Source organism: Canis aureus, chromosome X (genome assembly GCF_053574225.1).
Source record: "Canis aureus isolate CA01 chromosome X, VMU_Caureus_v.1.0, whole genome shotgun sequence".
Classification (NCBI taxonomy): Eukaryota; Metazoa; Chordata; class Mammalia; order Carnivora; family Canidae; genus Canis; species Canis aureus.
Window position 1 is genome coordinate 44,535,948 of NC_135649.1, and position 288,358 is coordinate 44,824,305.

The 288,358-nt window shown below is 36.5% G+C and overlaps 2 protein-coding genes and 1 pseudogene across 3 annotated transcripts in view; all 3 read right to left on the reverse strand.

Annotated features, from left to right (window-relative positions):
* Positions 1–47,139: 47,139 nt before the first annotated feature.
* Positions 47,140–186,137, reverse strand: NRK (Nik related kinase). Of its 2 annotated transcripts, none has more exons than XM_077887729.1 (28): positions 185,686–186,137; positions 177,977–178,042; positions 124,053–124,109; positions 122,655–122,726; positions 115,142–115,267; positions 111,679–111,789; positions 110,122–110,212; positions 106,941–107,071; positions 105,220–105,274; positions 99,641–99,719; positions 98,462–98,637; positions 96,803–96,866; positions 95,220–96,387; positions 91,909–92,010; positions 89,095–89,153; positions 86,937–87,031; positions 78,484–78,581; positions 77,117–77,481; positions 74,994–75,321; positions 72,007–72,193; positions 71,396–71,551; positions 68,226–68,369; positions 66,156–66,314; positions 61,141–61,241; positions 58,958–59,107; positions 55,987–56,122; positions 51,888–52,027; positions 47,140–50,337 (listed from the first exon to the last, which is right to left on the reverse strand). In XM_077887729.1, the coding sequence occupies exons 1-28, from the start codon at positions 185,740–185,742 to the stop codon at positions 50,242–50,244; spliced, it is 4,569 nt and encodes a 1,522-aa protein (XP_077743855.1). In that variant the 5' UTR covers positions 185,743–186,137; the 3' UTR covers positions 47,140–50,241. The 2 variants fall into 2 exon arrangements, with proteins under 2 accessions (XP_077743855.1, XP_077743854.1); XM_077887728.1 differs by having other exon boundaries at positions 55,987–56,146.
* Positions 186,138–216,325: 30,188 nt separating this feature from the next.
* On the reverse strand, positions 216,326–217,966 carry LOC144308042 (2-phosphoxylose phosphatase 1 pseudogene; annotated as a pseudogene).
* A 20,227-nt stretch (positions 217,967–238,193) lies between these two features.
* Positions 238,194–288,358, reverse strand: part of IL1RAPL2 (interleukin 1 receptor accessory protein like 2) — a 1,262,761-nt gene continuing 1,212,596 nt past the window's right edge. Inside the window, exons 8-11 of the mRNA XM_077887847.1 lie at positions 273,448–273,593; positions 260,452–260,595; positions 254,101–254,271; positions 238,194–241,186 (exon numbers count right to left, since the gene is read on the reverse strand). Of these exons, the coding sequence (XP_077743973.1) occupies positions 240,489–241,186; positions 254,101–254,271; positions 260,452–260,595; positions 273,448–273,593 (1,159 nt within the window). The 3' untranslated portion in view covers positions 238,194–240,488. The remainder of the gene's footprint in view (positions 241,187–254,100; positions 254,272–260,451; positions 260,596–273,447; positions 273,594–288,358) is intronic.

Below are 288,358 nucleotides of genomic sequence, written 5' to 3' on the forward strand. Positions count from 1 at the left end.
TGAGGTTTTCCTTCTAGTCATTTTGCTCAGTGCAGAGTGGCCAAAAGCAAGTTGTACTGGGAAAAGGAGAAAAAGAGGAGAGAAAGAAGTAAAGAAAAGAGAAAGAGAAAAAAAAGGAAGAAAAAAAAGAAGAAAAAGAGAGAAAAAGAAAGAAAGGAGAAAAAAGGGGGTGGGGGAAGGAAACAAATCAAAAAGCAAAACAAAAAAAAAGAAAAAAAGAAAAAAAAAAGAACCACGGGGGAGTATCTTCTGATTCTGTGTACTTTAAGTCCCTTGGCTTCCCCTGGAACTTGTCCGTCTAGCTGGTGTTCTGGGGGAGGGGCCTGCTGTGCTGATTTTCAGGTGTTAGCAGTTGGGGGAGCTGCTCTGCCCCCTGCCTGGTGCAGGGCTCAGTGGGGATTGTTTACCCCGTGAGGCCCCAGGAGCAACAGCCCCAGTGGCGGGGCCTGCTCTGGAAACCTGGATTCAGCCCCCGCAGGAACTCCGGAGCTCTCTGTCTGCAGGGCCTGGAGGCTCCGGGGCGGGGCCGCTGATCTGCTCAGCTCGGGGCAGGAGTGTCCTTGCTGTCCTGGGCCCTCCCGGCCTCTGCCTGTCCCGGGGGAGGCCGGATCCTGGGCTGTGTCCGGGCGCCCTGTGCTCCGGAGCCTGCGCTGGTGGATTCGCGCTCCCGGGCCGCGCAACCCCCTCCGCGGAGCCGCCGCCCGAGCCCCCCGAGCTGCTCCTGGAACCGCGCAGCCCCCTCCGCACGGAGCCTCTTCCTCTGCCCGAGCCCCTCCGAGCTGCTCCCGGGGCCGCGCAGCCCACTCTGCGGAGCCGCCGCCCGAGCCCCTCCGAGCTGCTCCGGGTCCCGCCGTGCGCGCTGCAGCCCTTAGGGAGCTCGGCGCACTCTCCTGGGCGCGCAGTTGCTCTGTTACTGTCCCGGGGAGCCCGAGGGCATCTCCTCCCTTCTGGGTCCTGCTCCAACTCCCAGCGAGCCCCTTTCCGCCCGGGAAGGTCGGTGCAGCTCCTGCTTCTCCGGGACGGGGCTCTCCTGTCCTGGGGACTCTCGCCCCGGCCTTAGCCCGGCTCCTCGCGGGGCCCCTCCCCCTTGGAGGCCTTTGTTTCTTTATTTCTTTTTTCCCGTCTTCCTACCTTGATAGAAGCGCGAACTCTTCTCACTGTTGCATTCCAGCTGGTCTCTCTTTAAATCTCAGGCCGAATTCATAGATTTTCAGGATAATTTGAAGGTTTTCTAGGTAATTTGGTGGAGACAGGTGATTTGGGGACCCTACTCTTCCGTCATCTTGCCCCTCCCTCTATTTTACCCATGTGGTTATGATTTAACAACCCTGAAACTACTATGCATGTGGTACTGGAATAGAACAAATAAGTAAATTATTAGAGGATGGTAAGAAATATGTTTCTCACTATTGGACTTAGAAGTTAGAGATAAGGAGAGGAAGCTAGGGATCCAAGTGGTAAAGGACTAGAGTTGGAGTCATCAGTATAAACTCATATTTAGTTCAATATTGATACAGATGGTTGCATAAAATAATCTTTGTAAATATGTGCACATATACTAGTATACTCATACATATCTTCTTGCTCTGTGAGTTGAGAGGGCCTAGACCAATGACACTGCAGTAGTAATGAGCATACCTCATGCCCAGAATGTGGTTTCTATTACTATTCTCAAAAAAAAAAAAAAATCCAAAACTTCTTGGATCAATGGATAATTGTAGGAATGGGATGGGAAATATACAAAATGTGTCTTGAGCCTCCTAAAATGACAGAAAGTAAAGAAGTGCTCAAAACAAGGATATCAAGGTATGTCAAAGATATATAGGAGCCTATTGGGAGGGGGCGGGGCAAGATGGCAGAGGAGTAGGGTCCCCAAGTCACCTGTCCCCACCAACTTACCTAGATAACTTTCAAATCATCCTGAAAACCTACAAATTAAGCCTGAGATTTAAAGAGAGAACAGCTGGAATGCTACAGAGAAAAGAGTTTACACTTCTAACAAGGTAGGAAGAAGGAAAAAAAAATGAAAAAGAATCCAGTGGGGGAGGGTCCCCCGTGAGGAGCCAGGCTAAGGCCAGGCAGCGAGAGCCTCCAGAACACAAAAGCCCAGCCCTGGAGAAGCAAGAACTTTGCCAATCTTCCTGGATGGAAAGGTGATTGCAGGGAACTCGGGCAGGATTCCAGGAGGGGCAGGGGAGCCCCCAGGTTCCCGCAGTCATTAGTGGAGGAAGTGCAACCCGGGGAAGAGCCCGCCACACACTGCAGGCTGAGTGGTAAAGGGCTGAAGTGCGTGCCCAGTCGGGCCTTGGGAGCAGTCCAGGCGGCGGCTCTGGGTGGAGGGCGCTGCCAGGCCCCAGGAGCGAGATTCCAGTGGCGCAGACCCCTGATCCCAGGGCGCTGGGGGACACAGCCCAGGACCCTGCCCTCCTCTTGGGACAGGCAGAGGCTGGGAGGGCACAGGACTGCGAGGACACTCCTGCCACCGGGTGCCCCCAAGCTGTGCAGATCAGTGCTTCCCGCCCCCGGAGCATCCAGGGCAGTGTGGACTGGGAGACTGTGGTAGTTACTGCGGGAGCTGACTCTAGGGCTGGAGAGCTGGCTGCTGCCAGTGTTGTTGTTCCTCCTGGTGTCATCCTGTGCCTAGGATGGAGCGGGGCCACCAGGGAGCAGGGGCCTCACAGGATAAACAGCTCCCACTGAGCCATGCACCTGGCAGGGGGAGGGGCAGCGCCCCCAGGTGCACACACCTGAGAATCAGCACAGTAGGACCCTCCCCCAGAAGACCAGCTGGAAGGATGGGAAAGAGCAAGTTCTCAAACAAGTAGTGCTGGAAAAGCTCCAGAGAAGTCGAGGGATTTACAGTATATAGAACCAGAGGATACTCCTCCTTGTTTTTGTTTTTGTTTTGTGTTCTTTGGGTTTTGTTTGTTTTTTGTTTTTCCCCCTTTTTTCTCTTTTTTTCCTTCACTTTTCCAGTACAACTTGTTTTTAGCCATTCTGCACTGAACAAAATGACTAGAAAGAATAACTCACCACAAAAGAAAGAATCAGAAATAGTACTCTCTTCCACAGAGTTACAGAATTTGGATTACAATTTGATGTCAGAAAGCCAATTCAGAAGCACAATTATAAAGCTACTGGTGGCTCTGGAAAAAGCATAAGGAAATCAAGAGATTTCATGACTGCAGAATTTAGATACAATCAGGCCAAAATTAAAAATCAATTAAATAAGATGCATTCCAAACTGGAGGTCCTAATGATGAGGGTTAATGAGGTAGAAGAATGATTGAGTGACATAGAAGACAAGTTGATGACAAGGAAGGAAGCTGAGGAAAAAAGAGAAAAACAATTAAAAGATCATGAGGGAAGGTTAAAGGAAATAAATGACAGCCTCAGAAGGAAAAAAAAAAAAACTATGTTTAATTGGGGTTCCAGAAGGCGCCAAGAGTGACAGAGGACCAGAAAGCATATTTGAACAAATCATAGCTGAGAACTTCCCTAATTTGGGGAGGGAAACAGGCATTCAGTTCCAGGAGAGAGAGAGATCCCCCACTAAAATCAATAAAAACCGTTAAACACCCTGACATTTAATAGTGAAACTTGTAAATTCCAAAGATAAAGAAGATCCTTAAAGCAGCAAGAGACAAGAGATCCCTAATTTATATAGGGAGAAGTATTAGATTAACAGTAGACCTCTCCACAGAGACCTGGCAGGCCAGAAATGAATGGCAGGATATATCCAGGGTCCTAAATGAGAAGAACATGCAGGCAAGAATACTCTGTCCAGCAAGGCTCTCATTCAGAATAGAAGGAGATAAAGAGCTTCCATGATAGGCAGAAACTGAAAGAATATGTGACCACCAAACCAGCTCTGCAAGAAATATTAAGGGGGATTCTGTGAATTAAAGAGGAAGTCCAAAGAAATAATCCACAAAAACAGCGACTGAAGAGGTATTATGATGACACTAAATTCATATCTTTCAATAGTAACTCTGAACATGAATGAGCTTAATGATCCCATCAAAAGACACAGGGTTTCAGACTGGATAAAAAAATCAAGACCCATCTATTTGCTGTCTAAAAGAGACTCAATTTAGACCTAAGGACACCTCCAGCCTGAAAATCAAAGGTTGGAGAACCATTTACCATTCAAATGATCCTCAAAAGAAAGCAGAGGTAGCAATCCTCATATCAGATAAATTTTATCCCAAAGACTGTAGTAAGAGATGAAGAGGGACACTATATAATATTTAAAGGATCTATCTAACAAGAAGACCTAACAATCATGAATATTTATGCCCCTAATGTGGGAGCTGCCAAATACATCAATCAATTAATAACCAAAGTTAAGACATACTTAGATAATAATACACATATACTGGGAGAATTCAACACAGCGCTTTCTGTAAATGACAGATATTCTAAGCACAACATCTCCAAAGAAACAAGAGCTTTAAATGGTACACTGGACCAGATGGATTTCACAGGTATTTACAGAACTTTACATCTAAACGCAACTGAATACACATTCGTCTCAAGTGCACATGGAACTTTCTTCAGAATAGACCACATACTGTGTCACAAATCAGGTCTTAATCAATACTGAAAGATTGGGATTGTCCCCTGCATATTTTCAGACCATAATGCTTTGAAACTAGAACTAAATCACAAGAAGAAATTTGGAAGAAAGTCAAACACATGGAGGTTAAAGACCATCCTGCTAAAAGATGAAAGAAGCCTATTGAAAGATCTTTCATTGACCAATGTTGAGACAATTTGAGCAAAAAAAAAAAAAAAAAAAACCATAAGCAAGTTGTAACTGGATTGTAACTCAAAATATAAAATTAACATCCATAATTCCAATCTGATATATGTAATGATTTAATAAATAAATACATAAGGGGAGAATAGACTGCCTATAAAGTAGAATTCCAAATATTCTATGTTGATATTCTGTCCTCAAGAAAGTGGAGCTTAATCCTTGTTCTTAACTGTGAGCTTTACAGAGTGACTTCCTTTCAGAGAGTACTGGATGGAAAGAAAAAAAGTAGTAAATTTACAACGGAGAAACCTGATGAATGCTACTTTATCCAGGTAATCAAGGGCAAAATCAACAGTGGTAAGTCAGGTTGATTGTATGATCCTTTGATATGCTGTGATAAAAATGACACTTTACCACTGTTATCATTCTTTCTTTTTTTTTTTTAAAGACTTTATTTCTCCATGAGAGACACACTAAGAGAGAGGCAGGGACATAGGAAGAGGAAGAAGGCTTCCTGTGGGGACCCCAATGAGGGACCTGATCCTGGACCCCAGGATCATGACCTCAGCCGAAAACAGATGCTCAACCACTGAGCCACCTAGGCACCCATCTACTATCTTAAAAAAAAAAAAACTTATAACCCCAGTCTAATAATAAGAATATTATAAGAAAATTTTCAATTGAGAGACAATCTAGAAAATACCTGATCAATATTCATGAAAACCAAGTCATCAAAAACAAGGACATCTGAGAAACTGGCATAGCTAAGAGGAGCCCAAAGAGACATGGCAAATAAATGCAATATGATATCCTGGATGGGATTCAGGAGCAGAAGCAAGTATTTAAGAAATAGCTAAGGAACTATGAATAAATTATGAACTTTTCTGATAATAATGTATCAGTATTGTTCCATTAAATATAAAGAGACTTTTGCTTATTATCTTTTCATATAGCTTGAATGGATCCAATTTACTATATGTAAATGATAACTCAATAAAATTAATTTTTAAAAATAAACTTTTTCTAATAGCTTTAAGTTTACAGAGAAATGGGTACAATATGAACAAAAGGGAAGAGAGAAAGAGGCAAACCAAGAAACAGACTCTTAACTATACAGAACCAACTGATGGTAACTAGAGGGGAGGGAGATGGGGGAATGGGTGAAACAGGTGAAGGGGATTAAGGAGGGCCCTTGTGATGAGCACCACGTATTGTATGGAAATATTGAATCACTATATTATACACCTGAAACTAACTTTATACCATAGGTTAACTAACTGGAATTTCAATAAAAAATTTTTAAAATAAGATATATGAAGAGACTTTTTAAATATCATTTTAGATTATAGATTCACATGCAGTTGTAATAATACAGAGAAATAGTTTGTATTCTTTACCTAGTTTCCTATAGTGGCTAATATCTTGCAAAACTACAGCACAACATCACAACCAGAATATTAACAATATAGTCAAGATACAGAACAGTTCCATCACCACAAGGATAACTAGGTAAGGGGAGCGAAAGGATAGAGAACAGTGTGACTATAACAGTGTGGCTTTGTGTTGACGAAACTGCTTTGTATCTTGACTGTACCAATCTTAGTATTCTCACTGTGATATTGTAAGATACCAGAAAGTGTCACCACTGGAGGAATTTTTTAAAGATTTTATTTATTCATGATAGACACACAGAGAGAGGCAGAGACATAGGCAGAGGGAGAAGCAGGCTTCCTGTGGCGACCCCAATGAGGGACTTGATTCTGGGCCCCAGGATCATGTCCTGAACCAAAGGCAGATGTTCAACCACTGAGCCACAAAGGCGCCCCCCTCCTTTTTTTTAACTATTGGAGGAATCCACCTTAATCCTTCTCTGTGACTTCTTTTTTCCATAGAACTTTATCAAAAATTACCATTCTATATAATTTACATATTTATTATATTTATTGTTTATTTTCTGTCCCTACTAGAATGTAGTCTTAATGAGAACATGAATATTTTTCTCTTTTGTCCCTGATGTTTTCCAAGTATCTATAACAGTGCCAGGTCATGTTATGAGTTCAAAATATTCATTGAATAAGGCAAGGTAAAACTTATTTTAAAAGTATCACTTATTTATTGATGGTATATCCATCCCACCTTGAAGGGTATTTTCCTTCAAGAATTCAAATCTGAGGGACACCTGGGTGGCTCAGCAGTTGAACATTTGTCTTTGGCTCAGGGCGTGATCTCCAGGTCCAGCATCAAGTCCCACATTGGACTCCCTGGAGGGACCGTGCTTCTCTCTCTGCCTATGTCTCTGACCCTCTCTCTTGGTGTCACTCATAAATAAATAAATAAATAAATAAATAAATAAATAAATAAATAAATAAATAAAATCTTTTTTTAAAAAAAGAGTTCTGATCTGAACTGCATATGTCTCTCATATTCCTCTTGTCCTGTTGTCAATGAATTAGCACTTTAAATACTAACATAGTTCAGAGTGGGTGTCTCTATAGGCTGCTGTTCCTAGAGTCCCTCCTCTTATGGTATCTCCTTGTAAATTCCTAAGGGTGTTCTCACACATGGTCTTCACTTTGATCTAAACTTTTGCCCTTAGCTGCCAAGCACTCTGCCTTTCACAAACATTATTTGCTATCTATTTAAGAAGAAAATATGGGCATCTTTAAACCCATGACTCGGGATCTCTGGGTGGCGCAGCGGTTTAGCGCCTGCCTTTGGCCCAGGGCGCGATCCTGGAGACCCGGGATCGAATCCCACATCGGGCTCCCGGTGCATGGAGCCTGCTTCTCCCTCTGCCTGTGTCTCTGCCTCTCTCTCTCTCTCTCTCTCTCTCTCTCTCTCTCTGTGACTATCATAAATAAAAAATTAAAAAAAAAATAAACCCATGACTCCCAACATTTTCAACAAGCCTCAAAATGATACATTTTCCTTCTCCCTCAAAATGTATACATTTTTCTCTTTCACATTTCCAAGGAAGCTATATTCTTGCTCAGCTCAACTTCTAGAAGCAACTTCCTCAAATTACATGGTTATGGATGTGGCAGTTTCAGGAGCAAGGTCATCCTTCCATTTTGATTCTGTCCATATCCCAATATGCAAACCCTGCAATAGCTGTACTCATATTCAGATCCTAAGTGTTCAAGAGAGTTGCCCATATTTATTGTTTCCAATTCCTTTTTTCCCATTCTCTCTTGAATCAACTCCAATCAGATTTTTGTCACCATAATTTAACTGAAAACACTATTGTCAATGTTGCTGTGGACCTCTATATTATTAAATTCAGTGGCTTATTCCCAGTCCTTATCTTACTTGATTTATTTGTATTTGACATAATTACTTACTTCCTTCTCCTGGAGGTATTTTTTTTTTTAATTTTTTTTATTTATTTATGATAGTCACAGAGAGAGAGAGAGAGAGAGAGAGGCAGAGACACAGGCAGAGGGAGAAGCAGGCTCCATGCACCGGGAGCCCGATGTGGGACTCGATCCCGGGTCTCCAGGATCGTGCCCTGGGCCAAAGGCAGGCGCCAAACCGCTGCGCCACCCAGGGATCCCCTCCTGGAGGTATTTTTTTCACTTAACTTTCAGGACATCACACATTCTTGGTTCTCTATATACCTCATGGTCATTCTTTTTTAGTCTTATTTTTGTTTCTTCTACTCATTTGAAGCTCTAAAGATTGGTGAACCCTAGGGTTCAATTCTTAGGCCATTTCTCTTTTCACTCTACACTCACCCATTATGTGACTTCACATCTTCTGGCTATATTACCATCTATAAACCTCTTCAACTGCCTACTTGAATCTTCTCATGGATATCTAAAGAAATTTCAAATTTAACACGTTTGAAACCAATTTACAATCCACCCCAAAACAAACAAGCAAGCCGATAGGTAAACACAATACAGCAGATCAACAAAAACCTTACTGCACCTTTATTTTTCCTCATCTCAATTCATTTAAGTTCCTTTGACTGGCATAGAACAACAGTCATGGAATCATCTTTGACTTCTCTCTATGTTGTACTTTTAAAATCTGATTGGTCAGGAAATCCTGTTGGCTCTACCTACATACAATATCTACAACCAACTATTTCTCACTCCCTCTAATGCTACTACCCTGGGACAAGCCACCATCATCTCTCAATTTATTTTAGTAGCTTTTTAACCGTTTCTACTCTTGCTCTCCTGTAGCCTATTCTTAAAAAGTCAAAATAATATTTTTAATACCTAAGTCAGGTCATATATTTCTTCTGCATTAAACCCTCTAATGACATACTCTCAGAAGGAAATTTGAAGTCCTTCAAATGGTCTACAAGATCTTAATTTTATGACTTCCTTTTATACTATTCATTATCTCAATCAACTATGGAGGGCAGCCTGGGTGGCTCAGCGGTTTAGCACTGCCTTCAGCCCAAGGCCTGATCCTGGAGACCCAGGATCGAGTCCCATGTCAGTCTCCCAGCCTGGAGCCTGCTTCTCCCTCTGCCTGTGTCTCTACCTCTCTCTCTCTCTGTCTCTCATGAATAAATAAATAATTAAAAAAATCAACTATGGAAATTCTTACCTTTTTGTTCCTTGAACATACTAGGCATGTTCCCACCTCAGGCCCTTTGTACATGTTGTTTTTTCCTGTTGAAATAGACACATAGCTCAAATATTAACCAATGAGATTTACCCTGACCATCTTATTTAAAAATCCAACCAACTCTTTTTAGCATGCACAGCTCCTTCTTAGCATGCTTTATTTTTTCCATAGTGTTTAATATTTTAAAATGTACTCAATTTATTTTGCTTATTTGGTGTTTCATTGTGCCAGAAAAAAAAAGTCCAATGAGAACAAAGAGTTTTGTCTGTTTTGTTTACTGCTATATCACCAGCACCTGGAAGGGAGACTCGCAAATATGAGTTACTCAGGAAAAGTTGGGGAATTTTGAATCATGCTCCACTTGGACTATTTTCAAGGCTGTTCTTACCTGAACATGTGTCACACCCTGAATTCACTCATTTCTACCAGTATTATCTTGCTGCCACTGTGCAGACTCAGGTGATTGCTATTGCTGACTGACACTTTCCATCTATGAGTGCTAGTTGTTACTGTATCCATTTGAGGTAAACTTGTCCAATGTCCAATTTCATGGATTTCCTATCTATTCAGTACTCTAGACCATAATTTAGAGTTTGTCTGAGTCATTATGCACACGATCGCAGTGCACTTTAGGTATAATCATTTGTTATAATCTCTTGGGCTTAAACTTCTTGGAACCACAAGGAAATGAGTTTTTAATCACATCTTTGTACTGGTTTAGAAAGGTCTAGTAGTAAATATGCAAGGAACTCTTGTGCTATATACATTCAGTTTTATGCTCACAACTATTTCTTCTCCTAAGACACAAAGATGCTTCTTGGGAATGGGGTCAAGTTGGCTTTAATCATCTTGAACTGAGTATACCTTGATGTTGTCAGAATGCCAGATTGTACCAAAACTCACTGTCCTCTAACTTCAGTCTCTGTTATATATTTGACTCATGTTGATAGACTATATATTCTGCCATATTGGATTCACTTTCAGGATCCTGCAAGCTCTTCTATCATATCCCTACACCGTTTGTCATACATGCCTCTGTGCAGAGCATATAAATCTTTAGTGTACAAAATCAAGTTTTTCCCTAGAAGATGAACTGCATCTAATAAGGGCCTTCATCAAAATTGGCTAGCTAAGATCTAGTCAACACAGACTCAGTTTCTTTCACCTATCTGTCACGTGTGTCTAGTAAGGTGTTTATATGACAAGTGAAAGTAGATTTCGTTTCATAGAGTCAGGATACATTTATTTTAGGAAGACTGTGTCCCAGCGGTATCAAAGGAAGAAGAATCTCTGAATATCTCTTCAGCTGTATCTAGGAAAATATTGTTGGGGAAAAGACACCGTAGACTTGAAGACTGGGTGGCCTTGTCTGGAAAAGCAATGTTCTGGTATAACCAGTCAGGTCTGAAGTTTGGCTGCATTCTTGGCCTTTAGTTGTCCATTTCAAAAATACTCTTATAATTAGGATTAGGATCTGCTGCCAGTGACTAACAAATTCAGTATTGCAGTGCCTTAAATAATTTAGAAATTTATTTCAAAAAAAAAAACAAAAAAAAAGAAATTTATTTCATACAAAAGTCTAGAATATCACATTTCAGGGGTTACATGGCAGCTCTAATCAGTAAAAATCTTGAGAATTGAAGCTCCTCCAGTTTACTTTCCTTTTTTTAATTTTTTATTTTACTTTTGTATTTATGATAGTCACACACAGAGAGAGAGAGAGAGAGAGAGAGAGGCAGAGACATAGGCAGAGGGAGAAGCAGGCTCCATGCACCGGGAGCCCGACGTGGGATTCGATCCCGGGTCTCCAGGATCACGCCCTGGGCCAAAGGCAGGCGCCAAACCGCTGCGCCACCCAGGGATCCCTCCAGTTTACTTTCCATCTTGTTGAATGCAGCCTTCATCCTTAGGTATGGAGCATCAATTGCATTCCAGGAAACAGGGCAGAGGAAAAAAAGAAAAAAGCACAAAGTGCAAACTTCAGCACTTTTATAAAGATGGTAGTTGGAAACTATCACATCACATTATACTTCCTTCTTGTTTGCCAGAACTTAATCACATTCATGAGTAGGAAGTCTCAGAAATTTATTCTTTATGCTGAGCAGCTATATTTCCAGTTAAAAATACTATTACTTGGCTGATTGAGTCTAAGGACCTGAATCAGGCTTGAGAAGAATGGATATTAGGAGCAGTCTCCACTACAACCCTTCTCAATTAAGCTACCTTTCTTTTTATTAATATTTTATTTATTTATTTATTCATAAGAGGCAGAAACATAGACAGAAGGAGAAGCAAAGGTCCCTGCAGGGAGTCTGATGGGGGACTTGATCCCAGGACCTCGGGATCATGGCCTGAGCCAAAGGCAGACACTCAACCACTAAGCCACCCAGGTGCTCTCAATTAAGCTACCTTTCTGTTCCATATATGGATAGTACAATGAGCATCTATAGGTATATGTGTGCATATGTGTGTGTGTATGTAGTAGTAGTGGCCTTTATGGGAGAGATGGTTATAAGATGAGATGGTTGTCTTGGGTTTGATTCTGCTAATTTTGCTTGAACTTAAAACTGCTCTAAAAAAATAAAGTATATTCAAAACAGAAAACAAATCCATCAACTTGAGCCAGTAGGCCTCAGATTTAAACCCTAATTCTTCCACTTACAAGCTTTATGCCCTCGGACAAATTATTTCACCTCCCTGAAGTTCAATTTCCTATTGATAAAGCAGAAATAACACAAAATATTGAGTTTACTATAATTTGAATAACAATAATACATATAAATTGCTTGAGCAAAGTATCTGACACATGTAGTAAGTTCAATAAATAGATGATGTTGTTACTTTCTTTATATATATGCATGATTACTTACATAAAAAGTACCCGTATAACCATATGGAGGCTTTTCAAACAATAGTTTCAAAGTTGTTATAGTACTGTGTGTTAATTTTCAAAGAGATAATGTGGCTTTTATGAAAGGGCCCTAAAGTCAGAACTGCTGAGTTTTAACTCAAATGGACTTGGACAATTCACTTACTTTTTTTCTTTTTTTTCTTCCTTCCTTCATTCTTTTATTCCTCCCTCCCTCTTTCTCTCTTGCCCTCTCTTCCTTCATTCATTTTCTTTCATTTTCTTTTCTCTTTCCTTTTCTTTTTCCTCTTTCTTTCTTTCTTTCTTTCTTTCTTTCTTTCTTTCTTTCTTTCTTCTTTCTCTTTCATTTTTATCTTGTAGTATCAAGAATCATAAGAGGTAATAAGAATGCATCAGGGAAAACAACATCCTGAACATCCCTGCTTTCTACGCACTGCATGGTAGTAGCACCCACCTCACTTTTTTGTGACAATGAAAGTTGTATCCAGACATTGCCAAATGTCCCCTGGTGGGGGGAGATGGAAAGTTAACCTCAGTTGAAAATCACTACTTTAGGCAATAAAACAGCATTCTATAATACTAAAATTGTTGAACATTTTGTAATACTGCAATTGTTTTAAAATAATCTAATATGGAAGTGAAATAATGAAACTGAATGTCACCTATATATCTCAGCCATAGGCCTTCTAATTGAGCTCACCCAGCTATTCAACATCCTGGCTTTTGAGTAGTCATTTTGAACAAAGGAAGGAATAGTCCTCTATTTTTGTTATTATTTTTTGGGGAACTCAAAGGACATCATTATATTTTCATAAAAAAATTGAACTAGTGGTTCACATTTCTTATACTTGAGCCTATAGCTCCACTTAGTGGCTAGTATGGTTCACAGGAAAAGCAAGAGCAGTTTCTTCCTAACTCTAGTAAGAATATAGATGCTATTTCTATGTTCTGATTTTGTGAAAACAATCATAATTCAGCATAACTATAATCCAAATATCAAACAGTTGTAGTTTAATCTAATACAAAGAAAAATCGTAATCCTCCTTGATAGATAATGCATTAGAGGCCTAAGCTCACATATCCAGGTGAAGGGACTCCTTTTTCTGACACGGCCTGATTCTGCTCCAAAACATTCGACCAAAGTAGAAGCGTCAAAGGAAAGGGAACAGCTAGTAATAGGATAAAAGAGCTTTAGAGTGAAGAGGATAATGACAGCCAGAAATGATACCCAGAGTTTATAAAAAATTTTTTTGAGAAAGAGGAGTTTATTACTATTTTATTATTAAAGTAATGCATGCACAATAGAAATAATTCAGAAAATTATGGAGAATAAAAAAGATAATATATGATCTTACCTTTATAGGTAATTCCTTTTAATTTTTTGGTGTGTATGTGGTTTTTATTCTATGCACAAGGTCCACGGGGCAATAATTTGTCTCTAGGAAACCAATTGATAAAATTAAACTGAAGACTACTTTTAATTATAATTGAGGAACATAACATTCATTATTTAGTGAATTTTTTATAATTGAGAAAGTAATGTAAGGGCGTGACTAAAAATTCTAAGAGTAAAAAGAGATAGAAAATGAAAAATAGATATTTCACCCACTCGGACATTATTTTTCCTTTCACAGAAGAAATATGCGTTAAAGTTAAAAGTTTTTATAAAATAAATACAATATAAAATATAAATAATATATAACATAAAACAATAAAAATTATATATAATATGAATATACAAACTTACTTTATCATATAATATAAATATAGAAATTATATATTACTATAGTATAAAAGATATTATAAAATCTTTGATGTTATGGAGTACATTTTTACACCTTGCATGTTCCCATTAATGTATCTGATAAACTTTATCATCTTGGCCCACAGTGATAAGCTGTATTTTTGTTAATGACATCTTTTCTGCTCTAAATTTTTTTATTCTGCTATTTTAATTCCAGTATAGTTAATGTACAGTGTTCTATTAATTTCAGGTTTACAGCATAGTGATTCAACAATTCCATACATCACTCAATGCTCATCATGACAAATGCACTCCTTATTCCCCATCACCTATTTCACACATCTACCTCCCTTCTCATAACCATCAGTTTGTTCTTTATAACTGAGAGTCTGTTTCTTGGTCTTTCTCTCTCTCTTTCTCTCTCTCATTTTTTATTCTTTGCTTCTTTGTCTTGTCTCTTAAATTCCACATATCAGTGAAATCATATGATATTTGTCTTTCTCTGGCTTATTTTCCTTAGTGTTACACTCTCTAGCTGCATTCATGGAATTGAAAATGGCAAGATTTTATTCCTTTTATGGCTGAATAATATTCCATTGTAGATATATACCACTTCTTTATACATTCATTAAACAATGTACACTTGGGGTACTTACATATATTGGCTATCATAAATAATGCTACCATAAACATAGGGGTCTATTTATCCGTTTGAATTCGTGTTTTTGTATTCTTCAGGCATATATCCAGTAGTGCAATTCCTGGATCATAAAGTAATTCTATTTTTAACTTTCTGAGGAAACTCCAAACTGTTTTCCACAGTGGCTGCACCAATTTGCACTCTCACCAATAGTGCATGAAGATAATTTTTTCTCTACAGCCTCACCAACACCTACTGTTTTTTTGTGTTTATGATTTTGGCCATTCTGACAGATGTAAGGTGATATCTCATTGTAGTTTTGATTTGCATATCCCTGATGATGAGTGATGTTGAGCATCTTTTCGTGTGTCTGTTTGCCATCTGGGTTTCTTCTCTGGAGAAATGTCTGTTCATTTATTCTGCCCATTTTTTAATCGGATTATCTGGGTTTTGGGTGTTGAGTTGTAGAAGTGCTTTATATATTTTGGATACTAACCCTTTATTAGCTATATCATTCACAAATATTTTCTCCCAACCAGTTGGTTGCCTTTGACGTCTGTTGATTGTTTTCTTCACTATGTGAAACTTTTTTTGATAAGTCCTGATAATTTATTTTTGCTTTTATTTCCCTTGCCTCAGGAGACATATCTAGAAATATGATGCTATAGCTTATGTCAGAGATACTACTGCCTGAGTTATCTTGTAGGATTTTTGTGGTTTCAGGTCTCACAGTTAGGTCTTTAATCCATTTTTTATAATAAATTTATTTTTTATTGGTGTTCAATTTACCAACATACAGAATAACACCCAGTGCTCATCCCGTCAAGTGCCCCCCTCAGTGCCCGTCACCCATTCACCCCCCCTGCCCTCCTCCCCTTCCACCACCCCTAGTTTGTTTCCCAGAGTTAGGAGTCTTTATGTTCTGTCTCCCTTTCTGATATTTCCCACACATTTCTTCTTCCTTCCCTTATATTCCCTTTCACTATTATTTATATTCCCCAAATGAATGAGAACATATAATGTTTGTCCTTCTCCGATTGACTTACTTCACTCAGCATAATACCCTCCAGTTCCATCCACGTTGAAGCATTTTGAATTTGTTTTTGTGTATAGTTTAAGAAAGTGGTCCAGTTTCATTCTTTTGCATGCAGCTTACCAGTTTTCCCAACACCAGTTGCTGAAGAGACTTTTTTCCATTAGATATTCTTTCCTGCTTTGTCAAAGATTAGTTGATCATATAATTATGGATTTATTACTGTGTTTTCTATTCTGTACTATTGATCTATGTGTCTATTTTTGTGCCAGTACCATACTATTCTGATTACCACAGCTTTGTAATATAACTTGAAGTCCAGAATTGTGATGCCTCCAGCTTTGCTTTTCTTTCTCAATATTGCTTTGGCTATTCAAGGTCTTTTATGTTTCCATACAAATTTTAGAATTGTTCATTATAGTTCTATAGTTCTATGAAAAACGCTGTAGGCATTTTGATAGGGATTGCATTAAGTGTGTAGGTTGCTTTGGGTAATATAGACATTTTAACAATATTTGTTCTTCCAATCCATGAGCATGGAATGTCTTTCCATTTCTTTGTGCTGTCTTCAATTTCTTACATCAATGTTTTATATTTTCCAGAGTATAGATCTTTCACCTCTTTGGTTAGGTTTACTCCTAGATATGTTCCTATTTTTGGTACAATTGTAAATGAGATTGTTTTCTTAATTTTTCCTGCTGCTGCTTCATTATTAGAGTATAGAAATGCAACAGATTTCTATACATTTATTTTGTATCCTGTGACTTTACTAAATTCATTTATCAGTACTAGTAGTTTTTTGGCGGAGTCTTTAGTGCTTTTTCCATACAGTATCATGTCATCTGCAAATAGTAAAAGTTTGACTTCTTCCTTGTGAATTTGGATTCCTTTTATTTCTTTTTGTTTTCTGATTTCTGTGGTTAGTACTATATTGAATCAGAGTGGTGAGAGTGGATATCCTTGTCTTGTTCCTCACCTTTAGTGGAAAAGCTCTCAGTATTTCCCCATTTAGGATGGTATTAGCCATGGGATTTCATGTATGGCTTTTACTATGTTGAGGTATGTCCCCTCTAAACCTACTTTGTTGAGGGCTTTTATCATGAATGGATGTTAAACTTTGTCAAATGCTTTTTCTATGTATTGAAATAGTGACATGATTTTATCCTGTCTCTTATTGATGTGATGTGGTTGATTTGCCAATATTTAACCACCCTTGCAACCCAGGAACAAACCCCACTCGATTGTAGTAAATGATTTTTTAAAAGTATGTATGTATGTATGTATGTATGTATGTATGATTTTATTTGTTTACTCATAAGAGACACACACACAGAGGGGCAGAGACATAAGCAGAGGGAGAAGCAGGCCCCATGCAGGAAGCCCAATGTGGGACTCCATCCTGGGACTCCAGGATCATGCTGTGACCCAAAGGCAGTTGTTCAACCACTGAGCCACCTGGGCATCCCTAAATTTTTTATTTAAATTTAATTTTGTTAACATACAGTGTTTCATTAGTTTCAGGGCTAGAATTTGTGATTCATCAGTTGCATGTAACTCCCAGTTGTCATTACATCAAGTGCTCTCCTTAATGCACATTACCGAAGTACCCTATCCTTCCACCCATCTCCTTTCCAGCAACCCTCAGTTTGTTTCCTATAGTTAAGAGTCTATTATGTGCCTCTCTCTCTCTCTTTATCTTGTTATTTTTCCTTCCCTTACCCTATGTTCATCTATTTTATTTCTTAAGTGCCACATATAAGTGAAATCGTATGATATTTGTCTTTCTCTAACTGACTTATTTCACTTAGCATAATACCCTCTAGTTCCATCCACATCATTGCAAATGGAAAGATTTCATTATTTTTGATGGCTGAATAATATTATGATGTTTATAGTAGTGATGTCTAAAATAGCAAAATATGGAAAGGGCCCAGATGTCCATAAGTAGATGAATGTATAAAGAAGATGTGATGTATATATACACAATGGTTAGTGATTTTTTAATGTATCATTGGATTAAGTTTGCTACTATTTTGTTGAGGAGTTTTACATCCATGTTCATTAAAGATACTGGCCTATAGTCTCTTTTTTTGGTCATCTATTTATCTGGTTTCGGTATCAGGGTGATACTGGTTTCTTAGAATGAACTTGGAGATTTTTCTTCTATTTATTGGAATAGTTTGAGAAGAATAGATAATGAACTCATCTTTAAATATTTGGTAGAATTTGCCTATAAAGTCATCTGTTCCTGGACTTTTGTTTGTTGGGAGTGTTTAGACTACTGATTCAGTCTCCTTGCTGGTAATCAGTCTGTTAAACTTTTCTATTTCTAACTGCTTCAGTTTTGGGAGATTATATGTTTCTAGGAACTTATCCAGTTGTTCTAGGCTAATTTGTTGAAATATAATTTTTCATAATATTTTCTTATAATCCTTTGTAAATCTGTGGTTGTTATTGTTTTTTATCTCCTCTTTCATTTGTGATTTTATTTATTGGGGTCTTCTCTCTCTCTCTGGATGAGTCTGTCTAGAGTTTGTGATTGATTTCTATTCATAGTGTTGTGGTCAGAAAGAGGCATGGTATGACTTCAATTTTTTTTTTAATTGGTTCAGGCTTATTTTGTGGCCTAATATGTGATCTATTCTGGAGAATGTTCCATGTGCACTTGATAACAATATGTATTCTGCTGTTTTAGGGTGGAATGTTTCGAATGTATCTGTTAAATCCATCTTGTCCACGGTGTCATTCAAAGACACTATTTCTTCATTGATTTTCATTTGGATTATCCAACGGCCCAGGAACAGCTCAGAGGCGGCTCTGGTAGAGGCAGAGGCTCCGCGCAGGGAGGGGTCTGCGTGGCCTGGATAGCGAATCCAACAGCGCAGGCCCGGGAGCACAGGGCACCGGGGACACAGCCCAGGATCCGGCGCTCCCCCTGGGACAAGCAGAGGCCAAGAGGGCACAGGACAGCAAGGACACTCCTGCCCTAAGCTGAGCAGATCAGCGGCCCTGCCCCCCGAGCATCCAGGCCTCTGCAGACTGAGAGCTCTGTAGTTACTGCGGGAGCTGACTCCAGGGCTCCAGAGCTGGCCCCCGCCACTGTGGTTGTTCCTCCTGGGGCCTCACAGGATAAACAACCCCCAGTGAGCCTCACAGTGGCCTCACCGAATAAACAGCTTAAACATCTTTCACTGAGCCCTGCACCAGGCAGGAGGCTGAGCAGCTCCCCCAAGTGCTAACACCTGAAAATCAGCACAGTAGGCCCCTCCAACAAAAGAACAGCTAAACGGACAGGGAAAAAACAAATTATTAAACAAGCAGCACTGGAAAGTTCCAGGGGAAGTCAAGGGACTTACAGTATAGAGAACCAGAGGACACTCCCCCTTGTTTTTTGTTTTTTGATTTCTGTTTGTTTCCCTCCCCCCCTTTTTTTCTTTTTTTCTTCTCTTGTTTTCTTTTTTCTTCCTTTTTTCTTTTTTGTTTCTTTCTTCCTTTTTTCTTTTTTCTCTTTCTATCCTTCTTTCTCTTCTCTATTTTTCTCCTTTTCCCAATACAACTTGTTATTGGCCACTCTGCACTGAGCAAAATGACTAGAAGGAAAACCTCACCTCAAAAGAAAGAATCAGAAACAGTCCTCTCTCCCACAGAGTTACAAAATTTAGATTACAATTCAATGTCAGAAATCCAATTCAGAAGCACTATTATAAAGATACCGATGGCTCTAGAAAAAAGCATAAAGGACTCAAGAGACTTCATGACTGCAGAATCTAGATCCAATCAGGCAGAAGTTAAAAATCAATTGAATTAGATGCAATCCAAACTAGAGGTCCTAACGACGAGGGTTAACGAGGTGGAAGAGGTGGAAGAACAAGTGAGTGACATAGAAGACAAGTGGATGACAAAGACGGAAACTGAGGAAAAAAAAGACAAACAATTAAAAGACCATGAGGATGGATTAAGGGAAATAAACGACAGCCTGAGGAAGAAAAACCTACCTTTAATTGGGGTTCCCGAGGGTGCCGAAAGGGACAGAGGTCCAGAATATGTATCTGAACAAATCGTAGCTGAAAACTATCCTAATCTGGGAAGGGAAACAGGCATTCATATCCAGGAAATAGAGAGTTCCCCCCCTAAAATCAATAAAAACCGTAAAACACCTCGACTTTTAATAGTGAAACTTGCAAATTCCAAAGATAAAGAGAAGATACTTAAAGCAGCAAGAGACAAGAAATCCCTAACATATGGGGAGGAGTATTAGGTTAACAGCAGACCTCTCCACAGAGACCTGGCAGGGAAGAAAGGGCTGGCAGGATACATTCAGGGTCCTAAATGAGAAGAACATGCAACCAAGAATACTTTATCCAGCAAGGCTGTTATTCAGAATAGAAGAAGTGATAAAGAGCTTCCAAGACAGGCAGGAACTGAAAGAATATGTGACCTCCAAACCAGCTCTGCAAGAAATTTTAAGGGGGACTCTTAAAATTCCCCTTTAAGAAGAAGTCCAATGGAACAATCCACAAAAAAAGGGACTAAATAGGTATCATGATGACACTAAATTCATATCTTTCAATAGTAACTCTGAACGTGAACGGGCTTAATGACCCCATCAAAAGGCGCAGGGTGTCAGACTGGATAAAAAAGCCAGACCCATCTAATTGCTGTCTACAAGAGACTCATTTTAGACAGAAGGACACCTAAAGCCTGAAAATAAAAGGTTGGAGAACAATTTACCATTCAAATGGTCCTCAAAAGAAAGCAGGGGTAGCCATCCTTATATGAGATAAACTAACATTTATCCCGAAGACTGTAGTGAGAGATGAAGAGGGACCCTATATCATACTTAAAGGATGTATCCAACAAGAGGACTTAACAATCATCAATATTTATGCCCCAAATGTGGGAGCTGCCAAATATATAAATTAATGACCAAAGTTAAGACATACTTAGATAATAATACACTTATACTTGGTGACTTCAATGTAGCACTTTCTACATTCGAAGGTTTTCTAAGCACAACACCTCAAAAGAAACAGGAGCTTTAAATGATACACTGGACCAGATGGATTTCACAGATATCTACAGAACTTTACGTCCAAACGCAACTGAATACACATTCTTCTCAAGTGCACATGGAACTTTCTCCAGAATAGACCACATACTGGGTCACAGATCAGGTTTTAATTGATTCAAAAGATTGGGATCGTCCCCTGCATATTCTCAAACCATAATGCCTTGAAATTAGAACTAAATCCCAAGAAGTGTGGAAAGAATTCAAACACGTAGAGGTAAAGGATCATCTTGCTAAAAGATGAAAGGGTTAACCAGGAAATTAAGGAAGAATTAAAAAGATTCATGGAAACTAATGAGAATGAAGATACAACCGTTCAAAATCTTTGGGATGCAGCAAAAGCAGTCCTGAGGGGGAAATACATTGCAATACAAGCATCCATCCAAAAACTGGAAGGAACTCAAATACAAAAGCTAAACTTACACCTAAAGAAGCTAGAGAAAAAACAGCAAATAGATCCTACACCCAGCAGAAGAAGAGAGTTAATAAAGGTTCGAGCAGAACTCAACGAAATCGAGACCAGAAGAACTGTGAAACAGATCAACAGAACCAGGAGTTGGTTCTTTGAAAGAATTAATACGATAGATAAACCATTAGCCAGCCTTATTAAAAAGAAGAGAGGGAAGACTCAAATTAAAATCATGAATGAGAAAGGAGAGATCACTACCAACACCAAGGAAATACAAACGATTTTAAAAACATCTTATGAACAGCTGTATGCCAATAAATTAGGCAACTAGAAAAAAATGGATGCATTTCTGGAAAGCCACAAACTACAAAATTGGACCAGGAAGAAATAGAAAACCTGAACAGGCCAATAACCAGGGAGGAAATTGAATCAGTCATCAAAAACCTCCCAAGACACAAAAGTCCAGAGCCAGATGGCTTCCCAGGGGAATTCTATCAAATGTTTAAGAAGAAACCATACCTATCCTACTAAAGCTGTTTGGAAAGATAGAAAGAGATGGAGTACTTCCAAATTCGTTCTATGAGGCCAGCATCACCTGAATTCCAAAACCAGACAAAGACCCCACCAAAAAGAATTATAGTCCAATATCCCTGATGAACACAGATGCAAAAATTCTCAACAAGATACTAGCCAATAGGATCTAACAATACATTAAGAAGATTATTCACCATGACCAGGTAGGATTTATCCCCAGGATGCAAGGCTGGTTCAACACTCGTAAAACAATGAATGTGATATATCATATCAGCAAGAGAAAAAACAAGAAACATATGATCCTCTCAATAGATGCAGGGAGAACATTTGACAAAATACAACATCCATTCTGATCAAAACTCTTCAGAGTGTAGGGATAGAGGGAAGATTCCTCAACATCTTAAAAGCCATCTACCAAAAGCACACAGCAAATATCATCTCAATGGGGAGGAACTGGGAGCCTTTCCCCTAAGATCAGGAACAAGACAGGGATGTCCACTCTCACCACTGCTATTCAACATAGTACTAGAAGTCCTAGCCTCAGCAATCAGACAAAAAAAAGACTTTAAGGCATGCAAATTGGCAAAGAGGAAGTCAAACTCTCCCTCTTTGCAGATGACATGATACTCTACGTAGAAAACCAAAAAGACTACACTGCCAGTTTGGTAGAACTCATACAGCAATTTGGTAGCGTGGCAAGATATAAAATCAATGCCCAGAAATCAGTGGCATTTCTATACACTAACAATAAGACTGAAGAAAGAGAAAATAAGGAGTCAATCCCATTTACAATTGCACCCAAAAGCATAAGATACCTAGGAATAAACCTAACCAAAGAGGTAAAGGATCTATACCCTCAAAACTATAGAACACTTCTGAACGAAATTGAGGAAGACTCAAACAGATGGAAAAATATTCCATGCTCATGGATTGGCAGAATTAATATTGTGAAAATGTCAATTACCCAGGGCAATTTACAGGTTTAATGCAATCCCTACCAAAATACCATAGACTTTCTTCAGAGAGTTAGAACAAATTATATTAAGATTTGTGTGGAATCAGAAAAGACCCTGAATAGCCAGGGGAATTTTAAAAAAGAAAACCATAGCTGGGGGCATCACAATGCCAGATTTCAGGTTGTACTACAAAGCTGTGGTCATCAAGACAGTGTGGTACTGGCACAAAAACAGACACCTAGATCAATGGAACAGAATAGAGAATCCAGAAGTGGACCCTCAACTTTATGGTCAACTAATATTCGATAAAGGAGGAAAGACTATCTACTGGAGAAAGACAGTCTCTTCACTAAATGGTGCTGGGAAAATTGGATATCCACATGCAGAAGAATGAAACTAGACCACTCTCTTGCATCATACACGAAGATAAACTCAAAATGGATGCAAGATCTAAATGTGAGACAAGATTCCATCAAAATCCTAGAGGAGAACACAGGCAACACCCTTTTTGAACTTGGCCACAGTAACTTCTTGCAAGATACATCCACGAAGGCAAAAGAAACAAAAGCAAAAATGAACTATTGGGACTTCATCAAGATAAGAAGCTTTTGCACAGCAAAGGATACAGTTAACAAACCTAAAAGACAACCTACAGAATGGGAGAAGATATTTGCAAATGATGTATCAGATAAAGGGCCAGTTTCTGAGATCTATAAAGAACTTCTCAAACTCAACACCAAAGAAACAAACAATCCAATCATGAAATGGGCAAAAGACATGAACAGAAATCTCACAGAGGAAGACATAGACATGGCCAACATGCACATGAGAAAATGCTCTGCATCACTTGCCATCAGGGAAATACAAATCAAAAGCAGAATGAGATACCACCTCACACCAGTGAGAATGGGGAAAATTAACAAGGCAGGAAGCCACAAATATTGGAGATGATGTGGATAAAGGGGAACCTTCTTGCCCTGTGGGTGGGAATGTGAATGGGTGCAGCCACTCTGGAAAACTGTGTGGAGGTTCCTCAAAGAATTAAAAATACATCTGCCCTATGACCCAGCAATTGACTGTTGGTGATTTACCCAAAGATACAGATGCAATGAAATGCCGGGACACCTGCACCCCGAAGTTTATAGCAGCAATGTCCACATGAGCCAAACTGTGGAATGAGCCTCAGTGTCCATCGAAAGATGAATGGATAAAGAAGACGTGGTTTATGTATAAAATGGAATATTACTCAGCCATTAGAAATGACAAATACTCACCATTTGCTTTGAGGTGGTTGGAATTGGAGGGTATTATGCTGAGTGAAATAAGTCAATCCAAGAAGGACAAACATTGTATGTTCTCATTCATTTGGGGAATATAAATAATAGTGAAAGGGAATAAAGTGGAAAGGAAAAAAATAAGTGGGAAATATCAGAAGGGGAGACAGAACATGGAAGACTCCTAACTCTGGGAAATGAATTAGGGGTATTGGTAGGGGAGGAGGGTAGGGTGTGGGGGTGACTGAGTGGCGGGCACTGAGGTGGGCACTTGACGGGATGAGCACTGGGTGTTATTTTGTATGTTGGCAAATTGAACACCAATAAAAATAAATTTATTATTAAAAATGAAACTAAAATCAAAATAGATTTTTAAAAAATCTCTTGTGTGATATAAATATTGCCATTCTAGCTTTCTTTTGTTTTGTTTTTTTTTCCTAGCTTTCTTTTGACACTCATTTGCATAATAAGTATTTCTCCATCTCCTTTCTTTCAATCTTCAGTTGTCTTTGGATCTGAAATGAGTCTCTTGTAGGCAGCATATTATGGATCTTGTATTTTTATCCATTCTGTCACCTTATGTCTTTTAATTGGAGCATTTAGTCCATTTACATTGAAAGTATTGATCAATATGTATTATACCATTTTGTTACTTGTTCTGTGGCTGTTTTTATAGTTTTTCTCTGATGCTTTCTTCTCTTTCTCTATTTCATAGTTTCCTCATTTTCTTTTGTGATTTACTTGGAGTCCTTCCTCTTTAATTTTTGCATATCTAATACTATTTTTTAATTTGTGGTTACCATTAGGTTTGTACATAACATGTTCTACATATAGCAGTCTATATTAAGTTAATGGTCACTAAATGTTGAACTCATATTTACTCATCTCCCCTCCATGTTTCAGATATTTGGTGTCATATTTTACATCCTTTCATTTTATGAATCTCTTTAGTGATTTTTACAGAATTACTTTTTACTTCTTGTGTGTGTGTGTGTTTTTTAACCTTGTGTATTCTCACTTATGGTCTTTCCTTTCCACTCAAAGAATTCCCTTTAAATATGTCTTGTAGAACTGGTTTAGAGGTCATAAGCTCCTTTCGTTTAATTTTTTTTTTCTGTTCGAGAACATTTTTATCTCTCCTATTCTGAGTGATAGACTTTTGGTATAGAGTATTATTTGCTACAGATATCTCCTTTCAACACTTTGGATATAGTTTTCTACTTTCTTCTAGCCTGCAAAGTTTCTGCTGAAAAATCAGTTGATAATCTTACAGGGTTTCTTTTGTATGCATCTGTCTTCTTGTCTCTTGTAACCTTTAAAATTCTTTCTTTATCACTATTTTTTGCTATTTTAATTACTATGTGTCTTGGTGTGGACCTTCTTGGGTTAAATTTGTTGGGGGATCTCTGTACCTCCTGAATTTGGATCTCTGTTTCCCTCCCCAGATTCAGGAAGTTTTCAGCTATTAGTTCTTCAAATACATTTTATGCCCTTTCCCTTCATCCCTATAATGTGCATGTTATTATGCTTGGAGTAACTTTGTTCTCTAAGTCTATTCTTATTTTGCAGTATTTGTCTGTCACATGTTCAACTTGATTGCTTTCCAATACTTTATGTCCTCCAGGTCTCTGATATGTTCCTCTGCTTCCTCTATCCTACTGTTTATTCCAACTATTGTATTTTGAATTTCATTTATTTAGTTCTTCATCTCTGATATGTTATTTTCTATATCCTTGTTAAGGATCTCACTGATGTTTTCTACCCTTTCTCATGTCTAGTGACTAGAATATCTTTATGATTATTACTTCAAATTCTCTTTCAGGGATATTATTAGTTTCTGTTTTGCTTAGATCTGATCTGCTGTGATTTTTTGCATATTTTATTCATTTATTCATGAGATACACACAGAGAGAGAGAGGCAGAGATATAGGCAGAGGGAGAAGCAGGCTCCATGCAGTGAGCCCAATGTAGGACTCGGTCCTGGGACTCCAGAATCATACCCTGGGCCAAAGGCAGACACCAAACTGCTGAGCCACCCAGGCATCCCCTGATCTGCTATGAATTTGTTGTGTTCTTTTATTTGGGACAAATTCTTGTCTCCTCATTTTGTCTGCTTCTCTGTGTCCGTTTCTCTGTATTAGGAAAGTCAGCTAAAACATTTGCTCTTGACAGTAGTGATTTCATGAAGAAAAGGTCCTATAGTGCCCTGTAGTGCAGTGTCCCCTGTTCACCAGAACCTGGCACTTCAGGGGACTCTCCTATATGTGTTCTACATCCTGCTATTGTGTCCAAGTTGCTTACCCTTTCAGTCCAGACATCTGTACCGACTCTGCCTATTGTGAGCTGTGCTTATTCTTTTTGGTGTTAGTGAGACCCATGTAGGCTGGCTCTGAGGACACATGACCATAGAAGGGCTCAGGAATAGGGCTGTGGTGTTAGTAAAATTTGCACTGAGTCACTAGTTCTTTTTTTTTTTTTTGAGTCACTAGTTCTTGACCAGATCCCCTGAAGTGTGGTGGTGGCCTGGTGCATGGTGTGCATTAGTGGCAGTGACCAGGGGCAAGGATCTCTGCTGGGCATGGTACATGACATCTGTGTTTGCAGAAGCGGGCATGAAGCACCATGGTGGCTGGAGGCATGTGGTGGCTGAGTAGTGTCTTTGGGGCCTTAAAGAAATTTGCCCTGAGCCACTAGTCCTAAGCAGGATTCCCTGAAGTTTGGTAGCCATGGGGGCATGGCATGTGGAGGCAGTGGTTGGGTGGGATGTGCATGGCCTTAAGAAAATTTGCACTAAGCCCAGGGCAAAAGCCAGCAGGCCTGGGGTGTGTGAGTCCTCAGGAGAACTTGTGGGTTGGGTGCACTACTAGCAGATTAGATAGCAAGTGTCTGTGCCCTACTGCCTCACACAGGTGGCCTTGTGTTTATGCTGGGGCAGGGGGCAGGGGAGGAAAATGGCACCTGTCAGTTCCTTTGTTCCCAGAGAAATCCCCAACATGTTCTGAAATCAGTATAAACAGTTCTCCCTCCTGTTGTGCAAACTATGTTGTCTCTCTGCAGGTTGTTGTCTCTTTAAGGCTGGAGACCTGGCTATCACTCACCCTCCTATCTCTCTCAGTGCTGAGTCAGCTGACCTTTAGAGCTCCAGCCTCCAAATCCTGTTGATTATACAAACTCAGGGTACTCAGTCCCTTTGGTTTTCAAGTCCAGATGTTATTGAGATTCAGTTACCTTGTATGGGTAACTGGTGCTTTCCCTCCTCTGTGAATGCAGCCTCCCTCCCTCCAGCAAGCAGCTCCCAACCACATTTTCTGTTCTTCCTAACCTCTTCTATCTGGCTTTTTTTCTACATTTAGTTGTGGAGTTTGTTCTGCCAGTCTTTGCATCACTCTCTAGTTATTTTACTGGGATATGAGTGATATATATTTGTGAATGTGGGACAAGGTGAGCTTAGGGTCCTCCTACTCTACTGTCTTCCCAAGGCTCTCTGAAATTAATTTTATCAACATATTTTATTAAACTTAATTATCCAAAATATAATCAATACAAAACATTTACTAATATGATATCTTCTATTCTTTCTTTCATACTACATCTTTGAAACCCAGAACACATTCTAGAGATATAGTTCATTTCAAATTGGATGCTAAATTTTCATTGGCAATAATGATTTATATTTAGTTAGGTTTCTTAAAACTTAACCCCAAATGTTGGAATGATTTGACAAAGATTTCAAAGCAGTCATGAAATACTTCAAAAATCAATTATAAATTTTCTTTAAATAAGTGAAAGATTAGAAAATCTCAGCAAAGAGATGCTATAAAAAATAACCAAACAAAGTATAGAGCTGTAAAATAGAATAATAGAATTCAAAAGAAGACATTCTAAATGGGTTCGAGAATGGAGTGGAGATGACAGGAATAGAATCAGTAAGTTTGAGCTCAGGTCAATAGAATTTCTTCAATCTGAACAATAGAAAGACAATAGACTAAAAAAGTAAAAATAAACAGAGTCTCAAGGACTTGTGGGAAAATAACAAGAAAACAAAAGAAAATAACAAGAACTAACATTTGTCATATCAGGGTTGTAGAAGGACAAGAGAGATAAAGAGAGGAATATAAAGGAATACAAAGAAATATGACTGAAACATTTCAAATATGGTGAAAAACATAAGCCTAAAAATTCAAGAATCTGACAAAATTCAAAAATGGTAAGTCAAAGACAACTACCTAAAAACATAATTAATTTTCTGAAAACAAAAGGCAAAGCAAAAATCATGAAAACATCCAGAGATAAAGAATGAATTACCTGTAGAGTTGCATCAACTACAATAAGAGAAGATTTTTCATCTAACACCATGGAGGCCAAATGGAAGTAGCACATACATTTCAAGTGCTGAAAGAAAAAACTGTCCACTTTGGATTCTATATCTTGTGAAAATATTCTTCAGAAATGAAGGTATAAATAAATCGTTCTTGGACTAAGGAAAACTAAAGAATTGATCTCTAGAAGACCTCTACCTAAGGTCAGTAAAAGAAGTTCTTCCAACAGAAAGGAAATGATACAAGAAAGAATATGGAGACAGAGGAAAAAAGAAAAAAAAGAGCTGAAAGATAATAAAGTATTTCTTCCATCATGAGCTGTATAAATTGTAGTGATATTTAGATACCACTATGTAAAATGATAAGTAATTTGCATATAATCATATATAAATGATAATTGAAAGTATTATAACTTGCTTCTCTCTGCCTGTGTCTCTGCCTCTCTTTCTCTCTCTGTGACTATCATAAATAAATAAAAATTAAAAAAAAATTAAAAAAAAAAAGGGATCCCTGGGTGGCGCAGCGGTTTGGCGCCTGCCTTTGGCCCAGGGCTTGATCCTGGAGACCCAGGATCGATTCCCACGTCGGGCTCCCGGTGCATGGAGCCTGCTTCTCTCTGCCTGTGTCTCTGCCTCTCTTTCTCTCTCTGTGACTATCATAAATAAATAAAAATTAAAAAAAAATTAGAAAGTATTATAACTGCATTTGTTAAGTTAATGATATTTTCAAATGAGGAAGGTAAATCAACCTAAGTGGAAGTAAGATTTCCACATTTTACTTCATGTGGCCAAAGGGCTATGAAAAGTCACATAAGTATACTTAAATCTCAGCATAATCACTACAGAAATCATACAAAGAAATACACTAAAAGTTATTACAAATAAGTCAAGATGGAATCCTAAGAATATTCCAGTAACACACAGGAAAGGAAGAAGAAACAGAAGAAAGAGAATCAGATGAAACAGAAAATATAATAAAATTGCAGAATTAAGCTCTAACATATTTATAGCACTATGTGCTTACATTAGAAATAAGGGAAGGTCTCAAATCAATAACATAAGTTCCTACATCAAGGAAATAGAACAAGAAGAGTAAAATAAATCCACAGCAAGCAGATGAAGGAGATACTAAAGATAAGAGCAAGAAAAAAAAAGAGCAATAATCAATGAAATTGCAAAATGGAAAACTATAAGAAAAAATCAACAAAACAAAGACATGCTCTTCCAAAAAGAAATAAAATTGATAAACTTCTGGTAAAACAGACAAAGATAGATAGAAGACATAAATCATCACTACCAAAATTGAGGCAGGGAATATTACTAAGGACTTAGTCACTAAACTGACAAGGGAATACTACTAGCACCTTAGAAGATTTGGGCCATTCCTCAAAAACAATAAACTAATAAAAACTACTACTTAACCAAGATGAATTAAACAAACTGAATAATCCTATAACCATTAAAGAAATTTAGTTTATAATTTCAATACTCTCTCCCTCCTGAAAAGAAATCTTTAGGCCCAGATGGCTTGCTGGATAATTCTACCAAACACTGAATAAATTCACACTTTTGCAAATTTGCTTCCAGAAAACAGATAGGAGGCAAACGTTTCTCAAATACTTTCATGAAGTCAGTGTTATTCTCATACCAAAGCTAGATAAACATAACCGCCAAGTGAAAACTATTGACTATTTCTCATGAAATCAAATTAAAAAATATTCAGGAAAATATTTGCTAACTGAATCCAATAGTATATAAAAAGAGTCATGCACTATCACAAATGGAATTTATTCCCAGTATCCAAAGTTACTTTCAGATTATTTGAAAATCAATTAATGTATTCTACCATATCAACAAATTAAGGAAAATCTTCATATAATCATATCAATTGATGCAAAGAAAAGGCATTCGACAAAATCTTATACCCTTTGATGATATAAACAATCAACAAACTAGATTAGAAGAAAATACGCTAATCGGCAACTATGAAAAAAACAAAAGCTAGCATCACCCTTGTTGCTTAAGATCAAGAACAAGATAACGGTGTTCATTTTCACTGCTTCTGTACATTATTGGATTGGAAGGTATGGCCAAAGCAATCAGGCAAGAAAAGGAAGTAAAAGGCATTCATATTGTACAGGAAGAAGTAAAACCATATCTATTCACAGAGAGCATGATCTTATACATAGAAAATCATAAAGATTCTGCAGAAACAATTACAGGAAATAAATGAATCCATCAAAGTTGCAGGACACTAGGCATACACATGAGAACAATAAACTATATAAAAGGGAAAGTTTTAAATATAACTGTCTTTATTAGGAAATAATCGTGTACATAATAAATCTTAAGGAATCTACAAATAGCTCCTAAAACTGAGTTAATTTAGCAAGGTGATAAGATACAACAAAGTCAACAAACAAAATTTAAATATATTCCCATATACTAGCAATAAACATTAGAAAACAAAATTTCAAACAACTTCACTTACAAAAACGTCAAAGAATTAAATATAGTAGTTGAGTTTGTATTATAAAAGATAAATTTTCTTGGTTGCCTCTTGTTAGATATGCTTAGCTATCTTCTGGTGAATATTTTACTTCTCCATATATTAAAATATATTTATTTTTCTCTTTGGACTTTTTTTTGAGATATTTAGGATGAACTAAATTTACTGTTTTTTAAATGTTAGCAGTTAGCTATTTACAATCTTAGTTCAAACATGAAAATAATTTTTAAAAATTTTTACTGGTGTTCAATTTGCCAACATATAGAATAACACCAAGTGCTCATTCCATTAAGTGCCCCCCTCAGTGCCCATCACACAGTCACCCTCACCCCCCGACCACCTCCCTTTCTACCACCCCTTGTTCATTTCCCAGAGTTAGGAGTCTCTCATGTTCTGTCTCCCTTTCTGATATTTACCACTCATTTTTTTCCTTTCCTCTTTATTCCCTTTCACTATTTTTTATATTCCCCAAATGAATGAAACCGTATAATGTTTGTCCTTCTCTGATTGACTTATTTCACTTAGCATAATACCCTCCAGTTCCATCCATGTCGAAGCAAATGGTGGGTATTTGCCGTTTCTAATGGCTGAATAATATTCCATTGTATACTTATACCACATCTTCTTTATCCATTCATCTTTCAGTGGACACTGAGGCTCCTTCCACAATTTGGCTACTGTGGACATTGCTGCTATAAACATCGGGATGCAGGTGTCCCGGCGTTTCACCACATCTGTATCTTTGGGGTAAATCCCCAGCAGGGCAATTGCTGGGTCATAGGGCAGGTCTATGTTTAACTGTTTGAGGAACCTCCACACAGTTTTCCAGAGTGGCTGCACCAGTTCACATTCCCACCCACAGTGCAAGAGGGTTCCCCTTTCTCCACATCCTCTCCAACATTTGTTGTTTCCTGCCTTGTGAATTTTCCCCATTCTCACTGGTGGGAGGTGGTATCTCATTGTGGTTTTGATTTGTATTTCCCTGATGGCAAGTGATGCGGAGCATTTTCTAATGTGCTTCTTGGCCATGTCTATGTCAGAAGAATGAAACTAGACCACTCTCTTACACCATACAAAAAGACAAACTCAAAATGGATGAAAGATCTTAATGTGAGAGGAGATTCCATCAATATTCTAGAGGAGAACACAGGCAACACCCTTTTTGAACTTGGCCACAGTAACTTCTTGCAAGGTACATCCATGAAGGCAAAATAAACAAAAGCAAAAATGAACTATTGGGACTTCATCAAGATAAGAAGCTTTTGCATAGCAAGAGAAACAGTCAACAAAACTAAAAGACAACCTACATAATGGGAGAAGATATTTGCAAATGACATATCAGATAAAGGGCTAGTATCCAAGATCTGTAAATAACTTATTAAACTCAACAGCAAAGAAGCAAACAATCCAATCATGAAATAGGCAAAAGACATGAACTGAAAATAATTTTTAAATGTCTTTTGGCCTATATTTCTCTCCCCCTTCTCTCTCTGTGTTATAGAATGAGAAATACTTATCTTTATTGTTTATATTAAGCGCTTGGCACAAGCGGGTTTTTAGCCAATTGTTATTAAATGGTTATGCAATCAATATTATGCTTGGTGGCCAATAAAGCTCAGGTGTAAATCTTTGGAATTTGCTCATTGAGAAATTAAAAACCTAGGGACGCCTGGGTGGCTCAGCAGTTGAGCATCTGCTTTCAGCCCAGGGCGTGATCCTGGAGTCCTGGGATCAAGTTCCACATTGGGCTCCCTGCATGGAGTCGGCTTCTCTCTGTGCTTATATCTCTGCCTCTGTGTGTGTGTGTCTCTCATGAATAAATACATAAAATTAAAAAAATTAAAACCTAGAATTTCAGGTAACATAGATATAAAAAGGGAAGTTAAGAAAAGAATTCCAGGAGGAGGGGCAAGATGGCAGAAGAGTAGGTTCCCCAAATCACCTGTCCCCACCAAATTACCTAGATAACCTTCAAATCATCCTGAAAATCTATGAATTCGGCCTGAGATTTAAAGAGAGAACAGCTGGAATGCTACAGTGAGAAGAGTTCATGCTTCTATCAAGGTAGGAAGACGGGGAAAAAGAAATAAAGAAACAAAAGGCCTCCAAGGGGGAGGGGCCCCACGAGGAGCCGGGCTGAGGCCGGGGCGAGTGTCCCCAGGACAGGAGAGCCCCGTCCCAGAGAAGCAGGAGCTTCACCAATCTCCCCGGGCGGAAAGGGGCTCGCAGGGAGTTAGAGCAGGACCCCAGGAGGGTGGGGACGCTCTCGGGCTCCCTGGGACACTAACAGACACCTGCGCACCCAGGAGAGTGCGCCGAGCTCCCTAAGGGCTGCAGCGCGCACAGCGGGACCCGGAGCAGCTGGGGGGGGGGGGCTCGGGGGCGGCTCCTGCAGAGGAAGAGGCTCCATGCGGAGGGGGCTGCGCGACTCCGGGAGCAGCTTGGAGGGGCTCAGGCGGCAGCTGTGTGGAGAGGAGGCTGCACGGCCAGGAGCGCGAATCCAACAGCGCAGGCCCCGGAGCACAGGGCGCCGGGACACAGCCCAGGATCCGGCCTCCCCCGGGACAGGCAGAGGCCGGGAGGGCCCAAGACAGCAAGGACGCTCCTTCCCCGAGCTGAGCAGATCAGCGCCCCCGCCCCCGGAGCCTCCAGGCCCTGCAGAAGGAGAGCTCCGGAGTTAGTGCGGGGGCTGAATCCAGGTTTCCAGAGCTGGCCCCACCACTGTGGTTGTTCCTCCTGGGGCCTCACAGGGTAAACAACCCCCACTGAGCCCTGCACCAGGCAGGGGCAGAGCAGATCCCCAAGTGCTAACACCTGAAAATCAGCACAGCAGGCCCCTCCCCCAGAAGACCAGCTAGACAGACAAGTTCCAGGGGAAGTCAAGGGACTTAAAGTATACAGAATCAGAAGATACTCCCCTGTGTTTTTTTTCTTTTTCTTTTTGATTTCTGATTGCTTCCCCCACCTTTTTTTTTCACCTATCTTTCTTTTTCTTTCTCTTTTTCTTCTTTTTTCTTTATTCTTCCTTTTTTCTTTTTCCTTTTTCTCTTTTCTTTCCTTCTCTCTCTCTTTTACTCCTTTTCCCAATACAACTTGTTTTTGGCCACTCTGCACTGAGCAAAATGGCTAGAAGGAAAACCTTACCTCAAAACAATCAGAAATAGTCCTCTCTCCCACAGAGTTACAAAATCTGCATTACAATTCAATGTCAGAAAGCCAATTCAGAAGCACTATTATACAGCTATGGTGGCTCTAGCAAAAAGCATAAAGGACTAAAGAGACTTCATGACTGCAGAATTTAGATCCAATCAGGCAGAAATTAAAAATCAATTGAATGAGATGCAATCCAAACTAGAAGTCCTAATGACGAGGGTTGACGAGGTGGAAGAACAAGTGAGTGACATAGAAGACAAGTTGATGGCAAACAGGGAAACTGAGTAAAAAAGAGACAGACAATTAAAAGACCATGAAGACAGATTAAGGGAAATAAACGACAGCCTGAGGAAGAAAAACCTACGTTATTTGGGGTTCCCGAGGGCGCCGAAAGGGACAGAGGGCCAGAATATGTATTTGAACAAATTCTAGCTGAAAACTTTCCTAATCTGGGAAGGGAAACAGGCATTCAGATCCAGGAAATAGAGAGATCCCCCCCTAAAATCAATAAAAACTGTTCAACACCTCGACATTTAATAGTGAAGCTTGCAAATCCCAAAGACAAAGAGAAGATCCTTAAAGCAGCAAGAGACAAGAAATCCCTGACTTTTATGGGGAGGAATATTAGGGTAACATCAGACCTCTCCACAGAGACCTGGCAGGCCAGAAAGGGCTGGCAAGATATATTCAGGGTCCTAAATAAGAAGAACATACAACCAAGAATACTTTATCGAGCAAGGCTCTCATTCAAAATGGATGGAGAGATAAAGAGCTTCCAAGACACGCAGGAACTGAAAGAATATGTGACCTCCAAACCAGCTCTGCAAGAAATTTTAAGGGGGACTCTTAAAATTCCCCTTTAAGAAGAAGTTCAGTGGAACAATCCACAAAAACAAGGACTGAATAGATATCATGATGACACTAAACTCGTATCTGTCAATAGTAACTCTGAACGTGAATGGGCTTAATGACCCCCATCAAAAGGCACAGGGTGTCAGACTGGATAAAAAAGCAGGACCCATCTATTTGCTGTCTACAAGAGACTCATTTTAGACAGAAGGACACCTACAACCTGAAAATAAAAGGTTGGAGAACCTTTCACCATTCAAATGGTCCTCAAAAGAAAGTAGGGGTAGCCATCCTTATATCAGATAAACTAAAATTTACCCCGAAGACTGTAGTGAGAGATGAAGAGGGACACTATCTCATACTTAAAGGATCTATCCAACAAGAGGACTTAACAATCCTCAATATATATGCCCCAAATGTGGGAGCTGCCAGATATTTAAACCAATTAATAACCAAAGTGAATAAATACTTAGATAATAATACACCTATACTTGGTGACTTCAATCTAGCTCTTTCTACCCTCGATAGGTCTTCTAAGCACAACATCTCCAAAGAAACGAGAGCTTTAAATGATACACTGGACCAGATGGATTTCACAGATATCTACAGAACTGTAGATATCCAAACTCAACTGAATCCACATTCTTCTCAAGTGCACATGGAACTTTCTCCAGAATAGACCACATACTGGGTCACAAATCGGGTCTGAACCGATACCAAAAGATTGGGATCGTCCCCTGCATATTCTCAGACCATAATGCCTTGAAATTAGAACGAAATCACAACAAGAAGTTTGGAAGGACCTCAAACACGTGGAGGGTAAGGACCATCCTGCTAAAAGATGAAAGGGTCAATCAGGAAATTAAGGAAGAATTAAAAAGATTCATGGAAACTAATGAGAATGAAGATACAACCGTTCAAAATCTTTGGGATGCAGCAAAAGCAGTCCTAAGGGGGAAATACATCGCAATACAAGCATCCATTCAAAAACTGGAAACAACTCAAATACCAAAGCTAACCTTACACCTAAAGGAGCTAGAGAAAAAACATCAGATGGACCCTACGCCCAGCAGAAGAAGAGAGTTAATAAAGATTCGAGCACAACTCAACGAAATCGAGACCAGAACGGTGGAACAGATCAACAGAACCAGGAGTTGGTTCTTTGAAAGAATTAATAAGATAGATAAAGCAGTAGCCAACCTTATTAAAAAGAAGAGAGAGGAGACTCAAATTAATAAAATCATGAATGAGAAAGGAGAGATCACTACCAACACCAAGGAAATACAAACGATTTTAAAAACATATTATGAACAGCTATACACCAATATTAGGCAATCTAGAAGAAATGGACGCATTTTGGAAAGCCACAAACTGCCAAAACTGGAACAGGAAGAAATAGAAAACCTGAAGAGGCCAATAACCAGGGAGGAAATTGAAGCAGTCATCAAAAACCTCCCAAGACACAAGAGTCCAGGGCCAGATGGCTTCCCAGGAGAATTCTATCAAACGTTTAAAGAAGAAATCATACCTATTCTACTAAAGCTGTTTGGAAAGATAGAAAGAGATGGAATACTTCCAAATTCGTTCTATGAGGCCAGCATCACCTTAATTCCAAAACCAGACAAAGACCCCACCAAAAAGGAGAATTACAGACCAATATCCCTGATGAACATGGATGCAAAAATTCTCAACAAGATACTAGCCAATAGGATCCAACAATACATTAAGAAAATTATTTACCACGACCAAGTCGGATTTATCCCCGGGACACAAGGCTGGTTCAACACTCGTAAAAAAATCAATGTGTTTCATCATATCAGCAAGATAAAAACCAAGAACCATATGATCCTCTCATTAGGTGCAGAGAAAGCATTTGACAAAATACAGCATCCATTCCTGATCAAAACTCTTCAGAGTGTAGGGATAGAGGGAATATTCCTCAACATCTTAAAAGCCATCTATGAAAAGCCCACAGCAAATATCATTCTCAATGGGGAAGCACTGGGAGCCTTTCCCCTAAGATCAGGAACACGACAAGGATGTCCACTCCCACCACTGCTATTCAACATAAGATTGTAAGTCCTCCCCTCAGCAATCAGACAACAAAAAGACATTAAAGGCATGCAAATTGGCAAAGAAGAAATCAAACTCTCCCTCTTCGCCGATGACATGATACTCTACATAGAAAACCCAAAAGCCTCCACCCCAAGATTGCTAGAACTCATTCAGCAATTTGGTAGCGTGGGAGGATACAAAATCAATGCCCAGACATCAATGGCATTTCTATACACTAACAATGAGACTGAAGAAAGAGAAATTAAGGAGTCAATCCCATTTACAATTGCACCCAAAAGCATAAGATACCTAGGAGTAAACCTCACCAAAGAGGTAAAGGATCTATACCCTAAAAACTATAGAACCCTTCTGAAAGACATTGAGGGAGACACAAAGAGATGGAAAAATATTCCATGCTCATGGATTGGCAGAATTAATATTGTGAAAATGTCAATGTTACCCAGGGCAATTTGCATGTTTAATGCAATCCCTATCAAAATACCATGGACTTTCTTCAGAGAGTTAAAACAAATTATTTTAAGATTTGTGTGGAATCAGAAAAGACCCTGAATGCCCAGGGGAATTTTAAAAAAGAAAATCATTATCTGGGAGCATTACAATGCCAGATTTCAGGTTGTACTACAAAGCTATGGTCATCAAGACAGTGTGGTACTGGCACAAAAACAGACACCTAGATCAATGGAACAGAATAGAGAACGCAGAGGTGGACCCTGAACTTTATGGTCAACTAATATTCGATTAAGGAGGAAAGACTATCCACTGGAAGAAAGACAGTCTCTTCAATAAATGGTGCTGGGAAAATAGGACATCCATATGCAGAACAATGAAACTAGACCACTCTCTTTCACCATACACAAAGATAAATTCAAAATGGATGAAAGATCTAAATGTGAGACAAGATTCCATCAAAATCCTGGAGGAGAACACAGGCAACACCCTTTTTGAACTTGGCCACAGTAACTTCTTGCAAGATACATCCACGAAGGCAAAATAAACAAAAGCAAAAATGAACAATTGGGACATCATCAAGATAAGAAGCTTTTGCACAGCAAAGGATACAGTCAACTAATCTAAAAGACAACCTGCAGAATGGGAGAAGATATTTGCAAATGAAGTATCAGATAAAGGGCTAGTTTCCAAGATCTATAAAGAACTTATTAAACTCAACGCCAAAGAAACAAACAATCCAATCATGAAATGGGCAAAAGACATGAACAGAAATCTCACAGAGGAAGACGTAGACATGGCCAACATGCACATGAGAAAATGCTCTGCATCATTTGCCATCAGGGAAATACAAATCAAAACCACAATGAGATACTACCTCACACCAGTGAGAATGGGGAAAATTAACAAGGCAGGAAACAACAAATGTTGGAGAGGATGCAGAGAAAAGGGAACCCTCTTACACTGTTGGTGGGAATGTGAATTGGTGCAGCCACTCTGGAAAACTGTGTGGAGGTTCCTTAAAGAGTTAAAAATAGACCTGCCCTACGACCCAGCAATTGCACTGTTGGGGATTTACCCCAAAGATTCAGATGCAATGAAACACTGGGACACCTGCACCTCGATGTTTCTAGCAGCAATGTCCACAATAGCCAAACTGTTCAAGGAGCCTTGGTGTCGATTGAAAGATGAATGGATAAAGAAGATGTGGTTTATGTATACAATGGAATATTACTCAGCCATTAGAAACGACAAATACCCACCATTTGCTTCAACATGGATGGACCTGGAGGGTATTATGCTGAGTGAAGTAAGTCAATTGGAGAAGGACAAACTGTGTATGTTCTCATTCATTTGGGGATTATAAATAATAGTGAAAGGGAATATAAGGGAAGGGAGAAGAAATGTGTGGGAAATATCAGAAAGGGAGACAGAACATAAAGACTGCTAACTCTGGGAAACGAACTAGGGGTGGTAGAAGGGGAGGAGGGCGGGGGGTGGGAGTGAATGGGTGACGGGCACTGGGTGTTATTCTGTATGTTAGTAAATTGAACACCAATAAAAAAAAAAAAAAAAAGAAATTAAACATCAAAAAAAAAAAAAAAAAAAAAAAAAAAGATTCCTAACTCTGGGAAACGAACTAGGGGTGGTGGAAGGGGAGGAGGGTGGGGGATGGGAGTGAGTGGGTGACGGGCACTGAGGGGGACACTTGATGGGATGAGCACTGGGTGTTATTCTGTATGTTGGTAAATTGGACACCAATAAAAAATTAGTTTATTAAAAAAAAGAAAAGAATTCCATTTACAATGGCATCAGAAGTAATGAAATTCTTAGGGATATATTTAACAAAAGATGTGGAAGATTTATACACATAAATCTATAATATATCACTGAATGAAATTAAAGACTGAAATTAAAAGAAAGACTGAAATAAGTAAAAAGGCAATCTGTGTTATGGAATAACGGACTTAACATTGTTAAGAGTGATACCCTCCACATTGATCTACATATTCAACACAATCTCTATGAAACACTTGGCTTCCATTTTTTTTCAGAAATTGACAATCTAATCTCAAAATGTATACTGAACTGCAAGAGATCCAAAATAATCTTGAAAAAGAAGAGCAATGTTGGAAGAATCACACTCCCAATCTCAAGACTTAGTACAAATATGCAGTAAATAAAACAGCTCGATATTGGCATAAAGATAGATCAATAGCATGAAATTGAGAGTTCATACAAGAAACCTATATATTTATGGTCCATTGATTTTTAACATGGGAAATAAGACGATTCAGTTGAGAAAAGTGTGTTCAACACATGTTTCTAGGACAACTGGATATCCAGGTACAAAAAAATTAAATGAGACCTCAATCTCACACCATACACAAAAATTAACTCAAAATGGATCAAAGACCTAAATGTAAGAACTAAAACTATAGGAGCACCTGAGTGGCTCAGTGGTTGAACATCTCTTTGGTTCAGGTTGTGATCCTGGCGTCCTGGGATCAAGTCCCACATTGGGGTCCCCAGAGGGAGCCTGCTCCCTCTGCCTGTGTCTCTGCCTCTCTCTGTGTGTCTCTCATGAATAAATAAATAAAATCTTAAGAAAGGAACTGAAACTATCAAATTCTTAAAAGAAATAACCGGGAAAAGCTTAATAGCATTAGATTTGCAATGATTTCTTGGATATGACACCAAAAGCGTAAGAAAAAAATGGTAAATTGGATTTCATCAAACTTGAAAACTTCTGTAGTACATGTGACACCAGTAATAAAATGAAAGGATTACCCATCGAATTGTAGAAAATATTTGCTAATCACATATCTGTTAAATGACTTGAAACCAGAATATATAAAGGATTTTTCCACTTTGGGATATTATGAATAATGTTGAACATTTGTGCACACATATTTGTGTGTATATGTTTTGACTGCTCTTGGGTATGTACTTAAGTGTGGAATTACTGGGGCATGTGGTGACTCTATGCTTAACATTTTAGGATTTTTCAAACTGTTTTCTAGAGGAGCTGCACCAATTTACATTCCCACCAACAATGTATGAGGGTTTCAATTTCTCCACGTTATGGAAAACACTTATTGGGCTTTTTAAAAATAACAGTCATCCTAGTTTGTGTGTAAAGTAGTATTTCATTAGAGTTTTGATTTACATTTCCCTAATGTCTAATCACAACATGTCATGCTACAAAATAGATTAACCTGAAAAACATTTTGCTAATTGAAAAGATCCAATCACAAAAGACCACATATTGTATAATTCCTTTTATATATACTGTCCAGAATAGGCAAGTGTATGGAGACAGATAGCATATTAATGATTGCCTAAGGTTGTGAAAGGGTGGACGGGTAATGGCGAGTGACTATTAAAGGGTGTGAGGTTTCTTTTTTTTTTTTTTTAAAGATTTTATTTATTTATTCATAGACAGAGAGAGAGAGAGAGAGAGAGGCAGAGGGAGAAGCAGGCTCCATGCAGGGAGCCCGATGTGGGACTCGATCCCAGGTCTCCAGGATTGCGCCCTGGGCTGAAGGCAGCGCTAAACCGCTGAGCCACCCAGGCTGCCCAGGGTGTGAGGTTTCTTTGGGGTCTGATAAAATGTTCTGTTATTTGTTTATGGTGATATTTGCACAATATGTAAATATAGTAAGAGCCACTGAATTGTACACTTTAAAGTGGTAAACTTTATGGTATGCAAAGTAGTAGATGATATGAGTCTGGAACTCAGAATAGTGATTTAGAGTAGAAATAATTATTTGGGTGTTGTCAGTGGATAGATAGATGACATAAAAATGTATGAGAATAGGTGCTATCACTTAAGGAGAAATTGTAGATAAAGAGGTATAAGACACTAGAACTGAACCCTGAGATACTACAACATTTAGAGATCAGAGAGATGAGAAGAAACCAGAAGAGGAGACAGGAAGAAATGAGACCAGTTAGCAGAATTATATATACCACACATCAGAAGAGAATGGTATCCCAGAAGCCAAGAGAAGAAACTGCTTCAAGGAGAGAGTGATCAATTTTGCTAAACATTACTGATACATTAAATAAAAGAGGACTGGGAAGAATTGGCATTGTATTTAACCTTGTAGAGAACATTGATGACCTTGAGAAGAGCTTTTTAGCTCTTTGCATACAGTGGTAGGGATGAAAATTTGATTGGAATTAATACAAAACTGATCTGAGTAAGAGTAACTCTTACTCAATAAAATCAATTTGATATGTGGGTGGATAGGAGGGTAGTTGTTTTTATTTTCTCAGTGAACTGTGACTAGAGGTCATTAGGTGAGAATGAGAATGAGAGAGGCGATTTTGGAGAATTAAGGACAGAAGAAAAAGTATGAATTTTTAATCTTCCTAGATGTGAGTGGGCTAAGGGAATGCAGCATGTTATTGGGTGGTGTTGCCAGCCCACTGTTGGCTTTCAGTCATGCATTAAAAATGAGATCAAGGGCAGCCTGGGTGTTTCGGCGGTTTAGCGCCACCTTCAGCCCAAAGCCTGATCCCGGGGACCTAGGATCGAGCCCCAAATCAGGCACCCTGCATGGAGTCTCCTTCTCCCACTGTCTATGTCTCTGCCTCTCTCTCTCTCTCTGTGTGTGTGTGTGTGTGTGTGTCTCATGAATCAATGAATAAAATCTTTAAAAAATGAGATCAGTTAGCACACTTGTGTATTTTCTATAGCCACAATCATCTGGGCTGTAGGTGTGGAAGGGATGAAGAGTTCAATTCAAAGATCTCTGTGATTTTTGCCAAGCTAAAAATAGCTATAGAATTAAGGGTCCATACAAACGATTGATTATGCTGAGACACCATGAAATCTTAGCTGAGTAAGAGAATGAGGACTTCTTTGGATAAGGGTGAAGGGGAGTTAAAAGATGTGGACTGTGGCCCATATAAGGTCAAAAAATTTTTAGAGTCCAGTGATAGAGGGAGTCAGCTGGAAAAATTAAGTAGTGGTATGAGAATGAGACTATTGAAATTAAGATTATAAAAGAAATATAATTATTGGTAATTATATGGTTCTATGTATATTACTGTGGAAGTAGGTGGCTGAGATACTGTGGTCAAGCTTATTTGGATAGGAAAGTCATGGATTACAGTAGGAAGGACATTGACAGGATCAGCTAAGTAGGTATTAATTTTATCAAAAATTAGTAGTGTTGGAATAAATCACAGGCAAGTGCTAAATTTTTTAAGGAATGAGGAGAATGATGTGAGAGTCTATACATGACTGCGCCGAGGAAGGGGTAATGGATAATATTATCTGATAGCAAGAGATTCAAAGGTGGGAGTTATCAGGGAGAAAAGAGGGAAAATGATCTAGAAGGACAATGGTTTGGAAGCTGCAACAGGGCATAAAGGAAAGTATTAGAGTATGAGGAAGGGGATTGTAGAGATCTTAATGAGAGATGATTAGATATTTTTGGACTTCCTCATCGTAGCAACAATAGTGTCTCCTTTTTCAAAATTTTCATTTCTTTGATTGCATTAAGTTGAATTCTTTTTCATATGTAGGTAACAGGATCAACTAATTATGGTCTTAATTTGTTCTCACTGAGTTTCTCTCCCCAAGATTATGGAGAGTTTTTCCTTGAGCAGGTACAGAGGTTATATAGTGGGGCTTAAAGCAAAAATTTTCTTAAAATCTCTTGCTGGATTTTTTAAGCCTAAGGTCTTTAACATAATTATGTTAGGATCCCTGGGTGGCTCGGCAGCTCAGCGCCTGCCTTTGGCTCAGGACGTCATCCTGGAGTCCCGGGATCGAGTTCTGTGTCAGGCTCCCAGCATGGCGCCTGCTTCTCTCTCTGCCTGTGTCTCTGCCCCCTCCCCCCATGTCTATCATGAATAAATAAATAAAATATTAAAAAAACATAATTGTGTTAGGTAATTCTCATGAAGGAAAGGGAAAGAAGTAATTACATTTTATTTTTATATTTTTAAAGATTTTATTAATTTATTCATGAGAGCCACACAGAGAAAGGCAGAGACACAGGGCAGAGGGCAAGGCAGGCTTCCTTTGGTGAGCCTGATTTGGGACTCGATCCCAGGATCCCAGAATCACGACCTTAGCCAAAGGCAGACACTCAACCACTGAACCATCCAGGTGCCCAGTAATTACATTTTATAAGGGATGAGGAGGGAACAAAAATACAAGAGTTTAGGGGGAGATAAAGAGATTCACCAGGAATAGGAAAGGACATAAGGAACTTAGGTTATTAAAACATCAGGGACTCATGCTTACTCAGCACCCAAGGAAGTAGTATGACCACAGTAGATATGACCCAAGGTATCTGGACTCCCTGCTTTGCCAAATATTTCAATGGCCAGACATAACACATAAGTATCAGAGTCACTGAAAGAGGATAAATGAACAACATCAAAGTTGACTAGTGTAGACTATAAACCAGTGGGGGTACCCCTCAATTTTCTGATCACCCAGACATTTGTATAACCTTAATGGATGAATGAGGAAAGTCCAAATAATGATTAAGATTGAATTTCCTGGTGGGATAAGAGTTGGAGTTCAAATAACCATTTTTTGTTTTCTTGTTTGTTGGTTTTGGTTTTTGCACATTCAAGTTTGTGAAGTAAAATTCACAAATACATTTTACGTTTTCAGATATAAGTGTTTTTAAGTTTTTAATTTTAATGCCAGTATATTTAAGTGTTATATTAATTTACAGTGTACAATATAGTGATCCAACAATTGTCTACATTATTCAGTGCTCTTCATGATAAGTGTACTCTTTAATTCCCATCACCTATTTCACCCATCCCTCCCACCTACCTCCCTTCTGATAACCATCAGTTTGTTCTCTATAGTTAAGAGTTTATTTCTTGTTTTTTTTCTCTTATTTTTTCCCTCTTTTCATTTGTTTTGTTTCTTAAATTCCACATATGAGTGAAATCATATGGTAATTTTCTCTGACTTACTTCGCTCAGCATTTTACTCTGTAGCTCCATCCATGTTGTTGCAAATGGCAAGATTTCATTCTTTTCTGTGGTTGAATAATATTCCTCTGTGTGTGTGTGTGTGTGTGTAACATCTTCTTTAACCTTGGTTCCATATCTTGGCTATTGTACATAATGCTGCTATAAACAAGGGTGTATGCATTCCTTTGAATTAGTGTTTTTTTTTTTAATTTCTTGGGTAAAACCCAGTAGTGCAATCACTAGATTGTTGGATAGTTCTATTTTTAATGTTTTGAGGAAACTCCATACCATTTTCCACAGTGGCTGCACCAGTTTGCATTTCCACCAATAGTATAAGGCAGTTCCTTTTTCTCTATATTCTCACCAACACTTGTTTCTTGTGCTTTTGATTTTAGCCATTCTCACAGGTGTGAGGTAGAATCTTCATTGTAATTTTGATTTGCATTTCCTTGATGATGAATGATGTTGAACATCTTTTCATGTATCTGTTGGCCATCTGAAAGTCTTTGGAGAAATGTCTATTCATGTCTTGTCCATTTTTTTCAAATAAAACACTTACTTTTCCAGTCTGACATATAGTATTAATTTCACTTATAGAATGAAGATTTTCATCAGTAATATAACTTGAAGTCCAGAATTGTGATGCCTCCAGCTTTGCTTTCCTTTTCAAGATTGCTATGGCTATTGTTTGTTCTAGCTCTGTGAGTGGTTTAATTCACTTTAAAATTTTTTATATTCATTTCTGACTCTTGACTGAGATTCAACTTTATAGTGTTGCATGCTTCCCTTTAGACTTTTGAAAAGATGGTCCCATTGGCATATATTTTAATGGCTACCTATCCACTTGCAAGTCAGATATACTCCATCTGGTCAAAACATACCTTCAAGGAATGCCTGGAATTTGATATATCAATTTACAGGAATAGAACTTAAAATATTGGGGTCAGAAAGTATATTGACAAGCTTTGGTGACCTTTAAATATGTCTCAAGATGATATATAGTCAATCTTGTGACAAAGAATTACCTTCAAAATAAATGTTTGTATAAAACAGCCAGTTGAACGGTTTGTTCTTGTTCTATTTTATGTTACTAAACAATCTTTGTCATTACTCATGATCCTTGGGTAATTACTAAGGGTAACAGTGGTCCCTAATGTGTTGCTTTTAAAGGTAATGCTATAGGTGAAATAAATAAGAGGATTAAGAATACACTTACTATGATGAGCACTGAGTAATGTACAGAATTATTGAATCACTATATTGTACACCTGAAACTAATATAACACTATCTGAATTGTACTTCAATAAAAAATAAAAATCCAAAAAATAAAACTTGAGAGGACACTTTTAATTTTAATTTCATTTTGACCTATTCTTTGTTTCATTTCAGATTTGTAGGGTAAAATCATTTGAAATTATCCAGTAAAGGTAATTACTCTTTGGTCACCAGACACAGATAGTACTTTGAAGAATCAAATAGATTTGTGAATTTTAAACTGTTGTAAATAAAATAGTTAAGGATAATCAAAGTAAAAAAAAGTCCATTTCTCCTTTTCAACTCATTATTTTATGTCTTTGCTGTATGCTAAGCACCAAACAAGTCACTTTGACATATAGGGTGGCAAAGATATTAGAGAAAGTTATTCCCCAATCTGATTTTATACTCATCTATAAAGCAGATTCTGGGCTAGCTTCTAAAAATATAAATCCATATAGAATAAATTTTCCTCCTTTGGGAACTATTTTTTAATCAGTTGAAATGGTTGTAAACAACATGAAACATGACATATGACAATGTTTTCTGGAACATGTTTGGACTTTAATCCATTAGCTACTTTCTACTCAATTTTTGGAATTAAAGAGTAGCTATACTCAAAGGCTTTATTATCCTCAGGAACCTGAGTATCCTTATGTGAGGGCCAAAGGCCCTGTAAATAAAAAGATGCTCTTATATTGGAAATCATAATGTTGGAAAAGGTTCAGTTAACGGATTTGCAGTATTGGAGTCTGTAAACCCACTGCTTCTTTAGAGAATGATAAAGTTGCTAATAGCAGCTTCTACTCATGACCTACCCTGTCCCTGTGTTTTGGTAAAGCATTCTTAGGAAAATGCCCTCTCTCAGCCTTGGGCTATCCACCCTGCCCATTCTAATTCCAATCTGTGATGATATTTTTATTACTTGGATCACTGCCTCTTAAAATAGTTGAAGTCTGTGGGCTCTATATATGAAGCTGAATGAGTCAATTTGATCATAGAAGCACTTTGAATTTAGACTCTAAAAGTCTGGATGAGCTTGTCATGTCCAGGTAACCCAACTCATGAATACCTTGCCACACATGACAAATTAGGACCATGGTCAGCTGGCCGTAATGGGAAAACTTGATAAACTTCTCTCTAGAATGTTCCTAGACAACAGAATATTCATGGGGCCATGCCTCTAATGCTTCTGTGACCTGCTGAGAAAAGTGTTATTCCTCTTCTGTTCCCAACTGAAGGACTCAACTTTCTTGACAATTTGCCATAATTATTCTGTCTTTCATTTTCAACCATCAGCCTGCACTAACCCCTTTCTTGAATGTTAAGAAACTATAAATCTATTACTCCTCTATTTGGAAAAGGTTTCTCCTCTTATTTTCCACTGGACTTCAGGACACTGGGGTGGGATGGGAAGGGATTTGGCATTAAAATTTCCTTGGGTTTTACCCATGCTGTGGTGATGCTGTGTGTCTGTGCAAAGTCCCATACATTTTGAGGAAATTCTACTATTGTACCTAGAAAAATTTTAATCAATCAATGTAAACCTCCTTAGCCAGAATTCCTACTGCAATAACAAGAAAAACCCCTAAAAACTTCCAATTCATACCTTATTACATGCTTTAAAGAACTGAATATTCCCCAAATGAATCCTAATTCTGAGGCATTAGACAAGCATATTTCAAATAAAGATATCATTCAATATTTTTTAAAATGTTTATTTTTAGAGGTTGAACAATAGTTCATTACAGATTTTCTGATGAAACAATTAGCAGTCTCAAAGATTATTTCAATAAATTTTAAAGCACAGATCGAATATAAATTGATTTAAATAGGTACATTTTAAAAAATAATTGGAGTATTTAAAAGATCCCATTGAATGTATGTGGCATTATTCCTAGTTTTATGAATACTATTTCAATTAAATGAGTTCTGGCAGAAAATATCTACTGATTATTTTCTCTAGAAACTGGTAGCACTAAAATATTAAAAATATTAAAAATTATGCATTCTACTGGTTTGTATGTATGTGTACATGCGTGTATATGCACATGTATGATTTCTGCTTTGCCTATTTTACTATATAAATGATTACCCTTTCTTACTATTTCCTCTGAGGCTCTGAGCTCACTTCAACAGACATGATCACTCAGAGCTTTTCTTGTCAGCCCTTTTCATACATCATTTTCTAGTTTTCAAATATTTCCAACACTGCCTTTTATTTTGGACAAAGGCTTTAGTGAAAAAACTAAAGTATACTAAAATAAAACTGTATTTTGTCCCAGTGCTACTCACAAGCTGCTAGAACTTTCATGATTTCAATCACAGGGCTAGGGGAATTGGCTGGTCAGGATTCCCCCTCCATTGCTTCAGGTGCTTGATCTACAAAGCAAGGTGTAGATATACCTTCTATTACTGTGCACTGACTATGAAATTTAATTGTCTCTTCACTTCGTTTCAGCTGGCAAAGGATATAAAAATTCCAGATGGAATAACATCAAAATTGGAAATACTCATTACCTATGAACCACTTTAAATATTTTCAGTCCTTTCTATTTGGCTACTCAACATTTCAATCTCCTTTCGTGATATGTACTCAGCTTCCTTTCTTTATTAACACCTCATCCTTTAAAGGTCAGTTACACATCTGTAATTTTTCCTGTTTACTTTGGGGCATCTCTGTAGATTCAGTTCACTATGGTCTCTGTTTACTAGAATAACAGCCACAAAGCACAATGGGAGTTGACTTCCTAAAATAGTTTACTGTCTTAATGCCTTAAAATACGATTTTATGATAAAACTTATTTTTGAATCTTAACTTTGAGTAAATATTATGAAGAAAAAAATGAATTCTTAAAAGACTTGATTCTACACACTACTTAAATGAAAAATTTTCTGAAATTCAAACATAGCAAGCTCCATTTGCTCAGCAATGAGGTACTTGCACAAAGTACCCCATGGCTTTTTGGTGTACAAATTTATAATAATGAAGACTACTTCTAAGGAAATAATTTGACGTAAATGTTTGTTTTCTCTTTAAACTACTGCATTAAAAAGTCATTCGAGTTGTAAACACACAAGAATAAGCCAGTTTTAGGATCACATTATTGTGTCACAGTAACAGAAATGTGAATCACATTTATTTCTTTAATTCATGGATTCAGGTTCTCCTAAATTCTCATTTTGAGCTACTACACTCTTGATAGAAGTTGTTAGGAAAATCCAAATCATCATTCTTGGCACCAGAGTGTCAAGAAACAATGTGCTATCATGAAATCACACATAGTCAGCTGCTTTTGTATTTTGGTTAACCAGGTAGTTTGTAAATTAGTATCCTGCTAGTGCTTGCTTCATACTTTTGAAGCAGAACTAGAGGAATTATATTGAGGTATACTTTGCGTTAGTTCTGTTGCTTCTCTGTTGCCCCAGAACTAACCATGGTATTGAGGAAATTATGAAACTATGTTTTTCACCAGGTAGCAGGTACTATAGGTGACCAAACACCACCTATCTATGGCATCTATAATATATTGGGTGATAGACTAGCATGATTTTCACTACTCTAAATTTGATGAAAGCTGTATTTTTTTCAAAATATTCTTTCTTTCTTTCTTTCTTTCTTTCTTTCTTTCTTTCTTTCTTTCTTTTCTTTCTTTCTTTCTTTCTTTCTTTCTTTCTTTCTTTCTTTCTTTCTTTCTTTTCTTCTTTCTTCTTTCTTTTTTTACCTAAACATTAAATCCCAACATGTAGACTTATCACTTTTAGATTAATTTCTGATTTTACAGTAATAGAAATAGGAAAACATAAGCATTAGCAGCCAAAGTTTTTGTTGTTACATTTTGTTCTTTTTGTTTAACGACTGACTCGGGGTGGGGGGTAGAATTTTTATATAGTTTAATCTGGGATTGGGAAAATATTCAATGTTGTCTGATGGTCCCACTGTTGGCCAGATAAGAGTTTTGATAAATCAACCAATCTGTTTTTGGGGGTTAAAATTTGATGCCTACTTTAATGTATTAAAAATAAAAACTCATTCTACAGTACATGTGTATAGGAGTTCAGTCCTGTATTCAGTCTTGCAAGTGTATTATTTGGTGGTTTTATTTTAAACAGCTATTGCACATTTTCAGGGGTTCTGAGGAAAATCAAGCATCTAAGACTTTCTTCCTCCTTATCAGGAGAAAACCAGCTTACCGTGGTATGAAAAAAACACAACTGGTCTCTGACTAGGAGCATGACTGTCAAGGAACTATAAGTAAATGGGTAGCCTTTTCCCTTTTATCACTGTAGTTTTCTCCAGGCATGTAGGTTGTTCAGTCTTAGTCTGGTTTATAGCAATAGTCATTATTTTCACTTAATAATCTAAACTTTGGTTCTTTATATGACTTTGCAAATGTACATATAGTTTGTTGCTGTTTTTTTTCTGAAAAACTTCACTCAGGGTCAATTATTTTGAAAGGATTTGTGATCTAACTTATTACAGGTTTCTTTACACCATGTAGTAAAATCTGAATATAGATACTGTCCAAACTGTCCAAAGAGTAATATTTGAATTCACAGTAACAAAAGTTACAAAGTTTGTGCAAAAGACATTGTACACCACTGGAGTACATAGAGCTTGCTATAGTTAATTTTATATATAAAGCTGCATTTCTCATTAGAACTATTTTGTGCTACATTAAAAGTAAAGTATCTGATTTAATTTTCCCTAAAATAAAACTGAATGCTCATTTAATCTCAGAAATATTAAAATGCAAGTTGCATATTTATGATGTTTGTAAATGTAATAAATCATTGGAACTTTTTAAACACCATAATTGTTTTGGAGCTCTTCAAGGTTTCCAAGGGTCATGAAGTAAACCCGGCTGTGGCGATTGCGCAGGGTGGAGGTAAAAAATAGCTTTAAAAAGAGAGAAAGAGATATCATCAGTAAATATTTACTACATTTTAATCTGATATTTGACAGATACAACTATAATTTCAATTATTCTACATCAACTAATTAAAATATTAAGCCATACTTTTCTTTTGGACCAGGATTTAAATGGAAGAAAAAGACTTTAAATTGGTATGGAGTCTAAATTATATATTAAAAATAATCTATCATATTCTATATAATTGTACTTCACATAGTTAAAATTAGATTTTCATTGTGGCACTCATCTGGTGACATTTTTGATTGACTTTGGTTAAGGATTATTCCTTTTGCTTTAAAAACATCTACTAAAAAATCTACTCAAGTTGGCTGTACTTTTTCTTTTAATATAAGGAAATGATTAAGATATTTGATGTTGTTCACCATTGTTGCTGCTGTTTAAATGGCTGCTGAAATTTTCTACTTGGTGGGATTTTTTTTTTTTAATTTTTATTTATTTATGATAGCCACACAGAGAGAGAGAGAGGCAGAGACACAGGCAGAGGGAGAAGCAGGCTCCATGCACCGGGAGCCTGATGTGGGACTCAATCCCGGGTCTCCAGGATCGCGCCCTGGGCCAAAGGCAGGCGCCAAACCGCTGCGCCACCCAGGGATCCCTTGGTGGGATTTTCTATATCAGTGGAATGGACTGACACCAATAGATTGATATTATGAGTTAAACTAACCAGTTTAGAGAGGAACATGTCTTATGAGTATGGTCTGTGCCATAAAGAAATTTAAAACAGAACATGAAAATAAATAGCAGAGGCCTCCTTGCTAGGGCTAAGGCTTTCCACATCCACAATGAATATACTTAGAAGGGTTTTGACATTGATGATGATGATAATAACACTAACTATCCTTGACTTAATGTATTTCATGTCTCAGGCAATCTGTGAGATGCTTACTATACACACATTATCATTAATTTTCAAAATTGTTATCAAAAGAGTTATTAATATTTTCATTTGGAGATGAAGGAACTAAGAATCAGGAAGATTCATCAGTCTTCCAGATTCTTACACCTCATTAGGTGGCAGAACCAGGACTGCATGCTAAGTCTATCTGACCTCAAACACTGGTTCTTCCCATTATTCATATTGCAAACCAGTACTTTTTCCTTCATGCATAATGTTTACCCTGCTTGTTCTGAAATTAATTTGAATCCTCTGCAATCTATTTAAAATGTGGATGTTTCCTAGTTTTGTCAGGGTTATTTTTTCATGCTATTATTTCTCATAGTATGTAGAGACTGTAATGGTTTTATGTAATGTGTATTTTCCATTTAAACTATCTGAATTTGTTGTTAAAATCGATTACATTACATAAATAATTGACAAATTTCAATTTTATTTTTCTTTCCTGTCAAATGGGATATTACTACTGCAAAATGAAAAATTTGTTTTTATCAATCAATAGTTTGCCAATTTGGGAATTATATCATAAATATATTTATGGCCAGAGGAAAAGGATTTTCTTACTTAATTTTCATTGCCTGCTTTATTTTTGCTGTAACTGAGGGATATAAACAATACCTTGTCACCTCGGGTACACAGAAATCTCAGCTTCTTAATTGACCTGCGCTTCAGTTCACTTTCCAGGACCCTTGATTGCAAAGAGCGGACTTCGATGGCCTTTTGGCCCCATCCTGTGGTTCGCTGTGTACACTCATAAGCTATAATATAAATTTAAAAATCAGAAATTTTTTTTCTATCAGTAATAGCAAATTAAAACCATAGTCAACATTTGATTATTAATAAGCTCATTAATAAGCTCAGTTTAGGTAAGCATATTTTGTTTTTCCTCCTTCTATAGTTAGTCATTTGGCCATATGCTGCTCAGCAGTGGTATTCAAGCAAGCTATTCACTGTTATAATTGTGATTATTCAAATGTTGAATAACTAGGTTTTTTAAAAAGATTTTTATTTATTTATTCATGAGAGACACAGAGAGAGAGAGAGGCAGAGACACAGGCAGAGGGAGAAGCAGGCTCCATGCAGGGAGCTCGACGTGGGATTCGATCCCGGGTCTCCAGGATCACGCCCTGAGCCAAAGGCAGACACTTAACCGCTAAGCCACCCAGGTGTCCCTGAATAATTAGATCTTAGTCTTTGTATTCCTATTCTCTAATACCACAGAAAAAGCTAAATGTTAATTCTACCCTGTTTATAGAAAGTAAAATCTACCGACAGCCATTTTTTTACAGTCTAGTTGAGGTATAGCATTCCATAAGGGTTTGTATTTGGGCTTCAGTGACATACATTAAAAATCTGATTAACTTCAAAATTAAGACGTTAAAAAATGATTTGCTCAGATAATAACTTTAGCAACTCTAGTGCAAGTCAATGAATGACCACATTATAAACAGAACTAAACCTAATTTGATACTGTGTCTTACTCAGGCAATTTTATTAAGATTTTAACTTTTGCACCCTGTGTCACCTACTACTTGGTAACAATAAAGATTATGACAACTGGAGGTTGACAGATAGTGACTACACTTATTATGGTAAGCATTGAGTAATGTATAAAATTATAAAATCACCATGCTGTATACCTGAAACTTTACCTTTTTAAAATAAAAACTAATATAACATTATATACCAACTACATTTCAATTTAAAAATAATGACAATTGCCTTAAAGCAGAAAACCTAATTATGCAGTCATATAGTCAGCTGGTGCTGAAAAGTATTTTCTGACACAGGGAGAAGAATTGTTGTTGAATGTTTAACTTTTAAGTAGATTTTTTATGTACTTCATTGGAAAGTAAATTTTCATAAATAAATTCAATCCTGTACTTAAAATAATATCAAGATTTTGAGTCAAACTGAAATAGTCTAGAGAACACCAAAACAAGGCACCTTCATTCCCATGTTACATGACTAAAATCAGAATTCAGTTCTTAGACCTTCCATTTTCTTCTATTATAGAAACAATAAACTGAGTTATTATAGTTAAAATTTTCTTTATAATTCTCAAAAGTTCTAGAATGCTTTTGTTTAAACCAAACTTTACCTGGCCTATATATGTATACATTAAATATACATAAAAGGACTCATGAAAAAATTCTTAAACTTTGACAAAAGTGACTTTTTACAAGCATACTGTAAGGCATTTTGAATTCCTCAACTAAAACTTAAATAAGCATTTATGGTCTCTTGTTTCCTTTTCATTACAGTTCAAAACATTTCCATGTATGAAATTGATCACAAAATTGTAATTACATTACAATTTCATTTTTTTACCATTATATTTCACAATGGTATTTTTATTCAGACAAATGGCTCTCCTGGACAATGACTTTATAAATCCAGTTTCAGACTGGAATTAAATACAAAGAAAGTGAGAGTAATCTATGACCTGAGTGTTGGAAATAAGTAGTAGATTTAGTCTATCTGGATTTGAATTTTTGTCACCAATGTGAATACTTCATTGAAATTGGTAGTTTGTCAACAACCACACAGAGCAAAAAATTATAAATTTGATACTTGCTGAGTCCAAGCTCACAGTTCATATGGCATGACAAAATTCACACCTTAATTCTGAAAAACATTAATTTGCTACTTAACCTGGCAACTGAGCTAGTTTGCTTATGAAATAAGATCCAATGATTTGGAGTGGTAATGCTTAGTGATACCTGTTGTAATTGCTAAGCTTCTATATATTTATTTGAAATTTCTAAGCAATGATATTATTATTGAAAACATTTATTATATCTCAAGGAAATGTAAATTTTATATTGGGGAAATCTGGATCTAGGTTAGTTTTAAATAGCAAAGCAACTGTTTTTAGACAGAAAGAGAAACTTATTTCCTTAATATAAATGTTATACTGTAGTCTTTAGTATATTATCAAAATATCCTTAATACACAAACTAAAATATCACATTCCTATAGTGCTATAACTTATTTTATGTGGAGAGAGATGTTTTTCAAATTCTTGCAACTTAAAATAGCTTGTTTTAGGTCAGAAGTTGTCTTAAGGACAAGAGCTTGCCAGATGACATTTTTTAAAGACCGCTTTGATTCCTATGATTGTCTAGTGGCATAAATATAGAGGTTTGCTCAGTTTCCCATTTGAACTGAGTTTCCTTATTTTAATTTCTAATTAATATATTGATCACAAAAGTACCACTGTAAAGGTTAGAACAAGATTCATTATTTTCAGTTTATTTTGCCCCAGATCTGTCAATTATAAGCATTTACTTCTGTCACTTAAAATGGTTTTAAACCCTTGGGAGTTCTTCATTGCTTGAAGAAATTCAAAGAGGTTTTCAGGACAATTGTTAACACTATATGTGCAAAAGGAAAGGATTCTACAGGTGCAATGCAAAGTGCCATCATCCCGTAATGTAAAAATGTCCATTAAAAAGCAGTTCTTTCAAATTGGTCTTTAAAGCTACATGGGGGGCAGCCCTGGTGGCTCAGCGGTTTGGCGCCGCCTACAACCCAGGGCCTGATCCTGGAGACCCGGGATCGAATCCCATGTCGGGCTCCCTGCGTGGAGCCTGCTTCTCCCTCTGCCTGTGTCTCTGCCTCTCTCTCTCCTCTCTGTGTATTCTCATGAATAAACAAATAAAATCTTTAAAAAAAATAAATAAAAAAATAAAGCTACATGCGGATCACATTTAACCATTTCATGGTTAAAGCTAAAGATTTAAAAGAAGCTAAAGATTTCGTTAGCTTCTGCCTCCTTAATAAACTACCTTTCTCCTTCTATCTTTCCTTCCCTCTCCTTACTAAAGAAGCTAAAGATTTCGTTAGCTTCTGCCTCCTTAATAAACTACCTTTCTCCTTCTATCTTTCCTTCCCTCTCCTTACTTCTCCTTTCCTTTTCTCTTTTATTTACTTCATTAACCCTTTCTTCCTTTCAGGAACATTTATCCTCCATCAAGTCATTCTACTCTTCCTAATATTTGTACTGTTCATATGCATTCTGTTCCCTGTCTAGAATCACCTTTGTAGTCACCAAGCCTCAGAGACATATACAAGAGTCTCAAGTTATTCATATTTTCCAAATCAGCAATGCTGCATTCATTAAGAGGAAAAAAAATGTCCTGGCCTGATGAAGATGAAAGGCAGTTTTCTTTATGGTGCAATCTATTAGTACCTAATAGGCATTCCAGAGAGTCATATTTATCTCCTTCATAAATGAAGGATGATGAAATCTTAGTGACCCAATATGTCACATATTTAGTTTGTATTTGATTCTTCACAGGATTATCACTCTCTAAATAGAACACTATTTGCTATATGAAATAGAAATATTCTGCTCTCCTTTTATGATTATTTGGCAATCTCCTAAGATAAGGGTAAACCCCCAAAATCAATGTGAGGGAATAAAGTATTTCCAACATCTGCATAAAATCTGCAAGGAAAGGGAGTTAAAATAAAATTATAGATTATTGTGGAAAGGAATTCCTTTCCTATTTTAGTTATATTACTATTACACATGAACAACTTGGTCAAAATTAGTCTCTTTGTGGTAGCCTTGCGAATTTATTAAGTATATGGTAAACACACACCTTATTAAGTATCCTAAATTAACCCTATATGCCTGGAGAAAATGTGATATTTCAGAAAATAGAAGTTTCTCTGAGGTCATAAAAAAGAGAAAAAATTTTGTACATACCTACTGAAGATGGTATGTCTTTCCACACTTCAAGGATCTTCTTGAAGAGCTGTTCATTTGCTTCTAGAGAAAGGGCTTCAGCATTGAAGGTGAGCATCATGCCAATTCCCAAGGAATCAGGTAAAATGATGATATTCTGTGGTATAATGATTTCCAGGGGCTGGAATTATGTTTCATAAAGATTTATATGTCCAACATTTTATTACTACTACTTTAACTGAAGCAGCTTGGCTGAGCAATAAAGACAAAAAGGGCTTCAAAGTGCAGGGAGGAAGAGAAACTTCTATTTTAATATTAAACAGCATGCTACCCAACACCTGAAAACAACCTTTCCTATGTTATAAAGGCATCACTGTTCAAATAGTGTCCTTTATATTTAGGAGAAAACTTTGTTTGAAAAAAACATTTCCAACACAGATAAAATTGTTGAAATTTAACGTAATGACAGAAGAAACATTACTTCTTACAAAGTGGGACTTCAGATTCATTTCAGCACATTTAGTGAATAGTTTAGTGATGAATATGTGAATCAACTAACAAATACACAATCACTGGTTATCTATCCAATTCATTTAAATCAGAAATAGAAAAATTAACTTAAAAATAGCTCGAGCTTAAAATATTTAGAAGGGGTAACTATAATATTCATTACTACTTGAAATATAACAGTCATTCTCCCTTCACAAAAAATGTAGGATTTCTTATCCAATTTATAAGTCATAAAATATCTTCAACATACAAATTCAGAGATGTCTTAGGCGACATAACATGAAATACTAAGAAATATCTAAGAATTTTAAAAATTTTATAATGCATGAAACAATGTGACAAAATTTACTTAAACTACAGAAATTGCCACATTAATAGTATTTCCCTGAAAAAATGAACAATTACATTCCTTTATTATTTCTCTAAATTAGCAAGTTACAAGAAGAAAAGGTCAGAAACTATACTTGCCAAACCCAGCGTACTCAGGCCAAGTGCTTCAGGCCATGTCTCAGCAACAACAATCCTTAAAACTAAAATGGGGATCCAGAGGCGAAAAGCAATTTTAATGCGTTCCCTGGGCACTTGCATGAGCAATTGAATCAGAGAAGAGATGAAAGAAGAGAGAAAAAGAAATTGCAAGAAAGAAGGCTGTCTCTAAAAAATCTGTTTAGAATAAAGCTGGACTGCTGTAAATTCAGAAAGCCCCAGAGGTAATTCTTTGCTTCTCAGATGGTTCCTGCAGTAATCAGATATTCTTTAGCACACATGGCTCCCCTGTAGCATTACAGGTTTTGTAATCTGGCACTCTTGGAAAAATATAATCTTTAATATCTTCTGTTTCAGAAGACACTCCTCTCCCTTATATTAGATTCCTTTCTCTTTTAATGGGTCAGGACATTAGGGCAGTTAGCTAAAAATACTATTTTTGAATATACTTAAGGTATCCTAATTAGGTCAGAAAATAATATTTTTAAAAAATTGATCTCCCATTCTTGCCTCCACAATAATGAACTGATTGCTTCAAAAGGAAATAATTCTCCTTGCTTGGTAATCAAGTGGAACAGAGAGTGCAATCTTCTTGAATGATGTTTCAAATCAGTATAAACTTGGACCAATACTGCAATTTTTAATATGGCACTAGCTTCAAAACAAAGGCTATCTGCTATTACATAGAAAATAAGATGCAGGAAGCTATGGAAGACTCAAACTGAAAAGTACTGTAAAACATATTAATATTAATCTTAACTCATATCTATGTGGCTTTGGCTGGGCTCAGCTCAATATTTTCTACTTTATAAACAGGGTGATTTCTATATACTCATAAGTGACAACTGAGTGATGAGTTAATTAGATTTTTAATATGACCAAAATACTTTTTTTAGTGTTTCCACTGATAATTTGACAATTGCTCTATGTAATTTGTCAGAGATGTATGAGATAATTCTGAAAGCTATGTAAAATATCACATTACTACAATGATTTAAAGTACATAGAAGTTTTCTCCTGGACTTTTATATAATGCTAAGCTGCTAAAATTTTAGTTGCCAACAAACTGGGGAATTAAAAAATGATGAAGCAGAGATTTGTTGCTTCAACCCTTTTTTAAAATATAATTTTCTATAAAACAAATATCACTGCTACCATCAAATTTGAGACACACTAGAATTATATTTTGTATGGTGCATGTGTATAGGGGGTATTATGTTTGAACTCTATATAAATGATATGTATAGTATATTTACAATTATCCATATTTTAGATATTGTGCCACAGAATCATCATGTATAAGTATTTGAGAGTAAAGAATTGAGGTACATTAGCTTTTAAAGTGCTGAGTCCTTTGATCAGAAAGTCTAGCTATAATTGATACTATAAGAGAACACTTTATGATAATTTGCTATATATCACAGTTAAAGTACTATCATTTGAATAAAGAAGGGGATAATGATGCTGCAATACTGGTGTAGTTTTAAAGAATCTGTTTATGTATTATGGGGTGAAGAAGGACTAAAAGCAAAGATTGTAAACTCATACATCCATTAGGACTGGTTATTATAAATATATAAAAGTGGATGGATAGGCAATGTATAGTATATATTCCATCTAAAAGGGAGCAAACATAAAAAAATAATAAAAGGAGGCAGGCACGAATCATTTCCAGTTGATAATGGCCAAATATTAATAAGGGCCAGATGTTATCAGATCTTTTGGTTTATCAATAGAAGTTCAGATTTTTCAGTGTAAACTATTCATTTAAAAACAAACAAAAAACACCATGCCAGACAAACAAAATCTATCTGAAGAAGAGACTCAGCTGTCTGGACTAAGAAGCCATCAATAATTTCTGCTTATCCATTACTACTTCCTGGCACTCTAAACTTACCTTTTAGGTTTCAGTTCCAGTATAGATATTGATAATCATATTTTTAAATCATTAAGAGTTTTGACAGATTGTGGTGTACAATATTTCTAGGGATCTTACGTTATTTGGCAGAGTCACATCAGACATAACCTCAGATTCGGCATCAATGATGTGATATCCATCTGTTGAGCTGAAGAAAATCTTTAGTCTTTTTTCAGAACCAATAGCCAGGTCAACTGTCACTGGCTTATGACCAACTGTCGGAAACACCTGTAGATAGAAAACCAAATATGGCCAAAAGGCCAAAAATGACACTCTGACTAAAGCAAAAATTCCCCTGCCCTTTTGTTTAATGAGTTTATAAAACCCTGGTTGATTTTTTAAGTTACATAATATATTTAGACTATGTATTATGACTTTTTTTAGGTCTGTTACTACAATAAGAACATAATTATATTCAGGCTCTAAGTTTTGAGTTTCTCTGCGGAGGCCAAATATCCAATGATCATAAGAACATTTTATGGCCCTGCACTCTGCTTGCTGTCTTTATATTCCTTGCCTTGAGCTTCAGCAAATGAAGGAGCTCATCTGGTCTCTTAAACCGGTTCGCTGGATCAGCTGCCTGTATTTTTGCCAGTATTCGTATATAGGCTTCATAGGACATGTAGTCTCCTTCGGAGTCTGCTGATTGATCAATGCATACTTGGTAGGGAATGAAAAAGGCCAGACATGTTAACCTACCATAGACTGGATGTACTCTAGGCTCCTAAGGTTCCTAGTCCAAGGAAACAAAAAGTCAAACAGGATTCATTGCCAAGTTCAGGTCACAGTAGAGGACTGGGCATCACAGGATTCACTATACTGCAGTCATGAGATGAGATTCAACAACTGGAGGAGGACTTGGACCAGGAACTGTATATCAGGCTAGACAGACTGTTGGTACTTATCTTCTTTGTTTTCCAGCTCCATATCAGGCAGCTCTGACCAATCAGCAGACAGCCAAGAACACACCCATATCCAAATACAGACAGCTGACCCAAGGCCCAATTTAGGGAGATCAGATCAGACATGTAATTTGTGTCAGGACAGATGCAGGCTGTCTATATGATAGTCTGTGCTTTACAAAAGAACATATTTATTGTGAAAATAGACATTGAGAGGCAGTCATAATTAGTTCATCTTTATTGCACACATGTGATGCTTTGGCTGCAAAATATACCATGTAAACATATCTTGACCTAAGATACGAAAATATTACATAAATACCTTGCTGGAGTCTATCGTGATGTGTCCTTATCAGTGCTTTGTAAAAACTTGTCATGGACCAACTAGTTCAAAGTCACATTTGCTAAAAATATAGATTCCCAGGCCCCACCCCAGACCTACTAATTTAGCCTGAGGTTAGGTCTGAGATCTAAACTTTCAACAAATGTTCCAAATGATTCTGGTGTACACTCCAGATTAGGAGTCACTGGACTCTATATAATGCTCCCAGTTCATTAACTAGTCCTTACTGCTATGGAATAAACAAAAAATAATCCTATTTACATAGAATTTTGGAGTATCATTAAAAATAATAAAGATAAAAAGTCCCCAGTTTATGAGATGAGATTAAAAAATCATTAGCAACTTAACTGTTTGGGACACCAACTGGTTACCTTAAGAGGCTGATCCATAGAAGTTCAGCTAAACCATAATAAAGGTGGAAATATTACTGGTAATCCAAATAAGCCTAACCACCATTCCTTGCAATAGTTCTGGAGAGAAATGTGTTTAGAGTTCCAGCTCGGAAGAAATATAGACCCTTCTGCCCTTTCCTCCCCAACCCCATCTATTGTAGCCCTGGTAATTAGAGCAAAGACTTGACCTCTTATTCCTCTTCCAGTGGGGCTTCCCCCTCTACCACTGTCACACCTTTCTTTACCTTCCTTCTGCTCTCCACCCCCCACTAAGAGAGAACAGAGACTTTCTCAGCTTCAAGTCACTGGGGGTGGTAGCACCCAAAACCTGCATTTGGGGCTCTAGAAGAGAAGGTCTTCATTCACTACAGAATTGGGAATGAGGAGCTGGTAGGGAGGTCCTCTAAAGGGAGGGGTCAGGGATTTCCCTCACACTCTCCCTTGCTGTAGTGCCTGTGAATTATCTAAAAAAGGGTTAAATGATAATTATTGACATGGTGTAGCCAAATTACATTAACTGTAGAAGAATGGTATTTATTTTTGCTACTATAAAAATATTGCTGTGTTTACAGTTTCCCAAAAGAAAAACTATATGATCCAAGTTTGAAAAAGGAAACCACTTACTTTGATAGCAGTGCTTTCATCAAAGGATTTTGGTGCCCAAGCGTAAAGGTGAATTGATGATTTCAAAGCAATTGCAATATATGTTGTTTCTTCATGTTGGACTACAACAATAAAATACAAAGAAGTAACAATGCTACAGAGTTCACAAGAACACTCAAGTATTTTTATTGGTCCTTAAAAATATTATAACTATAAGAGCACAGATCATATATTTTTAGTACAGCTATTTAGTTACAATTTGATGCCCCCTAAAAGGTGACAAAACTAACTATATGGTTTTATTGAGTATATGCATTAGCCTTCAAGAGCACTCTAAATTGTACACTGAAAACTACAGAACATTGTTGAAAGAAATTAAAGACCTAAATAAATGGAAAGACTTCCTTTGTTAATGGATAGGTAGACTTAGCATTGTTAAGAGGGCAATACATGGATGGGCCTAGAAGGTATTCTGCTAAGTGAAATCAGCCAGACTGTGAAAGACAAATACTGTATGACTTCACTCATGTGGAATCTAAAAGACAAAACAAATGAATAAACAAACAAGAAGCATAATCAGACCTATAAATACAGAGATCAAACTGATAACAGCCAGAGGGAAGGCTGGTAGGGGATGGGCAAAATGGGTGAAGGGGAATGGGATGTATAGGCCTCTGGTTATGGAATGAATAAGTCATGGAAATAAAAGCTACAACATTGGGAATATAGTTAATGCTATAGTAACTTTGTATGGTGACAGATGTTAGCTACAGCATAACATACAGAGAATTTGAAGCACTATGTTCTATACCTGAAACTAATGGAATATTATGTGTCAACTATATAAAAAAATCCAGCTGAGCCCTAGTCAGCTCGTACACTTAGGAGAAATAACAAATCACTGTTTTTTAAGCCACTAAATAAATAAATAATAAAAATGAAAATATTTTAAAAACAGGATAGCATTACCAAAGTGATCTATGGATTCAATGCAATTGCTATTAAAATCCCAATGGCCTCTCATGCAGAAATAGAAATGCTGATCCTAAAATTCACATGGAATTGGAAAAGGCCCCCAAGAGCTAAAAGAATCTTGAAAAAGAAAAACAAAGTTGAATGACTCATACTTCCCAAATTCAAAACTTACTACAAACTACAGTAATCAAAACAGTGTAGTACTGAGATTAGGAAAGGCATATAGGTCAACAGAGTAGAATTGGGAGTCTACAAATAAACCCATATATCAATGATCAATGATGTCCTGACCATTCAATTGGGAAAGAATACTCTCTTCAACAAATGGCACTGGGACAACTGAATTTCCATATACAAAATAATAAGTTGAACCCCTCACCTCACACCACATACAAAATCTAACTCAGAAGGGATCAAAGACCTAAATGTAAGAGCTAAAACTATAAAACTCTGAGAAATAAATATAGAAATAAGTCTTTATGGCAATGGAGTTTTTTTATGTTGTTTTATATTTGCCACCAAAAGCATATGCAACAAAAGAAAAAAAAAACAGATAAATAAGTTTTATCCAAATTAAATTTTTGGGCTATCAAAAAACACTGTCAAGAAAGTGAAAAGACAATCTATTAAATGGGAGAAAATATTTAAAAATCATGTATCTGATAAGGTCCTAGGATCCAGAATATATAGAATGCCTAGAACTCAACAACAAAAAGATAGATAAATAAGTAAGTAAGTAAATAAATAAATAAATAAATGCACAACATTATTAGCTGTCAGGGAAATACAAATCAAAACTACAATAACATGTCACTTCACATGCACTTGAATGCCTGGAATCAAAAGATAGACATCTATAAGTGTTGGCAAGATGAAAAATAAAGCTTCCATACTCATGGCAATGTAAAACAGTACAGCCACTTTGAGAAACAGTCCGGCAGTACTATCCAAGAGAAAAGAAAACATGCATTCCCATGTACAGACACATATATGAAATGTTAGTAGCAGGCAAAAAGTGTAAAGAATACAAATGTAAACAGTGGATGTATAAAAACTGTATAAACAATAGGTTTATCTATACAGTGCAATACTATTCAGCAATAAAAAGTAAGTACTGATATATGTTATACAAGTTTCATTATGCATGAACCTTAAAAACTTTATGCTAAATTACAGAAGACCATTACAAAGACCATAAAATATATGATTCCATTCAAACAAATTATCCAGAAGAGAAAAATATTTTAGGAAAGCAAAATATATCAGTGGTTATTTAGGACTGTGAGGAGAAAAAGATGAAGGTAAGAGGGATGGAATATGGAGTGATTGCTAATGGCAATGGGGGTTCTTTTTGGGGTAATGAAAATTAGATGATGATAATGGTTATACAAGTCTATAAACATACTAAAAACCATTGATTATATACTTCTAAATGGGTAAATTTTATGGTATATAAATTATTTAAATATAGCTGCTTTTAAAAAAAGAAAAATAAGAATAAAAAGGATATGCTTTCTCTCAGACTGTCTGATTCTTATGGAGTATGTTGGCCTACTTGCTAGATTTACATTTTGTGCTAAAACCCTTCTTCCTCAGTAGGAATATTGCTTCTGTCCTTTCTAGTCAGACTTTATCATAGGCCAAATATAAGGCTTCTCTTTCTACCATCCCCCACTTTCTTACTCATATTCTCTCTCTCTCTCTCTCTCTCTCTCTGATTCTAGTTTTTTGTCTTTCTCTTTTACACTGTTCCCAAGTAGGTCAAAGACACATGATCAATAAACCCCCAACAAGCAAAGAAATTCTCTGTTAAGCAAACACTTCCTTTTAATTTTAATATATGGCAGTAATTGGTGTCAGTTAATTATTTTATGTATCTTGAAAGGCTATGAAAATGTCATGCAAGTATGAGTACATGAGTGTTCCACTGTATTGAAGATGTTTTACATGTCAGTAGACAAAGGTTTCTAGTTGTTATGAGAGTTGGAGAGGGGTGGAATGGGGTCAACCAGGAAAACTCATCTTAACTAGTTCATCTACTTACCAAGAACACAGATGTGCAAGATATTATTGTAATCTCTCTTTTATTGAACTAAAAATTTACAAGTTAATAGGAGGTAGGTAGTTCTGCTATATAAACTCCTTGTTTAACATCTGGGGATCTGTTTCACCTTTGGCTATCAAATACATATAATATTATTTGGAAGAGAAGTAGTGATACATAAAACTGGAAGAAAGTAGTGCATTTATTCAATTCCTGGTTTGTCTGGGCACTCACTTCTCCCTTTAATGGTGTATGTGTATTTATATACATACATATGGAAACCTATTCAGGAAGGCCCCTATATGCAGAACAGAAATGGTCAGTCAGAATAACAATATCATGCTAAAACTCATATCATGTGATTCCAGCTATCTCTTATCTATGCCACTAGTTCTGTCTGAGGGGTAATTAGTGAAAGGGAAGGAAGAAAACAAAGGCTGAGAATAGAGGATATTTGCTTCAGAAATAGAACAGAATGGGATAGCATCACTTCTAGTTGTTGACAGATGAAAGCAGGATCCTGAAACCCTGGAGCTGTTACTTCATCTTGCAGTGGATGGTTGTAAACAGATAGAGCATATGAAAAAATTCTACTTTGACAGAAAATATTTAGCAATTATACTCATGAATATTGACAGTGGGAGCAAGAGCCAGCAGACCACAGAAGAATTTTCTTTTGGACTCATTGCAAAGTTTCCTGGTCAGTATTAAGAAAAAAAATTCTGATTTAAGAAAGTTAAAGTATTCTGTGATTCATTTTACTGCTGTTCCAAGGAAAGATATTATCATATGAATCTCCTTGCAGGTTATTTAAGATACATCAAGAATATTTATATAGTTGGAGTTATGTAGAGGCAAGGAAAGAAGTATCAGGGACGCCTGGGTGGCTCAGCGATTGGGTGCCTGCCTTCGGCTCAGGTTGTGATCCCGGGATCTGGAATTGAGTCCTGCATCAGGCTCCCTGCAAGGAGCCTGCTTCTCCCTCTGCCTGTGTCTCTGACTCTCTCTCTCAGTCTGTGTCTCTCATGAATAAATAAATAAATCTTTTAAAAAAAGTATCAGTTCATCTGGACTAATTAGAGTGACTGAAAGGAGAAAGGTGAGAAAGTAAACCAAACTTAACTTCAAAGCTATTTAAGTCAATCAATACTTTCTCAACAGCCAGGATTGTGTCATAGAAGACCTGGAAATTGCCTCAGTGAAATTCACTCATTTTTGTATAGGAAGTTACAAATAAGGACACAAAACCAAATCCAAAGGGTAAGGTGTTCTTTTTAAAGATTGGTTTTGTGTCCTTATCATATTGCAAACTTTCCACTTCACTTTCTGTTGCATCATCTTTTGTTGGAGGTGAAAGGTTTTGAGGTGGAACAGGGGACATGCTTGGTGACTTTGGCCCAGTGAGTATCTTCTCTTTTATAGGAGTTAAAACTCGCTTCTTTGAATACTGTAGTTCATGTTCATTCTGGGTCTTTAATTCAATTAAAGACTAAAAACAATTTTTAAATAAAGTATAATTTGCAAAGCACTTTCCTTCATAATTAAGCAAAAAATGAGATGTTGTTTTTTAAAAATATAAGCTTCCTTTCCCAGTTTGGAAATTCCTAGTCTATTTTTCTTCATAATTTGCAAATTTTCTTATAGCATCTAGGACCAGAAAAAGGAAGATGAACAGGAAGGAAATATGATCTCGAGAGCTGAGTACCAAAATGTATCCTAACTGTAAGAAGGGCTATTTGATAAAACAGGTCAGGCCAGGTGTCCAGGGAATGGTTATTATTACCAAAGCAATAAATACAATGGAGGCCTGCTACTAAAACAAAAGATAAAAACATATCTAATACGATTTTCTTCCTTTCCTTTGTTCAACCTTCTTCTAAAAATATATGCATATATATATATAAAAGGAAGTTACAAATACTTTTCTTTACCTACTTTGCCTCTCACAACAATATACTTTACTAAACGAAGGAAAGCAAATTTTATATAGTTATAGTAAACATAAAATGAGACTTACGGACACTGAAGTGTTCACAGCCTGTCAACTTATCAATAGCTTTGCAGGCTTCTTCTGTCTTTAGCATTTCCTCTTGTCTCCTTTTACTTTCTGGATCATCATTCAAAATCTTGTTCCTCAGCCAGGTCAAATGATAAACCCTAAGTCTGTTCTTATGGCCTAATAGGTAAGACACAGTATTTTAATTCAGTCTTTTTTTCATATATTAGTAAAACACAACAAAGTATTTTTGCCTTTTAAACAAATTTTATTAAAATAAAAAGTTCTTTTAGAAAAACTACACTACTAGATTCTTCCCTTCAGTGTTTATAAATATGATAGCAAAGTCCTTCTTAAGTCTCTCACTTCCAAGAGATAGTCAAAATGTCTACCAGCTACCTATGTGCCTGTCTGAAGAGAAGTAAAATATTTCTTTGGGACAGATTAAGATTGCCATGGCGCAGCAACAGAGCTACCATCCATTTCACTTATACTTTGGTTTTTATCTAAGTCATGATCTTTCTGGGATTCAGAGACCCAGAAGCTGCCCTTGGTTGTATGTATGAGAGGGATGTCTGACGCATTGACTGTTAGGCATTCAGGACTACTGGGAAGGGTGGCTTTGTGCTTTTTCATTCCAGCATACAAACAAAGTAACTAAAGTTTTATTTTTTTCTCTATCTAGTTTACCCTCACTGCTAATTTTTTAATTGTAAATCCCAGAAAATTCATACAATTCCTTCAGGAAAAACAGACCAATAAAGTACACATTTGTTTTCATGTGCAGTGACTTCATATTCATTTTTTACAGTTTTGTTATATGATTTATAGTCTCAACAACAGGATTCTTATGTTATTAATCTTAAATATGTCTTTACATGACAGTTTTTGAAGGAGCATTAGAATTCAGACATCTATGTCTATTTCCATTCTATTATTAAGTGGTAGAATTGCTCTAAACTATTAGGTATCTTTCTACACTGATGTTCTCAGTGTTATTTGATGCAAAAATAATCCATTTTAAGAAAAACTTAAGGATTAAAAAGGGCACATTTGAGTTAGAGAAATCTGGATAAACAGTAAAGAAATCTGTTATTCAGATGCACAGTCTCTAAGCCACCCAGATGTTTTCAAAATCTAAATTTTGTATCTGTGCACCTCTAGCAATTATAAATGAATGAAAATGAAACATGACCAAAAACATCATGAAGCTTTAGTATATCTATAGAGGGCTTTCTCCTCTAACCAAAACTTAGAGCAAAGTTAATAATTTCTAGGAACATACATAGTCATTAATTAATGTGCCATATAGCTATGTTGAGTAATGACAATTATCATTAACATCCATTTATTTGCTCTCTTATATTCGGATATTCAGGTTCTGACCAAAACTAAGAAATTCAATTACTGCATGGGAAGAAGGGAAAGGCCTTAGGGTATCCATTCTTGTTAGTAATCCTATCTGTAGACTCTCATTTTTATCCAGTTCTTGTCCACTTTGTTCTTTGTTGCTTCTAGCTTATTATAAGAAAGTATGTGATGGATGTGATCATCTGCACATGGGTGTGTGAAATTGTGAGTTGTAAAATTGTAGGTGGCTACTCAGAAAAGACTTGACAGATGTAAATGGTATGTTTTTTTCTTAACAAATGACCTAGAGGGCAGCCCTGTGGCACAGCGGTTTAGCGCCGCCTGCAGCCTAGGGCCTGATCCTGGAGACCCTGGATCGGGTCCCACGTCGGGGCTCTCTGCATGGTGCCTGCTTCTCCCTCTGCCTGTGTCTCTGCCTCTCTGTGTGTGTGTGTGTGTGTGTGTGTGTGTGTGTGTCTATGAATGAATAAATAAATAATTAAAAAGAAAACAAATGACCTAGATAAGGTGCATTACAATCAAATATCCAGACACCAAAGGAGAGTCAGAAGTTAAACTGTAAATAGATAAGAAAACACAAGTAGGAAAGTTTGGTACCCCAATTTAAGGTTAAATTTAACACGCTTTCCTACGAACACTTTAACCTGAAAAGTCTTTATCCTAGTTTGGAACCTAATTAACCTACATAATTACTTAGCTAATTTTAGTTCTTAAACAAACCGGAGATAGTAATCAGCAAATTGAGTGGCTCTACAACTTGAATCTGACGAAATGGTCTTCGCTTTATCAGTTTAGTGATGTCTGCCTTTCCACTTCTGTCCATCAGATACAAATTAGATCGGGTTCCCAACAGCAAATTCACTCCTGTTTGCATATAAAAAGAAAGGTGCTATATTAGCTTACATTACATTTTTATAATTGAACTTGTATTGGTACTTTTGCAATTCCAGGTACTGATCTGTGCAAAGATGACATATCATTTTAGGCTAATGTTAACCTCATATTGTATAATAATGAACCCTCTACCAACAGAACCAATTTCTCTGAAATATATTTAGATGTAGAATATAATACCTTCTGGCAATATTTCTACAGCCTGGTGTCTGGTGTGGCATCTCAAAAGGAGAACTGTATAAATATCTCAACACCCCTGAGCAGTGTCCCAAACTATAAAAATCAATCAACACTTTTGAAAATAATTATTAAACATTAAGGATATCTAGTGTATATGAACAATTTAATTCAGTTGATTCCTCATTCCTAATTATAACAAGGGGTTTTAATGCTTTTAAAATAATTTTATGTAAATTGTTTTTAAATTGAATGAACCTATGTTCACACTTATATTAAAAAACTTACATTGCAAAATACCTATGAAAGTAGTTCCTACTTTTATGTATCTAAATTCATACACTCTATTATTTGTCTGCTTCTCTATTTATTCAAATATAAACACTGTTAAAAGACTAAATGAGAGGACTGAAATAGATTAGGCTAAATTAGAATACACTTCAAACCACTGTGGGAGTTTTCTCCCATAACCTGAGACACAGACAAAACTCAGCCAAGTAATATTAATGAAGAGCACTTCAGTGTTTTCCTTCTATTGGAGACTATTTGTGTTTCAAAGATATAAGGAGAAAAGACAAGTGTTTCTGCTTTCGTTTTCCTACTATGTCCTTTATCAGTTCTCTAAGTAATGGCTTGTGGCAGATTTAGGAACTGTATTTCTTCCCACAGGGGAATCAGAGAGGGAGGGGGAAAGTATGGTTAGTTTTCACTGTAATCTTTTATTTTTCAAAATATAGAACCACAAATTATAAAAATGAATTATTAGACATTAATTAGATCTCTGGGTAGTTGCCTGACTGAAATGATAATGAAGTAAACTTTGCTTTCTTTTTTTTTTTTTTTAATTTTTTTATTTATTTATGATAGTCACAGAGAGAGAGAGAGGCAGAGACACAGGCAGAGGGAGAAGCAGGCTCCATGCACCGGGAGCCCGACGTGGGAATCGATCCAGGGTCTCCCGGATCCGGCCCTGGGCCAAAGGCAGGCGCCAAACCGCTGCGCCACCCAGGGATCCCTAAACTTTGCTTTCTTGTTATCTGATACAATATATTAGTTTTGAGGGTAATGTGTTTTTTCTAAGTTATTCAATCCATGTAACTATAATGTTTGCTACACTGTTCCATTTTTAATTTAAAATTCTCTCCCCTGTTCAAACATACATTAAGCAAAATCTATGAAATTGCAAGGCAGAGGTTGGCATTTACTTTGAATTTCTTCCCTCCTTCCACTTATTTATTGTTTCATTTATGATTCACATTGGCTTGAGGTAAAATATCGTCTGAACCCTACCAATGTGGTTAATTCTTCTAGAACAAAGGATTGAAAAAAGTCTATCAAAGTTAAGACATTATCAAAGGTCATACAGATGGCTAACAGACACATGGAAAGATACTCAACATCACTCATCATCAGGGAAATGCAAATAAAAACTATGAGATACGATTTCACACCTGCCAGAATGGCTACAATTAACAACATAGGAAACAATAGATATTGGTGAGGATGCAGAAAAAGGGGAACCCTCTTGCACTGTTGGTGGGAATGCAAACTGGTGCAGCCACTCTAGAAAACAGTGTGAAGGCTCTTCAAAAAGTTAAAAATACAACTACCCTAGGACCCAACAATTACACTACTGGTGTAATTACCAAAAGGATTCAAAAATACTAATTTAAAGGGACACATGCATCTTGATGTTTCTAGCAGCATTATCAACAACAAATTATGGAAGGAGTCCACATGTCCATCGACCGATGAATGAATAAAGAAGATGTATAATATATATTACTCAACCATCAAAAAGAATGAAGTCTTGCCATTTGCAATGTAGATGGAGCTATAGTATATTATACTAAGTGATATAAGTCAGTCAGAGAAAGACAAAAGCCATATGATTTCACTCACTTGAAATTTAAGAAACAAAACAGATGAGCATAAGGAGAAGGAAAAAAGAGAGGGAGGCAAACCATAAGAAATTTTTAAAATTTTATTTATTTATTCATGAGAGACACACACACACACACACACAGAGAGAGAGGCAGAGACATAGGCAGAGGGATAAGCAGGCCCCATATAGGGAGCCTGATGTAGGACTCCATTCCAGGACTCCAGGATCATGCCCTGAGCCAAAGGCAGGCACTTAACCACTGAGCCACCCAGGCATCCCAAGAGATTCTCAACTATAGAAAACAAACTGAGGGTTGCCAGAGGGGAGGGCCGGGGGGGGTGGGCTAAATGAGTGATGGGAATTAAGGAGGGCACTTATTGTGATGAGCACTGGGTGTTATATGTAAGTGATGAATCATTGCATTCTTTTCCTGAAACCAATACTACACTATATGTTAACAAACTAGAATTTAAATAAAAACTTGAAACATTAAAAAGAGACATTATACAAAGATCTTTCTCTTTGAATCCACAAGACTATTTAAAAACAAGAACATACAGAAATCTGTCTTGTAATATCTCATTAGGTATCAAATGTTACACACTACCCTAAAGTAAAAGTACTAAGCTCAAATTTTTAAGTAATCATAGCCTACTTTAATTTTATGTTCTAGTCAAGTTAATTCAAATTAAAAAGAAAAACAATAAAAAGAAGAAGGAGTGCCAATTCCAACATCAAACTGCACTGAGTGAAAATAAATCAATGAAACAAAAAGGAACAAATTGTCTACTATAAATATTATATATTTTTTATTTGCTTGGTAATGGTTTGGCAATAACAAGTGTTTTACATCTATGATTTTTCACAAGTTTGCTACATTGATAAAAATATATTCTTTAAAAAAAACAACTCCATGTTAAGAAACCAAACTTACCCCACAAAGAACCACAGCAGATCTCAGAAGTGAATTCCTTTTCATACATGTGAATTAGTGGTTTCTTACATGCAGGAGACACATATAGTGGGTTAACATTGACTTCAGAGGGTCGCTTAGGTGATTTCTCAGGTGCTTCCACTAATCCAGCATACACTGTGAAGAAGTAAGGGGAAGATGTTCAGAGAAATTACTAGAGTACACACCATAGGTGCCTGAATGTTTCCACAAATAAGACACAGCCTAGAAAAGAGTCTTTTCCTTTATTGTATCTTATTTTTCCTGGAGGTATCACTTCTATAACTCCTAAACCATCAGATAACACAAATCATGATGGTTAAAACACATTTCTGAATATGAATGTATTTCAAATTACCATGATTAGATTGCAAAAAAAATCCAGCTGAGGGACTCAATTACTCAATTGTAGTTTAAATTTAGGTGCCATAAAGACTCAGTGAGGAGTATATTTTTTAAAGCATGTATCCATCTGAATTTATGTTAACTGAATATCAGAATGATTCCAGTCTTTTCATAGGATGAACCAGGGGTCAAACCCTATAATGTGTAAACAGACTTAAGCATTTGGAGATTATATTAAACATACTTACAGATGGCACTGGCAAAGTCAGCATTTGCAGCCCTCCAAAAACCATTGGAAGGAGATGAGTAGCTGGCAGAAAAACCTGATTGTGTTGATGCTTCTGATATGTCCATGCTGTCATTCTCATCATCAGGTGCTGCTGCTGCAGCGCCAGAGGCAATGGCATTTGAGGCCTCGTTTCTACCACCTGGTTCCTAAAAGAAGATTGAAAATCAATTTTGACCTTATTCAGAGATTAACTGTGAGAGAAATATAACATGCTTAGAGGTCATTTGAAAAAGAGAATGCAAAGTTTGCAGCATCTGTAATTCTGCACCCTTTTAAAATCCACATTTATCAGAAGAATTCAACAATGTTATCAGAAGAGAGAAGTAACCTATATGAGACAATTGATGTCAGAGGAGAAATTTAAGGAGCTTAAAATCCCTAGCTGTACAATTTGGGACCTAATATTAGTGGAATTTTTTATTATACACTAGGGGCACTGCCAGTTATTTTATTTACGTATTATTGCAAATCCTTACAATAACTCAAAAAGTAAGTTTAGTTATCTCCATTTTACTTAGAAGGAAACAAAAGCTTAGCAAAGTTAAATAATTTATTCAAATCAGAGATAAGTTAGGGGAACCAGAGTTTGAAGCCAAAGTCTGATTCTAAAGCTTACGTTCGGCTATGCTGTGCTGAATAGCCACTTGAAAAAATTAAAAAGCACAAGTTGGGGGTATCAATTTTACTTTGTCACATGAAAAAGCTAATGATGGAAAACCAAACAACACAAATTCAAGGGTGTGACCATGCCTCACTGAAAATCGAGTTGGCTTCCATTAAGTTACATAGAAAAAACTCAAGGTAAAAAGCTACAGAATGTGACAGATTTTATGTGGGATGCCATACCCTGTGGAAAAAAACATACCGACTGCTTTGGTAAGCCTGTCTATTGATAAGCATTTCTTTGTGTCTAAACAGTGACTCGGTATTGAGAGAGCTGTGCTGCCCTGTCAAAGAGTGTTTTTATGACCTTTCCAATCACATGTTATGGCAACATGTCCTTTTCAAATTAAAATAAAAGGAATATATACTATCTCTGTAGATATCAAAAACATTCCTTGCAATAATTGGAGATACTTGGGGGTGCTGTGGAAACTATGATGGGAATTCTGTTTTAATGTTTTTAATTAAGATATGTAAGTAGGGAGGGAACAAGGGAGAGGAAAAGAGAGAGACTTTCCCACTCATACTGCTTTCCTATTGGAAATTCTTCTATAATTATTGTGTCTATCATAAACTAAGTCCTAGGTTGGGCCCTGGGATTGGGTGAGTGGGTAGAGAAAAGTAATCAAGAATAGGTTACAGAGGGATCCCTGGGTGGCACAGCGGTTTGGCACCTGCCTTTGGCCCAGGGCGCGATCCTGGAGACCCGGGATCGAATCCCACATCAGGCTCCCGGTGCATGGAGCCTGCTTCTCCCTCTGCCTATGTCTCTGCCTCTCTCTCTCTCTCTCTCTCTCTCTCTGTGACTATCATAAATAAATAAAAATTTAAAAAAATTTAAAAAAAGAAAAAGAATAGGTTACAGATAGTTGTTGCCTTTTAAGAGTTCACGATCTAGTATGACAGAAAAGCAAGTCAATGACCAAATACAATTTCACAAGTACTAAAATGAAACTATAGGCAAAGTGCTTGCAAACACAGAGGGAGGAGTATAAAATTCCTTCTTGAAAAGTCAAAGATGGTACTATGAGTTGGGTCATGAGAATGACTAAGCAGGGAAGACATGAGGGGGAAGCCTTATAGACAGAGGGAATGGCTTGCACAGGGACATGAATTCATGATAATAGCACAACATTTTGTAAGCTTTTTTGTGTGATTGGACAATGGGCTGGGAAAGTAAAGTTGCATGATTTTCCATCTGACTGGCGTCTCATCTCTGTTTTCAGATATCCAAATATCCCTATTTGTCAAGAATTAGTCCAAATACCACATGGTCCAGGGAATCTTCTCTGTGATCATTCCTATTGATCTAGCTTCTATGAAACTATTGGAGTATTTTTAATCCTGTTTATAGTCAGTAATGTTTTGTGAATGATAAATTCATTGCCTAACACAATACATTACTTCTATTTAAATTGTATGTGTTAATAGTTCTTCAAAAAGTTCAAATAGAATCTAACAATTCTATTCCAGCAATTCTACATCTAAGAATTCCACTCCTGGGTAGATAGCCCAAATAATTGAAAACAGGCACTCCAGGAACAGATGATTACATACCAATGTTCACAGCAGCATTATTCATGATAGACAAAAGGTGAAAACAACCCAAGTGTCCATCAGATGAATGGATAAACAAAATGTGATATATTCATACTATGGAATATTATTCAAAATTAAAAAGGAAGGAAATTCTGATACATGCTACAACATGGATGAACCTTGAAAATATTATGCTAAGTGAAATAAGCCAGACACAAAAGGAGAAATATTGCATGATCTGCTTATATAAGGTACCTAGGCAGAAAAAAGAATAGAGATTAATTGGGACTGGTAGGAGAGATAATAGAGAGTTAATTATTTAATTGTTTGGGATGATGAAAATGTTCTAGAAATGAATAGTAATAATGGTTGTACAACATTGTGAATGAACTTAATGCCACTGAATTGTACACTTAAAATAGTAGGATGAAAAATTCTATGTTATGTATATTTTATCACACTGACAACTTCCCAGAAAAAACTTGTATGTGTTAAAAGCCACTATTCCAAATGTGTGATATGAGTAATAAAGGCAAACAAAAAAAATGTATTTTTGTTCCTAGGAGCAAATAGGAACCATCCAAATGAGAAGAAGTCAACATCAATAGCTATAAATTAAAATGTTTAAGGCTTGGGGATAGAAGTTAAAAACCTATTTGGAATGACTGGAAATGTGACAATATCACATGAAAAAACAAATTTACAAGGAGAAGAGTTCATTCTCCTTTTCAAATGGTGCATTACCTTCTGTTGATGTTCAAAGTCCTGGGATATGGGTCTCTCCAATCCTTGACCATCTGTCTCTGAGTGATTTTCTCCTCCACTGAGTTCAAGGGCTCCGCTTTCTTCATTGGCTTCACTGACTCCCTTACCTTCATTAACCTCCTTAACTCTTCTTCCATTGCCTATATTGGCTCCAAGTTCTTCAACATCTACAATGGCTGCACTGCCCCCACTGGCTACATTTCCTTCATGACTTCTATGGACTCTCTGGCTTCCATAGCTGCTGCAGGTCTCTTCTCCACCATCACTTCCATCTTGCTTGCAGCTTCCATCTCTGCCATAGCTTGGTCTGATAACAAGATCCAATTAAATATAGAAAGCCACTGAACAAAAATACATTTGAAAGTCAGCAAATAAAACATAATTAGGATGTATCTGATACATATGTACAATCCCTAGGAATGTTTTTTCTCGATGCAAACACTACTGGTATGGTATGGACAAGAAAATTACCCTGTATCTTGCCAATCTTAAATACTGAATTAACGCCATGGCCACCATCAATTCCATGACCGTACGTGGATGGCAGATGGAAGGGAACTTGCTTCCTTTATTAGGAACATGTGTTACGTTAGCAGCAAAAATATGTTTTGTTTTGTTTTGTTTTTTTGCTTAAATAATAGACTACATGCATTAGCAACTTCACAGCCACATAAATGATCAAGCCCATATTTTTGGCACAACCACAACATAATTAAATAACTGTTTTTTGCAATATAATTTCTGTTAATTTTAACATGTGTCTTGATTTTCTGATGTGTATTGACTACTTTACTAAAGAATCCCATTGATTTTTCTATTACTACCACGAGGAAATCCAGTAATCTAGATCTCATTAAGCTAAGATAGTCATTTATTTAGTTGCGGAGAACATCAACCATACCAAATGTCACTGATTTTTTGCATACGAGACAACATATCTAGGTACCTATGATAATTCTAAAAGCCAATTTGGGGCAGCCTGGGTGGCTCAGCAGTTTAGCGCCTGCCTTCGGCCCAGGGCATGATCCTGGAGACCCGGGATCGAGTCCCACGTCGGGCTCCCTGCATGGAGCCTGCTTCTCCCTCTGCCTGTATCTCTGCCTCTCTCTCTGTCTCTCATGAATAAACAAATAACATCTTTAAAAAAATAAAAAATAATAAAAGCCAGCTTGATGGTGGAATTCCTGGTAGATTTCTTAGTTGGCAAAAAATAAAAAATGATGAATGGTCTGTAGTCTGTTCTGCCATGAATATCCACCCAATAACATTTGAAAATTAACAAAAACAATATAGTTATTTCAATATGAAAAAGCAAACAATTCTCCCACTGTTAATCGTTTTTCTAAAAATGTAAACATTTACTATGTTAAGTAATCTTCTTTGAAAGCAGTTCGAATGCAAACCATGAGCATATGTAAATAAGAATACACTGGCCTGTTTAGAGCAGGAGAAAGGAACTACTATATATATATATATATATATATATATATATATATATATATATATATATATGTATATATAATCAAACAACTGGTGGCATGTCAAAAATATCACTTCACTAAATATTGCCATTTTTGGCAGCTGCTGTGTAACAAGATAAAATTGAATGGGTACTGAATTTAGTTATAGCAGTTTGCAGAATTCCAAGAATAATGCTATGTTAGTAAGTTTCAGCCTAAAATTACCAAGTAAAAATCAAGGTTGCAATTCATTTTTCTCAGTAAATTTGGAGATTTTGTTTGTAAATATCAGGGCTCCATCTTACAGTTATTAAGTAGCACACTATTTGTCACCTCATCTCATATACTCACTGTGGTTTTAGAGGTTAAGATGATTAAGTAGCATTAATTTTAACAGAAACTTCAACAATTGCAGTTATAAAGAACTTACTTGAATACTAATAAAATGCAGTATACAAAAATGCAAAATTAAGTGTTTTGCATTAAAATAATTTAAAATCTATCATTAAAAATCAACCATTTACTAATATGCAAGTGAAATTTATTCACCCTCTTGGTAATAAAATTTGAAAGTAAGACAGAGGTTCAAATAGTTCTGAAATTCTAAAATATTGGTAGTATAAGTAATCCAGAAAAACCAACCTTGGCCAACAAGGAGCATCATCATGATTATTTTCTTTGTCATCAATAGCTTCACCATTGTCATTATCACCATGGTCTTCACCAACATCATTAGCCTGATCAACCTTGTTATCCAAGTCATCATTGCTATTGTCATGGTCATAGGTATCCTCATAAGCATCATTAGAATCGTCATCATCACCATCAGTATCAGCACCAGTATCATAGAGTTCAACATAATCACCATCCTCTTCAGGTGGCTGAATGACAGGTGCAGGAGTCAACCAATCATTTCGGAAGATTTCAGAGAGTGCATTATAGCCTACCCATTCATTTGTCAGGTAAACGGGGGGGGATATTTTTCCTACTTTAAATCCATCTGGAACCTGTGTGCACAAGAAAGGTTAATGTAGTCTCCAGTAGCCTTTTGTTTTCTTCTAGATTGGAAAGTTTCCAAGCTGAAAATATTTTAAAATATATTTTCATTTGAACTGAAGATGTTTACTCACTAAATAAAGCAACATTTTTGTGAGGATGAGATGCCAAAACCCAAACTTCAGGCTATGATCATTAATGGCCTTTCTGGATCACCCAGGGCAAAATTTACTCCCTTTTTATTACCTCTACTTTTCTGCTGAGGTGTAGACATTTGGTTTTGGTGATAAAAAGTAGAACAGATTATTCGATGCTCTACAGAAGATATAGAAATTTTTTATGTTTCATTTTATTCTCTGATATTAGGATTGACACACAGCTCTTAAAATTGATATGTTAACTTCCCAGCTCTAGTTTTGTGCATAGGTTGTCTTAAAGTAAATCAGACACTACTGAGAAACAAATGAATATAAATCCACCTTTAAGCATGGTAAGTGTTATATAAGCAACCTTTAGGCAATCTGAAATACATGTGTATGTGGAAAGGTAGGAATGATTACAAAAATAAAATGGAATGACCTGAAAGCACACTGCAAAACAATTGGAAGAATGTTTATGCTATCCATATGTTTTATTTCTCTTCAAATGTTTTATTTTTATACATTGCCTTATCATCCAAGAAACTATATTGTACAAAAAGTGAACATCTAGCTTCTACTCCTTGATTTGAGATTAGTTTCTACAAAGACCTCTTTATCATTCTTCTCTGAATATATTCTGATAAAAGAATGTAATAAAAAATATTTTATGATCAAATAAATTTTCTCCACTTCAAACTTAATTTCTAGATTTCATATTCTGCATACTTACATAGCAATGGAAATCTATTTTTAAAGATTAACTAAAAAAACTAAACATTTTGACCTTGCCCTCAAGTGAAAATGAAAATATGTATGTCTAAAAATATTTTTTAAAAACAGATAAACGTGCTAAGAGTTAAGTTGGAAACCTACATGGACATCAACCAGCAACTTCTGATCAATAGTGGAATAAGGTGGTGATGACTGGGACCTCCTCCAGGTCACAGGACTCTCTTCCTCAGAAGATGATTCTGTGGGATGACAAAAAGACATTAGTAACAGTGATGATTGCAGCCATTGCCTTCATTTTTATCACCAGTTCAATACCTTGGGATTTTTCTTGTAGCCTCTTTCCATTCAGGAAATCTCACCTAATAAATTCTCATGGGGCCAGGATCCTAGAGTCAGTTTGCAGGGGTATTGACAGGCTCAAGGTTTGTCCTGTCTGTAGATCTACACAGTTCTTCTGTTTTCAATATTAAGTGCACACTTGCTAAATATTTCTGTGTGAGAAGATACTCAGTGAGATTGATAGGCAGTTTCACTTAAAAAATAATATATATCAAGAATAGGACAAGCTAGGTGGTATCACTGGCCTCTTATAGTAACCAGTAGAAAAAGAGTCCAACAGTGTATTTGAAGAAGACAATTTAGACAAAATTCTCAAGAGGAGAGTTGACCCTGTAACTTTAATCCCCCCAATTTCTATTCAATGATATCTACTGAAGTATTCCAATAAGGTTAAAAAGCAAACAACTAAAAAGAAAAAAAAAACTAACCCTTTTTATGAAGCCTGGAATATTTCTATAGAGATGTTGTGCACGAGAACTTCCTGAAGTAATAGAAATGTTCTGTATCTGCATGTCTAATATAGTAGCCAGTAGTTGCACATGGCTAGTGAGCATTTGCAATATTGCCAGTATGCCTGAAGGGTCGACATTTTAATTTTAGTTTTAATTCGGCTAGTTCCTATCACAATATACAGCTTAATTTCATAGTGTAAATATTTCCATTTAAAATGCAAATTTTGGGGGAATCTGGGTGGTTCAGTTGGTTAAGTAGTTAAGTCTGCCTATGCCTCAGGTCATGATCCCGGGTCTTGGGATAAAGCCCCTTGTCCAGTTCAGTGGGGAGTTTGCTTCTCCCTCAGGTCCTCCCCCTGCTCATAGTCTCTCTCTTGAGGATGCTCACTCTCTCTCTCAAATAAATAAAATATTTTTAAAAAATAAAACAAAATACAAATTTAGGGGCCCCTGGCGAGCTCAATTGGTAGAACATGCAACTCTTGATCTCAGAGTTGTGAGTTCAAGCCCCACATTGGATGTAGAGATTACTTAAAAATTAAAAAAAAAAAAAACAATCTAAAAAACACACAAATGTATCTGGATTGGAAGTGTGGATTTTTTTTATATTAAGATTCGTGGCACAGTAAATAACACCTGTGGTTAAAATTCAGTAATACTCTTTAGGCTCAAAAATCAGTAGATCTGGCTGAGGATACTTAGAAAAAGCTTCACTAAGGGGCACTTATGTCCCTGCTTATTGTTTTTGTGTGCTTGGATTTTAAAGATAAAGAGTACTATCCCTTTTTTATTTGCAACCTTGCTATATATAGCCAAAGCAGAGACACTACAACTCCAAAACTCATCTATTTGCAAACGCTGCTATCTTTTGAGTATATTATCTAGGACACATCCTACCATTTGTGTCTGCATGTTCTGGCATTGTACTTGTGCAGTTTATTATCATTCTTCAGAAAACCGTTTCTTCTCAAGTCCCTGGGTGTGTTATTAGGTTAAGTAAGAAGTCTGGGTGGGTGTTTGAGATTTTGAGGCAAACTGTAGTAAGGTGCTCTGATAATCTCATGGGAACTTCAAATGGTCTAGGTAGCACACACAATAAAATAATAGAATTTTAGAGCTGAAAAGAACTCCGCCTATTATTTACACAGAAGCAACCCCTGTTGGGCTGGCGGGATAGAGGGGGATTGGGAGGCACCAACAAAATGGCAGCGGACCCTCCATCTTGTTACCCTTGACTGGGGACTTTCCCACCACCAGCAGACCGCCCAAGGACACGTCATCATGGGGAGACAGGACCTATGCAGGAAACCTGAACCGCACCTTACCCAAACCCCATATAAGGACATAAGCAGTTATCACCCAATACAGACACAACCCCTTGCCCCTTGTCCCTTAAAAAGCTTGCATGTACTCCCTTTGGGCACGATTTACTTGGCCAGCGACTTCCCTACTCTCACCCTCCCCTGCGGGCCACAAAACCTCGCCTGAGAGTGCGTCCCATTAAAAGCTTGCCTCGACCCACTTTTGCCTGGCCTATTTCATTTCACTACCAATCGGATTAAACCTGACAACCCCCTTCTCCCCACTGCCCCCACCAATGTTCATGACTGCTTTGGGACCTAATATAGAATTTCTTTATTTCAGAAAAGACAATATGAATAAAACTTGAATTTTTAGGTGTTTGTCCAGTATTAGTAAAATTAGTCAAATCAGAAAGGTACTGGGGTAAATTTTCTATTTTTTTTAAATTTTTATTTATTTATGATAGTCACAGAGAGAGAGAGAGAGGCAGAGACACAGGCAGAAGGAGAAGCAGGCTCCATGCACCGGGAGCCCGACGTGGGATTCGATCCTGGGTCTCCAGGATCGCGCCCTGGGCCAAAGGCAGGCGCCAAACCGCTGCGCCACCCAGGGATCCCTGGGGTAAATATTCTTAAAGTTATATTGATTCAGGTTTATTTTATTTTTCACAAGATCATATTTCTGCATGAGAGGACACTATTAAAAGAATTCTACCAGGGGCGGGGCAAGATGGCATAGGAGTAGGGTCCCCATGTCACCTGTCCCCACCAATTTACCTAGATTACTTTCAAATCATCCTGAGAACCTACGAATTCGACCTGAGATTTAAAGAGAGAACAGCTGGAACACTACAGAGAGAAGGGTTTGAGGTTCTAACAAGGTAGGAAGGAGGAACAAAAAAGAAAAAAAAATAAAAAGAATCAAGTGGGGGAGGGGCCCTGCGAGGAGGTGGGTTAAGGCTGGGCGGCAGCCCCGAGAGGGAAAATCCCAGCCCCTGAGAAGCAGGAACTGTAAAAAATCTGCACTGGATTCTTCCCGGAGGAAAGGCACTTAGCAGGGAACTCGGGCAGAATTGCAGGAGGGGCAGTGGAGCCTCCAGTTTCCTGGAGTCACTAGTGGAGGAAGTGCACTCCAGGGGAGAGCGCGCCACAGACCGTGAGCCGGTCTCAGTAACAGGCTGGAGCGCAGACGGCAGGGGTGGGTAGAGCTTGGGGAGAAGCTGGTGGTCAGAAGGCGGTCCGGGCAGAGGGTTCTGTACCCTGCTGCCTTCGGGACCCGCGGCCCCAGGAGCACAATTCCAGCAGCACAGGCCCTGGATTCCAAGGCGCCGGGCAGACATAGCCCACTATCCTGTGCTGCCCCTGGGACAGGCAGAGGCAGGGAGGGCACAGGACAGCGATGACTGTCCTGCCGCTGGGCGCCCCCAAGCTGTGTAGATCAGCCAACCGGCACCACCCAGGACCATCTAGGCCAGTACGGACTGGGAGACTGCAGTAGTTACTGCAGAGCTGATTCCAGGGCTGGAAAGCTGGCTGCTGCCAGTGTTGTTGTTCCTCCTGGTGTCGCTGTGTGGCTGGGAGGGGCAGTGCCGCCAGGGGACAGAGGCCTCACAGGGTCAACAGCTCCCACTGAGCCCAGAACCCAGCGGGCAGGGGAGGCGGGGCAGCGCCCTCAGGTGCACACACCTGAGAATCATCACAGCAGCCCCTCCCCCAGAAGACCAGCTGGAAGGATAAGGGAAGAGCAAGTTCTTGACCCAGAAGCGCTAGACAGCTCCAGGGGAAGTCAAGGGATTTATAGTATATAGACTAGAGGGTACCCCTCCTTTTTTTTCCTTCCTTGTTCCAGTACAACTCGCTTTTGTATCAGAAGCTAAATTTCCAATTTTTTCCTCTTTTCCCACCTTAACTACAATAATTTACCACCTCTTCATTTTTAAGATTCTTCCTTTTTGACTTTCATATTTCTACAGCAACAGGTCCTAGATATATACTTTCCACTTCTAGGTTCCATTCATCATACTCAACTTAATTGAGGGAGATATACAGATATTTTTGTTTTGTTTTGTGTTTTTTTTTTTTCTCTGCCTCATTTTGTTCTACAATGGTGGAAGTTAATACGTTCTGAAACATGGCCAGTATGCACCCAGAACCAAGTGGTATACTGTGCTACTTCATTCTGTGAGATTCCTCAGTCCCATTCTGCCCCCCTCTTTTATCTCATTTATGTTTTGGTGTTCAATGTTTGGGCCCTCTACAAGTACTTCTGGTTTATATAAATTGGGGACTGAGCATCTTCTAATATACAGAACTTAATATACTAAGAAACAAGAGGATCACCCTCTAGAACCCCTCGGGTAGACTACATTCTCCCCCTACTACGACTTCTTCACCACCACCATCTCCCAATAACCCCTTTTTTCTCTCCTTTTTTTCTTTTTTCTTTTTCTTTTTTCTTTTTTTCTTTTCTTTTCTTTCCTTTTTTTCTTTTTTTTTCTTCTTCTTTGGGATTCCTGGCCTTTTATTTTTTACTACTTTGTTTTAAAATTTGTTTTTCACTTTAGTGGTCCTTTTGTTTATTTCGTTCTCATCTTGGTTTTAAATTTCTGGTCTCTGACCTCGGCAGAATCATCTACATGAAATATACTTAGGTTGTGGTTGATATTCTTGACACAGCCCGCTCATATAGCCACTCTGCACTGAGAAAAAACACTAGAAAGAAGAACTTGCCACAAAAGAAACAATCAGAAACAGTGCTCTCTGCCACAGAGTTACAGAATTTGGATTACAATGCGATGGCATAGAGCCAATTCAGAAGCACAATTATAAAGCTAATGGTGACTCTGGAAAAAAAGCATAAAGGATTCAAGAGACTTCATGACTGCAGAATTTAAATCTAATCAGGCCAAAATTAAAAATCAATTAAATGAGTTGCAATCCAAACTGGAGGTCCTAACGACAAGGGTTAATGAGGTAGAAGAACAAAGTGAGTGACGTAAAAGACAAGTTGATGACAAGGACCCCCACCAAAAAGGAGAATTATAGACCAATATCCCTGATGAACACAGATGCAAAAATTCTCAACAAGATACTAGCCAATACGATCAAACAGTACATTAAGAAGCTTATTCACCAAGACCAAGTGAGATTTACCCCTGGGATGCACGGCTGGTTCAACACTCATAAAGCAATCAATGTGATTGATCATATCTACAAGGGAAAAACCAAGAACCATATGATCCTCTCAATATATGCAGAGAAATCATTTGACAAAATACAGCATCCATTTCTGATCAAAACTCTTCAGAGTGCAGGGATAGAAGGAACATTCCTCAGCATCTTAAAAGCCATCTAGGAAAAGCCCACAGCAAATATTCTCTATGGCAAAACACTGGGAGCCTTTCCCCTAAGATTAGGAACATGACAGATGTCCACTCTCACCACTGCTATTCAACATAGTACTAGAAGTCCTAGCCTCAGCAATCAGGCAACAAAAAGAAATAAAGGCATTCAAATTGGCAAGGAAGAAGTCAAACTCTCCCTCTTCGCAGATGACATGATACTGTACCTAGAAAACCCAAAAGACTCCACCCCAAGATTGCTAGAACTCATACAGCAATTTGGCAATGTGGCAGTATATGATATCAATGCCCAGAAATCAGTGGCATTTCTATACACTAATAATGAGACTGAAGAAAGAGAAATTAAGGAGTCAATCCCATTTATAATTGCATCCAAAAGCATAAGATACCTAGGAATAAACCTAGCCAAAGAGGTAAAGGATCTATACCCTAAGAACTACAGAACACTTCTGAAAGAAACTGAGGAAGACACAAAGAGACGGAAAAATATTCCATGCTCATGGATTGGAAGAAATAATACTGTGAAAATGTCCATGTTACCCAGGGCAATGTACACATTCTGCGCAATCCCTATCAAAATACCATTGACTTTCTTCAGAGAGTTGTAACAAATCATCTTAAAATTTGTATGGAATTAGAAAAGACTCTGAAAGCCAGGGGAATATTGAAAAAGAAAACCAGAGCTGGGGGCATCACAATGCCAGATTTCAAATTGTACTACAAGACTGTGATCATCAAGTCAGTATGATACTGGCACACACACACACACACAAAAAAAACAGACACATAGATCAATGGAACAGAATAGAGAGCCCAGAAATGGGCCCTCAACTCTATGGTCAACTAATATTTGACAAAGTAGGAAAGACTATCCACTGGAAAAAGGACAGTCTCTTCAATATATAGTGCTGGGAAAATTGGACATCCATATGCAGAAGAATGAAACTAGACCACTGTCTTTCACCATACACAAAGATAAACTCAAAATCGATGAAAGATCTAAATGTGAGACAAGATTCCATCAAAATCCTAGAGGAGAACACAGGCAACACCTTTTTTGAACTTGGCCACAGTAACTTCTTGCAAGATATACATCCACAAAGGCAAAAGAAACAAAAGCAAAAATGAACTATTGGGACTTCATCAAGATAAGAAGCTTTTGGACAGCAAAGGATACAGTCAACAAAACTAAAAGACAACCTACAGAATGGGAGAAGATATTTGCAAATGACATATCTGATAAAGGGCTAGTTTCCAAGATCTATAAAGAACTTATTAAACTCAACACCAAAGAAACAAACAATCCAATCATGTAATGGGCAAAAGACATGAACAGAAATCTCACAGAGGAAGACATAGACATGGCCAACAAGCACATGAGAAAATGCTCTGCATCACTTGCCATAAGGGAACTACAAATCAAAAGCACAATGAGATACCACCTCACACCAGTGAGAATGGGGAAAATTTACAAGACAGGAAACAACAAATGTTGGGGAGGATGTAGAGAAAGGGGAACCCTCTTGCACTTTTGGTAGTAATGTGAACTTTTTTTTAAAGATTTTATTTATTTATTCATGAGAGACACACAGAGAGAGGTAGAGACACAGGCAGAGGGAGAAGCAGGCACCATGCAGGGAGCCTGATGTGGGACTCGATCCTGGAACTCCAGGATCACGCCCTGGCCGAAGGCAGACGCTCAACCACTGAGCCACCCAGGGATCCCAGTAATGTGAACTTTTATAGTCATTCTGAAAAACTGTGTGGAGCTTTCTCAAAGAGTTAAAAATAAAACTACCCTATGACCCAGCAATTGCACTGCTGGGGATTTACCCCAAAGATACCGATGCAGTGAAATGCCAGGATACCCGCACCCCAATGTTTATAGCAGCAATGTCCACACTAGCCGAATTGTGAAAGGAGCCTCGGTGTCCATATCTTCTTTATCCATTCATCTTTCCATCGAAAGATGGATATATCCATACCACATCTTCTTTTGAACTAGAGGTTATTACGCTGAATGAAGTCAATCGGAGAAGGACAAACATTATATGGTCTCATTCATTCAGGGAATATAAAAAATTGTGAAAAAGATTATAGGGGAAAGGAGAGAAAATGAGTGGGAAAATATCAGAGAGGGTGACAGAACATGAGAGACTCCTAACTCTGGTAATGAACAAGGGGTATTGGAAGGGGAGGTGGGGAGATGGGATGACTGGGTGATGGGCACTGAGGGGGACACTTGATGGGATGAGCAGTAGGTGTTATATGTTGGCAAATTGAACTCCAATAAAAAAAATATACAAAAAAAAATTCTACCATTATCTGAGTTTCCTAAGAACTATGGAGATTTTAAGTTCAGATCTTTGAAAAATATTTATTTTGATACAGCACGCCTATATATCTTTTTTTATTATTAACACTTTAATAAAATCTGTGTTCTACATTTTTACAGATGACTTGAGGACTCATTCAGGCATTTGTCCTTGCTGAACTTACTTGGATTGCATAAAAATATGCAATGCCAGATTTTATAACCTAAGGCAGAACTTTTGGCTTTATTTCAGTATTTCACAAATCTACAATTCATTTAAACTCTCAAAAGTATATCATAACCACTTTTTGAAATTAATATTACAAATTGATAAGTTATTTTCTATTATTTTTATTAGTTTTTCATGTATTTTGATTAAAAACTTTGATTTGTAACATTTAGGGATATTTATGAGATACTGTATATATTTATTTTGGGGTGGTGAAATAACAAATTGATAAATAACAATAAATAACATGTGCCCACAACTACTCCATCTAATATGTGAATATTTTAAGGTCTGCTTATAAATTTTAGCCTGTTAGAAACGCTTCTCCCAGGTTCCTTTCCCATATTTTTTCCACATGGTACAGAAATTAAAATCGGCACCCCTACCTCCCTAGACCCGTTTCTAACTACTACCCAACTTAAAGGTCACCTCTGACCATGCTATTGCCAAATTCAATGGCCTCCTGGTTTTAATTTTACATTGGCTTCTCTAATACTTGATTCATTCTTTCTCGAAATTCTTTCTTCTCTTCTGCAATACAAACAGTTAAACATTATCTCTGCGTTTTGACTGTTTAAACTTTGTGCTTTGAATCACCTGACGCCGCTGGGCAATTCTGAGGATTTTGTGAACTCCTTTGTCTGATGTCAGTGGGCTTCAGAGCTTGTTCCAAAACAGACTGCTGAGGAACACTAAATGAAAAGACAGAAAAGCATATGCCATGTCCTAATATTCATAAAGGGAATGTACAGCTCAATATCAAGACCAACCAAAAATTTTAAGTATATTGGTATATATCAACTAAAAAGCAGTAGAACTTAAGTAATATTTTCAAATTTCCTTTTTCCACAAATATGCTATTTTATCTAGAACAGAAAAACAATTTCCAATATATAAATAAAATGTTTCCATATAGTATACATTTCCTTCACATATCATATTTAATTTCAAAAATTCAATAAACTTTATTTAAGGTAATATTGATATTATTATATACTTAGTAACACAGTGATAAACATAACTTTATAGTCTATGTGTAGATTTTATCAAGATAAAAAGTTGTTATTGTTATGTCAAATACTCCTATATTATCATCCCGATTTGGCATTTGAATTTTTAGTGACCTATTCCTGATTTAGATAGATGGATGGACATACAATTAGGCCACTTCATTTTTTAATTTTCAAATTCAGGGAATATTTAGAAAGCTGTTTTCGATTGGTGCTGCTAAATTTCATGTCACTTCAGAATTTCTATAGAAGGACTCTGGTTATTGATCTAGGCCTAGAACAGTCAAGAGTCTTTTCTAGGACTCCAAATTTCAGGAAAGACTCAAGTTTTATTTAACTTTATAAATTCAACTATATTTAAAGTTAATATATTTGCTATTCATAAATTCAAAAATCTTTTTATAATGGGAATATCCAAATCTAGCTTAACAACATTAATTTTTGTATATGGGATTTTATTTAAGACATATTCCATGATACTAAAAAAAGATACGCAAAATTAAACTGGTTTCTCCTTTGTGGTCAGAAGGACCATGATAACTCATCAATGAATTCAGAGAAGAGAGAAATTCCTGATCTTGCTTTCTTTTTTTTCCCAAGATTTCTGCACATAAGTTAAATCTAAGGACATACATATGTGGTGTCTTAAATAATAATGAGGTAGGAAAAAACAAATAAATAAATATAAATAATAATGCGGTAGGAATATATATACTACATACTATCAACTCTTTGCAGTCTGACCATGCTGTCCAGTATCTTGAATACAGTAGGTGCTCAATAAATATTTAGTGAATGAATATAGGCTAAGGTCTCTTCATTATAATTTGGAGTTGGAAGGGGTATGATTTTCAAGGAAAATCTATGTTAAAATTTAGCTTTCAGGGGCACCTAGGTGGTACAGTCATTTAAGACTCCGACTCTTGGTTTCAGCCCTGGTTGTGATCTCAGGGCTCGTGAGATTGAGCCCCAAGTTGTTGGGTTCTGTGCTCAGCATGGAGTCTGCTTCAGATTCTCTTTCCCTCTCCCTCTGCCTCTCCTGCTCATGCTCAATCTCTCTCCAAATTAAATAAATCTTTAAATAAGTAAATTTAACTTTCAAATATAGCACTTTGCATATAACATCTAAAATATGAATATGATCTTTGAAAATTATTGAAGATCACTGATATTTCAGAGATAAAAATATAGTTACTGGTATAAAATATCATTGGTATAATAATGAGCTTTAGATTTGATTTTTCCAATAGGTCATTTCAAGCTTGCCCATTCCATGGCATTAGCTTCTAAAGTTAGGAATTGTGTGTGTACCTTTTGTGTGTGTGTGTGTGTGTGTGTGTACTTTAATATGTAGTTCATGTACATGAGATACATGATGTACTACATGATAAAATGTATAATTGAAGTTACATGATATATGCGAAGTTTCACATCTTTTTATTATCAAGTACTAATTGAACACCGTCAGAGAATTGATTGCCATTTCTTTTATTAAATTGTGGATCTTGTTGGCTAATTGTTAAACTAAATGACACTGAGACTGCAGTATGCCCAGATATAAAATATCTAGTTAATGCATTGCTGTAGTTAAGGTTTTAGAGGCCGATGATATCACTAATGACGATGTTTTTATTAATAGTTTAGTTTTGAATTTACACAAAAGTTGGTGTCAAATAAATGTGCTTGAATTCTCCACATGATAGTAAACTGTGAGTAATTTGAATATAGAAATCAGAGACACATACTTTGAAGAGAACTTGACACGTTGTGCACAGTCCTGATTATAAGTAGATCTCTCTTGAACCTTAAAGACAATGCAATACTTTGGTAAAAAAAAATATCATAAATTCTTTTCAGTTATTAATTCATGAGAAAAATTCCTTTCTTCACATAGAGATATTTTTACTAAAAATCCAACTTATGAAATCTGATTTTCATAACTAGATTCTGTTCCCATAATTACTTATAGTATAACATTAGAACTGCTTAACCATAATTTCTGATGGTATTCTTGAATTTTAGTATAATAACAGATCCTGAAAATTATATCATCAAGCACCCTAATTCTATTATTAAGGAACCTGTACCCCAGAGAGGAAAAATCACGTTTCTAAGAATTTCACATCAAGTTACACAATATCTATAATTGGAATGTGGGTTCCCTAACTTCTAATTCAGTGTTCTTTCTCTGTTTTCATGTTATTTTTATATCAAGTCCAAATTTCTTACTCAGAATTTGAGCCCAAACTTCTCACTCACTCACCCTTTTAAGCTAACCCTAGATTTTCAAAAGTTGTAATACACACACAAACACACATGCATCATTAAAATCTTTCAAGTGTCAGAAGTGTCCCACCTTCAAGAATGTATGTTGTTTCCAATTTACAATTGGACTGTAATGTCATAATCAGTGTTCCAATACTTTTTCAGTTCTAAATGAATTAATTTGGTTTCTATTAATTATTAATTCATCAAATGCAGCAAAATACTTGAGGAAGAGCACATATAATGAGCCAGCATCCCTTAGTGAGGCAGATTTATTTTCTGCCAACATTAGTAGATAGGACCATGTAGTGTTGTCTTGCCTTACTTAGTTTCATATCATTAGGTTTCTACTTAAAATAATTCTTAGCTAACCAAAAAAATAGGTTATTCTGACATTCAACAAGGCAGTCATACTAGTTTAGAAGGAAAAATTAAACGTTATACTTTTTAAAAATCTAGCATTTTCATGCTGATAAAGTTACTCTATAATTTATAGAAACTATACTAACCTCACTACATTATTTTCTGTGTAATAACTTACCAAGGTTGCCTTTAAACTCCAAGAGACAGATGGTAAGAAATGAAAAATGATAATTGTTCACGTTTTGTTAATGAGTGCTTCCAAATGTAACCAGATGTTTGGCAGTATGCATGATAAATCTGACTTCTTTCACATTTGATTCAGGTAACTAGTATCATATTGACCCAGTCTAGGCCTCTTGGTTCATGAAACTGATCTCAGGAACTAGTAAACTAGAGGCCAGGATTACTCAGAAAAGATAAAGGCCAAAAATAAGAAGAGCTAATGCATGATACGAATTGGCTGTATTTGGTCCAAAAAAAAAAATGGGAAGATGATTAGTAAGAATAGCATATATAAGGCAAATGATGCATTCCAAACCAATCAGATACAACTCATTATATTTCCTGCTTAAAGACACATGCTTAAGGTAATAATTTTATCTGAGGGTAGGAGTAAAGCCATAATTTAATAATGCAGAGAGGGAGACATAAGGCTTTTCGTAAGTAAATAATACAATCCAGCTTATGTTCCTTCTGCCAGTGGTTAGTATTTATAAAGCGATATTCTGTTATTCATTTCAAAGGACCATTAGTATCAAAAGTAACATATTTTAAAAGTATAATTATCCATGAAAGACATCATAGTGAACTATTCTGAAGCATCTAGAAGAGAAAAATATAGTGATCTGGGGCCCTTGTGCTGATTAAGAACAACAATGAGACTCCTGACCCACTATTAGTAAGGCAATAAGTCAACCTGGATATGAGAACTGACTTGATTATTCCTAGAAGTGTAAAAAAAATACCACAGATTAAATAACCCAGATCCTTTCATAAACTACATCCCAAAACAATGCCCAAGTGTTCTGTGGGCAGTATTTTTACTTAAAAGAATGACAAGACAAACTATGATTATTCAGTTTGGGTATTTGGCAGCCATTTTATTTAAAATCATGAAGTTAGCCTCGCAATTCAAGGAAAAAGCAACTGACGTTATTAGCAATGATAAAACTGAGCTGTGGAGTGAAAATTAAAATTTTAAATTTATTATCTGTTGCATGCATATGACTTATCAATACTCAATCATTTTTCTGATGAAATTGGTGACATTAACAAATGCTGTTTATTTGATGCTGTATAATGAAATGTGTAAATATTTGGAAAGATCTACATACACACTGAATCAATATTTTCCAAATGATCAATGTATGAAGATACAAAATTGTGCATGAGCAAGACATCTATTCATAGTATACAAGAGAACAATGGATTTTAATACTTCCAAATACCTAAAATTTCACTGATAGGGTTTTAAATTCCACTTATGTAGTTTTGGTGTATTATCAAAGAATATACACAATTATCTGAAAAAGCTATGAAAATTCTCCATTCCCAACTACTTGTATGTGAGAAGCCAGCTTTTATTCATATACTTAAATATGAAATATGGCAACAAACTGAATGCAGGAGCAGATATGAGAATCCAGTTGTTTTCCATTAAGCAAAATGGAAAATAGTTATTTTTATTAAAATTTTGTGTCTTATGTTGACATGTAATACTTTTACTTTCTTTTAAATGAATTAATAAATATTTTAAATTTTTTATTTTAATTTCTGATTCAGTAAATATTGAGTGACACAATTCACATAAACAAAAGATCTTTTGGGTCTTCGATGTTTAAGAGTGTAAAGGTAACGTAAGACCAAAAAGTTTAAGAACCACTGTTCTCAGCACTTATTAATGTCACAGCAACTCATACTGAGAAACTTACCTCTTTAGGATTTGGAATGTATGGTTGCAATGGCTCTATTTGGACTTCAGCTTGAATTGAATGAAATACTTCATCATTGTCTGATGATTCATCTTCTTTGTCCTTTGAAACAAAAAGGAAGATAGATATCTTAGTTGTTAAAATGCAAATGATAAGAGTAACTCTATCCTCACAATGTATAATTTAAAAGAATAGTTTTCAAATATTAAAAATGATTTAAACCAGTAGTTGCTAATAGTTTTTGGTTGTGGATTCCCTTTAGAATCTGAAGAGATTCTAACTGCATATAGACACACATGTCTGCATATATATATATATTTTTCATTTATTTATTTAGTTATTTATGAGAGAGAGAGAGAGAGAGAGAGAGAGAGAGAGGCAGAGACACAGGAGGAGGGAGAAGCAGGCTCCGTGCCGGGAGCCCGACGTGGGACTCGATCCCGGGACTCCAGGATCACGCCCTGGGCCAAAGGCAGGCGCCAAACCGCTGAGCCACCCAGGGATCCCCATGTCTGCATACATTTTTAAGGGGATCACTGACCACCTGCATCAATCTATTAGGCCCAGATTAAGAATCTCTGGTTTAAAGCTTAATTCATAACCCCAAACTGTCACAGTTCGTAGGCAGTTTGGTCATTCTGTACCATGGAAGATCTGTAATACAGCAGTATAAATATTTCTCACTAATTGAGCTCTGGGAGCTTGGGAAAGTTTCTGTTCTCACATTTAAGCCAGTCAATATTATTTCTTCAACTCAAAGAGAGTAATGAAAATGAGTTTTCTTTCCCTTGGTTAGATGAAGAATTCACATTCATCTCTAAATGCTAGTACATTTTTAGATATTCAAAAGATCTATGACTTTGAGTTAGTATCAATTATTTGTTGTATCTTTTCCTTAAAAATCACATATAAATATATGAATGCCCTTCTCCGACTGACTTACTTCACTCAGCATAATACCCTCCAGTTCCATCTACGTTGAAGCAAATGGTGGGTATTTGTCATTTCTAATAGCTGAGTAATATTCCATTGTATACATAAACCACATCTTCTTTATCCATTCATCTTTCGTTGGACACCGAGGCTCCTTCCACAGTTTGGCTATCATGGCCATTGCTGCTATAAACATCGGGGTGCAGGTGTCCCGGCGTTTCACTGCATCTGTATCTTTGGGGTAAATCCCCAGCAGTGCAATTGCTGGGTCGTAGGGCAGGTCTATTTTTAACTCTTTGAGGAACCTCCACACAGTTTTCCAGAGTGGCTGCACCAGTTCACATTCCCACCAACAGTGTAAGAGGGTTCCCTTTTCTCCGCATCCCCTCCAACATTTGTTGTTTCCTGCCTTGTTAATTTGCCCCATTCTCACCGGTGTGAGGTGGTATCTCATTGTGGTTTTGATTTGTATTTCCCTGATGGCAAGTGTTCTCATTCATTTGGGGAATACAAATAATAGTGAAAGGGAATATAAGGGAAGGGAGAAGAAATGTGTGGGAAATATCAGAAAGGGAGACAGAACGTAAAGACTGCTAACTCTGGGAAACGAACTAGGGGTGGTAGAAGGGGAGGAGGGCGGGGGGTGGGAGTGAATGGGTGACGGGCACTGGGGGTTATTCTGTATGTTAGTAAATTGAACACCAATAAAAAATTAAAAAAATATATATATGAATGCCTGTACAAGATCCTGGGGTCATGGGATTGGCAACCATTATTTATTGACTTTTTCTTCCACTTTAGAATGATTTCTCAGATGTATATTTAAAACACTGAATGACAATAGTATGTGTCATGCTACCAGTGCTATGAGTCTTTTGTTTTTATTTTACTTATTTTTACATTTTTTAAATTTAAATTCAATTTGCCAGCATATAGTATAACATTCAGTGCTTATTCCATTAAGTGCCCTCCTCATTGCCTGTCACCCAGTTACCCCATCCCACCCCTCACCTCCCCTTCCACAGCCCTTAGTTTGTTTCCCAGAGTTAGAGGAGTCTCTCATGGTTTGTCTCCCTCTCTAATTTTTCCCACTCAGTTCCCCTCCTTGAGTCTTGCAGGGATGCATAGCGAGTCTTTTTCATAAATGCAAAACCCATTAGATTTGTTACTAGTGCTCATTGATATTGATCACTAGCATTTTAGATGCCTTAATTCCAGGCAAATATCATCATTCTAGACTCATACCTCCATTTCTCTACATGGTTTCTTTCTCTTCCTATCTCCCCCTTTATTGGGAATAGACATCCATTTACCCTTTTGGGCCTTTCTTTGCTTGTTGCTTTTCCCTTTTCTCAAGTTAAACGTGTTAGGGAAATAACACTCATTTAATTGGCTCAATGGACAAACCAAATAAGTCACTTATCCAGACGTTCAGACAAGATACATTTGTAATTACTACACTAGTTATTATTAGATAAATGGATGTTGACACCAGCGTTTAATTTAGGATTCCTTTATGTAAGTGGATGCTGTGCAGTATAAGAAAACAACTGCTCTCCTAATCCTGTTGACCTCCTTAATTTGCATATGAGGCCCACAAACTCTTTATTGTGACATTAGATCTGCCAGATTGAATTAATCAACTCCAGCCAAATTATATTCACTTATATTAGAAAATTTGAAAGAATGAAGTTTTGACTATTCCAAAGTAAGATAAAGATATTAACATACTGCATTTCAAAAGAGTGCAGAGAGGAATTTGTAACCTGTGTCATGTTCTAGGGAGACACTTCATAAATTAATTATGTAAAATGGTGGAAAATTAGTAAGACAAGTCATACATATAGGAAATACAAAATGTTTTGGAAACTGCTTTTCCATTCCATTTTAACCTTGATCTAAACATCCTGAAATTAAAAAAAATTAGTATAATTCACTTAAATAGCATAGTTCAGCATTCTATGAAAAGAAAGACTAATTAACTTAGAGGTTAGGAGAACAAAGCCAAAGTTGTTTTTGTGTTTATTTTAAATGAATTATATTTGAAATGTTGAACTATGACAGTAATTTTCAAAGATACAAAATAGTAATTTTAAATATCCATATGATGTCCGTTTATTGGTTAATAATTAAAGCTCTATCTCTACAAAGATATTAAGCAATTACCTGGATCATTCAAGCAAATTTTCCATTCTCAAATTTAGTCATAATTATCTGGAAATTTTAAGATACTTTATTTGAAATATACATTATTAAGTTAATACTCTCTCGGGGACAAGGACGGTTTCTTTCATTTGGTTTTACAAAGGGAAACTGGAGCCTGAACTAGCATGTTTTCTCTGCATATTTGGTTCAGTAAAAATATAAGAAACTCTTACATTTGCAACTTGTCTCAATTCTTCCTCATGCTGATTAAAGATATCCTCCCATCTGCGCTGGCGCCTTCGCCTGCAGGCTTCTACATCTGAGAGCTCCAAGTCTTCAGGTCTCCGCGATACCTTTGCCCGGAACCTCTTTGGTGATAGTCTTTTTGCCAATGCCTGCCTTAGACTAGACACTTTTGATTTTTTCTTCCTTGCCTGTTCTGGTTGGGAGTAAAACATGTTTGAAGACAGGTTTTCCATCAAGGTTTGCAGTGGACCAAGCGGCTTTGAGTTATGTGAGTTTGGTGCTCGAAGTAAATTTCTTGATAGTCCCTCTATCAGTTCTTGAACTGAGCCCACTGCCTGTGGGGGCTCTAGTGCCCAGGCCTGTGCCTGAGCTGAACCTTCAGTTTGCCCCTTGACTGGAATGAGTACCTGAGTATCCAAATGTAGTGGCAACAGCACATGGTGGTTCTGTGACAGGAGGGGCAGGAACACCTGAGCATGTACTCGCAATGACTCAGGTTGCTCTGCCTCAGTCTCTGCCTGTGTGGGCTCAGCAGCCTGTTCCTGTACCTCTGGCTGTTCAGGTACCTGGTTCAGCTCCAGCTGCTGTTCAGGTACCTGGTTCTGCCTCTGGTGCTGTTCAGGGGCCTGACCCTGCCTTTGTTGTTGTTCAGGTACCTGATCTTGCCTCTGAAATTCTTCTGGCACCTGGTCCAAATCCTGTGGCTCTTCTGATGTCTGGGGCTGAGCCTGAGCCTGTTGCTCTTTTGGGACCTGGGACTGTACCTGTAGAGGCCTAGGTGCCTTAACCTGAGCCTGTAGTGGCATGAGCATCCAGGCTGCCTTCCGGAGTCGTGGAGGTGCCTTAATCTGCATCTGTAGGGGCCTAGATGCCTTAGCCTTAACCTGAGCCTGTAGTGGCATAAACACCCGAGCTGCCCCTTGAAGCCGCTGAGGTGCCTGGGCTTGCCCCTGTAGAGGCCTAGGTGCATTGTCCTGAGCCTGTAGTGGCATGAACACCCTGGCTGCTCCCTGTAGATGCTGAAGTGCCTGGACCTGTGGCTCTTCTCGATCAGGTAACCACCTTGGCTGAGAGGGTTCTCCATGCAGAACTCTAAGTGGTCTGCATCTACTGCTGGTTGGCAGTCTCAGAAGCTCATGAGTACAAGAAGGTCCTCTGGAAATAAACATACAAATGATTGCTATATAGTAAAAATTGTCAGTGGAGTGAAGCCACTCAGGGGAAATGCTTTTATTTTAAAAAATGGACATTTTCTACAATAAAGATATTTTCAATTAATCTTTCTTGAATCATTCATATAATGTCTGCAATAGTTTTTGTATTACTAATATACTAAATATTAATTATCTAATAATCTACTTGATCATTTTATTGCCAGAAATTAATCTTTGAGTAGTAATAAAAATGTATCCTCAACAATTCCACTCAAATATCTTTTGAAAATTCAGAGAGCTGTTATTTGTTATATCAGAAAGGATTAAGCTCTTCTGAGTCAAATGCAACAGTACAGAATCAACTGTCTTACATAAATTGCTAGCAACAAATTATATAAATAATTTATCTAACACACCTGAATCTTCTCATGGTGTACTGTTCCTTAATAGCTTCTTCTCTTTCAAAGACCAGAGGTATTCCTTTTTATAAAAGAGATAAAAATAGATAAAAATCAGCAGGGATTAAAGTAATCTACCTTAGTGAATTTTAACCCTTTAATGCTCAGAATTTCAAATGAATTTACAAGGACAAGAAGGTAAACCTTCAAATCACACTTGGTTGGTAATATAGACAATAATCCTAGTTTCTAGGCCCACTTTTGCAGCATAGTGAAGCCATTCCATACAGACTAATTTCTCTGGGCACAAGAAAGGGAATTTAGTAATTTGGTTGCTGCAATACTAAAGAGAAATAATCAAGAAAGACAAAGGGAGAAAGGAACGAGAGAAACTCTATAGGTGGTTGTTGAGCATGGCTTAAAGGTGTGCGATCTAGAAGTAAGGACTTTATGGCTTGGGCCCACCCTATCTTTATTCCTTTCAATGAGGACCTTTGAAAATGAGGATCAGGATCTTTGGTCTTTCCAATGAGAAGGTAAAAATCTAAATTCTAGATTTTATATTTAAGATATTCAACATGTTCAGCTTTTCTCATTTCATCTGTTCTGTGCTGAAATATAGAAGCTTACAAACAAGACTTTTCTTTTGATTTTCCTAAATAAAAGTGTTTAGATCAACTGTATTTACAGCTATGTAATCTTCACATAAATGTGACTTTTCCTATAGGTAACATTCTGGAAGTCTCACAACTCTGGAAATTAGCAAATTCTCACATAGAAATGAGGTCCTCCTGTACCCATTTGAGACTGGCTGGCTTTTGTGATGTTGGCCAGTGAATTTTCTACCATGGTTAAATAAATTAATTTCTGCTGCTTCTCACTCGAAAATAGGATACATATGGTTATGTAGATGGAAGAAACTCTACTGTAATCAATCCTGTAGCTATTCTGGGAATTACTGCTATGTTTCCAGTTTCCCCTTTTCCATTATATCACCACTCTCAACACTGCCCATGGTGTCCCAAATTAAATGTGGAACGTGCCATACAATATAAATTTAAAACTTCCTAAGTAGTTTACTCTGGATTTGATGAAAATCCATCCTGTAATTTTTGGCATTAATGTATAAAAGCTAACTTTTATTTGTATAAATTAGTCCTTTTAATTACACCTTATAGTTGGAGATTAGTGCATAAAACAAACTTTGTATAGAACACAGGAATTATTTCAAAATAACAGTCAATAGATGGATATTTATAAATCTATTTGTTTCATTGGAGTTAATTAAAATATCAACCAACCAAAAAAGAGCAGTAAGATATAGATTTTGTAACATTTTATTTTATTTTATTTTATTTTATTTTATTTCTTTAGTTAGAAATTTTCTTAAAATAAAATTGGCACATCACAAAATTCTTCTAGATACTTTCAAGGTTTTTATAAATATTAACATTTGCCAGTTATAATTGGCAACAATTTATAATCATATATATGCAGACAATCAGGTAAGAGATAATTAACTGCACATGGCATATTAGTAGAAACACTAAATATCGAAGGCCTCAGATTTTTAACTTTCAATCTAATTGTTAAATATTATTTTTCCTGCAAAAATGAATAAACTCTTCTCTCATCTAAATATTCATTCCAGTAAAATGAAAGTTGACATATTCCAACCTTTTTTCTGTCTCTTTTTAATGATTCCAGTAAGATGCTTCTTCAATGACTCAACAACATGTCCTTCATTTTTTATATTTTGAACAAAAGGATGATGAAGCATGTTTGCAGAAGTAGGACGAAATAGGAAATTTTTTATCATGCACTTTTCCATAAAATTGTGGAACTTACGAGACCTAAAAGAAATGAGTGAAAGAGAAAAGAACATCTTCAGTCCTGCCCTATCTTCTCACACCCTCACACACATGCCACTTTGCAAGTTATAGTTTTGGAAAGAGTTGCCTCTAGTTATAATTGTCTTTTCAATTGTCATATGTCCTGCAGCTTGACAATATACATTGTACAACAATACCACTCAAACCTCAGATGAACCAGAGTCAATGGAAACAGTAGTATAAACTTCAAAGAGTTCGGAAGTATGTACACAGTAAAAAGTTAAGTGGTGTGATGGCAATGGAGTGGTTAATGTGATATATGTAGGCCATTGGACTAGATTGGTCAGCCCACAGTAGTCATACTTTGAAGCCTGACTGTTTCACTTGACTATATGCATTGCTACATAGTTGTAGATGCAATGATCTACAAAGATGTAATGTCAATAGCACTAGGACTAACTAATCTTATAAAATGGCCCATGAAAACAGTTGTGTCCAGAAAGACTGAATCTGTGGGAAGGGTTAAATTGAATTACAAGGAAAAATGTCAGTATTCAAATCACAGCCAGCACTTCTACCAGGGCAAGTAATAAATACTAATAAGCAAAAGCTTCTGACACTCAATCAAAAAGCTTCAGTTGTAAAGGCTTCCCAAGTTTAGTTGGCCTGTAGCACCCTGAGGAAACAAATTCTTTTCTCTAGGTCTATGGATGTTGAGTTTAATGCGCTGAACAATTGAGCTGTATATCACAATCACTGACTGCCTATCTAGGCACAGTGAGAAATGTCACAAATGATTTCTATTGGTCCATGCTATTAATGGAGAAACAACTGTACATGCCATTAATTCCAGAGCAGTAATGTCATCATAATATACCATGGACCTCCCACTTAATGTATTAGTTTTTAGGATATACTGTGCAACAAAGATGTTGAAACAAGACTATGAAATTGATTAAAACTCATTTGCTACATAAAAAATGTCAATATAATGTGTTTAGGAGATTAAATCATTCATCTTTACCATCCACTGGATTTGACTTTGGGGGCAGATTCCCGCAAAATAACAAAGAGGGCTTCCAAGGGCTGAAGGTTACACAGGGCTGCAAAGGAAAATAGGTACGTTTAGAATGACTGAGAAGGGTAACAACAAAGCACACTCCTCATTCCAGAGGGGTCTCTCAGTGTTCTTTCACATATCATGTTTAATAGACACTAAGAAATAAATAGATACAAAATTATGTAGTTACAGGAAAAGCTCATTTTAAGGCAAACAGTCCATTATATAAGATCCTCACACTTCAACATCCTGAGGTGCAACAAATAATAAACTATACTGGATAAACATTTTAAAATCTGTGATTGGTGATTTCTATCTAGAGAAGTAAACCAAAAATGGACGCAAATACTCTCTTGTATTTTTTGGTGTAGGTATCTACAGATATAAAATTGAAATATGTAATTATAGGCTTAAAGTGTCAACCAAACTAGTACCTAAACACAATAATATATAAAGAATAATTTAGCAGTACAAAAAGATGAGAAGAATCTGTTTTGGAAACTGACAGTCCTAGGAAAAGAGGTAGATATAGTGTAACTATTAAAAACACATCCTCTAGAGTAATATAATCTGGGTTCAAATCCTAGCTCTTCCTTTATGACCTCAGGCAAATTATTTAACCTATCTGTCTGTGCTTTGGTTTCTTTATCTGAAAAAAAATCAAGAATTCCTTCAAAGAGTTGCCATGAGGATTAACCTACATGTTAAACTATCTGGCACAAAATAGGCACTTAATAAACATTAACTACTTGTATTGTAAGAAAAATTTTAACTATCTGAAACTTCAAGTCCGTGCCAAATTGGAGGACTTCCATTCACATTTTGAAATATACAGCTATACAAAGAAAAGTCTATTCCATTATGTGCTATATAAATTCATTACTTATTGATCTGAGGAATTTTCTATAAGCTTTCTTACAAGCATTTAAATATATGTCTGCGGCAGCCCGGGTGGCTCAGTGGTTTAGCGCTGCCTTCAGCCCAGGGCCTGATCCTGGAGACCCGAGATCAAGTCCCATGTCGGGCTCCCTGCATGGCGCCTGCTCCCTCTGTCTGTCTGTCTGTCTGTCTCTCTCTCTCTGTCTCTCATGGATAAATAAATTTTTAAAAATCTTTAAAAAAATAAATATATGTCTGACTTCACTTATTTCCTCTTGACTTTTGGTTAAACAAAGCTGGCAGTGCAAAAAATCTCCAAAGAAGAGTCATAGTTTAAATTTACTTTTTCTTGATATATTTTTTATTTCATTAAATTTTTTATTTTAATTCCAGTATAGTTAGCATACAGTATTATATTAGTTTCTGGTGTAGAATATAGTGATATAGCAATTCTATACATTACTCAGCACTCACCATGGTAAGTGTACTCTTTGATCCCCATCACCTATTTTACCCATCCTTCCACCTACCACCCCTCTTGTAACCATCAGTTCTCTATAGTTAAGAATCTGTTTCTTGGTCTCTCTCTCTCTCTCTCAGCTTGTTTTGTTTCTTAAATTCCACATGGGGCAGCCTAGGTGGCTCAGCAGTTTAGCGTCACCTTCAGCCCAGGGCCTGATCCTGGAGAGGATCGAGTCCCATGTCAGGCCCCTGCGTGGAACCTGCTTCTCCATCTGCCTGTGTCTCTGCCTCTCTCGCTCTCGCTCTGTCTCTTTGTCTCTCATGAATAAATAAAATCTTTTTTAAAAATTCCACATAGGAGTGAGATCATATGGTATTTGTCTTTCTCTGACTTATTTCACTTAGCATAATACTCTCTAGCTCCACCTATGTTGTTGCAAATGGCAAGATTTCATTCTTTTTTATGGCTGAGTAATATATATATGCCACATCTTTATCCTCTCACCTATCAATGGACACTTCCATAATTTAGCTATTGTAAATAATGCTGCAATAAACATAGGGGTGCATAGATACTCTCAAATTAGTGTTTTTGTAGTTTTTTTGGTAAATAGCCAATACTGCAATTACTGGATCATAGGGTCATTCTACTTTTAACTTTTTGAGGAACCTCCATACTGTTTTCCACAGTGGCTGTACCACTTTGCATTTCTTTTTTTTTTTCAGTTTGCATTTCTACCAATATTAGAAGAGTGTTCCTTTTTCTCCACATCTTAACATGTTTCATCTAATATTATAACTGTGTCATTCATGTAAGGACAATTTGATATTAATGACTCTTTTGAGTCATCCTTTCTTCTCTAAAATGCATTATCTAGAAAAACTACAATGCAATCTGGCCTCTTGTAATAGTAGGAAAAAACTCCCCAGGGTTATTTCTTTAGAGTGATATAAAGGCAATTGTCCAAAGGTCAAGATTTTTTCAATTACATAGGTATAAATTAATAAAGGTATAGATTTATAATTGAGGGCAGTATTATCCTCAAGCTAGAAGATCAGGATCAGGGGTGCCTGGGGGGCTTAGCTGGTTAAGCATGCAACTCTTGGTTTTGGCTCAGGTCATGATCTCAGGGTCCTGAGATTTAGCCCTGCATCAGGGTCAGTACAGAGTCTGCTTGAAATTCTCTCCCTCTCCTTCCCTGTCTGCCCCTCCCCCAACTCATGTGCTTGATCTGTGTGCACACTCACTCTAGTGCTCTCTCTTATCTCTCAAATAAATAAATAAAATCTTTAAAAAAGATCAAGATCATATTTATCTTCATTCCTTTACTCTGTCCAGTCACCAGATTCTGTTCTTTTTTTTTCAGATTCTGTTCTTTAAACGTATTTTAAGTGAGTTTGTACAATATTAAGCAGTTGTCATTTGTTAATATTTGAGTATCATTCAGTCAACTAACAACATCCCCAAGGATCAAGAGTTAGAGCATAGACTAAGGAAAGTTTCATTAAGGGAAATGAGAAGTCCACAAAGGAATGCAGTACAGGATGGGTTCAAGAGGGTGAGTACAAGAGCTATGTCAAACAGTGGATGTTTCCTAGAGAGTCTAATCTTAGGAATGCCAATAAATGTTCCCTTTACTCCATATCTAACATGCTTAAATATTTCACCATTAGAGTCTCATTCCTTTGAAATAGCAAATCTCTTTTAAAAATACATTTCATAGAGGGTATAATACTAAGTGAAATAAGTCCGAGAAAGACAAGCACTATATGATTCACTCATATGTGGAATTTAAGAAAAAAAATAAAGAATGAACCCAAGCACTTAAAAAGGTCCTGGTATGGACTGGTAACAGGTCTTTCCTCCTCTGAGAGCCTCTACAGCTTAAGTTATTCTCCCTTTCTTTTTACTTTTCTGGGAGAGACTCACCAAAGAAAGAACTTTTGTTATCTGAACCTCAGAGACAATTATCATATGATTATCACTTTAGAGGGCCACCCCCTCTGAGATGATAATTATCAAAACATGGAGGATTTCTGCAGTTAATTTTTTTAAATATTTTATTTATTCATGAGAGACACAGAGAGGCAGAGACACAGGCAGAGGGAGAAGCAGGCTCCATGCAGGGAACCTGATGTGGGACTTGATCCTGGGTCTCTAGGATCACGCCCTGGGCTGAAGGTGGCGCTAAACCGCTGAGCCACCCGTTCTGCAGTTAAATTAATGACAATTATTCCCATCCCATCCAAAGTTAATACTCCAGGCAATACAGGAGGCAGGTGAAAGACCAATGTTTTAGTAGTGTGGCTATTTCAGGTTGCTCATAACCAAATTTGTAGTATTCCAATTACTTATTTAGGCGTGTTGGTCTTATTTTCTCTCATTGTAAATTAAAAATTTCCTGGTCCTCACACACCTTTTGTAAGAAGTTCACTATCTGTGTACTGTGTACAAAATTCCTTCTCTGTACTCCTTTTATGAGTTATCTCTTTACCCCTTTTCCCTCCCATGATTTATTTAATACTTTGGAATGACAAAGTGAAACAAAATAAAGATGACCGGGAAATACAAATCTTCAAAATGTAGAAAGCTAGTTTTTTTTTTTTAAAGGCATGCTAAGAAACATTCAGAAACAACAGAAAAATATACTACTAGTTGCAGTCATGTATCCTAAATAAATATATGCATTAGTACTCATATGAAATACCATATTGTGAAGAGAGAAGAGGAAGAAGGAGGAGGAGGAGGAGGAGGGAAGGAGGAAAAAAATAGGAAGAATGGGATGGGGAAGGGAAGGATGAGGAGGAGAAAGAGATAGAAAAAGAGGAGAAGCTTCTGCTTAATCTAATACAATCTAAGCATGTTCACAAAAACAAATAATCAAGATATGAGGAGGAATAACATTCATCTCCCTAGTCTTATATCAATTCTATATATGTAGTATATAGAGTTTTTTCATTGTTGATTTTTTATTCACCCAACAGAGGTACTTTGTAGTTTTGGGGGGCACTAAAAGAGAGGCAGCAACAACCTGATCTTATCTTTGATACTCTAAGGGACACCAGGGATTATTAACAATCATGTCACCACTATTTCTACCCCTTGAAATTACTCCTATTGGCCTTGAAATACAGTACTATGATACTCCAAATTTATAAAGCTTGTTGGGTGGACATTGTACAGACAGAGCATGCAGGATCATGGGACCATATAGGATCTCCCTAGAAAAGTGGAAGCAAAGAAATTCCACCCCCATTTGCCTGTTCCCCAACAAACACTCCAGGCATTTCTCTTACTTCTCATCCAACAGTAGTAGGAATGTATTCATTATTTATATCCAAGTTCATTTTAATTTCACATTCCTATCAGAAATCAGTGTCCTGCAAGAACAGGATGCTGACAGAACATTTAAAAGATAGAGATGAGGGAGAAACAAGAGAAATTGAGCCTTCTGAGCAATTAAGGGCACTGGAGTGGCTAAAATGAGCAAGGAAGGCACCAAAGGTGAGCTCGACTGACTATAAATGGAAAAACCCCCACAAACCCCTCACTTCCCAAGGCTGAGGATTGGTTTAATTTCAGTGAAACACTGGAAGATTTTCTTTTTTTAAAAAAAAATTTTTATTGGAGTTCAATTTGCCAACATATACCATAACACCCAGTGCTCATCCCACCAAGTGCCCCCCTCAGTGCCCATCACCCAGTCACCCCAACCCCCTACCCACTTCCCCTTCCACAACCCCTTGTTCATTTTCTGGAGTTAGATGTCTCTCATGTTTTGTCACCCTCACTGATATTTTCACTCATTTTCTCACTGGAAGATTTTCTTAACTACCACAGTCTGAAGGCAGTAGCAGTGTGTGGCTATAAATGTTCTAGAATCTAAATATTCCACCAATCACTATGTACTGGAATGCCTTTAGATTCTCATTATCAGGGCTGTCAGTACCAAATACTACTGAGGTTAAATTGAAACAACACTCAATAGCCTAAAATAATATATCATAAGTGAAAGGCACAGACTCCTTATATATACATCTGGCCATTCTGACTAGAACATTTGATAATCACTGAAAAGGCCACCATTTACAGTTTGGCAATAGTGTGGCACCTGTGTGGCCAGTACAAGCTGACTGGTACGAGTGACAAATTTATAAAACATGCTTCCCAAACTTTTTAATAAATAAACATTTTTACTCACGAGGAGCCCCCTCAGCCATTTCAATGGCAGTGATTCCCACGGACCACACATCACTCTGCAAAAGAAAGAAAATGACTCCCGGAAGTCACTTAACAATGGGACACTAATAGTATTTAGAATCTCAAAACAATTTTTGGTTGGGGGAATGTCAATGTGAGATACATTTTATGGGTTTTCTACAATAAGCTTTCCTTATAGGCTGGCATTATAGGAAGATGTTATCTGAGTTTGTGATTAGACATTACTGCACTACACAATAGGATGATATGGGATAGCATTCAGGGTAAGGAAAATTCGTCTTGAAGTCTTGAATGTATTGCTATTGTTGCTTTAACTGAAATATCAAAAGGAGCTTGCTGTGAAGAAATCATATCACATAGATGTATTACCTGTGCTATCTTAGGTAAATGATTTAAATCTCAGTACCTCAGTTTCTCTCTATGTAAAATGGAGATAATAATGATATCCACCTCATAGCACGGGTATGAGTATTAAATGAAATAACATATATAAAAGCACTTCAGTCAGTTCCTTGAATATAGCAAATTGAGAATATAATTACGGTTATCCAAGGAAATTAGATTTTAAGAGGCTCATATCCTCACTATTAACTGTACTTTGGTTTTTAGAATGCAGAAAGGCACATGGCTGGAAGTACACTGTCTGGCTGAATGACTCCTACACAAGTTAACTGAATTCTGAGAATCTCAGTTAATACATTTCTTAGCTTCAAAGGATGGTTGTGATGGCATAAGTTGAAACTTTGTTTCAATTTACATGGGGCTAAAAATTAATTAATAATTAATAAATAATTAATATAAGTGAAAGTCCCTGTAATACTGCTAAAAGTTGTACAGGTAGAAGGCATCCACTTAAAAGATTTTTACAGCAAGCCACTTAAAAGAACATTGTGCTTCCATAGTCTCCATAGCATATAATAGCACTAAACTATAAGCTCTCAATAGATCTGCTTGCAGATCAAGCAGAGGGCATTTAAGGGAAAGGGAAAAGAGATGAGACTTGAATTAATCAACTTCAAGTATTGAGTCCTAGGTTCCACACAACGAAAACCACAATGAATTGTTTGGATGACTTACGATGTGAAGAGTCAGTGTGGTTTTTCCAGTCTATAGCAAATGGATAGTTTTCTTTCCACATTAACTTTTTGAAATGTGTATGTAGATATATATTGTCCAAATTGCAGTTTCAGTGGAAATTTTAATAAATATCATGAATTGTTACTTAATTTGTCTATTCCACTGATTTTCAGCGGTTTGGAGGTGAACCATGACAAGGATTTTCCCCATTATCCTGAGTAACCAAATTATGTTTTATTCTTTCTAGAGCTAAGTTACTGTGGGGATTAATAATTGGCTTTACATTCATTCGCTTTTAAGTTTACAAAGTTCTCTGCCCCTGGAAGTTAAATTTCCATATAAAGCCACATAATATAATGTTTTCCCCAAGAAGTTGCAAGCAACATGAACTAGACATTCTTCCTCAAATGTAGATAATTTCCAATGGCCTACTTTGTCTACATTCCTAGAAAATATATTTATGCATGTCATCAAACCACATATATGAATAGCAGCCAGTATTTCTTGTTAGAATTTAATGTGAAAGGAGTTGCCTGCTTTTAAATCTTTTATCATTTAAAAATAAACGTTAGTCAAAAGTCCTTTCCAAACTTTGATTCCCACTATCTGAATCCTCACACTTACTCTGTAATCATAGGAACGTCTTGGATCTTCATCACAGTCAATCACCTCAGGTGCCATCCAGTACGGTGTTCCAATGAAACTATTTCTCCTCCCATTAGTTCTGCTCACCTGGGCACTCACTCCAAAATCCACTGCAAAATTCAGCATATGTCAAAATAATTAATCAGTAACAAAAAGCTCAATAAGTTATTGCTTTAACTTGGAAAGCCAATACAAAATCCACAATGGATAACAGATTTTCATTCCAGCCCAGAAAACTTTACCATGAAGTCTACTCCAGGAATACTGGGAAATAGGCTATTGCTGCTATTTATGTTGGAAAGAGACTCAGAAGTGCTATTATAAATCTACAGTAGGTTTGGCTGAACATTTACCATGAATATTAAAAATAAAGTTCCATCAGTGTACCCTGAACCTCTGAAGTGATAACATATGTAGTGTTTGGACCTGCCACCAAACTGGAGGAAGACCAACACTATAGGCAACATCTAAGAAATCTAAAACCTATTCGTAGTTTATTAGGAAGCCCCGCTCATGACATTAGAAAGTCCTATTACACCAATTAAAAAAATTAGTTTTCTGCTAGCATTTAGTTTAAGTTCTTCTACAGATTTTCAGAATCAGATGCAGATATTTACTGTGGTATCTATATCTTAGTTTAGACTATAAAAGTTCAGTCTTCTATTCATCTGTGGGATACATTATATGAAAATATTTAGTATGGTATCCTCAGTAACAGACAGAAAAAAGGGCTAAAGTAGACTGGGGTTATTTAGTCCAGAAAAAATAAGATGAAAAATGAAAGTAGATGATTTTTTTTCAGGGATGAAAAATGAAGTAGATTTTCTAATTTAGAATGGTTTCCAGGAATCTAGAGGATGGAGAACAACACTGACTGAATCGTAGTTTGAAGAACTTAGGAGAAGAAATGAAAAATTAAAAAGTTAAGAGCTTAAAGTAGTCTTTAAGGAAGGACTTAAAAACAAGAGATATCTGGGACGCCTGGGTGGTTCAGTGGTTGAGCATCTGCCTTTGGCTCAGGGCATGATCCCAGGATCCAGGATCAAGTCCCATATCAGGCTCTTTGCAAGAAGCCTGCTTCCCCCTCTGTCTATGTCTCTGCCTCTCTCTATGTGTCTCATGAATAAATAAAAATAAAATAAAATAATGAAAATAAAAGATTTTTTAAAAACATGAGATATCTGTAATATGTTAAAATCATCATTGGGTATTAAACAATCTCATTATTTCGATTTTTTAGGAGAGTACTTTATCAGAGCTTAGCTTTCTTACTATCCCTGAGGGCCAACTTTAAGGGCCAAGAAATACCTATGAAGTCCATGAGCTAATATATATGACATTCAGGGAAGAAAATGAAAAGGGAAGATTAGAATAAAGAGGGATGGATGGAAGAAAAAGGAAAATTAAAAGCTTGAAATTTAGATAAAATTAGAGATGAGAACTCAACAGGGGCATAATTTAACTTTTCTTTAATGACCTAAGGACCAGAATGTAAGGATTATTGATCAATTGCAATTACAATATGATCACTTTCCAGTCTCTTTCCTTTCTAGCACTCCCTGTGATGCCCTTGGGTTTGCCTTCTGCAACCTTCTTATAAATATGCTGCTTAAAAGTATACTGGAATCTAAGAAATGTTTCAAATGTATAAGAGTTGTATATAAAATAAGCCTGATTAAATTCTAACTAAAAGGTCTCTCCTACAAAGTAAAGTACATAAGCTTTAGTGTAGGGACTTTGTGACAGAGTTTTCAGTGGCTCTTCATTTACTTACAATACCTCTTCTGTGTTGCAAATGGTTGAGTTGGCCAGAAACTTGACTCAGATATATGGGAGTGCTGCCATATGTGAACATAGTGTGTATGTAGCTTTGTGACAGACTGTATCCTGACCATTTGAATGTGAGATCAAATTCCTCTTGTATATTTACACAGTGTCTTAAAATTGTGTTGCTAGCCTTGCAGCTTTTAGAAACTTAAGACATAATACATTTTCTTGAAATTGCTTCTTTTCTTATTTCAAGAACAATTATCCACAAGCTTCTTTCACAAATACTCAATGAAAACCTTCCAATAAATGAACAAAATCCCTGCTGTAGTTATAGTTGTTTATCAGGAAAATGGGAACTATCATAAGGTCATGCTAGAGACATGGTAGCTAAGAATTGATTATCATTTAAAAATAACACCGGATTTTGGAACCCCTGGGTGGCTCAGTGGTTAAGCGCCTGCCTTTGGCTCAGGGCGTAATACTGGAGTCCCGGGATCGAGCCCCACATCAGGCTCCCTGCATGGAACCTGCCTCTCTCTCTGCCTATATCTCTGCCTCCCTCTGTGTGTGTCTCTCATGAATAAATAAATAAAAATCTTTTAAAAAATACATGATCTAATAACCAGTGATTCATATTCTATATCAATGAGGTTATCTGACATTGCCTAGTACTACTATTATTCATAGGGTATTATTTTAAAACCAACAATATTTATTTTAAACATTAAAGGATGCAATACATTTTTTCCTGTGTGCCTGTGAGACAATATGTGTGTTATTTTAAAATATATTATGCCATTTTGAATCCTGGAATAGAAAGTCAGGGACTTTCTGGCCTTTTGATTTCTAATTCTAAACTTGATTTGGATATTATGGGAGTAACTGATATCAGTTCTTTATATATTTGAGGGGAAATTCCAAAGAAGCAATGTGTAGTTAAGTCATTTAAAAGTTCTTTGATATTCTTTGGAAAATATGGTTTTGTGATGTGGAAGAACTGTCTTTTTGTTTCCTTGTCCATGGCACAGAAACTTCACATAATTAAGATGCAATTCAATTATTGCAATCAATCTAATACCTATAACTTAATAGAGAGCAAAACAATGACCAAAATGGAAGCTTTCCATTATTATTTCAGAGTTGTTTTTAACCACATGATTTCAGAGAAGCAGTTAAAGATGCATTTTTCTCCTGCTCCATCTCCCTCCCTAAACAAATTTTCAAAGTTTGACTGGTTTTGTAAGCAAGGAAAACACAGCCTAAATACGTAGAAGATGTTGTTAGTGACATGATTAAAAAAACAACAACAACAACACATAGTATCTTAAAAGGGTTATTCTCCATTAAAATATCTGGGGCCTCACTTAAAGTACTATAAGAACAAACTTACCAAGTTTTACTTCAGCATTATGAGTCAGGAGCACATTCTGACCTTTGATGTCCCGGTGAATTACACGGTGTGCATGAAGATGAGCTAAACCCTTCACATAGATAGATATATAGTTATTTAAAAAGTCACATCAGTATATATATTTTCTCTTTTTTTGGTACCGTTCTTAGTATTTTTGGAAAAGCTTTTGGTAAGAAAAATGGCCCAATTTGCATTTTCAGACAAAATTCTTTCTTTAGGCTGGAATTCCTACAACCAGTTCCCAGAAATACAACTTTTGGCTATAAGGAAAGGAAAATAAATCAGGACACCCATGAAAGGAAAAAAACACCAAAAAGTAATGTTTGTATACATTGGGCCATTTACCTTCCTTTCTAGTCTCCATATTTCCAACTAACCATAAGAGTGAAGACCTGGACATCTTAAATATCATAGCTCAGCCATTGTTTTACTCTATTCCTCATCCAACCATTTGTTTAATCCAAAATATTTTCTAGTCAACCTTGTAGGCTGAGGAATTGGGGGAATATGGAAATTCATTTTAAAGCATTTGCAATTTGTATTGGCTTACCGTGCTGGCTCCAGCCTATTCACCACTAAAACTAACCTGTGACCTGCCTAACCCCTGACCTGGCTTCAGGGAGATTGCTCCAGATAATCACTGAGGATTAATAATAGAAGTAACAGTAAAAACAGCTAATACTTATGAAATTATGAAATCGCCACTACGATCCTTCGAGGAAGATACTAATATCACCCCATATTACAGTCAAGAAAAGTGAGATCTGGAAAAATTAGGTAACTGATTCAAGCCACAAAGCTAATATATGATGAACCAGAATTTAAATTCAGTCCACAGTTTACACCCAACTATTTATACTATTAGCACAAGTGAATCCAACTAAGATGAGAGGAAGGACATTCTAACATTGTATCAGTGGTGCTATCCAGTTCTGTTAATATCCTCCTCTGGTGACCCTGAGTAGTTAAGCCACAAAGAAAAATTTGATTGTGGTAGATTAAGAAGATTTTTTCATCCAATTTGGTATTCAAAATAAAGCAAGTTTTAAAAACAGGGCATTATTCAAACAGGGTATCTGTCTGCAAAATGGTTATGGATGGTTTGGGGTCATTCAGTAAAATACTGACCTTTGTCTTACTTTTTTCTTAATCTCTAATGATAGTGCTACGTTGTTGTTTTTTAAAAATAACTCTAAAAATCCAAATAACGTAATTAATATTCCAAATGGTTATTTCCATGATCCATGAAAACAACAGTCTAACTCTGACAGCCATTAAAGGCCATGATTTAGAAGGGCCTGATTACCCATCTTGCAATGTACCTAAAGTTAAGGACATCACCTGAAAATCTGCTTTCTCTCTAAAGCCATTTGTTTTTTGTTTGTTTGTTTTTGTTTCTGTTTTTTTCTTGGTATCCTGATCCAGAGGTTTTTATCAGAATCTTAAACCATTTTATATTGGCAGGTATAAGGTACACTGCATATACTGCTTCCAGGTGTTTTAAGGCCAGAGGAGAATGACTACATGAAGACTTACCTGAAGAATTTCTCGGCAGATATAAGCAATCCAATCTTCTTTCAAACTCTGATTTCTGGTCATTCTCACTACATCAGTGACCGAGCCTGCTGCACATAACTCCATCACCATCTGCAGGGAAGCCAGCAAAGTGTCAAGAATTAGAAAGTAATTCTCTGAAAATATCTGGAGGGTTTTAGTCCATATGACTTGTATTTATATGTGATGTTTAGAGATTAAGACATCGCAAAGGCTGGCTCAATTGTCTGGTGGAAGTCTCTAAAGGCTAGTGGAATTAAAGAGTTGGAACATATCCAAAGATCTGTAGAAGGAAGAAAAGCAGGTACTACACCAGGGATATTTAACTAGGAGGTGGAATTTGATCTAAGCCTTGAAGGATAGATAGTATTTTAACATACTGAGAAGGAAGAACATTCAGTTTATTGAAAACAGAATGATTACATGCCCTTAGAAATAAGCTTGTACGGGAGGCAAACCTGAGTGATGACCAGAGTGCAAGGAGAAAGACCATCAAGGGAACTATTTGATTGCAAGTGAAAAAGCAGGAAAGAAGGATCTCAAAGGGATTTATACATCGAAATTAAGACTAGATTTGTTTTTATTGTTGCTTTTATTTTAAATTCTAGATTATTTTCCCTAAAATACTGGCAAACTACAATTCCAAGGGGAAAACTGTCAATTACATTCCTATATAGATTTTTTTTCCAAATGATTTATTGCTAAGGAAAGTCTATTTTAAGACTATTATTATTGATAGCATCTCATTCAGATATTACTTCACTAATAAACTCAACTTCTCAGAAAATTTACCTTTTTGCCATCAATGAATTAGGTGCCCAGCTAGTAAATTTCCTTTCCCATATGAGCTAACTAAAGGATTGGCCAATGTGAAAGAGATTAGGTATAATCAACCCAGGAAACTTTTCTTTAAGCACAGGTTTATGCATCAAAACTGCTATATAAATATAACAAAACATGTATTTTTTTAACTGTTGGCAAGTTAATTTTTGCTGTAGAATAAGGAAACCAAAAAGATAGGCTGCAAATTATGAATATTTAAAAGTCTACCTTATTTCCTTCTGGAATACTAACATTTTCTTTTCAGGAAATCACTTTTTAAATTTATATTCATTCACAACTAATAGTATTGCATGTGTTTCACCTGAGTATGCTCTCATGAAACAAAAGAAACAGACTAACAAAACCAGTACTACAGATAAACCACAAAAGTTTAATTTTTATTAAACTATATTAACTATATTATATGTATGCAAATATATATTATATATACATAGCTATAAAATATCTATTTATTATATATAAAATATAAATGAATATATAAACTATTAATTATATTAAATATGGGCACAGCTGTGGTAATGGAAGAAAAGGAAGTCATTTTGAGCCACAGCAAACCTGAATTAAAGCCATTCATTCAGATGCACCCTGGAAAATCTTGCTAATATTACCTGAGTCAGAAGAGCTCTACTCTGAAAGGAATGTAAGACATTCTCAATTATTTTCCCAGCTTTGTAAGCATGATGCCCAGCAAATACACTTTATAAATGGTAGTTATTTAGTAATTTACTTACTTCCTATTTGTTTTGATTTACATGGAGAAGAAAGTGCAAATGGTCCCATAAAAACTCCTACCTCCACAATAATTATTTATCCTTCAGATCTCAGTTCAAGGAAAAAGTTTCTCAAAGAAGAGTTTCTTGTTCCCCAACTTAATTTAGATTAAGTGCCCACATAGAAGCAAGTTATTTCCCTTCAGACCATTACCTATTCATTTGTGTGATTATTTGACTGATACCAGTCATTGAAAATGGATTGTAAGCTCTGATGGGTCAGGGACAAGTCTATTCTGTTTATTCATTTATCTCCAAAATCTAGCAGAAGGCATGGCAAATAGATGGTTTTAAATGAATATGTTAAATGATAAATGTATCCAATAAGGAGACTACTATATAGTCAAAATGAAAAAACTTGTAAGTAAAAATATATTGAAAGACAAATTTTGTATCCCAAAAATATACCCGTTGCTGTTAAAGCTGTGTGGTAATATTTCATAAAATGTCAACTGGAGTTGTCAGACAATAGAGGATATAATCAACTGGACATTTGGAAGAAAACAGGGCTAAAGAAAAGATTCGAGGTTCTCAAAGTGTAGTATCCAGACCAGTAGCATCAATATCACCTGTGAATTTGTCAAGTTCAAATTCATGGACTCACATCCCACAATAACTGAATCAGTAACTCTATGGAGCTCAGCCATCTGTGTTTTATCAGGCTTTCAGGAGATTCTGATGCATGCTAAAGTTTGAGAAAAACTATTTCAATTCAATCCCTTGTTGAAAATCTTTCTATAAAAAAAATCTTTCTATAATGTTCCCAGTCCTGCTTCCTAATGTCCATTATATGAAGTATCACAATCTTTCCTTGCCAACTGAAGATTCTGAAAAGTCTGTTATTATTCTTAAAAGCAATGCTATTCTTTGGGTCTTTTAAAAAGATTTTATTTATTTATTTGACAGAGAGTGAGAGAAGGAGAGAAGGAGAGAGAGCACAGAGGGAAAGGGAGAAGCAGACTCCCTGTTGAGGAGAGAACCTAATGTGGGGCTCTGGAGCTTGATCTCAGGACCCTGAGATCATAACCTGAGCTGAAGGCAGCCGCATAACTGACTGAGCAACCCAGGTAACCCAAAACAATGCTATTCTTGATTTGAACTGGAAATGGAATGTAGCCAGCAAGTGTACACTGGCTTCATTTATGTTCTAAGTATTCCTTTCTAAATAAACTTATCCTTGATTAAAGCTCAGTTTTCTTGTTATATGACTATTTCTGCTATAGTGGGAAGCAGCAACAATTCTGGCAACTATAGTGTAAGTTATAGATACCCTTTAAAATTTACATCTCATTGATCAGTAATTTGTGATAGTATAGGCATAAATAGACTAAGAAAAGGATAAGTCAACTAACCATTTAGAAAAGAACTCCTGGGATTTATGTTTAAACATAAATGCATATACTTAGAAAAACTTAAATGCTTTCATATGTTCATGCCAAATGCTAATTAGAATTGATATTTATCCAGTCATTATTTGCAAGTCTATTAGATAGTCTTCTTAGCCATACCTCTAATTTACTAGCAAATGTACATAAAAAGTTAAAAGCAGCAAAACTATATTTGAAAAGAAATATGTTCAATATTCCCAGTGTTTATTTGAGCCCTCCCCTATTTTGCCCTAAAGCCTCTTGACAGGAATTTAAGTTTACTGAAATTATTCCATATTTTTCACTCCCACATCCAGGAATCAGATTACATTTTGTCATACTACTTTGAGCAGCTGAGTCCTTAAATTTTCCTGTGGACAAAAGTGACATCTCAGCTTATTAAAGTGTATTTCCTCAACTGAGACTTAGTCTTAGGAAATAAGATCAAGGTAATTAAATACATACCCAAAGTTGGTGCCTCTGACCAGGAGGACTCAGCTTGAAAAAAGCACCATAGAAGGACACAATGTTTTTGTGGAAAGAGTACTTCTTCAACAGGTTGAGTTCAGTCCTGAGATCCTCTTCCTCATCCTGAAGAATAAGAATAGAAGATAGACAATAAAGCCCTTAAAGCTATGCCAGTTAATGACTATGGGATCCTAAACTACAGTAGAACAAAGGAAATCCTATGGCTACCCATTGTACCACACAGCAGTTGATAATAAAATCTCAACTAGGATTGTCAGAGAATGGAGACCCCTGGTTAACCAGGAATTTGGGGGAAAAATAAAGCTTAATTAAAGATCCTTTAATTCAGTGGTTCTCAAAGTTTGATCCCTGCACCAGCAGCAATGGCCACTGTATAAAGTTTTCACTGAATAGAATCATTACAATTTTGTTTGTTTATTTTGTAGCAGTTTTATTGAGATATAATTTATATACCATAAATTTATCATTTAAAGTATAAAATTCAAAGATTTTTAGTATATTTACAAAATTATGCAACCATCACCACAATCCATTTTAAAACATTTATATTACCCCAAAAGGAAGCCTCATAATTTATCACTCCTAAATTCTGCTACACACACATCCCAGCTTTAATCAACCACTAATATATTTTCTATTTCTATAGAAAATATAATTTTCTAATATATTTTCTATGTCTATGTTGGGCATGTTATATAAATGAAAATCATATAGTATGTGAACTTTCGTGAATAACTTACCCCAAAAGGAAGCCTCATACTCTAGTTATCACTCCTAAATTCTGCTACACACACATCCCAGCTTTAATCAACCACTAATATATTTTCTATTTCTATAGAAAATATAATTTTCTAATATATTTTCTATGTCTATCTTGGGCATGTTATATAAATGAAAATCATATAGTATGTGAACTTTCGTGAATAACTTTTTTTTAAGATTCATCCATATTATATTACATATTATTATTTTATTCATTTTCATTCACCAATTGGGTTATTTCCACCTTTTGGCTATTATGAATAATGCTACTGTGGCATTCATATCGTTTTTTTGTGAATATGTGTTTTTATTTATTTTTGGTATATACCTTGGAAGGAAGTGATTAGGTCGAAAGTTAACTCCATATTTAACATTTTGATAAAATGCCAAATCATTTTCCACAGTGCTGCATATATTTATATTCCCAACAGCAATGATGATTCCAATTTCTCCATACCCTCACCAACACTTATTATTTTGTATTTTGTTATTATAACCATCCTAGGGGGTTTCAAGTAGTATCTCATTGTGGTTTTCCCTTGCAATTCTCTGATGGTTAATCATACTAATGATCATTAGCCATTTGTATATGATCTTCAGAGGAATGTCTAATTGAAAATCTTTGCCTCTGTTTTCTGACTGGGTTGTCTCTTTATTATTGAATTGTAAGATTTATATATTCTACATCCAAGTATTTATAAGGTATATGATTTTCAAACATTTTCTCCCATTCTGTGGGATTATCAAAATTTCCAATTTTGATAAAGTCTGATTTATTTATTTCTTATTTTATTCTTTATACTCTTGGTGTCATATCTAAGGATCCTTTGCCAAATCCAAGGTCATAAAGATTTATCCCAATGTTTTCTCCTAAGCATTTTATAGTTTTAGTCTCGCATTTAGGTATTTGATCATTTTGAGTTAATTTTCATATAAATTAGGGGTGCAAGTTAATTCTTTTACATATGGATATCTAGTTGTCTCAGCATTATTTGTCGAAAAGACTATTTTTCTTCATGAATTGTCTTTGCACCCTTGTCAAAAATCCACCATTGATATACAGAAATAGTCCTTTCCACTGATTGGTATCTCTGTCCTTATGCCTGTACCACACTGAGTTGATTGGTTTGTGACTCATTGTATCTTAAAGGTACTGGTTTGATCTTTGCTAATCTTTTATAAAGGTATGCTTAAAGTCATTTATACATACATGTATAAGTACATAATGTATTTATATATATAAATTATAAATAAAATGTATTTATATGTGAAGTAAAATATGTAAATGCTGTACACTCACTGAATATTTTCTTCTATTAGTCGTAACAGTTGAGTGTATATTCCTCTAAATATTTTTATTCCTCCAGAATATATATATCTCATTATTCTGCAACTTGCATGTCTTATTCAATACCTAAAGTGCATGTTTCTATATCAATAAACACAAATGTACTTCCTTTATATGGATGCATAGAATTGCACAGAATAAAGATATGCATGTGCCACTCAGGGGACAGATCAGGGCTAAAGGTACTGTTGTTGTTGAGGATTACCTCTATAGTGATAATTGAAGCTATCTTTTTGGATGGGATTGCCAAGGTATAACACATAATTTCAAGAGATATTTTTAGTAGAAGACAGTATGATGTCATGAGAAAAGAGCATCTAGGGGTGCCTGGGCTCAGTCATTTAAGCATCTGACTCTTGATTTTGGCTCAGGTCATGATCTCAGGTTCCACCTAGTGTGGAGCCTGCTTACAATTCTCTCTCTACTCCTCCCCTCTGCCTCCTTCCCTCATCCCCCCCCCTCTCAAAAAAAAGGAGGGGGGAGCAGAACATCTACACTGGGCATTAGTACACCTGGGTTTTATCAATAATAGCTAAAGGTTGGAAATTCACTTAATCTTCCCAAGGTTGAATTCATCTTCAGAAATCTGATGGACATTGGCAGCCATTACCATCTCCATGGAAAATTAGTGGAATCAAATAGGACAATTTATTTAAAGTTCTTTGAAGTCCTTGAAAGAAGAATGTTATAAATGCAAGGTATTATCATACAGTATCTTTGTTACTTGACCTTCTCATTTGCATTAGAGTGTTATCAGAATTATACACCTTTCTCCACTTTTTACCCCAACCTACAAATATCACCAACTTTTGTTTCTATCATTATTTGTTATAGTGGAGTGAAATAGGAAGCTATTCTCTCTCCCTAAGACTCAGCTCTACCCTTGTCCCATGACAACCAAGTAGTTCCCATATGTTCCATAATCTATCTGTAACTATTCTTAGCCAATCGATAAAAAGCTCTTTGCTTCTCAATAATTTAAAAATCATCACACTTGGGCAGCCCCAGTGGCACTGCGGTTTAGCGCCACCTGCAGCCCAGGATGTGATCCTGGAAACCTGGGATCCAGTCAGACGTTGGGCTCCCTGCATGGAGCCTGCCTCTGCCTGTGTCTCTGTCTCTGTCTCTCTCTCATGAATAAATAAACAAAATATTTTAAAAAAATAATCACACTTTATGTGTATACAGGTGTAATGCATTGGAGAAAATATCTTAAAATGTTAACTTAAGAAAAGTAAGTTAAATTGTTGGGAATTTCCAATAAGCATATAATTTCTTTATGCATTTATATATCATATCCTTAACTTAAATGAACTTACATACAAGGAACTAAGATTCACATACATGAATGACATAATCATTGATGAACACAGGATAGTGCATAATGAAGTTGAGGGTGATATGAAATGACTCAGGAAGTGATTACACTTGACAAATGGATTTACCACCTGGGTCCTTTGAATTCCTACTTGCTCTAAATTTCAATTGATTATAATAAAAAAGCTCACCTAATACGTCTATAAAAGTTCAATTTACATAATCTTTTTAAGAGTACTCTTACTGTACGAAGTAAATATGTTGTAGTATGTAAAGAAAAGATTATTTGACCGAAAAGTGTAAGTAATTTTTTAATTAAAATTTTAAATTTGAGTATAGTTGACATAAAATGTTACATTAGTTTCAGGTGTATGACAGAGTGATTTAACTTCTCTATACATTATGCTATACTCACCACAAGTGTAGGTACCATCTGTCACCATACAATGCTATTATTTTACCATTGACTATGTTTTCTATGCTGCACCTTTCACCCATGTGACTAATTCACTACATTACCTGAAGCCTGTATCTCCCACTCCCCTTCATCTATTTTACCCAACTCCTCACTTCCCCCACTCTGGCAACCATCACTTAGTTCTCTGTATTTATAGATCTGATTCTTTTTTAAGATTTTATTTATTTATTCATGAGACACACACACACAGAGAGAGAGAGAGAGAGAGAGAGAAAGAGAGATGCAGAGACGCAGGCAGAGGGAGAAGCAGGCTCCACGCAGGGAGCCCGACATGGGACTCGATCCCAGGTCTCCAGGATCACACCCTGGGCCGCAGGCGGCGCTAAACCACTGCGCCACTGGGGCTGCCCTATAGATCTGATTCTGCTGTTTGTTTATTCATTGGCTTTTTTAGATTGCACATGAGTGGAATCATATGGTATTTGTCTTTCTCAGTCTGACTTATTTTACCCTAGTAAAGTGGCTAAAGTTAAGAACACAAGAAATAACAAATGTTGGAAAGGATATGGAGAAAAAGGAACTCTCATGCACTGTTGGCAGGAATGTAAATTGGTATAGCCAATGTGGAAAATGGTATGGAGGTTCCTCAAATAACCAAAAATAGAAAAGAAGACATTTCAATTAAAAATAGTTGAGTTCCTGTCCTGAAATCCAGGAAAAAAAGACCTTTGACTTCTCTGGGGCAATGAATCAGAAAAGGGTCAACCAGCATGAAAAGTATCAAGGAATTAACCTATATCTTTAGTTCTCCTCAGAATTTCCTTTAATTACCTTGACTTGATGACCCTGGGGGTTAAGGAAAATACATTTTTTAGCTGAAATTAATAGATAGCTGAATATATCTAGTCAGCTTTCATTTTCTTTCTTAGCTTATTTTCTGAAACCCAGTAGAAAAGATAGGCATTTTTAAAATATTTAGCTACAGTGTGATTAGACTTTAAAAATAGTTATGAAATAAATATAAGGCAATGTACTAGGTTCTGAAATGTCCCCAAATATTCGTAATATAACTTGTAAAAAGTTTGAAATATCAGAGAAATTACTAGCAGCTGCAGAACATTTTTTAACGTTTCCCTGGGATTTTCCAGTAGATAAACATTTATTTTCCATAAATATTCAACAACTAGAAAAGAAATCTAGACACCTATTTGTCTTTAGGGGAAGGAGACAGGGCATGGTTTCTCCAGCCGGAAATCCAATGACAGGTTCTTTCTTTGTATTTATTGTGTAACAAAGGCAGAAATAAATAAAACAATCAACTTGTAGCATGAGAATTATATAGAAGTTCAAGTTCCAACCTCATCCCAGCGTCCTAAGGAAACTCAGCTAATAAGCTCCCTTTGAATTCCCTTAACCTGTTTTCCACAAAGCTAAAAGTTGATCCTTGTGACTTTCATTCTTGCCATGTAGGACCACTGAACTTTCTGCTTTCCCTCTGATGTGGCTTTCCTTTGAAATGGTAACATCATCTGTCATCATATAGAAAAAACCTTGGGAGCGAGCAGTTCTATATGTACATGGACGCTCTCAGTTCCTAGCAAGGCACCATGGTTATCTTTAAAGGAATATGAATTCACAAAGGGTGCAAGAAATAGGAATGAGTTGATGATGTGAGGGTAAGAACACAAAGTACATGTAAAAGAGAAGCAAGGGCCAGACTGAGTCCTTTAACTTGTTTCATAGTTTAATTATCAAATAGCTTTTTTTTTCTGAGTTAGAAAGTTCATGTCCCCAAGCAAAAGTAGGAGAATAGCTGGGCTCCAGACAGCTATGCAGTTGCATTTGATCATATTTTTTACCCTGTTTATAAGTAGGCCAAATATTCTGGTGCCATTTTACCTATAAGGAATCAGAGGCCAAAAGAGGTAAGACCAGTTTTCCAAGTATTTCTTAGCAATTTAGTGATAGGCTTGGTATTTAAACTCATGTGTCTGGACTTCCATATTATTGCTATTTCCATAAATCCCTGACTCAAAGAGATGTGTGTACAAGGCACAAAATTCTTATCCCCAAGGATTCAGGATGATTTAGAGATACTAACTGGATGATCAGCTAACAGTTATTTTTCTTACTAAAATATATAATCAGAGAGTTCTAAGTTACCAATTAGAAAAGTTTTAAGAGTGAGTTTCCCACATAAATATAAACTCCCCCAAAACCAGTAAACCAAGATCAGATATGTTTGAAAAGCATTAGTGTGTTTGCCATTCTCAATTAACAGGAAGTTGAGCTTGTGAAAAATACATAAGTATATTATATCCATCAGGCCAAGTGGGTAATTTAAAACTCTCACACACATCCCAGTAACATGATGCTATAGCATTTCCTGGCTCAGGGCCAGTTGATCCCAGAGTAGCCTGAACATCCTACTTTTCGTCAAAAATAAGCAGCTCAAGGATACCACAACTTCCTTTATAATTTCACCCAGTTCTAGAACCAAAATATTTTTCCCCGTGGAAAGAATACCAGAGAGGTTTGGGGAAAGATCTTTAAAGGGACTTATTAACAGAAATGTTTGATGAGACCAAAATTAGTCAAAGATTATATTTTTCATTCCTTAGCCTTTTGCAGCTTCTTGATCTACCAAACCATGTTATTAATCAGCACTCTTTCACTTGGATATGCTTTGTGTCCTGAGATACATTGTAAATAAAACAGGAGCCAGGTACTTATTAGATGAATCATGAAGCTGTTTACCAATACCTTTCTAATATAAATACAAATGTTTTCTGAATGTGATTGTGCTAATGGAAAACGTTATTTTAAATCCTGAGATAATATTTATTAAGGCACAAAGGTTTAAAATATTTGAATACCAGATAGCTGAGGAGAAAAGTAAGAAAAAAGATATCAATGAATTATATTGATAAGAGCAGGAATTCTGTCTTTAGGCTCACAGAATATTTTGATAGATCACCAACATCTACCAAAAAAGAATTTTCTTTGTCTGACCTTATTCTAGAGCCAGAAAATTATTAGAGTCATAGAGACTGCTTTGTAAGACAGTTAAAAAGCTTCAAGTAGAAAGGATCTTCACACTCCGTTATCTAATCAAGTACTATGCCAGATGTGTGAAGACTTAGCTTGGATAGTCTGTGGTTTTCTGTCTGCTATTGTTCTTACAATAAAAAAAGGATAGTCTTCCTTTAGCTCATATACAATAGCAATGTTGTTAGAATCACAATGGGGGAATAGCCAGTCAGTCTGGAATACCATGTGAAAGGTGTAAAAAAGACCTTGTGCAGGCCAATTCAAGGAAAAATTTTCTCTTGGTTTTATCTCTTTTGTTACTACTCAGCTAGAGGGTTCTATGCTCTGTGGATATAATCAATTCTTCACCTGCTGTCAACACTTATCTGTTCAGGGAACCATTTCTTCTAGCTCCTGCTTTATGACAGATGTTAGTGTTCAAGTACAATGATTGAATCTATGTGAATGAATGTGTTAAAAGGTAATATGTTATCACTTCCAGGCAAGAATATTTTAGCGATGTCCCTCTAAAGATAAAGATATAAAGGGTTAGTTTAAAGTTGAAAATTAAAGGAAAGACAGCTTGAGACCTAGAGGGGACTTTCAGTACTCACACTGTATCTCCATCCAACAGACTTTTGATATTTATTTACTCTCACTCTCTTTCCTATTTCAGGTAAAGGGGTCTGCAAAATCAAGAACAAAATGTTATTAGATCCACTGGTACACTCGGAGAATGATTTATTTTTAAATATTTTGTGTTCTTTTGGCACTAAGTGGAAGAGTAACATAATATTATTCCTCTCTCAATTTTCACTAATAATTTTACTTCAAAAAATCAAATTCTTATATATACAGAAACTTGGCACTAAATTCATAGTAACAGATTTAACTGCCATGTTAATGGGAACATTACCATTTGATGTTAGGAAAGTGCTATTTCTCCTTATAAAACAAGGTAATTGAAACTATCTATGGGTTGAACATACTTTTTAAATATTTCAAAAGTTAGAGTACCTAAAAGGTAAATTAAATATATGTAAAAGATTTTTCAAGTCAAAAGAAGGAAATAATTATTTTAGAAAGGCACACTCAAAAAGTACTAGGCTGATTATTTGGAAGACATGGTTTGTAGGGCAAAATAAATCCACAAAACCTCAAAATTCCTTGAAATTCACATTGGTTTTCAACATTTGACATTTACTGGCAAAATAAAAACCATAAAACTCCTTAAACAGTTTCAGCAATTCACTCCCTGCACAAATTGGAAAAGAACAGTTTATGGCATTGACAACAGTTCAGTGAATATGTATAGTTTTTCAGTCATAACATTTGAGAATTTTTCTTTAGGGTATAGTGAAGTGAAAATTTTTTTATCTTTGCTATGTTCATGCTAATATTATCTTGAAAAGTGAGGCACTCATGCTGAAGAAAAAAGATAGAAATCAGTGCTTAACAAATTCTATGACAATATGTTATGAACCATGACACAACTTTACAAATGTTAGCAGGAACAATGTCAATTAAACTGTCCCTCTTGCTTATCTGTCAGAAAATGCCTGAAAAATGTGCATCTATGACAAGTTCTTTCCTTCTGCCTGTCATTGAGAATCTAATGGCCTCAATTCTCAAAAGGAAAGGTTGGTCAGGGAGAAATATATGATGGAAAACAGGAGAATGAACACAATATTAGAGGAAATCTCCTCTTTGCTATCCCTAGAAACAGATAACTAGAAGTAGACAGGAATATAGATATTTTCTTCATTCTTAAAGAATGCCAAAATATGTAGACCTTTCACTGTGAGTGAAACATTTTATGTGTAAAAACAATAAATCAATAATAAAAATATGATACTAATGGATAGAAATATTAATTGATAAATATAAAAATCCAGATTAACACAATTATAATTTTGTATACTAATGATTAAAACACAACTATTTTCCAAGCTGTTTATCCCAACACCATAAACAGTCCATTAAATGAACAGAATATGGACAAGATATATTACCTTACGAGCATTCATTACTTTAACAGCTGTAAATGCACCAGTTTTTTCATGGAGTCCCTGAAACACAGGATAGTAACAAACATTAAATGCTATCTATACAATCAAGAAGCACGCATTGATAGGAGAACAGATACATACACATATATATATATATATACATATATACATATACATATATACATACACATATATGTACACAATGGAATATTATTCACCCATGAAAAGGAAATCTTGTCATTTGCAACATGGGGAGCTAGAGAGTATAATGCTAAGTGAAATATGTAAGAGAAAGACAAATACCATATGTTTTCACTCATATGTGGAATTTTTAAAAATATTTTATTTATTTATTCATGAGAGATATAGAGAGAGGCAATGACATAGGCAGAGGGAGAAGCAGGCCCCCTGTGGGGAGCCTGATGTAGGACTCGACCCCAGGACCCCGGGATCACGCCCTGAGCCAAAGGAAGACGCTCAACCACTGAGCCACCCAGGCGCCCCCACTTATATGTGGAATTTAAGATACAAAACAAATGAGAAAAGGAAATAAAAAAGACAAATAAAAAAACAGACTCTTAACTGTAGAGAACAAACTGATGATTACTAAAAAGGAGTGGTGTGGATGGGTGAAACAGGTAAAGTAGATTAAAACTACACTTATGAGATGAGCACTGAGTAATGTATAGAATTGTAGGGATCCCTGGGTGGCGCAGTGGTTTAGCGCCTGCCTTTGGCCCAGGGCGCAATCCTGGAGACCCGGGATCGAATCCCACGTCGGGCTCCCGGTGCATGGAGCCTGCTTCTCCCTCTGCCTATGTCTCTGCCTCTCTCTCACTCACTGTGTGCCTATCATAAATATAAAGTAAAATTTAAAAAAAAAGAATTGTGGAGTCACTATATTGTACACCTGAAACTAATATAAAATGTATGTTTACTATACTGGAATTAAAATTTTTAAATAATAAATAATTAAATAAGGTCAAACATCATAGCCTATTATGGAAAATAGCATATTACATATAGAAGAAATATCAGGTATTCTACAGAGAACAGAAATATTAAGTTATCAGTGTTTTATTTTATTTTATTTTATTTTATTTTATTTTATTTTAAAGATGTATTTATTTTAAAAAGAGTGAGTGCAAGCAGGGTGAGAGGGAGAGGAAGAGGGAGAGAGAATCTTAAGCAGACTCTCCACAGAGCACGAGCCTCATGCAGGTCTTGATCTCATGACCCAAGGGATCATAACCTGGGCTGAAATCATGAGTCCAGTTCTCTCTTTTTTTAAAGATTTTATTTATTTATTCATGGGAGACAGAGACAGAGAGAGAGAGAGAGAGAGAGAGAGAGGCAGAGACACAGGCAGAGGGAGAAGCAGGCCCCATGCAGGGTCCTGGGTCTCCAGGATCAGGCCCTGGGCTGAAGGCAGTGCTAAACCACTGAGCCACCCGGGCTGATCATGAGTCCAGTTCTTAATGAACTGAGCCACTCAGGTGCCCCTAAATTATGAATATTTTAAAAGAAACTTCAACTAGCTCACTTGAAAAATCAAGCAAGTTTATGGAGTAGTTTTGCTTTTTTGTGTTTGTATTAAAATAGTGGACATTATTGGCCATTTGAAGACACTGTTTCCTTAGCATCTTTAGTCTAGATATACATGGCACCAGAGCATCTATATGAAAAGTAAAAATTTCAGATTGAAGATAGGAAAAAGGAGGTGCTAATACTCAACATTTTTTCAACTGATTATGTGGCATTATGCAGATACATCTTTCCACTGGACCCCTCTTATACATTAAATAAGTTTTGCCATAATGATCACAGGTAAGAGTGATACATAAGTAATCCAATGACCTGTAAAGTGTTTAGTATGCTCTCAGTCATGAGAACAATGATATTTATGAAAGGAAAAAGTTCTAAAAGATTATTTTTTAAAAGATTTTATTTATTTCCCTGATGGTAAGTGATGCAGAGCATTTTCTCATATGCATGTTGGCCATGTCTATGTCTTCCTCTGTGAGATTTCTCTTCATGTCTTTTGCCCATTTCATGATTGGATTGTTTGTTTCTTTGGTGTTGAGTTTAATAAGTTCTTTATAGATCTTGGAAACTAGCCCTTTATCTGATACGTCATTTGTAAATATCTTCTCCCATTCTGTAGGTTGTCTTTTAGTTTTGTTGACTGTATCCTTTGCTGTGCAAAAGCTTCTTACCTTGATGAAGTCCCAATAGTTCATTTTTGCTTTTGTTTCTTTTGCCTTCGTGGATGTATCTTGCAAGAAGTTACTGTGGCCGAGTTCAAAAAGGGTGTTGCCTGTGTTCTTCTCTAGGATTTTGATGGAATCTTGTCTCACATGTAGATCTTTCATCCATTTTGAGTTTATCTTTGTGTATGGTGAAAGAGAGTGGTCTAGTTTCATTCTTCTGCATGTGGATGTCCAATTTTCCCAGCACCATTTATTGAAGAGACTTTCTTCCAATGGATAGTCTTTCCTCCTTTATCGAATATTAGTTGACCATAAAGTTCAGGGTCCACTTCTGGGTTCTCTATTCTGTTCCACTGATCTATGTGTCTGTTTTTGTGCCAGTACCACACTGTCTTGATGACCACAGCTTTGTAGTACAACCTGAAATCTGGCATTGTGATGCCCCCAGATATGGTTTTCTTTTTTAAAATTCCCCTGGCTATTTGGGGTCTTTTCTGATTCCACACAAATCTTAAAATAATGTGTTCTAACTCTCTGAAGAAAGTCCATGGTATTTTGATAGGGATTGCATTAAACGTGTAAATTCCCCTGGGTAACATTGACATTTTCACAACATTAATTCTGCCAATCCATGAGCATGGAATATTTTTCCATCTCTTTGTGTCTTCCTCAATTTCTTTCAGAAGTGTTCTATAGTTTTGAGGGTATAGATCCTTTACCTCTTTGGTTAGGTTTATTCCTAGGTATCTTCTACTTTTGGGTGCAATTGTCAATGGGATTGACTCCTTAATTTCTCTTTCTTCAGTCTCATTGTGAGTGTATAGAAATGCCACTGATTTCTGGGCATTGATTTTGTATCCTGCCACGCTACCGAATTGCTGTATGAGTTTAGCAATCTTGGGGTGGAGACTTTTGGGTTTTCTATGTAGAGTATCATGTCATAGGCGAAGAGGGAGAGTTTGACTTCTTCTTTGCCAATTTGAATGCCTTTAATGTCTTTTTGTTGTCTGATTGCTGAGGCTAGGACTTCCAGTACTTTGTTGAATAGCAGTGGTGAGAGTGGACATCCCTGTCTTGTTCCTGATCTTAGGGGAACGGCTCCCAGTGCTTCCCTATTGAGAATGATATTTGCTGTGGGCTTTTCATAGATGGCTTTTAAGATGTCAAGGAATGTTCCCTCTATCCCTACACTCTGAAGAGTTTTGATCAGAAATGGATGCTGTATTTTGTCAAATGCTTTCTCTGCATCCAATGAGAGGATCATATGCTTCTTGGTTTTTCTCTTGCTGATATGATGAATCACATTGATTGTTTTACGGGTGTTGAACCAGCCTTGTGTCCCAGGGCTAAATCCTACTTGGTCATGGTGAATAATTTTCTTAATGTATTGTTGGATCCTATTGGCCAGTATCTTGTTGAGAATTTTTGCATCCATGTTCATCAAGGATATTGGTCTGTAATTCTCCTTTTTGGTGGGGTCTTTGTCTGGTTTTGGAATTAAGGTGATGCTGGCCTCTTATTTATTTATTTATTTATTTATTTATTTATTTATTTATTTATTTTAGAGAGGGAGAGTAAGACCAGGGTGAGGAGCAGAAGGGGCAGTACTCTGCACTGATCATGGAGCCCCATGCCCGGCTGGATCTCACCACACTGAGGTCATGACTTGAGCCTAAATCAACTGCAGGACACTTAATTAACTGAGCCACGCAGGTGCCCCTGAAAGATTCTTAGTGGAAACATTATGAGTTCCAAAAATTTAGTCTTATCCTAAATGAAAGTACAAGTTATAAACTTATAATTTTCAAAAATGGACACAGAGGTTAGGAATCAGAGCTCTCATTTTGTGGCTGGTGCCTTTTAAAATATTTCAACTTGTAGGGGCACCTGGATGGCACAATTAGGCATCTGACTCTTGATTTTGGCTCAGGTCATGATCTCAGGGTCATGAGATCAAGCCCTGTGTCCAGCTCTGTGCTCAGTGCAGTCTGCTTGAGATTCCCTCTCTCCCTCTCCCTCTGCCTGTCCCCCCACTCACTCACTCTCTTTCTATGTAAAGAAATAAAATCTTAAAAAAATATTTCAACTTGTAGTCATAGAAAAATTCAGTTTTGTATTTATATGAGTAAGACTTCAACTTAAAATATAATGCCTTATCTAGCACAAGATTTGATTTGGGCACTGTAGTGAGTTAGGCAGTGTCTCCCAAAAATTTAGATTAACCCATAACTACAGAATGTGATCTTAATTGAAAATAATGTCTTTGCACATGTAGTCCAGTTAAATGAGGATTATAGTCAATTATAGTGGCCAATGATTGCTGTCTTGGTAACAGAAAGGGGAGGGAGATTTGGACACAGAGACACAGACACACAGAGGGAGGAGAGTCATGTGAAGACAGAAGAAACTGAAATGATGGAGCTATAAGCCAAGGGATTCTAAGGATTGCTAGCGATCACTAGAAGCTAGGAAGAAGGAAGAAAGGAATCTTCCTTAGAGCCTTCAGAGGGAGAATGACCCTGCAGACTTCTAGTCTTGAGAACTGTAAGTGAATACATTTCTGTTGTTTTAGGTATTTAATACATGGATTTGTTGCCACAGCTGTAGGAAATACAGGGGTATTCAAACAAAAGGACTGTCATTAGTCACAGCTCTCATGTGAAAGACAGCAACAGTTTTTACTTATAGAATGATCAAATGAGGAATGGTGTCTCTGAATAGTATTAATATCTTGGTGTAACCTGTCAGTGAGTGATGCAAAAGATCAACTGATTTCAGAAATGTGATCCTTAAGTATATTACTTGTTTGTTGTCAAATCTCTTTTTATAAAGCATCTACTTTGAAGTATATGAATGCTATTTTGAGATGATTCCTACAAGTTCTCTCATCAAAATAAAGCCAATTCATCAAAGAAAATCAAAAGGAAAAGAACTCTCTACCATTACCACCAATGTTACATGGTACACAAGCATGTCAACACTTCTCTATTTTTTCCCACTGATAAGACTGATAGGTTTTAATCCCATACATTTAAGGTTACTTCAATCCTATTGAGCATGCCACTGTTTGTAAATGGGGCCATGTGTCAGAAATGGATTAGAAAACTTTTCAGTAACTAAAGTAGCTCTAGAAATGCTGCCACCTTGACTTAACCACAGTTCTTGACAAATAATTAAGCATTAAATAATTATACTGGTTAGATGGTTACAGCATTGATGGGAAGTGGCATGGGTTGCTGTTTTTAGTTTATGGAGTCAAGCCTGAAAGAGTTAGGTCAAGATGTTTTGTGTTGAATTGTGTCCTCCAAAAAAAAATGTTGAAGTTCTAACCACTGGTACCTGTAAATGTGACCCTTTTTGGAAATACGGTTTTTGTAGATATAATCAAGTTAAGCTGTAGTCATCCTAGATTAGGGTTGTCCCTAAAACCAATGACTAGTGTCCTTCTAAGAGGAGGGAAATTTGGACATAGATATCCAGGGAGAATGCCATATGAGGAAATAGGCAGAAATTGATGTGTATCTCAATCAAGGAACAATTAGGATTTTTGGCATCACCCACAGCTGGAACAGGCAAGGAAGACTTTGTCCCTAGAGACTTCAGAGGACGAATGGCTCTGCTGACACCTTGATTTCAGAATTCTAGTCTCCAGACTTGTGAGGGAACGGTTTTTTTTTTCTTTTAAACCATCCAGTTTGTGGTAATTTGTTACATCAGCCCTAGGAAATTGGTACACATAGAAGGATATCAATCAAGATAAGGGAATAGGCTAGACTTGGTATAGGGTTCAGAAACTATGAATTAATGTATAACGAAATGTCTAAAATCAGGTGAGTGGTTTTGGGTGGAGCATGATAGCTACCAAAAACTAGAATTTTTTAAGGAAAGGAAAATCTATAGGTTATTGACTGATCAGAAAAAAAAGAATTTAATATTTTAGATATTGACCTCTTATCAGATAGATGGTTTGCAAATATTTTCTTCCATTCTATACAATGCCTTTTTATTTTGTTGAGGATTTCTTTTGCTGTACAGAACTTTTAGTTTGATGTAGTCTCATTTATTTTTTTGCTTTTGTTGCTTATGCTTTTGGTGTCATATCCAAAAGAGCATTGCCAAGACTAATGTCAAGAAATCTTTCCACCTATGTTTTATTCTAGGATTTTTACAGTTTCAGGTTATGTAAATCTTTAACATAGTTTGAGTTCATTTTTGTGAGTGATATGAGATAGGGGTCCAATTTCATTCTTTTTCATGTGAATATGTTGGAGACTCCCAAATTAATTTGCATCTCTGGGAGAAAATATACATTAATATTTTTATTTATTTAGCTCTTATCAAGGCTTATAAATTATTGTTTTCTTAATCATTTATATAAGAATTTTTAAGTCAAAATTTTCTCATATCTGTATGCACAGATATAACATGTTGAAAACTGGTTCTCACACATCCTTTAAAGAAGTTAAAAATGGGGATGCCTGGGGGGCTCAGCAGTTGAGCATCTGCCTTTGGTTCAGGGCATGATCCCAAGTCCAGGGAACAAGTCCTGCATCTGGCTCCCTGCCAGGAGCCTGCTTCTCCCTCTGTCTGTGTCTCTGCCTCTCTCTGTGTCTCTCATGAATAAATTTTTAAAATCTTAAAAAAAAGGAAGTTAAAAATATTTCCTTAGTTGATTCTAAGAGGATATTTATAGTCCAAATTCCTATTCTGTGCTACACAAACATTTGGCTTATTAGAAAGATCTTATCCATATGTTGTCTCATATGACCGGTGGTTAGTAAGCCACAGAGTTTTTAAAAGGCAAGGCTAGAATACAGTTATCAATCTCATAACACACATTTAGTGAGATAACTGAAAGGTGCCACCAAAGGGCAGAGAACAGAGATAATCAACTTGGTTTTTATTACCTGTGATATATTCTCTCACTTGAAAGTTACATAAACATATTTTGTCAAACAAAGTATCCTACTGTGGGGTTTGGTAAATATGTTCACTGTGTCTGTAGAGGAAATAAACTCCAGATCTTGAAACCATATACTGGGTTAATATGCCTAACCATTATTCAAGCTTTTATAGATTTCTGGTATATCCATATAATAAATAAATGGAAAATTGCTGCCTGTTAACCTAGTATTTTTGAGAGTTCCTTGACTTAAAGTTTTTACTTCAAATAATTTTAGACTTAGAGAATAGTTTCAAAGATCATACATCACAAAGATCTATTTATCTTCCACTCAACTTCTTCTAATGTTAACATCTTATATGACTACAGTACAATTGTCAAAACTAAGAATTAATATTGGTACAATACTCTTAACTACATTGTAGTCCTTATTCAGATTTCCCCAGTTTTTTCACTAATGTTATTTTGTAAAACCCAGACTGGAATACTGCATTCCATTTAACTGTCATATTTCCTTAGGCCCTTCTGATCTGTGACAGTTCCTTAGTCTTCTTTCTTGTTTTTTATGATCTTGACAAAATACTGGTCAAGTATTTTGTAGAATATACTTAACTTTGGATTTGTCTGATGTTTTCTCATAATTAGACTCAGGTTATGGGTTTGAGGAAAAAAATGTCACAAAGGTGAAGTGCCCTTCTCACCATGTCATGTCAGGAGTACATGGTATAACAATGACTGATCACCAGTGATGTTAACCTTGAGTACTTGGTTAAAGTGATGTCTGCAAAGTTTCTCCACTGTAAAGTCATAATTTTTCCCTTTCTTACTCTATTCATTAGAAGTGATTGATATTGGTTTTGAAAAGGGATAACATTATTCTTCAGCATTATCTAGAGAACCTAGAAGTCATCTTAAGATAAACTAATTGCTCAGTGGTGCCACCTTGTGGATCACGGGCCGTATAGAAGTTGTTTTGTGATCTCAACTGAAGGCCATGTTGTCATGGATTGTCTCCCTCAATGAGATGTTGAACCCAAACCAGCAAATCCAATTTATAGGATATGCCTTTTCTCAATTACAATATATGCTTTATAAGAAATTAATTTAAAACACCATTTGTTGAAAACACACAGGGAGAATGCTTAAAGAAAGTTTGGTTTTGCATTCTAGACTGTTAAATAGCCTCACAGTTCTCACTGGTCTTTGTGAATATTATACAGTAAAATAACAAGGAATGCCTTAAACTATAAATGTGTTTTTCCTACTATCAATAATACCCCTAGTATCATACAGGAGTCACCAGTTGCACAGGATTAACAAAGATCCCTGAAACAGAGTTGGCATGCAAAAAATGACTTTTTAATTCTCAAGCATCACATAACAAGGAGAAGAAAATTCTTCTAGCTTTAATTATTATTATAATAAAAGAAACTGCTGCTTAAGTTTATTTTATAAGTTCACAAGCCCTCTCATATTTGAGTAACATAAGATGATATGTAGTAACAATAATTTGTAGCCATTCTTGATGGGAAGCTCAAACCTACTGACATTTGGAATCAAGTATCTCTATCTTCACTTCAGGCAGCTCTTTGTCTTGTCAGCAAGCTCATTCAACTTATTCAAGTTTAATTATTAATAGATGCATCTCATATAGTATGATTTTAGGGGCACCAGAAGGTCAAGTACTCAAAAAACTCCCCCTCCATCCTATCACCTGTCATAAAGTACAAAAATCATTCGTTATGTCCTAAATTTTATTAAGGTAACAAAACTTCCTGATTATTGAAATGTCAGCTGGGATAAATACATACTGAGTTATTATTTGTCATTAACACTTTAGCATGAGTTATGTGATCAGATTAGATAACTGCAAGAATGGCAATGAACAGTTAGGTATTGATGGAAGTAGAAGGTGGAGAAAGGAAAGGATTAGAATCTGAAGAGTTCCAAGAAAGGCTGTCCGTTAGCTATAATGAATGAAGGTAGCAGGTGTCTGGAATGGAAAGCAAAGTAAAGGTGAGTGAGAAGGGATACTCAAAGTGCAAAGTCACAATTTTATTAGAGGAATTTACAGTTTTTAAGATGTCTACACCTGAAACAAAGAATAAAACCAAATGCAAAGACTAGTGACTACATGAATTCCTGGGGGTGAAATATAGTTTAAGGGGTTCAAGAGAATGAATATGTGATGCCATGTGAAGATCTTAAATAAAATCCTTAAAAAATCCCTGAATAATTTATGTTCTTACAACTATTTTCAAGGGCTGTGCTTTAAAATATAGTAATTGGGGAAAATGTGTATTCTTTTTCCAGAACCATTTGAAATTATCCAGGAGACAACATAAATTCTTCAATGTGTTGATTTCAATTTAGCAAGAATTTGCGTTCTTATGTAATTCATTTAGATAATTAAATAAGCGGCTTCCTCCAGGCAAAACAGTGTATTAGGGTTCTATTGTTCTGCAATGGCTCCAAGCTGAACATTAGCATTCTGGGTCTGTCCTATGAATAGAAAATGTGACATGTTCCTGAATTTAGAATACTGGTCACATAAAAAAAAAGTTGTTAAAATGTATGTACCTGCTTTAAACAAAAATCAATGCGGGAATATCTTGATATACATAACAAAAAATGAAGGGGTGGTCATAAAAGAATCCTCTAGTTTGCAAATTAGACTTGTACTAGTTTTCATTAAACACCAAACTTCTCAAATTTATTTTTGGAAAATCAAATTGCTATATTTCAGATTACTTCCAATTTGGGGGAATATCTCAAAAGTAATAAAGCCAGTCAACTTGTACTTTGGGGATCCAGAATCAAACTCTAAGTTACCTAATTGTTGCAGAAGAAAATTATAAATAGTATCCTGGTCACTTAAGACAGCTGTGCTGACTTCTAACTGATCAACTAGTCTACCATGCTTCCTTTTGGCGCACATCATCTTAAGATCTCCACTTTTTGTTTTATAGGCTTGTCCTATTCAGATGGAAATAAATAGCCATTCCAGTTATTCATTATTTCTCTTAGCAAATCTCGGAGATAGATATAGTCATGGAAGGGAGAGTAGAGAGAGAGGTAGTGGTAAAGCAGGGAATAGGTGATGAGCCCTAGGTAGGACTCAGTCTTCTCAAATCCTTTATAAATACAGAACCACACTGACAATACAAGAGTAAGTTAGTTACATACAGATAATGATAATGAAAAAAATACATGAAAATAATAAAATCTAGTTATGAAGCACATAGTTTTATAAAGGATTTAGTTACTCAATAACATCAAGTGAAACATCAAAGTTCTTTTTTAAAAGATGTTATTATTCATGAGAGACACACAGAGAGAGGCAGAGACATAGGCAGAGGCAGAAGCAGCCTCTCCACAAGGAGCCCGAAGCAGGGCTTGATCCCGGACCCCAGGATCACGCCCTGAGTGGAAGGCAGATACTCAACCACTGAGCCACCCAGGCATCCCAAAACATCAAAGTTCTTGAAAGCTTGGAATATTTCCTTTTATTTTGGTATCTCTAGTGTCTATCATAATACCTGCTACATAAGACCATTTTAACAAACAAGAGTTGAGTGAATGATGAATAGAGTAACTGAAAAAGCTTCCTGGAAGAGGCAGAATGTCAAATGGGCCATAAAGATTGAATAGCATTTTAACAAATTCTGAAGGGTAGGTAGGGTTGACCCAATGAGTGACACATCATAAACAAAGGCTATGAGACAATGTTGAGTATGAAGGCACAGCCACTAAAGAAGAAAAGAAAAGGAAAAAGTGGGAGTGGCCTTAAAAAGAGATGAAAAGGAAAGAATGCAAGAGTGCACCTGTTTTTGTCATGCTCGAAACTTCAGTGTACAAATTTTTAAAAATAAAATATTGTTGAAAATTAAACAGAAGTCATCATGGAATAAATTAGTTGTTTAATATTTTATGACTGGCTTCTGTTAGTTAATAGTCTGAATACAAAGCTCAGAGTGGTTAAGGCACTGAAAAACCAGTACTGAATTGCAGTAATGATCAATTTCTTGGGGATTACACATTTTAAACCATAACAAATGATTTAAAATAGCAGTTGTAACAGCTGTGTTGGAAAAATCCATCATTCTGTGGCAGTTAATTACTATGTTTTTCCCCAGAAAGAATACAAGACAGTCCTTGATGGCCTTGTAATTTTGATTAGGCTGAAAACTTTATTTTTAATCATGTAATTAAGGAAACTGTTGTGGAAAGACTGTCAACTATTCAGTACTTCCTACATTGTCCTTTCAGTTATTTGCTTTGCCTTCTGTTGGCAGATCTAAACCACATAATCCCCAGGGCATTCTTTCTTTCTTTTCAATTGGTTTTGTGGTGGCGGAAGGCCACAAGGCACTCACTACACTCATGTCCATTTAGTAACCTTGTTTTTTATTCACACAGTTTTGTCCTTCTAGTCATTTGGTTGAATGCCAGCTTTCTCCGAACAAACAAACTAAGTGATGCTTCAAGGCCACCAAGAGTGCAGCCATAAACAGCATCTGGGAGTACTTTGTGCTGTGCTGTGCTATGCTGTGGAGGGATGAGACAATATGGCTAACAGGATAGTTTATGTCAGCGTTGTGTTTGCAGAAAAATAAAGACATGAGGCTGGAGATGACTTTCAAGATTAGCAAGTCCTGCCTCTAAGCAGGACCTTTACTTAACCAATGGTTGAAATGAGAAGTAATGGTGGTTTAATTATTATTTGGAAGTCTTTTCATTTTGTTTCATTTTTCAGTCTTAATCATCACCAGTAAGCTCAACAACCCCAAAGGGATATATAGATTTGTAACAGTTAGGCTTTGGAGGTGTGGCTGAGATTGGAGAGAATCTAGTACAGACTGGTTGTAGTGATGAGTGGGTAGAGTTGGGAACATATAAGGGAACATGTCAGTTATCCTTCAACTAGCACCTTATCCATCAGTAAGATTTATTTATTTCTAAAGGCTGTCAAAGGAAGAGATGCTGCCTGTTCGTGGAGCTCCTTAAAGGAATTCCAGAGACTTCAAATTTAGATTTGCTTTAAAAGTTTTAGGAAACTCACAAATATGTAGCTGTTTGATAAGTACTATTTGATAACTGACAAGATTAAAACTCACATTTTGTATAACTCACACAAGCCTAATATAGTGTTAGGCCACCAAAATCATGCTCATTATATTTGATTTAGGGATAATAGTCATTTAGCTGATAAAGAGAATAGAAGAGAGTTTCTGATTTGTTTTTTTTTTTTTTGAGAGTTTCTGATTTGATATTTGCATGAGCACCCCATTATCACAAAAGTTTTGATACAGCCAAGTGTATCAAAGTTGGAAAATTCATTTTGGGTGTGACTTTCTCCATTTGGAGAGAATTCAGAATAAGCAGCAGCAAATATTTCTGGCTTTGAGCAAAAAGCCTAGAGTTAAATAAATACTATTTTAACCTTGGAACTTCAGGATTGAAACCTTCTGTAATCAAGCTTCTACAACTTTCAGGGCAAACACTGCAATTCAGGGGTCAAGGGCATAGGAACTACTCTTCCTTCAAGAATAGTAACAAAGAGATTGCTGCTGGACTTTATATGTATTGTTTATGACACAGTCATGACTTTTAGGTCACTATGAAGAAATATCGTATCTTTGTAAATATAGGAATAAATTTGCATTCAAATTTCTTCAGTAACAAATGAAATTTACATTATGATTTAGTACATCATAATCCTGAGGCTTCAGAAGTTCCTCTTACCTAATTATAGTTGACCCTTAAACAACACAAGTTTAAACTGCACAGGTTTACTTATATGCATATTTTTTCAATAAATATATAAATTTATAATACTAACAAATATAGTACAGTACTGTAAATGTATTTTCTCTTCCTTATGATTTCAACATTTTGTTTTCTCTAGCTTCCTTTATTATATACGATACAGTGTAATATAGTATAAGACATATAACATATACATATATATAACTTACAAAATATGTGTTAATCAACTGTCTATATTATCAGTAAGGCTGTCAGGAATAGTAGACTATCAGTAATTATGTTTTTATGAAGTCAAAATTTATACATGGATTTTTGATCATGTGGGGTGTGTGCCCCTAACCCCCACCTTGTTCAAGGGTCAATTCTAATCTATTTACCTACGCATCTCCACTATTAGACTGGCAACTCTCTAAAGGAATTTTTTTTCTATATATCTCTAGAGTCTAGCACAATACCTAGCAATAACCAGCACTTAGCAAGTATGATTTGAACTAAACCAAATCAGTCTCCGTATGGAGCTCTAAATAGGGAGGAGATGTATGGGCAAAGGTGTTTATATGTATATATGTGTGTGATGATAGGAAACACAAAGATAGTTTTTATGCCAGGTTACATGGGAAAAGAGTGAGAAGGAGCCCAAAGTCCAATGTGCCCCATGATACACTGGAGTTTCCTGACAAAGACTGTGAAATGCTGCACTGCAGCAGAGTACTCCAGGAACTCAAAGGCCATTATTTGGCCACAGGTTAATTTAATTTTCCTGACCCTATAATCATCTTTGTGGTTCCACTGAGAAGCCACTCAAAATTCCTCAGAGCTCTCTTTAGTCACGGAGCCTCAAGGGAGAAGATATGAGCTGTTCGAGGTCAGGGCATGACCTACAAAAGTAATAAAATTGCCAAGTCTCTTGCCAAATTGGTACAAGTTTGGTTTGTCAGGTGACATTACCTAATTGTTATCCATACTTCCTCTAATCCGGGGCTACTATTCCCAAAGTTTCTTCACCAAATATCTGCTGTTTATACCCCTTGTGGTTATGTCAACTGTGAGGACATGAGATGGTGAGAGCTCCAAGTTCCTCACCTCTTTTTTTTCTTAGCAAACCCCCAAATTACCCAAAACTTGGCTAAATGGAGCCAAAGCATACGTACTGAAACAGAAATTTTGTAGTTGACCAAAAGCATAATCCAACAGAATAATGTTTTTCTTCATCCAGAAATATGGGACAGTCATGGTCATGCTTATTAGAACTATGAAAGGAGTCGGAAGATGGCCTTCATGGTTTCAGTGGCTTTGTAGCTTAGAAACTGCCCTGTAATTTGAGGCAGTTATCTGTGCTTATATAGCAGCTTCAACTGAATTTTATTACCCTTGCTATTACTCCTGCAGGTAAAAATAGGTCAAAATATGTAGTAACATCATTTGTAAATGGAACTTCTCTCTATTGCGTTACAGCATTCAAACAGTGAATTGCACAAAATGGAAAATAAAGTGCAGTGTTCTTGGCTGCAGGATCCATACACCATTTGCTGGAAATAAATGAATAGCTACTAATAGGCAACTAAAGAAAGACCTCAATGCACTGCTATGTGAAACACACATCACTGTCTACAAGTACAAAAGTACAAAAGTACTGAGGGTCAGTGCTAGAGATGGGTGATATTATAAAAACTTCATTGCTGGTCACAAGTTCAAGTTTATTTTTTTTTAATATTTTTATTTATTTATTCATGATAGACAGAGAGAGAGAGAGAGAGAGGCAGAGACAGAAGCAGGCTCCATGCCGGGAGCCCAACGTGGGACTCAATCCCGGGTCTCCAGGATTGCGCCCTGGGCCAAAGGCAGGCGCTAAACCGCTGAGCCATCCAGGGATCCCCACAAGTTCAAGTTTAAAGTCACAGTCTGTAAATGTGCTCTGCTAAGGAAGGTACACAGAAACTGTGTGACTAGGGTCCATACTATGTCAAACACTCTAAAAACATTCCCAATGTTCTATAGAGTAAAATCATCATCTAGTGAAAGATGAGGCTCCATGTGGGGAGCCTCCTCCCATAATATTCTTTTCTCTCTTTCTGAAGGATCATACACTACAAAAATAAAAGGGAACTTAGCTATCAAAAGCCACCTTTGCATCAATATTTTTTTCCTTTCAGTTTTCATTTTCTCCCATTGTCATGGTATGCTTTCTGTCCTTAAAGTTTTTCTGGGCTTGACCATGGGGGTAGTGTGTGAGCACATGGGCAAAGGCAAAGAATTTAACCTTCTATAAGCAAATAGGTTTCAGCACACAGAAGATAATGCTTCATTACAATGTCACAGTGTTTTAACACAGATTGCTTTCTTTATGCAATGCATGAATCAGTTAACACTCATGCAAAATGAATTCCATCTGTTCAGACAGATGTAAGCTGCAGTGTTTCCAATTCTATCGAACAGCACAACTAGTTGCAAGAAAATCACTGAGACAGATGGGTGATGGGGAAGGAGAGGGACTCAACCAAAAGAAGCAGCTTTACTTCAAAATCTACCCAATCAAAACAGGATTCTCAAATCTCCCAGGTTTATCACAGAGGAACAAACACAACAGCCCTTAGCATGAAGCTAAGGTGATGAGGATGTTGATGCCTTACAGGAAAAAAGTCCCTATAAACAGAACTGTCTCCACAATCTATGGCAGTGATTAGCAGTTCTCAAAGGCACCCAAGGAGCATCTGCATTTGACTGGGCTGGAACTAAAACTTGGAGAAGTGCCACGGAGGAGGGAAAATGGAAAAGAAAGTAGCAGTGGGAAAAGTAAGAGAAAAGGCATGTGGTATAAAAGATTGCAAAAGCAGATGAAGAGAAAAATGGCTTCCGTTGAAGATAGGCTGAGAAACACCAATAACCCTTATGGTCTAATCAATTTTATAAGGCACAGATGTAAAGAAAATAAAGGATATCTTCAATCAATATCAATGTGGTAATTCACCCCTAAATCCTAGGCCCTGCCAGCCTCAAAAAAATTGGAGACTCCTCATTCTAGCATTTTAAAAGTTTATTTCAAAGCTACTTCCCCTTGAATTGACCTTTGTGGGCAATGCTCTAGGCTCCAGCCAGATGGTTATACCCTTTACACTCCACTTGGCTATCCCATTTCTTCAGGATCATGCTCTGGTCTTTACAATGTCAAAGCATTAGCTAACCTTCCCTTACTGAAGTATTGGGAAGGTCTTGTCCAGTGACCTTCCTTCTCACTAAGGTACTACATGTGCATTATAAATGGAGGTGTCTGGTTTATGGAGGACCTTTTTAGCCCTATGGAATTATCTAGGCAGTGGGAATTTCACCATATTTTTGCTACTATAGTGCTGGATTTGCCAATAACAGGCTGTTAACTTCAAGCCTACAGAAATGAAATCTGAAGAGTGTGAAATCAACTAAAAGGCTCAAAGTTAAACCCCTCAGTGTATCCCTCAGAGTTGTGTGGCAGACAGAGGTGGGTTCAGGGAAAATGACAGTGGGATATAGCCACCCAGAAAATGCTGAGCTGAATTTGTAACATGATAAAAATATAATGATACTAGAGCACAGGAAAATAAACTACAAGTACAGGAAGATCTTAGTTAAGGCTACCTGAAAGAGGAAAGCCACTGAGGCAAGTGAAATCTACAATGTTATATGGAAGACTAAGAGACAAAGGCAATAATAAGGCTGACTAAAAAGGCTGAAAATACACATTTATATAAAATATCTGCATATTTTAATAAAATGCATTTCTGTGAGTATACACACACACACACACACACACAGGGAGTACTTTTAGTGGGGAACAACGTGGTAATGTAGAAATGATTCCCAGATTTGGAGGAAAGGAACAAACAAAATCTAAGAGATTATGGGAGCATGAAGAAACCAACTTTGCCTTCTTCACAATTTTGACTTCTTTCTTTCCTCCTTCAAATAGTTTTGCCATTTTTTTGCTGCTACATTTTCCATTGCTAATCTCCTAGATTAGTAGCATAGCCACAATTAAGCCCAAGATTCCTTTCCCACTCTGGTGCTTTTTTCACTTCTTCATACAATTTCAATATTTAAGAAGTATTTACTAAATCGCTGGACACCAGGGAAGACATTATAAAAACTAGTTAGTTTCTAGTTTTAAGGAACTTTTAATATAGTGATAAAGATACACAAACTCCCATAATACAGGAGACAATGTGGCAATTTTCATAATAAGGGTACAAATGAAAAGTTGCAAGATCCTTGAAAGTATTAGAATTGCATTTAAGATTTTCCTATTGAAAATATTTCACAAATCCAGGCCAGTATTCCCCCTAAATCACTGAGATTCTATGTATTTGACTATTTTCAAATTCTTAGCTTATATTTGAATTTATATATAACAGTTACATTTTCTTAGGTCAGAGGTTCTGTATGGTTTCATATTGATTGCAATATCACATGTTACTGTTACAATCATAAGCTTCAGGAGGGATCCATGAATAAATCTAATGGAGCCAACTGGTAATAATTCGAGAATATAAAGAAAACAACTGGTATAATAGAATGAATGATTTTTTTATGTTTTAATTTCTATTTGTAATGGAAGAAAGAATTTTATTATAAAAATTTCTGTGAATTCAAATGCTGGTACAAATGCATTGTTTAAATATTACCTTAACCGATTGAGTATTTACCTGACAATGTTGAGACATATTACATACTAAAAATATGTTTGATGAGGTTTATTTTCAGGGTGGCATTGTATAAATCAGGAACTGGAATCCAATGATTAGTCTGGAATTAAGCCACTATGTTTAGGTGGCCTATCTATAACCTTAACTAGCCCCACATGACTAATCATTAGATCTTTCAAAAACCATACATCCATACCTGGCTTAAAATCAGGGCTTGGAGTCCAGAGAAGATACTTCACCCATACGTGACTTGGACTAGAGAGCATCTGTAAGATGTAGCTTTAAGAGTCACTTTCCCTTTTTGAAAAGATTAAACAATTATATTATGCTTCATTAATTTAGCAGAACTTTTAGGAAGGCCAATCTAAATTATTTCAAAATCTAAATTGAAGTAACTTCAATATATGGATCCAGATTGCCTAATAGATAACCTTGGAGAATCTACTTTAATGATTAGGTAAGAATGATTTTCAATGAATTCATCAACACTATACCAAGGTATAATTTTTCACTATTGTCCATTGCATACAAGGAAAAAAACCCTAATTGAATGTTTGTTTGCAAAGTATTGTGCTAGGAAGTGTGTGACAGAAAATCTAGTACTGCCAAAGGACTTGAAAAAATTGTTCTTCTAAATACATTAAATAATCTTCTTACTACTGTTTATTATATTCATTTATTTTTGACAACACATTTTTTCTAATCAACCAAGTATTTATGAATTATTATGCAATAGGTTTATTTATTATTATTTGATATGCATGTAAGTTTCAAAATACACTTCCTATTCAATTGAAAGTATTATTGGATTGGATAAATATCCGATTCAATACATTTTTTAGTATGTTAAAATATTTATTGCTGTATGAATTATGTACATATAATGCAGCCAATTTCTAAATACATGAAGATTTTGTTGTTGCTTTCTAAATTACACTGAATTTTGACCAGAGAGTATTTCTGTAGAATACAGATTTTTTAGTTTCTAAGGTTTTCTTTCTAGTCAAGCATATGATCAATTTTTCAAAATGTCTCTTAAATGCTGGGAAAGAATGTTTATTCTCTAATAGCTGGTTGCAGAATTCTACATATTTCTATGAAATCAAGCTTGCTAATTACATTTTTACTAATTTTTTGTCAACTAGATCTGTAAAATTCTAAGGCATCAAAGACTATTATTGTGATTGTGGATGGATCACTATCTCCTTGTAATTTTATCAGTTTAGCTTCACTTACTTTTAGGATATATTTTTTGGTGCATTTACATATACTTCTATATGCATATACCAAAAATGCATATACTAAAATTTTATCATTATGCAATAAACTTCCAATTTTAATTTCATCATTATGCAATAAACTTTTCATCAATAATAAAATATAAACTTAAGCCAAGAAAAATATTCATTTGGGACTTCATAACAGAAATTAAAACATGTAAAAACCTGTTGACTTTTATCACTTTTTGACATAATATTTTTTGACAGCTGTGCCACCTAGAGTATTCCCTAGGCTAAGCAGTGTTCTTTGGGCCAAACTTTGAAAAGATAACTGACTGAACTGGTTTTTCCCTGAATTGACGGACAAACGACTGTGTTTTTTTTTTTTAAGATTTTATTTATTTATTCATTAGAGACACAGAAAGAAAGAGAGGCAGAGAGACAAGCAGGCTCCATGCAGTAAGCCTGACATGGGATTCAATCCCAGGTCTCCAGGACCAGGCCCTGGGCTGAAGGCGGCGCTAAACCGCTGAGCCACCCAGGCTGCCCAACAGATTACTGTGTTAACAGAATCTAAATGAGGAAAAGATCATCTTGCCATAGCAATGACTACGAGGCTGCAAGACTAGTATCTTTTTCCTTAATTAGTCTTTGACAAATACAGAAACAGAGCTAGAGGGCTACATAGAAAGGTAACAAAGGCTGATGATCTATTTCTTTATACCAACTGTATCTATTAACATACAAAATCCAACTCCTTTCAGCCTCAAATTACAATATTTACATAAATAGTAGCTCAGTAGCCTTTACCAGTTGTGTGAATTTAAATGCGTCCCTTAGAATATAAGAAATAGTGAAAGGGATTATGGGGGAAAGGAGGGAAAATGAGTGGGAAAAATTAAAGAGGGTGACAAAACATGAGAGACTCCTACATCTGGGAAATGAATAAAGGGTAGTGGAAGGGGAGGCGGGTGGGGGGATGGGGTGAGTAGGTGACAGGCACTGAGGAGGGCACTTGACAGGATGAGAACTGGGTGTTATACCATATGTTGGCAAATCGAACTTCAATTAAAAATATATATAGGGGATCCCTGGGTGGCGCAGCGGTTTGGCGCCTGCCTTTGGCCCAGGGCGCGATCCTGGAGACCCGGGATCGAGTCCCACATCGGGCTCCCGGTGCATGGAGCCTGCTTCTCCCTCTGCCTATGTCTCTGCCTCTCTCTCTCTCTCTGTGGCTGTCATAAATAAAAAAAAAATTAAAAAAAATATATATATATAAAAGCAAATGCATCCTTTAACAGCTGCTGAAACACACTGCAAAGTTTCCAATCCAGCAAGACAATTCTAAAAAACAAAATCCACTATGTCTCTTAGCAGACACCTGAGCTTCCATCAAACCGAAGTTCTCTGGTTCCAAGGGTGTTCACTGCTGTTTTGGTCTATGAGTCACCATCGGTGAGTTAATTTAGAAGCTGCTCTTATTTATCATACACTATAACTTTATTCCATTGTGAACTATGAGAAGTCAGAAAATTCCTATATATTTACAGGACAGGACCTGCAAGAGTGTGAGCTCAGGGGCCTCCTTAGAAGGATACTGTACCTGCAAAAATTAAGCTTTGTCTCCAAGGAACACTGCTACCTTCTACTACCTCTCCTCTCACTCTCCCCTATTTACCACTCCAGGTGTGGGCTTTGAGAGATAGATTGTTTTATAATTGTCTTGCTGAAATGGAATCCCTGCAATATTTCAGCAGCTATTAAAGAGTGCAACAAGCATTTAAATGCAGGAGAGATTTACAGATTACAATAAATATTTAAGGCAATCTTGAAAGGGAAAAAATCTCCCAAGAGGAGCCTGAGGGGAAGCTGTGTAAAACAGAGAAGACCCATTTACGTTGACTGGGTAAAGTTGGGTGGTAGTATGGATAGGGTGATTAGATGTAGGCCTTCTTCCAGGCCAAATTGAGGGCAAGTGGATGGAGAGACGTGACAAAGACTAAGGGGGAGTTAGTGGAGAGGAGAAAAAGGAGAACAGAATAAATAAAGAAGGTGGAAGAGGAGGATGAGGAGGAAGAAGGGAGGAAGAGTAAAGGACAGGAGGAGGAAGAGAAGGAAAAGAGAAGGGAAGGGGAGGGGAAATATCGACTTTCCTCTGAGAGTGGGCAAAGTCTGCAGCCAAAGCAATTTATTTTAGTAGTTCTTTTTGCCTAGTATCTGTAACATTTACTAGCTACTTAGCAAAATTCAGATACCCTAAATGATCTAGTTTCATTTCCCTGAATTAATACTGGCCTGACAAAGCCACGTGTTACAGAAAACCAAATAGAAACTAGCTTTTCTATGCCAACAATTTTAAGTACCAAACTGCACCAATAAGATTATTCAGGTATTGAGAACCATGCATATGTGTGCATGTGCATGTGTGTATAACTTAATAGATATATATTCATTAACTTTTGGATGGCTTGATGAGTCTTTACCACCAGCTAAAATAAATGGTGATTTTTATATAAAGATCTGATTTCTTCTTCTACTTGGTACTTTTAAGAGTTTCAGGGTTTTTCCACTAATATTTACTTTATTCCTTTTAATTGTAAAAGGTTTAGAAACTTCCAGCTCAAATAAGATTTTTCTAGTAAATAAGGTGAATGAATTTGCAGAATTGGCCAGTTAATGACTGGGCAGTGGCCCATAGATGCATGACATTGAATGACCATGGATAAAGGAAAATTTAGATTGTCCTCATGCAAAAAATGACTCAGATTGATTAAACAAGTTGTTCTCCTGGGTTAATGCCCAAATTGACTCCAATGGCAAAAGCTTCTGAGAAATGCTTTGGCATAAGCTTTGCTAATACTGTTTTCAGATACAATCATAAATGGTGACCAACCACCCCCCCCCAAAAAAAAAACAGTCTGAGAAATGTAAAGATAAGAACTGGAAGTCTCTTAAATAGAATTCTGAATTTTTAGGCTCTCTTTCTCATTGAAAAAGTAATAGCAAAAACAAACAAACAAACAAACCCACAGACTCTTATAAAGGGACTCCATATAAGTCCAATTTGAGCATTATCTTTTAAAGAGAAGAACACTCTTTTCTAAGGAATAACAGAAATAACTAAAGTGATGGCAAGTGAATCCAGAAAAGTTTAGAGATACTAAGGTTGTTGAGCTGAGTGAAGAGAAGTTTCAATGATATCCTGGAAGAATGTCTTCAAATATACAGGGCATGGATGCTGCTCTGACTGCAGGAAACTGATAAAAAGGAAAGTGTCTTTAATTAAAGCAGGAAAGATTTTGATTAACATCAGCAAAAACTATGACAATTAGAATGATAACACAGGGGAATAGGTTACTTTCTTCCCACAGAGACTTTTACAAACTCTGTGTGTGTGTTACTATCTAACCTAAAAGTTTGAAGTTTGGCCAGTCTAAATAAAGGATGTCAGAACTCTCTATTTCCTGATAGTAACAGTATTCAATAATACAACTGCTGTTTCTGTTGTGTTTTGTTTTTTTTGTTTTCTTTTACTTTTTTGTGACTTCAGCATCCTTAGAATCACCACTAGTGTTTTCATAGTAACTTTTCTTCTTGCCTTGCAGGAAATGTAATCAATAGGGTACAAAAGCTTGGGTTCAGGTTTCATAAAAATCATATAAATTATGTATCATACCATCCCATAGCTTAACTATTATTCCTTGTTCACCATTTATACAATATTGGTTGTTTTTCCCAGGCCTATTCTACAGGATAAATGGAATATAATCTCTTCTGCTACTTCTTAATTTTTTAATGACTAAACTCTTAATTCTCAAACCAGCCATTCACCATTTAGATGACTTAAAGACAGTTAACGTATGAATTTGTAATACTATGTGGTGCCCCTCTTATACAAATATATTATCCACAAGAAACAAATTTATTCAACTTGCTTAGATGCATTAAGAGCACAAATAAGTACAAGCCCCTCCATCCTGGTTTTAACATCTGCCACTAATTGTGTTCATTGTAAATGTTGATTTAGGAAAGTTAAAGCCACAAACACACCCATTTTAAACTCAAGTTTTTCTATGTATAGTTTGTTTGTACATCAAATGATCCATATCATAGTACAAAAATATTCAGTAATCTATTGTTATTCTTTAAAATAAATCTCAAAGGAAAATCATAAGAAAACCACTTCAGAGACTAAAAAATATATTTCTTCTTCATTTTGGAGATGAGTGACAATTTTCCTTTTATTATTATTATTTGTTTTTAAAAATGTCTTATGCTTCTACTTAATTTGTATAGAATAATTATCTGGCTGATTCTTTTTGCTGCTTTGTAATTTTAGTGGCTAACTAATATGAAATTCTTCATGCATTTGATAGAAGGGAGTCAATGGTTCCATTTATATATAACCTTATTCAAAACTAGCTCATGGGTAATCAATTTCATAGTTAAGGTTGAACCATAGTAGATAATAATTTACTGTAATGAAAACCCAAGTATAATTATTTTCAAAGTTAGAAACCATTCACTTTTTCTTCCTTGATGACGAAATTATTTCAGTAACTATTTTACTCCACATAAGGATGCTTTGTATCTTTAAAAAAAAACATTTTATTTATTTATAAGAGAGAGAGAGAGAGAGAGAAAGGCAGAGGGAGAAGCAAGCTCCATGCAGGGAGCCTGATGTGGGACTTGATCCCAGGACTCCAGGGTCAAACCCTGGGCTGAAGGCAGGTGCTAAACTGCTGAGCCACCCAGGGATCCCTGGATGCTTTGTATCTTATCTTCATTTCATTTAGTGTGAAACTCAAATATCTAAATCAAATTAATGGCAGGCATCAAAAAAGCTTTGATAATTAGATGAAAATAACTTTAATGAACTCTTACATTTATATTTATGATCAGATGATTGTTGACAAGAGTGTCAAGACAATTATGCAGAACAAATAAGACTTTTTAACAAATGGTATTGAAACAACCTGCAGATGAAGTTGTACCTCTCCCTCATACCATATACAAAAACTAACTTGAAATGGATGACTTACAAAATGTAAGAGCTAAAACTATAAAGCTCTTAGGAAAAATATGGGTAAATCTTTGTAACATTGGGTTAGCTAATGTCTTCTTAGAACTAAGGAAATATAGATAAACTGAATTTTATCAAAATGAAATGAAAAGAAAACCCACATAATAAAAAAAATATTTGTAAATCATATATCTGATCAAGAAGTTGTATTAGCAAAGGATTTTAAACAGACATCTACTCAATGGAATTACACAAATGGTCAATAAGCACATAAGAATATACTCAACATTATTAGTCATTAGGGAAATGTAAATTAAAACCACAATGAGATATCATTCTATATCCATAAGGATGGCTATAATTATTTTTTAATGGAAAAGAATATTGAAAAGGATGGAAAGAAATCAGAACTTTCATCTCTGTTAATGAGAATGTAAAATGGTGCAGTCACTGTGGAAAGCAGTATTAGAGTTCCTCAAAAAGTCACATGCAGTTACCATATAACCCAGCAACCCCATCCCAAGGTATATACCCACTAGGATTGAAGACATATATCCATGCAAAAACTTGAACATGAATCATCACAGCAACATTATTCATAATAGCCAAAATCATTAAACAATCTAAATGCCCCTCGAAACTAAAGAATGAATAAACAAAATGTAGTATGTCCATACAATGATATATTATTCACCCATAAAAATGATGCATTGATATATATTACAATATGATGAACCATAAAAGTAGTACCATTATTTGTATTTAAAAATGTCTTATACCTCTATTTAAATTGTATATGATAATCATCTGGCTAAGTGAAAGCAGCTAGTCACCCAAGGTCACATATTATGCGATTCCATTTATTTGAAATTTCCAGAGTATGCAAATATTCTGAGACAGTACATTAATGGTTGCTAGAGGCTGGAGAGAGCCAGAGTGTGGAATGATTGTTAATGTTTACAGGGTTTATTTTGTGGGTCACAAAAATGTTCTGGAATCAGATAGTGATTTTGGTTGCACCAATTTACAAATATACTAAAACCCCCCAAAGTACACACTTTTAAGGGATAAATGTTATGTGAAGTTTATCTCAATAAAGCTTTTACTTAAAAATGAAAATAAATTAAATAATGACTGTGGGAACATTAAGTATGAATTTTCTCTAGTATTTACAGAACAATTTGACAAAAGACACAGCTTAATTAGTAATGTATTAGAGGAACACATTAATACATGGTTAATCTCTTTGGACAATGAAGCAAGCTCTGTTATGGTAGAAAGAGTATGTTGGTTTTTGAATTTTAGCTTTTTACCATTACCTAACTATGTGACCAATCATTAGGCAAGTTATTTGACCTCTCTGAATCTTTGCCTCATCTGTAAAATAGGAATGATGCTAATGTTCTCACAGGAATGTTATAGGGATTAAAAGAACATACATGAAAGAAGTAGCACAGTGCCTGACACATAGAAATCACTAAAAGAATATAAAATCAAACAACAAATTTATTCAATGCAAGGTTCTGGGCTTAAGCTTGAAAAACAAATTAAGTATAGGACTTCACCTTCAAGAGGTTCAGTGTCAACTAGGCTATTAAAAATTACCATCAACAAGTTTTATTATTCTTTACAAGCCTTCTGTGTGGCAAGACATCCCCAACTACCCATATTATCCTCTCAGAAAGTTTCTGCACCCTCTCACCCTCCCACAATCAAACAAGTGATTATAGGAACATAAAATATGGTAGTGCAAAGAATTCTACTTATGCATGTGGCTGTTAAGTGAACAGTATAATGCAGTTATCTCTCATTGGGGATATCTGTAATATATTTTTCAAAAGTATTTTCCAATAGAACCCTAGGTCTTTGTATTCTGTTGAGTAACACATTCCAGTGTGTTTCTAAGATATATGCAGTCTTCTCAGTTGCTGCTGTTCTCTCAGTTCAAGCTAGATATTATCTTAATCTTAATTTAATCTTCTTAAAAAATAATAATAATCTTCTTATATCTTAACTCATAACCCTTGTTGGGTTATGAATCACTAAAACCATGGTGACACTGTCTAGTCTATATACATTTATTAATCACTGACATAAAAGCACTCTTATCACTGGAGAATCTTATCTGGTAGGTATCATTCAGAGACTCCCTTATAGGTTGAAGACAACAAAGTTCAACCAGAGAGCATGGTTTGTTTTGGATCCTATTATTTCTTTTTCAAAATCATCATCTTACCAAGTTTACTATTTTTTGTAGGTCTGTTCATGCATGGGAAAGGAAACCCAGGTCTCTCAGACATAATCAGGTTCTATTACCACACATTCAATATTGCTCAATGAATTACTCTTTCACATTCTATACTGATGCAATCAATTTTTCCCATTTCTCTAATTTAAAGAGACCTATATGAGCAAGCAATTACAGGAAAGCAAGTCGATAAAATACTCACAAAATAATAACTACTTATCTTAGAGGCAATGTTTACTCTTCTAAGATAAATATACATCTCTTACACTGAGAATAACTTAGTTGACTTTCCTCTTCCTCTACTGGCTCCAAAAAACAATTCCCAGAAATTAAAGAAAGTAAAAACAACCCTAAAAACTATATAACTGATAATAGCTTGTTTTTACACTGGTCAAAATGTCTTGGGTCAATGAGATTCTGATTTCGGCAACCTGATACATCACTTCACCCAGGTGGCTCCATCTTGACCCAGACACTGCTATAGGCGAACAGATGTTTCTCAAATTTCACATGACATTATCCATCCCACCTGTTTTTGTGACAGATGATTTACTTTCTGACACTTAAACAAATCTCCCTAACTGCTCCTTTTACCCTCCCTCCAAATCAGGTCACCTCAATAGAGAATTGCCTGAGCTTAATGAGATTCTAGTCCAACCCCTTAGGCCTGTAGAGGCAAAAACAACCTCCAGAAAGGGAAAGAAAGCTTACTGGTGTCACTCGGAAGAGGCGTGTACCTCAAGGTGTGGCTGAGGCTAAAATTCTGTTTCTAGGATCTCAGTCTCAGGGCTTTTCTATAACTATATAATTTTGTCTCTATAGAATTTTGGGTATCTATCTATCCATCCATCCATATATCTTTGGGATTCCTCCTTTTCTAACAACACGAAGAAAAACAACGAAGATGGCACACTTTTTTTTTTTTTTAGTCAGGTTTATTGAACGATAACTTTTACATAATTTTACATTAGTAAAATTTACCTATTTTAGTGTATATTTTATTAGTTTTTTTATTTTATTAGTTTTGAAAAACAGATGCAGTTGTGTAAGCACCACCATAATCAAAATATAGAATAGTCTCAATATCCCAGAAAATCCCTTCAGGTAGTATTTTATACTTACTATATTGACGGTGCTGGTAATGGACTTACCAGTTAATAGAAAGTTCTCTTTGACTAAATGTTTAGCTTAATTGTGAAGGAACCAAAAAACAATCTTGATCCCATTTTTGCTGGAAAGCTTTCTAAAGTGCGAGAGTCCATTTGCTCCCTTATTAAGTAGAGAAGAGACAGGCAGGAGATATAGGTTAATTTACTTGATCAATTAGGGTTCCTCAGGTGACAAACCTGTGAGGGATTCTATCAAATCAAAGAAAGGAAAGGTAGGAAAAAGAAAGGAAGGGAGGAAGGGAAAAAGGAAGGAAGGGGGCAACAATGAGAGAAAGGAAATCACAGAGGAAATTGTACTTATTCATATATTTTGCGGAGTCAGTCCTGAAGGTTAATATAGACAGAGGATTTGTGAAACCCTACTGAAGGTGTGCCCACTTGCCAGAAAACGCCTTTATTTTTAAATTTTTTTTCAGAAAACGCCTTTAAATAGTTTTTTAAGCTAGTTTTGTTATTTCCATCATTGTCCTACAAGTTATGTAACAAAACCCCCAGTAAATTAAAGCTTTCTTCGATTGGGCTGAACCAACAGAATTATGGTTGCAAAAAAAATTAGTTTTCTTTCCTTGAAATATATAGGTCTCTTCAAATTGATATAAATGCCATCATAGTTTTGGGTGGGGTGTGTTTTTATTTTTCATTTTCGTGTTTTTTTTTTATTTTGGCCTTGGATTCCAAAAATCCAGATTTTTATTATTCAATTGAACTTATTTTCTTTTCCTAGATTATTGGGATAATTATCTTTAATTGATTTCTGATCTCTCACCTAAATCTTAATGCATATTAACATTTTAAATGACCTCAAATCCCCTGACAAAAGACAAGGTTTAATTTACAAATTATTTACATTTGGTTGTTTGGTAGCTGGCTAAAGAGTAATGTGCAACAAGAATCTGTACCAATCTTTTGCTACTTAACTGAAAGCCCATATTTTAAGAGGGGTGTGACACTAATCAAAGATTTTAGAGCAATATTACTTTCTTAATAGCATATTAGAGCAATAAAAATAATGATTGCTTAGGGCGCCCGTGTGGCTCAGTCAGTTAAGCATCTGCCTTTGGTTCAGGTCAGGATCCCAGGGTCCTGGGGTCAGTCCTGCATTGGGCTTCCTGCTCTGTGGGGAGCCTGCTTCTCCCCTCCCACTCCCCACCCCCAACCCTTGTTCCCTCTACCTGCTGCTTCCCCTGCTTGTGCTCACATGCTCGCTCTCTCTTTCAAATAAATAAATAAAATCTTTAAAAAAATAATAAAAATAATTATTACTTTAAAAAGGAAATGAATCCATCTCAATTTCCTTAATATGCTGATTAGTGTGTTGCCACTGCCCCATGACCAAGAGCCATTAGACTCAAATAACTAATAAAAACAATAAAAATAAATAATTTTAGATGGCTATGTACTAGATTCTATTCTAAGAATTGTTATATATATAAACTCAGTTAATCCTCACTACTGCCCTATGGGGTAGGATTATTATTATACCCACTGTACAGATGAGAAAATTGAGAGGTCATATGTCCAGGATCACATGTGACTGAGCCAAGATATAAATCCAGAAAATCTAGATTCCATGTTTTTAATGATTATACAATACTGCCTTTCACTATTTGTTGAGTCAAATAATTTTCTTAATTGAACTGCAGCAACCCACTTACTGATTAAACTTACTTGATTTAGCATGTTTGAAATAGCTCCATATTGTGGATAGTTAAGTTTAGATACTGCTGTATCTAAGAAAATCAGACCCTTTTATTTCTATAAGTGGTACTGGTACTGAGGTCCCTATTTCTGTCCCTAAATAGTCAGTGGTCCAATGTCACTAGTATCCTTAGCCTGCTATATTATTTTTTTCTACTTTACTGAAAGTGGAATGGCCTACAAACATAACAAATATTGATGATGTTCTCTTCTGCTATAACATCCATGAAGGTTCTTAAATAACTAACATGCACATTGGTAATATCGATGTCATGCCATAACATTCAAATGTCAAGTATCCAGATGTTTAGCATCTTATGTACATGAGCACTAACCCTATGACATAATGGACTAAAATGAGATTTTTTCATGGCATTCCAGAAGCATTAGTGTTACTTTATTACAGACTGTTTACATACCACTGAAGATCAAGTAGCAAAAGTGAAGAATAAACCTAATCCCAGAATTTGGAATTACTTTAAGAACAAGAATTCCAGTGAGAGTTGTTAGGTACTTAGGCACTTCCTCAGCAGAATTTTCTCATAAATTTCTTGGTTTTCAAATTTGTTGTAAGCAACTATTAATGTATCTAAAAACATATTTAGGGCAGCCCTGGTGGCGCAGTGGTTTAGCGCCGCCTGCAGCCCAGGGTGTGATCCTGGAGACCTGGGATTGAGTCCCATGTCGGGCTACCCGCATGGAGCCTGCTTCTCCCTCTGCCTGTGTCTCTCTCTTTGTGTCTATGAATAAATAAATCTTAAAAAAATAAATAAAAAATAAAAAAACAAAAACATATTTAGATAAATTTTCATACAGTACAAGCTGTCTAAAAGATTTCTCTTTAATTAAAGAAATGATTACAGAAAATAGATTAGTAGAAGAATCAACAAAAATGTTACTACCTTGAATTTTCCTTCCGAGTGTAGTTGATAAACATAAAACTTGAAAAAGTGGTAAAAATTACACTTAATCTTAGCCAAAAGGCCAAGAAGCGATAAAAGTGGTAAAAAATAGATAAAATTATTTTCATGGCTCATATGGCTCACAGGAAAGCTATAACTATTGTTTATTAATAGGTATAGGGTGCCTGCTCATCCTAATTTATTAAATTTGCTATTCCTTTAATGTCAAGTACATTAGAATAGCGTTAAAAAGTGAGGCATAGGGACGCTTGGGTGGCTCAGTGGTTGAGCACCTGCCTTCGGCTCAGGGCGTGATCCCGGAGTCCTCGGATTGAGTCCCACATCGGGAGCCTGCTTCTCCCTGTCTATGTCTCTGTCTCTCTCTGTGTGTGTATCTCTCATGAATAAATAAATAAAATCTTTTAAAAAAGTGAGGCATAATAAAAAATGTGTGGCATGAGTTGATACTTTAATTACATATGTTCTCTTCCACAAAAACCATAATATCTATAGTGGTTTAGTGGATTTGTTGTTATCTTCTTTCTGTCAAAGTCAGAGCACATAAGAAAATATTACTGCCTCAAAAAAAGGCATGAATATCTTCTAGTGACAATAATTTTCCTTCATTCTTTTGTTTTATAAGTTAAAAGTCATCATTCATAAGATAGTCACCTGAGGAAATAATCAATTATGTATGCTACAAATGCAGACTTATCTCCCAGCTACAGGAGATGAAATGTTGTGAGGAGAAAAGTTCCAGAAACTCCCCCGCCCCCCATCTTCTCAATCAGAATAATTTCAATAGGTCTCTTCCTCCTCTCCCTCAACCCTCACTGTCATTGGTAGCCTTTTTTATAGTACCTATTACAATACGCACTGTATTACAATGATTTTTGAATTCTCCTCTAGTTCAATTATAAAGATATCTATCCTCCTCCTCCCAACCCTACTTTTGACTCCTTTCCTCAGAATTCTGTACTTCCATTTTACCATTTGGTATTGTTTTCTCCATGAATCAAAACTCTTGTTTTTATCCTTGTTATTAAATCAGATCATAGAGATGCCAACCTCAGGCTCTTTCCCCTTCTCTTCCCTCTGTTCCACAGCTTATGTATTATTACCACACATACAGCTCATGACTGTTTCTATCAGGAAGACAAACAGTATTCCTCCAGGTTACCAGTATAATTCCATGCTTATACCTATTAATTTAAATTCTCAAGTGTAGATTCCTTTGTCCTCAAAGGGGGTAACTAACTTTACAAAGCACTTCTTAATTACCAGTCACTGTGTCTTGTGAAGTAAATATTACCATCCTTAATTTTACAGATGAGGAAACCTAAGGCTCAGATAGGTTAAGTAATTTGCTTAACATCACCCGGAAGGGGGCAGAGTTAGGGTTAAAACCCACGTCTGAGTGACTCCAAAGCTCATTCTTTGTGCAATATACTATGCAGCTCCCCAAAGCAATCCAGGCTTTATTTATTTAAAATAAGAATAAGGAGCACTAATACAACTCAAGATTCCCTTGTAAATACTGAAACTCAACCTAAAGAGAGCAGAACATTTATCATCTGACATGTGCACTTATAATGTTATATACCAGACCATAACGAACCTGGGTTTAGTCGACTTGGGTGCAGGTTAAAAGAAATGTAGGTGAAGTGTACTAGACTATAAAAAGTTTGGTGCTGCCTGTGACTCAAATGATTTTCATCTGAAGCCCATTAACCAAACACAAAATTATATTCATGTGGCTTGCAGATGTTAGTGTTTCCTCAGTTTCTTACTAGGAATATATTGAACATAGGCTGCGTCTTGAGGCTGTGTGTGTCTTGAATGAAATAACCAGCCATATAGTTAATCAAGAGTTAATTTAGTCAAACAACTGGTTTGACAAAGTTTCTTTTCATTATTAAGTTGATTGACCAAGTTAACTGGAGTAGACCAATCTGGCAGCAAAACAATGAAAGCCCTCAAATCATCTACAAAGTATCTCACTCTAAATCCTACCAGGAGAGGGGATCATACAGCTCTTTCCATAACAACTACAATTTATGTCCTTTCTGAGAAATCTTGTCCAGGTTTTCAGATCTGCAAGTTCTGCAGAAACATTTAATAAATTGTAAGCCATCATCTTGGAGAAATTTACTGCAGAATGCTGTTACAGTACTCCAAACCATGGCACTAAGCTGCCACCACTAACTTGCCAAGAAAGAATTTTGTGAAGACAGCCCCAAAATGCTACTCAACTGTATATTAAGATGTAAGGAACAAATTGCTTAAGTTTCCAATTCACTAACAGGACACATATGCAAAGCAAGGAAAAGTAACTAATTCTATAATCAAAACCAGGACTACATGTATTTCTAAATTTTTAGGGATTTGTGGTGTGGGAGTAGAGGAGTCAGGAGACTTGCTTTTATCAATGCCTAAGGACATGCTTTCATAGTTTATAGTTTATTTTTATTATGAAAGAGAGTCTTAAATATCTTCTTCAAGTCTATATCCTCTGAGAACTTGATGTGGAAGATAATGTATATAATTTTATTCCCCAGGCAGCCCGGGTGGCTCAGTGGTTTAGCACCACCTTCAGTCCAGGGCCTGATCCTGGAGACCTGGTATCAAGTCCCACATCAGGCTCCCTGCATGGAGCCTGCTTCTCCCTCTGCCTGTGTCTCTGCCTCTCTCTCTGTGTGTTTCTCATGAATAAATAAATACAATATTTTTTTAAAAAGATTTTATTCCCCATGCCTGAGATGGGGACAGGTACTATGTGCAAGAGGCAAACAAAAGAGCACCTTCAAGGACAGGATATAACTAAGAAATGTACTAAGGCAGGGGCTCTTCTACTTGGTGCATGCATCAGAAATATATAATCTGTTAAAATACAGCTCGCCTGTTCCCATAACCACCACTCCTTCCCTAGTTTGAGTTTCTGATGTAGTAGTTCTGGGTTGGCAACCAAGAATTTGCACTTCTAACAAGTTCCTGAGTGGTAATGGTGCAGCTGGTCCAGAGACCAAAATTCCAGAACCATTGTACTAAGGGCATTGACATGTAACAGTAAAATCTGTCAATCAACCACTTCAAAAGGTCATCAAATAAAGACTGAAGAGTCAGGCATCCTGGGTGGCTCAGCGGTTTAGCGCCACCTTCAGCCCAGGGCGTGATCCTGGGAACCCTGGATTGAGTCCCATGTCAGGCTCCCTGCAGAGAGCCTGCTTCTCCCTCTGCCTGTGTCTCTGTGTCTCTCATGAATAAACAAATAAAACTTAAAAAAAGACTAAAGAGTCATTTCAAGGATGGCTGCCACACAGCACTGAACTGGTAGGAACTGGTAAACCAGAGAAAGAAAAAATTAGTTTCATTACTTGGTTGATAGATTTAGTTCACAAGGGGGTAATATGGTATTAAAAAATTGTTTTAAATCGCTATATTCTCACCTTCCCTTGCCATCGAAACTGTTAAGATCTTGGAGGGGTCTGGGGAATTTGAGCATACTTCCAGTAAATCCATACTGACTATATTTTTAATTCCATTATGTTTTCTTCCAAGACTTCAGTCTTGGCTTCTGGGCTTCCCTTAAGAAAGTGGTCCCTACTCATGCCACTTCAGCTGACATTCTTAATTGAAAACACTGGTGTTGCTTTAGGAATTGATGCTAACTTTGGGGTGGGAGAGAAGTAAGAAAGAGAGCTCATGCACTTGGCTTGGTTTAAATCCTGCTGCTTAAATTTGCTACGCGCTTTACTCCCTCTTTTACGTGGCCACATATAAAAAAGAAAAAAAAGGTCGAAGATTTAAGTCTGAACAAAGATGATCCAAGAGCAGAAGAAAGAAAACCACATTTTTTTTGTTTTTTGTTTTTATTTTTTTTTTTTAGAAAACCACAATTTTTAAAGGGAATATAATCTATTAATTATATGCTGGTCAGGACATCTGGACAAATGTGCTTTATCAATATCTAGAAAGAAAGATAAAATTCATAGAATTCTTTTTTTTTTTATGATAGTCACAGAGAGAGAGAGAGAGGCAGAGACATAGGCAGAGGGAGAAGCAGGCTCCACGCACCGGGAGCCCGACGTGGGATTCGATCCTGGGTCTCCAGGATCGCGCCCTGGGCCAAAGGCAGGCGCCAAACCGCTGCGCCACCCAGGGATCCCTAAAATTCATAGAATTCTTGATTACCGATGTCCTAAAACTTTTTATGACCAAGACCAGAACTTTTACTATTTCGCCATTTTTCAGTTAACTTAAAACAGTCAAATCTACATGACCATTTTCCCTAATCCCTCTATCCCACCCTCAGCCTAGATCCTGAGCTTGCATTTTCAGCATATTGAAAGGTTCTGACAGTATTTTTCTTTCTCCCAAGAGTCAGTTCTCCCATCAGCAAGAGGACTTTTAGTAGGACCCACAACTCTGGCTGAGATTCAGGTGGGAAAACAGAAAATGGCATTTGCAAAAAGACTGAAAGTGTTGTTTCTCCATCAGTCTAACATAGTTTACTTTTTTTTCTCTGAATTGACAAACAATTGCTTTGAATATGTGTGCACGTGTGTTTTCTTCACTGAATACGCCAAATCAATCAGCTGTTTAATACTGTGTAACCTAAATTGTAGGATTAAGTCCCTCCAGGCTTTCTCCTTTTGTTGCTTTGCATTTAAATAAGCCAGGGTCAGTTGTGGGTCATTCTGAACAAGAGATACTTGAGCCTGTAAGAGTGAGAGAAGCAGGCTCTCTTCATCAAGGGCAATTGGATAACTGACAAAGTGTTATTTTGCCTTATCTCCAGCCCTCCTTCCACTGGCCCCTCCAATGTTGCCCTTAAGGCTCTCCTCTTACATAGGTGCTACATCTGGCTTTGCTCTCCTTGGGAAAAACTCCCCATGTTACAGAAGTCTCCCTCTTCTGGTTCTCACAGCCATCAAAAATAATTTACCTGACTTGTGCCTCATTTCCCTTGGGATGAAGGTGAGCCCTAATCTCATCTGTGGTAAAGTGTTAATTAGTGATTTAATACATTACTTAATTGATAATATGCATGTGAACAGGTGATTTCTGGTAAGAGGTCCAGAGGAATGGCTCTCTAATGGGAATTTCAAGGAATGTGGCAGGTTCGTCTGTAGGCTGTATTTTTGGTTCAGGATATCTTTCCTGCATATCACTCCATCACAAATCTCTACTTTCCCAGCACATATACTTAATTTTTTCCACTTCTGAGAAAAAGTAAATCCTCTCTGAGGTTTCTAGTATACATCTAGAATCTCAGTTTCACATAGGCAGTGGTTCCCAGTCAGAATCTCTTAGAGTGAATCTTGAGTGTTTACTTTTTTTCAGATCATTCCACTAGAGGATTTTGATATGCACTCCTACTTAGGAACCATGGAAATATAGAAATAACACCATTCTGCTCCATCAGAAGGCAGCAGGTCGAGGCCTGATATTGCCTCTGCTTACAATGTTGCTTAAACACAGTTTCTCAATTCATGTCAAATTATGGATTTCTCTGGGAAGAATGCAACATTAACATCCATGAGTATATATTCTTTCATGTGTTCTCTCTCACTGCCTTTCATCTCTCTGCATATCTAATATCAGTGGTTATTTAATCTGCTTGTAAGCAGGTCATGTAAGGAACAATACAGTGAAGCATTTTAAGGAGAGGCAGGCAAGGGCAAGGCCTTTACTTGATTTCAGTCTTTCAACTGTTGCCATCTAATATACTTGGGACAAGTTACCCAAATTTTACATCATAATACAAAGCACATGGAAATAAGCATAGTGGAAAAGTGATTCTAGAAAGTCAACTAATACGTTTCCTTTACAATTCTCCAGATTCTGTCCAAAAACAACCCAGAGAGATTCAGCAGAAAATGTCATTGCCATACTTAGAACTGGTAATATCTAAAAAAAAAAAAAAAAGAACTCATCAAAGGAAAGAGATGGGAAGGGGGATGATATGAGCTGCAGACAGAGGTTTCATTTTTCAGAGGCTGGAGTAACTAAATCCTGATTTATGAAATATTTTTCTCCTTGTGTTTTGATGACCACTAACAGGCCTCTTTTTTATGTTGTAAGTTTTTATTCAAATTCTAGTTAGTTAACATATAGTGTAATATTAGTTTCAGGAGTAGAATTTAGATTCATCATTACATATAACACCCAGTGCTCACCACAAGTGCCTTCCTTAGGGCCCATCTTCTATCTAGCCCACCCCCTACCCACCTCCCCTCCAGCAACCCTCAATTTGTTCTCTATAGTTAAGAGTCTGTTTTATGGTTTGCCTCTTTCTTTTTCCCCCCAAGTTCATCTGTTTCATTTCTTAAAAACTACATATGAGTGAAATCATGTTACTCATCTTTCTGACTTTTCACTTAGCATAATACCCTCTAGTTCCATCCACATTATTGCAAATGGTAAGATTTCATTCTTTTTTATGGATGAGTAATAGTCCATTGTATATACTCCATTTTCTTTATCCATTCATCAGTCAATAGACATTTAGACTCTTCTGTAATTTGACTATTCCAACAGGCCTCTTTAGTGTAAATTTAAAAATATCTTTTACTCATAGCTGTCACTCATGAGAGTCTTGCAGTATATTTGAATAATCATTTCTGGTTTCATAAACATTATTGTTACATTGGTATGACAATATCTATTACTATAAATTTGAATTATCACCATTTTAATTATGCACAAATTAGAGGAAAAAAATAGACATTTTATCTTTGGTTTATCAGGAAGAAGTAGGATACTTAGGGGATGACCACCTCAAAGTTAGAGTATAGTTAATATCTGGAAAGCCTTGAACAACTGAGTGTGAGTTAACAAGAGATAGGGACATGGTACTTTTATACCAAAGTGAGGCTTTACACCTCTAGTTATTTGACCTTAAACAAGTCACTTCTCTCTCAGAGCTTGAGTTTTGTCATCTGTAGATAATACTAGCTCAAGGGAATCCTTTCATCTCTGTCCTGCAGTAGAGTTTAATTCTTCGTAATTTGCCTCCACTTTCTAAGTAGTGAATATTAACATAAACTTTATATTAAAGAAAGGCATTCCTCCACCAATTCCCCCCCACTCTCAGTAGTAAAACATTTTAATAATATTTTCAATACTGATGACAGGCTTTTTGCATGTTCTTTCATGAGGATAATAATAGCTACACTGTATAATAGGTTTTATTGTCCTCATTATTTTTGTGAAACTGAGGCTCAGAAATTTCAAGTGACCCACCTCCTGGTCATTTACCTTATAAAGTTAAACTCAAATCTGTGTGACACCAAAATGCATGCTTCCAGTGTGGCATGGCAGGGGACTAGGCAGACTTGCTTATAGAAGGATGGAAGCTGCATATTTTAAACTTGTGTCAAAATAAGTTCCTATATGACTTTTTAGCTGACTATTTAGAATCTATTCCATGAACCTAAACCAATATCTCCCTGGCCAGGGCTCTCACTAAAGGAGTTAATCTTTTGAATAGTATGTGTCTCCTGGCTAGTTTTCTGAGGGAAGAGCTTTCTCCCTTGAAATTGTATAGCACAATATCAATAGCATGTCTGATTTATTTCTGTTCTGGTTGGTTCCAAAACCTATATCATGCATCAGACACTTTCCTGATAAAAGATTTTACATAAAAATGATTCTTAAAAATAAAAGCGACCCCTCAGTGAGAAAATTTAATTGAATCCTCCTTAAATATTTACTATTCGGAACAGGCACTTCATGAACAGGCACTTCATGAATGGCTATTCATTTCTTATGTAGCTTCTAATGTTACCCATAAAATGTACTATGTAATTTGGCTTTGTCAATGGACTGAAATGATAATTCTCTAATTCTTTCCGTCTTCATCAGAAAGGCTTTCTGAGATTGACTAGAGGAAAACAATAATGCTACCGAAACTGGAAGTGTTGTATTCACTGGAACGTCATCATAAACACTCCCTGGGGGTCTGGTGGATCCACCTTACAGGTTCTCACAGATCCAAGGATATCATGTAGAAATTGTACTTAACAATCTTCTTGTAGTTTTACATAGCATAGTTAAAGGTGAGGGCTTTGTGTGGAAGAGAGTACTGGTTTCAAACCTGGTTTAGCCACTTACTGCATGACTTTAGACAAATTAATTTCTCTATGCCTCAATTTCATACACAAAATGAGAATTACATTTATATCTTATGGGATTTCCATGAAGGTCAAAAGAGTTAATGCCTGTAAAGAATACAGAATGGAGTCCGGTATATAGTAAACTCTTAATATTAATTTGAATTGTTATTGGCTAGAATTAATGACTTATTTTGTATCTCTATTTTATAATGTATGGCTTTCTCCACTTCTTATTTAGGAACTACTTTTTCCTGAAGCTCTAGAAAAAGTTGATAATGGTAGAAGTTCCAGAAAATAGAGTCCCTGAGAAAGCTGGAAGATAATGACATTGTTTCAGGCTCTATTTCCCTCTCTACTGGGACTCTTGGCAAATTCAGAGAGGGTATAACTAACGATGACATATCAACTGGAGGCATTCAGTATATTGCTGCTTTTTGGGAGATCTTCACAAAATTTACAGAAGCATTAATCCCTGGAGATTATCGGTTGTTCTTGAGGAAACATTATTTATAAAAGGGAGATAATAGATGGTACATTCTCTGAGCCATCCTAAGGGAATTAGGAGCAGACTGATATGATGGCTGGATTTAAACAGTTCCAGTGGCAGTCTGCCTCTATTTTGCACTGTAAATCAGTCATGCACCATATATCCTTCCTTAAGGTAAACCTCCCATTACCACAGGCCAAATGAATGATTTAACTCACAACTCACAAAGGAAATGGACCACATGTAACAGGGCTCTAAATAATGCAAATGTCTTTCTGTGAGGAGTAGATTGTAGATTGTAGCCAATGATAGCCTGGCCTGTGAAACAGAAGAACATAAGGTCTTTCACCAAAAAACAAAGCAAAACAAAAAAATCATTGATTGCTATTGATTGCAATCACATTAGGTTCTTGGACCCATATTAGGCATGATAAAACTGGAGAGTGACTAATCAAGTCAGCAGCCCAGAGCCCTTCCACTTTTATAGTAAGAAAAAAAAAAGTGATCTTGATTTTCTTCTCTAGTCCAGGGGACTGAGCAGGCAAAATGATCTTCTTGGCCTGTGAAAAAGAAAACTCCCCTTTCCCCTACTCTGCCCCTCAGTAAGGAGAGAATTACTCACTTGAACTCAGTGGCTGCTACAAGTACCAGCAAAGCAGTTTTACTATAGAGCTTTGAAAGCAGCACCAAACATTTGCCAGAAGCAGGCAGGAGTGGTAGCTGTTTTAAGCCTAGAAGATCACCTCCTCCCCACCCTTTGACAACTTCTTAGATAGGATGAACTGGCATTCTCTGCCATATCACATCAGTTAGGAGAGACAATCTTCCTCTTATTTCTTAACACAGGATTGGAGAGTAGCAGATCTGTGACCCATAAAGTTGGTTCTAGAGTTGTAAGATTAAAGTACAGGACAAGTGCAGTTAAATTTGAATTTCAAATAAACAAGTAATTTTTTTAGTATAAGTAAATACTTTTGGGACACACCAACACATACAAAAATGTGTTCTTTGTCAAAACTCAAATTTAACTGGGCATCTTGTATTTTTATTTGTGCAATCTGGCAACCCTAGTTTTAAGGTCTCTCTTACCTTTCTATTTCTTTTTTTTTTTACCTTTCTATTTCTCTCCCATTCTTCTTTCCATTTCCCCTATTCACCTACCTGATTATGAAGTGCCCTGGAATATAAGAATTAAATAAAGAAAACCACAAAATACCGAATTATCAAAATTTGATTCAGCAGAATGCTACTATAGGGAACATTTAAAAAGCCTTGCCCTTATAGCCTTTCTAGAATGAAAAGTTTGACTGGGGCCAAGTGAAGTTGTTTGGATCCACGTCTCCTTCTGCAGGTTTTAATGCAAATGGGGGATAAATTGCATCTTTAAAGACTCAAAAGGCTTTTGCTTCTATATAAACCTGAGATACTTCCTTAGGCACTGAATCTCTGTTACCTTAAGGGCACTATAATTCTCTACCACGTGCATAATGATATATAAAGTTTGGGTAAATGGCAAGGTAATTCACAGCACCAACAGAACTCAAAAGAAGTAAGTATTTATAAAGGAGTTGAGAGCACATAATCATATATACCAGTTGCTATAGAGAGGCAGATCTTTGCCTACTTAAAAAAATACAAGTTCTCCTTATCTTTATAGTGTAAAGAAGGCTTTACAACTCAGCCTCAATAGGATCATAAACATTTTGGTAATTTCTTTCAAATAACCAGTCAATTAATTCTGCCTTTATATTTTTGGAGGGGGTTTGGTGGTGGTGAACAAATTAGTCAAACCAATTTTCACTTTGTCCTGACTGGAGTGAACACAGACAATGCCCCCTATAAATATGATATATCTTTCTGTTTTCTGCTTCTCTTAAATTAGTTTGCACCTTTCTAGTCACATCTATTAGTTCCACCCTTAGTGCAGTGAGAAGATACAACTAACTCTTACTCATTATAATATGTTGCTCAAGTGTTAAAAGACATAAAGCAAGCATATATGTATAATGTCCTAGACTGATGGAAGTTTCCTAGGACACAGGACTAGAAAAGTACCCAACAAACCGAGATGAGTTGATCAGTGTGTGTGTGTATGTGTGTGTATGCATATGTATGTATATATGTATGTATGTATTTATGGGTGTGTGTGTGTGTGAGAGAGTGTGTGTGTGTATATAACCTGCAAAATCTATATTACTGAAACTTTTAGAGTTTAACATTATGGGGCATTTTTTTTTTGAAATTTACTAAAATTTAAGGTAGTTAAAAAACCCATTACAGCAACTGGCAAGCGTGGGTAGAAGGCTAAGAGAAGCAAGGACATTTGTAGACTCTTATTTATGTGTTTTTCTTTCTAATGGCTGCCAATCTTCCAAGTCAGGAAATATTTGCACATGTTCTAGACATCTTCCTGAAGGTATGAGGCTCTCTTGAAACAGTCCTTATACTTGGCCATGCCAACAACACTACAGCAAACTACAGTACCCTGAGAAAAAATATACTCTTTCAAACTTCCTAAATGACTCATTCAGCAGAAAGTAATAAAAAAAAGTAAGGCTAATATTTCCATCCTTTGGAAATATTTATCTCTACACAGTGCCACCTTTTTTTATAGTCAGGGTAGAAAGTAACTTAGGTGGTATAATTTTGAAAGGCCAACCTGTCTCCAGCATTGGCTTAGCAGGGTGTCATTAGTCAATTCTTTCTATCAAGGCACATCTGCAGAGAGTGCCTGTTAAAATATGTCATTTGGGAGAGGGTCACTTTTGTACACATCTTTTTAGTCCCACAAGAAATTATGCCAAGCATTCATATGTGTTCTGCTAGTTCCAAAGAAATTACATAGGTGATTAAAAGAGATTTTCTGGAGACATCTAATTTTTTCATAATATCTACTTGTATAATGACAACACTGATAATAAATGAAGAAAATTAGTATAGGCAATACTTACATCTAAACTGAAAAGTTTTGTTTGTCCTATATCCCTGATGCCCTTGTGCTTACTCTGTGCACGGCAATTTAGTAGGTACTCTGGAGATACAGCCTAAATTAAAATGTCCCAGTTATCCCCTGAAGAAATTTGCAAACTGGTTTCAAAGACTAATAAATTCTTAAGCATTCACTCCAGGACTTGTAGCTGGTTTTCTACTATCATTACAACACTTTATTTTGTGACAAGGTAGGAGGAACTTGGAAGCTTGCAAAATTCTTGTAGAGGTTAACCACAGGAAAGCTCAAGATGTAAGTTCTGTTGAAACTTGTATGCCCATTTGATGGGACAATATATGGAAAATTTTACTTACACAGCACACCTGGCATATGCATTTCCTCATCTCAATGCTAAATCTGCCTCCATCCACCTGCTCAATCTCTTCTTCTCCCAGCCTCTAACCTTTCAAGCTATAGCCATTTAGCCCCTACATGTAATTTATTCCAGCCTAGACTGGGAGAAATTCTATTCTTAGGGAACATACAAAGGTAACCTAAATTATATACATAAATTATCATAGAGTTTACATATTATATATAAACATAATAAATAATATAATTTATAAATCTATATATAATTTTCACCCATGTTCCTACCCTAAATTATATCTATGTATCTATCTAGTTTTTATCTATGTTCTTTGAAATGCATTTGTTAGAAAATACACAAAACCTTTAAAATATGTTAATTTTTAATATCCCTACCAATTAGAAACCAATCATCCACAAAGGAGATGCTGAGGTTCTGTTTCTTCTTTGAGAGGCACTAACTTTCAATTATCCTTTGTTGTCTCCCTCTTCTCTGGGACTTCCAGTAGGAGCAGAAATTGAGTCATGAAGCCAGTGGCCCTGGAGACAGGCCTCTGGCTCATTAGAAAAGAGTAAAGAAGCAATTGCAAGCAATCTCTGCCTTCCTAGGGCTTTCAATAATCTGAGTAGGAATTTAGTCATGAGCTTCAAGTGTCCTTCAAAGCCCATCTGATTTGTTCCTGTCCACTTCTGAAATTCGAAATCCCAGAAAAATTTCCTCAGACTTCAGTGTGTCTTAGTGCTTGTCATGAAGGAAACAAATAGGCTAAGGGATGCATCATGAACAATCTTCATAACTGACCTCAGTTCACAAGGTTCCTGCATACGTCTATACTTGGACAGATATTTTTTTCAACCAGCTGATCTAGTTGAATGGTTTTTGACTCTGGCTTGTATATGTGGAGCTGAATATAAGATAGTAGAGGTAAAAGCACAAACCTAAGAGCCAGGCACATTATGTTTGACTCCTGACTTTGCAGCTTTACTTGCTTTGTGAACTTGCTCAGGAACTCAAGTGCTTGGATCCTCAGTTTCCTTATTTATGAGATGGGAAGATGATGATAATAATGGTGCCCATGTCATAAACCTCTTATGAAATATAAACAATAGAATGCAAATTAAGCACCAAGAACAATATAATTGTAATTCAGTTAAGTAAGTCAGTCGGAGAAGGACAAACATATGTTCTCATTCATTTGGGGAATATAAATAATAGTGAAAGGGAATATAAGGGAAGGGAGAAGAAATGTGTGGGAAATATCAGAAAGGGAGACAGAACGTAAAGACTGCTAACTCTGGGAAACGAAGTAGGGGTGGTAGAAGGGGAGGAGGGCGGGGGGTGGGAGTGAATGGGTGACGGGCACTGGGGGTTATTCTGTATGTTAGTAAATTGAACACCAATAAAAAATAAATTAAAAAAAATTGTTACTCACTTTGAGGATATAAAGCTCATCATCTCTAAAGTGACTAACACTTCATTCCCTGTCTTCTTTATTCCTCATCCAATTTGTATACCAACTAATTTTATTTAATTTTTTTTCTCAGAACCAAGAAAAACTATCCTTCTATGGGAACTCTTAAACTTGTCCTTTTTGAATATGGTGGTGTTTATGTTTTGTTTTGTTTTGTTTCTCTTCAGAGTTAATGATTTATACAAAATGTTACTGGCAGTGCTTAGAATATAATCAATCTTCTTTTCCCTCGGGGAACCCTGAATAATCCAACCTCCTTTCCCTATTTATAAAGGGACTCTGCCTATAAATGACATACCTAAAAGGAGCTTTCCTATTTTTCCAACACAAATTATACATAAACCACCTCTATATCATTATTTCTCCAACTGAAATGACACACAATTGATACCTCATTTTTCCTCTCTCTCTCCATGCTCTGATGGAAGAGGAATTTGTTATAACCTGAGTGTATCTGAGCAGGGAAAAATAAGACTGCAGGTTAAAAAGCTACTTATATATTCCGATATTTTTTTATATTTTAGCACAATTTTGCTCACAGGCCTCTTTGTAAGAACCTGCCTTCAGTATAACCCCAGCAACATAAAAATGTAAGAGGTTCCACTGTTTCTTTAACACCTTCAGAGAGCTACCATGACACCTTCATTTCTAGCATCACACAAAACTACCTCAGACACAAATACACAAATATGGTAGGATGTTGGAAATTCCTAAAACCAAGTTAGGACTCTTTCTTATTCAAGAATTAGAACTGCCTAAATGCTATTTTCTAAAGTGTCTGTTTCATAAAATATAGTGGAGACCTAGCTAACTAGTTTTTAGTGCTCAGCTACTAGAAGATCAAGGAAAGCAAGAACTCTTGATTCTTTAGCCACCTTACTGAATTCACTGAGAATCTGACCACAATCCTATCTATTTATCTATACATAATTTATATTCTATATAATTTATATATACACACAAAGATATAGCATATATGCAATACATTTATTTGTGTAAATACGTTTACATGTATAAAAATATATGTATATGCAAAATAAAACAGAACTGAAGTTTTAGTGTATTAGACACAGAGTACATTAATGTTTCTAGCACTGCTCTCACTCACACCCATCTCTCTTTAAAATGATTTATATAGGGCACCTGGTTGGCGCAGTTGGTTAAGTGTCTGACTCTTGGTTTCCGCTCAGGTTGTGATCCCAGGGTCGTGAGATAGAGCCCTGTGTGGGGCTCCACAGCTCAGGCAGCTCAGGTCATGATCTCAGTGTCATGAGATTGAGCCCTTCATGGTGCTGTGCGCTTAGCATGGAGTTTGCTTAAGATTGTATCTCCTTCTTCCTCTACCTCTCTCACTCATGGTCTTGCCCTCTCTCCCTGAAATAAATAAATAAAACCTTTAAAAAAACATTTTTTAAAGATTTAATTTATTTTTTCATGAGAGACAGAGGCGGGGGGCACAGACACAGGCAGAGGGAGAAGCAGGCTCCATGCAGGAAGCCCAATGTGGGACTCGATCCTGGGACCCCGGGATCACGCCCCAAGCCAAAGGCAAACGCTCAACCACTGAACTACCCAGGCATCCCTAAAAAATGGTTTATAAAACCTTGTCTACGTAAATTTTCCTAGGACTGATATAGTAAAGGGAGCTTTAAGTGTATAAACTAAGCATCAATTGTGTAATTTTGTATATCCACTTTTAAGTAACTGTATTATTCCCTCCCACAGAGATTTATACTTCTATTTTATAAAAATTTTTATAATTGGGATGCTTTTATCTGATTGACCAAAGACACCATGCTATAGTTTACTAGTCTTGGACCTTGTTTAGAAATACATATTTATCTCCATACATTTGAATTTGTCTTTTCTATCCCTGGAACAACTTCATAAAATCAACTTAATTAGAAATCAATGATATGAGATCATAATTTTTTTACATTACCACAATAGGATTTGAATTTCTCTCCATGTATATCTATGAATTTATTAAACAGATTACAGTAGTTGTGAAAAAAAATTGTGGCCTCCTAAGAGCACAAATCCCACATATAACATTTACTTTCACCTTTTGGTCCTATCATGCTACTGCTTCTCCTCCTCAAGATTTATCAGGAGGCAGAAGTATATATTCTGGTATAACACAAAAAGGAAAAGACAAACCTACAATTCAGAACCTAGGTTATGGAGAGATGTCATGGTCAAGATAGAAATATTCCATTTTTTTCCCAAGGCCTTTAAGCCTTAGTACCTTGCACTAATTTGGTACCCTGAGTCTCACCCTGAGTTTTTTTTTTCACCCTGAGTTTCAATCTACTTAGCCTATATTAGTTCTTTTCACCCTCATTGTAAATATTCAACCTCAGTTCTCTTACTGAAGAAGAAACTTGTTTCTGAGTTCAAGTAGAAGCTTCATTATACTTTCTACATTCAGGGGGGAAAACAAAACAAAACAAATTGACATCCCTATTTCCTCCCTGCTTTTGCCCAATCTCACCCTACCACTCCCTTTCCTTCCTGTTACATATCATTCCCTCCTCATATGTAGAGGCCACAATTATAGGGAAAATAATCTCCTTCCTTATGTCCACTAAAACCAAATCAATAAGAGCAACCCCTCAAATGTTTTCTGATAATTCCAACTAACACCTAGTGAATAACAGAGTGCTTGGACATAGTAGGCACTTGATGAATATTTTTTTATTTATTATGGAAAATTTTAAACATTCAAAGCAATGTTTTTATTTAAGGGATAAATTTAATATTTCCTATGTAGAGCAGCAAGAAGGTTAGTTAAAAAAAGTAAAAAAAAAAGTCAATTCCCACTTTTAAGGCACACAAATTATCACAAGGACGCAATGCCACAAGAAAAAGGCAGAACCAAGAGGTTTCTGGACTTATGATACTCCACTAGGAAGGAACCACAACCTAGCAATCCTTTACTCTCAAGTCAGCTTCAGCTTCAGCTCCTGCTTCTGAGGCTTGCAATGTATAATAAAATGTACAGTGTTATGCACTTTATGGGCTCTCAAGCAATATTTGTTGGCTGACTTAATTGAGCTATATTTGCAAAAATGGCAAGGATGTGAGGAAACTTTCCTACCTAAAAAGAAAGCATTCACAGTGCTAGACATTTGGTAGGCAAATAAACAGTATAATTTCAGCCTAAAAGGAAAAATACTCAAACCCCTATCCAATAGGCCTAGTGGCTAGGCAACCCAAATGTCAGCACCATGTTTCTGAAACTTAATTTAAAATATCATAAATTGTATGTCATCAACTTTGAGGACATTTCTTTCCTGCCTTTCTGTTCCCATTCCCTGCTCCAACTTCAAATCCAGAAAATGTAATTAATAAACCTAAATCTCACCTATCTGGTGAGATTTCCAAGTAAAAGCAATGTGTCAAGCAATGATTAAAAAAAAATCTGAGAGTGATACATTTGACAGAGTTTTGAAACGAAATTTACATATTCAACAGTGTATTTCCAGAGTGCAAGCAAGTCAGGAATTTCCTTGTGATTGCAATGCCACACTTTCCTATGTGACTTAATCTGCTGACTCCTCTACTATCTCTCATGGATAAATGCTTACTTATGTCCAGAGCATATTTTTTTAAGTGTTAGAACAATAAGTTATTTGGAGCAGTCTCTTCCTTCTACTAGCATTAATTTCAATACAATTAGGTGTCAGGCACATGTGACAATTAAGCTTTAAACCCAATTATAGAGGTTTACCCTATTTCAGGAAAATTTTTCCTTTGCTTGAAATGGTTGCCTTTTGTAAAAATGGTTGCCTTAAACCTTTTCCTACTGCCTTTTCTCCCTCACCACTTTCAAATGGCAACAAGGAAATAGATGATTGAGATTAAGGGTACAGTCAAGACTTCATGAAGGACAAGGAAAAATGGTTCATTTTGAAGATTCAGTTATTTGTCTTACCCTACCAGTATTCTGATGAATGAAACATTAGTTAACTAACATATAGTGAAATACCCAACCTTCCCAATACATCTGCTACCCAGTTTTATCTTTTATTTTTAAAATATTTTATTTATTTATTCATGAGAGAGACACACACACACACACACAGAGGTAGATACATAGGCAGAGGGATAGGCTCCCTACAGGGAGCCTGCTGTGGGACTTGATCCCAGGACCCCAGGATCACAACTCGAGCCAAAGGCAGATGCTCAACCACTGAGCCACCCTGGTGCCCTACCCAGTTTTATATTTGCATTGGGTATTACAGTAATTACTGAGCTATAATATGAGGTCTTTGTATCAAGTGGTAGAGGAAAGAATAGAAAAACGTGATGACAATAATTTTATTTGGTGAAATGAGGAACTACTTACCTAACAACCAATAAACAACTTCGATTTTGCAAGATGGTGAAGGGGATGTAAGACAATTACAAGTATGCTGATAACAGTAAGAATAAGAATAGTTTAAATTTTTTTGAGTTCTAGGCACTCTGCTAGGTGTACTTTCAGAGAGCTGTATGAAACCCTGGAGATTACCTTGTTTAACACATTTATTTTTACAGTTGAGGAAGTTAGCCCAGAAAAATCAAGTTACATGTATAGTGTCACCCACTACACTACCCTAAAGGGTCTTGGTCTCCTTAATATTTCATAAAATAACTATGGTCTCTCTGTGTACATTGTTTTTTGGGAAATTGTTTATTTTTCTAATAGTACCTTTAAAAAACAAGTTCCAACCTACTTTCTTTTTACTAATATGTCCTCACCTGTGAAAATCCTAAATATTCCTTTACTTCGAGTGACAACTCTTAAGCTATGAAAGAGACTAGCAGCTAAAGGTGAAAAGGAAACTACATTTATGACTCTACTTGGGGGAAGAAGAACAGTACTTTCTCCTGAAAAAAGAAGAAAAATAAAATCCACAATTTTAAGCGAGATTTGTACTGGCAGGAGTGGGAGAAAGTAGAAAGATAGGCATCTAATTAGAAGAAAAGGCAGGAAAGTAAAAGGATTACAATGTGAAGTGTGCAACTCAGCCTTCATTTCAATGTGCACAGACCTCAGCAGACAGCTGGAAACCTGCCAGAGAACAGGGCCTTGGAAACAAGCTGGAAGACATTGGAGAGACCTTAACCAAAACAAACACCAGCAGGGGATGTGGTTGGCAGCACTGAAAAAGCAAAGGATTCTATGAGTCACTCTGACATTAATTTTGAATGGTATCATGCTTCCATTTTGTTGTATGGGGTATTTTTACAGAATTTGGTACTAATACATACATATGCATGTATATATTTAATTTATATCCACAAATATGCATGTACTCTACCTAAATAATATAACATTACAAACATTAGAAATATAGATTAGAAAAACTATGGAATGGGAAATTACATAATAATGTAATTCTAAACATTTAATTTACCCTTTATCACTGCATAATTCTTAACATTACCATAATCGGGGTATACATATAATAATATGGAATACTTTGCTTAACATATTAAATATAGTTCTATTGTACTAGATATCTTCATAAACATTGCTTTTCAGAGCAATTACATTGACTGAGTAGGTATTTACTTCATCTTATTTTTTACTATTTAGGATTTTTCTGAATTTGTCTTTTACAAATAATAGCAACAGTAATACATTGTTTTTAAAGCTTATCAAATAAATAAATAAATAATAAAACTTATCAAATCATGTAAGTATTATTAGTTATATTTTATAAAGAAGGAAATGTATACTTAGAGGTTAAGTGACTTGTTCAAGGTCACAGCTAATTAATGTCCAAGTAAGTACTGAATCAGGTCTGCCTGGTTCCAAAAGAGGCCCTCTTTTCACCACAATATTCTAGCTTTCTGCTAAAATAAATCTTCATCCATTTTCTACATTTTCGGTGTTTTTCATAGATTTCTAAAAACGGTATTATTATACTATAAAACCCATACTATGTATGCTTAATAAAATATAAATAATGCTTTTATAAAGGCATTTTATACATACTCAAGATTGTTTTCCATGAAGGAGGTATTGATCTACAGTAACACCATCCCAAGACATTATACATAAGGAAATTAATTTCAGGTAGAAAAAAAGAGGTCACATCAATGAGTGACAAAGGAAGATACGTCTAATGTGAGTAAAGCATCTGCAATCATCTACCTTCTGTAATACAGAGGTTTCTGCCTTGAAGATCTGATGGTGGAAAGTATTCTCTATCTCTGGATCTGAATAGGCACATATAAAATTCTTAGGAATTACAAATGTGTACAGGATCTAGCAAATGGTAGATGCTTCATGAAGATTCAGGTAAAGGAATTGACATGGACTTCTGGCTTCTGATAAGAATGTGGAAAGCTGGAAAGAGTGCCATCCCTACACTGGCAACAAGAAAAAGCTGAATAATCTACAAAATCATAACTTTTATTAAACCCAGAGAGAAGCCTCAAGACAATCAACTAGTCTGATGTCTGAAGAAAGATAAGTATCTGCAAGGAGAGATGGAACATGAGCACAGGCTAACTTGTGGCTGCAGGGGAAAGGCAAGGTCATCATAGAAGATAGTATAAAGACTTCAGCTAAATTTTAATGAACTGCTAAAGGCCAAGTATGGGCTATCATGAGAGTACAATACCCTTGGGAGCCATAGATATAAGAGGAATTTATACACATGCACAGGCTTTTCTCCATAGATTCACGGTACTGACCTAGTAGAGAGCAGAAACCTTTACAGTAGGAAAAGCATGAAACCATGTCCAATTCCTTTCTCCTTAAGGAATAGCAGCCCTAAACTTTAAGGGAAAGGCAGCAAACTATTCCCCTCAGGGTATAGATGATGATCTACTGCAGCTGGGGAAATGCAAATAATAATAATAATAATAATAATAATAATAATAATAATAATAAATAATAATAAGTCCTCTACTTCTGGTGAGGGGCAGGAATTAAGAAGAATCCTACAACTAGCAGAGGGAAAGAATAACTAAGAAAGTCCCACTTCCATGACCCAGAGGCACAGGATCTGCCTAAGGTTGAGGTTGAATCAAAAAAACAGAGAACTTCCTGTCCCACACCAGAAAGAAAACAGAGAACTCTTCCCTGTCCCAGGCTAAGGAGCTAACTTAATAAGAAGCAATACCAGCATATCATTAGGGAGACTCAGGAGCATGAAGAGAAAATCTCTTTGAGGCACAGATGCACAGGGAAGGTTCTAAATCTGAGGGTAGAGCAGGAATATGGAGAACCCCACCAACCATGCTAAGCACATTGTAACAGAAGAACTTGATGCTGGTGATTAACTGGGATAACCATAGCAACAATATAATCCAAACATAGCTCATTTTATTAGATTGACTCAACCTCCTATATTAATGACCTAGCAGGACAAGTATGCCCATTTCAAGGTGTAAATACTATTTACTTCAATCTCTACTGTTCTATAAGCAATGTCTGGCATTCAAAAAAAAAAAAAAAAGATTCTGAGAAACAGATAAGCAAAAAAGAAAAAAAATCTAACTCTCAAGAGACAAAGCAATCAATGTAACCAGCCTTAGAAATGACTTGGATATCCAAAGTATGAGACAAAATTTAGCATGACTATAATTCATATGTTTTAGTGAAACATATGGAAAACATGCATGAACAAATGGAGATTTCAGCAAAGATGTTAACTATAAAAATAGTCAAGTGAAAATGCTAGAAATGAAAAACTGTAAAAGAGCTAAAAAATGCCCTTGACAGTCTCATCAGTTGGCTCCAAAAAGCTGAGAAAGGAATCAGTAAAACTGAAGATATGAAAAAATGGATCCAAAGTGAAACACAAAGAGAAAAGAGAATAAAAGCAAATAAACATATGAACATATATACGCAACACAAGAGACAAAATAGAGCATCCAAGAGCTGTGAGTTAATATCAAATGGCCTATCAAATATAAATTTGGTTTCCCACTACGAGAAGAGAACAAAGCAAAAAAAAAATTGAAGAGATAAAGGTCAAAAACTGCCCCCCCAAAATAAAATATGTCAAAATACATATCCAAGAAGTTCAGAGAACCCCAAGGATGATAAATAGCCCACCAAACACAGACACACATATACACAAAAAGCCTTAGACATCTCATATTTGAACTTCAAAAAAAAAAAACAAATTTAAAGAGAAAAGTCCTAAAACCTGTGAGAAGAAAAATACAAAGGGACAAAGATGGGAATGACAAGAGACTTCAAAAACTATGTGAGCCAGAAGACAATAGAGTAGTATCTTCAAAGTGCGGAAAGAAAAATAAACCATCAATATAAAATTCTATATTTAGTGTAAATGTATTTTAAAAATGAAGATGAAATGAGGGATTTTCATACAAATCAAGACAGAGAATTCATTACCAGGAGCCCTGCACTACAAGAAACATCACAGAAAATTCTTCAGGCTTTAGAAGCATAGAAACTTGGATATGCCCAAAGAAATGAAAATTCCAGAAATGGCTCAAATGAATAAAAATGTTTTTTCTTGGGCGTCTGCGGCTTTGTGCCGGTGGCTCAGCAGCTTAGTGCCTCCTTCAGTCCAGGGCCTGATCCTGGAGACCCAGGATCGAGTCCTGCATCAGGCTCCCTGCATGGAGCCTGCTTCTGTCTCTGTGTCTCTCATGAATAAATAAATAAAATCTTTAAAAAGTATTTTTTCTTCTTTTTAATTGCTCTAAAAGATAATTAAATAAAAAGTAATAGTATTGAGTACAGGGAACAAAGTAGGAGTATTATGGATTTATATCACACATAAAGGCAAAATAAATAACAATTATAACCATTTTACACACGCTGGGACACCACACAGTGAAATATTACTTGAAGAATATTACTTGAAGGTATACTGTGTATTTTTAAGATGTATGTTGGAAAAATGTTGATTCTGGTGATAGTTACATGACTAAATGACTACATGAGTAGTCCAAACTCATAGAATTTCATACTTAAAATGGCAAATTTTACCAATTGTAAACTATACCTCAACAAACCCTAGTTAAAAAAAAGAGAAGTACCATGCAGAACTCACCTTTTATCTTCTTGCCTTTTCTTCTTTTTATGGCATCACAGTTCTGATGACTGATGATGAGAAACCATCCTTTTGTCTTATCTAAACTTACCTTTGCTTTTTAACTCATATGACTGATGTTTTTATTACTAAAACCTGGTGGTGGAGAGAGCTGTATTCCTTCAAATACACAGACACACACACACACACAAACATACACACATGTATATAACCCTCAGGAATTAAAGTGGGTACGGAGTTACAGAGATGTAAATACACATACCACAAAGAAGGAAGAAGAACTAAGTATATAGGTGTAGGTATCTATGCATGTGGTGGCAAAATTCACCTAGATCACACAATTGTTAACTAATCATTCAGTTTGAGATACAAGTGAGGTAACATAAACAATATATTTGTGTTTATATTACATCACTGTCTATAGCTTATTGATTCTGTTAAAAGGTAAAATCAAAATGATTTTTAAAAAGTTTATCATGAATACTGGAATTATCTCTGTTCCCTACACACTCACAGGTTCTTTCTGCTTTAAGGAACCTTCCCAATGCTATGTTTACTACTCAGCTTTGACAATATAAGTACTTTTGTGCAGATTTTAAAGATCTCCCGTACCCCAACTTGGGTATATGATTTTTTTTAAATCCCCTTCTATGCAGATGTAACCTAAAGGTACAAGGCTTGGCAAGCAGAAGGCAACCTTCTCTGAACTAGAGAGAAGCCCCTTCCACTGGACCTATACCAGGACACCTCTATTCAACCCATATGTAGAGGACCTGTGGTCAGTCTACAGTAAGGATCAGATTAAGGACAGATATTTGGTTTTTGAGGGATAGGCTTGGGGTAAAGGAACACTGCATTTGTACAGAACCTCATAAAAGATTGAGAAAATGTCTAATCCCTGTATTAAAGAGTAGAGGAAGGTGATAAAGGTGACAGGGACATTAAAAGTAACCCCATGTCCAAGTCAGCCCTTAACAGTTTCTCTGCTTTACCTAGAATGCATCAGCATCATCCTCAATAACCACACCAGGGATATATTACAACTGCAAATATAGTTATTTGTGTGCTTACATGTATAATATATGTGCCTCTCCCAATCATTCCCACACACATACACACATTTAATCACTTACATATTTCTAGACCATAAGCCCTGGAAGAGCAGGGATCATCTGTTTTGGTCATCACTTTACCTCCAGAGATGATGACAGTGTTCGGAACATATTTTGTTTAATAAATAATCATTAAATAAATACAGAGTTATATTATTTGGCTAACTCTGTCACACACATGTGCACACACATGCACACAGTATGATGTAGAATATTGTGGAAATGTTGATTTTTGTAATGTTCATTTTAAATTTGAATGAAATTTGAATGGTATGAATGTATAACATAAAATGAATGATATTTTTATTTGGGTACATCTTATTTGAATTAATTCCATTTTCTGTTGATGATTTTATTCATTTTCTGCTAATAATTTTTAGATCTTATGTTTGGAGTGTTGGTTCACTACAGATTCCTAATCTATTTCTTTTGTAATAATTCTCACAGATATCATTGAGCTATCTTAATTTGATTCATCTCTCAAAGTAAAATGCTTTTGTCATTATTTGCTCTGCAGTGTAGGGTTTTCACTTGCAATCATTGTTGTTATTAGAAAAATGAAGAACCAATGCATACTCTAACTCTACTTACCAAATAGATCCTGCCATAAGTACCAAGGCCAATGGTTTTATCCAATGAGAATATTCCAGTTGGATCCTAGAAAAATGTAGAACAAAAACTGTCAATCTTCTTGGAAAAATAGGCAAGCATTTAACTACCTAAAATGGTATTTCCATAGTGCCTTGCTTCCTTAGAATTTCCATGGGAGGAACCTGGTGTCATTTACCAAAAGATTAAACGTCACAATTTTCCTGGGCAGAGTATAGTCATTTATGGAAAAGAAACAATGACACGAATATTAAGCAGTTGTATAACAAATTATCACAAACCTGTAAAATGAATACAATTATGTCTAGTTGACACATATTCATAATACAATTAGAACAATTCTTAAAATAGAAATAAATTTATCGGGGATCCCTGAGTGGCTCAGCGGTTTAGCGCCTGCCTTTGGCCCAGGGCGTGATCTTGGAGTCATGGGATCGAATCCCACATCAGGCTCCCTGCATGAAGCCTGCTTCTCCCTCTGCCTGTGTCTTTGCCTCTCTCTCTCTCTGTGTCTCTCATAAATAAATAAATAAATTAATTAATTAATAATAAATAAATAAATAAATAAATAAAATCTTAAAAAAAGGAAATTTATCTACTTGCAATTGATATACTTTTAATATTAATTTTTTGAGTACTAACCAGACAGGCAGAAAGTTTAGCATACAGCAATGATGAGTAGATATTAGGTACAAAATCTGGACAGTTTATTTACATAATAGTAATTCTTGAGAAAGGATATCACCTCTAAATATGAATAACAGAAGATGTGGTACAATAGCATATTATCCAGCCATGACGAAAATGAGATCTTGCCATTTGCAATAACATGGATGGACCCAGAGAATATCATGCTAAATGAAATAAATCAGATAGAGAAAAACAAATACCATATATCACTCATATGTAGAACTTAAGAAACAAAAATGAACAACAAAAAAAGAAGCAAACAACAAAACAGACTTAAATAGAGAACAAACTGATGGTTATCAGAGGGGTGGTGTGGGGGGTGTCGGTAAAGTAGAGGAAGGGGATTAAGAGTAACTTATTGTGATGAGCACTGAGTAATATATAAGATTGTTGAATCCATATTGTATACCTGAAACTAACATAACATTGTATGCTAATTATACTTCAATAAAATAAAGAAATACATATATCTTTAGTGCCCCCCAAAAGAATATGTATGGTGCCTCAAATCAGAATGTCAATAAAATCAAATTTTCTTTAAAAATTAAGAAACATATGTAAATAACAAAGCAAGAGCATGGCATTAAACAAGTGCAGTTTTTTTTTTACTAGACAGTTGGAGGATTTTTAAATTTATTTTAAGTTAATTTTTGCATCAGCTGAATACCTTTTCATGGCACAATTTTCCCAATGATATTTTCTGTCTTAGGCCTGAGAACGGCATCATAGAAGACAAAATAAACGTGTTTATGGACAGATTCCTAAGATTTCCAAATTCATTCTTAAACATTGCCTCCTAACCTTTACTATGGATATCCCTTGCTTGTTCACCACAAAACAAGGTTTCTTGAATTTTATCACTACTTAATTGTTTTAGTCTAGCAGCTTATTTTGCTATATTAGCAAAACCAAAATGAGGTATGAGTAGATGCCAGTTTATACACAAAGTGCTAGGCTCATTAGTGCATCCTTAGAGATTCACATGCCTTATATAGAAAGCACATTTTATAAACATAAACTTTGTTTAACCTTATTTGAAAACATTTTTATCACTGTGACAAATGTGAGCTAAACAGAAACACTATTGAGGATATGCAATGTATATGAATAAAATTATAGACTTCTTAAAATGGTCTCAGTATTTGTGTGATCTGACAAAACTGTCACAGGAAAATGACACAGGTCTGGGATTACTTCAGTCAATAAGTATTCAACTGGACAGAGGAAGCTGGAGGTTTAGCTCCAGCCCTGCCATTAATTAACTATATGACTCTGGATAAGTCATTTACTCTTTCTGGGACTTAGTTTTCACACATATAAAATGAAGGTTTTGTATTAGGTAATTTCCTAGCTTTCAAAATCTATAGGAAAAAAAATCAGATTCAAATGTTTTAAAATCCCAATTGGATTTGATACGACCACCGTTAGAGAAAACAGCAGCCTACTTCCTTAAAGTCATCATAAAAATCAATGTCACAAAATGCAGTCTATTATTATAATCAAATAGTTCAGGGAACATACTCCCAATGAAAACATAAAAGTTATTTAAAATAATAATTTTGAGAATTTAACAGAAGTAAAAATAGATTACTATAGTGGCCTTGATAGTAAGCATATCATTGTTACTATAACTCATTGAAAAAATTATGGGTGAAAAGTTAGCCAACAAAGAAGTTGCTAAGGTTTGGCTTAAAAACTTTATCACTTTAGCATATTTATTTGAAGGATATTATTAAGGGATTTATACTAGACATTTTTAATTCTGGAGGAACAACTTCTAGCCATCTGTCAAAAGAATCAAATATGTTAGCTGATTCCTATTGGTAAGCTATTCTTTGTTATAATTAAGGCTAAATTTTAGCTGAAAAAAATACCACATATTAGGGAATTACTATATTACCTGAACAACTATTTCTGAATCTTTGAGCACAAAAGTCCTAAATGTCTTTAAGCCTTTTTTTCCACCTTCAAAACATAATACCTTACTTATATTTGAACTCAGATATCTAATTACTAAAAACAACAACAACAACAACAACCAAACAACAACAACAAAATCCACCAAAGAAATGGACAGGGATAATAAAATACCCATAGAATTCTTGGAGGCCTAATTTTGTCTGCATTCATGTTGTTTGGAAACGTTTTCCTGTTCATAAATGACCAAAACATCCTAATTCTCCTCATGGTCACATTTTAAAAAAGAATGTCATTAAAAAATTTCTTCTGTCCTTAAAGACAGCTCAACTTAGTATTCACTATACTAAGAGCACTTTCTTCCTCAGTTTTTATGCGATATTTTTGCTCCCAATATCCACACTAGAATCTTTCAAGATTAAATGACTGTCAAACTGGGAAAAAAGTGGGGAGTAGAACTGCGCTAATTATTAGTAAGGTAATATTACTCAATTTCTTATATCACATTTTCCACTGAATGATAGAGAAAGTTTATTCTGGGCTCCCAAGGAAGGAGATATTGAAAAGGAACCGGAACCTTTTTTTTTTTTTTTGTATCTGTGAAATTAAAAAGTCCATGTAAGAAGGGTCTCCATAATCACTTGGTCCCTCTCCTCTGCCCTGTCACTCTGAGATAGGAAAACCAGCAAAGGAAAGGTCTTTATAGCTATGACTGCTACAATAATTCGGAAATTATTTGGCAGTTTCATATGCTTTGGTGATCTGTTTGGTTAAAAAACGGTTAGTAAATAAGAGACCCTAATTTGTGAAAGGTTTTCTTGAAAGAAATTTAGAAAATTCTAAGTCTCAAGACATTTTTGAAACATAAAATGCCAGGCAAACACTTTATACTTCATGATATACTCTGGATCTATAAAATATCTCCTGCAATTTAAACATCTTTGTCTGGTTGTTCCCTGAAACCCACAATTTTTAGGATTTGTTTCCATCTCATGAATTCAAGGAGAGGGGGAAATAATGAGCATCTTGATGGACAATTTTATTAAGGATAGGGGGTGACGGTAACAGGAAGAAAAAGAACCACTAGAAGGCAGTGTTTACTGGTCATGGAGGAGACTCAAAAGCAGAGGCTGATCAACAGAATCAAATATAGCAGAAATTAGGAACAAAAGGGAACTGATAAATGGTCAGTACGGAGAGCAATAAATTTCAGATTTAGGGCAGTAAAGAAAGAGAACTAGGGAACTGAAGCCATTAGTCAGACAGCTAAAGGAAGGGAAAAGACTGCAAGGTACCTAGAAGGAACAGTAGAAGCATTTCTTATTTTGTTTTAAATATTAGAAATAGAGATTTTATGAAAAATTTATGAAAAGAAAACTTGAAAATGACATATAGAACACATTAAGTGAGAGAGTGAGTTTCAGAGATAGTTGGGAGAATGGGCTTCACATTTCAAGTGGAAAATTTAGAAAGGAAAATCTCTTCCTCAAGACAAGTGTTTCTCAACCTATGGACCATAAAGAGTCTCCTTACTTGAGAATCATTTGGGAAATCTTGTTTAAAATACAGATTACTTGGGGGTGCCTGTCTGGCTCAGTTGGAGCAGCATGTAACTCTCAATCTTGGGGCTCTAAGTTCAAGCCCCACGTTGGGTGTAGAGATTACTTAAGAATAAAAAAAATTCTGAATAAAATAAAATACACATTCCTAGTCACTATCATGGAATTATGAAATCAGAATTTCTGAGGATAGATCCCAGGATCGCGAAATGATTCTTGTGCACTAATATAAAACCCACTGCTCTAGAAATTTGGGGAAAAAGGCTGAGAAATAGATTGAAATACAATGTAATACTAAGATGATGCTTGAAATACATAATGGAAGACATGCTGAAAGTTTCAATACTTGTGGACTAGAAGGTAAAACTGCTTCAAAGCAGGAGGCTAAGGTACTTGGTAAAGTGGAAAGGTTCTCATGACTGAGTGTGGAAAGCAGGCTTAGTCTGGATGGTGGAATACTGGGAGAGCTGACAGTTATATTTAAATATAAACCTAATGTAATTCAAATATAGTTTTTGGATCATGTGCTATTTCAGATCACCTCTGCCACTACTGTCCCCCAGCCCTGTCTAATCCTGACCCCAATATAGATTAGGACTACACATGGCAGTGTCAAATACCAAGGCCACAGCCATGAGGAATGTCATTACCATACTGGGCACAGAAGGCAAAAGGGACTATCATAGTGAAAGACATGCCAGATTTGGAGATGAAGAAATAGTTTCCAGTCCCAAGGATTGAGTGACATAGGCATACTAGGAGAAAAAATTAGTATGTATATATATATATATATATATATATATATATATGTAGAGAGAGAGAGAGAGAGAGAGAGAGAAAGACACACACACCCACCCATGAATTGCTAGAAGACAAGGTGAAAATAATATATACACATGTGTGTGTGCATACACACACAGAGATATACATAAAGACATAAGGCTTTGCAGTTGTCTTTTCAAAAAGGAAGTACAAGCCACAAATCTCTGTACTTTCCTTTTTGTCACCTATAGGAAGTATTTATTCAATAGAAATCAGAAAAACATTACAGCAATCTATTAATTAAATATAGCTGACTTGTCATTCCCTGGTTACTATGTTGGCTTTCTTATTTTATGTCTCTGACTTTAGGGGCATTATGCAAAAAAAAAAAAACAGTTTAACAATTTTCCTCCCCTGCTATTTCCCCAGCTTTCACTCTTGCTTATTATATTTAGGATAATAATCATAAGAGATCTCACCATAATACGCAGGTTTCTTTGCTTTATCATCTATGCATCAAAATGCAAACTTCCAAACAGCTAGCTTCGATGTCTTTTGACCTCTTCATTTACTTTGACTTCTTCAGAAACTCAGGAAATAAGTCAAATGCAAAGAAATCTCAATCATAAAAATATATGTCAGTGACCAAAGCAATGTGAACTTTTTGCATCTCAAAATTTGACGGTAAGGGATGCTAAAGGGAGTAATAGTCTTCGAGATATCTTAGGGTTTATATCTGGGTGTTTGGGGAGAGGGGAGAATTGGGCATAATTTGCTCAAATATGCATAGTTTGCTAATGGTGAAGACCTCCACTTTGAGACCCTGCATAATGGAAATTCAGAAATTGTTCAAAGCTGAGGACTTTATGAGAGTTTCATGAAGTTTTGTTTTCTCTTTATTCCTACATTAAAAACCAACCTCATCTTTCTCCCCTCCACACTCCCACCAGACCCCAGAAAACTAATATACCACTGAACTGCAATGTAAAGATTGCAGCTTTTTCCCTTATCTCCTCAGCTCTCACCAAGTTCTTATGTCCCAGGGCCATGACCGGGTCACTTAGTCTGTGCCATTCCCACCCCCCCCCTTTTTGTGGCAATAAAACATTTTCCCCCTTGGTTTGGAATTCCCTGCTCTATCATTTCTATAAGGTCTTTACTATTCCTCTCTTTAGTCAATTTTAGGGGGAAAAAGGGTTATTTCAGTTTGCTTATTTGTGGTTCCACATATTTGCCCTTCTTTGCTTCCTTTCTCTTTTCTCCAACCTACAAAGAGATTATTGGAGGAGGGTAACATTTTATTCATTGGTCTTACACTTTTACTTGAGACTAAATCAAGTCAAAATAAGGAGATTCTATTCGGAAAGGAAACCACCAATTGAGGCCTCCACATCCCAGAAATCTGACGTAGGCAAGGTGAATAAAAGATTCAGCTTTTAAATATTTTATAAATTTCATAAAGTTGTATCACTAACAATGCCAATATATGTAATTCAACATGTCAATATTGAGGTTCCTTTTTTTTAAGGCTGAGAACAATTTGTTAAAATGTTATTCACGTGAATCACTTCTTCCTCCACACCATTCTAGTGTGAAATCATATAGATGAGGTTCGAGGAATGCCCCATTTTTGATAGGGACAGGTGTCTGCCATCATGAAGAATACGATCTTTAGATGCCAAATATGTATAAAATTAAAGCACCGCGACTTTGAATAGTCGTATAACCTCAAGGTTAATATTTAGCTTTTCCCAAAGCAAGCAGGCCACTGCCCTGAACTACAGTTGCCTGGTGATCATTCCCTCACGGTGCATGCTTATTCCCTTTCCGAGAGTCTAGGGGCCCTTTGCATTCAAGAGAGGGTGCAAGTGAAATGCCAATCTAAAAAGGGAACTTAAAGGACAGAGTTGGGTGGGATCCAATATCTGCCAGAAACCAGATACCAATGAAATAGACGGCACTGCTAAAATAATAAGTCTACTAATAACGACAGCGATAATAGCTCACCAATTAATTATAATTCTGGAAGAAAGCTGGCCATTCGGCAAAAGGAGAATCTACAAACGAAAACCATGAGAAAAAAGCTAAATCTGGTCAGTTAGTGAGCGCAATATTTTCTTTTTTAAATTGAGGTATGCAGAATTCACTTCTTCCTGGAGCGGCGTCGAATGTTTTCGCTCCTGCAGTGCTAAATCCGGGAACAGTGCCCTGGCAGAATAAGGTTTTAGAGAGCGCCATTACAAAGTGAGAGAAGTGAGACTGCAACGCTTTAATTTTTCTAGCCTGTTGTCACTCTGAGGTAAAGGCCACTCCGCGAGTGGGCATCTCCTTTGGCAAAAGAAGCAAACGACAGGGCGGCGGGGTGGCAGGGCAGAGCGCTCTTGGGAAACCACGCGTCGTCGTGCTCTTTGGTCTCTCCTCGAGCCCCCGCCAAGAACAGGTACCAGAGCACCGCTAGACAAAACGGGCCACATTTAGAAATTGCCCCATAGTTTAGGGCCCGCACCACCCCACTGCCACCTCTTCTCTCTACCCCAACTCTGTCCCTTTGCCTTTTCGTGAGTTTGGCACGGCCCGGGCGCCTGGGTGGTGGTGGTGGAGGGGGGGCGCGCCTTTTCCGCAAGCCCGGTCCCGGGGTCCTTTCCCGCACCCGCGGCCCCGTCAAAGTCCTGTCCTAACCCAGCTTGCGGATGTCCGTCTCCTACCCCAGTGCTCAGAATCTGCAGAAGAGAGCACTTCGGAGGCGATGCGTCCTCTACTCACCGGCAAGTGGCCCAGATCCGTGACTTCCTTGTCCCTCCAACCCCCAGGTCCCGCCATGGCTTCGAGCCGATCAAAAGCGGGCGACTGAGTTAGGAACGCTCGGGAAGTCTGAGGTGGAATCGGACAAGAAGTTGAAAAGGGAGAGGAGGAGGGAGAGACGGGGAAAGGAATAGGGGACAGGGGCTTGTGGCTTGGGAGGTAGAGGAGGGGAAAGTGGAGGGAAAAGAGGAGTGGAGTGAAGTCGGAGTTTGAGAGGCGGGAAAGCAAGTTTGGCTAAGGCGAGAGAGGAGCCTGAGCGTCAGTCCTTGAGACCAAGAAGTTCAGAGGGGTGCTCCACCGGCGACAGCGCAGTGTCCGTCCCGGCAGGGTGCGCCTCTTTCAGGATGGGGAGGGGGGCGGTACAAGGAGGGGGCCCCCCGGGAGCAGCTCGAAGAGGATTGGTGCAGCGTCACGTCGCCAGGTGGGCAGCCGCGCGGCGGGGAGGCGGGCTGGGGGGGCCACTGGCCGAGGGAGGTGCTGAAGGACTATAACGGTTTCGGAGACTGCCCCTCGCGGCCTCCCCCGCCTGCACGCCCCCTCCCACATCCACCGCTGGGCCCGCCGCCCCCGCCGCCCCCGCCCCCGCTGGCTAGTGTTCCACAGGAAACTTTTTCGAGGCAGCTGCCAGCCCCGGAAAACCGGTCCTGCTCCGCGCCGCTCCCAGTCTGGGCCTCACAGCTCTGCCACAATCCAAACAGCCCGCGCCCTCATCTCTCCCTGAAACACTTGTGACTTTTCTAGTTGTCTTTTTTTCTCTTTCGGCTCCTCTGAGTTTATTGCTTCGTTTATTCAAACACCCATCAAGTTAGAAAAGGAAATGACTTGACACTGGGTTAGGGATCCGATATAGGCAACCCCTGTGCGGTTGGGGAGAGAGCACCAAGTGCGCCCCAGGGCTACCACAGTCCAGCCTTTGAAGCCACTGGATGAAGGCAGTGCGGCATGGACGCGGCCGCTGCGAAGTCCCCTCGAGGCGGGCCACATCTTTCTTGCCCCGAGCTAGTTGGTACCAGGCCAGGGCTGCTCAGTCAGAACCGCACCTGTTCACAGGTGCTGGGAGTTAAGAGAGACCGATTGAGTGAAGCCCCAGCTAATCCGGTTCCTAGGTTTGCAGTTTGCTGCATTTAAAGAGCACACAGAAAGTTCCTGCGAATTTCCCAATCTCCAGCACTCCGGCCGGGTTTCATTCATTCGCTCATTCGTTGCAAAATGTTTCTGGGCGCCCAGGCTCTTCGCCTCCGTTTTCCCCACAACGCGCAGGGGATCTGACATACGTTTTAAAAGAATCTGACAACGGGATTTAGCCTTAAGAAGCAAGGCGCCTCTTGAAGAGTTTATGGGAAAAGGATTCGGTGCGTAAAACTAACCGCATTCTAAGCTCTTGCACTGCAAAGAGCACTTTAGAAAAATGTCCCGGAGCTGCTTACTTTCCCTGGAGTTTACAGACTGCGTTTGCGCACCGGCACTCTGGGGTTGGAACAGTAATGTGGGGGGTTTGTTTCCTGTTTCTTTTTTAATTAAGAAATTTCTACCTCCTTTAGGAAGATTTACATGAATAAGTCTTCCTACCGACCTGAAACGCACCATTTTGACACACACTTCTAACTTTTGTCATTATTCTTTTATATTGGTGGATTTTGTTTCTTTCGTGTCTTTTTCAAGTTCCGAGTTTGACCTCTTTACATCCCTTAACCTCTGAGCCTCAGTGAGCTCTGTAATGGCCACAGCCTGTCTGAGGAACTGGCTTTCCCTAAATAAATTCTCTGTTAATGGGTGCGGAGAAAACCAGCTAACCCCCCAAAAGAAACTCGGGTGTTCTGGATCGAATTTTCATGTTAATTCAAATATGATGTGAACCATACAGAAATTGCATTTTCCAAGAATCCAAATCTTACAACTACACCGTACAAAATCTTGCCCTTCTAAAACACAGTTTAAGAATTCCTGGGTGATTAGAAAAACTATTTTAGTTGTTGCTAAATATGAGCCCAAAAGCAGCAATTTATGGCTACAGATGGGCAGGTGAGCTAGTTAATAGAAAGTTACACTTTTGTATACATATCTACTTTTCAGTAATCAAATACGGAGTTAAGAAATGTGACATTTAAAGGAGCTCTGAAGAAAATCCTTGCTAAAGGGAAGAAGTGTTCATAAGTTGACTTTTTTCTTTCTTTCTTGACAACGTGGTTTGCTGATGGTAGGGAGTGGGGAAATGCCCCATGGCCCCTGATGGCAGAGACTGTTTTAGCCTGTCTAAAGAGACAAGTCCAGACCAGGCAAAAGAATCCAGGCCACATCATTGGGATCTCTAGTTGCAAGGCTCCTTGGGAGGCTAGCAGCTTCAAGACTCCATAGGGATTAGCCACATCTCAGGGCAGGACCTCCATTTAGGGGGGCGCTGAATCTAGGTGTTTGACCAGAACATGACAGAGAACCTATATATTTTTTAAGCTATTATTATTTTCAAGGAAAAATGAGGCATGGAAGAGCATGGAAACTTTGCCTTGTAGGCCAGCATTATAGGGATTTTTGTGGCCAGCTTGGGTAAGGTCAGCCTAGTTAACAGACCAGAAAGCAAATAGGTGGCCCCTAAGCAGGAGGCTTAACCTTGAGAGGAACCTTGAAATAGGGCACTTGTTTTCCAACTCCAGGTCTTCGTTTCTCCTGACTCTATAACCATCACTTCCCCTTCCCCTTTCAAAATGTTATTTTTTTTCTCCTTTCTTTCTTGACCTCAAACTGCATAAAAGCAGACATAGTCCATTCAGGGTCTAGGAACTTGTCAGGTTGCGTTTTACCCAGAAATAATTTAGCTAACAACACGATCCATAGGCCCCATATTTATTACAGCTCTTTCTCCTCCAATCCATTCTGTTAATCTTAAGGCCCTGAGAGCTTTGTAACTTTTGATTGTTAGTATTTTTTAATAGCTAAAATGTATTGAATGCTTGCCATTTGTTCTGGACTAAGTGTTTTCTATATACTATCTCATTTAATTTTGTTGACTATTCTTCCAGGTTTTTAATTATCTCCATTTCTTTGGCAAGGAAATTGAGGCACAGAGAGATGAAGTAACTTTTCTAAAGCTTCACAGCTAGAAATTGGAGGAGGCTGGCTTCCAACTTAGGCCCTCTGACTCCAGAGCCCACTTGTCAATGACTGAAGGCCGGTGCATATTTTGAGGCTGTGTGAAGAGGAGCCAAATTCAAAAAAGCCTCAGGGCAAATGAGATCAGATGACATTAGCTAGACCCTTGAGCTATCCAGTTCCCCTTTCCCCCTTTCAGCCTTCAAGCCCTCCTAACAGAAATAACAAGGGCTTTTATAAAAATAAATGGAATTCAGATATAGCCCAAGAGTAGCTAGTGACCTGCCTGAGCTGAGATTACCAAGTGGGTCGCCTCACAGGGAAAAATCATGGATTTAAAGCTTAGGAAACTTCCAGAGGAAAAAAAGATCCCAGTGATTTTCAATGCTTGGAAAAATATTAAAATCCATACCTATTCCTTCAAGAGGGTTTTTTTGGCTGAGAACAAACTCTATTCAGTGAAGTCTTGAAGGAGGCTGTGTTTGTGAGCAATCGTGCTTAACAGACCTGAGGTGCTAAATGGCAAGGTTATAGCCATTTAGTTTAGTTGCTAGGTGTACTATAGACCTGGTGCCAAGGGTATGTTGCTTGATCCCCCAGAGGATCAGTGTGCATCTCTCCATTCTTTAGCCCTTGATAACACCTCCTCTCTGACCAACCAGTGATGCATTTTGGGAAAAACAACTCCAAAATCAATGCTTCATCTTTGTATACAAATAAGTGCATATTCATTTTTTTCATGTAAATCACTAGTCACCATGATCTGCAGAAAGTATATTTCAAGAACACGTGTGTATTATAAATTATATAGATTGAAAAGATTCTAGGTTGTATCCTTTTTTATTTATGCATTGATAATCAACAATACAGATGTTAATAGACACTTTAAAAATGAATCTCATAGAATGCTTTATTAACCATTTATTAGACATTTAAACATACAGAAAGGTCTGTCATTTATTGTTTTTTCTCTACTCAGACACCTCATGTATGAAAATGAATATCTTGCCAATTTTTGTTAAGACAAGGTTGCTATCTATAATTATTGGTCTTGGATGGGACTAGTGAAATAAGGTTATACAGCAATCTTCTTGAGAAAATACTTTCAAATACTTGTAATTGCAAGCACTGAAGATCCAACATCTCCCAGTATACTTGTGAAAGGCTAGGGCATCATATCTGAAAGAGTCCTAGGAAGTACATGTTGAGGGAGGAAACTTCTTTGGGAATCACTGGGTTAATGGACCTTCTTACAGTTTTCTTTCTTTTTTATGGAGACACCTCTGCAACTGTAGGATTTCTGCCACAATCCCCAACACTCTTGTGAACACTCCTTTTGATTTTTCCTATGTGCCACTCCTCTGGGGACAAAGCAACAGGCCACCTGATGTTTCTCAGGCTAAAGGTCATGAAATATGCCTTCTGACCATAGTTTGCAAAGCTTCTGTCACTTGTTATGGAATGCTCTTAAGCTCGGCATGATTTGAGCTATGCTTGTTTCTAAAATGAGGCCCGGAAATCTGATCCTAACTTAACATGGGTCTTGTTGCTATTGAAAACTGGAATGCTACTCTAAAAAAAGACAATTGTTTTATAAAGAGAACTTAAACAAGGAAATTAAACCCAAAACTCAGATAAATTTCTGAAGTTGGTCATGGTGCTTCCTTTTGTTTTTGTCTTTTCCCTCTTGGAGTCCATGTCATTCTCGTCCTAGAATTCCCAACCTAGAAACTTCAGGCTAGCCATTCTCACTCATTCAGAACAAACTCACACAAGAGCACATTTACTTTGATACTAATGAAATTTATGCTTCAGGACACCTCACTTGCACTTCCAAGGGCATAGAAATGGCCCTAATAATCCTGTATTGACGACTTTATATTCCTTTTTGAAGTGGGTTCCTCAAATTATAAAAGCTTCAGATCCAACAAAACTTGTTTCTGGCCCCAAATGCATAATGTATAATGAACATAGTTGAAGTTTTGTGTGTGTGTGTGTGTGTGTGTGTGTGTGTGTAATGTCCATATCACAGAGACTTGACAAAGAATTGCAACTAGCAATTCACAACTAGAAAGTGTATATTTTGAAAAGAGAAAACTCAAAGAAGGAAAAGAGGAATAACACTGAACTTTAAGAAATTATCCTTATACGCCGGAAGTAATGCATCACATAAGCAGATTTGGTATCCCTTTGATAGAGAATAAAAAGGAAAGAGGAAACAAAGAATATCTTTATGGAAGTATGTTACAGATTGATGATAGGAACTATATGGGCTATATTTTCCTAAATCTCGGTTATAGTAGTGCCACTGGGGCAGAAAGTAATAATGATAGAGACCATATTTTTAATGTTTTATATTACTATATACAAAAATTTATAAAGTTAATATACACTAATCTTAATCATTCAAAACATTTAAAGATGAATGCAGAAAAGGGTAACAGTATCTACCTTCTCCATCCAATCACACACTACCACCACCACCACTCATTCCTTCAACATGTTAACAATTTGGTGTATATCCTTCTCTAACATTCTCCATGACCATAAACTTTATGGAAACACATGTGCATACATACACACACACACACACACACACACACACATATACAGCTCTTTCCTCATTCTTTTGTTTTCTACTATTTGTTTAAACAAAACTGGGATTATACCGATATCCACAACTTTACAATTTAACAACATGTATCAGTGATATCTTCCCAGGTGAAATATGTAGATATAACTCATTCTAAAATTATTCCCTTAATTTTTTTCTCTAAAAGAAAAAGCAGAGTCTAAAAAAACAAAAAGCAGAGTCTAATAAGTTCTTGAATTGCCAAGCTGACAATTTCATTTATTAGAGGATAATATAAGCAATGAAAAATCTGCTACTGTTGATTTAATCTGAGGATTAGAGAAAAGCTAGTTGGGGAACTGGAAATTACAGTTATTTATTTTTGGAATATATATATATACGTTTCAAAAAGTGTGCTTCTTTTCATGGTTCAATTTTGTAGAAAACAACACATATGCACACACACAGAATCAAGAATGTTCTGAGAGAACTCTAGTTCAACAAAAATTTATTGCGATATAATACTTAAAGTTTGAAGAGGTGAGAGCTGCTAAAGTACAGATTGATGGAAAGTACACAGCTGTTGCACTTCAGGGCAAACCTCCAGGCTCAGAAAAATGACAGACTTAAAATAAAAATAAACTAATACACTAAATAATTTAAACTAATAAACTAAAACAGAATCCATCATATGTGATTTTGGCGGTCTTTGGAACATCATAGAAGCACCACAAGTTTGAAAAAGGGCAAAATTCCTATTTTCGAGGCAGGACAAAAAGATAGATTCCAGAAACTATAAACAGTAAACTTAATATTGGTTCTGGGGCAATTCTCACAGAATAGTATATAGAGAAGTCCAAGGAGATGATTCCTGGGAACAAGCAGGCATACATTAATAATGAGCCATGACAAACCAGCTCCTGTTCTATATTGAATGGTGTAATAATATCAAGCCTTCAATGTACCCCCTAACGAACCAGGCATCTTGTTAACAAGACTGTGTCATCTCCTTCCAGAATGAAACAGGGCTGGCCCTGTATGGCTAATGGGATACAGAGGACATGATAATGCATGGCTTATAAAGCTAGGTTACAAAATACACTAAAACTTCTAGCTAGTTCTCTCAGATTGCTTGATATATGATGAGCCATTTGCCAAGCTTTGAGGACAATGAAGCAGCCCTGTGATGAGACTACGTGGAGGAGAACTGAGTCAGACTTGTGGTCAACAGCCAATACCATCTTGCCAATCATGTGATAAGCCACTTTGAAAGTGGATTTCCTAACCTCAATCAAACCTTCAGATGATAGCAATCTCAGGCAACATCTAACTGAAGCTTCATAACAGACTCTGAGCTAAGCTACTCTCAAATTCCTAACCCATATAAAATATGAGAGATAAGAAAAGATACTTGTTTTAAGCCACTGCCTTTTGGGATAAATTGTTACAAATCGATAAATGACTAATGATATGATTTTCTCAACAAGTAGACCAGGATTCTATATAGCCACTATATTTTTTATTTCTACAAAGGACCTTATAATATCCCCTTAGACAAAATAGAAAAATATGGCATGGATAAAGTTCAGATAGGCATATTCATGACCAGTGCAACAAAACAGTTGACTAATGAATCAATAGCAAATTGAAATGAACATTTTTAACAGGCTGAGCATGATCAAATGTATATAGCTGTAGTGCTGTCCAATAGAACTTTCTGTGGTGGTGAAAAGTTCTGTATCCGCAGTGTCCAATATGATAGCATAAGCAACCTGTGGCTGAGTACTTGAGACCTGGCTACTACAACTCAGGAACTGAATTAAATGTATTTAATTTTAATTAAGGTTAATTTAAATGTATATAGACCCATGTGGCTAGTGGTCACTGTATTAACAGTAAAACTCTCTCTAATTTAAGAAATTAGGTTTGTTAAAATTTAGATGAAAAGAATAAACAGACTCTTAAAGATAGAAATTCTAGAAGGAATGTAGTACAGATTTTCTGTCCTTGGCCTGGTGTTTAACTTATTAATCAATGTTTTAGGTGAAAATATGAAAGACATACATGCAACTTTTGTTGGTGAACTCAAAGTGGGAAGAATTTAAAATAGGTTAACAGCATTTTTCCTAGTTCTGGCACTTCAAGATCAGAGCAGGAGGGAGTAGAGCTAGGGAAGTGTTTGGGCTGAGACATAAGGTAGTCTTTAGGGCTAGTTCAAAGGAAAGGTCCCAAGGCCAGAACAGGGTGAGGAGACAAGCAATAAATTGGGCATAGATTTGGGAGGCAGTGAAGCAGACAGACAGAGAAGATAAAGCTGGACATGAGACTGGAGCTGACAGGAATGATGAATAAGCAGAGGGTTAGAAAAGGGAGGCAGGGGGAAGACTGAAATGGAGCAAAGGATAAGCACAAATGAGAGCCAGTTCTTGCTGGCTTTGAGCTGCCTTGCTCTTCCTTCTGTTTTTGCTTATGGAATTTTGCATTCTCCTTGGGCATGGGCTAGAACATTAAAGTATCAGGTCCATTCTGTAGAGAATTATACTGTGCAAGAGCCTAGAAATATTGGCCTAAGCCAATCAGATGATATTTAACAGATGTAAGTATAAAACTTTGTAAGTTTTTAAAAAACAAGCAATCAATTCCATAAGCACAAGAAGAAACTTAACATTCAAAGGTAACGTTAATCTGGTATTTCAGTGAAACCAGAATGACTAGTGGAATATCTAAATCAAAACCAATTTTTAAATTGCACCCCATATCTGATAAAGGCATCTGAAAAGGTGTGGTTATTTTGGCGTATTATATTTTAAACAAATCAAATATTCTCCAAACTAAGGAAAGTAGAATAGTGAATAATTTAGAAATCATGATATTTGGAAAGGTTGAGGGACTGATGATGTATAATTTTTTGAGGACAAGGTTTATGGAAATGGAATAGCTATCTTCACATATTTTTAACAGGAAGCCATAAAGAAGAAGGACCAATGGATAGAGGTTCTAAAAAGGTAAGACTAATAGTAATCTAAGGGTGAACATTCTACCAATCATCACTGTAAATAATTAGCTGCTTTAGGGATGCCTGGGTGGCTCAGTGGTTGAGCATCTGCTATCCTCTCAGGTCGTAATCCCAGGGTCCTGGGATCGAGTCCCACATCAGGCTCCCTGCAGGGAGTCTGCTTCTCTCTCTGCTTTTGTCTCTGCCTCTCTCTGTGTCTCTCATGAATGGACAAATAAAATCTTTTTGAAAAAAATGAAAAACAATAATTAGTTGCTTTATATATATATTTTTTAATTAGTTGCTTTATAAATTAGAGAGGTCTCTCTAACGGGAAATATTTCAAGCCAAAACTAGATGATCATCTTCCCCGGATTTGCACAAAGAACTCATGGATTAGAAAATAGATTGAACTACAGCAACTCTAAATCCTTTCCAATTCTGAGAAACTGTACAACTACTATTCTTTTCCTCTATGTGTTGTGGTCTCTGGCTATTTACACAGAAGACATTGCTATTCTGTTTCCAAGTTAGGGACATGTACTATCCTTAAGTCACACCCATGAAACTACATTTTATATAAAGTCACAGAACAAATGCTACACTTGGGTAGAACCCAAAAACATAACTAGCTATTTTTATATGTGGAGCAAGTGCCAAGCAATGCAAACACTGCCACCACTCCTTCCCTCTCCTTTTAACCCCATCCGGATCCTAGGCATTACCAAGCAAAGTGCATTCTCATCACAATCTACAAATAACTACTTCTATCTTTTCTGCTTTTCTCTTTGTGGTATTGGAACAATAAAGAAGGTCTTTCAGGGTAGGTAGTGTGTGTGTGTGTGTGTGTGTGTGTGTGTGTGTGTGTGTGTTGCAGAGGTAGTTATCATCTCAGGGAATATGGAACATAAGTTATAGAACATATTCAATTATTCTTCTTATAGTGCTTCCAAGGGAAATCTATGAAAGAGAGTGGTGCTTGCTCTACATAATATACATTTTTCACCAAGGAGGATGCTGAAAGCATAATAATGGTATTCATTAAGATATTTTCCATTTATTGGATGTCTAAAAGATTACAATAGTCATACATACTTGCTCTAACAAGTTACATTACAAAGTAGCATGTAAAGGAAAAGCTAGCAATTGCCTCTCCCTCCACTTCATAACATTGAGATAATCAATGTTAACAGTTTTTATCTCTTTGTATCTTTATATTTACTCATGTAAATACATGCAAACATACCCAGACATAATATATTTTCCTCTTTTTAAAATAAGATAGATTATACTATACAAATTGCTTTACTTAATATGTTATAGATATCAAAACATATAAATGTAACTTCATGTTTTAAGAACTGTGAGAAAAGGGGATCCCTGGGTGGCGCAGCGATTTAGCACCTGCCTTTGGCCCAGGGTGCGATCCTGGAGACCCGGGATCGAATCCCACATCGGGCTCCCGGTGCATGGAGCCTGCTTCTCCCTCTGCCTGTGTCTCTGCCTCTCTCTCTCTCTGTGTGACTATCATAAATAAATTAAAAAATTAAAAAAAAGAACTGTGAGAAAAGACTGATACGTTTGATCAGATAAAAACTAAAGCATTTAATGGATCTAGAAAAATATTTGCAACACATATCACCAACAAATGGTTAATAACACTAATAAGTGTTAATAGTAACACTAATAAGCTCCTACAAACTGATAGAGAAAAAGAAATTCTCCAGTGGAAAATGGGCAAAAGCTATGAATAGGCAATTCACAGAGGAAGATATGCAAGTAACTCATAAGTATATGAAAACTTACTCAAAGGAAAAAAATAACTTACTCAACTTCATAGTAATCAAGAAAAAGTAAAAGAAATAAAAAGCATATTTCACTAAATTATTAAAGTAATAGAAACCTAATGATAAAAGTAGGGTAAAAATAAGACCATGTAGAGTTATATAAAGAAAAGTGTTGTGATGAGTACTAATATATGGAAGTGTCAAATCACTATATTGTACACCTGAAGCTAATATTACACTGTACATTAACTAACTGGAATTTCAGTAAAAACTTTAAAAAATAAAAAAATAAAAAACACTTATTCTCCCCCAAAGAAAGACATAACAGTACCACCTTCACCTGCAGTCTCACTTCCCATGAGTTAACCATATTTACCACACAATTCTCCATGCTCTTACAACCATAAATAAGCCCATAACAAAGATTTAAAAATAAAAGTGGGAACTTCTAAATATAATAACTTTCAACCTGCTTTTTGCATTTAACAATTTTTATGGACATCTTCCTGGTCAATGTGCAAAGATCCAACCAATTGTTTTAAATGGCTACACAATATTTCATAGGATATCAAAATTTATTCAACCTGTTGGTGGACTCTCAAGTAGTTTCCAGATTTTATTTCTTTATAAAAAATTCTTCAAAAATATCATAGATATATCCTATGTGCTGATGCCTTAGATTATCTAGTATAGATCTCCAAAACTGAAACCTCTGTCTCAAAGGGTATGTGCATTTTAAATATTTAATAGCTGTGGCAACATTAATTTCCAAATGTTTGGTAGCAAACACATTCCCAGCAGCAGTTTACAAGGGTTCTCATATTTCCACACATTTGCTCCAATAGATGATGCCAATAATTTTTTTCCTCTATCTTTTTTTGTTTTTTAAAATAGCAATGGATATTTATGCAGCTTGGTTCATAAAGAACTATAATCCTACCAGTGTTTACGCAGATCAACAATTTTTCAGATTTTAAAAGAAATACAATACATGGATATATACCTCATATGCAATGAAAGGTGTATGTTTTTCAACTCTATGTGCCTAAATTATTCTACAGCCTCTTGGATTTTTTTTAGTTAAGATTTTACAATTTTACAGATGTTTAGGTTCATAGCAAAATTAAGAGAAAGTTACACATATTTCCCAGACATACCCAGTCCTCACACATGCATAGTCTCCCTCATTATCAACATTCCCCACTAAAGTGGTACATTTGTTATAACTAATGAACCCAAATTGACAAATCATAATTGCCCAAAGTCCAAAGTTTACATTGGGATTCTTTGTTGGTGCTGTACATTTTATGGGTTTGGGCAAATATGTAATGAGATGTATCCATCATCATGGTATTACATAGAGTATTTTTGCTGCCTTAAATATCTTATGTAGTCCACCCATCCTCCCTCCAAACCGCCCAACAACCATTCATCTTTTTACTGTCTACAAAATTTTAACATTTCAGCATGTCATGTGATTGGAATTATCTGGTATTCAGTCTTCACAGATTGGCTTTTTTTCACTTAGTAATGTGCATTTAAGATTCTCCTATGTCTTTTCAAAGCTTGATAGACCATTTATTTTTAGTGCTGAATAATATTCCACTGTCTGGAGAGACCACAGTTTATTTATGCATTTACCTACTGAAGGAAATCTTGGTTGCTTCCAAGTTTTAGAAATTATAAATGAAGTTGCTTTAAACATCTGTGTGAAGATTTTTGTATAGACATAAGTTTTTAACTCATTTGAGTAAATAACAAAGTGTATGATTGCTGGATAGTGTGATCAGCGTATGTTTAATTTTGTAATAAACCACCAAACTGTTTTACAAGGTGACTGTACCATTTTGCATTCCCACCAGCAGTGAATGGATATTCCTATTGCTCTATATCCTCACTAGCATTTGGTGTCAACGTTCTGGATTTTGGCTAATAGGTATGCAGTGATAGCTCAATGTTTTAATTTACATTTATCTGATGACATATAATGTGGATCATCTTCTTTTTAAAAAAGATTTATTTATTTATTTTGAGAGAGAGAAAGTGAGCAGGGGGAGGCACAGAGAGAGAGGGAAAGGGAGAGAGAGAATCTCAAGCAGACTCCCTGCTGAGCATGGAGCCCAAAATGTAGCTTGATTACACAACCCTAAGATCATGCCCTGAGCTGAAATCAAGAGTTGGGAGCTCAACTGGCTGAGTCACACAGATGCCCCAAAGGTCATCTTCTTATAAGCTTATTTGCCATCAGTGTACCTCTTTAGGTCAGATGTCCATTAAAGTCTTTGGTTCACTTTTTAATTAGGTTGCTAATTATTGAGTTTTAAGTGTTTCTTGTATGTTTTGGATAATAGTTCTTTTTTCTCAAGTTTTTATTTCTTTAAATTACAGTCAGTTAACATAAAATGTGATATTAATTTCAAGTGTAGAATTTACTGATTCAACATTTACATGCAACCTCCAGTGCTCACCACAAGTGCCTCCTTAACCTCCATCATCGATTTAACCCATCCCTGCACCCACCTCCCCTCTGATAACCATCAGTGTGTTCTCTATAGTTAAGAGCCTGTTTCTTTGTTTTCCTCTTTTTCACCCCATGTTCATTTGTTTTTTTCTTAAATTCCACATATGAGTAAAATCATATGGTGTTTGTCTTTCTCTGTCTGACTGATTTCACTTAGCATAATACTCTCTAGCTCCATCCGTGTCATTGCAAATGGCAAGATCTCATTCTTTTTATGGCTGAGTAATATTCCAATATTCTACTTCTTCTTTATCCATTCATCAGTGGGTGGACATTTGGGCTCTTTCCATAAGTTGACTATTGTTGATAATGCTGTTATAAAAATTGGGCTTCATGGGCCCCTTGAAATTGGTATTCCTCTTGGATAATAGTTCTTTATCAGATGTGTTTTTATAAATATTTTCTCCCATTCTGTGACTTATCCTCTCATTCTCTTAGCATTGTCATTTACAGAAGTTTTTAATTTTAATGAAGTCCAATTTATCAATTATTTATCTCATAGATTCTGCTTTTGGTCTTGTATCTAAAAAATCATCACCACTCTCAAGATCTTCTGGATATTCTTTTCTGTTGTCTTCTAGAAGTGTTAGAGTTTTGCATTTTATATGTAGGTCTGATCTATTTTGAGTTACTTTTTTGTAACAGGTATAAAGTTTTTATCTAGATTTATTTTTTTGTATGTGGAGGTCCAGTTACTCCAACACTATTTGTTGAAATGACTATATTTGCTCCATTGTAGTGCTTTTGCTCCTTTATCAAAGATCAGTTAACTATATTTATGTAGGTCTATTTTCAGCTTTATATTCTGTTCCCTTGATTTATTTGTTTGCTTTTTCACTAATATCAGACTGCCTTAATTACTGTAGCTTTATATTACATCTCATAATCTGGCAGTGTCAGTCCTCCAATTTTGTTCCTCTCCTTCAATACTGGGCTGGTTATTGTGTTTTGTTTTGTTTTGCTTTGCTTTGCTTTTCCATGTAAATGTTAGTTTGCCAATGTTTACAAAATATCCAACTAGGATTTTTGACTGGGATTGCATTGAATCTGTAGGTCAAGTTGGAAAGAACTGACCTCTTAACAATATTGAGTCTTCTTGTCAATGAACATGGCATATCTCTCCATTTATTAGTTCTTTTTTATTTTATTCATCAGATTTATGTAGTTTTCCTAATGTAAATCTTGTGCATATTTTGTTAGATTTATACCTAAGTATTTCATTTTGGAAGGTCCTAATGAAAGTTATATTGTTTTAAATTTCAAATTCTCCTTGTTTATTGCTGGTATATAGGAAAGCAATTAACTTTTTTAAAGAAGATTTCATTTATTTGAGAGGGAGAACAGGAAGAGAGTAAGAGAGAGAAGCTAATTCCCTGCTGATCAGAGAGCCTAATGCAGGGCTCAATCCCAGGACTCTGAGATCATGACTTTTGCTGAAGGCAGATGCTTAATAGGATGAGCCACCCAGGCACCCCTGCAATTGACTTTTGTATATTAACCATGTGTCCTGCATCTTGACTATAATAACTTATTATTTCCAGGAGTTTTTCTGTTGATTATTTCAGAATTTTGGCTTAGACAATCATTTCTTTTTTTTTTTATTTATGATAGTCACAGAGAGAGAGAGAGAGAGAGAGAGAGGCAGAGACACAGGCAGAGGGAGAAGCAGGCTCCATGCACCGGGAGCCTGATGTGAGATTCGATCCTGGGTCTCCAGGATCGTGCCCTGGGCCAAAGGCAGGTGCCAAACCGCTGCACCACCCAGGGATCCCTAGACAATCATTTCATCTGCAAACAAAGACAGTTTTATTTTTTTCCTTTTTAATCTATATACCCCTTATTTCTTTTTCTTGTCTTATTGCAATAGCTAGGACTTCTGGTATTATGTTGAAAGTGAGTAGTAAGAGGGGACATCCTTGACTTGTCCTGATTTTCATGGGAAAGCTTCTAGTTTCTCACCATAAGGTATAATGTTAGCTATAGTTTTTTGTAGATACTCTTTAAAAAATTTTTTAATTTAAATTCAATTTGCCAACATATATTATAACACCCAGGGTTCATCCCATCAACTGCCCTCCTTAGTGCCTGTCACCCAGTTACCCCATCCCCCACCCACCTCCCCTTCTGCAATCCTTTGTTTGTTTCCCAGAGTTAGGAGTCTCTCATGGTTTGTCTCCCTCTCTAATTTTCCCCACTAAGTTCCCTTCCTTTCCCTTATAATCTCTTTCACTATGTCTTGTATTCCCCATATGAGTGAAACCATATGATGATTGTCTTTCTCCAATTGATTTATTTCACTCAACCTAATACCCTCCAGTTCTTTCCATGTCAAAGCTAATGGTGGGCATTCTTCCTTTCTGATGGCTAAGTAATATTCCATTGTATATATACACCACATCTTCTTTATCCATTCACCTGTCGAAGGACATCGTGATTTTTGTATATATTCCTTATCAAATTAAGGAAGTTCCCATCTATTTATAGTTTACTGAGAGTTTTTATCATGGATGGGTATTGAATTTTGTTGATTTGTTAAGTATGGTGATAACTTTTTAGATACAATACTTTTTCTCCAACTATTAATATTTTCATGTGTTTCTTCTTTTTTTGTCCCCTCCATCCAGCTTAGTTGCAACAGAATGGGTAGAGTGGGCTGGAGTTGGATATTTCACTTTCCTTAGGTCATTTAAGGTCTGATTATACTCTGACAGGTTACAGTCTGATTGACCTGTTCCCAGGGGGAGCCTTGTTAAGAAAAAAACAGAATACTTTGGTGTATCTCAAAGTGGTTCCTTTACCTATCCCCCTGATGGAAGCACAAGCAGATTTTACCCCAATATTTATTGTGAAAAACCAGTTCAAGTTCTTGGAAGTAAGTTTCACAATATCATGGGGTCCCGCTACAACAGGATACCACTGAAGTGCTTAACTTTCAGATTTTCTCACTGTGCCTCCGACAACTCTTCATTTAAAGTTTGGGTTTTCCTATCTTGGCACTGGTACCCACAGCAGTTTCTGCTTGTGAGTCTCTGTTTTTATAAACTGCAACTCTTTTTTACCTGTGTGTCTCCCCAGTGTTGGGGGCAGCAATTGCCCTATGCCCTCCACTCTCTTATGGATTCAAGAAGAGTTGTTGAGTTTTTAGTCTGTTCAGCTTTTTACTTGTTAGGAGAGAGTGGCTGCTTCCAAGCTCCTTACATATGGAACATTGTATTAAATCTATTGATCTTTTTATTTCGAGTATAAATTCATGGAAGGGGATGATAATGATGGGAAAACGTATTTAAATATAGTGAAGTATTATACTGAGGCCTATCACTCATTTAACATGCAAAATTCTTGGTTTCAGCTTGCTTCTTAGTGTCTGACATTATCTTATCTGGTAGGTTGATAAAAAGTCTTTCAACTAACACTGAAACATTTCAACATTTAGTTGCAAATGTTCCAACTAAAATTTAGAGTCAATATGTTTGCATACCATCTGACCAAAATAGCATGATAATCACTTAATTAAGGATTTAGACTATCAATGTAGTAGTATGCTTGTATGGAGACCGTTGTGGTGATTAGAAACTTTATTTTATTTTTTTAGGAATTCTCTGCTTTTTTCCTAAGTTACCTGATTTGTTAGTATATAATTGTTGATAGTAATCTGTTATCACACTATATAATTCTATGGTGTCTGTTGTATTGTTTTTTTTTTCTTTTTTTAAAATTTTCATTTATTTATGATAGTCAGAGAGAGAGAGAGAGAGAGAGGCAGAGAGAGAAGCAGGCTCCATGCACCGGGAGCCCGACGTGGGATTCAATCCCGGGTCTCCAGGATCGCGCCCTGGGCCAAAGGCAGGCGCCAAACCGCTGCGCCACCCAGGGATCCCTGTTGTGTTGTTTTCTATTTCTCATTTGGTATTTGAGTCTTTTCTACTTTTTCAGTTAATGTAGTTAATGCCTTGCCAGTTTGTTTGTTTGTTTGTTTGTTTGTTTGTTTGTTTGTTTGTTTGGAAAAACTGATTATTACTACCAACGTTATGTTATTGCTTGTTTTGGAGCTCCATTTTATTTGTTTCTGATTTTTCTTTGTTATTTCCTTCCTCTACTAAATTTCAGTTAATTATGTTCTTTTTCTAGTTCCTCCAGGTGTGATGTTAAGTCATTTATTTAAACTTTTTTTCTTAATACAAGCACTTATAGCATAAAATTCATTCTAACATCTGCTTTTGCTGCATCCCATAGGACTTGGAGTATTGTTTTTGTTTTGGGACATAGTTTGATTTGCCGTTTGATTTCTCATCTGGCCCATTTCTTGTGCAATGATGAATTGTTTAATATTTACATATTAAATATTTAATATTTACATTATAGATTTTCCACCTTTGTTTTATTGTTGATCTTCATTTTTAAATTTAATTTATTTTTTATATACTTTTTTATTGGAGTTCGATTTGCCAATATATAGCATAACACCCAGGGCTCATCCCGTCAAGTGCCCCCCTCAGTGCCCATCACCGAGTCACCCCATCCCCCCACCCTCCTCCCTTTCCACTACCCCTTGTTCATTTCCCAGAGTTAGGAGTCTCTCATGTTCTGTCACCCTAACTGATATTTCCCACTCATTTTCTCTCCTTTCCCCTTTATTCCCTTTCACTATTTTTTATATTCCCCAAATGAATGAGACCATATAATGTTTGCTGAGTGATCTTCAGTTTTATACCATTGTGGTTGGAAAATGTACTTGGTATGATTTCAGTCTTCTTAAATTTATAATACTTGTTATTTTTTAATGTGATTTAACCGGGGGATTCTTCTGAATGAACTTGGCAAAAATGTATATTCTATTTTTCTTGGATGTAATATTTTATATATATCTTTTAAAACCATGTATTCTGAAGTATGCTTCAAGTAAAAAATGTTTTTTTCTTTTGTTGATTCTGCATCTGGATAATGAAATTTGTTGAAAGTCAAAAACTAATAAATTTTAAGAAGTTAAGAGACAAAAAATCTTACATGGTGATATATGTCAATTATTTCTAAATAAAACTGGGAAAAATAAAAATAAATTTAAAAAAGATCATGATGCTTAACTTAAGGTAAGAGAAAGGATAGCAAATATTGAATGGTTTTCCAGATTTTACCTTAGGGCTTCTTGGCCAGATATCTTAGTTAACAGCATCAGAACTACCACCTGGGGCTCTTTCATACAGCCCACACAACCCAGTATTTTATCTTAGACCCTTGTAATAGCTTTGATTTTTTGAATGCTGAAAACATAACAGGCACAATACTAATGTTTAACATGTATTATTTCTTATTCATATGTATTATTTCATATAAATTATATGAAGATACTATTAATATCCTCACTTTTTGGATAAGAAAATTGGGGTTCACAGAGGATAAGTAATTTTCTAAAGGAATAGTAAGGACTTAGACTTGTTTTGTGAAACTTTAAAGCTTCTATGGTCTATGGCAGGGGTCAGCAATTTTTTAAAAAATATTTTATTTATTTTTTCATCAGAGACACAGAGAGAGAGCGAGAGAGAGAGGCAGAGACACAGGCACAGAAAGAAGCAGACTCCATGCAGGGAGCCTGATGTGGGACTTGATCCCAGGACTCCAGGATGATGCCCTGGACTGAAGGCAGGCGCTAAACCGCTAATCCACCCAGGTATCCCCTAATTTTTTTTTTTTATATATAAACAGTCATATAGTAAATAGTTTTGGCTTTGAGTACATACAGTCTCTCTTGTCACTATTTCATTCTATCATTGTAGAATGAAAGCAGCCATAAGTAATATGTAACCAAATAAGCATGACTGTGTTCCATCAAACTTTATTTACAGACACTGAAATTTGAATGCCCCATAATTTTTATGTGTCATGAAATACTGTTTTCCTTTTGATTTTTTCAACCATTTAAAAATGCAAAAACCATTCTTAGCTCATGGATCATACAAAAACAAGTGGTGGTCTAGATTTGGTTTCTGGAGCCATAGTTTGCTGATGTTTAATCTATAACATCTCAAAGTTTGCAAAGCCTGGAAATCACATAATTGAAAGATTTCATCAACCACTCTACTTCCTCTTAATAGCTCAATATGGGTCAGTCATGCATGCACACATCTAAGCCTTTTTTGGATATGTTTATCTATTCAGTACCATATATGTACTATTTTTTTCTGGCACAAAGTAATCCTTTCCTAAGGATCTAGTCAAGTATTCTAGCATTCACTGAACAAGTCTGTATTTATTGGATTCTTCTATTTTTTTAAACTGGCTCTTATTTATTTCACATACCATGCCAAATACTTGCCCACCGTGCCAGCATTTGTTCTATAACATATTCATTCTCCAACAGCTTAGGGGCATCTTCTACACAAGAGTTAATGACTCATAAAAATAAAAATACGTAATTTTTAAAACATTAATAGTGATTGAAGAATTCTACTCTTGACAATGATTTCAACAATAGACAGCCTTACTAAAATGCTCTTAGACATTGTGGTACACTGCAAGAAATGTCCTTTTCCTCCCTAATCCCTTTAAATATTACTCTTATGCACTGTAACCCTTAATACTGAGTTAATGAGATCCATGACGGTAAATGTCTTGCTCACCAGTGCCTAGCACAGTGGCTTGTCACGTAGTAGGTATTCACTTGTTAAATGACCGAATTATTAAGCTTTTCAGGTTAGGAAAATGTACATACCCATCAGATCATAGACTGATAATTTTGATGAGTCATAGCATAAGATAGTCTCTTTAAAAGGACTCATGGGTCCCCCAAATGATATAAGATCAGAGATTTTCTGAAGTTTTGGGTGGGAGAAAAACAGGAGTTTTGAAAGCTTTTGCTTTGTCAGAGGAGTCTTTGATAGGCTAGAAAACTATTTAAGAATGGTACTGCCTCATCTCTCACAACTTTTGGTGATTGGTGGAGTGGAGGATCTCCCAAGCTATTCTATATACTGAAAATCAACATTTGGGACAGAGTTATCTATTGAGAAGAACTACAGAGTTATTTCTCCCTTCCTGTGGGTTTGGATTTATGTTTGGTATGCTCTATTATATGAATAGATGTGAGGGGAAAAGTTAATAAGATAAAAATTGTGGATGTGGTTTCCATGTGGACCTGTTAGATTTTGCTGTGCTCTAGAACTTTAGATCCCAAAACTTAAAATACATTCAAAGCCTATGTCTTACTAGTGGTGGTAGTTCAGAAGTTTTGGTCACCCTGGAAAAATTTCCAAAGGAAAATAAAAGTAAGAGTGGAATGACAGATGATTATTTTAGTGTGCAAAATAAGATAGCTATCTACCTTATCTTTAGGCACTGATGGACCAAGGCAAGTAGGAAAAGATCATGGAATATTTGACTTTCTTTTAAAGAAGTAGGATTCATTCATTAATTTAAGGAGTACCTATTATGTGTCAAATAAGGAAACAAAATAATCTTGTCTTTTGACAAGTGACAGGAAAATAATAGGATAGGAGAAACAGAATAATAATAAGGGTACTGTCCTTATATAAGGTAGTCATATAAGACTTCAACGAAGAGGTGACATTTAGCTGGGAATGCTACCTCCTGTTTATGATTCATGGCTCATTTTGTCCTAGGTCCAACTGCTATATTAGGGTGGGGAGAAGCTTTCCTAAATAATTTTTTCTACTAAAGGAATAATCTCTAGACATTTAAAAGCATTTTCTAAGGTTTTGTGTTAGAAAATCCATGTTCTTGTCATTATACCATGATGCTACCCAGCAAAGGGAGTTAATTCAGCAAGAATGCTAATTAATTGCTACAATTTTTGAGGAGGTTCTGTACTAACAACGTTAGAAATATTATTTTACTTAATCTATAATTAGTTCCTGCATGAAATACATTCTATATATGAAGAAATCAAGGCCTTAGGGGGCTTAGGCAACTTGCTCAAGTCACATGACTAGTCAGTTATGGATACCCCCTTTCACTGTGATAATTTTCAAGAGTTGATCTACTTTTCAAGATTTAGACCTATGACTGAACTAGTTTGATGTTCCAAAAGTGTTTCTATTTTAATGTCATGTTGAAGGGAATGCTAATTATTCAGTTGGGTTCTCACATTTCTTCAGTCCAGGTCCAACGTCTCTGGGATAAAAATTCACTTTTGTGAATTTCCACATTGTTCTTCATGCATCCCCTCCACTCACCTAGGGTGGTGGTGCTTAACCCATAATATATAGACTCCTAAATAATCTGGTGTGTTCTCTGCGTTTTCATTTCCTCATGATGTGTTCTGAGAGAGGGAGCTGCTAAATTCAACAGAAAATTATGGATAAAGCTAAATATGATGTTTTCTTTCCCTGAGGATGGTTGCATTTTAATAATACTAACAGTTAACATGTATTGCCAACCTACTCTATTCCTGGCACTGTTTTAAATTTGTTATCTTATTTAATTTATATGATAATTCAATAAGGTATTATTATTATTATTACTATTACTATCACCCTCATTTTATAAATTTGGGAAAATGGGCTCAGAGGGATTGAACAACTTACCCAGGGCCCACAGCTAATACGTGGTACAGATGTATTTAGACTGTATAAATTTTTAGATGTATAAATCTGACTGAATCTCAAGCCTGTATCCTTTACCAATACTACAGTGCCTCAAGCCAAAAGGATAAAGCAATAACTGAAATTTAGATATCTCCAAGCTGTGTGAAGGAGGTATTTATGAGGTGATGAGAAAGAGGGAAGGAGACAGAGGGTGTCTTCATGATATCTCCATAATCACACCATAAATTAGGCTGCCTGTTCCATTCACTACCCATAATGATAAGGAATAGCTCTTTTAAGCACAGTGTCTCTCAATGGGTGAAAATGTGATTTTTAAAAATCCTTTCTATGAGTGATCCAAGCTGTTTCTATTGCTAAATCATACTCTTAGAGGAAAGGGAAAAGAGGAAATTTGTCTCTAGAGTATTGCTAGTATATGTCCAGAGCTGTTTAAATCTGTATTCTGCTTGATACTAACCTTTGATTTGTTAGCATTCTTTGAAAGTGAATAAACATTGCACAATAGTGCAACAGAATTCAAAAGTCTACTAAAGTCTACTTTTCTCGATTTTACCCACTTCAACCATCATCCCATAATCATTTTGCAGGAGAATGAAACAGTACCAATTTCCAGAAGAATATATTAAATTCTGAATTTCACAGTAGAGTCATGAATTTTGGGATCTTAAAATATGTTGGTCTTGCATCTTTCAAAAGATGGGCTTTTTCTCCCCATAGATCTAATGATAGAAAGAATGTTGCTAATATATTTGCCATTAATATCCTTACTTTGGGAGACCGTAATTTTAATGACTCATTTCTTATTTTTCTCGAACTCCTGAGTTTATTTCAATGAATTCTTCCAAAAAGAAATTTCACAAGATCTCTTCTCCCCTTTCCCCAATTATTCCTAATTGGATGAGGAAAGTTGGAAAAGGAGGGCCTTGATTCTTTAATCATTGTATTCTCTGTTGCCTTAATCCCCTTAGCCAAATGTGAGCTCCAAGTCTCATTCACACCATTAATTAGTCACTTGGAAGACTTCATGATGCTTTATTTAAAAATATCACCCTTTTGATGTATGGAAGTATTGAATCACTATATTGTACACCTGAAACTACTATAACACTATGCTAACTGGAATTTATATAAAAACATAAAAAATAAGAAATTAAGAAATATAATCCATTTAATTTGTGCAAAGTATCATTTCTCAGCACTGCTACCAGGTTTCTCAGGATGGCCATATATATCTTTTCGTCACCAGATTAGTCTCCATGCTCAAAGTCTCTTCCACAATATCATGACATTATTTTTCAAGTAACACTGGTCATTGAAAGTTTTCTGTTTACTTTGATATATATTCACACAGTGAATTTTCCTTCAGGGAAATTTTCAACCAAATTAGCACAGGCCCATCTGGCTACCAAATTCCTTTTTATTTATTTATTTATTTATTTATTTATTTATTTATTTATGTGCTTAATACGCCAAGATTTGGCTTCTTTTGCTCTATGCCTTTGGCTTGGACACAATCTCATCTATGCAAATGAAGACTCCAAGTAATGAGAGCTTTTTTGAATGGGAGGGGTAAATATTTCTCAAATATTAAGTTTAATGTTATGCATATTAAGTTTAATTTTATAAACTAAATTTAAAATTTTAAGAAATATTATTTCAGTGTTTTAAAAATGTCTTTAAAATGAACTCATTTGTCATAAGAAGAAACCCTCAAGCTTATCAACACAAATATTGTTTTATTTCTAAAGGAAAAAAATACTTTTAGATTCATTTAATGCAGCATTACTCTGATATACAGCTGTTTGTTTGCTATCATGCATGTTAAAACTTTCAGTCATGGAAGAGCAAAGTGGAATATTATGTAATGTATGTATTGCTATTAGATCAGTACAAACTAAGTTGCAATGCAAAGAAATGCATCCTAATTATATGTCTTTTTTTTTTCTCTAGGCATAGTTTGGAATATATTATCCTGGTGTCCAAATGTTTTCTGCAGAAATCCTGATTGAAAAAATGTCATTCTATTTTATCTGTATTTTCAACTTGAATTAAGTCTTTTATTTTTTCTCCATTTTATTTGGTTGTTTTGTTTGCTGCCAGTGTTACAGTCTACATAAACTATTTGGTCACTTGGCTGTCAGGAGTCTGATGACAGCAATTTAATGAGGAAATAACGGGTTCTGCTAACCACCATCATATCTGGGTACTTACACATGGTTAGCTATCTGGCCTTAGAAGGAGAAATGAGAGGCTTAGCTTTATATTATATGTCACTGGGGACACCTTTTTAAGGATGAGTTGCTTTGTGCAAATGATTAGTTATTATGTATTTGCTACCTTTTGGTTAACAACACCCTGCTCCTCTTGGGCAAAGAAGTTGCCTTAATTCTCATGGCTTTCTGATTGATTCCTCCTTGATTCAATATCTTTTCCCCTTATGAAGAAATAGTATCATTATTATTTATGTATTTTATAAATAGAAATTCGTGACATTTTTTCAGTTAGGTAAGTCCAATAATAGGGAGATCAATACTTGAAAGGGTTGGAGTGGGTATATAGATGGGCAAAAGTAGAAAAGGAAAAACATTGCTCCAATATTTGGTGATATTAGGTCTGGTCTCTGACCTAGAAACTGTCCACTTCTAGTTCCTTCCTCCTAGACACTCCTTTTGCCATTCTTTCTCTGCAAGGGCCAAAATATGTGTTGCTTATGTGTGATGTTGGGGATAGGAGGTGGGAAATGTGTATTATCAGAAGATGTATTATTTCTCTCCCACCCATCCTAATTAGTATTACATTTATAAGTTCTTGCCTAATACAATGTTTATAACTCCATTGTATTATTATATTTGTTTGTAGTTTATCAACTTTAAAATGACCCTGTTTCTCTGCAATTTGTACATACACTATATGTAGGATTCTATAGTGTGAGTTGAAAATTACTGAAATCACATTATCACCATCACCTCCGCTCTAGTCAGCATGTACCAGTGCCTGAAATTTACAACATAGAGTATCCTTGTAACCTTGGAATAAGTCTTTGTTGAAATCTCCTTCTAAAATGTGTATACCTGGGTTGAGGCACCTGGGTGACTCACTCAGTTAAGTGTCCAACTCCATATTTTGGCTCAGGTCATAATCTTAGGGTAATGGGATCAAGCTTCATGTCTGGATCCACACTCAGCAGGGAGTCTACTTGAGATTGTCTCCCTCTCCCTCTCTCTCTGCTCCTTACCCCTTTCTCTCTCTCTCTTTCTCTCTCCCTCTCTCAAATAAATAAATTTATTTGCATAAATAAATAAATAAATGTATACTGTGTATACCTGGGGTTATTAGATCATTATGAGCCTTTAATTTCTTAGCTTATATAAATTTATTATATATCCAGCAGAAAACAAGCTACTAAGGGAGTAAGACAAAGGATAAAAAATTTTAAATAGAAATAAATGCGATAAGGAAATACCTTGAATGTTTCTGGAGATTGAGGGCCAAGTTGGGAAGCCAGGCTGGGGAAACCAACAGTATGGCCTATTGATTCCAATTAAAAGCACACACAAATGGCCTAACCCTACTTGCATGGCAGCATAGTGCATTAAACATTGCTGGTCTCAATGGTTTTCATATTGTTGTTTCTGATGTTATTTGTTCTTTTTTTTTTTTCTTAACCTTGTTTCCTACACCACCTCCTTTTTTGCACCTTGCAAATGATGTCGGAGGTCTTTCTTAGTCTCTCTCATAAAAAATCATAAAATAAAATAAAATAAAATAAAATAAAATAAAATAAAATAAAATAAAATAAAATAAAATAAAATAAAATAAATAAAAAACCTCACTTGTTGAGATGAGCACTGGGTGATATACTATATGTTGGCAAATCAAACTTCAATAAAATAAAATAAAATATCAAGATAAAAAAAGACTCATTTGGATTCTCTTTTTTAAAGATTTTATTTATTTATTCGTGAGAGACACAGAGAGAGAGAGGCAGAGACACAGGCAGAGGGAGAAGCAGACTCCATGCAGGAAGCCTGACATGGGACTCCATCCCAGATCTCCAGGATCACACCCTGGGCCAACGTCCGCACTAAACTGCTGAGCCACCCAGGCTGACCCTGGATTCTCTTTTGAAGGTCATTTGAATCTATTAAATTCTTTATCCCCCAAATGGTTTTTAACTTTGAATAGAGATATAAGATTGGATTTTGTTTACTGATAGGATAAGATATTTAGATAAAAACTGAAAAAAAGTACTTTACTTTTTTTTTAAAGCTGCCATTTTGCAATTTTTAAAGCATTCAAGGAGTGAGAGTGAATTTTCCTAATTTTCTCTGTTCCTCTCAAACAAGAGAAATTCTATCTGTCTGCTATGTTTTAACTCACTGAAGGGAAAAGCTATAGGAGACTTTAACTATCTCTGCTCAAAGGTTAACATCTTTCCTCCAATTAATTTATAATAATTAGGGCTACATTGTAGTTTCCAGTTTCTCACCTTTCAGGTCACGGTGATCTCCTTCCAAAGCCTCTTGGGTGACACTTTTAATGATAGTTAAGGAATGAAAGTAAGGGGTCAAAAAGAGAAAGGAAGCAAGTTGAGACAAGGAGTGTTAACTGGGATGAATACTTTTCACAGGAAATGAAAGGTTGTATAACAGAAAGAGGCAAGGATATGGGCATTCCAGAAATGTCTAAAGGATTTTATATTCAGATTTGAGTTTGTTGTCGGGAATATTAACACCTGCCTCATGGGGTCAATGTGGGAATTAAAAGAGATATTGTATATAAAAGCATTTTATAATAAAGAATCACACAAATGTCATTTTGAAAGTCAATCTGCCAGTCTTCCCACCTTTATCCTCCAGGCCAGCCCTTCCTCTGGAAAGAAGCCCTAAAAACTGTATGAATCTTTCTTCTTTGACTAAGAATCTCTTAGTGTGAGCAATGGTCCTTGAGTCAGGCTATTTTGTTTTTTGTTGTTGTTGTTGTTTTTTTTATTTTATTTTTTATTGGTGTTCAATTTACTAACATACAGAATAACCCCCAGTGCCCGTCACCCATTCACTCCCACCCCCCGCCCTCCTCCCCTTCTACCACCCCTAGTTCGTTTCCCAGAGTTAGCAGTCTTTACGTTCTGTCTCCCTTTCTGATATTTCCCACACATTTCTTCTCCCTTCCCTTATATTCCCTTTCACTATTTGGGTTTGATTCTGAATTCTGTCATTTTCTAGCTATGCATTTTCATTGGACCAGCCTCTTAACTTCCATGGGCCATGATTTCTTCTCTTATAAAACAAAAATAATGATATTTACTTACACAAGTATTGAGAGAACTAATAATATGTGAAAAACTTATGCACAGAAGGTACTCTATAAATGATAAGTTCTTCCCCACTGGTGACCATTAAAAACATGAAGAAAATTTTGTCAAAGTCAAACTTCTATTTTGTCTTAACTTATTGAATCCCAACTTTTCAAAATAGCAAAATCTCCTAAGTACCTTCTTCTGCATTTTTTAGTTTGGTTAAGGTGATAATTACAAAAGCAGGTAAATTTACATTGGAAGTGGAAAGATCAGGCTGCAGCATTGCTCAGTCCTCCTTGTGGGTCTTTTATGCAACTGCACACTTGTTGGAAAAAGCTGACCTTCACAGAGAGAGGCCCATGTTCTTTGGTTAAAGTTATGGGAACAGCTGTGCACTCCTGTGAAAAGCCTCCAAATATATGCATTGGCACTTCTGATAACCTTTTCCCAGCATGTTGACATTTCTGTTGGCTTTGAATAGTGCTTGATATTTTAATATGTTTAAGCAAAGTTAGTAGGACATGTCTTAGTGAAGCGGGACTTAGCTACAATAGAGCCTGGTGGTTTTCAACTGTGGACCTTAATATAAGAATTATCTTCCAAGGTTTGCTTTTATAATGCTTTACAAGCACATAAATTTACTGGTATCAACCTCATCTGTCATTATAATTCCCAAATGAGGTCTTTGCGTCTCAGTTATATTCTTGCTTTTCAAACTAGGCATTATCTTCCAAGTATTCCATATGCTCTAGATTTCTTTTGTCTTTTAAGACACTTAGGGAAGCTCTGCCAGAATTAAGAGACGATCAAAATTCTATTACAAACATGGTTTTATTACTGATGTAGACCAAAGGGTAAAGAACATATCATAGAACTTACAGCCAAAGCTGAGACTTTGTACACTGCAGCCCCAGTTATAAACATTTTTTGTGATGCTTATAAACATTAGTGACTTACATGTTCACCCAGCTTTTAAACATAAATGTGAGAGCCTCTGCAAAGCAAATAAGGGGAGGTAGTGAACTTAACATGCAGGAGTACATAGATTGACTTTAGAGATTTTTTAGTGTTTCCCCTTTAAAATATCCCAAGGAATTCACTGAGACTCTTATTCCTTAGAAAAGGATCTCCCCAAGTTTAACCAGACCCAATGAATCATTTGGGCCCCAGGTTATACTCAGCAGGCACAAAAATAGACAAATTCAGGTTGTGACTGGAATTGATATGGAAATAAAAGGAACATAAGTAAATTTGGTCCATTTTCTTTCTTTGTATTACACAGACATGATTTGTTCTCTACTCTCATAGGAGGGTCATGCAGAGGGAAAAAAAGTGGAAGGGAGATAAAGCATGAGAAAAGTAGAAAAAATAAGAAAGAGAATAGAGAAAATATCAAGATAAAAATATGCAGGGTGTCACAGCGGGAATTGGGCAGTAGGAGGAAATGAAAGTTGGAACCAGGAACTCCAAGAGACCAGAGTGGTCTTAAGGGTCAATGTGGCAAAGAGTTAGCTTAGCAAAGGTTCTGGGAATATGAGCTCACTAGAGAACTAGAATTCTACTTTCTTTGTGAAAACCGATTTAAATTCCTAGTTTGGGGTTTTTTGTTATGAAAGTGTCTCCAACTTGATACAGGACAAGACTATTAAAATCATTTTCTTTTCTTATTCCAAGTATCTGTTCAGCTGAGTTTATTGAAACAGCCATTTGGATAATTAAGGTCATAGTTATTTCAGTGTTGGACATTATTTCTTTCAGTATTGCAATTACCTATGCAAATTATCAATGTGTCAACTAAAATGTCTTAATCACTTTAGGAAGAATAAACTCCACACCCCAAGAACATTGTGGTGATTAACCATCACTGAATCTTTGGAGGAGAAAAGTCATATATGTTACCCTTAAGAAATTTATAATCTAGCTGGTTTTCTCCAAGAAGTTTAGCAGCTGGTAGAATCTTCTCAATTAGTTCTTATTGGCTAGTTTATACCATAATAGCGTGCCAAAATCATAATGCTTAAAAATGGCTGACATCACACACTCTTCTACATGAAAGCTTGATTCCTATTAAATAAGATTGTGTAGAATATATGGAAAACGAGAAATACTTGTCCTCATACAGATTGGAAGATTAATATTATTGACACTTTTTGAGCAGGATTTTTCATCCACTATCTTTTTTCTTTTTTCCACCTAACCTAACTTGTTTGTAAATGAAAAAGTTGGGCAGCCCCTGTGGTGCAGTGGTTTAGAGCTGCCTGCAGCCTGGGGTGTGATCCTGGAGACCAGGGATCGAGTCCCATGTCAGGCTCCCTGCATGGAGTCTGCTTCTCCCTCTGCCTGTGTCTCTGCCTCTCTTTCTCTGTGTGTGTCTCTATGTATAAATAAATAGAATCTTTAAAAAAATAAAAATAAATGAAAAAGTTATTTAATAGGGACTTAACCTTGAAGTCTTCATCTTTTTAATGGGGATAATACCATTTACATTATAGGGTACTTATGAGAATTAATGGGATAAATTGTATGTAGTAGAAACCAGATATTGCTTCCAAATATTCTGTAGCACCCTCTACTTCTTTATTTTTTTTATTCTTTAAAAATTTATTTATAGAAACAGATGTATACAAAGGCAACATTAGACAAAAACAAAGAGAAAAGTTTGGAATGCCAACGACACCGGAGAATCTCACTTGCACTTTACATTTCTTCACGTGGAACTAGCACCATTTTAGTTCAAAAACCACAGACTTAATTATAATTGCTTCTAATATATAAAATATCTTATAAAGATTATTTGACTATCTAGTAACAAAGTTCTTCCAAAAACTTATTTAAAAATAGAATTTACGGTTTAAAAATTGATCCAATTCTACGGCTTGTCAAAGGGAATGAGCCATAATTAGTTTTTTTGGAAGAAAGTGCCTGAATTCAGCTTCTGGCTTCCTTCTAGCCATCAAGCAGGTACAGTAAATTGAGTATTACATAGGAATAAGAGCACATCTAAAACTGGTCTTAGAAAATATTTTCCTAGACTATAAAAATACTAAATGGAATACAAAAATTTCAGCATATACAGCAAACAGACTACAGCAGACAAATATTTAAAACATACCAAAAACTATCTTCTACTGTAATCATCATGAACATCAAATATTATTCTAGTAATTTTTCTATGATTCATTCTGATTCAATGTTTATTTCCCCTTAAGGTTTGTTCTAACACCAGATACAGACCAAATTCGGTGTTTCTCGCAGAAGTTACTGGAGGCACCACTGAGTAATTCTTTGTATTCACCTGGTTCTCAAAGTGCTGAAAGTACAAATGTAGTAGGGCCTGTTTTTTGAGATCAGGGGTCAGCAAACTTAGGCCCTGTGAACACAGCCACACTTATTTGTTTACATGTTGTCTATGGTTGCTTTCACCTTACAAGAGCAGAGTTGAATAGTTACAACTGTCTGTGGCCTTTGGGTCCCCAGAGTCTAAAATCTTTATGGCCTTGTACAGAAAAAAATTTGCCAACCCCTATTTTAGATAAATAATTTCAGGAAATGTTTCACTGAACAGGGACAAGGTAAAATTGCCCCAGATGAAGAAAATTTTAGCTGAAGTTTGCTGGTTCCATCATAGAGTACCATGGCAGATTGAAATCATACACATGTGGATTGGCAATTTTCGGTATCGAAATACTATTCTGGTATCGTAAACAAAGTCTGGCTGTGATAAAAGTACCTTCCTCTCTCTGTGAACTGGCCATTATGTACCAAGTAACTCAGTACCCAATTATAGCAACGTACTTACTGTTCAACCCAAACATCTACGTGGCTCAAACATGATTTCTAGCCTTTATCGCTCAATAATCTTATACCCTTGGCAACGGACAGAACTAGAAGCAGACCCTTCCCGTCCCTCTGTATTGGCATAGATTCTATAAGCACTGCACTGCATACTTTTTAGAATCCTTCCCTGTGACACACATCATAATAATTAGTACTACTGCTGCTCCCCAGGGCCACAAACATGTCCCTCCTGACAAAGCGGACTAAGTTTTCGAGGGGGCACATAGGCTTGGAAGAATGCTTGTGGTGATCCTGGCAAAAAGAGGTGTGGAATGTGACATCGACACCATTATAAAGAATCCGGACAGAATGCTCACTGGGCTTTTCTCTGTCTTGCCAGAGCTCAAAGATCAACCTGGCTGCAAACCTTGGGAATCGGGCTTCCATAAGGCCTAGGGCACTGAGAACTGGTGACAGGGTGATATCATGCGCAGAGTAGAGGGCAAAGACTTCCTCTTTCCTGCCTTCTGCGGTGCGCTGCATCCGGCTGATGGTCTGGTTCAGGATGGGATGGGCGCCCAGAAGTGCGTAGCCCAGATAAAGTTTCTTCTCCTGCCTCTCTTTCTCGTCCTCTATCTGATGCGTCTTGATCACCTTGAAGTGCTCCGTGTCAATGCAGCCATTCCTAGTGCAAAGGAAGCTGATGTTGTGGCAAAAGTGGCAGAGCGTGGTGTCTGTGGGGTTGGCAGCTCGAAGCTGCTTGGTGGGCACGTCCACGGTCCTGGCCATGTCCTCGTAGGTCCTCTCCAGCTGGCTGTTTTTCAAACGTAAGAGGTATTGCCGACGCTGCTCCTTTTCTAGATACTGGTTTCTCACTGGACAGTAGCAGTTTCCGGAGCAGAACAGGGCACTTGGCTGGTGCCTGAAATGAATCTTCTTCCAGTCAAAATCTGGGAGGAAGCCATAAAGCAAGGCTAGCCCACTTTGTAGTGTCCGGCTTTTCCCCGTGGTCTCCAAGTAAAGCTGGTCTGTCGACCAGTCATTCGGCAGGAGTTTGTGTTTTTTTAGGTAGATGTCCCTCAGTAGCTGGCCATTCTGCAAATGCTGCATGACTCGTGTCTGCATGAGCTCTTCCATCTCACACAGTGGGTGATTGAGTTAAAGAGGCAGGGAGTGTAGAGGGCTTTCGAAAGAGTCTCCGGATCCTTTTGACATGTGACTAACAAAAGCTTCCAGTTTAGGGTGATAATGGTTTCCTGTTGGCCACCAGAGTGCAGTCAATTTTTGGTCGCTTTGTTTTGGGAATGACATACAGCGGGTATTGTCCCCGTGTCGAATGAACACATGCACTGAGATCAGCTTAAAATGATGCGGAGCGTGACCTTCCATGCTGCGCTCAGCCACACTGGGAATGTCGCAGTACAAAAGAGCTTCGTAAACGGGGTCCATCACGGGGGGCTTGGTCACTGGGTCAGGCATGATTCTCTTTCAACTCTTGCTACTCACTCCATTCTTAGCTGTGGACACTGGGGTCAGGTGGAAGAATTGCAGGCTGAGGCTGATGAAGGCCAGCAGCGCAGCCAGGGCCAGCAGCAGCAAGAAGCGATTGCAGAAAAGCATTATTATTTGTTCTATTTTCTCTTCATGGTTTCTTTTTTTTTTAAATATTTATTTATTTATTTATGAGAGAGAGAGAGAGAGAGAGAGAGAAGGGCAGAGGAGGAGGGAGAAGCAGGCTCCACGCCGGGAGCCCGACGCGGGACTCGATCCCGGGACTCCAGGATCACGCCCTGGGCCAAAGGCAGGCGCTAAACGGCTGAGCCACCCAGGGATCCCCCTCTTCATGGTTTCACCTCCAATCGGAAACCAATCCTTGTAAGTGTGGGAAATGCCACGTTTGGTGACTCTGGTCTCAGGGTCCCCTTTAAAGTGTACAGAATTTAGGGTTTTAAACATGACCACAACGGCCTGGAGGCTGCGGGGTCGGGGATCCCGGGAGCTGGAGCTCCCCCTCTACTCCTTTAATAATAGAATGATTGATTTTATTTTGCCACATGGTCACCTAGAATAAAGACTTCATTTCCTGGATTCTTTTGATCTGGATGTGGCCATGACATGAAGTTCTGACCAAATGGATCAGACTGGAGAACAAGGAACTGGCAGGAACAAGGGACAATCTTCAGCTAACTGTCAGCAAAGAACCAAATCCTGCCAAGTAACATACATGTAATCTTGGAAGTGGATTTGTCCCCAGACAAGTCTTCACATAGAACACAAGCTTAACCAACACCTTGAGCGTAGACTTATAACCAAGCCATGCCCAGATTTCTGAACTACAGAACTGTGAGTTGTTTTATAGCTGCTAAACACTGGACTAAGTTATTATAGGTAATTGATACAGTGATAAATGTAAGAGTGGAATGTGGAAAAGAGTGGAATTCCAGAAAGTGTTCTTAAATACAGAGAGTGTGCCCTTCTTCTGCTCCTTCTTCTTGATAACTAGAATAAGGATATATTGGCTGAAACCCTAGCAGCTATTTTGAACCATAAAGTGATAATAGAGCAAAGCAACAAGTAAAAGGGAATGTGGATTCCTGAGAGTATCATGTATAATGCTACTCTGGATCACTTGCACTTTCTTATACAACAAACAGATCAATGTCAGCTTTTTGTTTACTTTATTTATTTTTTGTTCATTTTTGTTTATTTTGATTTTTCTGTCACATAAAGACAAAGCTAGTCCTAACGAATGATTGTGTCTGACACTACTCTTAATATCTGATAAATATTTAAGAAATACTAGAGTTTTTTTCTGTGCATCAGAAAAATAAAATTCTTAGGACAAAATTTAACCAAGAAGATGAAAGACCTGTACACTGAAAACTATAAGGCATTAATGAAAGAAACTGAAGATGCAAATACATGGAAAGATATCTCATGCTCATGGATTAGAAGATTTAATATTATTAAAACGTCCATACTACCCAAAGCAATCTACAGATTCTGTACAATCCTTACAATCATAAGATTTGTATAGAACCACCAAAAACTCCGTATAACTAAAGCAATCTTGAGAGAGAACAAAGCTGGAAGTATCACACTACCAAATCACACTACTGCCATACTATCAAATTTCAAACCACACTACAAAGCTTTAGCTATTGTCATAAAAACAGACACGATGGATAAATTAAAAAGAATAGGGAGCCCAGAAATAAACCCATGCATATACAATTAATTTATGACAAAGGAGTAACAAACATACAATGAGAAAAAGACAGTCTTTTCAATAAATGGTGTTGGGAAAACTGAACAACCATATACAAAAGAACAGGACTACTATCTTACAAAAAAATTAACTCAAAATGGTTTGAAGACTTGAATATAAGACCTTACACCATAAAAAACCTAGAAGAAAACATATCTTGGGAATAATTTTTTGGATCTAACACCAAAAGCAAAGGGAAAAAAAGGAAAACTATAATGGAACTACATCAAACTAAAAAGTTTCTTCACAGTGAAACAAGCCAGCAACAAAATAAAAAAGTAACCTGCTAAATGGGAGAAAATATTTGCAAATTATATATCTGATAATGTATGATACCCAAAAAAATATGAAGAACTTATTCAACTCAATAGTAAAAACAAAACACACACATCTCAATTCAAAAATGGGCAGAATAGAATGTGAAGGTGGTCTGACTGCAACATCTGTCCTCACTTTGACTTCCAGGGTTGATTTGGCTGATCTAGCTGGCTAGGCAGATGTCCCCTTCCTTACTCACCACTCCACGTGTGTCTCTCCCAAAGCTGCACACTTGGACAAAGAGGATGACTTTCCCTGATTAAAGGAGGATCATTATTCCGTCAAGGGTATACGAGGAGCTGCATTTTCTGTTAGAACCTCCAAATGAGTTCTTAAAATTGGGCAGAATATATGAATAGCCATCTTTCCAAAAAAGACTCTCAGAGGAACAACAAGTATATGAAAAGATGATAATTACTAATTATAAGGGGAATGCAAATCACAACAGTGAGATATCACCTCACACCCGTTAGAATGGCTATTGTCAGAAGGACAAGAACTAGCAAGTGTTGGCAAGGGTGTGGGGAAAAAGAATGCTTGAGCATTGATGGTGGAAATATAAATTGGTGCGGCCACTATGGAAAACAGTATGGAAGTTCTTCCAAATATTAAGAAGAGAACTACTATATTATCCAGCAATTCCAATTCTGGGTATTTGAAAATGAAAACACTAACTCAAGAAGATATAGTGCACCCCTATGTTTATTGCAGTATTATTTATAGTAGCTAAGATATGGAAATAATATAAATGTCCATTGATAGATAAATAGATAAGGAAAATATGGGATAACAAAAGATAAGATACCTAGGAATAAACTTAATCAAATAGGTGAAGACCTCTACTCTGAAAGCTATGAAACACTAAAGAAACTGAAGGCAACACAAAAAATGTAAAGACATTCCATGCTCATCGATTGGAATAAAAATATTGTTAAAATGTCTATACCACACAAAGCAACATGTGCATTTAATGCAATCTCTATCAAAATTCCTATAGCATTTTTTTTACAGAACTAGAACAATCCTAAAATTTATGTGTGGAGGTATCACAATTGTGGACTTCATGTTATATTATAAAACTGTGGTAAAGATCAATAGAACAGACTAGAAATTCCATAAATAAACCCTCAATTATATGATCAATTAATCTTCAACAAAGTAGGAAAGAATATACAATGGAAAAAAGACAGTCTCTTCAATAAATGGTGTTGAGAAACTGGTCAGCTACATGCAAAAGAATGAAACTGGACTACTTTCATATATAATACAGAAAAATAAACTCAAAATGGTTTAAATACCTTAATGTGAGACATGAGACCATAAAAATCGTAGAAGAGAGCAGTCCGTAATGTCTTCAACATCACCAGTAGCAATATTTTCTAGATATTCCAAGGCAAGGGATTTAAATAAAAGGAAAAATAAAAAATAATAAACTGTTGGGACTATATCAATATAAGAAGCTTTCTGTAAATATATATATATATATATAATATTATATATATTAGAGTTTTTGTATTCTTTGGGTAAATACGCAGTAGTGCAATTTCTGGATCATAAGGTAGATAAATTTTTAACTTTTTGAGGAACCTCCATACTGTCTTCACAGTGGCTTAAGTATGATGCAGATTAAGCAGTGCACTTGTCATGATGAGCACAGAGTATATGGAAGTGTTGAGAACACTCATTCAAAGGGATATATGCACTCCTGTGTTTATTGCATTGTTATTCACAATAGCCAAATTTTGGAAGCAACCCAAGTGGCCATCAATAGATGAATGGACAAAGTAGATATGGTACACACACACTCACACACACACTGGAGTATTATTCACCATAAAAAGAATGAAATCTTGTTATCTACAACAACATGGGTGGAGCCAGAGAGTATAATACTAAGTAAATCAGTCAGAGAAAGATCAGTACTATATGATTTCACTTCCATATGGAATTTAAGAAAAAAAACTAGCAAAAGAAAGAGAGACAGACAGAGAGAGAGAGAGAAAGAGAGAGAGAGGGAGAGAGAGAAAGAGAGAAACCAAGAAACAGAGTCTTAACTATGGAGAATAAACTGATGGATACCAGGGGGAAGGGGATGGTGGGGATGAGTGAAATAAGTGACGGGGATTAAGGAGTGCATTTGTCATGATGAACACTGGGTGATGTTTGGAAGTGTTGAATCACTATATCACACACCTGAAACTAATACAGCACTGTATGTTAACTCTATTGAAATTTTTAAAATGTGGCATATATACACAATGGAATGTTATTCAGCCATAAGAAATGAAATCTTGCCATTTGCAGCAACATGAATGGACCTTGAGGGCATTATGCTAAGTGAAGTAAGACAGACAAAGAGAAATGCCATGTCGTTTCACTTTTATGTGGAATCTGAGTACAAATTTAAAAAAAGCTTAGTTTATAATTTGTTCACTAGTTGACCATTAGTGGTATCATTAGCAAATTATACAATATATGTATTTAAGGACAAAATGGTGCTCAACATTTGGTCCCTCTTATGGATCTTATGCTGCTTTTGGCTGTGGGGCTGAACTGTGGGGATAATTAATTTTGGCAAATGTTTGCTGGCTTAGTTTTCTGGAAGTAAGAAATTTTCATATAATCTGGTCCCAGGTTCATATTAATTTCTCTATGCTGCTCATCCAGCTGCTTTGGCTTGCCAGAGACTTCTCAATGCTAGAATTTTCATACAAAGCTCTTTGCTCTCCACCCCACCCAAGCAGCTTTGTTCCCTCAGGGGTGTGATCAGATTTGAAATCACTGGAAAATTATTGTAGCTCTAATTGACAATAAAGAAATCCTGAGCTGGCCCCAGGGTTTAACAGGCTCAGATATTTTATAAAAATGAGATTTTGACAGAGCAAATAGCATCTATAGGCTTTAATGTTAATGAAGAAATATATTTTTCATAGAGGATAAAGATGTCCTAACTTGTCATCATGAAATATGAGTGTGGTTTTCTTTCCTTTTCTAGTTGTGTTACTACATCTGGTTGTACACTTTATCAACTCACCTTTTGACTATTTGGATTAAGGATATGTATATGTCTATATCTATATATGGAATATATATCTATGTATATCTATATTTATATCAATTTCTCTCTCTATATATATATATATATCAATATCTATCTAGCTATCTACCTATACATCCAGAATGAGGTTAACATACTTTTTCTAAAAAGCATGATATTTATGACTTATTGATGATCATGGTTTTAACTGATGGTGCTGTATACAGATTTCAATGTTCTACATGAGGTCAAGCAAAGTTTCCACTACTTAATGAGATAGTCTGCCAAAGTGGACTTACAATGGATCATCTCTCCTTATCTTATATTGTTGTAAATTATATCTTATTTATACTCACTAGGATGGCCATTATTTAAAAAAGAAAGTATTTTTTAAAAAACAGAAAATATAAGATGTTGGTAAGGATGTGAAGAAATTGGAACTCTCATATATTGCTGGTAGGAATGTAAAGCAACGTCGTTGTAGAAAACAGATTAGATGTTCCTCAAAGAGTTATTCATAGAATTACCATATGACCTAGCAATTTCAAAAGTTATATACTCCTAGGTATATATCTAAAAGAATTGAAAAAAAGGTGTTCAAAAATGTCCGGTACATAAATGTGCATAACAGCACTGTTCACAATAACCCAAAGGTGGAAAAAACCCAAATGCCAATCAACTGATGAGTGGATAAACAAATGTAGCATATCCATATAATGGAATATTATTCAGCCATAAAAAGTGAAGTACTGACACACAACATTGATGTATCTCAAAAATGTGATATGAAGTGAAATATGCTAGACACAAAAGATCACATATTGAATTATTTGATTTTTTATGAAATATTCAGAATTGTCAAATGCATACAGACTGGAAGAAGACTGCTTCCTGATTTGCTCGTTGCCAAGGACTGGGGAGAGGAGAAAGAAGGAGTGACTGCTTAATGGGTACAGTGTTTTCTTTTGGTATGATGAGAATGTTTTGAAACTAGATAGAGATGTTGGTCACATAGAATTCTAAATATACTAAATGACAACGAATTGTACATTTTAAGCAGTTAATTTTAAGTTACATGAATTTCACTCTTTAAAAATGTAAAAAGAAAGTTCTATCATTGGTTTTTCAAGGAACTCTACTGACTTCTTTAAAAGGAGGTAGGCAGTTACCATTCATGTTGGTTTTGTGGAAATGTGCATTTCTATAGTGAAGTAACAGTTTGCACTCTAACATGAATTGGGTTTAGAGGCAGAAGATACAGCAAAAAACTTCATTGAAGTGTAGATATTTATTTTTATAAAGCAGTTTTAGCCATTTGTCAGCCCTATTTTCAGGTTAAAAGTCTTCTTAAATTCACCTGGATTAATCTAATTCCTAATTATAAATTTTATGGATGTCATAGATTACAACCATTGAAAATCAATGGATCTAATTGAAATACTAACTTAATTTTGTTTACCTTGTCACATGTTATGGCCCAATATCAATACTCTGCTCTTCTCCAGGCACACATATTATTTCCCCTCTTGATCTCTAGGCTTTGCTATACTTTTTCCTTGGTATGTCCTTCTTCCATTTGGTCACCTAGCAAACTTCTACTCTTCTTTCAAGACTTAATTCAAAGTGTTATTTCCTCAAGAAGACTTAGTTTCTCCTTCCTTTGTTCCATCTAATATCTTGTACATACTCCTATTAATGCACTTAGGATACTTAATTATAATTATATGCTTGTATTTCTATTTTCTCTGCTGGCTTAAGAACAAAAACTATCTATTCTGCTTTCTGCCTTAAAAGTACAGGGCCTGTGAGAACACATAAAGGTATGTTGAGACACTTAATTATACAAAAGACAGTATAATGTTGGTTTTCTTGGAGGCATGTGAAAAGACCCTTAGAAATCTGGTGATATCTGAGCATGATTTCAACTCCATAGAATTCCTTTTGAGAATTTTATCCCTAGGGAATCCTGTCTCAAAGCCTCAATCATCTATCTCCTCTCAAGATATAATGTCTGCTGTTTTGTTCCCAGTTTCTCCAGTTGAGAAAGGTTCCTGATTATTTGTGCTGGCAAGAGTATTTCCTGTAGATGCTCTTAATGTAAAATACAGCGTTCTGAGATCATGGGATCTACACTGAAGAACTTTTTTCTACTTGTATCTGCTGCCATGGCTCAATTGTTCTGAAGACTTGGACACTTTTTAGTGACCTGATTTTCTCTAAAAAAAAAGACAACTCCCTCATCCCTAGAGCACTTGAAGGTCTCTAGAAGTTTTAGGAAGGCGGACGAGTCCGCCAACCTCAGCACTCTGCCAGTTTCCATCCTGTACATGTTTTTAACCCTCAGGGTAGAGTGAATGCCTGGAGATATTCTTTCATAACATTTGTTTGGCAAGAAAAATAGAAAAAAAATGATAGCAGCCAAGGGTCACAGTTTCCACATTCTGCAAGAATATCTTGAAGCATATTATGCTTTTATTTTTGCAAAGTAAAAAAGCTCATAGTTTTGTGACAACTCCTCATATTATCTCTTTGTTTTGTTTTGTTTTGTTCCTGGGATAGGACTATCACAGCTATAATTCTAAATTGCTTACATTCTTTGCAATTTTGTCTTGCTTGAAAATGTTATATTTCCCACCTTTTGCCTTCCTATGCATCTTTCTTCCTATGTTCATTTTTATCTTCTAGAGGAGGCATTCTTAATTTTGGGACCACTGATGGGCTTCTGGAAATATAGGGAGCCTCTCACATTGTGTGCTGTGCAAAATTATATGTATAAATTATATACAAATTATATATATAATATAATATATCTATATAAATATATATATATTTGTATATGTGTGCTTTTTTTTCTGGGGAATAAGATCCATAAATTTTACCATATTATCAACATGGTCCATGAGCCAAAAGTTAAAAATATGATTCTGAACATGAACCATCATTGTATGGTTGTAAACCTAGACAAAACTGTTTTAAGAGACTTCTTCAGAGAACAAAATAAGGGTCTCTAGCCCAAAAGGAAGTTGTTGTTTTTTTCCTCAAGGGGAGCTATCTTTCTTTGGGGAGTTCTCATGAATTGAGACTAAAATATTCTGGATTATAAAACTGATTTTGTGATTACACTCTCACACCTTGAAATTGAGTCTCCTTATTTAAGCTGCTGGAACTTGCAGACTACTAGCTGAGCTGTTAGAAGTCACATAAAAACCACCAGTTGTAACTCCTAAAGGAGAAACAGCAAAGGAACTGTTGCTGGACTTATAAATCTTTTTCAAATATTTGAGGTCCAGTTGTTATTTGTAGGTTGCTGGAGAAAATGTTCCAGAATATTAATATCAGAGAATTTATATGTGTAAACCTGTGTACATTTCTTTATCAATCTGCATTTATTCAGCACTCTAAGATGATTTACACTCTTCCAGTCCTTGAAAACCCTGAGGACAGAGCGTTACACATACTCCCAATTATTTATGCATAAAAATATGAGGTTTGGCCATTGGACCCACTGACATAGCTAAACATTTTTGGCCTTCTCACAAGGTAAAGAGTGGAGATGTGGCGGTTTGTGGACTTACATTCCATAGTCTGCATTGGTCTGTGGGGGAAGTGAAGAGTGGGGAGAAAAAGGGCTCCTTCAATTTCTTAGGTTACTCTCTCAGAATTAGGGTTTCATCCATTGAGGTACAACATCATAATTGGGATATTTTCAGGTTTTGTCAGCTTGGGGCTCTCATTTCTGCTCTTAAGTTATTCCCTTCCCCAATACTATTTCCTATGCATAAGTTTTGTTTGGCGACTGGATGGGGAGGGGGAGTTTTTACAGATGAAGTGCTTGTATTTCACACTAGGTACATTTTATTTTTTATTTAACATCACAAAGTGGGGGCCATGATTTATACTTTATACGCACAATGCTCAGTATATACTAGATACTAATATCTACTGATTGATTTTAATTTTCATGTTAACTAATAATTTCTGACCTTCAATGACTTAAAATAATATCTCTAACTCCTAGAGATGGGGTTTTAAATTTTCATTTAAAAGTATAAATCCAAAAAAGAGAGTCATTAGGCAAATGTGGCTTTGAACACCTAAACTCAGTCATCCTGTTCTTAGTTTTGGTCAACTTGGTTTGGATTTGGTTAGACTGGACAAGAATATAAGCTTCTAGGACTTAGTTTTACGACTGATGATCCTTCTAATAAGTACATTAAACACACACCACACACAGGAATCCAGTTTCCAAAATTGTTCTACATGTTAAGGTCAGCGTTGTTCAGTTCAAGTCAGTTTGGTGGTGTGCAAGGAAGTTTTGTAGAAGGGCAAGTCAGATAAACTATTCTTTCAACCAGGCCTTCTTTTCTAGTTTATTGGATATCTGTGAAAATTTAAGCTCTATAAGGGTGTGATATTTGTACTTGTTTTGTTCACTTCAGCAAGAATTTATTGGATGATACCTATATGCCTAACTAAGTGGTAAATCCTCTGAAAATACAAAGAAATTTTTAATACGGAGTAGTATTTATCTTCCACGAATTCAGAATAATTTAAAAAGATGAAATGATTAGATACAAAAATATTGCATACTAAAACACCCAGCCCAAGAAGAGTAAAGTTTGTTATCTTTCTGGGTCTGTTACTAATTTGCTGGGTTAGCTCAGACAAGTCACTTTATTTGGAGGCATTATCATTTCCTCATTTGGAAAACCGTGGACTACATAAAATTAGAGATTGAAGCTATGATGTTGATATATTTACAAATTCAGAGGAAACAAGAGACAAAGTGTAGGCTATAATAGCCACGGAAAGAGTCAGGAAAAGATAGGTTAGAAGTCGGCCTTGGGAAAAAAAATAAAAGAATTCAGCCTTGAAGTATCAGTACCATTTAACTTTGTGGAGGGAATGACTGGGAAAATTTCAGGAAGAAGTACAGTACATACAAAGTCATGGGATAAAATAGAAATCTGAAATAGCTAGGATGTCTTCAATAGTGGAGAATATATTTTGGCAAAGAGGAAAAAATAATATCACCAGAAAGAAGGAGTTCAGGTCGTAGGGAGGTACAAAATGTCATAAAAGAGATTTGGACCCCATTCAAGAGGAGTCATATATAAAGTGTGTGCGTTTGTATCTGTATGAATATAGTGTATGTATTGTGCTGACACACAGTGAACTTCATACATGGCTCAACAATTGTGTGTGTGTGTGTGTCTGTCAGTCTGTGTGTCTTTGTGTGTGTGGTATGAAAAAAGAAAGGAATAGAGGGGAGGAGAAGGGGGAACAGCAAATAAAAATGGAATAGATTAGTCTGGCAATAGTAGATTAGATAGTAGTGTTCAGTGTGGATTCAAAGACAAATCAGCTAGACATGTATTTCAGTTATCTGAGCATATCTGAGCATAATCATAGATTCAAGTTGGAAATATTCTCAGATAACAATTATTTTAACCCCAGACTTAAAGTAAAAATCCTTTCTGCATTTTTCCAGTCTTTGACACTTTGCAGTGACAGTTTACTGTTTTGCAAGACAGCCCATTTTGTTTGTGGGTATTTTGCATCCTTAGACAGATCTTTCTGATCCTGAGCCTAAATTTGCCTCCTCATGAGCTCTACTCATTATCCTGGTTCTCCCCTTGGGGCTACACTGAATATGTCTAATTTTGTCTCCACATGACATTTTGGCTAAATTTTATTTCTTTCAGGAAATACACTTCCAGTTTTTTCAATCTTCCCTCCATAGCATGATTTCAGAAACTTTACCATCTGGACTATCTTCTTCTGAAATCTTTCTAGACTGGTAAAGTTCCTATTAGAATGTGGGTGCCCAGAAATGAAGGCAGCCTACCAGATGTGGTCTGACTAGTGCTGAGTCCCTCCCTTGAACTGGGCATTCTATTTGTATAGTGCTCTATTCTAAGACTGTATTTGCTTTCTAAGTAGCTACATCATATTATTGACTCATTTCAACTTGTGACTGCCTAAAAGCCACAACTACACAATGGCTTGTTGACCTGGTGAACTTCCTATTTATTGTTTTGTCCTTTAAAACGTGTTAAGATCTTCGTGAGTAGAAAATCCAAGTGACTTGACAGGTTAAAAAAAAACTTCTTTCTAAAAAATGTCTAGGGTTATTATTTGGGAGGCGAAGGAGTGTTGAGATACATCACAATTCACTAACTCAAGAATGGTGGGAGGATCTATTTACTGAATGAGCAAGAAGACTGAATTACTTTTTAATTTAAAAAATAATGATATTTGAAAAAAATAGTATTGGAATAAAGACCATGATGATATTTTCAAGGAAAGGATGTGCTCATCTAGCTTCAATGAATAGATATAACTAGTCATTAACAGCACCCTTCCTTACATACATTTCATCATTAAAATCCTTTAAAATAGTCTCAGTAATGCTCAAAGTTGGGCATTAATTTGCTGAGCCAACGTTTTTCCCTATACACCAGGGAAGAAAATACAAGTAACAGCTAAAACTTTTATGGTACTTACTATATGCAAGGTTCTCTTCCAAGAACTTTACAAGCTTATTTAAATTTCTCAACAATCCTATAAAGTGGACACTATCATTACCACCTCATCTCTATTTTACCACTGAGGAAACTGGGGTGCTGAGAATTTAAATAACTTCTCCCAAGTGAAATAGCCAGTAAACTCAAATACAGAATTTGAATCCAGATGGTCTGGCTCCAGAGTTGATGCTTATTATGCTTCTCATATCCAAACACTCATTTCAAATGGAATAGTAAAATCCAGATAATATCTTACAGTATCTAGAAAATGTCCTCAAATTGCTTGGGCTATGAAGACCAAATTTAATAGTAAGTTAGGCTTCCATAGTTCAGACTAATATATCTTCTGTCTTACAAGTGGTGGTGGTGGTGGTAGTGGTGGTGGTGGAAGTTTCACAATTGATTCTGGTTATTTTGCATATGTAGTGTATTTGATTAAACATTTTAGGATTTCACAGGTGTTTGAAAATATTTAAAGTTGTATGAATTGGAAAGACATTGGCTGCCCTCCACCTGCAAAGGATAGATAAATACCTTAAGAATCCAGTCCATGAATTGCTGAGAGGATGATTGGGATACTGGAAAGAGAGATCAATCAGGAATCTTGGACTCTAGTTTTGGCCGTGTCACCAATAAGTTCTCTGGTTTTTGGTAAGTCACTCAACCTTTCTGAGTCTCAGTTTCCCCATCTTTAAATTAAGAAAATTAGATGATCTCTCAAGACCCATCCAATTAGAGCATTCCATGTTTTTAGAGATTAGAGGAAATCAACAGTAGAGAAATAGAGTTTAAAATGCTATGAATAGAGAGAAAAAGTTTAGCCTTGGCTTTGCGATTTTTATTCATTCTGGGATGTAAATGAAATTGAAAAGCAAAAAGAGAGATCAATGACCTCATCCTCTACATTGTGACTCAGAACTGGGTTTGCTCACATTTAAGGAAAGGAAAGGGAAAGGGAGGGGAGGAAAGGAAGGGAAAGGAAGGGAAAAGAAAAGGGCAAGAAAAAGAAAGGCAAGGAAAACAGAAAAAAAAAACACAAATTTTCATCCCAATAGAGCTAATTTCATGTGAATTGGCATCAATGCAAAATAAATTAGATGAGTAGTTTATAGTATATCTCCCATAATCATCTGGCTTGTCTTGAAAAATTGAGCTTTTTAAACAAATTTTACTGCCTTCTCTATGGCTTTGTGGTTCCATCATGCTTAAGGAAAAATGCTGACAACTTGTTTTCTGTTTCCACTGGCAGCATTACTGTTTTTAAATTGAAATAATAAATAGTTGGGTATGGTGCAACAGTTGAACTCTGAATTCTATACTGATATTCTATATTTCTCTTTAATGCACACATTTTAATTTCCAGGTAGTTGAAATCTACCTGGTCATCATGTGTTAATTGTAATCAGTGGACAATTAAATGGATTTTGATCTTAAGACTTGAACATTATGTCTTGATTTAGGCTTTTCTTCATTATATAGGCATACTCTTGAAAAGTCCAGGGAACTCTGAGAAAATTACTCTTAGATTTTTCTACTTGGGGAAACCCAGGTGTGCTGAATATTTTCCTAATATTTTTATCCTTCCCTTTCAAAGCATTTGAGAACAGTTGATTTTTCTTTTCTCCATACACATTGCCAAAGACAGTACTAGAGACCTGGAAAGACCCACTTTGATCTGAAGGTAGTTTTGCTTGCCATGAGCTTAAGCAATTGAGCACTACCTGATAATCAAAACCAAGAAAAGGGAACCCTCTTACACTGTTGGTGGGAATGTGAACTGGTGCAGCCACTCTGGAAAACTGTGTGGAGGTTCCTCAAAGAGTTAAAAATAGACCTGCCCTACGACCCAGCAATTGCACTATTGGGGATTTACCCCAAAGATACAGATGCAGTGAAACGCCAGGACACCTGCACCCCGATGTTTATAGCAGCAATGGCCACGATAGCCAAACTGTGGAAGGAGCCTCGGTGTCCAACGAAAGATGAATGGATAAAGAAGATGTGGTTTACGTATACAATGGAATATTACTCAGCTATTAGAAATGACAAATACCTACGATTTGCTTCAACGTGGATGGAACTGGAGGGTATCATGCTGAGTGAAGTAAGTCAGTCGGAGAAGGACAAACATTATATGTTCTCATTCATGTGGGGAATATAAATAATAGTGAAAGGGAATATAAGGGAAGGGAGGAGAAATGTGTGGGAAATATCAGAAAGGGAGACAGAACGTAAAGACTGCTAACTCTGGGAAACGAACTAGGGGTGGTAGAAGGGGAGGAGGGCGGGGGGTGGGAGTGAATGGGTGATGGGCACTGGGGGTTATTCTGTATGTTAGTAAATTGAACACCAATAAAAAATTAAAAAAAAAAAACAAGTCCCCAAATCTGAGCTTAGTTCTTTGATGCCTTATTTGAGTCTTTGGGGGTAAAACTTAAAACTTTATATCTTTATCTGTCAAATGAATTGATCCAAGTCACAAACAACACTATATTCAGTGATTTTTAACCACAGTGGAAGATGGAATAATCACAAAAGGCTGTCATTTGTGTTAAATAATGTGTATATTAGCAAAATTATTCATAAGTCAAGCTTACTGATGTTGGATTCTTGGCTTGGGGTTCACCCAACTCTCTCTCTCTCTTATCTTCAGCATATTCCCAGCATATTCTCTGTGCCCAGTGCCTTCACAAATGCCAGAATTGTCCCTCCTGCCTCTGCTTACTTGTACCTCATCTATCCATCAATTGCCTCATAATTGTATGCTTTTGTACTTCATATCACTTGAGCAAGTCACTTACATTCTGGGCCTCAGTTTTCCAATAAGTAAAATAAAGGGATTGAAATAGATCACCTTGAAGGCCCCATCCAGTTCTAATATTAGAATACCTGAATTAGTGTTTAGTAAATGTGCTTTGCTTCCTGATAGAGAAATTTGGTGGAATCATAAGGCCCAGACTGTGGTAACACCCTGGAAAGATCATGATTTCACTTATTTAAAATTATTTTAGAAGATTAATTAGAGGCATTTCAGAGAATTCTTCACTAATTTTGTTTTCCTTCCAATCGTACTCCATGAATGGCTATTTTATTTATGCTGATAGTCAACTCTCTCCGTTGCTTTCCAGAGACCAAATATGATTTCATAAACAGAAGAAAAGATTTTATATGTATCCTTTTGGATTTAACTCCTTACTCATTCAGTTGAGCTCAGATCTTAGGAAATAATATGTCTGAGAAGTTTCTTCAGCAAATTCTCCTAGCCATATTTCCCCAGATAATTCATTATGATCAAATCTTCCAAAATACTGTCTTACTCTGAAAGCAATCGCTTCTCACAAGTGCTATTGATGGATGTCTTCTTAATGTAAATTTTTAAAATCTGCTCTTTTAAAAAAAGATTTATTTATTTATTCATGAGAGACACACATGCAGAGGCAGAGACATAGGCATAGTGAGAAGCAGGCTCCCTGCAGTGACCCCGATGTGAGACTCTGTCCTGGGACCCCAGGATCACGCCTGAGGTCGAAGGCTCACCCACTGAGCCACCCAGGCGTCCCTAAAAATCTGCTCGTAAAACACAATCTAGTGATATTATCAATAAATTGTCTAATCAACTTTTGGGCATTTTAAATTTCTATAACATAAAAACAGCTTGATTTTACTCAGGTTAAGGAAAAAGACAAACCATGTTGGATTTTTTTTCTTTTGGCTTCTCCTTATTTTAAAACAAAGAACAAAATGACAAATCCAAATTTGAGACATCTGGATGTTTCCTATCATGTGGCTTAAACATCTGCATTTTTTCACTTCTGATCCAGATGCTTTGGTCTTATGTAAACCTAGCTAAAGTGAATGAGAATATCAAGCAATCATCTGGGGACTTTGATTAACATGGACAGCAAATCTGAGTAATCCATGTTCTGAGAGTCCTGTTTTTTGTCTAGTTCTGAACACATTCGTAATGAGGTCAAAGTTACTGTAGGTTTGTTCCTTGTATGGGCCAGTTAGCTCTGATCTGTTCCATGGCCACAGAATGCACCTCTAGCTTCAGCCAGCTGTCTGGAAAATGAGTGTCCTTGGTCCTACAGGCAGTCACGCAAGAAACTGAACAGTCAATTTCTACCACTTGGAAAGTAAAATAAAAAATGCATTTCCCACAGATAGTGGGTCATCAGTGTCATTTTTACAAAAAATATTTATAACAGTAACTCTTACGTAGTGCTTATTTTGTGTCAGACATTCTTCTAAACACTTTACATACATTATATTGTTCACAACTACTACATATATGCATATATATACATACTATATATATACCCACATATATAGTTATATATAGATATATATAACAACATATATAGTGGTTATACCCATTTCACAGGTGAGAAAATAGAGGCATAGAAGGTTAAGTAATTTGCCCAAGATGAAAATGAATGAAAATGAATGTCATTCTAATTTTTCTTCTGTTTATTTTGCATATCTCCTTTGTCAAGAAGGCTGGGAATACTCACAATGTATTAGCTGTATAGAAAATATGTCAGAGAGGAAAGAAATTTGGGTATTTCTGCATCCTGAATTCATTGGTGGAACTGCTACTATGGCACATCCTGTGCTCAGTAAAGGATATTAATCTAATCCCTATTATTCTACCCAATATGATAATTATAGGCATAACAGTACCCTTTGCAAAAAAGAGAGGCAGTGTTTTTTTGTTGGCAGTAAGTCAGTATGTAAAGTACATATTTACAAAAAAAAATCTATGTGGTTAGGAGCAATGAACTCCATTGGGTGGTTTCATAGAACTAAAATTGTCTGGATGCTCTAAGGAAGAATGATTTGTTTGACTGGCAAAATGCTTAAGAAACTTTGATCTCCAACCACAAATTGACTTAGGATCCTAAAATCCTAGACCTAGACAGGACATAAAGAGATAATCTAATTCATCTTTCTTTTAAAAATGAAAATAATAAACAAAACTGCTTGCTGAAAGAAACAAATGACAAAATATCTCTCATATTTTTTAAGGAATCTGGGAATTAAAGCCTCACAGATGCTCCCAAATTCATTTGTCCTGTTAACCAATACATGTGATGTGAGCACCTACTCTGTGACCAGCACTGTCTTGGATAATTGAACTATGGCAAGGAATTATACGTGGCCACTGGTCTTCAGAAACTCTATGTATTCTGGTATTTTCTGCTTCTGATGGTAAAAGTTCTCCTTCCTAAGACTTTCCTATTCTTTTATTTCATCTTCTTGCATTGTGGAAAAGAATTACTCAACATCTTACTAATTAAAACTGTTCATTTGTTCATTAAATTCCATTTCATTTTCCTTCTGAGCATCTAGACTATATTCCCTCACACTTTAACGTGAGTGGATTTTATGGGCTATTTTGTGCCGACCTCCAAGCCCTCTTCTTTTACCAATCTACTGGCTGAATTGAGAGAACTCTTTGGACCTAGATGAGATCAAAGAAACAAAAAGAGCCTATCTCTGAATGATTGTGGAGCACAGCCTCTTCCATGAGTCCCTCCAATCCTCATTAGATTGTGATATGAGCAGGCAGTGAATTTTATTGTGTTAGGCTGTAGGCATTAGATTGTTGTCCTTTAACAACAGCTATCAACTCTCCCTGATACAATGTCCTATTGTAAAAATTTTCCTCATAATTTTAAAGATGGTAACCATTCCACATTAAATTTTGGTAAAAATTTGGCTCTTTGGGCTCAAGCTTTACATGGTTGTTCATTCTTTATTGTTCTTCCCTGGGCCACTCCATGTGCTTCCTCCCACCACTCCAACAACACATTGCAACATATCCCTCTGTGTTCTTTGTAAACCTTGTCCAGTTTCTCTAGTGACAAACACCCTCAATCCCTGCCTTTTGGAATTCTCTCTGATTGAACCATTTCAATGCCTTTATTTTCAGATCATAATTCTTTACTACAAAGTGGAGTGAAGAACTTAAATAGCATCAGTAGATAGATCAGACTCAAAGAACTAAACTCCATCAATTCCTTCTTTGAGAATTTGAGATTATATGTAGTGGAGTGAATGTAATTATTCATTTCTAAATCAGCTTTGCAGCAGTACTTTGTCTTTTCTGATCATTATTCTCCTGCAAACACTTCAGCAGTTGTTCCAGTAGCAAATACACTTATCATTGTGTTGTCTTTATTCTTGTCTTTACGGTGTCAGGATACTCAATTAAGAACATAAGTTATGGGCAGCCCCGGTGGCTTAGCGGCTTAGCGCCACCTTCTGCCTGGGTTGTAATCCTGGAGACCAGGGATCGAGTCCCTGGTTGGGCTCCCTGCATGGAGCCTGCTTCTCCTTCTGCCTGTGTCTCTGCCTCTCTATGTGTCTCTCATGAATAAATAAATAAAATCTTAAAAAGAAAGTAAGTTAAATACCTTTGGTGCAACTAACTTTCATGATCCTTGAAGTCTTTATTGACTTTTTAAATTTTTCAACTTTTCACTTCACCACATCCTGCCTATTCCTCTTTCTTCTCAGATTTGCCTTCTCTGAGAGTATCCAGTTCACCACTCTCCATATTTTATCACCTCATATGTGGACTATGACAGTAGCATCCCAACTGGTCTTCCTGCCACGTTTCTCTTCCCCTATTTAATTTTTCCTGCATCTGCTACAACATGAATGTTCCAGCACCTCTCCTATGCTTATTTCTGATTATGCTTTCACACAGATTTCTGTTCTTGCTAGCCAAATAGAATTGTTATCAGCTAAACAGGACTTGCTTATTTTCTCCTGAATCTTCACATGTGTTATTCTCTGCACTTAGGAAATTGCCTTTCTTCACCACTGTTCTTTCTATTCCAAACTCATTTCTTGCTCAGTTTGGGACTGGATCATCCAGTCTGCATGTATCTATTCTGCATGTAAAATATTAATTTCCCTACACTGGAATGTGTTTTGCAAATACCCCTTTCTTTGTGCATATATGTGTACACTATTTGAAAACAGGGACTTCAAGTTTTTAAAAATGTATCTATTATACTTTATGTAATGGACAGTATACAGTGGGCACTCAATTAATATTCATGATTGACTTTAGTACTATCTGGAGAAAATATGATTGATCAAACAGCAGTGAATATTTGAGAAGACAAGTTTAGATGCGTGCAGGTGATTTTATAAGTTCTGATCTCACAGTAATTAAATAGAATCCTGAATAATCTTAAATTGCTTATGACTGGTTTCAGTTCTAAAAAAGGTAAATTTTATATGAAGAGGTTTGAAGATAATGACTATTGTTCATTAGCCCCATACATTCATCAGAGAGCCTTAATATTCAACACTGTAACCTCCTATCAGAGATCTTAGAACAAAAATGCATGAGTAATAGAGAAATTTGAGCCAGACAATTTTCAACATGAAATTCTCTCCCAGAAAAGAGCAACAACAATTGCAAGTGTTCAATCTTAACTGGTCACTATGGAATTATGTTCTGCCTTAACTTCACTCTGGTTTTATCAGTTCACTACCTCACCTTGGGAAATTAATTCAAGGAGCATAAAGATTTATATGTACAATTTTCAGGGTATTTCCCATGATCATTTAATTTTCTAGAAAACACTTGGTGAAAACCAAATAATTTATTTAAAAATAAAATGTCAAAGTGCAATAAATGCTTGAAATCAGTGGTTCTATACTCTTGTAAGCCCTTCAATTACTAAGTGGGTCATAGAGTCTCCTTTTTTTTTTGCCAGAATTTGCTTCTTTCTCACACCTGCTATTTTTCAACTTGCTACAAAAGTAATCCATAGGATATTAATAATTTCCATGCCCTCTTGAAACTCCTCTATAAACTTCTCTTTCATAACTAAACTGTTACTCCTCTCACTGCAATTTGTTTCCTACTTTTAAGCCCTGCAATATTAGCTACCAATACTCAAAGTATCAACCTTTCACATGATACTACGTTAGGGTCAAGCCTTACCATAAGCCCACAGGTTTCTTTGTACCCATTTTTTTTTAATGAGAGTGATTGAAAGCCAAATGGATTTGGATCTAATTTCATCAAGGCTTTGAGGGGGTGAGGAGACATACCTTCTTCCTTCTTTTTAGGAACCGTTCAGCTACTTTTCAGAATCTCCATAGTTAGATTGGAGCTCACAGATTACCAAACCTGACAGATTTTATATTTTGTCAAATTAAAACTATGTACATGTTGACTTTCTCCTGAGCACTGTTTATTCTTAATGCAGCTTTCACTTCCTATGTATCTATTGCTTTTGTGCATTTCTCATTTGTCTCAAAATTTGTGACATTTTCAGAATTTTTCTTATCTTAAAATAGCCTCAATTTTTAAAAGCATGTATACTGTTGATGGATGAGCTAAATAAATTTGCTATGAACATATAGGAACTAATTGCACTAGTATATTTCTAAATTTTCAAATTCATTTTAGTGAAAAATTGAGAAGAAAGTTTTTCTTACTGTGAAAAGTAGTGGAAGAATATATTATGTTCTAGACTAAATGCTTATTATACCCTATGGGCTATATCTTTAAAAAATCTCAGATGAAAATCAAATTTTGAATTGCCATCTAGAAATAAATTTTTATAGATAGTGTACACATTGGTTCCTGAAAATGGTAGAAAAGGTTTCTTGTCAAGTTCCCCAGCACAAGTGTGAATGCTCTGTTTTTGAGTACTTACTGGTAGTGAAAGGACACATTGTGGCCAGCCAACTCAAATTGCTACCCACGTTTAATCATTGTAAATAAAGGAAGCAGAGAGACCCATGTTATATTTTCAGAACTGGCATGCTCAATACAGAACTATTAGTTTAAAAATACCACTGAACATTCTATTTGAATTAATCTAAGCTTCTGTGAAAAACAAAATAATAAAAAGTACAATTGGTCATTTAAACAGGTATACTACTCATTTCATGCAGGTTATTAACTTAGTAATTACACATATCATTAAAGAACAATGAAGAGTAAATACAACTTTATAACACTTGGAAAACAGTTTGGAATTGATAAATCTCCATTTTGAAATACCTGTATATTTTTTTACAGATGCAAAATCACCTTTCTCCGTGGAAACAATACATCTATGAAACACCTATACATGTTGAACAGGACTTTTCAGAGGAGCAGCAACTAATTGTCCCACTATGATATGAACATGTATCACAGCTAAGCTTTTACATATGGTTGGTGCACAATGCATTTTCTGAGCAGCTGGATATAGAAAAGTGATGGAGAAACAAGTTCTTTAAACAAAACCCATGGATCACAGGGAATCAATAATGTAAAGAGGTTGAAAGAAGTAATGAAAACATTATCTAATATTTTGTATACATTTGAGTTTCACATTTATAAGGGCTGGGCAAATTCTTCATTTTTACACACGGTGTACATCAGTCCTTATTTGTATTTGTCCAAAAACATGATTTATGAACCATTTGCAAGGTTGCCAGAATCAACCTTGATTAAAAATTGGTCCTCACAGGCGTCTTCGTGGAGAACACACCAAAATTGAGTGGAAAGAACACAAAGTAATAATCCACAATAAACACTAGAATAAGGGCACGATCCTTACAGCAAATTAATAATATTTTAGATTATTCAAAGGGATTTTTCTGGTGTGGTACAGCCACAGTCATAATGTGAGGGTGGCGAAGTTTAGTCTATAAAATAGACTCTTAGAAACACCAGGGATAGAGATACTTCTGCAGGAACTTTGCGCACATGGCCAAGCAGATATTATATGTCTACAGAATAGTCTGTTTCACAACTACATTTCAGATGAGAATCACTGCAATTGGTGCTCTACCACTAGTAAACTTGAATCATTTTGCATTTCATTTTTTTAAATTTTTTTATTTATTTATGATAGTCACACACACACACAGAGAGAGAGAGAGAGAGAGAGGCAGAGACATCGGCAGAGGGAGAAGCAGGCTCCATGCACTGGGAGCCTGAAGTGGGATTTGATCCCGGGTCTCCAGGGCCAGAGGCAGGCGCTAAACCTGTGCGCCACCCAGGGATCCCTCATTTTGCATTTCATCTGTAGGTATTGTTGTTTTCTGTCTTTTCTATTGCTGACACCTGCAGTCAATATTTATTTAAATTCAAACTCCAGTGATGCTGTAAAAAAAAAGTAGGAAGATGCTCACATCTTTGTATAAAGCAGGACAAGAGATCATTTGGAAAAACATCCAAAATGTGAATTATTAGCAAACAATAAAATGTGTATCTTAAAACGTCTTTTCAAATTTGTAAAACTTTTGAAGTAGGCTAGAAAGCCCTAAGAGTTCTTTAAAATTATCTTCAAAGAACTAGCAGACTATTTATTTGCTTAAGAAATGCATATTGTTTGCCTACCTACCAGTTTATCTAGAGAAGATGTGCTTCCCTATACAACTATAAGCTGTCATTATGAGCTGTTGATTTAGTCTAGAGAAGTTGTCCATTATGTTGAAAAAGTTCCAAACAGTTTAGTCACATTTTTTTAAACTGATCTTCTTCTACAATCTTCTAATTGGGGTGCTTCAACACTTCTTTCTTGATAATTCCTGATTTTTCAGTTATTCTATAGAAGTTCTCTCTTCCCCTTAAACATCGTTCAGAATTTTCAAACTCAATTAAAGTCTTCAAGTTTTCTTTATTCCAAATACTATGTAAATATTAAAATGTTTATAAATATGGGGAAGATACCTCATCTACTAAGTTTGCAGTCCAAACGGTATCATAAAAATCTACTCTAAAACAAGAGGGTTTTTAAATTTTTATTTTCAGGAAGAAATCAAAACTATACATTGAAACAAGGTACTATACTACAAAAGCAGGTTCTTCTTTCCCTCCCTCCCCACTATTCTAGAAATTTAAACAAAAATTTTAAGTACAAAATGGATTCTGTGCCTTCTACTTCGAACAATTTTTCAGCACCTCAGTGTTATTATGTGTACTTTATGCTTGGCAAAGCAGAAACTCTGTATGCTCCATAGCTGTTCAGAGGACTTCAGAGTTTTCACTACCAAATGTCACTGGTGAAGCTAAGCTCTTTGGATGATAAAGGTAGCAGGGAACTGTTCCTATGAGATGCCTGGGTATCTTTCAGGGTATTATTAAGGGGTAGCTGTCCATTGAGTAGTGTCAGAGGCAGGTTGCAGTAAGTGTGGTGGTTGCCTAAGGAAGGTACCGGCAAGGTGGTGGTTGGCATCTTGTGTTTATAACCTCTGCAACAGTGTCTCATTTGCATTGAATCTGAATGGTGGAAATCAGGGAGATCAGCTTGAGATGACACCAGAGAGGCAGGGGTACTGGTCATGGCAATAGAGGGTATAGGCTGGAGTTCTCCAAAGAGTCCTTGTTCTGCAGAGTCCAGAACATGGCACCGAGAAAGCATTTCTTTTTTCTTGATGGGCATTTCATATACTAATTGCTTCCAAAACTTAGAATTTAATTTGCTGCTCTTGGGTCCCTTCCACTTGATCAAGGACAGAAGTTTGATGCTGCGCTTTAGTGATTCCACTTCCAGGCAATTCATCTTTCCTTTTAATTCTGTACACTCAATCAAAATCACTTTGATTTCTCCACTGACTAGCATGTTATGGAGTTTGCTTTCCAATTCGAAAATACTCCATCCTCGTCTGAGAGTATAGTCTGGAGTTAGCACGATAATAAGTCTTCTGCTTTGCTCAACACATCTTGTGAGATCTTCAACATATGCTACAAATCACAGAAAGAGAGAAAGAGTAAAACAAAGACATTTCCAGTCTTTAAAGAGTTAGGTTTGTACTTTAATATAGCAAAAAGCCAATCTTTCACTAAGCTACATCACATTTTTTCTTGTGTTGCATATTCATAAAGTCCATCTCCTTAAAAAGAACAATGAAAAAAATCCCTCCACTTATACTTTTTCTTTCCACTCATCATTACTTACAGTGTTCTGTTGACTAATACAAAACTCTAACTTTTTCAGGGTTTACGTGTATTTCAGCTATTTTTTATTTAATCATTTAACTCAAGGCAGGCTTTCAGGTTAGTACTCTAAGGGAACAAGTAATGATCGGATTGATGAAAAGAGAAATGGAGCTGTTTAATAAATGAAGGGTCACTGTATTTATGGGTTTGCTTTGGTTTTCCCCTAGTTTTAAACTACTAAGCAATCAGGAGGTATATGGATATGAACAACTTCAAAAATATTTGTGATGGAAATAGTGGAAAATCTCTTCTAGAATCATAGCTCATTTCTCAGAATACCTCTTGTTATTTGCAATCTTAGGTTCTCCATTTTGCCCTTGAACTGAGAGATAGGGAAGTGGTGTGTATGTGCCCATGAGTTTAATTTAAACCAGCTGCTCTTTGTTCCAGGGAAGAGAAAGGGGTGAAGTTAGAGGTGGGGGATGGCGTGGAATGAGCAGTAAAGTGGGAGTCTATCAGTTGAGAAGTCTTTGCCTTACTTTGTGGAGCAATTCTGAGAGTGCGGTGATTATGTCATAGTTCTTTCATGGTGGAAAAACACTCAACTAACTCTAGATTTATTTATTCCGTGGAATAATCTTTTTGCAATCATGCTTCCCCAAGTCTTATCCGCCAAAAAGGGAAACACACACATGTGTTAACAAATGGGGACTTGGACACAGGTGCGGCAACAGAGCACGAGGCCTTTACTAAGTAGAGCACAAGGCCTTGTCTCATGTACAATGCCCTCTAGCAGAAGCAGTGCTTACAGAAGCATAGCAACATTTGTCACTGCAAATTTGCCCAAGGTTACAGACTGCTTTCAAGGAGTCACGTCCAGTACATAGTGTGGGGCCACCAAACAGTCCCATACAAGCCACTTGAAAAGAGAAACTTCTTTTACAGATGCATATTTTACAGGTCTCTCTCTTTTCCAGGATTTTATTTTCACCAGCAGGCAGCAAGAACACTCTCACAAGTGAAAATGAGGAAACTTCCTACACACCCAAGAGAGAAACAAAAAAACTTTTGAAAAGAGATAAATAGAATGTCCCATTTAACAATTTGTGGTTACTATCGTTTAGGTTTTTAATTAATACATTTTAGGACTTTTTCACGCAGTAGTTACAATGACTATCAGTAAGCCAACTCCTAAGGGGAAACGGAACTTCTTAAGAATTGAAAGAGATTATGTATTCAGGGAAAAATCAGCATTGAAATCCATAAAAAATAAAAGTAAATAAAATCAGTAAAAACAACTACAAAAAACAAAGAAAAATGAAAACACCACATAAGCAGCAATGGTGGAAGTTATCACTCTGTAATTATCACTTAGAGAACTGGTGAAACAGAATGGAAGGAAAGGTAGAAAGTTTCAATAGAGTGGAAAAATTTTATCCCAATGTATCAACAGCTCTGACTCTTCACTTTCTTCTTTTCTCTCTGCTCCCAAAAAGAAAGAAGTTATGTGAGAAGCTTCATCATTAGAGGTAGGATCTGTAAGATATAGTAAAATAAACTATCATGCATCTTTCCCGTTATTCTTTTCACCTTCCCTCCACACAAAGCAAAGCAAAACAGAACAAAACCCAAACCCAGAATTATGGCATAAGTGCAGGAGTCCATGAAAATACAGTTTTCCAGGTAAATTATTAGTTAATTATTAATTTTACAGAGGAATTCTTTACAAAATAATTTACCAATGGGTTATTTCAAGTAGTATTCTTCCCTTCATTAATTGCAGCTTTTCATTTAATTTTTAAAAATGATCTGTACAAATCTTGTCAGGAGCACATATGTCACATAAACTATGCCTCTATGAGCCACACTTTTTCTGTGTTGATATGTAGTCTACTTTACTTTTTAACTGTATTTTAAAAAACAAAATGTATGTCTATCTATACATATCTCTATTTAAAGAAAAAAATTATATCCCAGGTGTCCACAGTCTTGAGAGAAACTATACACATACATACCAATTAATTTGATTGGGATTTCTGGGCTCTGGCTATCTTCTTTCCTGAAGGGGAAAGGGAACAGGGTACAATTTTTCCTCCCATTTGTATGGTTCTCCTCCTTCATCTGTCTATTCTATTTTGCCATTTGACAGCTAAGCCAAATGCAACATTTAGGGTTTGGGAGGCTTCTTAGAGATTCATTAGACAGAATTTGCATTTGGTCCCAGAAGGAATGATTGTCAGGACAGATCCCACTATGCTCAGCTGCACAGGGTGTGGGTGTTGAAGGGAGCCTTGGATAGGGAGTGGTCCCTGTCTCCTGCATACTACACTGGCTGTGCTTATCCTGGCAAAGCCTAGTGGAGAGTTGAGGCAACCATCCAGATAATTCCGGCTGAAAACCTGCCGTGGAAGAAAAAAAGGTCTGAATTATCCTGGTTTGCCCTATATATACATTAATCATATGCACTGGAGTCAGTCAGTACATCAAAATTTTCCCTGGGTAGACACGGACCAAGTGTCCCAAAGAAAACATGAGCCATTTGGTTGGGCCCTGAATTTTGTGTTCCATTTCACTTGGTGAAAAACCAAGTGGAAGTTTTCAGATGTGGAGCCCACATTTCACTTCTTGGGATGGTGATCAGTGGCTGGGCAGCAACCTCAATGTTTGAAAGCAGCTGGGGAGGTGCCTCTAAGAGCTGCCTGGCTCTAAGGAAAAGAAGGAGAGACTGTGCACTAGCTTCCGTATTCTGGCTCTCTCTCTGTTTTTCTATGTTTTTTTCTGCCCCCTTACCCCCTACTCCTCTCTACCTCTCTCTTTTTCTGTCTTCTCTCCCCTTCTTGTCCTTTTATCTTCCCTTTTGCTTTCTTGCTCACTCTTTCTGCCTTTCCCTCTCTTGCTGTCCCTTCCTCTTTCATCTGTCTCCCTTTTCCCCCATTCCTTCCTCCCTTTTTAGGTATTTATTTTATGCTTTTTATCTTTGAGAAAAAAAACAGTACTTAGCCATCATGGAAAATATAAGTAAACTAACAAGAGACCAAACAAGTAGAGTTAATATTTTTTACTTGCTAATCTTTAGCCAGGGAGTTGTTGCTGGCTTCCATGCAGCAAGTGCCCCAAATAATTTCCTTCTTACCCCCAGGTTGCATGTCTGCATTCAATGACTGTAAACTAGTGCCTGATCCATTAAGAACATGTCCTGTTTTCGTATGGTCTGTGAGCAAGGAATAATTTTTTAAGGGTTGTGAAAAAAAAGAATATGATGCAACAGAGACCATATATGACCCACAAAGCCAAAAATATTTACTATCTGGACCTTTACAGAGAAAGTTTGCTGCCCTTGAATTAGAGACCAATCAGGGTGTTTAGGTTTGGAAAAGTTCCAAATAAACTAAGCAGAAACAGGTATCATGTTAAGACATTGCTGGTCTATAGCTAGTGTAGTCTCTGACAGGCAGTGGTGTTTGCCATGGTAGAGCTGTGGTTTTGTGGGGGACATTTTAGAAACCTTCAGAAACCATTTTAAAAAGCTTGTTACCACGAAGAGATAATAAGGAAACTTTAAAAAAAAATCCCTAAATCCACAGAACACATGAATATTCATTAAATCTTGCTTTGACTTATTCAGGCAAATTTAGCAACTGAGTACCAGGAATCCCTGAAAAGGCTCTTTTTTCCACATAAAAAATATAAAATATCCCTTAAATAAAAGGTCATTAAGTTATTTCTTTGCAGATTTTGGTTTGGAGTAACTTCTAATGACAGAAAAGACCAAAGAGACCTGGTTCTGATAGCATTCTGCTTCTCTAGAAAAGGCTGTGAAACCATGCCAAATTATCAGACACAAAATAAAGCCAATTACATTTAATCTACTTGATCTTCACAATTGGTAAAGAATAAAAATCCCCTTGAACATAGTTTTAGTAGGGGTGCTTGAGTTGGTATAAATTCATTTTTTACATTTTAAGTACAACTGCAAAGAATCTTTTTTCTTTTGCCTATACTGGAAGTTGACAGAGATTGGGAAATATTCTAGAAAGGAAATGCATTGTCACTAGGTCCTCTTTGGGATGTGTGCATATTAGAGAATGAAGAAAGTTCTAGCCAATAGGAGACAAGGAAGGTGACTACCTAAACTATCAAAAGGAAAGAAAATTCAATTAAAAAATTTCCTTCAGGGACAGTTGTATTTTTTTAAAGATTTTATTTATTTATTCATGAGAGACACAGAAAGAGAGGCAGAGACACAGGCAGAGGGAGAAGCAGGCTCCACACAGGAAGCCCGATGTGGGACTCGATCCTGGGTCTCCAGGATCACACCCCAGGCTGAAGGCAGCACTAAACCGCTAAGCCACCAGGGCTGCCCAGGGGCAGTTGTATAAACCAAAATTACAGTGCATTTAGAAAAGTAGAAAAGCATCTACAAATGTGACGTGAAAACAGGATGCTTATTACAAACCAAAAAAGTAAACTGAAGAAAGAAATAAAGCAATAAAATAGAAGCAAGAAGAATGGCAGCCCCAAGAAATTGCTCTAATAGGATGTATGTACTTTCTCAAAAGAACTCAGTACTCTTCTAAATCTCAGGAACTGAATCTGCTACAGATATAGGCAGAAGGAGAAGGGAGAAAAAAAAACTATATATTCAGAAACTTTCATGAGATCTTGCTACTGCCTACTAGCCATCTGATTTATCAAACTAATCAATTAGCTACTTGTAAATTATCTTATGTCAGGGTCATTGTTAGGGATAGTTGGCATATTTTTAAAAAGTTAAAAAACAGCCTGTAGGCAAAGACATAGTTTACTTTTTTTCTAGGTTCAAATAATAGTAGTTTGATATTCTTATACCCACAGCTATGTACATCCACTATCTGTTAAATAGATCATTAGGGTCAGACAGGTTGCATTAACACAACTACTACTTCATTGATTTTTGGTCACAATTAGCTAACTGATAGCTATTAACGGTGGTATTTATAAAAACTATCAGTTAGGGATCCCTGGGTGGCGCAGCGGTTTGGTGCCTGCCTTTGGCCCAGGGCGCGATCCTGGAGACCCGGGATCGAATCCCACGTCGGGCTCCCTGCATGGAGCCTGCTTCTCCCTCTGCCTGTGTCGCTGCCTCTCTCTCTCTCTCTCTGTAATTATCATAAATAAATAAATAAATAAATAAATAAATAAATAAATAAACTATCGGTTAATATATCAATATGTAAAATCAAGATTTAATTTCGAAATTGAAATTAGAAATGAAAAAAGAAGAAATTAGAAATGGGCTCCTTCTAATTGACTGAGACAGGTCCTTTTCTATGACTGGTATGGAGAAATCAGCAAAAATAATATAGGTTTATATGTAACAGAGAAAAATGTATCATTCAGCACTATATATTTGGGAGAAATTATTAGCCCTCTGGTATAACTAAACACTTATAGTGAGATACTTTATAATGTAGTCTCACTGAAAATACTATATGCACTTTATTTTTTTAAAGATTTTATTTATTTATTCATAGAGTCACAGAGAGAGAGAGAGAGAGAGAGAGAGAGAGAGAAAGAGAGGCAGAAGGAGAAGCAGGCACCATGCAGAGAGCCTGATGTGGGACTCCATCCAAGGTCTCCAGGATCACACCCTGGGCTACAGGCGGCGCTAAACCGCTGCGCCACCGGGGCTGCCCTATATGCACTTTAAATAATGATGCTTAATATTAATCTATTGAAAGAGTTATACAGGTTGACAACCTCTTTATCTTGGCTGATATTACTAAAGGTTTGGGTCTTGATTCTGCTTCTGGAGATATAAAATTCTGCCTGTGTTGTTTGCCACAAAGTTTGGGGCAATAAAATTTTTATTTAACTAGGTTTATGTGTGGGAAAGAGGGAATTTCTAAATCACACAGTGTGTCATATTACTTATCCTACAAAAACTTTCTCTGTCCCTTACCTCTCCAAGCCCACGGCTTGATAAGTTATAGATAGTTCATGGGGCTAAATTTTTGGTAGGAGTTTTGTCCTCTGTTGACTAATGTTAAGGATCCAAATTAATTCTTGTTGATAGGTTGATCAATGGTTAACATGGATTGCTGAGATCTTGTAAATATCGCAAATTATATTTACTCACAATTTTGACTTTGAAGACTATATTTCTAGTATTGAATCCTTTACTTTTGCTATTACACTTTACTGTGGGTGAGTGGAGAAGCATGAGAGTATGCAGAATCTACTCTAGAATATTGTCCACATCTCTAAATTCCTTCTCATCTCTCCTCACCTCTTTGTTGAGAGTAGAGGTAAGTAATGAAACACATTCAGAGAAAATTGAAAGGAAGATAATGTGGAAAGTAGCAAAAAAGTCTGCAAAATGTTCTTTCCCTTTTCTCCCATAATCTCATGCCCTAGAAACTTGTAGATTGAACTAATTTCAATCAGTGCAATCTCAGACAAGACAACTTGCTCCTTATATTTTTTCTGTGGCTCCTTTGTACTTAAAGATAGTTTTATCCTGGTCTTCTGGTGCGTGTGTGTGTGTGTTTGTGTGTGTGTGTGTGTGTGTGTGTTTTAAGGAGCCTGTTCTTTGTGCTACTCAAGCAGTAGATTTCTCAATTGAAATTCTACACAGTTCTTCCTTGACCTCAAACTTTCATGAGAAACCTCAGTCTGTTGACCTCAGTACATTTGGGGACATATTGGGGTACAGTTCCCTTTCTCTTGATTCTAACATGAATGGGATAGTGGGCATATCTAATTTTATTCCGTGTGAGTAAATTGCACACAATGTGCTAAATTTCCATGGTTCTGCATGTCACCTCTGCATCACACTTTTTAGGTCACAGACATCAGATTTTATTACTCCCCAAGGAAAAAGTTACTTGAATAGTATCCAATATGTCCAGCTATTAGAGGAACTATTGGCAATGAGTACTTCCAGATCCATGTACAAAAATATTTTTTGCATGCCTCACTTAGAAGTGACTAGGGATCATCTGACACCAGATGTATTCTCCACTCATTTGTCATTCCATTGTCAGCACAATCACATGGCTAGCACTAAGCATTAAAAAACTGAAGATTAGAATAGCGAGGAAATGCAAGAATGTAATCAGACATTATCATTTTCCCTGTAATTACTGAAGGAGTTATAGGATTCTGGAGTTTCATTCACTCAATTACCCCTTCAATAATACTGATACTTGAGGCCAAATTCATAAATAAAGCTTCAACAGACATAGCTGAGCAAATATATGTATGATAATATCTTTAACTTACTAATGTCTTCTCTAGTGTAATAATGCATGAATAACTCACTTAGAGATCCCCACAGTCTTTCTATGCATTGAAAGGAAAATTGAGATAAATGCTTTGGAAGAATTTTTTTTCTCTTCAAAGTCCACTTAGATATTTATAGATTTTTCTAAAGCTTCAGACAGAACTGGCTCAATTTACAATTGTTAATAAATATTGCATATGCATTTTAAGTAACTTGATTGCTTTCTCTTAGAGGCAAACAACAGCTACAGGATTGGGTTATTTCTACTTATAATGCTATTTTCTCCATCTGATCAGTAGCCCTCATTCTAACTCAATAACCTTTTATATTTTTATATTTTTTAATTCCTGCAGAAACACTGAGATAAGATGGGCTAGAGAATCTAAATGGTCCTCATCCAAAAATGTCCCCAATCTCAGGATCTCAATTGCACAGCTGGGTTCTATTGGTCACATGTCAGCTTCAGAGCACATCTGTTCATTCCTCAAGGATCCACTAGGCCCCATGAACACAATGTGCTCTGTGTACAGTACTTTATACCACAAAACCCAGCAGCTGCAGGGGTGAGAAAATCTCTACTTCTCAAGTTTGTGTCTCTAGGCAGTTTGAGTAGGGTGTTTTCTATCTGGCTTTCTTTTGGTTGCCTGTCAGTTCTGACATTCAGATGCCTGTTGGCAACAAAGTTGCTTTTGCTATTCTCAGGACAGATGTTTCTAGCCTGGGAAGAGACAAACCAAATTTTTACTGGAAAGTAGGAATTCTTGCCACATTCAGGCACCAAACCTGAGAAAACATAAGGAAGATCCTGGCCACAGGCTCAAGGATGGAAAGGTAGGCCGATGCCAGGAAAATAATGTCCAGATCAGAAGACTTTTAGTTTTAGCCTTTAGGAAAAATATTTGTGTCAAATCTCCCCATCTCTGTTGGTTCATGATGGCCAAAGGACATCCCTAGTAGGGGCAGTACAGACACCACCTTATCTTGGAAAGTGGCATCTTTCTATTGAAGCTTTGTGAGAACTCTTGGTCATATGAGGAAGAGAAAGACTGAAACAGAGACAGAGATGGAGAGAAGGTGGGGGAGTCCCATTTATGTACTTTTGAAACTGTATGCATTGGAAAGGTTTGTGTGTTAATGAGATTGCGTTGGAATGCCATGAGAGTGGTGCAAAAGAAACTGAAGGTACATCAAATGTGAAGACATTAAACATTAATGGATTAATGTCATAGACCTCATTAATTTGATTCATAGAAAATTATTGTTGTAGATCAAGGATGATATTATGAAGTCTGCTTTTACAATCCTCAAAGGCCTCATTGCTAGTTTTTGGAGGAAGGAGTAGTCTTGGGTCAACATATTTTAAATGAGATGTGAGAGACAAACATTGCTTATAATATTGTAACTAGTTTTCCCCCCCAGGAATGTGTCTATATTTATATAGCATAACTTGTTAAATTTGTACCAATAGCTGCAAATACAGACCACAGAAGCTTCTTTAATAACACACATACACAAGTCCAAAATGTTCTACTCTGTCATTCATGTGTAAACCAAGTATATTATTCATATACTTCATCAACTTCCTGAATGCGTGCTAAAAATGCCAAAGGAAAAACTCGTTAATCGTGACATGGTGATTGCTCAGCCAGCTCTGAAATGTTGATGGAAAAAGAAAAATTGTCAAAGGGCCTTTTTAAGAACTTCTGCAGTTTGCACTCGCAAATCGGAATTCAGAGAACATGAATTTCCTCATTCAGGAAGGAAGGATTAAAATCAAACACCCTCCAGTGGTTGCATCTAAAAACTGCATAGTTGTCCCAAATGGTTTACTTGTAAAAGGAGTCTTCCTGTGCACCACTGAGTACCCAGGATCCAAGTCCCTGCTCAGTCTGATGGCTGTATGATCTCAAAAAAATAAAATGATCTTCTGTGGACTATAAAATCTCTGCTATCCTAATGACTTCTTGGGTGTTTCTATGTTAAGTTCTTTAAATGTCAGGGTATACTAGGTGACAACTTCCTATCATCTCTTATTCAGTGTATTACAGTCTTCAACTCAAATCTTGTAGCTTTGAGCTAGGAAATATGGCTTATATAAAAGCCTCACACTCTGTGGTCAAGGAAGATGTTCAGACATGTCTATGATACACCGAAACAACTGATGAATTTCAATCAATTTAGCTGAAAAACTAGCTAACTCAAAGAAGTATAAAATATTTTTACCACCTGTTAAGATAGATTGACACTGGGCGTTGATTCAGATGACCTGCCAAGAGTCACCAAAATAGACTATATGGGAGCAATAAGAAGACATAATTTTGGGATGCACCTTTTCACTCTCATGCTGTCTGCCTCTGACTCTCACCTATGCACAATAGCTTCTTCTTGACATAATAAGCAAGTGTCACCTACTGTCTTTGGTAAAGTGGCTCTCCTGTGTTCCATGTTGTCCCCATTTCCCTTACTGATGCACAATGCTGAAGCAACATTTTCCAGTTCAGAAGAAAGATAATCAATGTTGAAATATTCAGACATGAAGACTAATGTTTTTCAGTCAGTTGGTGGAGTTGATAAAGACTGTCTATTGTGATGCTAACAATTTTAGAATGCAAAAGACCAGCACCACACTGAGTCCTATTGAAGATGACTTAACATAGAATAAAAATTCTACTTTGGTAATGATATTGCTTTAATACAATTTAGGATATTATCACTCTAAAAATTGATTTTATAGAATTTCTACATTTAAAAAGATGCTCTTGGCAAAATATAAAAAAATAAACAGTAATCTAATAAATTAAGCAAAAAATAGTAAAGAAATGTTTTTTTCACATCAATGTTTAACCCCTTATAGGTATTCTTTCTAATATCAACAAAATTAAAGCAATATACTCATTAGCCTGTTTTAAGGACTGAGACTATTCCTATGAATTCCTCACATTTTTTTCTTTCAGCAGAAAGCTCATTTTTAGCTTTCACATTTGTCTTGTTAAAGAAAAATGCCTTTTAGATATTGTCATGGAAAATTTAAACCCTTACTTATTTCATTCTCATTATTTCCTTCTATCTTAGAAGGATAAGCACTGTCCAAACAAAATCAACGAGCACCTATGAAACATCCAATGAGCTCAAGTTTTCTGTTAGATGATGATACAATCCCTGCCCTCATGGAGCTTACAATCTTGGCAACTAGATAAGATATAAATAGATGGAAAACTATATAAAGTAACAAAAGAATGTAAACTATCACAGGAGTAAAAAAGTTTATAGGGATAGAGAAATTTTTATGGAATTTTACAGAGGCAGTGAAATGGAGAAGAGTAAGTAAGATTTGTAAGGGTATAAAAGTTTAGGATGAACAAAAGCATTACAAGGACACACAACATATATCAAAGACACAGTGTAGCTAGAGTGAAAGTTCCAAATAAGGGTAAGAGACAAGTTTAGGAGACCAATCTGAGATATTCCCAGACTACAGAAGTATTTAGCTGGGAGTTATGGATTTTATCCTACAGGAAATGGTGAACAATTTAAGATTGAATTGGGAGTGATTATGCTGAGTGAAATAAGTCAATCGGAGAAGGACAAACATTATATGGTCTCATTCATTTGGGGAATATAAAAAATAGTGAAAGGGAATAAAGGGGAAGGGAGAAAAAAATCAGTGGGAAATATCAGAAAGGGAAACAGAACATGAGAGACTCCTAACTCTGGGAAACGAACTAGGGGTGGTGAAAGGGGAGGTGGGCGGGGGGTGGGGGTGACTGAGTGATGGGCACTGAAGGGGGCACTTGATGGGATGAGCACTGGGTGTTATTTTGTATGTTGGCAAATTGAACACCAATAAAAGATAAATTTATTAAAAAAATGAATGGGGGAGTGACATGATCAAGGATAGATAGATAGATAGATAGATAGATAATAGATAGATATAGATATCTATATCTATATATTTATGGAAATAGATGTATGAGAAGAAAAATAAGGAAGGCAGAGAGTAATTGACATTGTAGTAATGAGGTGATTAGGGCCTACATTAAAATGGGAGAACAGAGAATGGAAAAGATGCAATGGATGCTGGATTTGGGAGAGAGATACAGAAGATTCAAAGATGACTCAGAGGTATCAGGTTACTTGGGGTTCAATCAATGTAGAAGTGGTATCTCAAGTCATAAAGATGAAGGGAATTACAGAAAGAAAAGAGTGGAAAACCATTGAAAGGAGTTTGGGCAATTATTACATTTGTGGTGCAGGGAAGTAACGGATCAATAAATATTGTCTTTTTTGTTCCTTTCTATGTACATGTAAGTGTGCATATTTATGTGCACACAGAAACAGACACATACAGATGCTGAGAAAAGATATAAACAACCAAAATTCAAGTGTTTCAAATTGTTTTCTGTCAGTTTAGAGGCCTTAGTGGAGTGAGAACCAGAGTCGAATAGATCTAGGTTCTAATCTTCGCCCTACCATTTGCCAGCTATCTGATCTTGAACTTCTTGAACTTTCTCATCTGTGAAGTGAAGATAATAGTATCTGCTCTCTTTCTATATAGGGTTATTATAAAGATGAAATGAAATTATGTGAAAATATTTTATATACTGTGAAGCATGGAAAATATAAGCTTTTTAATTTTGTTATCACATGTGTACAAATTACCATATTTTGGTTTGTAGCCACATTTTAACTTCCATCTCTCAAGGATATTAACATAGACTCATATGCAAACTAATTCTAGCACTTTTATTTTCCTTCAATGGCATTTTAAACTGTTTGAGGGCAGGGGTCATATTTTAGGCTTTCCTGTATTCCCCTTACACTTTAGCCTGTAGGGCACTCTGAACAGTAACAGGAACTAAATATATGTTTTTTTTACTTGAACCAGAATTTATTTTAAATGCTCAAATATAGCTTTCAATATGTAGCAAAAAGTAACATTCAAGCCCACATAGTCCAGAGCTTCTTTAAAATCATTTAAATACACAGTGAAAGTGCTATACCCAATGGCCTCACACACCTTTTTTATGTGGATTTTTTTTCTATAAATCTGGAAATGAGTAACAAGGCGTATTTTCAGTTATTAGTGACAATGAATGTAGGTTTAAGTAGAAGCACAATGACAGAAGACCAGCTTTGGAACTGAAATGCACTGAAAAGACTTTGACATGAAGAGTTTTTTTTTAAAGGATTATTATGTTCTCAGAACACCAAGGCAATATAATAAAAAAATACCTTTAAGGCACAATTTAAAAACCATATCTAAAATGTAAGTGAGAGTTCCTTTTAAAAAATTTGAGTGCTATAAATTCAGAACATAGGCATCATGGAGAAATTTGAATTCAATAAAATCTCCTGTGAGAAACAACTATCTAAATACTGGGCTTTGATGTTTGAAGCTTCCACGTAACTTCATAAAAGAAATAAAACTTTAAATATAAAACTTGAAAGTACTTACTTCCACTTGGAATCAGGTCTCTTTCTGGGATGAAGAGTTTATATCCATAGTGTTTTTCCAGGACATCTGGCAGTATTTCAAGAGCAAACTGCTCTTCTTCAGGATTGTCACAGTCTAAAGTGTCTTGGTCCACTTTTGTGTAAGACAGATAGGCATCATATTCCTTGTTGTCTTAAATATAAAGAACAACAAGTGGGTTTTATATTAGTAAGTTCTCTTTAAGTACTAAAAATCTATAACCACTAAAGGCTGACCTAAGCACTATAATTAATGTCATTAATAACTAGAAAAAATAAACCACATGCCATGTTATAAGAAATCTAGCACATTTCAATATAACCTAGTCATATGATATGAGCTGAAACCATTATGGTAATGGGAAACCTATAGTCAGGACAGAATAAAAGAGAGTTATTATTTGTGGCTCCTGGTGACTATACATATTTGTGATATTCAGTGATGTGTAAATTATTAGCTCAGTGTGTTTGAATGCAGGATTAAATAGACCAAAGTCATGGATTTGAACTTTTTCTGTGCCAGTTGGCTTGGCTCTGTTACTTGGTCACAGACTATACCTTGTTTGCACAAATATGTGCAAGAGATCCAAGAGGGGCTGGCCCCTAGAGTGTGGAAGATCAAAATAATCCAGCCTCACTCCTGGAGACACTACTCACAACACATGCCATAATTCCCGTTGGTTACTATCATTATCTTCATATACAAAAAGTAGTTTATTACCAAATATTAGAGACAGCAGCTGGGTTTTATACAAGTGCACTGTCTGTTATTTTTGTTCAATCCATGCCCAACTAATTTGACACAAGCTTCTAAAAGGACCCTTTATTTCAAAATATACATTCTTCCATTATTGCCAAATTAGGTTTTCCCTTCACACATTTAGTCAGAGAGTTAACTGTGCTCTGAGAAAGTATTTTTTCCTCCTTCATTATACTGACTCAAAGCCAACCTCTCCTAAGAGAAAATGTAAAATGTTTATATATTTTTCCCTAAAAATTATTAATGAATATGGCTACTCAAGCTATTAGTCCCCATTGGTTTTAGAAAGGCCACATTGGGGAACCCTGGGTGGCGCAGCGGTTTAGCGCCTGCCTTTGGCCCAGGGCGCGATCCTGGAGACCCGGGATCGAATCCCACGTCGGGCTCCCGGTGCATGGAGCCTGCTTCTCCCTCTGCCTGCTTCTCCCTCTGCCTGTGTCTCTGCCTCTCTCTCTCTCTGTGTGTGTGACTATCATAAATAAATAAAAATTAAAAAAATAAAGATTTAGAAAGGCCACATTGGAAAAGTTATAGTGGTTTTCAAAATTCCCTTATTTATATAAAATTATTTTTTTTAGGATTTCATATTTATTCATGAGAGACACAGCAAGAGAAAGGCAGAGACATAGGCAGAGAGAGAAGCAGGCTCCATGCAGGGAGCCTGATGTGGGACTTGATCCTGTGACTCCAGGATCCACCCTAGGCTAAAGGCAGGTACTAAACTGCTGAGCCACCCAAGAGTCCCAAGAAAAATCCTTTTAAAGTTAAATGTAATGAGCATAGACTTAAGTGGAACTGTTACTATTTATTAAACATTGTTACTTGAAAATAATAATTTTAAAAGATAAGCACACATTTCAGGATTTGTTTCTAAACCACATCGATATTTTTCATTAAAGCGGACCTGATTAGAATATAGCTAAAACATGACCAAAAGGTAATTTACAGAATGAAGCAGCCACTCATCTCTGCCATTAATGATTTAGTTCTACCCCCTAAAGGAGGAATAAATGATAGGCATATGAAGAAATATAAATACCTTAGGGTAGAAATACGTGGGACCCTCTAACTATCTAGATATATCTGAGGCAGGATTATATTGTTCTAATTCTAGTAAGATTCCAGTCTTCACCACCCCCACATGAAAGGAACTCTGGTTATTTATGTTATGATGGTGCCTGAAGCCAAGAGGCTTTTCTTTAGCATGTCCTCTGGCTGGAAAAGGCTTCCATCAGCCTTGGTTGGGTTACTTGATTGCCAAGAAGCAGATGCACATGAAGGACTGTCCTGGATAGTGGAGATCATTTGGCTTACAAATGGGGCGCATTCCACTCCTATGCATAAAACACCACTCGGAAGTGAGGATGTTCATAAGCAATGCTAATGTAAGAAACTCCTGGTAATGCTAGCACCTCTGCCCCTGTTCCAATCAAGCTCAGGATACACCTGCAAGCCCTTGACTTTCTCCAGATATAATTACTCACTTGGGACTTAGAGCTGCTGATGATACACAGCTGGAAGAATAAAATAGGCCAAAGGACAGATCCATTCTTATGAACAGAATGTATTTCATCGTTCTTAATGGATGGTGCTGCCGCCTCAAATTCCATAATGTCAGATTAGACCCTTGTTTCCTCTGATTTTTATAATTTTTCTACCTCACAAACCTCCCTAGATTCAACTATTTTTTAATACATTCAACAATGATTTGTTGAGCATCTACTATGAGCCAGCCATCTGCAATGACTACCTGAGTCTTTCACTCATCTGACCAGGCCTTTATACTCTTGCCTCCATTGCTTATCCTGACTAAGACTATTTGCCCTCCAACCATGCCTAAGCTCACATATTCCTGGTCCTTACTTGCTTCACCTATACCCTAATAGAGGTGATGCTACAGACTCTTCTAGAAAAATAGTGCTTTATTAGCATATCCCAAATCAAGTTACAACAAAGAACATAGATGTCTTTGATATGTGTTAATGCCCAACACGTTTGGATAATAATTTTTACCTAACATTCTAGAAGTATATCATTCTTTGGAAAATTATTGCTTCTGATTTTAGCCATGTCCCTTTAAGATGAACTAGCGATAAAGAGCTTATGGTGGCTGGACAGAACCATAGGAAGAGTGCTCTCAAAGCCACCATGTCAGATGTCCCAGAAGCTCTAGGATGCCAGCTAGTGAACAAGCAGTGATGCAGATGCCACAGTTTAAAAAATGCACTTCAGCCTTATATAGACAGCCAAGAAAACCTCATGAATAGTCACAGCTGTTGCTCACAGAGAGGAGCAAGATAGAAGAGCAAAATCAACAACGTGATGCATATAAGGTTAACAAACGAGGCCTAAAAATTGTTTTAAAACTGAATGGCAATTCAGCAATACCACTTTGTTAAGCAAGGCTACTGAGCCTTCCTCAGTGTTAGATCATGCTGACTAAGCTCATCTAAGGAACCAGAAAATAGAGTCAATGCAGATGGCAAAGCACTATAAGAAAGCGGGCTTGCACAGCAATCATCATAGGTATGTTCCCAATGAAGAGAGATGTTATGAGGAAGGGAAACAAACTGTTTGTGGAAGAATTTTCCTGTTGTCACACCCATCCTTCCCAGTTTTTAAAGCTGATTTTAATCCCATTCACCACCAGGAAGCCATTCCTATTTACAACCCAGTTCTTCTAGGGCTATGCTAATCAAGGTGCTAAATCCTTAGCTTTTAAAGTGCAAAGACTGTAACTTCCTTGATTATTATATCCCTAGTGCTTAAGATAAGTGTGTGTGTGTATACCCAGATGAAGAATATAACTAAATATATCATACATAATGCCTGCCGCAGAGTAGACACTTAAAAAATATTTAATGACTGAACAACTCAAAGGTCAAATAAATGAAGCAATCATTGTTAGGTGGATTAAAATGAAATGAATTATATAAAAAAACAGCTAAGTTTGTTGGATTGACTTTGTTTTAGAGAAAATACAGCATTCTTATAAGAACGTTCAGAAAATGTTACTATAGATATTAATCAAAGAGAAAACATGAACAAATAGTATAAATCTAAGTTGTGTCTATGAGATGCCAAAATATTTAAAGAAATGAAAAATTTGAAACTTATCTAGCTGATATTTGGCATCATGAAACCAAATACATCTTTTCTTTTAAAGATTTTGTTTATTTATTCATGAGAAACACAAAGAGAGCCAGGCAGAGGGAGAAGCAAGCTCCATGCAGTGAGTCCAATGTGGGACTCCATCCCGGGACTCCAGGATCATGCCCTGAGAGGAAGGCAGATGCTTAGCCGCTGAGCCATCCAGGCATCCCGAAACCAAGTATTTTTGTTTGTTTTTGTTTTCCGAAACCAAGTATTTTTTTCAAAACCAAGTATTTTTAAAAGAGCTTTAATATTCATTTATTCATCCTCACCACATACCTGCTGACTTTTTAGTATTCCATTAAGCTAGTACAGGTTGTGTATTTAAGATCTAAGTTTCCATGTAGAAATAAAAATTATTTGAATTCTCCTTCCCAATGAAAACCCCTGAAGTCTCTTCCCTCCACATTACATTTTCTCCCTAAAACAACTGGTTTGGAATCATTTTTTTTTTATTTTATTTATTTTTTTTTAAATTGTATTTATTTATGATAGGCACACAGTGAGAGAGAGAGAGGCAGAGACACAGGCAGAGGGAGAAGCAGGCTCCATGCACCGGGAGCCTGACGTGGGATTCGATCCCGGGTCTCCAGGATCGCGCCCTGGGCCAAAGGCAGGCGCCAAACCGCTGCGCCACCCAGGGATCCCTGGTTTGGAATCAATAAATAAAATTCTCTAATCAAAATGCCCTAGATTATTTGTCATCTTTGACCATATGGACCACGTTAGAGATGTAGATGCAAAATGGAATATTTTACCCCTGAAATGTCCTATGATGCTAGCATGAATTTAATCTTACAAATATGTATTACAACTGGTCAATTAATCTGGATTATTGGGTGGATTATTAATCTGGATTATTGGATTATGGGTGATGAAGGTAATTAATTATTGCAGATTAATTTAATAAATTGTATCATCAAATAAAATAAAATAAATTGTATCATCACCTGCAGAGAGTATTGACAAATTACTGATAATCATGACTCAAAACAAATTAATCACAGGAACCTCCCTTTTATGTTCTTTCATTTAGACAATATATGCATCTTTCACATTCCCAATTGGATAATTTAGCTACTTGTTGGCACCTGGGAATCAGTGACTTTTTCCTCAGCAGCATATGTCATATAGTTATTTTACATGTGCAGGTAAGAAGTCAGATTTCTCTATATTAATTGTTGTATATGGAAACTAAGGGTAATTGACCACACTTTCATATATATTGTTGGAGTGTATAATTATGGTTGGAACAGGCCCTAATCTCTCATTTTGAAACTATGTCTGAATAAGGGTTTGTAATACTTTTAAGTGGGTTGCTATAATAATTAGGTAAATTAGAGCATGCATATGTGTTCACCAAACACCATTTCCCTAACTTACTATGAAAACATAAAACTCAATTAAAACCCACTCATATCATTATTTACATAATAGAAACCATAGGACTGAAATCAAAGATTCCTCTTTTTTTTTTACATTCACTACTCTGCCCTTCTTCTATCATTATAAAAATGAACAAAATCATGAACCCTTCTGCTTTGAGGTAAGACCATAATCTATTTTAATATAATGAAAACTAGAATCCAAATCTACCTTTTAATGACTTACAAATGGACTTCTTTTTAATCTTGGCTTACCTCAGGCATTTCACACACTTATTTCCAAGACTTACAGTAGTTTGTGGGTGAGAACTTTATGGAGTTACATGTCATGATTTCTTATTGGTATTAATTTGAAATATGGTAATTTATTCTCTTGAAAAATTAAATCATTTTTGAATGTTCAAAAAATCAAAGCTCAATACAATGCTTTATTGATATTTCATTCCAAAGATTTCCAAGGGTCCTAGATGGCAAACATAAGAAAATTATAAACTGCATTCTGAATTTCTATCCTTTAAGGTCATTTTTGAGAATGGGCTCTACAATCATCCAAAATATGTGGATCCAAATGTACTGTGAGTTTTAAAAAGAGAATATTTATAGCTCTTATTCTGTTTCCTAAATGATTTGTTTGTTTTTTCAATGCTGGGAATGGCTAAAAATGATCTGTACCGAAATTTGAATTTTCTGAAGGAAAATAATGGAATTGATTCTTAACTTCTTAGTAGTTCCTGATCAACTCATGTTTCCTTGTTAAACTGTTTGGAAACAATGTCAAACATTACAAAAATAAAGTAGTTCCAAAGAACATCCATATATTCCTTACCCAGATTCTCCTGTTAAGATTTTCTTCCCTTTGTCCTTTTTCTTGATAAATACATATTTTTTTCTGAACTATTTGAGAGGTAACTTGCTTTAGTGATAGCCATGTAATTCTAAATATTTCATCATGTACCGCCTAAGAATGGGGATATTCTCCTACATAATCACAAATCCATGCCTTTTAATTTAATTTAAACAATAGAAGATAGCTTACCATTGGTAGTTTCATCACCTCCAAAATGCTGTCGGTAGAAGAGCATCAGTTCAATATTGTAGCATTTGTAGATGATCACAAGCAGTACAAGGAAGAGGAAGATTGCTCCCAAGCCTCCTGCAAGTTCAATTTTGTAGATTAAATCTGGAACCAACAAAATAAACAGGATAGGGTAATTAAATCAGCAATACTTGGGATCTCTCCATGTTTCTAGTCTGTAAGATGTAAAATCCATTCTGCTTTTCTTTCCAAAAGATTCTTGCTTAATGTGGTAAGTAGCTTTGTTCTCAACACATTTGTGTAAATCAAATTTTCATAAAATTAACTCTTTTCTAAAGATCTGAATACTTTTACTATTGAAAGTGGTAAGTCTATCTGAAAAAGAATAGTCACTTCCAATTTGTTTTGAGCACATCTAGATTTCACATATATACTTCTGTTTTAGGTATATCTAAGGAAACTGTTAGAATGGCCTTTTTCTGGGTCTAGGGCCAATGTTTTGTTGTTTCCGTTCAATTATCTTATTGGCTTAGCAAGATTACCATCTAGTACTTCTTAGGCCACAGCCCTATTCTTCTACATGAGAAGAGCATCATAAAATTATTCTCAGAATCAAAAAAAATTGAATGAGCTTGTAAGATTTAACTGTTTCATTTAACCCTTGGAAAATAATCCAAAAGAAAGTAACCTAGGGAAATTAGTTTATCCATTTCCCCTACTTATTTGAATAAATGACTATAATATGTATATGATATAATATCCCCAGTGGGACTAAAAGAGAATGAGAAATCCAGGCTAATCACTTGGACTATTCAGCTAACATTAGGCTACTGACAGTAGCCCTAGACCTTTCCAGTGGGGCTCCCCTAGAATTTTAATAGCTCAACAATTAAATCAATACATAATGGAAGGAGACATAGTGTATCCTAGAAGCAAGGCATAGTGACTTACCTGTAGCTTAATTAATGATATTAAAAAATCTAAGGTAAGTGATATGGAGCATTTTCTCATGTCCTTGTTGGCCATGTCTACTCAGCCATTAGAAAGGACAAATACCCACCATTTGCTTCAACGTGGATGGACCTGGAGGGTATTATGCTGCGTGAAGCAAGTCAATTGGAGAAAGACAAACATTATATGGTCTCATTCATTTGGGGAATATAAAAAAATAGTGAAAGGGAATAAAGGGAAAAGGAGAGAAAATGAGTGGGAAATATCAGAGAGGGTGACAGAACATGAGAGACACCTAACTCTGGGAAATGAACAAGGGGCAGTGGAAGGGGAGGTGGGCGGCAGGTGGTGTGACCGGGTGACGGGCACTGAGGGGGGCATTTGATGGGATGAGCACTGGGTGATATGCTATATGTTAGCACACTGAACTACAATAAAATAATTTTAAAAATTATAGATAAAAAGGAATATTCTTTTTCTTGTATAAAAAGCTAAGGCAACAACTCCCATAGCTAGATAAATGAGACTGGTTAGCTATATAATCTAGCTGGTCAAATATGGTTTGGTTATGCTAACAAAACAAGCACGAATATGCTCAATGTGATTTCTTTCTTTCTTTTTTGCTTTTTTTTTGGGGGGGGGAATGGGCACTTAGTGAAAGGCAAAATGCTTTACCAACTATCTGCTCATTTTGGTCATTAAGAATTATCACCAAAGAAATTTCTAGGATCTCTTTCTCCGAGGACTGTAAGCCTCACAAAGAAGCAAACAGAAATTGTGTCTGTTTTCCCTCTCACCCTTCCTTAATAGCTCTTGGCAGTTATTGATAATTGACAACCAACTGTAATTAGTAACCAATATAAATTTTGAATAAATGGATCAATTGGTTAAGCAAAAAAAAAAATCTAAGGTATATCATCAAAAGAGAGTATAGTACCATGGAATTTAGAGAAATGGGAAGTCAGAGGAGAATTTAGAATGTGGATATCTAGAGGAGAAATGCTGAATCTGAAAGACACAAGACCAGAGATATATTTTTCCCTGTGAAATAGGAATATTTATTCATCTCAACATAATATAGATAAAATTGCCTAAATGTTAGCTAACCCTCCTTAATCTAATTCCATAATTATGAACTGACTTTTTAAAATGACCAATTCTGTTTACCATGTAGCTAGAAACTGGAAAAGAGAGTGACAGTCTAGTTTGTACATCAGTTGTTTATGAGTTTGTTTGACATCAATCAGCCTCCCTGGATGGGTTAATTCTGGGGCACTGTCAAAATCAAATCTCTGACCATGACAGACTACCACTCTTGTAGGTCTCTTGACAACCAAATTGTCAACCTTTCTCTGGGGATGTCCCTTGTCTTTACATAGTCTTATTGCTTAAGAGAAAATAGGCTCAATATGACAATTAAGATCAAGGAAAAAATAAACATATAATATGTTATGTATTATATATATGTGTTATGTGTTTATACTACATATAATATATATTACCTATATACTACATAGTATACATACTACTACATTTATATAATAGACGCTACAAGTAATATATGTTATACATAAAATTTTCAACCAGTCTATTAATCTATTTTCTAAATAATCCTTTAGGGCAAGAGTCCTATAGGGCAAATTTATAGATGAAGAATCTGAGACCCAGTAGTTTAATTCACTTACTCAAGATCATACACCTAAGAAGTGGCCAAGATGGGACCTGAGCCTAGATATTCTTAATTCAAATTCAAGACTTTATATTACACTACAGTTTTATAAGCTTCAGCCTGGAGATTGACAAAATAAAGCCCTCTCCCTTTTGCTCCATAGGACTGTTGGTAATGCTTAATGAGAACATGTGACTTACAGTGAATTTTGGCTCCTTCTGCCCTTTTAATTCCAAGGAAATGACCTAAAGTACAATTCACCAGGCAGAATCAAAGGATTGAGTAGGTCTTAGGCACTTCATTAGAGGATATACTGAAGAATTCTATAGCTGTACCAGAGAGAAAAGAGGGGCTCCCGGGATCCCTGGGTGGCGCAGCGGTTTGGCGCCTGCCTTTGGCCCAGGGCGGGATCCTGGAGACCCGGGATCGAATCCCACATCGGGCTCCTGGTGCATGGAGCCTGCTTCTCCCTCTGCCTGTGTCTCTGCACCTCTCTCTCTCTGTGTGTGACCATCATAAATAAATAAAAATTTAAAAAAAAAAAGAGGGGCTCCCTGGAGTCCAGCATATGAAGAAAAAGTATTAGATTTCATGGGGAGAGAAGGAATTTGGTCTTGGAAAGGAGGTGGAGTGAGAGAAGTAATGGTAGAAGCCAGAGACAGCATGGCCAATCAGGAAAGTCACTGAGTGGAAATGTAAGAAGCATAAATAAATGACACTCTTTTTGAATAAGGAGAGAGGGGGAATGATGGAAACAGGAAGTGAGTGGGGCTTCTTTGGAGGACAAAATATGTTAATAAGGAATATCATGAGGAGACCCATAATGAGTAGGGATATAAAACTGGAATCTATCTCTGTGCTGCCTGCTGTGAGAGATAGTCATTTTGAAGATTAAGCTACAAAATTTCAGGTAAAAAAAAAATCCTACCACAAATTAACTCTGCCTCCTTCCCTCTATGTAGAAAGCAGCTCCCCAAGAGCCACTGCCTCCTTATATAGGGGTGTTAAGGCAGGCTTGGTTATGAGAGCTGTGTGGGACTACAATATCAAAATCTTTGCTTGTTTTCTCACCATATTACATCATTTATGTATTCTTAACAGCCAATGTTAAATTGACAGAGCAATATGACTTTTTGTTCCTTTAGAAACTGACTTTTCTTTGATCTTAGGACATTGGTAGACTTGATTCAAAATGTTTTTCCTGCTGTAAAATGTTCATTTTATGTTATAAATATTTTGGACTCTTTCCATATATTTCTGTCTCTGTCTCTCTCTCTGGTCAGAATAGACTTCAACTGCTTTCAAAGTCACCAAATGGGAAGTTTTTTCAGCAATCTGTATGCTATTTACAGAGTAGAGTTGCTATTAGGTAGATGGAAAACTTCATCAGTAGGAACAATTTGTGCTCCCAAATAGCAGACATCTTTTTCAGCAGTAAATTTATGGAAGAAAATCATGGTGTAAAAAGTACCTTTGTGGTTTGGGGGTCCATTTTATAAAAATGTCTTTGAAAGATATTACCTAACGATGGATGTTTACATTGAAAACTGTGTACCTAGTCCCTGAGACTCAACCAGTATTCTTTCATTCAGCCCAGGCAGATACATTTAAAAAGAAACATGCATCCTATAATCAGAGGGCAGAATTGCCATCACCCAGATGACACCTGGCTTTTCTTTTGTCTTCTGTTTTCAACTGCCATTTTCCATCTCAGCAGGATCTATACTTCTAGGGCCACTTCCTGAGAAGGTGAAAGTCATTTTATTTGTATTGTGTCTTGTATACACATCACAAAGATAGCTATATCCCAAACAGCAAATATTTATGGGATTATAACTTTTTGTAGACACCCAAAGTACAGTGTAGTTCTTTTTAACCTTCTTAGTTTGAACCCAACTATTTCTTCACTTTGAACATGAAGATAAGACATTATGGAATGGAGCAAATAGCAGCTGAAGCCAAGGGACTAGAGAGAAGGAAGTCAATGAATGTTTTGAGCTAGCTCATAAGTTGGGAAGCAGGTTAGGATATCCCACCTGAGGGTTTCCTATACAGACTTGGAGTTTGAGGTGGGGCAGTAGCACTGGGAAAGAACAGAAAGATTCACTGATAAAATCTGTTTGTGGAAAAGGCAATATATGCAGAGAAGAGACAATACCAGAATTTCTTTAGCATAAATTCAGTCTTGGTTCACACACAACACACACAGACTCATACATACACACACACACACACACACAGTATGGACTTCTTACTAAAATATCAGTTGTAATTGTTGATAATGGTCATTAGGGAGTGAGCAAGTGGTAGGTGCAGGCAGAAGACGCAGAGGTAAGGGATGTCTTGCTCTGAGAAAGCCTGACCTTGTTAATTGGATATATTATACATAAGTTTTCATCTTATGAAGGGCCTTTTCACTGTATGAAAGGATTCATAAAATGCTTCTTTTAATTATCACTTAGGGCATTTTCAATATTTGACAAATATTTTCAATATTTGACTCATTTCCAGGTGGAAACACTGCAGCCACTGACGCCAGGCTATGTTGTGATAAAGTTTGAAAGGTTCAACTCCAAAGGAAATATCTGAAGTTTTGCAAGACGAACCAGAGTTCAGTCTGATTAAAAATGTTGGAGCAGAGCCATAAGGCTTCTTCTCTACCATATTGTTGAGAGCTCCTAAGGAAAATGGAATAAGGGAAGATGAACTGCTCTCTTTTGCAAAGCATAATGAAAAAAATCAACTGCTACCTAAAACAGAAAGTGCATACTGGTATACCATGGACACCCCCCCCCCCCCACACACACACACATGAAGGTTCTGCTGTTCTATATAATGTTGCAAAAAAATGAATACTAATATTTTATTTATTTAGTTAGTTAGTTTTGAATACTAATATTTAAAAATCAAAAGATTTCATACTCAGTCTCTCAACTTCACTTGAAAACTCAGAAGTTCTCATATCCCTGGGTTTACATTTCTGCAAACATGGCAATAATCTTCTAGAAAAGAGTAGTGACTACCTTTTTAATGAAGCATTTTTTCTCTAGCCTGTGGTTTTTTCTTTTTCTTCTAATATCCAGCCTCTTAAAAAAAAAAAGAGTTCACTATCTGCCTGGCCCCTGAGGTATTTAAGTTTTCAACTTCCAATTCGGAGGGTCAATTTCTTTAAAAAGAAATGCATTTAGATAGCCCAGGGCAGACCCTAGTCAAAAGAAAAATCACAGATAAATCCTCTCTTTACCAATCCCTGTTATCTATCCCTAACTTATTGCTCTGTCTCTCTAGGAGAAGTATTTCCACCCGACAAATATTTTTAAGCACTTACTATATGTTCTATGTACTAAGGATACAACAGTAAATAAGACAGAAAAAGTCCCTGTTCTCATGGAGTTTATATTCTAGTTGGGGAGTGGGGGGCAGAGATATGAAGAAAACAAATTTGTAATGAGATATCAAATAGTAATAAATATAACAAGTAGAAATAGAGCCAAGTAAGAGGAAAAAAAGAAAGTGATGGGTAGTTCAATGAATGATTAGATCAAGAAAATACCGCATGCATATATATATAATCAAATATTATTTCACATTAAAAGAAGGAAATCCTGTCATTTACTACAACATGGATGAAACTGGAGGGCATTATGTGAAGTAAAGGAAGCCAGAGAGAAAAAAAGTAAATATTATCCTGCATGGTATGATTTGTATGTTTATCTTTATCTAAAAAAAAACAAAAGTTCATTTTTGCTTTTGTTTCTCTTGCCTTCATGGATGTATCTTGCAAGAAGTTACTGTGGCCAAGTTCAAAAGGGTGTTGCCTGTGTTCTCCTCTAGGATTTTGATGGAATCTTGTCTCACATTTAGATCTTTCATCCATTTTGAGTTTATCTTTGTGTATGGTGCAAGAGAGTGGTCTAGTTTCATTCTTCTTCATGTGGATGTCCAGTTTTGCCAGCACCATTTATTGAAGAGACTGTCTTTTTCCAGTGGATAGTCTTTCCTGCTTTGTCGAATATTAGTTGAACATAAAGTTGAGGGTCCATTTCTGGAATCTCTATTCTGTTCCATTGATCTATGTGTCTGTTTTTGTGCCAGTACCACACTGTCTTGATGACCACAGCTATTGGGACTTCATCAAGATAAGAAGCTTTTGCACAGCAAAAGAAACAGTCAACAAAACTAAAAGACAACCTACAGAATGGGAGAAGATATTTGCAAATGACGTATCAGATAAAGGGCTAGTATCCAAGATCTATAAAGAACTTATCAAACTCAACACCAAAGAAACAAACAATCCAATCATGAAATGGGCAAAAGACATGAAGAGAAACCTCACAGAGGAAGACATAGACATGGCCAAGAAGCACATGAGAAAATGCTCCACATCACTTGCCATCAGGGAAATACAAATCAAAAGCACAATGAGATACCACCTCACACCAGTGAGAATGGGTAAAATTAACAAGGCAGGAAACAATAAATGTTGGAGAGGATGTGGAGAAAGGGAAACCCTCTTGCACTCTGGGTGGGAATGTGAACTGGTGCAGCCACTCTGGAAAACTGTGTGGAGGTTCCTCAAAGAGTTAAAAATAGGCCTGCCCTATGACCCAGCAATTGCACTGCTAGGGATTTACACCAAAGATACAGATGCAGTGAAACGCTGGGACACCTGCACCCCGATGTTTATAGCAGCAATGTCTACAATAGCCAAACTGTGAAAGGAGACTCGGTGTCCATCGAAAGATGAATAGATAAAGAAGATGTGGTTTATGTATACAATGGAATATTACTCAGCCATTAGAAATGACAAATACCCCCCATTTGCTTCAACGTGGATGGAACTGGAGGGTATTATGCTGAGTGAAATAAGTCAGTTGGAGAAGGACAAACATTATATGGTCTCATTCATTTGGAGAATATAAAAAATAGTGAAAGGGAATAAAGAGAAAGGAGAAAAAATGAGTGGGAAATATCAGAAAGGAAGACAGAACATGAGAGACTCCTAACTCTGGGAAACGAACTAGGGGTGGTGGAAGGGGAGGTGGGTCGGGGGTGGCACTGACGGGGGCACTTGATGGGATGAGCACTGGGTGTTATTCTGTATGTTGGCAAATTGAACACCAATAAAAAATAAATTTATTAAAAAAAACTGAAGTCATAGAAAAAGAGTAGGAAAATGGTTGTTAGGGGCTGGGAGTATGGGAGGAAATAGGGAGAAATTGGTAAGAGGGTACAAACTTACAGTTGTAAGATGAATCGTGTTGAGGATCTAATGCATAACATGGTGACTATAGTTATTAACATTGTATTATATAAATGAAATATGCTAAGAGGGCAGAACTTAACATGTTCTTACCAAAATAAATAAACAAACAAACAAACAAATATTTTAAAAAAGAAGAAGAAGGTAAATATTTGAGGTAATGGATATGTTAATTAACTCTTGGAGGGAATTCTTTCACAATGTATACATGTATCAAAACATCACGTTGTGAGAGGAGGGGCAAGATGGCAGAAGCGTAGGGTCTCCAAATCACCTATCTCCACCAAATTACCTAGATAACCTTCAAATTATCCTGAAAATCTATGAATTCGGCCCGAGATTTAAAGAGAGAACAGCTGGAATGCTACAGTTAGAAGAGTTCGCGCTTCTATCAAGGTAGGAAGACGGGGGGAAAAAGAAATAAAGAAACAAAAGGCCTCCAAGGGGGAGGGGCCCCGCAAGGAGCCGGGCTGAGGCCGGGGCGAGTATCCCCAGGACAGGAGAGCCCCGTCCTGGAGAAGCAGGAGCTGCACCAACCCTCCTGGACGGAAAGGGGCTCCCAGGGAGTTGGAGCAGGACCTAGGAGGGCGGGGATGCCCTCAGGCTCCCTGGGACACTAACAGACACCTGCGCGCCCAGGAGAGTGCGCCGAGCTCCCTAAGGGCTGCAGCGCGCACGGCGGGACCCGGAGCAGCTCGGAGGGGCTCGGGCGGCGGCTCCGCGGAGGGGGCTGTGGGGCGGGAGTAGCTGGGGGGGTGTTGGGCAGCGGCTCCGTGGAGGGGGCTGCGGGGCCTCGGGAGCAGCTCGGAGGGGCTCGGGCGGCAGCTCCGCGGAGGGGGCTGCACGGCCGGGAGCGCGAATCCAACAGCGCAGGCTCCGGAGCACAGGGTGCCGGGACACAGCCCAGGATCCGGCCTCCCCCGGGACAGGCAGAGGCCGGGAGGGCCCAGGACAGCAAGGACGCTCCTGCCCCAGCTGAGCAGATCAGCGGCCCTGCCCCGGAGCCTCCAGGCCCTGCAGGCGGAGACCTCCGGAGTTCCTGCGGGGGCTGAATCCAGGGCTCCAGAGCTGGCCGCCACCACTGTGGTTGTTCCTCATGGGGCCTCACGGGGTAAACAACCCCCACTGAGCCCTGCACCAGGCAGGGGGCTGAGCAGCTCCCCCACATGCTCACACCTGAAAATCAGCACAACAGGCCCCTCCCCCAGAAGACCAGCTAGACGGACAAGTTCCAGGGGAAGTCAAGGGACTTAAAGTACACAGAATCAGAAGATACTCCCCCGTGGTTCTTTTTTTCTTTTTTTTTTTTTGTTGTTGTTGTTGTTTTGTTTTGTTTTGTTTTGCTTTTTGATTTGTTTCTTCCCCCCACCCCTTTTTTTCCTTTCTTTCTTTTTCTTTCTCTTTTTCTTTTTTTTTCCTTTTTTTTCTCTTTCTCTTTTCTTTCCTTCTTTCTCTCCTCTTTTTCTCTTTTTCCCAATACAACTTGCTTTTAGCCACTCTGCACTGAGCAAAATGACTAGCAGGAAAACCTCACCTAAAAGAAAGAATCAGAAACAGTCCTCTCTCCCACAGAGTTACAAAATCTGGATTACAATTCAATGTCAGAAAGCCAATTCAGAAGCACTATTATACAGCTACTGGTGACTCTAGAAAAAAGCATAAAGGACTCAAGAGACTTCATGACTGCAGAATTTAGAGCTAATCAGGCAGAAATTAAAAATCAATTGAATGAGATGCAATCCAAACTAGAAGTCCTAACGACGAGGGTTAACGAGGTGGAAGAACGAGTGAGTGACATAGAAGACAAGTTGGTAGCAAAGAGGGAAACTGAGGAAAAAAGACACAAGCAATTGAAAGACCATGAGGATAGATTATGGGAAATAAACGACAGCCTGAGGAAGAAAAACTTACGTTTAATTGGTGTTCCCGAGGGCGCCGAAAGGGACAGAGGGCCAGAATATGTATTTGAACAAATTCTGGCTGAAAACTTTCCTAATCTGGGAAGGGAAACAGGCATTCAGATCCAGGAAATAGAGAGACCCCCCCCCCCAAAATCAATAAAAACTGTTCAACACCTCGACATTTAATAGTGAAGCTTGCAAATTCCAAAGATAAAGAGAAGATCCTTAAAGCAGCAAGAGACAAGAAATCCCTGACTTTTATGGGGAGGAGTATTAGAGGAACAGCAGACCTCTCCACAGAGACCTGGCAGGCCAGAAAGCGCTGGCAGGATATATTCAGGGTCCTAAATGAGAAGAACATGCAACCAAGAATACTTTATCCAGCAAGGCTCTCATTCAAAATGGAAGGAGATATAAAGAGCTTCCAAGACAGGCAGGAACTGAAAGAATATGTGACCTCCAAACCAGCTCTGCAAGAAATTTTAAGGGGGACTCTTAAAATTCCCCTTTAAGAAGAACTTCAGTGGAACAATCCACAAAAACAAGGACTGAATAGATATCATGATGACACTAAACTCATATCTCTCAATAGTAACTCTGAATGTGAACGGGCTTAATGACCCCATCAAAAGGCGCAGGGCTTCAGACTGGATAAAAAAGCAGGACCCATCTATTTGCTGTCTACAAGAGACTCATTTTAGACAGAAGGACACCTACAGCCTGAAAATAAAAGGTTGGAGAACCATTTACCATTCGAATGGTCCTCAAAAGAAAGCAGGGGTAGCCATCCTTATATCAGATAAACTAAAATTTACCCCGAAGACTGTAGTGAGAGACGAAGAGGGACACTATATCATGCTTAAAGGATCTATCCAACAAAGGACTTAACAATCCTCAATATATATGCCCCGAATGTGGGAGCTGCCAAATATATCAATCAATTATTAACCAAAGTGAAGAAATACTTAGATAATAACAGACACATAGATCAATGGAACAGAATAGAGAACCCAGAAGTGGACCCTGACCTTTATGGTCAACTAATATTCGATAAAGGAGGAAAGACTATCCATTGGAAGAAAGACAGTCTCTTCAATAAATGGTGCTGGGAAAATTGGACATCCACATGCAGAAGAATGAAACTAGACCACTCTCTTGCACCATACACAAAGATAACCTCAAAATGGATGAAAGATCTACATGTGAGACAAGATTCCATCGAAATCCTAGAGAAGAACACAGGCAACACCCTTTTTGAACTCGGCCACAGTAACTTCTTGCAAGATACATCCACGAAGGCAAAAGAAACAAAAGCAAAAATGAACTATTGGGACTTCATCAAGATAAGAAGCTTTTGCACAGCAAAGGATACAGTCCACAAAACTAAAAGACAACCTACAGAATGGGAGAAGATATTTGCAAATGACGTATCAGATAAAGGGCTAGTTTCCAAGATCTATAAAGAACTTCTTAAACTCAACACCAAACAAACAAACAATCCAATCATGAAATGGGCAAAAGACATGAACAGAAATCTCACAGAGGAAGACATAGACATGGCCAACACGCACATGAGAAAATGCTCTGCATCACTTGCCATCAGGGAAATACAAATCAAAACCACAATGAGATCCCACCTCACACCAGTGAGAATGGGGAAAATTAACAAGGCAGGAAACCACAAATGTTGGAGAGGATGCGGAGAAAAGGGAACCCTCTTACACTGTTGGTGGGAATGTGAACTGGTGCAGCCACTCTGGAAAACTGTGTGGAGGTTCCTCAAACAGTTAAAAATAGACCTGCCCTACGACCCAGCAATTGCACTGTTGGGGATTTACCCCAAAGATACAAATGCAATGAAACGCCGGGACACCTGCACCCCGATGTTTCTAGCAGCAATGGCCACTATAGCCAAACTGTGGAAGGAGCCTCGGTGTCCAACGAAAGATGAATGGATAAAGAAGATGTGGTTTATGTATACAATGGAATATTACTCAGCTATTAGAAATGACAAATACCCACCATTTGCTTCAACGTGGATGGCACTGGAGGGTATTATGCTGAGTGAAGTAAGTCAGTCGGAGAAGGACAAACATTATATGTTCTCATTCATTTGGGGAATATAAATAATAGTGAAAGGGAAAATAAGGTAAGGGAGAAGAAATGGGTGGGAAATATCAGAAAGGGAGACAGAACGTAAAGACTGCTAACTCTGGGAAACGAACTAGGGGTGGTAGAAGGGGAGGAGGGCGGGGGGTGGGAGTGAATGGGTGACGGGCACTGGGTGTTATTCTGTATGTTAGTAAATTGAACACCAATAAAAAAAAATAAAAAAAAAAGAGTTACAACTACTGACCTTGTTGACTAAATCTGTTCTATTGCTCTATAGCTTAGACAACAAGAACACTGACTGAGAACATTTGTTCTGTTACATTTACATAAACCTTTGCCAGATGCACACATACAGAAATATTTAGCTTTTTTCAGTAATCAAGAGTTGTGGCAGGGTAAGAACCAATCTCAGAAGCTGTTCCAGCTGCTGGGATTGTTGTTCCTATATTTGCTTTTATCTCCTTTATCTGTAAATTTAGTTTCTTTTCTTTGTCCATTACATACAATTTCCACCCTATCTGGAACCAAATTTACAGAGGGATTTCCATAAATGCCAAATTATTTTAAAGGTTATACACCTGCCAGACGCCTCTTAACACTAGGTCATTATCATGAAATATTGTTTACAATCTTTATTATAACAATTATAAGAATATTATGATAGAAAAAAAAGAATATTATGATAGTCTTCATTATTTTTATTTATATTTTAGTCAGGGAATTAAAAAGTGGCTTTGCTTCTTATACAATAACAAAATCTTTAGTTTTTCACTTAAGCAATATAAGATGGTGAAGTACAGAGAAAAATTTGAATGTCAATACCTATCAAAGTTAATATAACTCTTATAACCCAGGTACATTTTATCTCACCGAATTTAACACATAACAACGTTTCATTTTATTTATCTACATCCTAATGGGTAGAAGATTATAGGCATTTTATGTTAAAATCCATAGCAAAAGAGATATTTTTCCTTAAAAAGACAAAATGCTCAATAGAAGTTCATGCTAAATGATAAAATAAGGCTAAGAAGCATATTTAACTTCAATAGTTACTTGGTAGTTAAACAAACCATAGTAATAGTTATAAAAATAAATACCCTTTTTACGCAGCAGAACACTGGCATGTTTCCGTCCATTTCGGTTTTCCACATGGCAGGTATAATTTGCCAGGTCAGCCTCCACCACTGAATCAAAGATGAGTGCCAATTCAACTTCTTTTTCTCCAAGATGCTCTTTCAGGAGCCTGAAATAAAGACAGTACTCTTAGTTGAATTGGTTTGATGTGGGAAGAGAGCAGCCATGCAAAAATTGCAGATGATTATGTAGCTGACAAGGTCTCCAGTGGGCATGGAGAATCTTGAGTGGCTTTTATGTATGGAACCTTCAACAAGAAAACACAAAAATTTACTCTTGATGTAAAGATTAGATGGAAAAGGATAAAAGTGAGGAATTCACTCAGCAAAAAGTAATATTACCATACCAGTAGGCTTTGATAAATGAAGCTGACATGATTTGTGTGGCAAAAAGGAGGAAACATTGGGCTCCATGTTCTAAGCTGAATTTATGAAAACAGATTAGGTTTTTGCACCATGCCATGAAGGGAAAAAATCAATAGATGTAGTGTTTGTATTAGAGGTTAGAGTTTTGGCAACAGAGGGTCAAAAGGTAAAGAAATGAGCCTTGAAAATGCTTGCCTTATAAGAAGTAAACTGAAAGTGGTTAGTGTATTTCTATCCCCAAATATCCATGAGAAGTCTATTCTTTACTTTCCTCCTGCATTTGTCCAATGAAGGCATACGCTCTGTGCCCTAACCTGCCAATGATGCTAGCCCTCTGTCATGGCCTTGCCTTTTCCAGACACTGCTCCCTGTTTGTCTTTCTTCTTTCTCCCATCACAGGGAAAACACTGTCCTATGTGACATTTTCTCATAGTCCTGGTTTTTGCTTTCTCAAGTGAAGTTGCAAAGGGTCGTGGACGGTCAGGAATAGGTGTTCTTTACAGAGGAAATGAGTTGCCAGGAACCTATCCTAGGAGTGTGCTTCCTGTTTCTTCAGAGTTAAATTCTCACCAATGGACAGCTGACTCCTGACTGAGGTGAAAGTGGGTATCCTGCTGACTTTTCTGTCTCCTGCTTTTTAAAAAAGATATGTATGAAAAAAAAAGATATGTATGTATGTATGTATGTATGTATGTATATATGTATGTATTTAACTGACTGAGCCATCCAGGTACCCCTGGGATGAGGTTCTTAAACACATGTGTTGCAAGATAGAAATTTGGAGCACTGGAGTTAATTCTCATATCCTTTTTGGACACCTGATTATGAATGCAGAGAAGAACCCTCTAATTTACTGGCATTTAGCATAAAGTTGGAAAAGACAGCTATGCTCAGAGAAATTTGGGTTCTAAGTATAGGCCTCCAATTTACAAGTTCGAGCTGGATCTTTACAAAGTCATTAAGTCAATGGTGCCTTAATATAACTCAGCTTTAAGTTGGGAAAAATACCTACCCTACTTAACTTTGTTGTGAGGGTAAAATGGGTTAAAGTAATTTAAAAGGTAAATAGCGCTGTACACATGCAAAGGAATGCAACTAAACATCAACATTTCATTATCAGATTTAGATTGTTTACATTTTGTCTCCTACAAAAATATATTTTTAAAGATTTTATTTATTTATTTGTGAGAGGCAGAGAGAGAGAGAGAGAGAGAGAGAGGTAGAGACATAGGTGGAGGGAGAAGCAAGCTCCATGCTGGAAGCCCGATGTGAGACTCGATCCCCGGACTCCGGAATCATGCCCTGAGCCAAAGGTAGATGCTCAACCGATGAGCCACCCAGGCATCCCTACAAAAGTATTAAATTGATATTTATTGATATTTAAAAATTCAGTTGGCCCAATCTCTTCTGGTTCCACTTTGAGAGAAAAAAGGCTTAAAGTTGGGTTGGTGGAGCAGAGTTCCTAGAATCTGAGAGTCTCCCACAGTGAAATCTGAAGCTCAGATTATATTCCAAAATACACATGTTTTTAAAAAGCTCTGTTTCTGTATCCTTCCAATGATACACATATCTGGGAGTTGATAATACTGGCATTTGTAACTTGAGTAAGTCTCTTGCCCTTTACATTAATGTACCATTGCTGAACTAGACAAATGTAAGAATTTTCTTAACCACATTCTATTGGTAGTCTTTCTATTAACTTTCTTCTTCCTGGATAAAGTTAGAATTTTCCTCTCTCAACCTATACCTAACCAAGGAAAAATGGGAATTTGCTGTCTTCAGGATTTATATTGAATTTTACTTTCTCCATTTTCTCCCTGTTATGGGTAAATCCCACTACACTCAATTATTTTAGTTCTGTGTAACCTGCAATGGAAGAAGCCCCTTTAGTACCAGAAGCTGCTTAAACACCACAAATTAAGTTTGATTTAAAGCTTCATGTGCAGGGCAGCCACAGCCTCTGCCAAGCATGAAGCAGAAAGCTGATCCTGTCCTTCCAGACCAAGCCTTTCCCCTCTTAATTTCTAATGCAGTTTCCAAAAACAGCTCCTCACAGGCTGCAGAAAGAATCTGAAGGGAGTAATTGAAAAATGATCCTTCGTCCATCTATTAATATATATGAGGTGTCTTCATTATCACTCTTGAAAATCTAGAAGTGACTTGCTTTATGGGAGTTAGAGTCAGCTGATGTTTTTATCCACAAATCACTTAGTAGAGCAATCATAATTTCCTAGCAAATACTGATATATACATGTATATAACAACCTACCAATGATTCTTTGTCAATCCTCTACTAAGTGCCTGGCTCTGGGCTAGACATTTGGTGTAAGATAAATATAAACATTAAAAGACCAGGTTCCTGGGGTGCCTGGGTGGCTCAGTCAGTTAAGTTTCTGACTCTTGATTTTGGTTCAGTTTTTTTTTTTTTTTTTTTTTTTGCCTTCTATGTTGTATAGTTTAAAAGCTTTATTCCCCCCCGCCCAACATGAGCAGATAAGTTTCCTATTCATTCAGCTGGAAGTTTCCTTCCCATAGTTAGTTCCCTTTAATGTGGACTAGGTCATTGTTGGGGAACTTGCTCTGTCCTAGGGAAAGGGGGAGATTTCAGAGACACACACTGAGCTAATCACAAGCAGAGGCAAGGATCTGACCCGGCAGCTGCTGAAAGAGTCTAGAGGTCAAGGTGTGTGTTCAGCTAGGGGCCTGGGCAGGCCGGGGCGCAAGCCTCCCCTCACCTGTTGCAGGTGCCACCAGGCCCCTCCTCGCAGATGTGCAAGGGTCTGAACCCTCAGATCTCAGGGTCATGAGGTTGAGCCCTGCATTGGGATCTGTGCTGGGTGTGGAGCTTGCTTAAGATTTTCTCTCTCCCTCTCCCTTTCCTCTGCCCTTTGTCCCATTTGTGTATGTGCACATGCATGCTCTCTCTCTCTCTCTTTAAAAAAATACCAGGTCCCTGCTCCCAGTAAGCAGTAAAATTTAAACAAGAGACAAGATCTACAAGTTGAAAAAATATAGACATAATGAAGTGAAGAAGAGTGGTACAGCCATGCTTACAAAGAGGTTTCAAAGAAGGGAGAGACTATTTTGACTACATTAAAAAGTAAAGGCTTGAGAAGAATCTTCCTAGACAAAAGGAATAAAGGAGTGTTTTTTTTGGATGGAAGACAGAAACAGGTTTTGGCAGAATATATGAAAGAAAGACACCAACGAGACTGGTTTTGGAATGGAGGATACAAATGAGGGGATCCTGGGATATACTTCAAATAACTTCAGAAGCATTTTATTCCAAGGATTAACATCGAAGGTAAGTTATATGCAACAACAAACACTGGAAAAATAAAAAAATAGTAAGTTCAGGTGACAGAAATCACCACCTTCAAAATTTTTATTTACTCAAGACCTATTCTTAAAAACTAATACTAAAAAGAGTTTGGAAGTTGTCACTCATCCTTACAATAAGAAAAACAGCCGAAGAAAATTAAAATGAACAATTCTTAGATCTATCAGAGAGTTGAGGTCACAGGGCAAACTCTCACCCTGAAACTTGAGACGGAGGCAAATACTGAGAATCATAATATAGTGGGAACAGAAAACAAGGACCAAGAGCCAGTACAGGTAGAAACAAACTATAACTGATAAGTCACTATAGGGCCACTACACACAAGTCTGAGAGTTTAAAAACTCCATGAAATCTAATCTTTGGGATACCCACATTTTCAAGAGGTTTGTTTCTAGGAGCCTTACCAGGATCTTAGGGGAAGATCACAGAAAATTTTCCCTATGTTTCTGTCAGGGGAATTTAAAAAAGCAACTATCCTGAAATGAGCCCAGAGCATTCCCTTCTAAACAAAGGCCTCCCCCAAAGGGAAACTCTTTTATCAGAGCCTAAACTACTTGAATTTTACCAAACCTAGCCTACCTGAGGGAAATGAAATACAATACCCAACTCCAGCCCCCCTCAAACTTTCTTGTCTCACTTAAAAAAAAAAAAAAGGAGGAAAGCTGAGAAGCAGTTGTGAAGGTCATAGCTCTGAGGCACAGGCTCACTAAAAGACTGAGACTTTATCATAGGATTATAGAATGCTTACCACCACAGCAATCAGGCTCCTGTATAACAAGGGCTTTCAGCTGAAAGAACTGCATAGCTCAGACCCTATTTAAGAAGCAGTCTCTAGGAAAACACAAAGAAAACAGTAGAGACATAAACAAGTACATTAAAGGATATCTTATCCTCTTACACCTACAACTATAGCTAATAGTAAGCACAGCCTAACAACACAAACATAAAATCTCACTCTGAAAGCCTGTTTACCTCAGTTCCTTTTATCCGATACATAATATGGGTTTGCAACAACAGAATTACCAAAAACATGTTAAAAAGAAAAAATAAGAAAAAAATAACAACCCCCCAAACCCCTCCCAAACAAAACCCAAAGAACACAGTCTGAAGAGACAAAGCACACATCAGAACTATATTCAGAAATGGCAGAGATTTTGAAATGATCAGATTAAGAATGCAAAATAACTATGTTTAATATGTTAAAGGATCCATGAGAAAAGTGAACAATATATATCAACAGATGGGTAATGTAACCAGAGAGATGGAAACTCTAAGAATCAAAAGAAAATACTAGAAATAAAAACACAATAAGAGTAATAGAAATAAAGAATGCTTTTCATGGGCTCATCAGTGATGACAGAGCTGAAGAAATTGTGATCTTGAAGATACATCGATAGAAATCTCCTAAACTAAAATGTAAAGAGAAAAAGATATGAAAAATGGAATAAAACATGGAACTCTTAAAGGATAATTACAAAAATAATAAGATACATATAATGGAAATACCAAAATGAGAAGAAAGAAAGGAACACTTAGAAATTTTTAAAGTATTAGAGCTGATAATTTTCCAAAATTAATGAAAGACTCCAAACCACAGATTTCAGGAAGCTCAGAGGATACTAAGCAGAATGAATACTAAAAAATGCACACCTTGATGTATCATATTGTAACTGCAGAAAATCAGAACAAAGAGAAAATCTTGAAGTGATGCAGAGGAAATATAAGTACCTATACAAGAACAAGAATACAAAATACATTAGACTTATCTTTAGAAGCCATGCAAGCAAGAATAGTGGAGTTAAATATATGAAGTGTTGAAAAAAATGACCACCAACCTAAAATACTGTATCCATCTAAATTATTCATCAAAAGTGAAGGAGAAATAGAGTTTCTCAGACCAATAAAAATGAGGGAACTTGTTGCCAGTAAACCTGTCTTGCAAGCAGCTTAAAAGTTTTTCATAAAAAATGAAAATGATATAGGTCAGAAATTTGGATCTATAAAATGAAAAAAAGTGTTAGAGAAGAAATGAATGGAGATAAAATATTTTATTTTTTCTATTCATAATTTATCTAGCATGTAACTGTTTGTTTAGAACAACAATAGCAATAATAGCAGTTATAAGAAAAACAAGTTCTGAGGAACTATTACACAGCGCAGTGACTATAGTTAACAATATGGTATTGCATATATGAAAGTTGCTGAGAGTAGATCTTAGACATTCTTATCACATTTATTTTTTCTAAAGATTTTATTTATTTATTCATGAGACAGAGAGAGAGAGAGAGAGAGAGGCAGAGACATAGGCAGAGGGAGAAGCAGTCTCCATGCAGGGACCCCGATGTGGGACTCAATCCTGGGACTCCAGGATCATGCCCTGGGCCGAAGGCAGGCATTAAACCACTGAGCCACACAGGGATCCCTCTCATCACATTTAAAACAAGAGTTAATTATATTAACTGTGTGAGCTGATGGATGTATTAATTACCTTGATCTTGATAATTATTCTACAAGGTATATATTATCACATTGTACACTTTAAATATATACAATTATATTTATGAATCATTCTTAATAAAGTTGGAAATTTGAAACACAATAGCATCAATGTATTTGGTGATTATAATTTGTGTGTAAGTGAAATTAATTACTGTTATAAGGTACCTACACTACCTGTGAAGCAGTATAGTATTATTTAAAAGTGTACTTAGATTAGTTGTAAATATATATTGTAAAGTGTAGGACTACCAGTAAATTTTTTAAGAGTACAATTGATATGCTAAGAGAGAAGAGATAATAAAAGCACATAAAGTGCTCAGTGAAACCAGAGAAGCCACTAAAAGGAAATTAAGAAAACAATTCCATCCATTGGCAACAAAAATAATAAAATACATGGGAATAAACTTAAACACAGAGGTGAATGATGTGTATAGTGAAAATTATAAAATGTTGATGAAAGAAATTAAAGAAAACAGATAAATGGAAATACGTCCTGTATTCATATATTGGAAGAATTAAGATCGTTAAACTGTCTACACCACCCAAAGTGATCTACAGATTCAGTGTAATGCCTATTAAAATTCCAATAGCGTTTTTTTACAGAAATAGTAAAAATATACTAAAATATATGGAACCACAAAAGACCTCAAATAGCCAAAATAATCTTGAACAAGGAGAGCAAAGATGGAGGGATCACACTTCCTGATTTCAAATTTTATCACAAAGCAACAGTTATCGAAACAGTATGGCTTAGTATAAAAACAGACATACAGACAGAACTGTATAGACACCAGAAATAAATCTACAATCTACGATCAATAGATATTCCAAAAGCATGTCAAAAATACACAATGGGGAAAGGATAGTCTCTTCAATAAGTAGTATTGGGAAAACTTTATATCCACATACATAAGAATAAAATTGGACCCTTATCTCACATCAGATACAAAAGTCCAGCCAAAAAGGATTAAATACTTAAACATATGATCAAAATCATAAAACTGCTAGCAGAAAACATAGGGAAAAACTTTCTGACATTGGCCTAGTCAATGATTTTTTGTATATGATACCAAAAGCACAGGCAAAAAACAAACAAACAAACAAACAAACAACAAACAGACAAAAAAGAAAGACAAGTGGGATTGCAACAAACTAAAAAGTTTCTAAAATACCATGTGATCTCACTTACATGTGGAATCTAAAAAAATAAAAACCCCACAAGCTCATAGATACAAAGATCACATTGATAGAGAGGCAGGGGTTTGAGGGGTGGGCAAAATGGGTGAAGGAAATTAAAAGGTACAAATGTCCAATTACAAAATAAATAAGTGATGGGGATGTAATGTACAACATGGCAAGTATATTTAATAATATTGTGTTACATATTTGAAAGTTGCTAATAGATTAAATCTTAAAGTTGCTCATTACAAGAAACACAAATCTGTAACTATGTATGGTGACAAATGTAGCTAGACTTATTGTGGTGCTCATTTTGCAATATGTACAAAAATAAAATCATTATGTTGTACACCTAAAACTAATATAATGTATGTCAATTATATTCTATCAAAAAGGAGTGGTTAAGGGCACCTGGGTGGCTCAGTCGGTTAAGCATTTGACTTGATTTTGGCTCAGGTCATGATCTTACGGTTGTGAGATAGAGCCCTGTGTTGGGCTATGCAGTGGGTGTGGAGCCTGTTTAAGATTCTTTTTCTCCCTCTTCTTTTTCCTCTCTCTGGAAAAAAAAGTGTGGAAAGGTAACTTAGGGAGTAGGAGTAAAGATTTGCAAACCATATATCTGATAATGAGTTAAAACATATAAGGAACCCTTACAACTCAATATAAAAACAAAATAAAACAAATAAGCCAAATAACCTTATTAAAAATGGGCAAAGGACCTGAATAAATATTTCTCCAAAAAAGTCATATAAATGGCCAATGGGAATATAAAAGTTGTTCAACTTCACTATCATCAGGAAAATGCAAATCAAAATCACAATGATATATCATCTCCCACTTGTTAGATTGCCTTTTATCAGAAAGACAAAAAATAAAAATTGTTGACCAGGATATGGATAAAAGAGAATGCTGTACACTGTTGGTTGGAATATAAACTGGTGCAGCTCCTATAGACAACAATAGAGATATTCCTCAAAAAATTAAAAATATAACTACGATATGATCTAGCAATCCCACTTCTGGGTATAAATGCAAAGGAAATGAAATCAGGATCTCAGATATTTTCACTCTCATGTTCATTGCAGCATTATATAATAGCCAAAATATGGAAACAACCTGTGTCCATCAATAGATGAATGGTTTTAAAAAAAATGTGGTTTATATATACAATAGAGTATTATTCAGTCTTAAAAAATAAGTAAAAGTTGTCATTTGCAACAACATAAAGGAACCTGAAGAATAATATGCAAAGTGAAATAGTCAGTGAATGAAATATACTTTATGATATTATGTCACTTATATGTGGAATATAAAAACACCAAACTCATAGTAACAGAATAGAATAATGGTTACCAAGACCTGGAGGAAGAAATGGAGAGATGCTGGTCATTCAGTTATATGATGAATAGTTCTAGAGACCTAACGTATAGCATGATGAGTATAGTTAGTAATAAGTGTACTGTATACTTGAAATTTGCTAGGAGAGTAAATTGCAAGTGTTTTCACCATGCACACACTCAAAATTGTAACTATGTATGGCGGTGAATAAATTAATTAATTTGATTATAGTTTAGCTTGATTTGCAATGTATACATATACCAAAACATTATATTATATACCCTAAATATACACAATTTTTATACTCATACTTCAATGAATCTGGACATTTTTTAAAAATCTAGCATGAAATAAAGCGAAGAGTCTTGATTCCCCTAAACTAACATAAAATAAAACATCTAATCCTAATTACCATTCATCTTAAATCAAATTGAGTCTGCTTGTGATGTCTAGGTATACTGCAGTTTCTGAGTTATTATGAGTATGAGTAACCATTGTCCAGGAATGAGGATTGAGAATATCAAGAATAGGATTATGTTTAAAAAAAACCTCTTAGGGCAGCCCCGGTGGCGCAGCGGTTTGGTGCCGCCTGTAGCCCGGGGTGTGATCCTGGAGACCCGGGGTCGAGTCCCACGTCAGGCTCCCTGCATGGAGCCTGCTTGTCCCTCTGCCTGTCTCTCTCTCTCTCTCTCTCTCTCTCTGTCTCTCATGAATAAATAAAATCTTAAAAAAAAAAAAAACCTCTTAAACAAAATATTTCTTTTAATGTCATCTTCAGTACCTATTAAAGACTTAGTGATCAGGATCAAGCTTATAGTCTGACAAAATCAGATTTATTGACTGAATACATGGAAGATGGGAAACTTCAGAGTAACTGTGGATCATTCCTCAATTGAATGTAGGAAGAAAGCATTTTTGGTAATGTTTAGATTTCCACTAAAAGATTCTGAGTAGAGTCTAGGAAAGCCCTGATAAATTCTGGATTGGTTGGGATTTTTAAGGCAGGCTTGGGGGAAGGGAAGATTGACCAGGGGTTGAGAACTGTCAGGAGGCAAGGATGACTTAGCAATTGGGTATTTCCAGTAATATATGAAAATAGCAAAGCAGGTCTAGGGCATCACTGGTAAGAAAGCAGTAGTCACTTAAATGAGGTGGGGTTGTTATGGCATTTTACAATTGCTGCATGACCTTGGGAGAAACAGTGCTTTCTGTTAACTTCGCAGCTGGCTTTATCTGTCTGTCCTCCCAGGCTGATTAATAGTAGGGCTGCTTATTCTTAGTCCAGACTGATTTTCATTCTTTCAGTCCCAGACAAGTTTTGACTCTACATCCTAAATATGGAGTACAACAAGACATTCTGTGCAACTGAGGATTCTTGCTAGTTATGTTTTGATGAATTCAGTCTAGCTCTACTGGAACTGTAAACAAACTGCCCAGGACCATCTTTTCCTCAGTCTCTAAACCAATTTTTTTAAAATTTTGTCAAATAAACTGATACTATTTATCTCAGATGACTATCATGAAAATCCCAATGTAATTTAGGATGCCAAAATGCCTTTGCAATCTACTGTGTAGTAAATAAAACATGAAGAGGAATTATTAGTATTTATTATTATCATTATTATTTGCAAATTGTAGATTCTTGTCTAGAGTAGCTTATAGGACATTATATTTGAGACTGGGCATCTGGAGTATGCTCAGTAAAAGAAGAGATATAACAAATATGTCTTACGTAGGCTTTAAATATTTTATGCATAGATCAAGGCTAAGATCCACTGTGGAATTAGAACTGTGAATAGTAGAGTCATCATTCCTCTAAAATTCATCCTTCAGATAACTGGCAATTAAGACTACTCCTAGGTAAAACTATGCTGCTTATGAAATTTACTTTTCCACTGAAGCCTCCTCATGACTTACAAAAATCTACATCCACATATACATCATAAGATTTGAAACTTACTTAAATCAAAAGCAAAGTGATTGATCACTGTTCTTTCTTCTAATGAGACAAGATAAGAATGGGGGAAGAGATGGGATGTGCGTGTGCGTGTGTGTGTGTGTGTGTGTTAGCTCAATGTAAGGAAGGCCGGAGCAGACGGAGTGCTTCAAGGCACTAAAAAAGTATGGTGGGAAGTTACCAAAATGGAGCACATTATTTTGCCTTGGGCTGCATGAGACTTCAATAGTTTATATTTGGGGGACAAACTACATATTAACAGCTCCATATTTTAGTTGATTAGTTATTAGAAGGCTATTTGGGATCTTTATATGTAGGCACACTTTATTTTAAGAATAAAGTCTTTTCATACATGTACCACATTCCCTTCTTTGTTAAGAACATTTTACTCATTCAAGAAGAGGGTGTTATGCTAAAGAAATGAAAACAGAAGGTCAGAAAGTGGTGGAAGTAGGAGTGAAGAAACCAAAACTAAAACCAAACAAAACCCATATACAACTGGTAGCCTTTAAGGAATTTAAAGTAAATAAAATTATTTTCATTTTTAAGAAGCTTGTTTGAAAAACCTTAAGATCAATCGAATATGTTTTTCAGCGCAAGAATTATGAAACACTTGGTAAATGTTTTGTGGTATTGCCAAAGGGAAAAAAACATTAGATATTGATAGGAAGATTTGTAAAGTGAGATTTATAATAAAAAAATTACTCTCCATTGGGGCAAAGCAATTGCAATGAAATTCATGCAATCTCCTTTGACAATCAGATCCAATTCATAATCTTGCAGGCAAGCGTAGAAACTATTTTTGTTGTTTAATAGGACGAGTTCAATTTCTCTGACATTTTTTATTAGCACTGTGCAATACATACCTCACTAGAAAGCCATTTTATTTTTTAATTTTTAAGACTCTGGTAAGATTAATTAAAAGGAAATCATCTACATGGAGCTGGATTGGTCTTTTGAGAATGCTCACACCCACCAAAGACTATACTCCTTTTTATCTCTTATGCTATTTTGCAAACTTTTCCCATTAGCTTTAACAGAGGGTCAGAAATTAGGATGTTCTTTCCTAATGATGATTTCCATTGGGTCTCCTCCCAACGATTACTTGACTTCTCTGAGTAGACATGGTAGAGCCTATAGAGAGCAGCTTGTTGCAATGACTTTAAACTGGTAGATAAAACTAACCAAACTTGCACAATTGCAGCTTATGCTACTACACGTACCAAATTCCTTTTAACATCCCTGCAGATGACATCTTCTGGGGTCATTGTAAAATCTGGGATGCAGTTGTATGAAATAGACTGGCAGTTGTGAATGTATACTACATTTGGGTTCAGATTTCCTTAAGGCTGTCTCTTAGCAACATAAGAGAATTGGGAGGCCTATGCCAATTTCTGCTAAAGGGACATAAAGGAGAATCTGTGTGCACAGAGTGGAGTCTGAGTGCTTTGACAATAGGTTGCAAGTCAGGAGATGCAAGGAGCCACTGTGGTCAAAGTAACCCAGAGAGAAAAAAAAAGTAACCCAGAGAGCAGACAAATGATAACTCTAAAACCCTCCACAGGATTTGATCAAATATGCTAGTTAAGCTTGCAGAGGGACTGCTTTGTACATAAGTTGAACATACTGTAGTCTGAGTTACATTATTTCATCAAGCCTTTGGTAAAGATCCAAGGTTTTTCCCTAGGTAGAATTTTTTTCAAAGTTCTCTATTCCTCAGGGACAATAGTAAGAAAAAAAAGTTGCAACACATACTTCTAGGATCAAGCTGATGCTCAGGAAATTGAGAACCTAGGCAGTGTGGCCAGTCCTCCTGTCAGACACAATGTCTCTATGGCAGGTTCTCCACAAATCAACTGCTTGAGAGCAATTTATTTACATCCACACTTCTCAGATCTATGGAGCAGTGAACTTCTGACATGCACACACAACATTAGAACTATGAATCAATTAAAATATGAAGCAAATACAATATCCTGAGGGAAAGCCATGCATCCATAAGAAAATTTTGTTTCCAGAAATGCTTTTGAGAGGAATCCTCAACTTAACATTTCAGCATTCTACCATCAGAACTGGTTTCCTTGGAGAAAAAGTGTAGGCTATGAAAGAATGCAGATCTCTTGGTAGAACTAATGATATTATTAGCATTTTTAAAAAGATTTTACGCATTTATTCATGAGAGATACAGAGAGAGAGAGAGAGAGAGAGAGAGACAGGCAGAGGGAGAAGCAGGTTCCATGCAAGGAGCCCGATGTAGGACTCGATCCCAGGTCCCCAGGATCACACCCTGGGCTGCAGGCAGCGCCAAACCGCTGCGCCACTGGGGCGGCCCCTAGCATTTTAAAAAATTATTTATTTATTTATTTATTTATTTATTTATTTATTTATTTATTTATGAGAGACAGAGATTGAGAGAGAGAGAGAGAGAGGCAGAGGCAGAGACAGGCAGAGGAAGAAGCAGGCTCCATGCAGGGAGCCTGATGTGGGACTCGATGCTGGGTCTCCAGGATCATGCCCGGGGCTGAAGGCGGCGCTAAACCGCTGAGCCACCCAGGCTGTCCCTATTATTAGCATTTTTTAATGAAACTATCAAATTTGTTACAATCTGCCATGCTGTTTAAAAATCTTATATGCGGGGATCCCTGGGTGGCTCAGCCTTTACCCAGGGCGCGATCCTGGATTCCCGGGATCAAGTCCCACGGCGGGCTCCCGGCGTGGAGCCTGCTTCTCCCTCCTCCTGTGTCTCTGCCTCTCTCAATCTCTCTCTCTATGTCTATCATAAATAAATAAATAAATAAATAAATAAATAAATAAATAAATAAATAAATCTTAAAAAAGAAAAACATGTGCTTTCTTTCAAGGACATTGGCTTTGAAGGCTAGAGGACAGAATCTAGTAATTAACTCCCGTGTTAGCATAAATGACCATATCCTGAAGGAATTCCTGCACCCACACAAGCTCTCAAATAGATCAGGATCATATAATTAATATTACAAAATTGCTGACTATGTATTTATCTTGGTTAGGAATCCTTGCCTCTTCGTTTACACTTCTTGAAGATATCTTTAGTTAGCTAGCAGGGTTTTGAAAATTTTTCAAAAGAAGCTCCACGTTACTTAACTCCATTGCAAACATAGATATGTACCCTTTTATGGGGAGAGTTGGGAAGAGTGGAGAAAGAGAATATAACACAATCAAATAAACAATGGCATTTTGCAAGTCCTGAAAGGTAGACTTCCTACTGTGCTATCTGGTTGGTTTGTTTGCATCTAATAAAACAGCTTGGACTAGACTGAACTGTTTCATATTGTATGCTTTGTCTCTCACCATTCTAATCATTTGCTGGTAGAGAGCAGCAATAGCGCCTAACTTTTCTTTTTTAAAATGGTATAAACAGTTTGGAATATAGTTTGGCAGACTCTTAAAAGTTAAATAGCCCTGAAGAAAAAAAAAAGAAGAGTAGGTAAAAACTAATGAAATTTGAATAAAATATGGACTTTTGTTAATGATAATATATCAATTTTGGTTCATTATGTAATAAATGTAACAGAGTAACTTAAGATGTTAATAACAAGGAAAGCTGGGTATGGGGTATGTAGGAACTCTCTCTACTATCTGCTATGGACTCAATGTTTGTAGCCCTTTTCACTAGCAAACATTCATATATTGAAATTTTAACTTTTAATATGATACTGTTAAAAGTTGGGGCTTTGGGGAAGGTGATTAGGTCATGAGAGAGGAGCCCTAATGAATGGGATTAGTGCCCTTACAAAAGAAACTCTGAGAGTTTTCTCACCTTTCCATCATGTGAGGACATGTGAGGGTATAGTGAGAAGATGATCATCTATGAATGAGGAAGTAGGCTCTCATCAGACATTAAATCTGCTGGTACCTTGATCTTGAACTTTCCAGTCTCCAGAACCAGAAGAAATAAATATTTGTTGTTTAAGCTACCTCATCTATAGAATTTTTGTTATAGCAGCCCAAGCAGACTAAGATCTCACCTTCACATTTTTTTCTGAAAATCTAAAGTTATTCTAAAAAAATTGTTCTTAAAATAGAGCTAAAAAAATGAACTAATAAAGAAGGTACATCTACTATATATTTCAGGCACTTCATGTTTTGGTATTTACTCAAGAAAAAGGAAATATATGGGCATGAAAAGATGCATAAGTGAATGTTCATAGCAGCTTTAT

Excerpts from the sequence above, each read along its gene's own strand:
- NRK (XM_077887728.1), bottom strand. The coding sequence starts at position 185,742 with ATGGCGGGACCTGGGGGTTGGAGGGACAAGGAAGTCACGGATCTGGGC. Across the intron at positions 122,727-124,052 it reads AAGTAATGAATGCTCGTAAG|ACCCCTTTACCTGAAATAGG; the intron begins GTAATATATCTT and ends TTGATTTTGCAG. Across the intron at positions 92,011-95,219 it reads AATTGAGACAAGTTGCAAAT|GACAAAGAAGATGAATCATC; the intron begins GTAAGAGTTTCT and ends TTTGTTTCAAAG.